General features: G+C 45.8%; 1 protein-coding gene across 1 annotated transcript; it reads right to left on the bottom strand.

The window, feature by feature from the left end:
• Positions 1-55,219: 55,219 nt before the first annotated feature.
• Positions 55,220-175,131, bottom strand: LOC138292988 (TLC domain-containing protein 4-A-like). The gene is made up of 7 exons (XM_069231916.1): positions 175,012-175,131; positions 153,835-154,002; positions 150,302-150,391; positions 119,992-120,050; positions 119,384-119,478; positions 74,940-75,013; positions 55,220-63,358 (listed from the first exon to the last, which is right to left on the bottom strand). The coding sequence occupies exons 1-7, from the start codon at positions 175,056-175,058 to the stop codon at positions 63,049-63,051; spliced, it is 843 nt and encodes a 280-aa protein (XP_069088017.1). The 5' UTR covers positions 175,059-175,131; the 3' UTR covers positions 55,220-63,048.
• Positions 175,132-288,358: the final 113,227 nt, after the last annotated feature.

The raw sequence follows: 288,358 nt of genomic DNA, 5'->3' as shown, positions 1-288,358 counted from the left end.
GAGATGATGCCAGTGCTGGCCGTGGTGCAAGTGACTGTTGTGGTGGATGGAGACACCATACCGCCTATGGGATGTGTGGTGCTTATGTTTGCCTGAGCCACTTTTGTGTGTTGATATGTGTGCATGCTGGTCTGATGGTGCGCTTGGGATAGGCTGAGGTAGAGGGGATTGGGTCTGGGTAGGGGAAGTTGGGGGAGGGGAGGCTGGACACAGGGACATTGGCTGCCATCACTGCTGAGGCCAGAGCCTGAAATTCTATCTGTTGGGCCGCCACGCCAGAATGAATGCCCACCAGGTATGCATTTGTTTGCTGCAAATGCCTCTCAACACCCTGGATGGCATTCAGAATGGTTGACTGCCCAACATTGAGGGATCTCAGGAGATCAATACCTTCTTCACTGAGGGCAGCAGGGATGACAGGGGTAGGGCCTGAGGTACCTGGGGCAAAGGAGATGCCCACCCTCCTGGGTGAGCGGGCACAGGAAACACGCTGATGGGCTGCTGGGAGGGTGGTGCTGGTAGGGGGGTGGCGGTTGTACCTTTTGTGGGATTGGGCACAGAGGTGTCCGCCACCGCCAGGGAGCTTCCATCAGAGGAGGAGTCGATGTCGCTGGTATCCCCTCTGGTCCCCGTCGTGGAGCTCCCCTCGCCCTCCGTCCCACTGGTGCCTTCACCTTCTGTAGATTCACCCTCCAGGGCCATGTGGGATGCAACTCCCTCCGTCGCCGGTGCCTCTGCTCCTCCGCCAGATTATGCTAATGCACACAAGGACAGGGTGACAAAACAAGAAATGGGGGAAAGACAGAAAACACACATGGTCAATGCCAGCAACACCACTACCGTTGGCAGACACAACACACAGGGAGCAGTCCTATGCACTAGGCCATGCACTTTCAGTTAGTAGGAAATTCACCAGGCCATGGGGTACTATGCCTAACATAACACCATTTGCTGCACACCTGGAACCCACAGGAGCCTACCCAGTTGTAGATGCCCACTAAAAATATTGGGGTAGGAGTGCCTCAGAGCCTGCCCAACAAGGGACCTACCCTACCAAGTTCGCCCTGGCCTAGGGGAACCCACAGCCCACATCCCCCACCCAGATACTTCGTAAAGTGCGCAGAGTCAGCTTAATGACATTGTTCTCACCACCTTGTGGCAGCTGTGATGGCCTCAAGCACCCATCCAACTTCAGATATGCCACCGCGAGGATCCAGAACATCAGGGGGGTCATGGTGCGATGGGCACCCCTTCCACGTTGGGAGGCCAGCCCCAGCTGGGCCTCCACCGTCTTCTTGCTCCAGCGGCACAGGTCCTCCGATCTCTTGCGGCAGTGGATGATCCGTCTATGATAGACCCCCAGGGTCCGCACTTCCTTGGCGATGGCACGCCAAATACCCTTCTTCAGGTGGGCGCTGACCTAGAGGAAAGGTACAGAAGGAAAGGAAATTACTCACGCGTCCAGACCGTCATACTCATTGCCCACCTGTTCCACACATGCCCTGACGCGCTTACACTCACCATCCTCACATGCAGGCCTCAGCCCCCCCCATCACATGTATCTTCCATCCACACCATTCCAAACAGGCATTGCCCACGCATCACGCTCACATTGTACTCACCTGTTTGTCTGGAGGACCGTAGAGTAGCGTGTACTGGGGGAGGACCCCATCCACCAGTTTGTCCAACCCCTCCGCAGTGAAGGCAGGGGCCCATTCCCCAGACATTCGAGCCATTGTCGCTTCCAGATTCAGGTCACAGCAGCATTTGCAGTGTAGGTCCTCTTCTGTTGAAGGTCAGGTATCAAGTGAGTGAACAGATAGAAAATGGCGGTCACGTCCACGTCGGTGCATACCGTCACTGCGGGCGTACGTCGTCATTGGCTCCTGGAACCATAGGGCCCAATGATAACCAATGCTGAATTGCGCGGCGGTCTTCGATGGCCTACCACCCACTGCACACGCCAGCACAGTTACCTCATTTCCCCTTGTCCCTCCTCACAGGTCAGGCAGCCGCCATTTCAGGGGGGCACATGGCATGGCACATAACTGCGCCACAGCACAATTTGGCAGCTATACGGACAAACTAAGCCACACATGGATTTACTCACATTACTGCAAACACACTTGTGCAACCTATGTGGTACATGACCCTCTGCTCACCATTCTCCTCCATAGAGCACATCCGCTGGGACAGATGATGAGATGGCGTCATCCTCCGGTGTACAGACACCTGGTGGACCTGTCGACAATGGAAGACAGACACATCATTATCACCTACAGACTTGATCGTGCCACAATCCAAGACCTGTGTGCCCAATTGGAGCCAGACCTGATGTCAGCTATCCGCCATCCCACAGGAATCACCCCTCTAGTGCAGGTCGTGTCAGTGCTCCATTTCCTGGCAAGTGGCTCCTTTCAAACTACAGTGGCCATGGCATCTGGGATGTCCCAGCTAATGTTTTCTAACGTGTTGACCAGAGTCTGCCCTGCTGAAACACATGCGCAGCTACATCGTGTTTCCATAGGTGGTGGATTTGCCCACAGTGAAAGCTGACTTTTATGCCCTGGGACATATCCCCAACATCATTGGTGATATTGATGGTACACATGTGGCATTTGTACCCCCCCACAGAAATGAACAAGTGTACAGAAATAAAAAAAGCTACCATTCGATGAATGTGCAGATGGTGTGTTTGGCGGACCACTACATCTCTCATGTGAATGCCAAGTATCCTGGCTCTGTGCATGACGCCTACATTTTGAGGAATAGCAGTATCCCTTATGTGATGGGCCAACTCCAGAGACACCAGGTGTGGCTAATAGGTGAGCCCAATGTCCCCACACAGTATGAGTAGGTGTCTGGGTATGGGGTAGTCCCTAAGGATTAGTGTGTTTCTAATAGGTATCCCTCGACATTTGCAGGTGACTCTGGTCACCCCAACTTCTCATGGCTACTGACCCCAGTGAGGAATGCCAGGACAAGGGCAGAGGAACGCTACAATGAGGCACATGGGCGAACTAGGCGTATTATTGAGAGGACGTTCGGCATTCTGAAGGCCAGATTCTGGTGCCTCCATCTAACAGGTGGCTCCCTATTCTACTCACCGAAGAAGGTGTGCCAGATAATCATGGCATGCTGCATGTTGCATGTTGCATAACCTGGCATTGCAACGCCAGGTGCCTTTTCTGCAGGAGGATGGGCCTGATGATGGTCTTGTGGCAGCGGTGGAGCCTGTGGACAGTGAGGAAGAGGAGGCTAAGGAAGAAGATATTGACAACCGAATGAACATCATCATGCAGTACTTCCAGTGACACACAGGTAAGAGACTGTCACTGCTCCTCACATTTCTGAATACTGTAGGACACTGTATAAGTCAGCCTCTTCACCTCTGTTTATGGACACTGACAGTTCACTTTGGCTTTCCATTTTTCAGATCTGGGTACCTCATTCTGCCTTCTGCTATATATACTGCTGCCCAACAACTGTCATACATTGGTATGAGCAAATTAACATTTACATTGATATTTGTTGGTGATGTTGTAATAATACATTTGTGAAAGAACAGACTGACTCCAGATTGGTTTGTGATTCAAGGGTTTTTATTTAGGGGCTAATGCGTATAGGGGTATGTGGAAGGGGCTGGGGTGATGGTGGAGGAAGGTCCATAGTAAATTCCAGTCTCTTGGTATCACAGATACATTGTCCAATGGGGCATAGGAAGGGGAGTAATGGCAGTTCAAGGTAGACTATTTCCTGGCGGGGGTCTTGGCAATGTTCTCTGTCTTCTGCCTGGATCGCAGGGACTGTTTGCGGGGTGGTTCTCCTTCTGCAGGGGTTGGGGTGCTGGTGGGTTGTTGTTCCTGTGGCGAGGCCTCCTGTCCACTAGCGCCGGCAGAGGTGGAGGGCTGTTCCTCGATTTGGCTAGTGTCAGGGACGCTTTGTTGTGCCACTGCCTCCCTCATGGTCTTGCCTGTGTCAGCCAGCACCCCTGCTATGGTGACCAGGATGGTGTAGATGTTGGTGAGGTCCTCCCTGATCCCCATGTATTGTCCCTCCTGCAGCCGCTGGGTCTCCTGAAACTTGGCCAGTACTGTGCCCATGGTCCCCTGCGAATGTTGGTATGTTCCCATGATGTTTGATAGTGCGTCGCAGAGGGTCGGTTCCCTCGGCCTGTCCTCCCCCTGTCGCACAGCAGTCCTCCCAGTTTCCCTGTTGTCCTGTGCCTCCGTCCCCTGATCCGTGTGCCCACTACCACTGACCCCAGGTCCCTGATCGTCCTAGGTTAGTGGGTTTGCCTAGGGTCCCTGTAGTGGTGGACACACTGCTGAGTGACGTGTCCTGGGGACAGTGGCATGGGCCCATTGGCTGGGTGCTGTGGTGGTGTTTCCTGAGGGGGGAGGTTCTGTGGTGGCTTGGGACTGTGGCAGGGGAACCGACTGTCCAGAGGTCCCTGATGGGCCAGGCTGGTCATCTTGATACAGGCGTGCAGAGATGCTGTGGGCCTCTTCTGTGGTGGGACTGGATATGGCTGGCACCTCCTGTCCGGTGACGTTGGGTAGGGGTCCTGTTGGGCTGTAAATGCATTGTTATTTTATCTGTGTGTGCGATCTCTTGCAGTGAGTGTGTGCCCTGGGTGAGTCTCTCTATTGGACATGCTTTGGTGATGGGTGTCCATGCATGTCTGTGATGGGTGTCCATGCATTGTTGTTGCATGCAGGGCTTGGTTGTGGGAGTGGTGGGGCGTGATGGTGGGGTGTGTGGGAGATGGTGGGGTCATGGGAGTGAGGGTGAGGTTGGGAGTATGAGATGGCATGCAGGTAGCGTGGGGGATATAATAGTAAAGGTATGACTTACCAGAGTCCATTCCTCCAGCTACTCCTGCGAGGCCCTCAGGATGCATTATTGCTAAGACTTGCTCCTCCCATGTTGTTAGTTGCGGGGGAGAAGGTGGGGGTCCACCGCCAGTCCTCTGTACGGCTACCTGGTGTCTTGCAACCACGGAACACACCTTCCCCCGTAGGTCTTTCCACCTCTTCCTGATGTCATCCCTTGTTCTTGGATGCTGTCCCACTGCGTTGACCCTGTCGACAATTCTCCGCCATAGCTCCATCTTCCTTGCAATGGATGTCTGCTGCACCTGTGATCTGAATAGCTGTGGCTCTACCCGGATGATTTCCTCCACCATGACCCTGAGCTCCTCCTCAGAAAACCTGGGGTGTCTTCGAGGTGCCATGATGTGGTGTGAGTGATGTGTGAGGTGATGGTTGATGTGATGTGTGGGGTGATGTGTTGGGGTGTGTGGTGTGTTGTGCGTGGATGGTGTATGAGTGATGGTGTTGTGTGCCTCTGGATGCTGGTGTGGTCTTTGCTTTTCTCTCTCTCTGCTTCTTCAAAAAATCTCAGTGTAAGGGGCTGTGGGTAATGTGGGCGTTTGTTTTATATTGGATTGGGTGTGTGGGTGTCAGGTGTGTGTATGTGTGTCAGGTCTGTGTAGTTTGAATTGTCCAATGTGGTGTTGTTTTGTATGTGTGTGTGTATTTTGAGCGCGGCGGTGTGTACTGCTGTGTTGATTCGTGGGTCATGATACTGTGGGTGTATTCCTGTTGGCGTAACGGTGTGGGTTTTGCTATCACCAGTTTATCAATGACCTTAGATGTGGCGGACTAGTGTGGATGTCTGTATAGTGGCGGAATTCTCAGAGTGGGTCATAATACCCGTTGTGGATTTCTGTTGCGGACACGGCATGTTGGCAGCCGTCGGCACAGCGGTGAGTGGGATTTACCGCCAGGGTTGTAATGAGGGCATAAGTCTAAAAATCTTAAGCTAACTAAACTACCTAAACTAACCTAAAGTACACTATCTTAGCCTAACTTATGCTAAATACTTAACTTATTACTACTTATTCTAAACATATAACACCACATGACAAACATCAACTTTCCACCCCCTTAATATATATCTAATGACAAGGACAACAGTTACTAAATCTAAACCCTGACTAACTGAACACATGGCATAAACAATCATATATTTATTTGCAAATTTGTTATTTATTTTCTTTTTTTTAAACATTTTTACATATACCCAAACATCAACCCACTCCCCAATCAAAAAAATAAAAAGAGATACCCTACACCCCCCAGCACAAATATAAACTATCACAAAGTACTATAAACTAACCTATACTGTGTTAATTTAACAAACCCTAACTAACTAAATACCCCAACTATATACATGCACATTACAAAATGGGAGGGGCATGCTCAGTTAGTGTCCATGTGTCCCCTCAGCACTTCATCATATGTGCTTTAAGTTCTCGTATCAGTGTCAAAATCTGCCAATTCTGGTGCTCCAACCGGGCAATACAGTATTTTTGGGCAGCCAACTCCGCACAAACTCCTGCACGCAGGGGGGCTCCACTTAGGTATTTGCTGCAGTTAGTGATGTCACTGAACCAGCTGATGGAGCCAAGGTTGAAGGTTCTGCCTCTGGAGAAGAGGCACTGCCTGTAGCCATAGCCCTTGCTGCGGCATGGGTGGTAGAGGTGGGTGGCTCCTTTGCTATTCCCCATTGAAGAAGGCCTTCCAGGCCCCAGAAGCCTGCTCCCTATCATACCCCCTTTGCATCATCCCGTCATGGTGGTTTGTTCATCAATGTACCTCATGTTTACTCAAGTGACCTCAGATCAGTTGACATTTAACTAACTCATCTGAGGAAGTACTACAAGTAAAATGTGGCCTCTCAACAGGACAATATATGGCAAGTAGCAATGTCAAGACACATTGCTAAATGCTAAACTGATTGTGACAGACATCATATGTTAAATTGTAGGGGGAGTGAACTCATTCATGTCACACAGACGATGATGACACTACTCTCGTATTGACACAGGTCAGTACCAGGTGAGCTGTGCCGTGGCTTGATGCATAGTCTCTGAGTGACTTGTTTCCTCACACTATGCTGGCCATTGGTTGTAAATGTATCTAAAACTGTGCTCAGCATGTTGCATAACCGCTCTCAGCAGCACCACCTAATATGTGGGTGTATGCATGTCCCACACCACATATGCACAGGGCTTATGGTACAGCATTGGCAAATGCTGTACATTATGTGTCATTTGTTTTTACATCAGATCTTGGACAATATCTGTATCACCACGAGTAGATAATGCTGTGGTTCATGGCATGTCACATGTCAATGTAGTATGGATATCCATCTGGCCAAACATACATGACAAGACATGTGAGGATGACATAGGTTAGAAATGTTGCAAACCACAACTCAGGTAACTGGGCATCACACCACAATGGTGGTTGAAATTTGGCCATGTCAAGAGGCATATGTACATGCCCCTTGCGCCACAGGTGCATCACTTTTTACCCATGTGAAAAGTAATGTACCAGCAGTGCTAGTGGCTTGTAAATAAGCCTTCAGGTGTGGTATGTTGACCACTGACCTGCTACTATTAGGTGACTGTTCACATGGTAATGCATCACACCATAAGCTGAGTTACTCAGTGCTATGTGTGGCACACAGATACGTGACATATATAGTCAACAACACTTAGCAACCCTTCATACATGTGTTGGACACTTAGCTTCTTTCACCTGACCATACTGTCATCACTGATATGGGATTCATATACCATGTCCAACATTTCTTTGGCCTTTTCTACACAGGTTGCCACCAGTGCAATCATTTCATGGGATGCACAGCCTAGACACATCAGCAACCATACAGTACACATCCTGGTTAAGCCTACTATGTTTGTGGTAGCATACATGCACTTAGTACATGGCAATGCATACAACATACAACTGCACACACAACACTTGCACCACACCTTACACGTACAGATTGGTATTCACTGGTTGCCTCAGGTCTTTGAAGCTTTCCACCTCTCGTATTGAATATGGTTTGGGTCCACCTGCAAGACGGAACATGAGACATGGCACTGTGTATGTTGCACTATGAAGACTGTGGACAAGTATTGCACATCAGACATCATTTGTCAATGACACTGTTATACCTATGTTGATAAATACTCAATAATGGCATCTTACCTGGCTCAGTGACATACATTGGTAGGCCAGGCTGACATGTACACACATGTGCAGGAACCTAATACAAATGTCTCAGCTACATTGTTAAGTAATTGCAGGTGACTTCATACTGCAAACTTTTTTAAACATTGGTAATTGTGATGCCACCCTGCACATACATGACTCACAGGATACACTCAGCCATGACTTCCGTTATAGTTATGTGATTTGTGACATGAATTGTACGTGACTATGCAACATACAACAGTAGCTAAGCACTTAGTGGACATGGACACATGTTCCTGGTAACCATGTACTCTACCACCATGACACAGTTGTGTTGGCTTTGGTGTACAACAGAATTAAGTGGCAAAACCCAGTGGACAAGGACAGGACCAAGCATTTTGTCTACTTACAACCCTGCCCTTTGCCTTAACTTGCTAAAGGAGGCCCTATGGCCACCATACATGTACCTGCAAATGTAAAGCAATAGTCAATCACAGAGTTTGTGTACTCACCCACAGTTCCTCGGACCTCAATCCCAATGTGGTCCAGAAGGTCCTGCTCCCTGCTGACTATGGGCCTGATTCCAACTTTGGAGGACGGTGTTAAACCGTCCCAAAAGTGACGGATATACCACCTACCGTATTACGAGTTCCATAGGATATAATGGACTCGTAATACGGTAGGTGGTATATCCGCCACTTTTGGGACGGTTTAACACCGTCCTCCAAAGTTGGAATCAGGCCCTATGGGGGTTATTCTAACTTTGGAGGAGTGTTAATCCGTCCCAAAAGTGACGGTAAAGTGACGGATATACCACCAGCCGTATTACGAGTTCCATAGGATATAATGGACTCGTAATACGGCTGGTGGTAAATCCGTCACTTTTCCGTCACTTTTGGGACGGATTAACACCTCCTCCAAAGTTAGAATAACCCCCTATGTCTGCCCAGCGATGCTTCAGTTGCCGATCAGTCCGCTCGACCCCACAGATCCAGTTCATTTGGGAGAGGGCCTTCCCCCACCGCAGCTTCCTTGCCTCATTCTGGTAGCCCTGGATCACTCACCCCCCCACGGGCACCATGTTGGGCAGGTAATGAAGCACCACCCCGTGAAAGCTGCCTCAGCGCTGAGGTGACGTACCCTTTCCCTTCCAGACATTGTGTCAGACACACTCTCCGTACCCTGAACCCCTAAAAAATTTACAGAAATGATCCCCAAGTAAACTAACAAACTATGCTACCCCAGAAACAGACACCCAACAATACAATGAAAACACAATATAAAAGACTAATGGACAGGACAATACAGAGGTCAGGAACAGGAGACAAAAGTAGGACAGCAGACAGCACAAAATAGATCTCAAGCACCAATCCCTCACACAAGGTATGATGTGTGCAAGTTGGACATACCCCGCAGGGAGGCCAAAATAGCTATTGCACTGTGAAAGTAACTAAATGTCTTTGTACCATTCTTCCCTTATTTTGCAACGAATGGCCATGGCAGGCAGAGGTCTAGTGCAGCCAGTTTTGGTGCCAGTCCAGCAAAGCGCCACAACTGGGTCCATTGTTTTTGGGTCAGCTATGCTAAAGAGTACCATGGAGTACTGTATAGGGAATACAGTGCTACCATGGTGTCGTTGAAGGGGGGGGGGTCACATGGCAATCCTATGAAAGTTGCGCATCACAGCCATACCCCTATGTATAGTCATCTTAGACCATTGATCAGTTCACACCTGTGGTTGCTTTGGACTGACCGTGGAATGTGGGCCATACACCCACATGTAGGACTGCACACATGTCAGACAATTTGTGCTTTGCCCCAATGTACAGACAGCAGGTTGTCACTGAAGGGATGGTGGTGTTTAAATTGCTTGGTGATAGCAAGTGTGGTGATTTAATTGTCAAGCCACTTGCTTGACAGGAGCTTCACAATTTCACCCCTTCCTGTCTTCCCATGTGTACAACATGTTTTCTGTACATGTGCGTATGTGGAGGTACATGCTTTTTGGGGATCTGACTACCCAGATAGGACATTAACACTCTTTGTGTAGCCATACAGCTTAGGATAGATAACCCATGTGTTAGACATGTTCACTCACATGATACCCTTACAAGGTTTTTTTTCTGGAATGCATTAGATTTTCTCTAGATTGTGACCACCTAACCCACCCCATGACAGTGCATTTGTATGTCAGTCTAATGTGTGTCCAATGGAGCAGACATCAGCCTGTCATGCAAGATGGATAACTTACAGTTCAATCAATCAATTAGTAATTGTAAAGCGCGGCTACTCACCTGTGAGGGTCTCAAGGCACTGGGGGCAGGGGAGGGGTCTCATCCAAAGAGCCACATCTTGAGGTTCTTCCTGAAAATGGTGAGCAACAGGCTTTGTCTGAGGTGTAGGGGGAGGTTGTTCCAGCTCTTTGCTGCAGTGTAGGTAGAAGATTGTCCTCCGGCAGTGGTTTTGTGGATGCAAGGGACGGTGGCCAGGGCCATCTGGGCAGAGTGGAGGGATCTGGCGGGGGTGCGGGAGAAGATGCGGGGGTTCAGGTCGGCTGGCCCTGTGTTGTGTATGGCCTTGTACGTGTGGGTGAGAAGTGTGAAGGTGATTCGCTTCTCGACTGGTAACCAGTGGAGGGTCCTCAGGTGCTGGGAGATGTGTTCTCTGCAAGGGAGGTCCAGAATGAGTCTGGTGGTGGCCAACATAATATGTGTGTTTATATTTATGGTGTTACATATGTACAATGTTATATAATAAATTAATATGATGGAATTGTTTAGACATTCCCACCTGTAAAAGCCAGATGTTGTAATGTAGGCCTCAATTGCCACATTGCTTGCAGTGTTTGGACAATTGGTATTTGGCTCTCATCTTCCTCATCCTAACTGCCCAGTCATTCATGAATGTCACTGTATCTTTTCAATATGATATTTGCCAATGAACCTTGAGTTTGCTACGGGGCAAGCAATGTTAACTGTTAATTATCCATTGTATGCAGGATGGAAGACTGGCATCCACACATCTCTGTACTTCTGACACAGCACTTGTGTAGTCTCTGAGTCACCTACACAAAGTGGCTGTGCCAATTCAGTACAGGAGTGTCTTGGTTGCCCTTCAATTTGTATATGTTTAACATGGGCACTCAGACACAGCTGCTTCTAACATCCTTTGTGAGATGCACAATGAGTGTGGGTGGATTGTATGTGTACTCCTCATAGCAGTGGTGCATACATGCATGTGTAAATATGCCTGTGTTAAAATTGGAACATAGATTTTGTCAAGGGAATGAGCAATGCAATGACATATTTGAGTGGGACAGGCCTAGACATACTGGTGCTGTGTCCTTTGTATGTCCAACACTATTTGTCATGCATATGTGTGTGTCACTGAGGGATATGCTAGGAAATGTTCACCTGTGCTTGGGACATGAAGAAATAGCCTTGTCACATTGCTGACCTACTGTCGCGGGCACTGACTGCTCTTATCCTACTAGGGTCTGACATCTGGATAACATTCCTCACAAGAAGTAACATTGTGACTGCTGTCAAATTTCAACCCAAAAGACCTGTGTGACATATATGTTTCAATATGGGATGTATGTTACACTGGGATAGCAAACATTACACCCACACATTCCATTCTCATTGCTTGGTGTGTAGTGTATAGTGTTCCTGAGTATGCTCCTACTTGTTTTCCCATTTTTTTGGCCTAGTCTTTTGGCCTGCCATGAGCTTGGTCAGCTGCAATGGAAGAGGAAAGACAGTGTTAGACTTGCCCTTGTGTTTTGAAACGACTGGCCTTGCTTAGTATGTGTTTGTGGCATAGGGATATAGACTAGCTTCTGGCATTGTGTGGTTTCCTATTTCCATGTATGATTGTAGTTGTGTGTGATAATGCACCTTCCAGTCAAGGATCCAGGTTTAGGGGTTTGCTGATAGTGTTAATTTTGGGTGGCATGACAGTTCACCCATGCAGGATGTGTGTGATGTTGCAGTTGCTTGTACGTGTGTCCAATAACATGGGACCTGCCAATGAGCCATGCTGTGTGCGTTTTCTCCTAGTCTGTGTTATGTGGCTAGGAGACAGGTGTTGTGCCCTGTGTGTTGCATGTCCTCACCCCTTGTGGACATTGTACACCCCTCTGCTCACAGAGCTGTTATCCATATTTTCTGGCAGACATGCATGTGTATGCGTAAACATCATGCAAAGTGTGGCATAGTGGCTTCTGATCTATTGCGAGATCAGCAGCTGATTTACCATGCCCTGTGGCATAGGGCAGGGCATGAAATGTGTTGCTGCGCTACCCTGCACCACCGTGAAAGGTCAGCAATACACCATATCCACCAAGTACAGTGTATTTCTGCTCTGGCACAGAGTGAGGTGCCAAGCTGCAACATGAGCACCATAGCACCATGATGCACAGATGGTTGTGTTGTGGCTTTGATTGATTATGTGCAGTGAGATGTTCCTTTGCTGCACGTGACCAATCAATGATCGATATGTAGTATTCCTATGTGTGCTGCAGAAAGCATCAAACATAGGAAGATGGAAATTACTTTAGTGAAATCAGGTATTTCTCCTGCTTGCACCATAGTAGTGCCAACCCGTAGGGTGGAGTATGCATTTTAGATGCTGCATTATGTTACCATTTTTACATAAATTTGGGGAAATGCAAAAAAGCAGGTCCATGGTCTCTTGTGGGTTGGCAGGATGTTTGTGAGGGTTCTCCTTATATACCTGTGCTTCATTTTAACGCCTGGTCTGACCAGGTGTTAAAATGTTGATGCTAATGCGGGCTAGCCTAATTTTTTCTTAGCGCATATCTATTTTCAAGAGGCTTGTAAATCTGACGCTAGTGAACTAGCGTAATTTTTACGAGGGAAAGCCTACCTTGCAAATTTTCGGTAAAAGGCGCAAGTTGAGGCAGCGCTCTCAAAAAATTACACAAGCCTTGTAAAAGTAGTGCTAGACATGTCTAGCGCCACTTTGTAAACATGGTGCTGGGTTTGCGAACATTTGCGCCAAAAAAAATGGCTCAACAACATTGCAAACTCCTTGTAAATCTGGCACTAATGACACTGACACCCTGGGAGATTTCTCCAAGGATGTGAGGATAATTTTTATTTTTTTCTGTGCAGCACCACAAGGCTTTCCCTGGTTATCTGTGAAGGGTTTCCACTGGCAGAGCCAAAGGTGTCACCGCATTCTGGAACACTGCGGTCCTCCAGATACCAAACAGAGCAGGCGAACCATCAGTTTTTCTAGGCAGGTTATTTTGCAACATTTGTGGTAGAGTCCCCTGTCCGCCAAATTCTAATTTTCCATATTGATTTACTAAATCAGCCTTTATTTCTCACTATCGCCTTACCTATTGGTTGCCTTTTTATGTTATTTACGTGTTACATAACCGTAAGTCATTCTGTTTTGTATAAAGAAAGAAGATGTGTCGTAAATTTAGGATGGTGGAACTTCCAACACATTCCATCGCTGTGTCATGCAGAATGTCAGAGGTGTTTCACAAGGCTTTGGCTGGTGTCAGTGGCGTTGAGACACAACCCTGTCGAGTGTTCTCATAATGAACTTATCTTTCAATATTGCAAGTGGAAGTCCCACCACGTTAAAGCTACAACTTCATCCACATGCCATTCAAGCAGTTGCAGTCGCAGTTTACACTTAGGCCCTCATTCTGACCTTGGCGGTCTTTTCGCAAGACCGCCGAGTTACCGCCGCGGTGAAGACCGCCGACCGCGGCGGTATGCCGCTGTGCGCATTCTGACCGCTGGGAGCGTTCCGCCGGAAAACCACCAGCAGCCACACTGGCGGTCGGCGGGAAAGTGGAGACTGGTCAACCTCCACCGCCACGCCAGCAGAACACCGCCCACAGAATTACGACCCACATTTCTGTGTGGCGGTCTTCTGTTGGCGGTCTTCTGTTGGCGGTCACCTCCCCATGGCTCCTGTCACCTCCCGGAGGACCAACGCACAAGGTAAGTTGATCGTCCGTGAGGGGAGGGGGTGGGGGGGTGTTGTGTGATGTGTGCGTGCATGGGGGTGTGCATGGGAGTGTGTAGAGGGGGTGTGTGAGTGCGTGCATGCGGGCGGGGAGTGCTGCTGTGCCTATCGGCAATGTGTGTAGTTCGGCGGGTGCGCATGTCGGCATGTATGTGTGCGGGTATGTGTCCCCGTTGTGTATGTGTGTGTGTAGGGGGTGTGTATATGAGCATGTAGGGGGTGTGTGCATGTCGGGGTGCGTGTATGTGCATGTCGGGGTGGGGGTGGGGAGGGGGTTCGTACCACCTCTGGGGGGTGGCAGGGGGGTGGAGGGTGTGGGGGGAGGACTCGGGGGGGCAGTGGGGGGTGGGGGAGACCCCTATCAGTGCCAGGGAAGGAATTCCCTGGCCCCGATAGTGCCTACCGCCATGGTTCGCATGGCGGTTCCCGGACGCCAGAAACCGCGGCGGTAAGCAGGGTCATGATACCGTTGGCGGTCTTGGGTCGACCGCCGGACCGGAGTGCGCAGACTCCAGCCCGTCGGTCATGACCGCCGTGGCTGTCGGAGTGGGGAAGTGGCGGTCGGTCGCGGCGGTGACCGCCGCGGTCAGAATGCCATTTTTAATACCGCCGGTCTGTCCGCGGTCCGACCGCCGCCTCTCCGCCGACCGCCAAGGTCAGAATGAGGGCCTTAGTGCTGAAAAACTTCAACTTGGTATCTCACCCCACAGGTTTCTCAACCCAGGTCTGCCTTGCTTGAAGGCCCATTCTGAACATCATCCACACACCCAGTTTTTTGTGTCACTTTCTCCTGCACAAATACACCACTCACTCTCTCATACAGACATAGGAGCTGGTTTATCGTTCTATCACGCAGTGCAATGCAGCATGCCACCTTGCTGCGTTGCATGAAAGGGAAAGAGCAGGAATGTGCTGTATTTACCATTATACAGCACATTCTTGTCCTTTCCTAGCCCTGGCACACTTTTGGCTGCCTATTGTCAACACAGCCACCCCTGAGTCATGGTGAAAGGATGCCTGCATTGTAGGTATGATTGTTTTTGTGGTTTTCCCTCAAGCACATCTCTTCTTCACACACACACGTTCACATAGGCCTCTCATTCACAGAACTCCATCGTGCCTCCTAGCTACCTTATATATGCATCTCTTTCACTCAAAGCTCCCACAACACCATCTCTGACTCAGAGCTCATACACACTTGTATCTCGCAGGTGTGAAAGAACTTGGCCACTATCTTCTGTATAAATTCATACTCAGCTCTTTCCTTTCCTTACACACACACATGCCATCTCATATGAAGATGCCTGGCATAAATACACCTCTCCCACTAATACGTCTCTTCCACATTCTCTCACGCAAACACATCAGTGGCACACGGATCACATGCATCAAACTGAATTTTCGCACATGTACACACGGAGACCACCCTTCACACATTTCATAAACGTCTCTCACACACAACACTCACACTTTTTCATTCACACAGCTGTCTTGTGTAGCCATCTGTCAGAGTTCACACACATCAGTTACTTTCACACAGCTGTTTTACATATGTGCCTCAAGTTCTCAGTGAGTTCAGTCTGAGAAGTTCTCTCGCTAGCGAGATACTCTTGTTTACAAAAAGGACTTGGAGCCCGCCTATTGGTTAACATTTGTTGGCTTCAGTATCCCTCTTCTTTGCAGCCTCATTAATTGGCCAGTACTGACCAAGCATCACTTTCAATCTTTTCAGGAGAGTAGGGACCAAGCACAGATAGATTCAACTTAATCTGTGCCTGTCTGCTGCACCCAAGATGTGGTTTGGGTACTATTTCTTCCCCCTCATGCTGCCTGCGGCTCCCTCCATTGTACTTTTTTTCTTGTCTTCTTTCTTCTTCCCCAGTCCTCGGTATCTCCTTGTTGTTGATGTTTGTTTTTTTTAACATCTAGAACTGTTGCAAGCCATCTCCCTGCGGTGCGTTGTTGCTGCCCCACCTGCCTCCATTTAATTTGTGAAGTTTTACATAGCGCAAACTTAGCCAAAGGGCACTGGGGCTCTTTTCATGGGCAACAGATTATGTTCACAGGGTCATATTCATGTCTTTTAAGACAAGGGAGATTATGGCAGCCTGCGAAACTATTCACAACTGCTTAAAAATATATGAGTGAGTTCTATAAACATAATTACTCACTCAGTGTATTTTTGTTTATAAATTTAAAAATGTACTCGAAAAATGATGTGTTTTAAAACATTTTTAATCAGAGAAAGAGGACGATTGGTGGGGATCAGTCACATCAGCCTCTGAGATGGAGAGCCACAAGCACAAGATTTGTATGCATAAGGGTATAATACCCTCAGGGACTTTATGATATACTTAAACATGCAGTCAACCAGTATGGGTATGTCTTTGTTAGTGATGCGGCAAAAACAATCCTTATACATATTTTTTATTTAAAGAGAAGTCCATTTTGGAAGCGAAAGCAAGGCTGATGCACAGCCTTATGAATTTTACACCTCATTTTATTTATTCCACTGCCACAAAAGCTGTTTTTATGCCTTTCAGAGCTAGTCGTTTTCTGAATGGGCACCGACTTACTAACTGTAGGTGCATTCCAGGAATAGTAATGGCTCAGTGAAATCATTTTTAAGTAACTGATCTTCTAAAAGCTTTTTCCATTTTTGACTTTCACCTTTTTTGTAACCAGATAAAAACAGCCTGGAACCCCCAGGTGAGGAATTTTACACATCCAGTGCCAGATATCGGCAGACTGAGATGGCCTGTGTGTGTATCTCATCAGCGACCTCCCCACCCCATTGGCATGCCTCACTTCTGGAGTGCTTCAGTGCATGCTGAATTCTGATGATCCTATTTCTTTCTTAGTCCTTCGAAGGCAGATTCCATAGCCTGAAAAAAAAAAACATTTGTCTTTTTTTTATTTTTGGTATTTTTGTATAGTGCAAACTCAACCCGCAGGTATTGGAGGGCTTTACAAAAGCACTGGTTACTTTACACAAGGGCACATTCATTTTGTTTTAGGCACTTGAAGATTAAGGCCTAATTTAAGAGGCCCTAACACCACATTAGCACTGCCATAGTGTCATTTTTTTAAAAACTAAGGTGGCACTAAAGTGGCTTTTTACATGCGCCATGTTTACAAAGTGGCGCAATGTGGGCATTGCGCCACTTTGTAAACCCTTGTGCCACATTATGCCTGCGCCACGCATAATGTATGCAAGGGGAGCATTCCCCCACTGGGGGGGGGGGGGGGCGAAAAAATGGTGCAAGGAAATCTAAGAGATCTGAGCAGGCGTTAGAAGGGGGCATGCCGTTGAATACAATGTTGGCGCTACTCCTGCAGAGTACATAAATAGCATCAGGAATTTTGACACTGTTGCCCACTACCCTGCGCCATGGTGCACCGTATTTTAAATACGGTGCACACATGGGGGCCGTAGGGGGTGCAGGAAAAGTGGTGTTGCACTGGGTGCAGTGCCACTTTTCTTAAATTAGCTTCTAAATAATTTGCTGACAATCACAGGGTGTTGAGACAATGCCGGGATTCGAACCTCGGTCCCCAGTCCTAAGTCGGCAGCTCTGGCCCTATCTCATCCCCATGTACTTATTTTCCCCTGAACTCTGTTTTTGCTTCCTGTTGCCGGAATGCATGCAAATTTTACATGCCCAACTAGGATATAATACTACATTCAACATCCTTTTAATCATACACACCGAAATAACGCTCAGATGCCAGATGAGAAGCAAAGCGAAGTGCTTTACCACCTCCTCTGAGTTATGAAGTGCTATTTAGATGCTGCAATACAACACAATGCTATGATCTGTTTTGTTAAAATCGATTCACAAATCCATCAATGCTGATAAACCAAACCAGATTTGTCTGTTTATCCACTCTAAACAAAGTCTCAGTCATTTCCTCATATCAATGGCAACTTTCCAAAGGATTCACTAATCTGAAAATGTCTTCTGTAAGGCAAGTGTCTTCACCTTTATTTTAACAACAAACATTAGTTAAATATCATGACTAGTTTTCGCTTTTCAAACAGATATTTTCAGTCGGTATAACTGCCAGAATAGTCGGGTGTTCCGTGCATTTGTAGCTTTTAGTACAAAGCATTTTCCATTAAGATTTGACTAGAGAGACCCTGTAAAGATTGCAGAAATTAGTAACAAAAAGAAAGAAAAACACTTTTAACATGCCAGCCATAAGGTTGCTAGACGCAAACATTCATTTTTTTCTACATAGGAAATTATGTAATCGAAAGCACTCAATAACTTGCCGAAATGGTGGACATAGTATATAAAACTGTATAAGAGGCTTAGAGGCTGCCAAACTCTTATGTTTTCTCATGTGACGCTTGTGAACTCTATTGTTCTCGGGTAAAGCTTGCAAACCAACACATTTTTCTCCTTAACTTAAAAAGCATTAACGAAGCCAACAGGCCTCCTCAATAGTAGATTTATTTGCTTCATCACTGTGTTTTTTAGCCATGTTGTACAGCAGCATAGCTGCTCTGATGCTGGCCTGAAAGTAAATAAATTTTTTTTTAAATCAAGCGCTAAGACCTCGACACGGTCAACGCTGGCACTGTCATAACGTTTTGTTTGTTACGTCGAGCGTAAGTGTACGGCCATTTGTGTACTTTTAAGTATACGTCATCTGTGGGCTTCCAGCTATTTCGTTTGTTAGTTTCAGTGTCATTTAAAAATCCTTGCTTGCTAACGGTCAGTCATGCCTCTTTGTTCCTCCTTCTTCTGTGTGGGTGCAGGGACCAGCTACTGCATAATTACACTTTGTCCAGTTTATCTGGTCTGTATGGAACTTTTTTTCACTTTGTTTCCTGCTCCTGCCCAGAGAAGATTCCCTTTTCATTTGCAGAGCATTCATCCTCTGAGCTCAACTGTAAACAAGGCTATAAATCAGGCTGTTATCTTGGTCACATTTTCTTTGTGGGATCTTTGCACCCTCTCTCAGCTGCCTGGCTCCCGCCCTTTCTTGGCCTGGATTTTCTTTACCAAGTGTGCCTGCTTATGTGCTAAAAGCAAGGGCAGAGGATTGCTTGTAATTGCTTATAGCCTAGGCACCCAGCTGTACCAGGGCTCCACAATCCTTGAGACAGGGCCCACTTCTGCTCCATACTGGTACCCCACCTGCAGCTCCATCACTGCACCTTAGTTCACACACTCCAAGCCCTCTACCGTGCCAGTACCAGGAACTCCACACATGCTGTCTGCCAGAGCACCTCAGTTCTTGTAGTCAGTACACTCTGCTGCTCCAGTACTGGGATCTCAGAAGCAGCTCCATCAGTGCACCGCAGTTCACTCACTCCAAGCCCTGTCATGCCAGTGCCAGGAACTCCACACACGCTGTCTTGCCAGAGCACCTCAGTTCTTGCAGTCAGTACACTCTTGCTGTTCCAGTACTGTGACCTAGGTAGAAGCTCCATCAGTGCACCCCATTTCACACTCTCCAAGCCCTCAGCTGTGCCAGTGCCAGGAACCCCACACACGCTCTCTGCCAGAGCACCTCAGTTCTTGCAGTCAGTACACTCTGCTGCTCCAGTACTGGGACCTCGGGCGCAGCTCCATCAGTGCACCACAGTTCACAAACTCCAAACCCTCAGCTGTGCCAGTGCCAGGAACCCCACATACGCTGTCTGCCAGAGCACCTCAGTTCCTGCAGTCAGTACACTCTGCTGCTGCAGTACTGGGACCTCAGGTGCAGCTCTATTAGTGCATGCAGTTTACACACTCCAAACCCTCATCTGTGCCAGTGCCAGGAACCCCACACACGCTGTCTGCCAGAGCACCTCGGTTCTTGCAGTCAGTACACTCTGCTGCTCCAGTACTGGGACCTCAGGCGCAGCTCCATAAGTGCACCTCAGTTCACACACTCCAAGCCCCTCAGCTGTGCCTGTGCCACAACGCCACACATGTTGTCTGCCAGAGCAGTACACACTGCTGTTCCAGTACTGGAACCTCAGGCGCAGCTTCATCTGTGCACCTCAATTCACATACTCCAAGCCCTCAGCTGTGCCAGAACCCCACAAACACTGTCTGCCAGAGCACTTCAGTTCTTACATTCAGTACATTCTGCTGTTCCAGTACTGTGACCTTGGGCCTAGCTCCAACAGCGCACCTCAGTTCTACCCCAAGATAACATCCTTTCCTATACTGGGACTCCACTCACCTACAGTTCCATTACAGCAGCTCAATTCTAATATTCAATCCCACTGCAAAACCAATACTGGACCCAAAAGACCAAAATACAGCTCAGTCGGTGCACCTAAAGTCTAGCATCCAATGCCGTTGTTGATGGGAACTGCCACAGCTCCACCAGAATCCATCAATCCTAACATTCAGTGCACATTTCTTCTCAGTACTAAGGCTGACACACATGCCTTTCAGGACTTCTCGCTTATGTGATTCAGAGGCAATGCCAATACCACACTGGTCCCCACTTGCAGCTTCACCAGGTCATCTCCAAGCTAACACTTGGCAACACTGACAAGCCAATACTAGGTTCCACACATAGCTCCATTAACATACTTCACTTCTGACCTTGTGTGCCTGTTACTATTCCAGTACTGCAGACCACATACAACTCTGTCACTGCACCCCAAACCTAACCTGCAGCACCCCATTTTTCCAATACCAGGTATTACATGCCACTCCGCTTCTCATTCCTCACCTGCTGCCTTTCTGTTATTCCAACACTGGGCTGAGACACAGCTCTGACTATACCCCCAATTCTGATCTGAAGCGCCCCAATATTGCTGTATTGAGGTTCACATACCACTCTTCTAAATCACCTGCTGTTGTTCTGCAGTGCCACCAGCTGTTCCACACTCTGATTTCTGTTTGAGGGCATGTGGAGCCAGTCGATTAAATCTGGAGGGTCTGTTTCATCTATCTCACTCAGTTCTTTCCCTTGCTCTGTTTACTCTCAATGTCTTCTCTCTCACCCACTTTTCTCTTTCCAGCTCTTAAAACCCCCAGGTTAACAGTTTTGCTCTTTCTTTCAACTGTTTATTTCAACTCCTCTTCTTTTTTTATTTCCCTATTCCTCTTGCTTCCTCCTCTTTCAAACTAGCAAAAACGTGGTTATTTCTTTCCTTTTTTTTTCATTCCCATCTTTTTTCTTCATCAGGCGTTCATTCTTTCACTATTTGTTTTCTTCCCTTCATTCTTTTTTTATCTTTTTTATTTGCTCTTTCCTTTGACTCAGTATGCGCCCTTTCACTTTTTATTTTTGAGGTCTTTCTTCCTTTCTTTCTCTGATGTTTTTCTTATCTTTATCTTTCAATTCACGTTTTACTATAAATACCTCTTTTTCCCAAATGTATGTGGAAGCCACAAGTTACTTGTCAGACCTGAAGTGTCAAAATGGTTTTCCCATTCTGTGTCTGTTGGAAATGTGTCAGTATATACATGCCCTGGTTCTTTTGCTGCTTGTTTCTCTTACCATCTTTCACTTTTCTCTAATGTTCATTTTTCTCTTTTTTACACTTCATTCATTATTTTGTCCTCTTTATTTACTGTTCGCTAGGTTCTTTCCCTTTTTCTCCCACGTTTGCTATATTTCTTCTCTTAGTTATGTTTCCATTTTTCTTTCTTTCCCTTCTTTCTTTTCTTTGTGACCCCTTCTTTCTTCATTTTGTCTGTTGTATTCCTTTCGCTTCTCTTTTTCTGCCCCATCCACTTTCTCTCCTGAGGCCTAGTCATCAATGGAGCAACCGGTGCAGTGGCACTGGGGCCCAGAGGCCTATGGACCTCACTCAACTCTAATTACTGCTGCATTTTCCTACCAAAATTGCAGCCAACTATTTTTCTTTCTTAATTCAGGGCCCATAACACCATTACTATGCCACTTTTCCTCTCCATCTTTACTCTCAACTCCCTCTTTCCTTTCACCCTCCAATCCATCCCGATTTATATTTTTGTTATGGTGTTTTGAGCATTACACTCTAATACCAAAAGTTTATTTCTGATAAAGGTTTATATGAAAATTGTATATGTTTTAAAATAAAGGAAGAAGGCAAATGGAAGTGCTTTCGTTAAATGATGGGCCACTGGAATTATATGGCAGGAAAAGATTAAATTATGAGGCAGGGTTGACCAGTGTAGTCCAGTTATGAATTTACAGTGCCAATAACTAACTCAAGAAAATGCGAGACCTATTGCATTGCAAATATTAGTTTTTTACTTTCAACCTTGTTGCACATGAGCCACGCTGCAGTACAACATTGCTTAAAAACACATTGCCAAAGGCAATAGATCACAAATAAGCGAGAACAAATGGCTTTGCCAATGCTTGTTTAAAAGACAGTCCCATACCACTTTTACAATGATCACACAGATAGAACCCTTCATAGGAGCTTGTACACATCTCTCGCGCATTAATCCGATGCGTTCCAGAGACAGCTGTGTCAAAGGCCCATCGCACTCTGAGAGTTCTCTCAAAGTTCGATGTTACAGGTTCGTCTCCCAGCTCACAAATCTCACAAGGCTCACTGACAAATAACCCCCTCACGCACGTACGTCGTTTTCACACAGGTTTCTCTAACATGTGCCTCCGAAGCGCAGCTTACTGACGTCCCGCACGACTTGTCATAAAAACGCGTATTTACGAAACACGCTCATCTCACACGCCCCTAAAGGCGGTTTACACACGAACAGCCCCTTTAACTATCATAAGGACGTTTTTGTGTCTGACACGCACCAATGCTCTCAGTCATACGTGTATCTGGCACACATTCCACTCTCGCGCCCGACCTTTTCGATGTTAAGACCCTGGGGGCTCCTTGAGACCCCTAGCGTTGGAAAGTCCCAGCAGTGCCTCGGGATGGGGAAGGTGCAACGCATTAGGGGAACGGACAGTGCCCCACTTCTGCAATTTACAACTCCTGCAGTCTCCCCGTGGCTGGAGCAGCCGATTCAGCTGCAATACCTTCTTTGGTAAAAACAGACTTGTGCTCCCACCCGCCTCCCCGCACCCTCTGCGCTCACCACAGCTTCTCCCTTTCACACAGACGTAATATATTGATATTCCTTCTTGTACTATCCTCCTCTCATTCCCCGACCTCGCCCAATCCCTTCAGGGTAGTGCTGCGTTCTTCTGGGCACGAGACTCGATGGTAGTGCAGAGGTCTCTGCCTCGGTCATAACGTAAATGTTGGGTGATGCTGTGCATGTGGTTCGTGCTGTGTGCCGTCGCCCCCTGTTCTCAATAGGAGCTGTGGACAGCTGACCCGTTTTTCGATGGTGGTGAGAGGAGACACTGGCCACCACTTTTGTCGTCATGTTAGCGGCAACTGTATTCTCAGTCCATCCAGGGGCTTATTTACAAGCCTCTAGCGCCGTCGTTGCGACATTGTTTTCAAGGCAGCGGGTGCACAAAGCAGTCCCCTAGAGGGCGCCACATTTACAAACTGGCAGAATGGGACCATTGCGCCAGTTTGTAAAGCCTTGCGCCACATTATACCTGCACCAGGTACAATGTATGTAAGGGAGGCGTTCCCCATTATAAGCCACGCAGAACTGGCGCAGTGAAATTTACAAGAGCAGTTGTTAAACTGACGCAGGGCTTTTGTCTATGGGGGCCTCCTGGCATTGCTGGAGTAGCTTATTATTATTTTTTTTTTACACTAGTCCAACAATGCGTGACTTTAGCGCCTCAGATTCTGACGCAACTGTGGAAACTTGCACATGGAGCTGTGTATTGTAGATACAGTCCACCCATTGCGACAGTAGGGTGGTGCAGGGCAGCGCAAGAAATCTGACGCATAGGAGCCGGTGCGTAAGATTCTTGTAAATGAGGCCCTCAGTGTGCACCTTTGTTTCTACTTTCTGATTTACCTCACTGCATTGCTTTAGGCAGTTTGAGAAGACAAACAATAGCTTTCTTGGGCAATCATTTTCATCCTGTTCGATTGTTTGATGGACCCGTCAAGTCTCGTTGCCCTAGAAGTAATCAGTGCTTTCTGGGCATAAATGGTTTTGCTTGCAGGTACCAAGGGGCAGTCCCCTGCACTCTTTAACATACACATTACAGCCAGTGATGTTCTAGGCTATGATTACAAGCGTGGGCTTCCTTGAAGCCCTGCATTTCCCAGCCACCTTATACCCACATACTTGTATGCCTAGTGGATGGCTAATCTACACTGCACTCATGCCCATCTTCAGACTAATGGAATGACTGAATCGTTCAACCACACATTCAAGATCATGCTGTGTGTTCGTGGAACATGTGGCCGAGAGCTCTTCCCCACCTACATTCTGCCCAGCATGAGCTACCCTATTCAACAAGCATTGGCATAGTCAATGCGTCTCGCCTTTTGGACCTTATAAATGTTCAGCCATGCAACGCATATATAAAACCTTAATAAAAACGTACTTACCTTTAAAATATGCTGTGAAATGCTGCTGCATTGAACCACTAAGATACAATATTTTAACACAGTTAGCAAAGCAGCATCATGGCACCTAGACTGGGCAACAGGGAGTCTGCAACTTTTATGTCACAAGCTACAACTAAGAAGTGTCCGAGTTGCGGCCGTCTGCAACAAAGTGCTGCAGCCTTTATGACAAAATAAAAGGGCCAAAGAGATGGCAGGGAAGGCAAATTAAAGAGCGTTTTGGAAGATTAATCTCATTACTACTCACTCTCCATGGAGTATGCCTTTTCTTAATCTCTGATAAGAAATGAAAGACTTTTTAGGTTTCCACGAAGGAATGGCATTTACACTAGAACATGGCTGCCACTGTATTAGAAGACCAAACCCAAATAAAGCAAAATAATATATTTGCATATCAGCATATCTGGCTAGTAAAGAGTGACAAGTACCCTAGCCATTTCGTTTCTTTGCATTCTGGATTGTGCGTTCTGAATTGTGTGAAGTGACACCGCAAAGCCCCTTTGTATCACTTCAAGCCAGGCGAAGTTCTGCATCCTTTTTCATCGATTTCCTATGTTATGATTTTAGAAATGTTATATTGTGTACTTCTTATTTTCTTCAGTCTCCCCGTCGTGTGCAATACAACAGTTGTATTTTATGATGCCACCAACATCCGCCAGGTACAAAACACGGATTGTTACTAGTCTAAGTGCACACAAACTACACATCTTCTCACATTTAGCTGCAATAGGCGTGCCCTGGTTGCCTCCAGCATGCGTTTGTGGTCAAAAGGAAAAACTTCTCTTTACTTCAGGTCTTTCTATATATTCAGTACACTGTGAAGTCTCAAATCTACAATAGACCCTACAATACTGTGAACGCTGTTTCCTTTCCTTTCAGCAGATTATAGCTGGCAGTATTATTGTTTTTGATGTGTTTTTTTACTAACTTCATGGGCTTGAGAGAGCAAGAAGCTGGAGGCACCCCAAAGCTTTGATCGCATTCATTATGTTTCTCAATGTAATATTTGTTGTGTATTCATCCGGCAACAAGACTGAGAAAGGTAAATAAAAAATTCAGTTTCAAAATATAAGTGTGAGACGTACATTAATGTGACACCAAACAAATGATGTTGACGTGGAATTAAAGAAGTTGAAATGTTCACAATATATTATTTAATGGCAGTATGAAAAGTAAAACATGTATTTATAGCATGTAGGATACAAAGAGAGCTTTCTCCACAAATATTAATGTTTTAAAAACTCCTGTACAATTGCTGGCCGCACCAGAAACTCATTGGTTTTTTTTTTCTGCAAATGTTTAATGTTAAAATAGAGGACTGTGTGTGTTACCAGAGAAATAAACACTTCGGCCCAAATGTAAGAAAAGTGGCACTGCATTATAGGCAGCACCACTTTCGTGCACCCCTTATCACCCCCCCCAACTCCATGTGTGCGCATATTTAACATACAGAGCACCATGGCGCAGGTTAGGGACAATAGCGTCATAACTTTTGATGCTATTGTAGTACATTGCAGGATTAGAGACACACAAAACTTTTGGTGCTAATCCTGCAAAGTAAATAGGGGCCCATTAAGAATAACGATGTGCCCCCTTTTAATGCCTGCTCTGTGCAAGTGTTAAAAGTAACCGCTAAAAATGGTGCAGTGTAATCATAGATTCCACTGCGCCATTTTTGCGGTGCCCCTAGTGGGGGAACGCCCCTTTGCATACACTGTGTCTGGCACAGGCATAATGCAGCACAAGGGGTTGCAAAGTGGCACAATGTATGCGTTGCACCACTTTGTAGATCTGGCACGGCAAATTTGACTTTGTTAAGCCACATTAACATCATAAACAATTACGCTAATGTGGCGCAAAGAGGTGCTAGGCCTTCTTACATCTGGGCCTGCATGTTTTGTGAAAGTATTAGCTAATAAAGCCAAAGGCATTGCTATAGACACAGCACCCAGGTACTCAAAGAAGATTCCCAACTTGTTTTTAACATCTGTTGATGCAGTTAGAAAGATGAGTTGGCAGACATCTTTTATTAATCCTTCTATCCCACTGAGGCTACACAGAGAGTGTTTGCTGCACATTCTGTGTAAAGGAGTGACTGGGTCTCGCTTTAAAAAGTAAAGAAGGATTTTTAGATTTCCATCATGGAGGCCATACTTTGGGGGGTGATATATTAGTTTTAGTTGTGAATTATGTGTTCGAAGAAAAAAAAAAAACCTGACCTCAACAAGCACAGACGAGATGCCGATGGCTGTTAATCCCTGACATTGTGGGAGGGGGGAGGGGGCGTGAGGGGAGACCAGATCGTAAACTCCTCATCAGTAATGAGCATTGGTAATGGAAAGTTTATGCTAGTTTAATCGATTCCCAAACTTTTATGGCCAGGAACGTACTAAGTGCAAGCTTCAAGTACAGTGAGTGAAACTGCAGGGTGTGGCAACCATCAAGCCTTGTCTCTTCCCAGTCTTAGAACAACAGACGAAAGTCCGGATGGACGTGGGTCCCTTGCTCGCAATGCTACCAGATTCAAGCTAGCCTGGTTGATGATGGGTGATACCCGGAAACCAGACCCAGGATGCTTGTTTCTGGTCCAGGAAGGACTTAGCCTGGCAGTTTGGGCTGGACTGCACCCATGGGGAGCAGGATTAAACTGATTTGCATAGGGCTGGGTCCAAACTGGAATAGCATGGCAAGCAAAAAAACGGATGGATTAAACCCAGATCTGTGACTCAGGGTAAATGTTTCATTTGTTCCGCATTGCGTCCATTATCTGTTGTTTTTGCATTTGTCGCCCTAAGTGGGAAGGGTATGCTCAGACATAAGACCCTGCTCACTATACCAACAGATTCAAGCTAGCCTGTCTGATGAGGGTTGCTACTCTGAAACTAGTCCCAGAATGCTTGTTTCAGGTCCAGAAATGACCTGGCCTGGAAGTTTGGGCTGAAGTGTTCCCGTGGAGAGCAGGGTCAAGACTGATTTGCATAGGCCTGTGTCCAAACTGGAATGGCATAGCAAGCAAGAAAACTGATGGATTAAACCCAGATCTGTGACGGGAGTAAATGTTTGATTTGTTGTGCAGTCTGTCCACCATCTGTTGTTTTTACATTTGTTTCCCTAAGTGGGAAGGATTTGCCCAGATGTGGGTCCCTTGCTCGCTATGCCACCAGATTCAAAGTAGCCTGGCTGATGAGGAGTGATAACCCAAACTGGTCCAAAGTTGCAGATTTCTGCTTCAGGAAGGACCTGGCCTGGCAGTTTGGGCTGGACTGCTCCCATGGGGAGCAGGGTCAAGACTAATTTTCATATGGCTGGGTCCAAACTGGAAGCATGGCAAGAAAAAAAACTTTACAAATTAAACCCAGATCTGTGAGTGGGGGGTGAATGTTTGATTTGTTCTGCATTCAGCCATCATCTGTTATCTTTGCATTTGTCGCCTTATGTGGGAAGGGTATGCCCAGAGATGGGACCCTTGCTAGCTATGCCACCAGATTCAAGTTAGCCTGTCTGATAAGGGGCAATACCCCGAAACCGGTCCCATGATGCTTGTTTCCGGTCTAGAAAGGACCTGGCCTGGCAGTTTGGGCTGGACTGTTCCCATGGGGAGCAGGGTCAAGACTGATTTGCAAAAGGCTGGGTCCAAACTGGAATGACATGGCGAGCAAAAAAATTGATGGATTAAACCCAGATTTGTGACTGGGGGGGTGAATGTTTGATTTGTTCTGCATTCTGTCCATCATCTGTTGTTTTTGCATCTGTTTCATCAAAAAACAGGCTTACTGGCTAGCTTTTCATACTACATCAACTGATTTTGGCATTTATGTTACCATAATTGTGTAAAGGTTTGCTCCAAAATGTATGCCTCATTTACAAAGTTTTGACGCAGGACAGCTTCGCAAGCCTTTCTGCTGCACCACCCTGGGCCAAACAAAAGAGCAGGAATGTGCTGTATCTACAAGATACAGCGTATTCCTGTCCTTGACCCCTGCGCTGGTGCAAAAATTGCTGCCATGTGCCAACGCAGGCCCCCTTGCACCATGGATGCTTGCGCTGCAGGGATGATTGTTTTTGTTCATGAATGGATGCTTCCATCACAAAAACGATCACAAGAGGCTTTTTCCTCATTGTATGTGTGCTGCAGAAGGCAGCACACATAGAAAGAGGAAACACCGGGGAGAACATTATTTCTTAATGCCACCCCTGATCAGGTGTAGGAAGCTGATGCATTCCCAGGTTTACGAAACCTTGTAAATCTGGGAATGTGTCAGATTCCATGGGTATTGCATGGAAACACCCACAGCAACACCGATGGAACGCTCCTTTCACACACAGTAATGTGTGAAAGGAGGCCATATCTATTAAGGCCAGGTAAAAAAACATAAAGTGTCTTTGTGGATATGGGCCTGCGCTGCCGGTACGTCAAAAAAACAAAAGTGACATAGGCGGCACAGGCTGAGGACCAGAGTCCTTAGAGAACCATTGTTTTCAATTAGGTTTTCTTCTCATTTGAGCAGCTTCTAAAGCCTGCTCCTCAGAGTCTCTGTAAATGTCTGCAAGGATGTGGGATCTACATCTTGCATGCCTCTTCAGCCCAACAGTAGCACCCGAGTAAGCACCCCCACCGAATGCTGTGTATTGAGGGGAGTTCAACTCATACAGTCTGTATGAGAAATGCCTGGAATGGGTTTTGGGCAGGCAGGTTTGATCCTACAATCATATCTATTGATAAATTAGACCCTAATTAGTCTGGTTTTATACTTGATTTTATTTTACCTCAACATGTACAGTCGCTAGCTTTGCCCTCTTTCAGACATTACTCCCCAGTCTGTACTCTATCTAGGGAGTTTTGAATGGATTTTCAATGTTATTCACTTCTTAATATTTAACTTGAAACTTGCTCTATTTCTTCACTAGTTCAAGAGGTATATTTTTATGTATACTGATAACCGTGATCCTCATGCATCTGTGAGCAGCCCAGATTATACTTCATATGAACGCATATTCTCAAATTTTCTGTAAACTGAATCCTATGAAATTCAAGTTTCTCTTTGTCCTCTCTCTGGGATAAACTTTTGCCCCACCCCCCCAAGTAGGTGTCATTACACTTTGTCGTCATCGGTCTTAAATGAACTCATCCGTTGGACAAACTCCTGCTTTATCAACTTAAAGCAATGAAGTAGACTCGGCGTGGCCTTTCCTCCAGGCTTCAGGTTGTAGTGGTCAGTGGCTTTCGTTCAGGTTTACTACTCCAGCAACACCAGTCTAGATCTTTAAAAAATACATCAACCACATACAGTGGGTCCAGGATGCTGTTGCCTGAACTTTTGTCAGGCTGCCCTGACATTACCACATTTCTTCAGTCTTGGGCTTTTGTCCTGGTAGCCAGAAGAGTTAAAAATAAATCATTTGTTACAAGCCGTCCTGACCTCCAAAGAATAGTCTCCTCTTTTCCCACACACAAATGCATTTGTTTTGTCCCTGATTATCTTCCCACTCCAACTCTGGCATCTAATTTGAGATTTTAGTCAATAAAGATATAGAGATTTACCTTCTTGCACAGTGCCATGTAGTCTATAAAATACACATGGAATTATACATATGGCTTTACATAACATTAATGATGTGGACACAGCAGGTGGCACATCAGTCCAGTCATTACCCTGTCAGATACACAGCCCAGGTTCCTGCTGAAATCCAGGAGGTGATGCATCTCATAGGGGTGAGCCCTTCCACAGCCCTCAGTTGGGCCCAGTTGCAATCCAACCAAAAAAATGATCATGCAGTCCCTGCTGTGATAACCAACAACTTATTCTGGACACCAAGTGCAGTTCACAGTCACAGTCCAGAAGCATTACGTTGGTGGTCATCTCGGTATTGGGTGGGAGATGGGCACCAACTTCACCTCTAATGAACCACAGAATATTGAGTTTCGTTAGCATATTGTGCTATATGTACTTACGGTAATGCTCTATGGCTTGAAAAATGCAGTAAACACCTTCTAAGCACCCACCTTTGACAGCGAAGATCACCATACAGCATATTTGGATGGTATTACAGTCTTCCAGTGGACAGGGTCAATAGTGCTGGCCAAAGACAGCAGAAGTGTGCCCGTTTGCCTTCAGTCAGGTGAGGAACCGGTGTAAACTCAACCTCTTTAATTTGAATGCAGCAGCTATTTCAGAATGCCTTCAACCCTAGTGTGGTCTATATGTGGATCCCCATATACTGCAGGATGTGTGTTCATACTGGTCATGTGATCGACCTACTCAAGAGCTAGAAGCCAAAGCTGGCTTACATATATGATGATACGACATCCTGGATTTCCCCGTAAAGGCCCGGTTTTCAGAGGACTGTCCTGACGATTGTGTTAGTTTTAAAAACATGTCCTGTTTTTCTGGGACAAAGTTCAGTTCATTCTGCAAAGAAGAATTGAATGGTATGCTCTCCTTTCACAGACGCCTCTGAAGTCTGAAATAATTTAAGTCATTTATTTGTTTCTGTCAGGCAGCACAGGAGGGGGTCGCTGCCTGTCTCTACAGAGAGACACACTGGAGAGCAGGGGACGGGGGGGGGGTGCAGGATGGAGGTCCCGCCATTGCTAATGTTATGTAAACAGCTATATATATATATATATATATATATGTGTGTGTGTGTGTATATACACATATATATGTGTATATATATAAAATACACACACACATACATACACAGATGCACACACACAATAACTAAAAGTTAAAGTAACGTAATAGGTGAATATGTCAGTATTAACATTTTGAATTAAAATAAAACATATTCACCAATTATAGTTAGCAGCGCTAACTATAACTTACACCCCACTCATGTACTGCTTAATATCTGACATATGGCATCACTCACATTGTGTTCTATGATATCATTTATGACATCACTGATGAGATCTTAAATTACCTCTTTCAGGGGTGTGAAATTCCCATAGCCCTACGCCCAGGACACATTGTTTGGGGTCGAGGACAACAGGTTTTCATGTTTATCTTGTCCTTGGGACAAGTAGGCCTAACCCACTGCAGCACAAACCCTTAGGCTGCCAGTTTACAGTAGCATATTATGGGTCAGGGGAGGGCACTGTCCATAATAAAGTTAATATTTTGATACACGCTGTACAAACTTGTATTTATGGTTTCTTAATGCAAAGCCTTTATTATTAGGGTGAGCGCAATAAGGACATGTTGTAAGCTCTGACTGCATGACTGACAGTAGTTCCAGTATAAAAATGCGTACCCACATTTGCAAAGTTTAACAATTATAACAACGCAGGCAAACATATATTTTGGTCTCGAAGCACAAATTGCCACATTCGTTTCTGGCACTGAACACAACTAATTTGTGTGCCGATAAGCTCTTTGTGAAAGAGCAGAATACTATCACTCACAGTGAAGCCAACCAATAGAGTGATAGATAGAATTTTTATGAAAACAAAAGGTCTTGGTTGATGCCTGACCTAATTAGTGGACCAATTCTTGAAGAAAGTCATAAAAGTGCAACAGTGGTATATGTCATTGCATTAGTGCAGATTTATGGCTTTCAGGAATTCACAAGAATTTACAGAAGTAGGCTAGGAAATTGTACTCCTAGAAAGTACTTGTGAACTGCAATTTAGCACGAGCAAATATGCATGTGTAGAGTTGCTCATGCGAAAATCTGTTGAGCTTTTACAAATTTGCTTTCCCTCCCACCACTTTTTTTCCCCACCCTTGGAACAAGTTTTACTTCTCCCCTTGTAAGGAGTAAGTTTCAAACCTTTCCGAGTATGGGAAAATATTAAAAAATAACTGGAAAAAAACCCCCTAAAACCTCAGCAATCAGTTTCGCACAGACTAAAAAGTGCATTCCAACCCTGGAACTATTGCTTATCACGATCTTCAGCCCCAGTATACAGATGTGCGTATGAGGCAAAATAAGAGCATTGGCAGTATTTGAACCCTACTATACTATGAACCCTGACATAATCAGAGAGGCAATTATTAGAACTCCTATCTGCTGAGAGTGCTGCCATAATTTGTCACTGTACTGCACACACCAACAGGGAAAAGTGGATTTGTTTTACAGGACAAGTAGACTTATGAAGAAACCTGTCTCATGGACAAGTAGAAATGTTTTTAAATTTCACATTCCGGATCATTGATGACATCACTGATGGCACCATTCAAGGAGTGTGTTAGTTTGTTTTATAGTTTACATAGTGGCGGGAAACCACCATATTACTTTTCTGCCTAATTTTGTACAGCATGTGTTCAGCTAATAGGTATATGTTTATAAAACACATATGTTAAAACATAATAGGTGTGTAGAGATATTGAACATGCTATAAATCTTTGTATTGAAAAGTAATTCTGTGTGCAGGTGACAGTTGACTTGTGTTCGTTATGTTCCACACAAGATTTTTGGTGCTGTAGAAAAAGTTTCCAACACAGCAGAGATTCTATGTACTACATATTAAGTATTGTAAGTAGCCTTGAGTTATTAGACAGAATCGTCTTAACATGACAATTTCTACTCAATGTAGAAGACTGTGCACCAGATATAAACCGATGTACAAGTGCCTGTTTTGCTGTATGAAGACTGCAGGTAATATGATCTTTTGCACTTTCAGACCTTGGTTGTTTAAGTGAACAGTCTCTCTTTGGATAAGTTTTGCACAGAGTGTATGCTGTGCTTAAACATTTTTATACTCTGTGGTGTATTTTCCATGTGAGTTTTACTGCGCAAACTGTGTGGCATGGAGTAAACTCTCTTTATAGAGTAAACAGTGTTACCAGTACCCACTTTTACACTCATATGCACTTCATTTCTCCATATAGGTTCAATGACTGTCAGTGGCTTGATACAGTTAAATACTGTATAAAGTAGGACATTAATTATGTAACAGGGCTTGAGTATCTGCAGGAACTTGGTTTTCCCTAAACAGTTGGATACAAAATGAACACTGTGTTCAGGACAGATTACCCTTTCATCTGTGGTTCATAGTCAACATGAACTTGACTGCTCTTGACATGTATGTTATAGGGTCAAATTTGCAAATAACACAAGATTACGTTACCTATGGGGGTTGTATGTATGATAGCAGTAAATATGCTGCATAATATTCTGGGCTATTTTTGCACTTACTTTTATAGCTCTAATGGTAAACCCATTAGAAGAGCATTGTGTAGAAAAGAAGCTAGAATGAGGTCATGAGTGATGTTATTTGAGATGTCATGAGTGATGCCATATGTCAGTGGTTCCCAATCTGTGCGCTGTGGCACCCAGGTGCGCCATCTAAACTAGCCAGGGGCGCCATGCACCAAGCACCCGGTTTGGGAACAAAACGAGGAATAGCTATAAATATCTGCTGTCACTACTTGCCCTGGCCTCCTGCTAACTGCAGTGTTAATGGATGACACTGAAACATAAAACCATCTCTCAACTCAGAGTTATTTAACAGGTCCTGACCCTGAGCTAAACAGTTCAGAAGTGTTGTTCCAGTGAATTTTAGAAATCCCTTCATGCAATTTAACAAAACCTTTTGTGCAGTATAATTAAAATATACATGCTAATTCTTATAACCTCGACCTAGGTAAGGAGACAAGGAAGACTGCTTATAAAGGTCATTAAGGGTGAATGTGAATAACATTAATTTAATACACAAGCTCCAAAAATAAAATAAACGGTAAATAAATATGCAGTCAAGCACTGTAACGGGCATTTCTTCTGCTCAGCAAATAATGCATACTCAGGCCTTCATGGAAGACCTGCTGTCACAGACAACTAATTCTGTCCCTTCAACGATAGGTCACAAACACTTCACTCGGAATAAGCCACCCTAAGACAAACACTTTTGAAAAATGTGTGCAGTACAGGTGCATTGTCTGTATGTAGGTACCTTTAGTGTCTTGTGCACTTTGTTTTTCTTGTCAGCAGGGCCCTACAGATAGGCAGTTTATTACACAGCTAACATTTGTCTATAAGACGAAGATCATAGGATACTCAGCCTAGTGACTGCAGTCAGACTTTGGCTGGATGCCTGCTAATGCACCACAGCCCACCTTCCAGTGCACTCTTCTTCCATACAAGGTATGTTACAGAGACATGTAGAGCTGTAAACTATTGTACAGATAGACATTGTACCTTAGTGAGCCAGTGAAACAGCAATAACGTGCTTATAAATGCCAGGTAGTGCATGATCGCCTTAATAAGTGTGAATATTACCTATATCAGCTCCGTACATGTGATATTTAACCAACTGAAGCAAGCTGCAATAGTGCTTAATTAAAGTCCCTTACTTCAATGTGATCTGTGCATGAAACGGAAAGCACATCCAGCTTTACTAGCACGGATTCTTTGTTAGAAGTAAATGAAAGGATTTGTTCTCTTATCTTCTTTATCTCATTCTGTCATTCTCACTTTCATCACTTTACTAGCAACAAAGCTTCTGCTTACTTCAAATGATATTCCTTCTTACTCTTGCAGCTAGTCGCTGTCTGTTACTCGGCTAAATATTCCTACTCTTAACTCTACTTCCTCCTTCTTACTCTGAATACTCCTATTCTTACTCCTACTGAGTCCCTCCCACCTGCAGCAGCGGTTCCTGCTCTAACCTGCATTTCAGCAACGAGAGAGATGGGTGCCTCAACTGCTACAGCTTTGCATGTGTGAGAAATGCAGGGATGAGCGCAGGGTTTGGATCGCCATCTTAAAGGGTGCTCAGAGGTTTGCGCTGCCCTTCTTTTCCTTTAAGGAAAACAATGACCTGCCTGCAGCTGGAGGAAGGTTGGCTTCCTCAGCATCAGGTTCATGTATGAGGGGATATCATCTTCTTGGTGTCCTGGCACTGAGATAGTTTGAATAGGAAGTTACTCCCATTGCATTTCAGTTATAGCTTAGCTATATATGGCATTTGGATGCCATCTGCAACAGACTTTTCTATTGAAGGTCCTTCTGCGAATGTAGCCAACACTGCCCTTTTCAGATTGCTGATTTTAATGCCAGAATTCCCAAGAAAATAAATGTTTAAATTGGCTGCTTAGTGGTTGTGTCATATTTGTTGCTAAGGATTGTCAGAGATATGCATTCTATTTAGTTCTGTGACATGCAAAATATGATGCAAGCTGCTGCCACTGAAGAAGATGCTTTCATGGCAGGAACGTGTGGTTTAAGGCTTCAAGGCCTGGAGTAAAAAGGAGAGGTGGTAAAGTGAGTATTTGTTGCTGATAAAGTGCTTTATTACAGCATCAGTTCAGTGACAAAGTAGATCACAACTATGATTATAATACCTTCACAGCAATTAATTTCACGGAGGAAAATGGAAGTACCCCCGATGCCGAGCTTACATCCTCCCACTTGCCAAAAAAGTAACGTAACGGCGAGCCACGGCCAACTGCCAATAGGTCAAGGGAGCCGCGGGTCGAAAAAGTTTGGGAACCACTGCCATATGTAGTTTATAAGCATTGCATGGCGGCGGCACAAGTTATAGCTAGCACTGCTCACTGTAATTGGTGAATTTCTGTGGGATTTTTTTAGTTAAAAATTTTAATATTATCACTGACATAGTAACCTAACTGTAATGGTACCTTAACTTATTTTTCTTTCAGTGAATTTCTAATTGTTCTTTTTTTAAAATAGATATTTGACTAACGTTACTTTAACCTTTGTTTTCTTTTCAGTGAATTTCTAATGTTTGTTTTAAACAAAGTAATGCTTAGTTACGATATGTAAATGCAACCCCAACTGCGCACAGTGCAGCTATATATATATTGAAAATGTCACTTACCCAGTGTACATCTGTTTGTGGCATGTAGTGCTGCAGATTCACATGCTATGCATTATTCCGCCATCTAGTGTTGGGCTTGGAGTGTTACAAGTTGTTTTTCTTCGAAGAAGTCTTTTCGGAGTCACAGGATCGGGTGACTCCTCCTCTCGGACATACTGCACATGGGCCTCGACTCCATTGTTAGATTGTTTTCCCGCAAAAGGGTGTAGGAAGGAGTGACAGAGTGTAAGAATATAAATGTTCTATAAAATTAGTAAGTAAAAATAGATGTCCATGCAAATGTAAATGTATCTACATATGTACAAATAATAAAACTGCAACGACTACAGGCTTCTGGGGAAAAGGAAGGGTACATGTGAATCTGCAGCACTACATGCCACGAACAGATGTACACTGGGTAAGTGACATTTTCCGTTCGATGGCATGTGTAGTTGCAGATACACATGCTATGCATAGACTACAAAGCAGTTACTCACCCCAAAAATTGCGGTGGCTAGCCTGTAGGAGTTGAAGTTGTTTGTAATAATGTTCTTAAGACAGCTTGGCCAACATTGGCTTGTTGCTTTGAAAATACATGTACACAATAATGTTTCGTAATTGTATGAGGAGCAGACCATGTGGCAGCTTTACATACATCTGCCATTGGTATGTTTCCTAAGAATGCCATAGACGCACCTTTCTTTCTAGTGGAATGTGCTCTAGGTGTGATCAAAAGTTGTCTTTTTGCCTTAATGTAACATGTTTTTATACATTTAACAATCCAGCTTGCTAATCCTTGTTTAGAGAAAGGATTGCCTTTATGTGGGTGTTGAAAGGCACGGAAAAGTTGTTTTGTTTTTCTAAATTCTTTAGTTCTATCTACATAGTACATTAGAGTTCTTTTGAGGTCAAGAGTATAAAGGGCTCTTTCTGCAACTGAGTCTGGCTGTGGAAAGAAGACTGGCAATTCCACTGTTTGGTTTGTGTGAAAAGGTGATACCACTTTTGGCAGACATTTGGGATTTGTTCTAAGTACAACTTTATGTTTGTGCACTTTGAAAACAGGTTTTTCAAGAGTGAATGCTTGTATTTCACTAACTCTTTGCAATGAAGTAATAGCTACTAGGAAGGCGACCTTCCATGTCAAAAATTGAATCTCACAAGAATGCATGGGTTCAAAAGGTGGGCCCATGAGTCTGGTGAGTACGATATTTAGATTCCAAGTAGGAACAGGTGTCGTAATAGGTGGAATAATACATTTTAATCCTTCCTTGAAGGCTTTTATAACCGGAACTCTGAATAGAAAGGTGTGTTGAATAGTCTGCAAGTATGCTGATATTGCAGTAAGATGGATGAGAAAGCTAGATTTGATTTCTGCAAATGAAGTAGATAGCATACAATATCTTGTATTGATGCTGTTAGTGGATCAGTATTTTTAGATTGACAGTAGTAAACAAATATTTTTGGTTTGTTAGCATAACATTGTCTAGTGGTAGGTTTATGTGCCAGCTTGAGCAATTCCATGCATTCTAATGGAAGTTTTAGGTATCCAAATTTTATGACTTTAGTAGCTAAATCGCTAAGTTGAGAGCACTGGGGTTTGGATGCCTGATTTGACCTTAGCTTTGTGTTAACAAATCCGGCCTGTTTGGAGTGAGGTACTTCCGCCAGGTCTAGAAGTGTGGTGTACCAATGTTGTTGTGCCCACATTGGGGCTATGAGTATCATGGTGAGAGATGTCTGACGTAGTTTGTTGACTAGAAAAACAACTTGTAACACTCCGAGCCCAACACTAGATGGCGGAATAATGCATAGCATGTGTATCTACAGCTACATATGCCATCAAACCTATATATATGGAAAATGTAACTTACCCAGTTACATCAGTTCGTGGCATGTTCTGCTGTAGATTCACATGCTGTGCATTATCCTGCCATCTAGTGTTGGGCTCGGAGTGTTACAAGTTGTTTTTCTTCAAAGAAGTGTTTTTGAGTCACAGGATCGAGTGACTCCTCCTCTTCGGTTCCATTGCGCATGGGCATCGACCCCATTGTTAGATTGTTTTCTCGCAGAGGGTAAAGGAAGGAGTAATAGAGTATATAGGTACAAAGTAAAAGATGTCCATGCTAATGTAAATGTATATACATATGTACAAACTTAAATGACTACAGGCTTCCGGGGAGGTGGGAGGGTGCATGTGAATCTGCAGTGGACCATGCCACGAACAGATGTACACTGGGTAAGTAACATTTTCCGTTTGATGGCATGTGTAGCTGCAGATACACATGCTGTGCATTGACTACAAAAAAGTTTGTCCTGCCATAAAAGAGCGGTGGTTAGCCTGTAGGAGTTGAAGTTGTTTGAAATAATGTTCTTAGTACAGCTTGGCCTACTGTGGCTTGTTGTTGTGATAATACGTCTACACAGAAGTGTTTAGTGAAAGTATGTGGTGTTGACCAAGTGGCAGCTTTACATATTTCAGCCATTGGTATATTCCCTAAAAAAGCCATTGTGGCACCTTTTTCCTTTGTAGAATGTGCTTTAGGAGTAACTAGAAGTTGTCTTTTTGCTTTAATATAGCATGTTTGGATGCATCTTGCAATCCATCGTGCTAAACCTTGTTTTATTATGGAATTCCCTGTATGAGGTTTTTGTAAAGCAACAATTAGTTGTTTGGTCTTCCTAAATGGTTTACTTCTATCTATATAGTACATTAAAGCTCTTTTGATGTCTAATGTATGTAGAGCTCTTTCTGCCACAGAATCTGGCTGTGGGAAGAATACTGGCAGGTCCACTGTTTGATTTATATGAAATGATGATACCACTTTTGGTAAAAATGTTGGGTTTGTTCTTAGTATAACATTATTCTTGTGTACTTGGAAGAGCGGTTCTTCAAGAGTAAAGGCTTGGATTTCACTTACTCTTCGTAAAGAAGTAATTGCCACTAGTAAGGCAACTTTCCATGTTAGAAATTGAATTTGGCATGAGTGCATAGGCTCAAATGGTGGTCCCATAAGTCGTGTAAGAACTATATTTAAATTCCAAGAAGGAACTGGTGGTGTTCTGGGTGGAATGGTGCGTTTAAAACCTTCCATGAAAGTTTTAATGACAGGAACTCTAAATAAAGAGCTATGTTGTTTATTTTGTAAATATGCTGAAATTGCAGTAAGATGAATTTTTATTAAAGAGAATGCTAAATTTGCTTTTTGTAAATGAAGTAAATAACATATGATGTCTTGTGTTGATACTGTAAGAGGGTCAATATTTTTGGATTGACAGTAATATACAAATCTTTTCCATTTGTTTGCATAGCACTGTCTAGTCGTGGGTTTTCTTGCTTACTTAATAACTTCCATACATTCTGATGGGAGTTGCAAAAATCCAAACTCAATGACCTCAGGAGCCAAATTGCTAGTTTGAGTGTTTTGGGATTTGGATGTCTGATTTGACCTCTGTTTTGTGTCAACGGATCCAGTCTGGCTGGGAGCTTGGAGTGTGATACTACTGAGAGATCTAATAATGTTATGTACCACTGTTGACATGCCCATGTTGGTGCTATGAGTATCAAGTTGAGTGAAGTTTGACGCAACTTGTTGACTTGAAATGGAAGGAGAGGGGGGAAAAGCGTATGCAAATATCCCTGACCAATGAGCATTGCTTTTGGATAGGGGGTGTGGGTGTCTGGATGCAAAGTTTTGGCATTTTGTGTTTTAGCTTGTTGCAAACAGATCTATGTTTGGTGTTCCCCACTTTTGAAAGTACTTGAGGATGAATCTCCCATTCCTGTGTTTGTTGGTGATTTCTGCTGAGGATATCTGCCAATTGATTGTCTGTCCCTGAAATGTATTGTGCTAACAGATGAATTTAGTTGTGAATTGCCCATTTCCAAATTAGTTGGGCTAGAAGGGAGAGTTGGGATGAATATTTCCCTCCCTGTTTGTTTAGATAGTACATGGTTGTCATGTTGGCTTTTGATAAGAACATTCTTCTGTATGAGAAGAGGTTGAAAGGCTTTGAGTGTTAGAAAGACAGCTAATAACTCCAAGTGGTTTATGTGTAGCTGTTTGTGATGGACATCCTATTGCCCTTGATTGGTGTGATTGTTTAGGTGAGCTCCCCAACCAATCATTGATGCATCTGTGAAATGGCCGCCCTTTGCTTAGATTTGTGGAATTCCACCACTGAAGGGACATGCATGTTTGGCGATCTATCAACACTAGATCTTGAAGTTGACTGTGTGCCTATGGCCATTGTTGTATAAGGCACTGTTGTAAGGGCCGCATGTTTAGTCTTACTTGTGGAACAATTGCAATACATGATGCCATCATTCCTAAAAAGTATATTGTTGATTTGTCTCTATTTGTGTGACTATATTTTGGAAAGCTTGTATCCTTTGTGTATTTCGATATGCTAGAGCTTGCAGAGTATTAAGTATTGCACCCAGATACTGTTGTATTTGTGCTGGTTGCAGGTGTGATTTTTGGTAATTTATTGAGAACCCTAGTGTGTGCAAGGTTTGTATTACATAATGCATATGATTTTGGCATTGTATATGACTGTTTGATTTTATTAGCCAATCGTCTAGATATGGAAATACATGCATATGTTGTCTCCTTAGGTAGGCTGCGACTACTGCTAAGCACTTTGTGAATACCCTTGGAGCTGTTGTTATTCCAAAGGGCAACACTTTGAACTGGTAGTGCTTTCCTTGAATGACAAACCTGAGAAATTGTCTGTGTGCAGGATGGATGGGTATATGGAAATACGCATCTCTGAGGTCTAATGCTGTAATTAAATCTTGTTTTTGTAGTAGTGGGATGACATCCTGTAAAGTTACCATGTGAAAATGTTCTGACAGGATGTAAAGATTGAGGGTTCTGAGGTTTAATATTGGCCCGAGGGTGCCATCTTTTTTGGGAATTAGAAAATATAGTGAGTAAACTCCTGTCCCTATTTGAGATTGTGGTACCAATTCTATTGCTTGTTTGAGTAGTAGAGATTGGACCTCTTCTTCCAACAGACTGATGTGTTCTGTGGATAGTTTGTGTGACCTTGGTGGGATATTTGAAAGAGTGTGCATCAATTCTAGGCAATAGCCATTGTGGATAATTGATAGCACCCAATTGTCTGTGGTAATATTTTGCCAATTTGTGTGGAACTGTTATAGTCTTCCCCCCACAGGAGAGGTGTAGAGCGGAAGGGAGTGAGAGAAGTCACTGTTTTGAGTGCTGTGGAAGTTGTTGAGAGGCCTGAATTTTCCTTCTATTTCTGGGGTACTGCCCTCTATATGTACCCCTAAAACCACCCCGTTGGTATTGTGGTTGGTAGGCTGTCTTTGCTTGTGATGTTGATGCCTCAGCTGTCTGTGGTCTGAACCCACCTCGAAACTGAGGTTTTCGAAAGGACCCCCTGTATGGTGCTGAGTAGAGTGCGCCCATTGCTTTTGCTGTTTCAGAATTCTTTCTTAATTTTTCTATGGTTGTGTCAACTTCTGGCCCAAAAAGATGTTTTTTTTTTTTTTTTTTAATCGAACGGCATATTTAACACCGCCTGCTGTATTTCTGATTTGAATCCAGAAGATCTGAGCCATGCATGCCTGCGTATTGTGACTGCAGTATTGACACTTCTAGCAGCGGTATCTGCTGCATCTAGGGCAGATCGTATTTTATTGTTAGTAATGGCTTGCCCTTCTTCCACTACCTGTTGTGCCCTTTTTTGGTGTTCTTTGGGGAGATTCTGGATTATGTCTTGCATCTCGTCCCAATGGGCTCTGTCATAGCAAGCTAACAGTGCTTGTGAGATGGCTATCCTCCACTGATTTGCTACCCGGGATGCAACTCTTTTCCCTGCAGCATTGAATTTCCTGTTCTCCTATTGGGTGGGGGCGCATCTCCTGATGACTGACTGTTTGCTCTTTTCCTGGCAGCACTAACTACCACAGAATCTGGAGGTACCTGATGGGTGATGTAATCAGGATCTGAGGGTGTAGGTTTATATTTTTTCTCTATCCCGGGCGTTATTATACATGCCTTAACAGGTTCACTAAGTATCTGATCCGCATGCTTTACCATGCCTGGGAGCATGGGAAGGCACTGATATTTAGAGTGTGTAGAGGATAGGGTGTTAAACAAGAAATACTGTTCTAGGGGTTCTGTATGCATGGCGACACCATGAAATGCTGCAGCCCTAGCTATAACTTGATTGTAGACAGTGCTTTCCTCAGGTGGTGATGGTTTAGAGGGATAGCTGTCTGGATCATTACTAGGAATGGGATCTGGATCATAAAGGTCCCATGGATCCACATTGTCTTCTTGTGAGTCATAAGAGTAAGTGGGTGACTGCACTGGTGTAGGACTAGTAGGAGAAGAGGTAGGTAGGTGTGGAGAGTGAGGAGGAGAATGAGGAGGTGGTGGTGGTTTTTCCTCCTGCTTTGGCACTTTTGCTGGAAGCTGAATAGTGGCCAATTCCTCCTGAAAGGCTAGCTTTCTTTTTGTTTTTGGAGAAGGTGCTGTCTGAATTATGCCCGTTTCCTTATGGATGTGGATCCTGGACTGCCTTTCATCCATAACTTCAAGTATTGGTTGTACTTAAGACTCCTCTTCAGAGGTTTTGTGGCTTTCTTTAAATCTTTTTGAAAATCCATGTTCATCTGTGTAAGCTGGCATTTATTGGCTCCGAAGCATGCTTTTTCGGGATCAAAAAAATATGATGCTGGCGAAGGTTTCGGCTACGAAAGTGATTTTTTAATTTTCGACTCCAAAAAATGGTGTTTGCTGAAGTCGGACACAGAACTTTTTGTTGCCTCCGATGTTTTGAGAGGAGTGGCCTTTTTCGGTGCCGAACTGGTAAGTTGGTCACCGGTAGTCTTTTTTCGGGACGAGCCATGGCCTTCTGGCAGTGGCGTACCCAGGGCCTTGTGTTTTTGCTTTTGTGAGGGTACAGGGGCAGGCGTACTCACATGTTGTCCTGCTGTGACCGGTCTATCTTCTTCTGATTCCTGATCGGATTCAGAATCTCAAACCGAGACCGCTATTTGCATCAGTTCTTCTTTCTCTACGTCTTCGTGCCCTCCTGTCTCGAAGAGTCTTTTTCGATCGGAAAGATCGACAGGCCTCACAATTTTCTTCTCGATGATCCGGGGAAAGGCAAAGGTTGCAAACCAGATGCTGGTCTGTGTACAGGTGTTTCACGTGGCACTGAGGACAGAATCGGAATGCAGTCTGATCCATGAGGCTGCCAGAAGGTCGGCCCCAATAGGCCTGAGTTGGGCATGCGCACCCCGAAGGGCAAACAAAGTTGTTTTCCTCAACGGTAATGCTGTGTTGATGGAAGATATAAACCCGATCGAGACAATACAGGCGAAGAGAGTTTTACAGAGTTTTCCAAATCGAAATCTCGGAGCGAGAAGAAACACGTCCGAACCCGACGGCGGAAAGAAAACAATTTAACAATAGAGTTAATGCCCATGCACAATGGAACCGAAGAAGAGAGGTCACTCAATCCTGTGACTCGAAAACACTTCTTCAAAGAAAAACAACTTGTAACACTCCGAGATGGCAGGATAATGCACAGCATGTGTATCTGCAGCTACACATGCCATCGAACATATATCTCCAATTGCCACTTACTCATTGCTGAGCACTTTTCAGGGTGGATGCTTCCTGACGTGAAAAGTGGCCACACGTTCTAAATCCAATACAAATGGCTCCCAAAGGAACCTACAGGAGCACTCTGTGGGTTTCTCAATCAAATTTACTCCCCAAGCAGACACGTTCGACATGCTTTGCCTTTCTTAATACTGCCCACATACTGATCACTTGCAAACAGGTCTTTAAATATATTCTTGCTTCCTCTCATTGGTTGGTACAACATGATAATTAAACGCGGACTGTTCGTTATACCCTTCGTTCAGGCGCTGCCAAATTAGATATCATGCTTGCAAGCATCAGTTTCAGTAATTAACAACTTCCATTTCGTAATGTTGACCTCGTGTCGGAAGGTTAATCGATCCATCTCAGCAGCAACGGTTTAGGCAGTCTCCATAAAACATCTCTCCAATTGCCACAAACTCACTGTAGAACACTTTTTAGAGAGGGTGCTTACTGATGTGAAAAGTGGCCACATGTTCTAAATCCAATACAAATGGCTCCCAAAAGAACCTACAGGAGCACTCAGTGGGTTTTTCAATCACATTAATTAGACGAGCAGACGCGTTTCAGCATGCTTTGCCTTTCTCAATGCTGATCACATACTGAATACTTAGCAAACAGATCTTTAAATATAGCCATATGATATCTAATTTGGCAGCGGCTCCCGAGTTGAGAGTGAGTATCAAGATTGATGTGGGAATTACGACGGACTCTGCAGATATGTTGAGAGCTGATTAGGGGCTGCTCAATACATCTGGAGGGAAAAGATTTCAGGAAGTCTTTGACGTCCCGGCAGCCGATTGGAGGGTATACGAGGAATTACACCATGGAACATCAGCCAAAATGGCAGCGCCCACACTGATGCAAGGGGAAATTATTATTTTAGATTCAGATGATAAAGGCAAGGCAGGGGTGGTGGAGGCTGATGAGCAACAGTGCTTGGGCAACCCTCAGGCTGATATATTTGGGGAAGGGCCCAGCACTGGTCAGCAGCTGGTCCCCACCTGGGTTAGCCCTGTGCTCAATAAAGTACAAAGGTGGGATACGGCTAATGGGGCGCTGCTGGCAGCTTATGGACAGGCAGGCGCTTTGAATATGGAGGTCTCTGGGTATGCTAGGGTTGGCAGAAGAGCTACTAAATTTAGGTAGCGATCTTCTACTCAGGATGGGGCTATTAGGTGTTAGGCACAGACAGGGAAACAGTCTTCACTGCCTACAGCAGCGTTTAGTGAGCCGAAGTGTGACAACCCCTCTGGGCTGGGCAGCTTGGCCTGTTGTGGTGCATCCGACCCAAGCGCCAGAGATGTACAGATGCCGGTGGGGGCCAGAGCACCCTCTGGGCACCGACCTGAAGTGAGAGCAGGTTCCGGAGCGACTTGCTTGACATCAAGGGAGCCCATTACTGCAGCAACAGACCTAGATGAAGACGGGGAGGATGGGGAGCAGCCGAGCACTAGCTGGTGCGCTGCTGAACACGTGGGTATTGAGGGGGTCTCAGCAAGATCTGTTGGATAATAATGAGGAAGGTGTTTTGGAGGAAGGTAAAATAGTGGAGGTAGCAACAAGCGCTTTGTTCGTGCCAAAGAAGGCAGCGGGAGGCGGGCGGACAGTTAACTTCAGGAGAAGTATTGGTGTTTTTCAGGAGTTCCAGAAGCCAGTCCAGCATGACTTGGGGGGATTCAAGAATGCCTGGCGGTGGGAAGACCAGAGTCCATTGGTCCGTAGAGATAAGGAAAAGGTGGTTTGGGGCAACCTATACATTTGTAGACAGGCGCAAGGTGGTCAGGGTGGTGGCGGTGGGAAACAGTCAAGTAAAAAAGCAACAAAATGATCAGTGTGGCAATGGTAGTAAGGATGTGGGAATACAAACTATTGTTGCAAAGAATAAAACTGACTCACTGAGAGCTACAAAGGATGATGGTAAGACTGGTGGGGAAGTTGTGTCAACTGTAAGCAGTGATAAGACCATTAAGGATGACAGTGGAGTTTCAGGGGGCATTGTCATGAATAAACGTTTGCAATATATATGGAGTGTCAATGCTGTTGGGGGGGGGGGGCATCTCAGCCAGTAGATGAAAGAAAAAATTTGTAAAGGGGAATTTGTGGCTCTTTTTAAATATATGTATGTGGTACAGATGGACTATGGGGGTTTCGGCTAGTTCAGATATTGACAAGGAATTTCATGCCAGATTAGCTATTAATCCTGAGAAAGAGCAGGGTGAGATAGATAACTAACTATGGATGCAATGGGTTTGTTTGGCCATGTATGCCCTGATTGTCCACACTGCCAGTGGTTTTCCTTTGCGAAACAAGCCCTTTCAGTGATATCCCACCCAATATGGGGTGGCGACTTCGGGAAGGGGTCAGTTCCCCCTAAACAGGGATTGCTGATCATTTAACAGGGGGACCTATACACATATCCAACACAAGTTCAGGCATGACTGCTCTAACTGCGGAGGGACGCATCCCCTGGTACAACATTTTGGGGGACTCAATGGGGATGGCAAGGAAACACAAGCAGAGGGAGGGATAGGGGCCGGGTTCACTGCAATAGGTGATGGGAAAAGAGCCCTACTCCAATTATATTCCAGATCTTAAGTTACTGGTTGCAATTTTATCCAAAACATGCGAAAGCGAAATGTTTGTGCTGGGGTTTTCTGGAAGGTTTTCATTTGTGTTATCAAGGACCCAGAGTTCAACAATGGGCAAGGAATTTGAAGTCTGCGCTGGACAATCCGGAAGTAGTGAGTGCCAAGCTCAGCAAAGAGCTTATTCAAGGTAGAATTTTTGGGCTTTTTAACTATTGCCCTTTGTCTGACTTAACCATCTCCATATTGGGGGTTGTCCCTAAAAAGCAACAGGAAAATGTGTTTTGTGGAGAAGGAGCAGAAATGGCTACATCTTGTATTCAATCAGCACTCAGGCTTTTGCCAGAACATCTGGATGATTTTTCGAGTTGGGTCTGCAATGTGACGGTTCTAATAACACAGATAGGATGTTGCAGATAGATTGTTCAGTCTAGTGTTCACTATTTGACACTTTCTGCTCTTTTTTACTGTGGTTCTTCCAATTCCAGAGTGAGGTGTGTCGGGTGACACACTACCTGGATGATTTCCTACTGGTGGGATAAGGGGGCTCTGGCGAGCGTCTGAGAACAATAGAACTGTTTAAGGCAGCTTTGGAGGAGGTGGGTGTTCCTTTAGCTCCAAAGAAGGCACAAGGTCCCAGCACATTCATTAAGGTCTTATGCATCAAGTTGGATTAGAAGGAATTAGAGGTTCGTTTGCCAAAAGACAAGGTACAAAAGTTGATTTCATTGTTGGAGGAAACAGTGGTTAAGTCCAAGTTGTAGTTGAGACAAGTCCAATCTCTTCTGGGGCACCTGAATTTCGCTTGTCGTGTGGTGAAGGTTGGACAGGCCTTTTGCAGTCAGCTTGGTTTCGCAATGAAGGGTGCTTCCCACCACAGAACAAGACTGCGTGCCAGCATTCGGGTGGATCTCAAGATTTGAAGAACAATTCTAAAAGACTTCAATGGTGTGATTCTATGTGGACTGAAGATGAAGATTGGTTATGGCAGAAGCTATTTTTTTCGAATGTGTCGGGAGCACCACATGGTTTTGGTGTTTTTTGGGATGACCACTGGGTGGCTGAGGCTTGGCCCGAAACATGGAAGTCAGACAGACATATTATTGCCTTTTTAGAGTTCTCCTCACTTGTGGTGGCTTTAGTATTATAGGGTAGATTGCTGGCTACCAGGCGAGTAGTTTTTTACGTGGATAATCTAACAGTGGTCAATTTAGTGAATTCCCAGAAGGCACAAGATGAAAAGGTTTTAAGGCTTCTAGGATGTTTGAAATGTAACATTATGTTCAAGGCACAATACCTCCTGGGATTGAATAATGATATAGCGCTCTCTCTTTCACAGTGGCAGAGATTCCGTGGGTTAGCACCGGGAGCGGATGCATAGAAGACAGTGATGTAGAGAAATCTGTGGTCGTGGGAGATTGAGGATGATGTGCTTGATTCAGCAAGCCATTTCAGCTACAACTAGAAGGAGTTATGTGCAGGTTTGGTCTCAATGTCTTCATTCAGATGCTTCGAGGGTGGTTGGTCCTTTGGTTTGTTACACAGGATACAGATATAGTACATTTTATATTGTGGCAGACTGATTCCGGTCTTTCAGCAGACACTATATCAGGTACGATGTATAGAATTTCTTTCCATGGTAAGTATTTTTGGGGATATGATCCAATGGAGGAAGAGGTTTGTAAAATAATTGTTGAGGGTTGGGCTAGGGAGGGTGAGGCAGGATAGGACAGGAAGCGACCTATCACAGGTAAGTTGTTGGGGGACATTATACTTGAGTTGAACAGAATATGCTTCTCTTCCTGGGAGGTGGCTTTGTTTTCTTGGGCATATCTTCGATGTATTATGGTGCCTTTCGAGTGTCAGAGTTGTAGGGGATGAGGGGCAGGGAAGGTTTGTTGAGTTCAAATGTGTCATTGGGCCAAGTGGGGATACAAATTTGGTTGGCTAAGTCAAAAACTGATCAATTGGGTAGGGGTCAAAAAGTGCTGTTGCCACCAGCGGTTTTGCAGACACACCCGGTGAGATGCTGTCTTTCTTTTGTTAAATCTTTGCCTGCAAGCTCACAATATGTATTCATTCATGAGGATAGGCCCCCTACTGCATTATTTTATGATTCTCTCAGTTTTCAGGATGGCGTTGGGTAAGTTGGGTATTTCCTCCAGAGGCAATGGCACTCACTCCTTTCATATAGGAGCAGCAACTGAAGCAAGGAAATTACTTCTGAGATGGGTATCATGAACATGGGTCGGTGGAGGTCACAGTGTTACAAAAGATATGTTCATGCAAGTTTACTTGATGCCTAACTAATGTCCTGTTATGATGCTAGTTGCAAGTTCTTTGGGTAATTTTCTTTATCTTTTCAGGTTGTGTGGTAGGTCATAACAGTGGCATTTCAACCGTATGGATTGTTGGGCACTCGTTTGTCCATTGGACAGCGAAGCATGATTAATCGAGAAAGTTCGGCAGGCAGCTGGGCCTGGATGGACCCCGGGTTTTGTTTAAGTGGTGTGGTAAAAGTGGCATGCGCTGGGGTGAACTACTGGGAGTACTGCCTAAAAGACTAGCGTCTAGTTTTTGCCCTGATTTGTTGGTAGTGCACAGTAAGATGAGATGTTTTTGCAAGGATTTGGGTATTTCTACTTTACAACATACTGAGATTGTATAGGATGATGTTTCTCTCGTAAGTCCCTACTTGCCAATGTGTTTTATTTTCTGGAATTGCAGCATAACCTTTTGGGGGAAAGGTTTTGGGATTAGGTTTCAGAAGTAGGTGAGTACTTTGGTGTGGCAGGAAAACACTTGCGGGTTTTCCTCGTTGGTGGGTTAAATGGCATTTCTTGGATGGGGAGAGGGGGTCCGAAAGCAGAGCTATAGGAGGTCAGGGATATTGAACTAGGATCAAAGGGATGGAAGACCAAGGGTAACAACACAATTAGGGCAGAGTGCTACTGGATATTGGGTACAAGAATTGGGATTGGAAGGGTCATTTCTGGGGGATAAACATTATTAGAGGGGAGGGATTGGGTCTTTAGGTGGTAATTATGTATTAGTGAGGCTGGGTAATTTTGTAAGGCTGTTGCCGAGGCTGTTCATAAATTAGTCAGACCTGTTCTATTAAAGCAGCCTTTTACCCCTTACATGGTGTAAGTATTGTGTTTGCACGCTGTATCGCCCGATGGGGCTTGGGGGGAGATGGGCTTACCCATTCTCCCCCCCAGGCTAGTCAGGCATGGTGGTGCGTTCCACCACGCTCCAGGCTGACCATTGGTGTAGAAGGTATAATGGGTGGGATATAGGGAGGGTTTTAAGGAGGTGGTGGGTGGGGCAGCCTCTTTGACCGTTGTCACATCCAGGGGCAGGGGGGACTTAGTTTTTGTAACCCGACTTCTTTGTTGGTTAAAGTTTTCACACAGGGAATTTCAGTTTTGATGTGGTCTGCGATGTTGATGCTTTTGTAGGGCAGGTCTTGGAAGGTTAAGTTTGTTTTTGCAGCTGGTGGGCAGGTGTGACTTAGGGCGGGTAAATAAAAGGCATTTCTTGGATGGGAGGGTGGTTCGAAAGCAGAGCGATATATAGTCAGAGATTTTGAGCAAGGATCAAAGGGATGGAGGACCAAAGGTAACTACAGAAGGTGGAGACCAGAGCAGAGTGCTACTGGATATTGAGTGCAAGAATTGGGATGGTAAGGGTCATTTCTGGGGGGTGAACTTCATTAGAGGGGAGGGTTGGGTCTTTAGGTGGTTATTATGTATTAGTGAGGTTGGATGATTTTGTAAGGCAATGCCAAGGTTGTTTATAAATTTGCCAGACCTTTTCTATTAGAGCTGCCTTTTACCCCTTATGTGGTGCAAGTGTCATGTTTACGCACTGTCTTGCCCGACTGCTTTTACAGTACCAGGACCCACATACAGTTGGCATTGGCTGTCAACCCTGTCCTACCAATCCCACAATTGAACTGATGCCCAGCAACACTCATGCACCCTAATCCTGACGTACAGCACCCCTTTATATTCCAATATCGGGACACACACAGCTCCACCATAATCCTCAACAGCAGCCCTCATTGATAAACCAGTGTGACACACAGCTCTACCAATGCACTCTAAGTCAGGACTTGCTGTGCCCTTATTTTTCTGGTACTGGCACTTCTACTTGTGCATTCTACTCTGACTCGCTGTACCCTTCACTTTAACAGTACTAGGACCCAAACAACTTTATCATAGCTTCGTATTCTTGATTTACAGGAGCGCTCTAGTTTTGGAACACAACCACTGACAAGGATTCAAAACCCTGACCTGCAGCACCTCCTTGTGGTCTTGGACCGTCGTCTACTACAGTAGCTCCTCGGAGCCGAAAGGTCATCAGCTCATGCACACCTCGAACACAAAGGCAAAAACAAAGATGGCAAAACCAACAATGATGGCAAAACCAACAAATGGCAAAATAACGGACTCAAATCCAATATAATAAACTACTTCCTCTGTTTATTTCAAAAAATATAAAGTCTCAAGACGAAACATTCCTGATAAGATGCGGAAAGGTTAGAGACTTGGGGACGATACAAACAGGTGGTTAGGGTTAGTGTTTACAAAGTGCTATTACGCACGATTTCCGTAAAGATTGATCCCTAAGTTTTGCAATCTTCTCCTCCACGCTGACATTATAAATTAGCAGTGTTACACAGAAGAACACCAAGTTTTCTCAACAAATGTTGTGAATATACATTTATATCATAACATAGAAATGTACCACTTCCCCTGCATTTCTGCTGCCTCCCTGAGCCCGTAGCAGACGGTAGGCACAACAGCAGAAGAAAATTTTGAAGTACCCTCTTGCAAATACCCCTTAATCCCGCTGCAGACCAGAGGAAGAAAATGCATGTAATTAGTATTCGGAAACCCCTTTTGATTCCGATATGAAGACTTTCATCATCTCAAGAAAGGAGGCAGAGGAGGTTCCTAGAAATCTTGGCTTGTTTAAAGAATAAAAAGTGTGCACCTTTTATTTATACATAACATGTGAATAAACAGAGTAACCACTTCCCTCCAGGTCCGAACGGCCTTGTTCCTGTATTGAGCTTCCATGTGATAAGTTAATGCTTTCTGGGTCATGTAGGCTTTTCTTGCTTCCTTTGAACTAATTACATGAACACACCTGGTAATAATAATTTATTAATGAAAAGTTCAAGACTGGAGACAGGTCAGTAATTACTAAAGTGAGGTGGTCACCCAATGTATAGAGAGGCATTTTGTAAGGGGAAATAGAAGTTGAGTGAAAGTACAGTCCAGAATTAAAACGAAAATCAGTATTTTAAATATTGTTACATTTAATGAATGGTAGTTCCTTCAAGGAGGACAGCACTGAGTGTTGAATTAAACGTGCACACCTTTAATCCAAAAGCGTCCAACTTGGCAGGAAACGCAGGGGGGGAGCAGGGCATGTAAGGTATGATAGTTTTTCAAAGACATCCATGACTAACTCATCGAGTCCATTTTTTGCATTCTGTCACTTGCAGGTCGTTTTTTAATGTGGGACTAAAAGTATCAGAATGCAAGGAAAGTGCTTGCAACTGGAAAATTAAATGTAAGAGTTCTGGGGGTAAGTTAGGAGTATGTCACATCTACTTAAAGAAACATCTCTATGAAACAGGCTGTAGTGTTTTGGCAGCTCTCTCTTTTCAATGGCATTTCGGGAATCTTGTGAAGGCAGAGGGCTGAGAGATTCCTTTGTAGGTGTTAGTGAACAAAAGGAGTGGGCACTAAAAGGGATTAGATGACCCACCACTAGGGTTCCACGCCTCCTGGTGGAGAAGGTGGTGCCCTTGATAGTGTTAGACATGTCTTCGGCAGGGTCCCTGAGTTAGGTGCACTAATGCTACTAGTGCCTCGAGGTAAAGGAAAATCACTTTCAATCCTTTTTGCCAACGCACTGCTGGTCTGGGAATCCCTAGCTATGACTGGCTGGCTATGAGCTCCCCCTACTGCACTCAGCAGGCATCTACTTGTTCATAATTCAGATTAGTGTTCAAAAAGGCAAAATTCAGAAATGGTGCTCTCCTGTGTTCCTCACGAGCACAGGGTTTCCTCGTGTGAAGCCCAGATTTGCAGAACTCACCAGAGCACAGCTAACCCCTCCCTCCTGCATGTACAAGTTATAGGTTAAATTATTTTTCCACCATGTCACCAAAGACCTAAAACTAAGCTCAAAGGCAAAATTTAAATTACGCTGGGTTCATGTTAGGAAGATCACATTACGCATGTAAAAATAATGCAGCAAAATTATACTCTGTCCAACACAAACTTTTATGGAAAGCACACTGAAGTAAAGTGACAGACAGAACGGTAGCACAGTTGCTCATGCCACTTGTGTTTTTTCACGCTATATTGTACATCAAATTAAATTACATGAATTTCGCAATACCTTACTCAAAACATAAATTACTAATTATTACTTTCTGGTTAATAGCCAATCACTCACAGTTTGGACTAGTGCAATGGTCAACCCTTGGAAACTGAGAACCATGCACATTTTCACTGAGAAGCTTACCATGTGCACTTTTCCATAATAGTTACATGTGAAAAGTGCCTTCTCAAGATCGGCTGGAGAGTGACATTTCATCAATTTCCTTCTGCACTGGTAATAATTCGGGTGTACTTTCCATATGAATACTCCCATCAAATGCGCTTTCTTAGAATTCCGCATGTACCTTTCCAGTCTGTAAACAGTGACATCTTCTCACCTCTGTACCTTTCTAATCCTGTAATGAACCATGGGGACATTACTACACCTTAGAATTGAACCTTGTACATCTTTCCACATGTGACAAGTGAATTGTGTGCACCTTTTTACTAATACACAGATGTGCCACAAGGTGGACCAAAGCAGATTGGGGAACTGAAATTCATTTACCTTTCCACATCTGTGAATGATGTGCACCTTTCTATTCAAGTTTGTAATCCATGTGAACCCTAAGATCTCTCTCCCAAGAATCACAAAGATCTTTTCACAGGTTCGAATACTGAACCATGTGCACCTTTCCACGTTTGTGAATACTAACAAAGGGTCCGATGTTCTAAAACTTTTAGTGGTGGCAAACACTCCGATTTGCAAAATCAGATAGTTTATGATCACCAAAACGCTATTTACTATGTATTAAAATCATTTTAGAAGTTAGCAAAGTTTTACTGATTCTTAAAATGTGTTTAAGGATGAATATCAAACTGCTATCTACAAGGGGCATGCTGTGGAGCTCCTTTTTAAACTGCGATTCAGTAACATATGTATCAGTGCTTTGCAACCAGAATTCTGGTCATAAACCATTGATAAATTAACGACTCCCAAGTTGGGGTGGTAACAGATTTGCCAAGAGAAAGTGGCCCCCTTTGAGAACTGGGTTTGCACCTTGAAGGGGAAAAACAGGATCACTGGCGGCGGTCAGTGAAATTTTTAAAAAATGTAAACCCTTTTTTTTTTTAAGTAGCGTCATTTCCTTAATGGAAATCAGGCTGCTTCACTAAACATTTTAAATTTTGAATGCGATCAGTGGGATGGTGGTCTGCTGACCACTGCAGGCCACCATCAATGTAATTGTTGTCACTTACAAAGAGTCGCAACCCGCATAATGAATGTTAACTAGGCAGGTCGTTCTGCAACCCACTCTGATTCAAGTATTTCACCAACCAACTTATTGCATATGTCGGTTCACAAAATAAGATACTTGTTGCAAAAAAAAAAACTATATTCACAATTTGCAATAACTAATTGCGACAAGTATCTTAGTGCAACTGGTCCTAGTGTCGTTTTCACTTTTGTGAACAGTGAACCACAAGGACATTTGTACATCTTTGAATTGTGAACCACACGCATATTTGCATGCCTAGGAATACAAACCACGTGCAATTGTCTACATCCATCGACAATGAACCACCCGACATTTACTTTTCCACACCCCTGAATACTAAACCAAAGGCACCTTTCAAGCAAGAAGGGGGTGCAGTGCAGTTTCCATGTCTGTGAACAGTGAACCGTGTCTACTTTTTCAGGCCCTTGACTACTGAAGCACTTGCGATTATCCACGCCTGTCCAAGGAATAGTTCAGTTAATAGAACAACAAAAACGGTCCCTTCAGGGGAAAAGTGTAAGCCTCAACTTCTTTGGCAAATGTAAAAAGCCATCAATTGATTGGTTTATAAAGAGTCAAATCAAATGTATTTGCTATAAAACATATTAAAGATTTGCCAAAGTACATGATTTGTTTTTTTTCATGGTTGGGAAGTTTTTATGCTGAAAGCGTCACATTCAGTTTTTTTTCCAAATTGTGTGCCCCATTTTTCCTTAAATACAATTTGTTTGTGATGCAACATTTCAAATTTGCAGATCCTTGCAAGACACCTATTGCCGGTCCTTAGACAATAGTGGCGAGCATTTTCATTTCAATTGGTCAGTCATTTTTTAGTAAAGCCTCATTATTTATTTATTTATTTTTCCAATCCTTTTTAAATCGTGTTTTCCATAATTATAGTCACTTTGGTCTTTTTTTTTTTTTTTTAAGGAGTAAACAAGTAATTTAACTCCTTAGTGAATCACAGAAGAACACTTTTTAAAGCATTAAGCGGTTGAGAAACCCACACAATTAGATTAATTGTTTAACATTACTGTGTTGCAATCCTCTTCTCCATTAGGTGATCAAACACATTGTAACAAGGAAAATGCTAATGAATTTTTGATTATTTTTTCTTTTTGGTACAGATGATGACCCTCACCAAATAACTTTATTAGCGTAGAAACGTTGACAAATGTACTTGAGGGCCGATTTTAATTATGATGTGGTACACGATACTCTGATGCAGAGTTGTGTTGAAATTTTTATTCACATCAGACCTAGTTCTGTATATATGCATTGTATAAACCATCTGCGCACTTTAGTTCACTCACTCACTTTCCCTGTGTCATTTTGGTTGGAGCACCTTTTTGTAATTGAATGTCTTTATGTATATTTTCGAGATGTTTTTATAGCAAATAACTTCAATTCAACTCCTTACAAACTAATTATTTGATAGCCTTTTAGATTTGCCAAGGAAGTTGAGGCTTCCACTTCCACTGAAGACCAGTGTTGTGTTCTATTACTGATTTGCCCCCGGCCCCCAGGGTTATATTGCTGCCCCTTTTATTTAGTGAAAGGAATAGTTGAAGCAGCTGTGGGTAGGCAAGAGACCATTTCTCCTTCTGTGTACACATGCTCTGGATGTTGAGCAACCACTAGAACAAAACATTTATTGTGTCCGAATACAAGGACATACGACATGTGAGTTACCTGGTGGCATGCTCTCCTATTCAGAAAAGCTGACATTTTCTGGTTATTATTTAGCTAAAATGTTTTTATTTTTTTCTTAAAGGCAACAGTGCCTGGCCGCAACCATCTTGCTAAAAGGTACGGCCGATGTAGCGAAGGATACAGGTACAACACCGGAAACCCTCTTTTCTGTGTGCATTAGTTAAAGAGCACAGTTTAAATACCATGCCTTTCCTTTTCTTGAATCTGTCATCTAAACATTTTATTACCTTTGTTTTGATGTGATGGTTCATTTGATGGGTGGCCAGTGAACCTGCAGCATGTTAACATCAGTACTGTGCGTGTGCCATCAGCAGTGTCTTGTCAGTAGCAATTCAGCAGCTCTAGGTTTTGAGAGTGTTACATCTGTAGTGTGTCATCATCCAGAGGGAAGGCTACGCAGAGTTTGTGGGCAGCATTCTGACACTAAGGAATAATCAAACCTTTTCTGCCATCTTGTACAAATTACAGGCAGAAAGAATCCAAACCTCACAACTACATCATTTAGAATATTTTCACACTGTCACCAGTGTGTCGAAATCATGGCCCTCAACATGGCATTGCCACATTACCAACATCATGTCAGTATCATCAACATCATCACTTTGACATCGCCGCAACTTTTGTCTGCAGCATTTCTGCTCTGCCTGCAATGTGCTGACACCATGATTGGCATCATGACGTTGGAAAACTGCTGCAACTGTCGCCAAGACTTTGCAAAATTTCTGCATTGTGACTTCAAGACATCACAGCAACAATGTCAGTTGTGTGTCAACAATGCATCCTAGCATTGAGGCATCACCGGTATTTCTGGACTGTCAGCAGCCTGTTTATATTGTGGCAGTATCCTGACATTATCACAGTGGCAGGTCCACACTGTGGAATCAAATAAGAGACAGCACTTTTCTAGGCAGCTGTCCATTTCACTTTCAAAACCAATGGCAGAATAAAGAATCTAAAGATGCCTGTCACATACTAGGGCCTTGTGGGCATGTCACACAAGGCCATAGTATGTGACACAGTGAAAATGTCACAGTGGCTCATGCAAAGTCCGCCTAACAAAAACCTTGCAAGACACCTCCAGACCCAACCACAACATGGCAGATTAATGCACAGAATGTGAATATAAAATAGGTTCATGCTGCAAACGCATCACACCACCGGTTACTGTATGTCTGCATTATACATAGCAGGTGAACATTGTGGGCAACATACTGACATTATGGCCACACCACAGGGCTCTAATCTTGTGTGAGGGCCTTGTACCTCCTGGACGATAAAAACAGAATAAGAAACCCATCTTCCAGGAAAAGAACTCTGGGAATAACTGGGACACTGGCACGTGTTCACCCAGTTTGGAAGCACAGACTGAGCTACGATTAAGATCTCATAGAAGAAACACCCCCGGCTGAAAGCCACTCATGAAAGGCTCCGACCTAGGTAAGAAAATGCCAAAACCCCGGTTAAACTTCGGGGCAAAGGCAAAACTTAACAAGACTCAGTATTTCACTAAACTCTTGAGAGGTGTTAAAGTCTGAGCAAAATCCAGTTCTGCCCCTCCTAGTCTTCAAACATTTTAAAAACAAAAGAACTGCTAAAATCCCGCTCATTACAGTTGCATTTCATTTTTGTGAAAGCCAGGGAAAAATATACTGTCCAATTTAACACCAGCGTAACAAAGGGTCTCAGCCATCTGGAGATCCTTTTAAAATGTATATTCCGGCACTTGCCACATATTTAGCAACCTTGTATCAAACGACCACTCACTGCATGTTGACCACCTCCCTCTTTGATATAAAGTGCCTGCTTTGCAGCTCATCAACTACAAATGCCCAAGTAGGCAGGGGTCTAGCTAACGTTTGGATGAATGACTTGCTATGAGTTGTGGACACATGGGGTGAAGGCACCTCAATACACAGAGTTCTCACGTTTCCCAGGCCGATGCGTGGGTAGCGTATCCAGTCCAGGTTTATTCTTTGCCTTTTCTAAATATTAGTCTTGACTTCATATTAGAATCAACAAGAGTAAAAACTCCAGAATGCACAGGAAAATACCAGGACTAGATGAACTACTCATGCATGGATCTGGGAAACCCGAGCGCTCTCTACATGTTTCCCATCCACCCCCTCTAATTACAAGATGAGGTGCATGCATGGAGTGGCGGCTATCCTAACCCTCATTACTCATTTCACAATTCAACCCTACTCAGTTTGAGCTGAAATGTGGGATTGACAATCTCAACGTTCCTGCTCTTTCCTGTATGATGCAGGGTGGGGGTGTTGCCCCTCTCAAAGTCTTCCTACCCACTGATCAAATAAAAAAAAGTGCTGGGGAATGGGTTTCTAAATCCTCACTACATAACTCGTTAGTTGTAGCACCAAATCCCACTGTTTCAGCCTACATCAGGTGGTCCCTAGAAACCAGTGGAGATTCTTACATTTCTTGCAAGTATGTATTCTTTTCTAAAGATGTAGTACTAAAAACTGTGCATTATGAGCCTAATCCATACCGTCTAGGCTCTAGGAGAGGCTAGAATCTGTATGCCAGCGCCTTTTTCAACTTTCTGACTGTTTGCCTAGCATAGGCACACCCTGTAACTAAGGGTACTCCGCAGGTCTGAAGCCTCTCACTGAGGCTCAAGTGACCCTGTACCCTCATGCTCCTAAACCCAACAGATACCTGAACTGTTGCTGGTCATCAGAGTACTACATATATATTGCTGTTCCTTTTATCTATACAATATGGCTTCTTCTGAAAATAAGAAAAGGGCCTTTTCATAAGTGAACAAGAGTGTTTGCGCTCTTACAAGGTAAAAAAGTGGATGGTGGTGGGAGCAAGTCCCTTTGGAATTAGGGGCCACCTGTAGGGGCTTTTAAGTGCCACAGAAACCTGGCTTTCTACTTTGGACTTTCAGCCATGCCAGCACAGAATGAAGCCACGCTTCACTGTGAGTGAGCAATGCTGGTGAATGGGGCTGGAGACAGAGTATTAGCAGGTGCCAAGTCAAGGAGAGCAGAGGTACAAGACGCAGACACACACACACACTTCCTTCACAGAGTTACAGCAGGACACCACCTGAACAATACCCTTTGAACACAAACAGATACATCAAACACAAACAGCAGTCTAAGCTTCAGATACAGCACAAGCAGCAAAGGGGCATTTTACTTCACACAGAAAGGGTACAGCAAAAACCCCACATGTATAAATGATATAGCATTGGACAATAGCCATTTCAACTTCCATTATTATGAAATGGTATAGGATGATCCACAACAATTCAAGCTTTCCAAACATGCACATCATATTTGCACCTGCACTGCAAGCCAAACACGCAAGGTATAACAAAGGCAGCAGTGCAGTCACCCTCATACAGATTTACAGCACTGTTGTGCAAGCGTCACTTAAACATACTGAAGAGACACTGCACAGGCAGTAGCAGCGCATGCTTGATTCTCTAGTTCAGAGAACAGATCCATGCAGGCCATAGCTGAGCATGTTTCCCTCACTCTAATGCATTGCTGCCTTAGGCATGTCTGTGTCTTTTTTGTTACTTGCCTCACTATGTTCCTTTACATCTGGGAGGCTTCTGTTACAGTCAACAGATTGTATTGCCAATCGTTTTCAAATTGTTTCATGCCAAGCTCACAAAAAAGTACAAAATAATATTTGTCTGGGCCCTCAAATGACGTAATCTGCTAAAATGTTTAACAGAGTGGGCTGAATACTGCCAATATGCTATTAGTGTAATCAAGGCCACTAAATTATTTGCACAAATTAATGATTTTTGGTGTGTTTGCCTAATTGGTTCAGTTAAAAATGAACCAAGAGTATAAGTCCCAGATTGCATTAAATTGCAATACGAAAGATTAGAACTGGAAGCCGGTATCTGTGATAACGTAATTATTCATTTAATTTTACATATATCACACACAATATCCACCGCCATCTGGGAAGTCACAAGACACCATGCATTTGTTCACACGCCCCTCATTCGGCACAACCAGAGTAGATCATGAAGACTGCCACTAAGGGACATACACCTACTTGAGAGTGCTTATTGTTGGGCTGGTGTCTTTAGTCTTGCAGGTAAGTGCTCCACTTTACAGAACAGAGCATAACCTACTGAGTGGCAAATCAGCTAAACTTAGCATGCAGACTGTTTACCTGAAGGTCTCACGCTGTCCCAACATGGCTCCGAACCCTCTTCCACTCCACAGTTCAAAGACCTCTACCGTATGCTTGCTGGTTATCAGCAATAGAGAACCTTCACTGAAGCTGCTCAGAGTTAATGAGAAGATGACCGTCCTTCTTCTAAATGTATCATCTAATATTATGTGGCCCCTTTGAAGTGTGGGATATCAAAAGCAATGACATACCAGTCTGACTGCCTAAGTTTCTAGGTAAGGAGACAGCTATAGAATGAACATTTCATTGTGGCTTAGAGAGTTGACCACGTGTTAAGGTCTAGACAAAAAACAGAAGCACAGAGGCCAAAGCTTGAAAGGTCTCCTTAAACTAGGGTGCCACTTCGTATGGGAGATGAAACCAGAAACAGGAGGCAGGACCAGTTTCTCCAGAAGAGGAATGAGCCCTCCTCCAAGCTTCTGTGTCAGGAAAACTTTTTTGAGGATGAAGGACTGGGTTGGGGAGATACTACTTCTAGGAGAGCTACTTTGGGCTTCTATAAACAGAATGAAACTTGATATGGGAAGTGGAACATGAAGCAGGAATTAGGACAAGTTCCTCAAGTGGTGAAAGTAAAAAAAAAAAATAGGCTTCAGTGCGGGTGGGAGGCTTCTGATGTAGCCAAGGAGACCATAGAGGACCACAGCTGAGGCAGGAAGAATGGAAATAAAAGTTTCCCATGGCCACTTGGCCAAGCTGTGCTCTGCCTAAACTTCAGTCCTACTCTGTTACCCAACTGGAAAAGGCCCTGATCAACCAGCCTGACTGAGCCATGCATCTTCCCATTTCCCAACTAGAATTCTCTCAATGTTGAGCTTTGACTCAGGTTAGCTGTCAATTTTTTGCTTTGAGAAATTGCCAGTAAGGCCTTCAGCTCTGTTCTAACTATGCTCTCGACATGCCAAGGCAACCAACAGAACTGGCCAGTTGGTCCCTCATCAGGGAGACTGGTCTCTGTTATAACTCTAAAGGTAATTCTGTCTGCAGTTTGGTAGCCCTGAACCATCAGCTTGTCTGATGAGATTGGGAAACCTCTGGTAGGCTGATGCATCAAGGTGTGACCGTGTTTTTTTTTAAATGTCACAAGAAGAAATTTTCAGGAACCTGTAAAATGCTGTATCAAAAAAATCAACAATTGGCGGCTGCATTCAAACTCTTGAAGAAAATGTCTTGCCAAGATAATAAGTGCAGACGGACCAGTACCTGAAAGGTCACCTCAACTTTTACTCCTTAACATCCCTCTTCGGCATGTTATGGGATCTACACACTTAACACGAGTATTCCAGTCAAACATTTCATATTTTAGGGTTTAGATTTTATAAGAGTACATATTGGTTTTTAAATGGGTTGTCTGGATATAACTATTTAATTGAGTGTACATACTACACTTAATTCCAAAATGAGAATGGTGGTGGACTTTGGAGGTCCTGTCTCCCACTTGTGCAGAGGCAACTCAGCCTGATTTAGCATGAGACTCAACAGAGAGCTGTTTAAGGAAAGTCCATTCTCCTACCTACAAAAGATGGTCTAAAAACTGATGGAGTGAACAGACGTGGCACAGGAGGGGGTCAGATGCGCACACCCACACACCTTTTACAAGGCCCTACAGGCTACATACATATATATACACACACACACAAACATACATGCAGAACTGGTACATCCCTGATACCACATACACGCCCACACATCTTTTACAAGATAGAACTTGCAGACCTCGCTCACAGACAGCAAGCTCAGTACGCATATCATATGCACACCAACAATTTGGTACAACACAGGCAATGCAACCTTCTCTTATACACACAGAGCGGATATAACATGGAAACCACACGTACATCCACACACCTTGTACAACTTTGGGCTGTGCAGGCTTCTCTCGAATGCACACAGAACATGTACACATTATCGTCTAGAGCAGTGCAAGCAGCCACCCACAAAATATATACAATAAAGGCTACCTCACATAAACAAAACTTGTACAGAAAGGGCAGCTACGGTATAACCTTCATTCACACACATCTACAGAGCAGGCAACAGCAGCACAGGTTACCCTCACACAGAGTAAAGGCACAGTACACATAGGACTAATACACGCTCTCCTCATGACGGGTACAAGACAGAAAAGCTTTCAATTGGAAAAGAACAGCAGTAGCAATGGATAGTGCCTTCAGACATAAAACACATACAAGAAAGAAACAGTACAAGCTTCCTTCACGCAAATGATACAGGGCAGGCAGCAGTAGGGCCAGTAACACTCGCACATAAAGGATGTTCTGCATTGGCAGCAGTAGAGCACAATCTAAATACAAACAGAGCATGTGTAGCAGGGGCACCAGCAGTACATGTTTGATCACACAGAACAGGCACAGTACGGGCATCCGTGGGCTAAGCCTCAATGACAAAAAACAGATACAACACAGGCAGCGGCAGTGCAAGCTACAAGAGTGGGGCGAAGGAAGCTCTATGATACACCATCCTTGACATACCATCCTTGTCTGCGTGTGGTGGTGAAGTACTGTTTGAGATTGAGTTTTATTTTACACACCTATTCAGTTCTCTGGCTCGCTGCTGACACTGCCAGCAAAAGCTGTTGCTGGGCCAGCAGCGAGGGGTGACATGTCATTTGTTTGTTGTGCTCTCTCAGAGCACCTTCCACAATGATAGTCTCGGTAGACTGGCCAAGCTCCAGTGACGCACTTTGGTACCACGTAGAGTGGACAAGGACTAAACAATATGCCAAAGTGTAAAGCTAACCAAGCCCTCTTAGAGACAAAAAAGTATTTGTATAAGCAGCAGAAATATTTCAACCTTAAAACTGTTCCGCAATCGCAACTGTCTAGGCCTCTTGCCCTCAGCACGTTTGGCTCAGATTAGTCGGCTCAAGCCTATGACATCACCTGAATGTTTCTTTTGCCCTGTTTTTCGGTTGCTTGCAAATGAAATCCTGAGGTTAGTGGTCACCATTCCGCAATGTCCATCGCAGTCCAGGAGGAGATAGCAAGGGCTCTAACGCCTCTTTGTCAATGTGATCAAGGGTCCTCAAATGTATCAGTCAGAGTGATACCGTTCTGCCTTCCGTTGTGGACGGTCCTTGCTCACCACCTTGTAGAAGCCACGCAAAATCTTGTACATCCATACCACGTTGAGCACATCCAAGATTATGCAGGACACTATCCAGGCCACCTGTGGTCCGGTGCCAAGCCGCTCAAAGGCTTCGCTGCCAAAGGTGGCAAATGTCTCACGGTAGTACCAGGGGATGACTGCAATGCGGACTAGGAAGAAGACCACTGTCATGGCGAAGCCATTCAGCAGCACTGGCCATGAAGACCGCGGCTGGCCCACTGTGTCGAAAAACCACCTAGGGAAAAATAGAGAACAAGCACATTACACATGCCTGGCGGCAACAATCACAAGTTCAATAAAAATATACGGAATATGAAAAGATTCTGGAGGATGTTTTAGGGGCATCCCTGTTGTACTAAATAGCCTAGAGTTGAAATTTTAAGGGGCATCACAGGAGTGAAGAGAAACAAGCAGTAAGTATTAGACACCACTTTTTGAACAAGTTACTTACCTTTGGCAAAGCCTTATCTGGTAGAGACTATATCTAGCTGCAGTTTCCTTAAGTTTGAATTCTCCGAAGGCATGAGACTGGACCCAGAAAATTTTCATGAGCCATACCTTTGCTTCCTGGTAGGTGGCGTCGCTCGGCTCAGTGTCTGTTGTCTGCTCCAGAAATTACGTTGTGGTACATATGTAAGCGCCACCCAGGCATGATGACATCAGTTTCTTTTCACGACCATCCACACCAGAAGCACAAAGCCATGAAGAACACCGACTACTGGTGTGTCAAAACTAGGACCCTGAAAGTGGAGTTCCTGCGCCTAGAAATCAGTTTGCAGTGCCGGGAGGATGTGTGGGTTGGTAAGGAATCTGCAGCTAGATATAGTTTCTACCAGATAGGGTGTTTCTGATAGAGACTTATAGCTGTAGATTTCTTACCTTTGAATAGATACCCAAGCAATACCATCCCCAGAGATGGGACTGCGAACCAAGTTCAAACAAGAAAGGCCTGCAGGACCGAACAGGCAAAGTACCTGTCCCTATGGACCTGACTGTCCAGGCAGTAGTGTTTGGTAAACGTGCAGAGAAGCACATGTCACAGCCTGACAGATGTCCAGGACTGGAACTCCACATGCCAACGCAGTGGTTGCAGCTTTAGTTCAGGTAGAATGAGCACACAAACTCTCGGGTTGCTTTTTGGCCAGTGTGTAGCAGATCTTGATGCAGAGCACGACTAGTTCACTTCTGCACTGCCCGACCTTTCTTTGCACCCACATACCCTACAAAGAGTTGGCCATTTACCTGGAACTCTTTTGTACGATCAAGGTAGAAAGCCAATGCTCTTTTTGGGTCCTGGTGGTGGAGTCTCCCCCCTCCTTAGAAGGATGTGGGGGTGCGTATAATGTAGGCCAGGAGATAGATTGGTCTACATGAAAGTGTGTAACCACTTTGGCAGAAAACAGGACCTTGTGTGAAGTACCACTTTGTCAGGATATATAGAGAGGTAGGGCGGCTTAGATGATGAAGCCTGCAACTCACTCACTCTGCGGGCAAATGTAATTGCCACAAGGAAGGCTGTTTTCGATGTGAGAAGCCTGAGGGGAACATTGTGAAGGGACTCGAAAGGAGCGCACATCAAGAAAGTTAGAACCAAATTAAGATCACACTGGGGCATAATGAATGGAGAAGGAGGGAACACAAGAGTAAGGCCTTGAGGAACCTATGTGTACAACAGGAAACTTAAAATATGGACAGGTTGATCAGGAAACCACAAAAAAAGCAGAAGTAGCAGATAAATATCCATTAAGAGTGCCCAAAGCAGAGCCCTGCAGGGCACGGGAAAGAATAAAATAACAGGACCTCAGAAAGAGGGGCAGAAAGGGGATCAACACACTTGTCTGTGCACCATGACACAAATTTCTTCTGACAGGTGTATACTGTTTTGGTGGAAAACACTCCGAGTGGAAGATCAAAAACAGTCATACCCACTGCTCAATCTACCAGCAAGAAAGCGGAGAGAGGGCAGGTTTGGGTGAAGAATCCTCCCCGGTTGCTGTGATAGAAGATCCTTCCGAAGGGGCAGTCTGACTGGAGAATCGGTGGACATCCTCGGCAGCTTGGGATACCAGACTCTCAGTGCCCAGTGCAGAGCTGAGGATGACTTTGGTCTTATTGTTTCTTGGCAGGAATGATATGGGCGGAAAGTCGTACAGGAGACCTGAGCTCCAATCAAGACAAAAAGCGTCTCTGAGCGATTGCAGTCTTGGAAATTCCAACGTGCAAAACTGCTGACATTGTGTGTTCTCGGTCGGAGACAAAAAAAATAAAACTAACCAGGGCTCTTCCCACTGCTGAAAGACAAAGTGTGCCACCTTCAAATGGAGTCGCCATTTGTGATCCGCTAGGCAATTTCGGCTGAGTTTATCCGCTCTGGTGTTCAGAGAGACCACCAGATGTTGAAGCACAAGGGATATGCCCCAATGTTCCAGCCAAGTCCAAAGGAGTACAGCCTCTTGATAATGAGCCCACGACTCCACCCCACCCTGCTTGTTGCAGTTACACATTGCGGTGGTGTTGTCACTGAACACCTGCACCATCTTTCCCTTTAACAGAGGGAAGAAAGGCTCTCAATGCCAGTCGGATCGCATGGAGCTCTAGGATGTTAATGTGGAGTCACGCTTCTGCTGGAGACCAAACGCCTCTGATCCCCACTTCTCGCAGACAGCTGCCCCAACCCAGGAGTGATGCTTCTGACACTACTGTCAGATCTGGTTGGGGAAAGGGAGAGGGGTCTGCCACTGGCCCAGTCGCAGTTTAACCACCACTGCAGATCTTGCACAGTTCCCTTCAAGATCTGGACAATGTCAGAGATTCCCCTCATGCTGTGCCCACTGGCACTTCATGTCCCTCTGCAGAGCATGCATATGCCTTCTGGTATGTGTCCCGAGCAGGATGCAGGATGCAACCAGCAGCCTCAGTCAGCCTCACCGAAATCCACAATAAAGGCTAAAATATTGGTGTCATAGCTTGAACATCCTAGACTCGTCATTCAGAAGGATAAGCCCGAAACTGCACTGTGTCCAGGACAGCTCTGATGAAAGGGAACATCCGAGAGGGAGTCAGGTGTGACTGTGCATGTTTGTAGTGACCCCCAGCTAATGCAGGAGGTCCTCTGTAGTCTGGAGGTAGAAGACAACAGCCTGGGGCAAGCACGGCTTTATCAGCCAGTCGTCGAGATAGGAGAAGACTGAAACTCTCTGCAAATGAGCTGTAACCACCACCACCTTGGTGAACACTGGAGGGGCGCTGGGAAGGCCAAAAGAAAGCATTGTGAACTGAAAGTACTGTTGGTTCACTGTGAACCCCAAGTAACATCTGTGGGAAGGCAGGACAGAGATGTGGAGATAAGCGTTCCAACTCTACCATCAAGTCTCCTGGATCCAGTGCAGACAAGACCTGAGCTAGCCTGAACATCTTGAACTTCTTCTTGAGGAAGAGATTGAGGGCTCGTAGGTGTGGAATAGAGCGAAGGTCCTTGTTCCTTTTGGGAACTAGAAAGTAGCAGGAATAGCAACCACAGCCTACACCTGGAACTCAAACCCTCTCTATGGCTCCACTGGCCATGAGAGCTGCAACTTCCTCACGAAGAAAAGACAAATGATCTTCCATCATCCGATCGTAAGATGATGGCATGGATGGAAGGGTATTCTTGAAAGGGAGGGAATAGCCCCTTCACACTATCTGCAGAACCCACCTGTCTGAAGTAATGGATTGCCAGTGGAGCAGGTGATGCCGAATCCTGCCGCCAACTGGACTAAGGTGGAGAGGAGACAGACCAGGACGGTTCAGAGGCTGCTGCAAAGGGGGGGGATTGAAGGACTGACCAGACCGCTAGGGACCTGACTCACAAGGTCAGTGGGTCCCACGCCCTTGACCAAGCCACGCAGAAGCTGGGCAGCATACGTGGTCAGATGGGAATTGGCATGGTTGGTAACCCCTTCCGTAAACACAAAATGAGCGGAAGGCAGACTCGGCTGGATGAGGGGCTGCCGTGAGTTTCAAGGACCATGTCCATCAGAGAAGCCTGGACATCCCTCAAAAGCCAGACGTCCTGAGCCAGGCATGGGGCTTAAGGGCCACTGATGTTGAAACCGCTCTGCCTACTGAACTGGATGTGTCAAGTCTGCAACAAATTGTGAAGTTTGCTGCATCCCTCCCACCGGCAACAGCCTGGGAAAGTACAGCCTAAGCCTCCTCCAGGACATGTGGCAGCACTTGCGCAACAATATCTCACAGCATGTGGGAATAACGGCCCAAAAGGCATGCAGTGTTTACTGACGCAAGGCTGGCAGAAGAAAACATCTCTTCCCCCAAATGAATCCAACCTCTTGGATTCCCTATCTGGGGGGATTGGTAGGGAATGCACCTTGGGAGGTTGAGGCTTGGACTGCTAAGCTCTCAGGGTTGGGGTGGTGGTCAGGAAACTTGGGTCTCAGGGCGATGGCGGCACGCAATCTTCCTGTTCACAAAAGCCCTGGGGTGCAGGGTTGAGACCAGGTACCCAGTATGATGTCAGTGAGGGCAACAATGAATGAAAGCAGGGGCTCTGATTTGGAAGTTTCTGGTTGGAGCACCTCTGTCAAGAGAATAGTCTTGATGACCACTGAGTGCAGTTAAAGGTCCCTCCTTACCACCATTGCATAAGAAGCTCCCTCCTCTGTAGCCACGGTCGGGGGAGAAAGCATGCCAGTATCTGGAGATGTGTCCAATCTGATGGCTTCACCCAAGTCTTCACCCAAGTCTTCACCCAAGTCTTCGGACTTTTCAGCCGGTCCCTAGACCTTCCTCTCAACTTGCAGGGAGTTGCATGCTGGGTCGCATTCAACTTCAGGGACTGCTACCTCAAAGCCTTCAGATGCATGGCCCGGCATTTGGAGCACAACTTCGGGTTGTGATCACGCTCTAGACACCACAAACACAAAGTGTGAATCTGTCACGGACATCACCCGGTAACAGGATCTGCAGGGCTTGAAGCCTGCCTTCCTAGAAGATATGTTTCAATACACCAGGAAAACAAATTATCAAAAAAGAATCTGACAAAAGTTGAAAAAAATACCATTTAAAAAAACACGACTGAGGGGTAGCACACTCTAGATTGGCACTGGCTGGCGTCAGCACGCCTGGGCAGCACCTATATACGGACTGCAACATAATTTCTGGCACCTACGATGGACACTGAGACGATCAATGCAACCTACTGGCATGCAGGCGTACTGCTCATGAAAATGTTCTGGAAGCCGTCTGATATCTGGGGGGAATTCAAAGGTAAGGGATCTGCAGCTAGAAGTCTCAATCAGATTAAGTTTATGACCATCAGACAAAAAAGGGCTGCTTCTTGTGTTGAGTATACAGAAGGAAAGAAATAGCATTTAAAACAGTCCAGCGCTGGTACCGTGAGTACACAAACAATCAAAAATGACCAAATCACTACTTAAAATCAATATTACCCACCTCTTGGGTCATTCTCATACGTCTGCTGTCACACCTGACCTCTGTTTGCTTAGTAATTGTTTTTTGTTTCAATCTTATATTGTGTTTTTTTTTTTTTTTTATAAACGCCCCTTTTGCATTACCCACATGTACAGGATGTTTGTGATAGGCTGTTTTTCAGACTTCATACTTCTGATGTACTAGCACTAGGGGGAAAAAGGAGTGTCCCATGTACAACTCTTCTGGTGATTAACATGCCAATTTCATCTGGTCCTCTGATATGTCCATTCTTCTTGTTTTAAATGTAACAAGTTATTGAAACTTTAGCTTAGAAGTCTTGTTTGCTGCCTTGTGTTACATTTTCACAGCCTTGAAAAAGTCCAATGTGACTAAACTGTTGTGTGTAATAACATCTGTCTGTTTGGCATGATTATCTTATCAATACATTAGTCTTTTGTATAATTACCAAATGTACATGTGACTTCAGCTTTGAAACAATGTTTTTGCTTTTTTATACCACCTGTGATTTACTAACTTCTGTATGGATCACTCAATATAGGAACTTGTATATTTTATTTCATGTCTATTGACTAAACGTCAAAAACAAACACCACTTGTACATAGTGTTTGATGTGCTCCTAATGAACCAGATATTAGATGCAATGAGTGCCATGGTGTATTATACTCAAGAAACCACACCACTGTGAAAAAACAAACAGTTTTTGTGGCACATGCAAGCCAAAATATGGGTTTATTAGTATCAAGGGTACGATGGCTAGCTGGATAGAGAAACCTCTACCCAAACATACTACATTACTGTAGGTAACATCCTACAGCCAAGGGCACATTCCACAAGGAAAAAAGGAAAAAGGGTCAGCCTAGCCTATCACATGTCTCCATCAATGACATATGTAGGAAAGCAATGGTCTCACATGGGCAGATTGGAAAACATGAGGCTTTTCACAATCAGAAAGTTAAGTCTACAAGATTTGTCATGTTGTTCACGGTTTAAAATTAGAAGCTCACTTCCTTTGTCATCCTATATAAAAATCTATACTTTAACATGAGCATTGCATGGTGGTCTTTGCCGAGGGGGCCTTACCAATAAAAAGAGTCAATCATGGATCATGTGAAAGGAGCTCACTCGTTCTAGGAGAAAATCCTTTTTCTTAAAAGGAACTCTAACTCACTGAATGTTATCCAGTGACATGCTTCATCATCAAGTTCTTACCGATCCTTTGAGGATCGGGCATGCTACAACCTTTTCCAGACACTGGAGTACTTTTTAAGGAAAAGGGTGTGAGACCTATATGAAGTGATGGGTAAAATTGCCTAGGCAGTGGCCATATCAGTGTTTATTCTGGGGCCGTCTAACAAGATTGAAAACTGGGGAAAGCCGGTTAAATGGAATTGCTTTCACTACCTAGCCCTAAATGTGACTAACTAGTTTCTGCCATGTACCCCAATACGGTGGCTTTCATCAGGATCTGCAAGTCCCTATTAGTAACCTTGGGTAAGCGGTGGCTGATAATCTAGTGATCATCAGTGCTTAATTTGTGCTTGTTGTTTCCGGTGCTGAGCACCTGCACTTATTTTTGGGGGCCGGCGCTTATTTTTCTGCCTCAAGCGTTTGCTGCAAGCAAATGACACCTGGGATAAACGGAGGAAGAGAAACACGAAAAATAGTCACAGATGGAATAAGCAGAAAGCTGCAAGAGTGAGCTGAAGGGGCAGGGAGTGTCTTTAAATGGATTGAAGAGGCCCAAGATGGCTTCAGGATTACGCCGCCTCAGTAATCCGTGTTTCCATATTTTATTGCAGCAGCCACGTGTTTAAGAGGGGAGCTTTGGGCACCGGCACGGTTTTATTTACAAATTAAGCAATGGTGATCATTCATACCATGCCACAGGCACGGACACACATGGTACAATACCGTAATACAGCGGACTATGGGTATAGTCCAGAAACAAATATGGTGCGACCAATAAAAAGCAGATAAGTACTGTGGGTACCATGAAACAATAATGTTAACTAAGGAGCAGATGCGCGTGTCAGTGTATCCTATGCTGGTCTACATGTGCTGGTAACAGTGAAAACACAAGCAAGGTTCACTAAACACAACAAACAAACTTATACGCCCCATTCAATTCAAGATGATATAAGACATGAAACACCTACCTAATTAGTGGACGTCTGATGCCCTCCAGGGAGCACTGTAGGTAAAATTTGTATTAGTATTACAATAGTTAAGCCATGGTCAGACTGGTACACACCCTCGCTGCCTCGGGTAAAACTAACTTGTGTACTCGCGTCGTCATGGGTACCAAGACCTGGTATCCGCCCCGGGAGCCTGCAGGTTTACGATTGCAATGCGTGGAAGAGTTTAAACCAGTGCTTTAAATGGGCCGTTACTGTCTGGTACGGAGTATCGGCACTTTTTCATTTTGAGAGGGGGAGTACCGGCACATCTCGAGAAAACCATAATACTTTTAATTGGAGAGTACCGGCACTTCTCAGAAACAAGCAGGCACTCTGGCACAGAGTACCGGCACTTATATTTTTCCATTTCAAGCACTGGTTTAAACACTGGCCAGAACAGACAGGCTTCCGTGTAAGTAGTCAAAGCTATGCCGAGCACCTTTCTCGATAGCCGCCTGCAGTGGGACTAATTCCTGGTTGACGGGCGGCCCAGTAATAAAGAGATTATTCACGCGCTCGGCCATTGCAGTGATGCCGTGTAAAAAAAGTGGAACGTGTAAGATGAAAAAACTGAACAAGTAGTTACTTCATAGTCTGCAAGATATCTAAAATACTTAAAACATCCAAAACATTAAAGTGTGGTGAAATGTTAAAATAGTCAAACAGCTAAAACACACAAATGCTACAAGAATTCCCTGGCGAATTAGACGGCAGCGAATACAGTTATGGCTATTCTGGGTTATAACTAAGTGAAGCTACAAACCCCGGGAATGTGGCTGACAGTGGATGGATAAAAATGGATATGTTGAATAGAAGTGAGTAAATGAGCAGAATGCTTTTTTATCCTTGGTCTAGAATGCCAATGGCGAGCATCTCCGGTGGCAGTGTGTTCAACTAGCCCTTAACGCTGAACGCCCTCCAAGAGATCTGGTCAGTAAGGCCTGTCTTGTGCACCTGCAGTCGGTACACCCAAGGTTCTCTTTCGAAGAGGATATTCTCTAAGATGCTACTGTTCTCAAGTTGTTCCAGTGCAATCATTTTCAAGTCAGTGAGTGTGTGTGGATGTCTAATGAAATGTACCGCCAATTTGGTGGTTTCTCTTTTACACCTTTAGTTACTGCGATCTTCGCAGATTCTGTTTTTCATCTTCCTACAAGTCATGCCCAGATAGCAGAGTCCACTAGGGCATGTGTCCAAGTACACTACTTTCTCTTAGTTTCAATTTGTCAGGCTACACTATTCCCATTTGGAATGCAAGACTACATCTAGGTCAGGGTTCTGAAAAGTCGGTCCTGGAGAGTCAGGTCCATGCCAGATGTTTAGCATATCCTCATTTAGAAACAAGATGTTTCAGAAACCTACATTTTTCTAAATGTGGATATGCAAAAAATCTGGCATGGACCCGGCTCTCCAGGACCGACTTTGCAGAACCCTGATCTAGGTTTTTAGTTGTTTCTGTCATGTTGCAGTGGTGCATGACCCACAGCGGTAGTGCCCTGCAAGCTTGGGAATACCCCATAGGGTACCCTGGCTGACTTCTGGTTGTATCTTTGGGCATGTGTGAAGAAGGGCGTCTCCGAGGCTTGTCGCCCTTTTATTCTGTTGATCAGGTAAGGTAAACAACAGCTCTGCTGTCAAGCCAGACCTAGAAATTACAGCAGGGCACCCAACCACAAGATGGCAGAATAATACATAGTATGTGACTCTGGGAGCCTCAAAACAAATGTTACAGGAAGTTTGCCCTGCAATCATGGCTCCTGTCTCACCACCCACAAAGAGGCACTATAGGATGTCCACAGTGTCGAATATTGGCTCCTTGCCGCTTTTAACTCTATCAAAGAACTAGCAACACTCACACTTTCAGCGCTTTATGAGCTCTGAATGCGTGAATAAAAACCACGCTGGGGACCTGTCATGGGTGTATGATTTGCCCAGGATCAATCAATGTGTTACAGTAATAGACCAGGACTGCATCACACTGTTACTTGCTGCAAAGGCTAACACAATATTCCATTTTGGTGACTATACCACGAGGCTGTGCATGTCTCCACTCCCTTTGGTAATATCCATTGCATTGTTGACCACATGCTCACTAACAGCTTTCACATTCATTCTTAATTCGCACAGTCAGTACCTAATTTGTAAAATAAGTGCCAGTGCCCAAAGTTTTCCTCAAAGCCCGCAGATGACGCCGGAGAATATTGGGATTGCCTTAATACCAAGGATGAATAGTTTTAATACCACCTCTTTCTTTCTTCCATTACCAGAGACTCCCTGCGCTTTTTGTCTTGCAGGTTCTTTTTTTCATCCTTGCGTTCGCCCTTTGTCGCTGTTTTTCAGTCTCTCTTCCTCCTCCTTTCCTCCATGGTTTTCTCTCTCTTGCTCAAGGGTGAAAGTCTGATGAGCAAAAGTGCGTGCCGGTCCCCAATAATAAGTGCTGGGGCCACCTTCTGCAACCACTGGCTCAAACTGCACACTGCTCACAGTCTTGCCAAAAAGGGGGCAGTGAAAGAAGTCCATAAAGTGATTGCCCCAGCACACACAATTTGGACAAATGAGAGAACGATTAAGGACCGCGTCTCCTGGTGCCACCTTCGAAACTAATCCACTGAATCGCAGCCAGGGTGGCAGGGATTCCAAATGCAAAGCCACTGGGTTCTCCATCCCAAGGAACGTTCACTGTGACGTGGAACCTTCCCAGCTTCAGAATAAAGTGTTTTATTTCCAGCATTTGTAGGTGAAGTGGTAACGATGAGATTAAATGTCATGTATCCCAGTTCCATGGCTGAAACGAACCAACTGGACCAGGACCTGTGGCAGTTGGTGGTTACTGCATGGTAAATACTGATGTTTACCATTCGAGTTTCAAAGCTTAAGACTGTTTTATTCCATTTGAACACCAAAGTTGTTAATTTCCTACATTTATCCCTCAAATGTTGCAATAATGAGCACTCAACGCTTACCCCAGGAGGTGCTAAACGGATAATAACCAAACCAGCATGAATAACAATCACATTCAATAAACTCTATCGGAGATTGCATTAGATCTTTTAAAACAGACAGATTTAGAGAAGGGAGATTTAGAATTAAACCCCCAAAGTGCTCATCGCATTCAGATGCCACAGTCTTCTGATGCCTCCGTGCGCACAGTGTGCCTCCGCACGTGCCAAGGCCCTCATTACAAGTTGGGCTGCACAGGATGGTGTGCGGTGAGGTATTTGCCATGTGTGATAAATACCTCCTTTCCTGAGTTTCAACAGAAAAACCTGGCATAACACGCAGGATCGTTTTTAACCCACCACATTCTGTGTGTTTTGCATTTATTTTTTCTAGGCCAATTCCTCTGATAATTTCACAGGTTCGATTTGTCATAATCCACGAGGTGGACCCGAAGACACCACTGCAAGCGAGCCCCACAGCCAGAGGAGAAATGAACCAAGTACTTACGTGCCCGAGGAGCTCAAGGGTCCACCCCCCCCAAACCCCCCACTGTGAGTTCCTCTGGACTGATCTTCCAGCCAATCCCTGCAGCATCTTGGTAACTGGACTGATCCCCATAGACTTACATGGGGCACCAGATGCTCAACTGCATCCGGCTGCCCCAGTGCCTCCTGAGGGGACCTGCTAGCGTCGTCTTACACTTTGTCCCGTACTTACCCTAAGGCCAGAAGATTGGTCCCGTAAGTCGCTGTACTATACCTGTATGCAGTGCTTGTTCTCCTCAATAGGAAAACATTACTGCATCTGAAAAATGCAGTCAACTTTGAAAAAAACTCGAAAAATCCCTACCTCGAAAGGTACTCACCTGATTCTAGTGATCTTGGTATCAAAGTTCATATAAAAGTGCCTTTTATTTTTATAAATTGGTGTCAGATTTTTTTCATTGAGGGTGTGTCACACTGTGTGAGTGTATGCCCTCACAATCTTAGCACTACCATCTGATATGCCTAACTGCTGGACCACACTACCCAAAAAGAGAACATCTGGGATGTCATTTGTGCCTCTTTGATGCCGCTGGGGATTGCTTGGACTCTTTATATAGTTGACCAAAGAGCCAGCTTCCTACATCAGGTTAGTTTTTTGTGGCTTAATGAGTAAATAAATTAGGCTGCAGTGAGTAGTAGTTTCACAATAGTGGTAGAACAAATCATGACAGATGGCCAATTAAAGCAGTAATCGTCACCTACCTCTGGTTCACAAATGGGGTGGAGAGTTCAGAGATGAGTCGGAAGTTTGCGAAGAATGGCAACACTCCTCTATTCTGGAGGGGAAAGCAAGAGCAAGATGAGTCATCCCATACGACGTAGCTTACTACATATGATAAGTACTGTGGGTACAAGTGTGCCCAGATGGGATGAAGGAGACTGAGGGCAAAGTAGGGAAAAAGGCACAAGACAGGTAGCAAATGTGAAGAGAGGGTGAGGTGGGAAAAGAAAGGACTGGATAGGACTGGTGGAAGGAGAAGACAACAGAGAAGGATGGCAAGAAAGAGCAGAGGAAAGGCTGAACAAGAGAGGTGAGGTAGAAATCAAAGGACTCAAGAACTCCTGTTATCTGATTAACAAAAACAAAAGTTCGGATAGGCCGCATAACACCCTGAGAAGCAGCTTCAGGGGGCGCGAGACAATACATATCGATAATAGCAAGGGACATCAGTCATTGCAAAGAAGTCAAGAACAATTTTCGGTAACAACACATCGCAGACATTTATAACGTACTGTACTGTTATTCACTATAAAATACTTTCACCTCGCACGCATGCTGTTATAGTGCCTATGCGATGAAGATGTATTTTAAAGTAAATAACTTCAAAATGCGTTTTATGTGTGTATTTTTTGTAATAATGGTACAGAATTCTGTGCCCTTTAGTCGTTATCTGCACAATAGCATCATTTTATAAAATGATAATGTATTAGTTCTTAATTATCTTTTTAATGCTCCAATACTTAATATACTTTTTAAAATGTATGATTAAACTCAGACAGTCTATCGTGGATTTTGGAAAGAACACGCGTTCCGGTGTGCAAGAATTATTTTAACACCACAGTGCCATCTATTGGGCATAAAGTTCAATAACTTTTAGGCCTTTATTTACTCCGCTAACCTTAACTCAAATTATTATAATTATAAAAACTCAGTAAGTAGCCCACCAAAAAAAGATTATGTCGAAATCAAATATTAATAATACATTTTAAAAATATACTCTAAAAAGTTAAGCTATCTTTACTACGGATCATTTAAATGAGTTAGAAATGTGGAATATGTTGACATGCTACATAAACAAACATTATAAAAACTAATAGGTCTCACCTATGTAAGAGCTGTTGCTTTGCCAATCTATGTTTGCTATGCTGTACACAAGCGTCGCTGCTGTTCAGCATGGCTGAAAGTTAGTGTGGTAAAGGAGAGCGGCGGGGAGTGTCGTACAGTGGAGTGTTATGAAGTGAAGTGTAGTGTCATGGAATGGTGTAGAGTATTGGAGCGCTGTGGAGGGAGTAGAGTATCGTACAGTGGAAGGGCATAAAGTGGAGCAGTGTTAAGTGGTGTAGAGTGGAGTGGCAAGGAGTGTCATGGAGTGGTGTGGAGTGGCGTAGAGGGTACTGCATAGAGTGGAGTACAGTGTTGTGGAGTCAAACGGCGTAGAGTGGAGTGGCATAGTGGTATAGAATACAGTGGGTTAGTGTGTCAGAATAGTGTGGAGCAAAGCAGCATGGAGTGACAGAAGGAGTTCCATAGAGGTCGTGGAGAGGAGTAGTGTTGGTGATTGGCATAAAGTAGAGCAGAGTGCTGTGGAGTGGAGTGGCATAGAGAGGAGTGGCATACAGTGGAGTAGAGTTAAGTGGAGCAGAGCATCATAGAATGGAGTATCCTGAAGCAGAATGTCAGAGTAAAGTGTCAGAGTGGGCTGAGTGAAGTGGTGTTACGTACAGTGGTGTAGAGTAGACTGGCATGGGTTGCAGTGGCATAGAGTGCATTGGTTTTGAGTAAAGTGCTGCAGAATGCATTGGCAAAGAATGCAATGCAATAGAGTGCAGTGACAAAGACCAGAGGGCGTAGAGTGGAGTGGCACAGAGTGTTTTAGAATAGAGTGGGTTAGTGTGTCAGAATAGAGTGGAGCAAAGCAGCATGGATGGACAGAGGGAGTTGCATAGAGGTTGCAGAGTGGAGTAGGGTTAAGTGGAGCAGAGCATCACAGAATAGAGTATCGAAAAGTAGAATGACAGAGTGGAGTGTCAGAGTGGGCTGAGTGAAGGGGTGTAAAGTACAGTGGTGTAGAGTAGATTGGCATGGATTGCAGTGGCATAGAGTGCATTGGTTTTGAGTAAAGTGCTGCAGAATGCATAAGAAAAGAATGCAGTGGCATAGAGTGCAGTGACAGAGCAGAGGGCGTAGAGTGCAGTGACAGAGTGGTGCAGACAAGATTGCAGTGGTGTGGCGTAGACAGTTTCACAGCAGAGTGTAGTGGTGGGAGGCAGAGTGCAGAGATGTAGAGTGGCGTAGAGTGCAGTAGTGTGGAGAGCAATGGTGCAGCATAGATTAGAATGACGTGGGCTGATGCAGACTGTAGTGGTACGGAGTGCATTGGTGTGGAGTGTAATTGAGTGGTGTACAGTGCAGTGGTGCAGAATAAACTTGTGCAGAGTACCGTAGTGGCGATTAGAACAGAGTGCATAGAGTGCAGTGACCGTGAGCGCAATGGTGTAGGATGGCATAGTGCGCAATAGTGTAGAGTGGCATAGAGTGCAGGGGTGCAGAAAAAAGTGGCATTGTGTTCAGTGGCACAGGCTGCAGTCTTGCAGAGTAGAGTGCAGTGACGTAGAGTATAGTGATGCGGAAAAGAGTGGTAGGGAGCAGTGACCTACAGTACAGTGGTGCAGACTAGAATAGATTGGCTCTGAGTGTAGTGACGTAGAGTACAATGGTGTAGAGGGGCGTAGCGTGCAGTGGCATAAAGTGTTGTAGAGTATAGTGGCACAGAGTGCAGTGTAGTTGGTGTAAAGTGCAGTGGCACAAGGGGCATTGGTTCGGAGTAAAGTGGTGTTGAGTACACCGATGTAGTGTGCTGTGGTTTAGATTAGAGTGGTGCAGCTTTGAGCTTAATGGCTTAGTGTGGAGAGTCAGAGTAAAGTGACGTAGAGTGCAGTGGTGTGGAGCAGACTGTTTCAGAGTAGAGCGATGTGGCGCATAGTGGAGTGATGCAGGGTAAAGTGAAGTAGTGCAAAGTGGAGTGCGGTGGCACAGCGTAGAATATTCCAGAGTACAGTGAAGTGGTGGAGTGGTGCAGGTAGAGTGCAGTGGCATAGAGTAGTTGCACAGAGCACAGTGGCAGGGTGCAGTGGCATAGATTACGTTGTTTCAAAGTGGAGTGAGTGAGTGCAGGGTAGAGTGCAATGGCATAGAGTAGTGACAGAGTGCTTTGGCGTAGAGTGCAGTGGCGAAGAGTTCAGTGGTCCATAGTAGGGTGGAACAGAGTGCACTGGCGTAAAGTAGATTGTTTCAGAGCAAAGTGCAGTAGTGTGGAGTAGATTAGAGTGGATTGGTGTAGAGTGCAGTTGTGTAGAGAGAAGTGATGCACAGTGGTGTAGCATAGAGTACATCAGCGTAGAGTGTAGTGGAGTACACTGCATTGGCGTCAAGTTGAGTGTAGTGGCATAGACTGCACTGGTGCAGAGAACAGTGGAGTAGAATTCAGTGGCGGAGAGTGCAGTGCTGCTGAGTAGAGTGGTGATGAGTGCACTGGTTCTGAGTAAAGTGGTGTAGAGTGCACTGGTGCATATTGCACTGGCATAGAATGGAGTGGTGCAGGATGGAGTGTAGTGGCATAGAGTGCATTGGTGTAGAGTGGACTAGTGCAGGGTAGAGAGTAGTGCCATACAGTAGTGGCACTTACAGCAATAACACAGAGTGCAGTGTTGCAGAGGAGAGTGCTAGAGGAGTGGCCTAGACTGGAGTGGTGTAGAGTGCAGTGGTGCATAGTACAGTATGGTATTGTGCACTGGCTTAGAGTAGAGTAATGCTGACTAGAGTGAAGTGGCATAGAGCGCAGTGTAAGAGTACAGTGGTGCACAGTAGTTTACAGTGGCATAGAATGTAGTGGCAGAGTGTAGTGGGGGAGAGTACATTAGAGTGGCAGAGTAGAATGCGGTTGCATGGAGTTCAGTGGCAGAGTGCAGTACTGCAGAGCAGACTGTTACAGAGAGCAGTGGTGTATAACAGAGTGGGGTAGAGTGCACTGGCATGAAATGCAGAGGTGCAGAGTTGAGTGGCTTGGAAAGCAGTGCCATAGAGTGCAGTGGTGCAGAGCACAACAGAGTGGCACAGAGTGCAGTGATGTAGAGTAGATTGTTAAGTGGAGAGTGGAGTGGTGCATGATAAAGTACAGTGGCGTACATTAGAGTGGCATAGAGTGCACAGTAGATTAGAGCAGGGTAAGGTGATTGGTATACAGCACACTGGCATACAACAGCGTGGTACAGAGTAGAGTGCAGTGCAATAGAGTGCAGTGATGCACAGTAAAGTGGCATGGAGTGGGGCAGAGTGGAGCGACGGAGAGTGCAGTGGTGAAGAGTGCTGTTATATATAGATTGGGGTAGAGTGCACTGGCATAGAGTAGAGTTGTGTACAACAGAGAGGCATGGAGTAGAGTAGAGTGCAGCAGTGTGGAGTGGTGCAGAGAGGCAAGTGGGGTAAAGTGAAGTATGCATTGTGTGGTTGCGTACTGCCATTACAGGCAACACATCTTCAATTGAAATGACCATTACCTTTGCACAGATGTACAGTGTTTCTGATAAAGTTATAAAGCACACAAACGATAATGTGTGGAAATGTCATCATCTAGTGTATTGGTTTCCTCTGATCGTAATACAATATTTGTTTCCACCACACTTCAGAATTAGCAATAAATGTGCTTCATTTGTGCTTTTATAATTCCAACATATTCTTAAATATATACACAGCGCATGTAAATTTGTGTGCTAGAAAAAAAAAACGCATTGTACAGCCTTCCTCAAAAACATCCTCGAGCATAACTATCCCATAAATCCTCTCACCTTGAAGTCAGAGAAAGAAAAGTAAACACAAACCTCCTTGGAAGACAGAGCCTGATATGCAACCTCTGTCTTTAATCTTCTAATGCACAGCAAATGTAGCAAGATAAGAACAAAATGTAAAGACTTGTTTACAGAAATCGAGCAATGGTGCAAGAATACAGTAAACAAGGTTTGGGCAATTGAAGGGGCAAACTCAAACTAGACAGCCCATAACAAATAGAGCCAGCAAATAAAAAGCACGCACATCTGAGAACCACAAAACCAGTGGTAAAGAAACGGACAGAATCCATTCCCAGGGAAGCTTTTCAAATGTCCCCAGCAAACCAGAGAGCTGCTCTGTCCCATAGGCTTTATTTTATGTGTTGTAAATGTTAATGTAAATGATACCTAGGAAAGATAGCACACAATAGCAGAAAAGTCATCAATTCCCTTGCTATGTAATATAGTCAAGCTCCAAACAATGTCTTCAAGGGATAAATATTTATTGAATCTGTTTGTAAATAAGACCAACCATCCAACTTCCAATTTTCATATGAGAGCTCTCCTCAGAAAAGCTCTGTCAATAACCTCCAACTTAAAACAAACGGGATCTAGGGAAAGACGAGGATAAACTGATGATCAGGAAGTATGAATGTGTACAGAAATATGAAGGCACAACACATCTCTTTCCTATAAATATGAACATTAGATGCAATCATATGATTCCCATAGAAAGAGCATACTGTGGATTTTTATAAGCCTGAATCTTATTCATCACATTCTGTCTTTCTACCAATTTAGGGAGGGATGTAGTCTAACAGCCACAGATAGTAACTTTGGAACTGGGGAACCAGGTTCGAGTCCCGGTGTTAGCTCAACATCTTATGATTCTGGGTAAATCAATTAATCACCAAGAGAATATTATTGACGCTAAATAAAATTGCAAAAAAAACAAAAACAACAAAAAACACACCTCCTCTGTTCATCTACATGGGATTCATTTTAGTGCCTTGGACCCAGCCCTTCAAAGATACAAATTGGCGAAACGCCTGTCCTGTTACTCTTTTAGGAGTGGTGCGATGAGATAAACCACAACAAAAAACATTTTCTTTCATAAACGACCCTCACTGCTGTTAAGCTGGATGCACTTGTTCAATGTTCTATTTATTCTTTGCACTTGACTGTTTGTTCTGGAGCAGTACAAGGATGTGCTACCTTGCGTAATATACTTTCTGTTTAGACACAGTTATCTGTCACTAACACTTGCGAAGTACCTTAATTGAAAAAAATCCGAGAACACAATTTGCCATCTCGGTCTGCCTTCAAAACCAAACACATTTGATGGCATTCAGTTGAAACTCAGAATCCTCTCGAGTCCAATTCCTGCACATTTGATAGGACCAATCACATCAAGAGCAGCATAGTTCCTTGGTTTAGCAGGAGTTCTACAAGGGATGCAGATGACCTTCTCACGTCACTGAAAACACTTAATGCACTTATTTTCTTTCCCACCAGAACCAACACTGAACACCAATAATGTAATTTTACTTTGTTCTTGGTGAGTCTACACCCTAAATGTCCTTCACGAGTAAGGTCTATTATCTTGTCATGCAAATTATGTGGGGGCACAAGCTACTCTCACCTGTATAAAAAGATACGTATGGTGAAGATTTAATTCCTGACTTCCCAAAACCTTCAAAGTTCTTTCATCAGCTGCATCACTAAATCACCTGGGCAACTTGCACTTTATCCTTCCCATGCAAAGGTGACCTAGAAAGACAGTCTGCTGCATAATTCTGCGTAAACTGGAAAACCTCTACTGTGAAGTTAAAACCCTTCCAACCCTAAAAACCATCTAGAACTTCAAGTAAAGAACATTCCACCTTTAGTAGTTAAACCAAAGCCAAGAGGTTTGTGATCAGTTCTTAGAACAATGGCAAAACCTACAAAAGAAATTAAAATATTTCTTTACCTAAAAACATGCTGTGGCTTTGCGCTTCACTACAGAATATTTAATTTCAACACCCTTGAAATTGCAGGACGCAAATGCTACACTCCCTTGCTTCCCAATGGATATCTGGGTAAAAGAGTGGTTTCTAATCTGTAAGAGCCGACATCAGTAGTTAAGATGGTATGTCTCTTGACCTCTAATATAACTTAACAACGGTGCTTTTGCAATTTCTGATTTGAATGCTTTGGGACACTCTTCCCTCCAAGGAAAATGCTCATCTTCTCTTAAACATCTGTTTACAGGTATAGGTTCAGTTAGACTGGAATAGTTATTTTTTTTAATACATTTCGAATATTATTCTGAAATAAAAAACAACGATCTCACTTCCTCTTTACAGCATGGAGAAAGAGCTTTTTTTTTTTATAGCCTCTCAAACTCTAGTTTGGGCTTGATATCATCCTTGGGCAATACACAAGATGTGCAACAGAAAGCATTCCATATGCCATCCTGGAACCACTTGACTGCACTAATGCCTTATAACATATGTTGTTGCAAAATGCACTGAACAAGAGCCGCGGCACAAGCTATGCTGAAAGCCATCCTATAGGACCTGTAGCCATTATAAGAGACATAATGGATTTGGTGTCTGGGTGCAATTTAACCTCATGGTAAGCTTGAAAAAAGTAAAGAAAAAAATAAATAAATAACGTGCCTCCCTCATCATGCTCAGCATATCACTAATTATGAAAAAAGGGTGGTGTAGGATGTAGGAAGTTGGCTCTGTATGTGCTATTTCAAAGTAAGGAATAGCATGCACAGAGTCCAAGGGTTCCCCTTAGAGGTAAAATAGTGGTAAAAATAGATAATACTAATGCTCTATTTTGTGGTAGTGTGGTCGAGCAGTAGGCTTATCCAAGGAGTAGTGTTAAGCATTTGTTGTACATACACATAGACAATAAATGAGGTACACACACTCAGAGACAAATCCAGCCAATAGGTTTTGTTATAGAAAAATATCTTTTCTTAGTTTATTTTAAGAACCACAGGTTCAAATTTAACATGTAATATCTTGTTTGAAAGGTATTGCAGGTAAGTACATTAGGAACTTTGAATCATTTCAATTGCATGTATACCTTTCAAGTTATTCACAAATAGCTGTTTTAAAAGTGGACACTTAGTGCAATTTTCACAGTTCCTGGGGGAGGTAAGTTTTTGTTAGTTTTACCAGGTAAGTAAGACACTTACAGGGTTCAGTTCTTGGTCCAAGGTAGCCCACCGTTGGGGGTTCAGAGCAACCCCAAAGTCACCACACCAGCAGCCCAGGGCCGGTCAGGTGCAGAGTTCAAAGTGGTGCCCAAAACGCATAGGCTAGAATGGAGAGAAGGGGGTGCCCCGGTTCCGGTCTGCTTGCAGGTAAGTACCCGCGTCTTCGGAGGGCAGACCAGGGGGGTTTTGTAGGGCACCGGGGGGGACACAAGCCCACACAGAAATTTCACCCTCAGCGGCGCGGGGGCGGCCGGGTGCAGTGTTAGAACAAGCGTCGGGTTCGCAATGTTAGTCAATGAGAGATCAAGGGATCTCTTCAGCGCTGCAGGCAGGCAAGGGGGGGCTTCCTCGGGGAAACCTCCACTTGGGCAAGGGAGAGGGACTCCTGGGGGTCACTTCTGCAGTGAAAGTCCGGTCCTTCAGGTCCTGGGGGCTGCGGGTGCAGGGTCTTTTCCAGGCGTCGGGACTTAGGTTTCAGAGAGTCGCGGTCAGGGGAAGCCTCGGGATTCCCTCTGCAGGCGGCGCTGTGGGGGCTCAGGGGGGACAGGTTTTGGTACTCACAGTCGTAGAGTAGTCCGGGGGTCCTCCCTGAGGGGTTGGTTCTCCACCAGCCGAGTCGGGGTCGCCGGGTGCAGTGTTGCAAGTCTCACGCTTCTTGCGGGGAGATTGCAGGGTCTTTAAAGCTGCTCCTTTGGATAAAGTTGCAGTCTTTTTGGAGCAGGTCCGCTGTCCTCGGGAGTTTCTGGTCGTCGTCGAAGCAGGGCAGTCCTCAGAGGATTCAGAGGTCGCTGGTCCCTTTGGAAGGCGTCGCTGGAGCAGAGTTCTTTGGAAGGCAGGAGACAGGCCGGTGAGTTTCTGGAGCCAAGGCAGTTGTTGTCTTCTGGTCTTCCTCTGCAGGGGTTTTCAGCTAGGCAGTCCTTCTTCTTGTAGTTGCAGGAATCTAATTTTCTAGGGTTCAGGGTAGCCCTTAAATACTAAATTTAAGGGCGTGTTTAGGTCTGGGGGGTTAGTAGCCAATGGCTACTAGCCCTGAGGGTGGGTACACCCTCTTTGTGCCTCCTCCCAAGGGGAGGGGGTCACAATCCTAACCCTATTGGGGGAATCCTCCATCTGCAAGATGGAGGATTTCTAAAAGTTAGAGTCACCTCAGCTCAGGACACCTTAGGGGCTGTCCTGACTGGCCAGTGACTCCTCCTTGTTACTTTCTTTGTTCCCTCCAGCCTTGCCGCCAAAAGTGGGGGCCGTGGCCGGAGGGGGCGGGCAACTCCACTAAGCTGGAGTGCCCTGCTGGGCTGTGACAAAGGGGTGAGCCTTTGAGGCTCACCGCCAGGTGTTACAGCTCCTGCCTGGGGGAGGTGTTAGCATCTCCACCCAGTGCAGGCTTTGTTACTGGCCTCAAAGTGACAAAGGCACTCTCCCCATGGGGCCAGCAACATGTCTCTAGTGTGGCAGGCTGCTGGAACTAGTCAGCCTACACAGACAGTCGGTTAAGTTTCAGGGGGCACCTCTAAGGTGCCCTCTGGGGTGTATTTTGCAATAAAATGTACACTGGCATCAGTGTGCATTTATTGTGCTGAGAAGTTTGATACCAAACTTCCCAGTTTTCAGTGTAGCCATTATGGTGCTGTGGAGTTCGTGTTTGACAAACTCCCAGACCATATACTCTTATGGCTACCCTGCACTTACAATGTCTAAGGTTTTGTTTAGACACTGTAGGGGTACCATGCTCATGCACTGGTACCCTCACCTATGGTATAGTGCATCCTGCCTTAGGGCTGTAAGGCCTGCTAGAGGGGTGACTGACCTATACTTGCATAGGCAGTGAGAGGCTGGCATGGCACCCTGAGGGGAGTGCCATGTCGACTTACTCGTTTTGTTCTCACTAGCACACACAAGCTGGCAAGCAGTGTGTCTGTGCTGAGTGAGAGGTCTCCAGGGTGGCATAAGACATGCTGCAGCCCTTAGAGACCTTCCTTGGCATCAGGGCCCTTGGTACTAGAAGTACCAGTTACAAGGGACTTATCTGGATGCCAGGGTCTGCCAATTGTGGATACAAAAGTACAGGTTAGGGAAAGAACACTGGTGCTGGGGCCTGGTTAGCAGGCCTCAGCACACTTTCAATTGTAAACATAGCATCAGCAAAGGCAAAAAGTCAGGGGGCAACCATGCCAAGGAGGCATTTCCTTACATAGGAAATCTACCTTTTCTGCGTACTCTCCTGATATTTTTCACCTGTTGCTGGATACTATATTTTTGCTGGCTTTCTCACTCTTAGTACTTTAACCAGGGCCAATGTAATTATGCAAAGGTGCGGCCGCAGCAGTTTTCACAATTACAGATTGGATGCATTTGCCACATAACCTACCATCTGCAGACTAACAAAAAATGTGTTTTCATCTCAAATGGTTCAAAAGTTATTAAAAGTGCAGCAACACGAATTGCCATGCACTGGAAGACCCCTTGCAAAGTTTCACAGATCGCCTTTCTGCTGCTTATTTCTACATTTGACTGTTAAACTGGAACAAATGATGTGCAACCAATACCCAGACAGCTTTAACCAGTGTAAAAATGAGAAAATAATGATGTAATACTACAAAACAAATGTGCCATGTTACGCCACATAATTTGCCTTTTCTTGTCGCATAATTTACTCGACCCTTCAACATAATTTGGTACTCCCCTGACGCATAGTTACGGTTGCCTTACTTTAACCGTGCTGACAAGTGACTAGCACCCAAAAGCTACTTTTCACTGTGGCAGACCTAGCTGTTATACATAGAAAACAGAGTACAGGTGAGAGGCATGATTTAGATCCTGGCAGTAACGGTCCTGCTATCGGTTTTCCGTCGGAAAACCCGTCCACCACCATGACGGTCCGCCCACCAGATTTAGATATTGGCGGTCCATAGACTTTCGCCTGCCCTCGTCCCGCCAACTCTGCCACGGAGTCCCATCGGCAGGACTACAGCCACTCTTTCCACCAAGCAGAATTGGATGTGCCATACCGCCAAGCAAAAAGTGGCAGCCCAACCTCCAATTCTGGCTCCACTTCTGACTTGGCATATGGGTGTGGTGGGGTGGGGGGCGGGGGAGACACTCGCCTTTCTCTGATTCAACTTCCATTTCCGGCTGCACACGATTGGACAGGACCCTCAGAGAAAACACGACCCCCCCCACTACGGGCCACGAAGATAGTCAATTTGCATTGGCTGTGCATGCTGGATGGTCACTGCACATGAGCATGGGACCACTGCAGACATATACATGTCACAGTAATTGTTCAAAATTACTGTGACATGCATATGTCGGGGACACGCGCGGGTCACAAGACATATCGAACACATACACACTGTCCTTATGGTGCCAGTTTTCATTGCCCCTTGATAAGCTGAAGAGAGCCGCTACATCACTGCCAACCAAGCCGGCAGGAGCGGCTGGATAGCGATTTGGCCTTGCTGCAGATAAAAGTGTACTGGGCACTGGAGGAGTGAGGCATTGCCCTGACAATGGGTGCACTGAGGCGCCACAGCGGGGGCCCCATGATCAGACTGGAGTGGTGCCTTGACTGGAGCACCCGGGGGCCCATTGTGGGGAAGGAGCGGCAGAGCAGCAGAAAATTTGTGTAGCCCAGGAAGGCATGGCTGACTGCGGAGGCTGGCTCCCCCAGTGAGCGTGGTGGAGGGGTAAGTTCCCAAACTTAGCTGGCAGGAGCAGGGGCAGCCAAGTGCATGGTGGACCACACGACGACCAGAGTGTGCTAGTCTAGGGGGATACCTGCTGGGGGCCAGGCCGGGCAGGTCCACTGGTGCACCAACCAGTCCCCCTTGGAGCCTGGGGGACTGGCCCTACTATACCCCGTTAACCGAGAGTGTGCGGGTGTAAGTGGGAGGTGCCCTGCACGCTGACAGAATGTTAATAAGACCAGGGGCCCACTGGAGACTTGGGCTGTGTTCTAACAGTGGCAGTGAAGTGAGTCCTTGGTGCTGTGGAGGAAATTTGAGTCAACAAAGGGACTGGGGTTGGTGCCATCGCGCATGGCACATGAAGAACTTGGGGGCTGCTCTGAGGTGAGAGGAAGGAGGGTATGAGCAGGTGCAGCACTCAGTCGGCCCTCAGGGGAGGAGGGGACCCCAAAGGCGTCAACTGTTGCTGCTGTAGAACTCTCCTTCTCCACAAGTACCTGGCAGACCCAGACTGGGGAGAGGGGCCGAGGGCCTCCGGCAGACACATCATGGGGAAAGGCAGGCCCCTGAGAGTAGCGGCCACCAACACCTTTACCCAGTACATGACCCCGTGACTGAGCTCTCAGCGGGGAACTTGGCAGGGGGCGGCAGGATCCTCAGCCGCTTCTCCAGAGCGTAAGAGCGAACCCTCACAGGCCGATCTCCTGGCAGCCATACATGGTAACGCACTGCCCTGGAGCATAAAATCAAGACAGTGTCCTTCAAAGTCAACTTGCTCAGAGTAGACTTACGAAAAGTGATGGAGGAAGTGACTACAGAGGACAGTAACAAAGAAACTCTTTGAAGGGAGGTGGCAGCTCTCAAACAGCAGATGGCCCAAATGTCCACAGTCAATACGGAGCTGGAGGCTAAAGTTGAGGACACAGAGGGTCGCTCTTGCCGCAGCAACATCCGCATCCTGGGGTTCCTGAAGCGAGTAGAGGGGACACTGGCAGAAAGATTCCTGGAACAATGGATCTGGCAGCATCTGAAACCTCAGGGTCTCTCATGGATCTTTGTAATTCAACAAGCACCCCGTGCGTTGGTGCCTCCGCTACCGCCTGGGGAAATCCCCACTCTCCCCCCTTTGGGCCTACATAGCAAAGATCCTTAATTACAGGGGCGGGGGACTGCATTCTTAGGGCCCCTAGGGAGAGGATGGTTCCCAAGTATGAAAATCACTCAATTGCAATATATCCCGACTACACCAAGAGGGTGCAAGAGCAGTGAAAATCCTTCCTGGGCATGAAACAGAAAATGCAGAATATGAATCTTAAATATATGCTGCTTTATCCCTCCAAACTCAAGGTCTTGGCTAACGGGAAGATGCATTTCTTTGAGCACCCTGAGGTCTGGGACTGGCTGGAGGTATGGGGCAAGTTCCTTACACAGAACACGGGGCTGAAGGCAGCTCCTGGATGCAGTCAGAGCAGAGAACTTGGAGGGGCTGCTTTAAGCGGAACAGATCCCAGGGTCATGGTTTGGACGCGCAGAGGGTAACTTCTAGGCAGATGGCACAATGTAGGTGAGGGGGTTGGGGAATTCTCAGATTACCAAGATGGACCAAAAGACTCCTGGTCTGGAGATCCTAGCCCCGGACACCCAGTCAACTCATCTCAGCGCAATACCACATACTGACATGAGGGCAGGTTCATGACAGTAATGAAAATGTCACTTACCCAGTGTACATCTGTTCGTGGCATCAGTCGCTGAGATTCACATGGTCTGCATAGCTCGCCATCTGGTGTTGGGTCGGAGTGTTACAAGTTGTTTTTCTTCGAAGAAGTGTTTTGGAGTCACTGGACCGAGTGACTCCTCCTTCTGTGCTCATTGCGCATGGGCGTCGACTCCATCTTCGATTGTTTTCCCCGCAGAGGGTGAGGTAGGAGTTGTACTATAGTAATAGTGCCCGCGCAATGAAATGTGTAAGTATGTACCTATTAAAGGTTTAAATAATATATATACAAATGTACAAAATTGAAGGTAACTTCTGAACTGCTACAGGCTTCCGGGGAGGTGGGTGGGCCCATGTGAATCTCAGCGACTGATGCCACGAACAGATGTACACTGGGTAAGTGACATTTTCAGTTCGATGGCATCTGTCGCTGTAGATACACATGGTCTGCATAGACTAGTAAGCAGTTATTTCCCCATACGCGGTGGTTTAGCCTGTAGGAGTAGAAGTTGTCTGAAATAGAGTTCTTAATACAGCTTGACCTACTGCAGCTTGTTGTGCGGATAGCACATCTATACAGTAGTGTTTGGTGAATGTGTGAGGCGTAGACCATGTGGCTGCCTTACATATTTCATGCATTGGGATGTTTCCTAAAAAGGCCATTGAAGCACCTTTTTTCCTTGTTGAATGTGCCCTGGGAGTAATGGGCAGTTGTCTTTTTGCTTTAAGGTAGCAGATTTGGATGCATTTAACAATCCATCTGGCTATACCTTGTTTTGATATTGGGTTACCTGCATGAGGTTTTTGGAATGCAATAAATAGCTGTTTAGTCTTTCTGATGTTCTTCGTTCTGTCAATGTAGTACATTAATGCTCTTTTGACATCTAATGTATGTAGTGCTCTTTCAGCCACAGAATCTGGCTGTGGGAAAAAAACTGGTAGTTCTACCGTTTGATTTAGATGGAACGGTGAAATAACTTTTGGTAAAAATTTTGGATTAGGTCGTAGGACGACCTTATTTTTATGTATTTGTATAAAAGGTTCCTGTGTTGTGAACGCTTGAATTTCACTTACTCTTCTCAGAGATGTAATGGCGATGAGAAAGGCAACTTTCCAGGTTAAGAATTGTATTCCGCAAGAGTGCATGGGTTCGAAAGGTGGGCCCATGAGTCTTGTTAGGACCACGTTTAGGTTCCATGAAGGAACAGGTGGTGTTCTTGGTGGTATAATTCTTTTAAGACCTTCTATGAATGCTTTGATGACTGGTATCCTATACAAGGAAGTTGAATAGGTAGTCTGCAGGTATGCAGATATTGCTGCAAGGTGTATTTTAATAGAAGAGAAGGCTAGCTTTGCTTTTTGTAAATGGAGCAAGTAATTTACTATATGTTTTGGAGTTGCGTCTAGTGGTTGTATCTGATTATGATGGCAGTAACAAACAAATCTTTTCCACTTACTTGCGTAGCAGTGTCTAGTGGATGGCCTTCTGGCCTGCTTTAAGACTTCCATACACTCTTGGTTAAGTTGTAAGTGTCCGAATTCTATGATTTCAGGAGCCAGATTGCTAGATTCAGCTATGCTGGATCTGGGTGTCTGATCTGTTGGTTGTGTTGCGTTAACAGATCTGGTTTGTTGGGCAGTTTGATGTGGGGTACTACAGATAGATCTAGCAGTGTTGTGTACCAGGGTTGTCTTGCCCACGTTGGTGCTATTAAAATGAGTTTGAGTTTGTTTTGACTCAATTTGTTTACTAGATAAGGGAGGAGAGGGAGAGGAGGAAAAGCGTAAGCAAATATTCCTGACCAGTTCATCCATAGGGCATTGCCTTGGGATTGCTTGTGTGGGTATCTGGACGCGAAGTTTTGGCATTTTGCGTTCTCTTTTGTTGCAAATAAGTCTATTTGAGGTGTTCCCCAGAGTGTGAAGTAGGTGTTCAGAATTTGTGGGTGGATTTCCCATTCGTGGACTTGCTGGTGATCTCGAGAGAGATTGTCTGCCAGTTGATTCTGGATCCCTGGAATAAACTGTGCTACTAGGCGAATTTGATGGTGGATTGCCCACTTCCATATGTTTTGAGCTAATAAGCTTAACTGCGTTGAATGTGTTCCTCCTTGTTTGTTTAGATAATACATCGTTGTCATGTTGTCTGTTTTGACAAGGATGTATTTGTGGGTTATGATTGGTTGGAAAGCTTTTAGTGCTTGAAAAACTGCTAATAATTCTAGATGATTTATATGCAGTTTTGTTTGATGTATGTTCCATTGTCCTCTTATGTTGTGTTGATTGAGATGTGCTCCCCACCCTGTCATGGAAGCATCTGTTGTTATTATGTACTGTGGCACTGGGTCTTGGAAAGGCCGCCCTTTGTTTAAATTTATACTGTTCCACCATAGAAGCGAGAGGTAAGTTTGGCGGTCTATTAACACCAGATCTAGAAGGTGACCCTGTGCTTGAGACCACTGTGAGGCTAGGCACTGTTGTAAGGGCCTCATGTGCAGTCTTGCGTTTGGGACAATGGCTATGCATGAGGACATCATGCCTAGGAGCTGTAGTATTGTTCTTGCTTGTATTGTTTGATTTGGAGACATGTGTTGAAAGACTCTGTTGAAATTGTGAATTCTTTGTGGAGTTGGCTTTGCTACTCCTTTTGTCGTGTCTATTATGGCTCCTAGATAATGCTGTAGTTTGCTTGGCTGAATGTTGGATTTTGCAAAGTTGACGGTGAACCCTAGTTTGTAGAGGGTTTGTATGACTTGATTTGTGTGGTTTGAGCATTGTATGAGCGAACTGGTTTTGATTAGCCAGTCGTCTAGATACGGGAATACATGTATTTGCTGCCTTCTGATGTGTGCAGCGACTACTGCTAGGCATTTTGTGAATACCCTTGGAGCGGTTGTTAAACCGAAAGGCAATACTTTGAATTGGTAATGTATTCCTTTGAATACAAACCTTAGATATTTTCTGTGTGATTGATGTATTGGTATATGGAAATATGCGTCTTTGAGGTCTAGGGTTGTCATGTAGTTGTGTTTTTTGAGCAATGGTAACACTTCTTGTAGTGTGACCATGTGAAAGTGGTCTGATTTGATGAATGTGTTTACTACTCTGAGGTCTAGAATTGGTCTCAGTGTTTTGTCCTTTTTTGGTATCAAGAAGTACAGTGAATAAACTCCTGTGTTTATTTGTGTGCTTGGTACTAATTCTATTGCATCTTTTTGCAGTAGTGCTTGAACTTCTATCTCTAGAAGCTGTGAATGGTGTTTTGATAAATTTTGTGATTTTGGTGGTATGTCTGGAGGGAATTGCAGGAATTCTATGCAATAACCATGTTGGATAATTGCTAGGACCCATGTGTCTGTAGTTATTTCCTCCCATGCTTCGTAATATTGACCTATCCTTCCCCCCACTGGTGTTGTGTGGGGGGGGTGAGTGACGTGTGAGTCACTGCTTGTTGGTAGTGGTTTTGGGGCTTTGAAATCTTCCTCTATTCCTAGGGAATTGCCCTCCTCTATACTGGCCCCGAAAGCCTCCCCTGTACTGTCCCTGGTAGGTGGACGGTGCGGACTGTGAGGTACTGGCATGTGTGGCCTGACCCCGAAACCCTCCTCTAAAAGGTGTTTTGCGGAAGGTGGTATAAGATCCTCTGCTCTGCGGGGAGTAGAGTGCGCCCATGGCCTTGGCAGTGTCAGTGTCCTTTTTGAGCTTTTCTATGGCTGTGTCGACCTCCGGACCGAACAGAAGTTTTTCGTTTACTGGCATGTTAAGTACTGCCTGCTGAATTTCTGGCTTGAATCCAGACGTTCTGAGCCATGCGTGCCTACGGATGGTAACCGACGTATTAACGGTCCTTGCGGCTGTGTCTGCTGCATCCATAGAGGAACGTATTTGATTGTTGGAGATGTTTTGACCCTCCTCAACAACCTGTTTTGCTCTTTTTTGTAGATCTTTTGGGAGATGTTCAATGAGATGCTGCATCTCATCCCAGTGGGCTCTGTCGTATCGCGCTAGCAGCGCTTGTGAGTTTGCGATGCGCCACTGGTTTGCTGCCTGGACAGCGACCCTCTTCCCGGCTGCATCGAACTTTCTGCTTTCTTTATCTGGGGGAGGTGCATCCCCAGAAGTGTGTGAATTTGCCCGTTTTCTGGCAGCCCCTACCACCACAGAATCTGGTGGCAGCTGAGAGGTGATGAATACAGGGTCCGTAGGAGGCGCCTTATACTTTTTGTCCACTCTAGGCGTTACTGCCCTATTTTTAACTGGCTCCTTGAAGATCTCCTTTGCATGGCGTAGCATGCCTGGGAGCATAGGCAGGCTTTGGTAGGAGCTGTGGGTGGAGGAGAGGGTGTTAAATAAAAAGTCATCCTCTACTTGTTCAGAGTGTAGTTCCACATTATGGAACTGAGCTGCTCTAGCCACCACTTGTGAATAGGCTGTGCTGTCCTCAGGTGGTGATGGTCTAGTTGGGTATGTGTCTGGGCTGTTATCAGACACTGGTGCATCGTACAAGTCCCACGCGTCTTGATCTTGGTCGTCGTGGCTCATGGCTGTGTGAGCTGGCGAATGTGACGGGGTGTAAGTTGGCGAAGCCGGAGTTACAGGTGGAGGCGAGAGAGGAGGTGTTACCGTCTTTGCTGTTTGTTGCTGAGGAGCCTCTCGTACTCCAAACTGAAGTGTTCTCTTTCTTTTTACAGGTGGAAGGGTACTGATCTTCCCTGTCCCCTGCTGAATAAAGATACGCTTTTGCGTGTGATCCACTTCAGTGGATTGCAGTTCTTGTTCGAATCTGTGTCTTTTCATTTGTGAAGACATAGAATGTTCTTCAGTATAGGAGCCTGAAACTGGGTCTGTTGGTGCTTTTTTCGGCTCCGAAAACCCTGTTGTTTGTTTTTTCGGCTCCGAGGTAACCTTCCTCTTCTTCTGTGCCGAAAAATCTTGGCCTCTATGGTCTTCGGCGCCACTGTCTCGGCGTCGATCCGTGTCGACACCGAACTCTCGGTGTCGATGCTTCTCTTTAGCACTCTCTCGGTCCCGAGGAGGCTGCGTGCCGGTGTCTCGACCGGAGTCGGACGATCTCGACACTGAATGGGCCTTTTTCGGTGCCGATTGTTGGTCACCGTGAATTTGGGTTGAGCCATGGCCGGTTGGCAGTGGCGTCCCCTGGGCCTTTTTGCCTTTTTTAATTTCTGATCTCGACGTCTTACTCACAGTTTTTGTATTGTCGAGTTCGTCGGAGTCTGAATCCTGGATGGAAAAGGATTCCTCCTGTTCCTCTTCTGTCTCGAACTGCCGATGCTCTTTTGGCGTGGACGCCATCTGCAGTCTTCTCGCTCGACGGTCGCGCAGAGTTTTTCGGGACCGGAACGCCCGACAGGCCTCACAGGATTCTTCGCTGTGCTCGGGTGACAGGCACAGGTTACAGACCGAGTGTTGGTCCGTATAGGGATATTTGTTGTGGCATTCAGGGCAGAATCGAAACGGGGTCCGTTCCATCGGCGTTGCTCTCCACGCGGTCGGGCCGACTAGGCCCCGACGGTGTGCCGAAATCTACCCCGAAGGGCACCGAAGCGCTTCGATGTTCAATGCGTCGTCGTATGTGTTTATCTCGAACCGGATCGCAACGATACCGTCGAAAATCTTCCGTTTTCAGCTATCTTTCCGTTCCGAAACTCGGAGCGACAGGAACACGTCCGAACCCGATGGCGGAAAGAAAACAATCGAAGATGGAGTCGACGCCCATGCGCAATGAGCACAGAAGGAGGAGTCACTCGGTCCAGTGACTCCAAAACACTTCTTCTAAGAAAAACAACTTGTAACACTCCGACCCAACACCAGATGGCGAGCTATGCAGACCATGTGTATCTACAGCGACAGATGCCATCGAACAATGTGTTATGGCTAGTCGGGTGGGGTCGAGCAGCACTGATGCCGCAGAGGGTGTGCTATAGGAACATAAGATCATTTGCTTAGAGAGTCATAGATGAAGCCGGCATGGGAGGAAGACGACTGGTTCTATCCCGGTTGTATAGATAGGGTGCATTTATATGTGGTCCTGGCACATGTGTGGTCGACATACGTAGAAAGGTGGTTGCACTATATTTGTCTGGGGAAGGGTGGAGTTGTTTCGTGTTAACTGTTACAATGTTTCTGATTTTCCTTGTAGGTACCATGGTCTAAATGTTGCATACAGCATTGCAGGGTGATATATCGCCATTGAAGATGTACATGTATGAGTGAGGGCTTTAGGATTCTGACCTGGAATGTCAAGGGCCTAAATACATACATAAAAAAAGACACAGAGCGCTGTTGTCTCTGAAGAATCACGGGGAGTCCGCTGCGTGCCTATATAAAACAAATCTTAGTGAGGAGGGTGCCGAGAAAGTGAGGGAAAAAAACTGATGGGCCAGGTGTTCCATGCTTTCTACTCCATCTACACTAGAAGAGTGTTAATATGGGTTAGCCCAGGGACTCCCTTTGGCACTACGTTTGTGGAGGCGGCTATGAAGGGGAGATATGTGGCTTTACATGGACAGCTGGATGGGAGGCTGGTTAATCCATATGCCCATAATGTAGCTACAAGCTTCAGGAGGTGATGGGGTAGCACTGGGCGGTCCGATGCTGTGGTGCGGGGAATATAATTGTGTTCTGGATGGAGAGGCGGATAGACAGCCCCTTAGACTTGACACAAAACTGCAGATGACGAAGGTGCTGGGCGAGGTGATGGACAATCTGGGTCTTTGTGTGGGGGCCTGGAGGGCTCACCTGCTGCGTGATAAGGGGTTCACTCATTACTCACCCATGCATAAAACGTACAGTAAGCTGGACAGGATTTTACTGGGTGATATGCCACCTGACGCTTTGAGGGGGGTCACGCTTTTAGCATGAATCTTGCCTGACCACTCCCCTGTCTGCTGTGAGGTAACCTTGGGGAGATCCGGAGCGGATCAGACTATGGAGACTCCCAGTAGATATTTTGACAGGTGTAATGGGCAGGGAATCCATATCTCAGTCAATCCTGACTTACTCGGACGAGGATTGGGGCATGTCTGGGTTTGCAAAATTGAATGGGAAGCCAGGAAGGAGGTTGTGAGACAGCACTGTCTGGGGTAGGCAGACAGTATCAGCTGGAGCTGCGCCAGAAAAAACAAGAGTTGGAGGTGTTGCAATAGAGATACGCAGCTTCCCAGGGCGCCCGGAAGGAGAAGGTGCAGTTGCACAGGAGCACTGCTGAGAAGTGGGATAGGTAGGATGCATAGGCAGCGTTTACACCACGAGAGAGATAAGTCTGGGAGGCCACTAGCCTGGCTGCTGCGCAGGTAGAATAATGTACCACTCATACTCCACTTGAGGGACGAGGTGCGAGCCCTGGTGACAGCGCAGGGGTCGATGGTGGCAGTGGTTCAGCGACACCTTGAGTGGGTGTACCGCTGCGGCGGCGCTTGTGCCACCCCAGAAAGCGCGCAGGCCTAACTGGAGCCACTGGGTATCGTCAAAGTGGAGGAGATTGTGACTAAGGAGTCAGAAGTCACCATCTCCCTCAAGGAGCTGCAGGCAGTGCTTCAGATGTTTCCAAGGGCTAAGGCACCCAGGGCAGATGGGTTTCCTATTGAATTTTATCATGCATTCCCAGTGGCAATTACTCAGAAATAGCTTGAAGTATTTTTGAAAGCCGAGGAGCTGGGGCAGCTCCTGCACAGCATGACGGAGGAACTCATATGTATGCTGCTTTAACTTGGAGGGGGCGGCTCAGACCCAGCTGTGTATCGCCCACTAATGATGATTAACTCGGATGCCAAGGTCTTGTGTAAGCTGTTAGCTAATCGCTTGCACCCAGCAGTGTTTGGGTTGGTTCACCCCAACCAATGTGGCTTCTTGCCAGCTCAGAGTACGACACTGAACCTTAGACGGATGAAACACATAATGCATAAAGTACAGGAAGACCAGAAGGAGATGGCCCCGGTCTCAATTGATAACGAAAAAACATTCTATATAGTGGATTGTGTGTACCTCTTGGGGGTCATGTATGCTGGAGTAGCAGAGATACTCAAACAGATCTGTGCCCCCTTCCCAGATGCCCTTCCTGAGTCTGCGGCACTGGGCGAGTTGTTGACACTGGGCTCGGGCACCACCTAGCATCGCTATTTTATAAAGCACCGCAGGCAGATGGCACACGTGGGCAGCTGCGGGGTAGGCGGACCTGGGACGAAGCTTTGGGTGCTCCCTTGTAGGATGTGGAGTGGGTCATTATTTGTGCATTAAAGTCGGTTTCTGTTAACTCTCGCTTTTGCGTGATACACTTCAGTTGCCTACATCACACCTACGTGACCCCTGCAAGGCTGCATAGGTATGACCCGGAGCGCTCCTCGGTCTGCCCTCGCTGCAAGGCTGTGGAGGCAGATTTTATGCATTTGACATGGAGCTGTGCACGGGTTAAGTCTTTTTGGACTGCCGTGGTGGACAGGCTGTGTAGGACCCCGGCTCTGAGGTGTGAAATGACGCTGCTACACTGCTTTCTGGGCAACATTCCTATACCCAAAAGTCGCAATATGTCCTATCATTTCCTGCAGCTGGCTTTGGTTCTGGCCAAGTGGTGGGTCGCTATCACATGGATGGGAGGGAGCATACCAGAGGTGCCACAGTAGGTGCGGGACGTGTCAGAGTGGTCCCTGGCTGAGGAAGAACACTTTAGGTGGGTGAGGACTGATGAGAAACTGTAGGTGGAACTGGGGGCTTGGTGTCATTGAGTGAGCGTTTCAGTGGGGGTACAGAGAGTAAGTATGTCTGATTCTAGCGATGATGAGAGTGCGAGTGAGGAGTCCGTATCCGGGGGGGTTGGGGTGGGGGGAGAAACAGGGACCTGGAAGGATAAAGTAAGCACACCAAGCTCAGGGACTCTGTTCACAGCTGGGAACGGTACCACTATTAAGTACTGCACTGCATACTTTATTGCATGATCGCAGATTTTGACCTATATTGTGCTTAATATACAAGTGACTTTTTGTGGACCATGTACACATTTGTTTGTTCATTGTTGGAAGAAAATGCTAAATAAAGGTGTAAGGAAATGCCTCCTTGGCATGGTTACCCCCTGACTTTTTGCCTTTGCTGATGCAAAGTTATGATTTGAAAGTGTGCTGAGGCCTGCTAACCAGGCCCCAGCACCAGTGTTCTTTCCCTAACCTGTACCTTTGTTTCCATAATTGGCACACCCTGGCATCCAGGTAAGTCCCTTGTAACTGGTACCCCTGGTACCAAGGGCCCTGATGCCAGGGAAGGTCTCTAAGGGCTGCAGCATGTCTTATGTCACCCTGGGGACCCCTCACTCAGCACAGACACACTGCTTGCCAGCTTGTGTGTGCTAGTGGGAAACTCCCGAGGACAGCGGCTCTGTTCCACAAAGACTGCAACTTTGCAACAAAGAAGCAACTTTGATACACCACACGTTTCCCGCCGAAAGCGTGAGACTTTGCACTCTGCACCCGACGCCCCCGGCTCGACTTGTGGAGAACAAACACCGCAGGGAGGACTCCCCGGCGACTACGAGACTGTGAGTAGCCAGAGTTGACCCCCCTGAGCCCCCACAGCGACACCTGCAGAGGGAATCCCGAGGCTCCCCCTGACCGCGTCTGCCTGCTTCAAAGACCAGACGCCTGGTAAAGACACTGCACCCGCAGCCCCCAGGACCTGAAGGATCCGACCTCCAGTGCAGGAGCGACCCCCAGGTGGCCCTCTCCCTTGCCCAGGTGGTGGCTACCCTGAGGAGCCCCCCCCACCTTTGCCTGCATCGCTGAAGAGACCCCTTGGTCTCCCATTGAAACCTATTGCGAACCTGACGCCTGTTTGCACACTGCACCCGGCCGCCCCGTGCCGCTGAGGGTGTACTTTCTGTGCTGACTTGTGTCCCCCCCGGTGCCCTACAAAACCCCCCTGGTCTGCCCTCCGAAGACGCGGGTACTTACCTGCTGGCAGACTGGAACCGGGGCACCCCCTTCTCCATTGAAGCCTACGTGTTTTGGGCACCACTTTGACCTCTGCACCTGACTGGCCCTGAGCTGCTGGTGTGGTAACTTTGGGGTTGCCCTGAACCCCCAACAGTGGGCTACCTTGGACCCAACTTTGAACCCTGTAGGTGGTTTACTTACCTGCAAAACTAACAAACACTTACCTCCCCCAGGAACTGTTGAAATTTGCACTGTCTAGTTTTAAAATAGCTCATTGCCATTTTTGCCAAAACTGTACATGCTATTTTGCTGATTCAAAGTTCCTATGATACCTGAGTGAAGTACCTTTCATTTAAAGTATTGATTGTAAATCTTGAACCTGTGGTTCTTAAAATAAACTAAGAAAATATATTTTTCTATACAAAAACCTATTGGCCTGGAATTGTCTCAGAGTGTGTGTTCCTCATTTATTTCCTGTGTGTGTACAACAAATGCTTAACACTACCCTCTGATAAGCCTACTGCTCGACCACACTACCACAAAATAGAGCATTAGAATTATCTCTTTTTGCCAATCTCTTACCTATAACGGGAACCCCTGGACTCTGTGCATGCTATTTATTACTTTGAAATAGTGCATATAGAGCCAACTTCCTACAAAAGGTTTTAAAAAAATAACATCTTGATTGGGTTGTTCCTTGTTAGGACAAAATTCGTAGTCTCTTTTTTTATTTTTATTTTTTAATTATCCAACCCCTTTTTTGATCCCTAATTAAGCAAGGAAAATGTTACTCACCCAGTAGACATCTCTTCATGGCATGTAGTGTTGTAGATTCGATGCGGCAGGCAAAAGAGTTGCTGCACAAGTAGCAAATTATTGGTGCATTGCCCATTTGCAGGCCTCACTTTCAAGGCACGACCGGGCTCATTGGAATGAGATGGAGGAGCTCCTCCAATATCTTCCAGATGAGCTTTGTAAATGTGGCCAACAGATTGTTTCTGTTTAGAAGGTATGGTGGAAGTCACTTGGACCGAGGTGGAGGAGGTCGACATCAAAGAAAAGACATACAGTCTTGGCTGGTTTTGGTGCCGATTCAAGGGGCATCTGAAGTGGATTTCCGAGGCCATCCATGGCCTTGTGGCAGTGGAGCTCCTATGACTTCTGTAAGGGTTTTTAAAAAAAAAAAACAATTTTTATATAGAGTCTTGGTATGGATAGAAGGGTCACAGTACTCACTGGCTGTGCAGGTGTCACCTCTTGGCTCTCAATCTCAGACTGAATGTCGGAGTCTGAGTCTTGCATGGAGAAGGCCTTTGCTTGTTCGGGTTTTTCCTGTGCATGCTTTTTCCCCCAAAGATGTCCAGGGTGTCGTCTGTGAATTTATGCGCCATCTCCAGCCTACGCTTCGATCTCGAAGGGTCTTCTTTGATCAGAAATATCTGCAAGCATCGCCCGTAACCTCCTGGTGATCGGAAGAGAGGCACAGATTACACAATGGATGATGGTCAATGTGGGGGAATTTGGAGTGGCACCAAGGACAGAATCAAAATGGTGTCCATTCCTTCAAATCGACATGCTCTTCGGTGCTGCATGGAGGAAAGCCCAAAACCATGTGAGGCCCGCCCGAAGGGTGCGCGGTCAGAACTGGACCAGAAAGCTTGGAAAATACAAATGCAGAAGGTGGAAACTTGCGAGCGAAAGAACAAAATCGTTGAATAAAATTCAGACGAAAGGAAAGTTTCAGACTGGAGCAAGTCAAAAACAGAGCAGGCAAATACACACCCAAACCAGACAGGGGTGAGAAAAAAATCTAATAAGGGACTCGATGCCCAACGCAGTATCACTGAGAAGGAGTCACTCGATCCTGTGACTCAGAAATGCTTCTTCAAAGAAAATCAACTTGTTGCACTCGGAACCCAACACTAGATGGCAGGAGTATGCAGAGCATGTGTTTCTACAGCCATACATGCCATCGAACATAGGATTTTCTGTGGGTACTTTTCATTTCTTTGACACAGTCAGCAGTGTGCTCTGTAGAGTTAGCTATATCAATGGAGTCTTTCAAATTGGGATTCTTGGCGAACAACATTTTCTGAATTCCAGGTTTATTCGTACAATGTATCAACTGGTCCCGGGCAAAAGAATTACACATTTATGTGAAGTCACATATATCAGAAACACCACAAAGTAAGACTACATGACTTAAACAATTCTCCTTTTTTCTGTGCAATCTTCCAAATAAGTTATGCCTCTGGAGGACAACAGTAATTTTGTTCGCCAAACTCATGAGAAAGATTATGTTACTTACACTGTAAGCATCTGTCTATGGTTTGTAGTGCTGTAGATTCACATTGTCTACATACTTCTCCCATCTATTTTTGGGTCAGGATGTGTACATGTTGTTTTTCGTCGAAGAAGTTGTGAGAGTCACGAGGTAAAGTGACCCTTCTTCTCGGTGATACTGCACATGGGCATCCACTCCATTGTTACATTGTTTTCTCACAGTCGGGTGAGAATGGAGTGTAAATTTAGTGTTAGAAATAGATATCCGTGCATATAAAATGTAATAAAATATTGCAAGGGCCACAGATTTCCGAAAAGGTGGGAGGACGCATGTGAATTTACAGCACTAAATGCCACGAACAGATGCTTACAGGGTAACATAATCCATTGGATGTCATGTGCGGTTGTAGATACACATGCTCTGCATAGACCAATAGTGCCCTACCAAAGGCGTTGGCTAACCTGTGGGTATTGCAGTGGTCTGAAAAAGAGTAGGGAGCACAGCTTGTTCAACATTTTCTTGTTGCTGTGTGGAAATATGCACACAATCAAGTTTAGTAAATGTGTGTGGATTTGACCACGTGGCTGCTTTGCAGATATCAACTATTGGTATGTTACCCAAAAAAGCCATAGATACACCTATTTTACGAGTTGAGTGTGCTCTATGAGGTAAGGGTAGAACTCTTATAGCTTTTGCATAACATGTTTGGATACATTCCATGTATGAGGAGGTGGAAAAGCAACTAAGAGTTGTTTAGTTTTATGAAAGTCTTTGGCCCCATCAGTATAGTACATTAATGCTCTTTTAATATCCAAGGTATGTAGAGCTCTTCCTGCAACTGAATCAGGTTGAGGAAAGAATACCAGTAACTCAACCAATTGGTTAAGATGAAAAGTAGTAACAACCTTTGGCAGAAATGTGAGGGTTGGAATGAAGGACTACCCTATCCTTATGAATTTGGAAGAAGGGTTCTTTGAAGGTTAATGCCCGAAGCTCACTCACACGTCTTAGTGAAGTGATTGCTAACAAAAAAGCTACCTTCCAAGAGAGAAACTGAAGTGGACAGTTATGTAAGGGTTCAAATGGTGGTCCCATAAGTCTGTTAAGTACAATGTTAAGATTCTATATTGGTGCTGGAGGTACCCTAGGTGGAATTACTCTTTTAAGACCTTCCATTAATGCTTTAATAACAGCAATTTTGAACAATGTTAATTGTTGTCTGTTTTGTAGATACGCTGCTACTGCTGCAAGGTGCAGTCGTATTGAATTGTACGCTAACCCACAAGTTTGTAAATGTAGCAAATAGCTAAAATATTTTGAACAGCTGCATTAAACTGATCAATTTGTTTGTTTTGACAACAAACCTTTTCCATTTAGCGGCACAGCATGCTCTAGTTGTGGGTTTGCATGCTTCTTAAGAATGGTCATGCATTCTGGAGGCAATTGTAAGCATCCAAACTCTATGATCTCTGGAGGCAAATCGCAAGGTTGAGTTCTTTGGGATTTGGGTTTCTGATTTCTCCATAGGTCCGGGCGTAGGGGAAGCTTATTGTGTGGAACTACTGAAAGTTCTAGTAGTATTGTGAACCATGGTTGTCGTGCCACAGTGGGAGCCACCAAAATAAGTGTGACAGAGGTCTGCCTGAGCTTCCTTACCACAAAGGGAAGGAGAGGGAGAGGTGAAAAAGTGTAGGCAAATATCCCTGACCAACTCATCCATAGAGCACTGCCCTTGGATCGAGGGTGTGGGAGCCTGAAGGCAAAGTTTGGGCATTTTGAGTTGTTTGCTGTTGCAAACGGATCTATTTGTGGAAAACAACACCGATGGAAGTAGGTTTGTACGACTTGAGGGTGGAGTTCCCTTTCGTGGACTTGTTGCCGCATCCTGCTGAGTAGATCGGCAAGGTCGTCATCTGTCCCCGGAGGTGTTCCGCTAGCAATTGAATGTGGTGGCTAATTGCCCAATGCCAGATTGTCTGAGCTAGTCGAGACAACTGTAGAGAATGTGCCCCCTCCCCCCCCATCTACAAATGATTGCCTTGATTACCAGGAGTTTGAAGGGCTCCCATAAACTTTACAACATCAGCACCCTTTTTCATTTTCTCGAACGCTTGGTCCACCTCCGGACCAAAAGGGTGTTCCTGATCAAAAGGGGAATTAAGAAGTGTTTGCTGAACCTCAGGTTTAAAACTTGATATACCCAACCAGGTGTGTCGTCGTAATGAGACACTAGTGTTTATACACCTTGCAGCTGTATCAGCCGCTTCAAGAGCACATCTAATAGAGTTATTAGATATTAACTTGCCCTCTTGTACAAGCGGATGTCCTTTCTTTTTAAACTCTTCTGGGAGATGTTGAATAAGATCTTCCACCTCATCCCAGTATGCTCTATTGTATCTTGCCAACAGTCCTTGGGAGTTGGCAATTCTCCAGTGGTTGGCTGCTTGAACCCCCCCCCCCCCCACCCTATTGCCTGATGCATCAATTAGTTTTGACTCTTTGTCTGGAGGAGGTGCGTCCCCGGAAGTTTGGGAATTAGCTCGTTTACAAACATTTGAAACTACTAGGGAGTCTGAAGGAATTTGTTCTCTAATATAAGCAGCATCCAAAGGGGCTGCCTTGTATTTTATATCTACTCTAGGCGTAATTATTAGTGAACGGACAGGGCCTTTAAAAATTTCACCCGCATGCTGTGTCATGCCTTTTAACATGGGAAGATATTGAGATGCTCTAGTGGTGGAGAAAAGGGTTTTGAATAAGAAATCATCTTCTGTAGGGTCCTTGTGTAATAGGACCTGATGATATGCAGTTGCCCTAGCTACCAATTCATTGAAGGATGTGGTGTCTTCTGGTGGAGATGGTTTAGCTGGGTATAAATCTGAATCTGTATTCCCTGGTGGATCAATGTCATATATGTCCCATAGGTCTAATGGTGGCTGCTGTGCATCCTGATACACTCTGTGATCTTCTACACAGTATTGCGGAGATCCTAGAGGAGTCCCCCCATTAGATACTCGGCTGGGAATTATGTGGTGAAGGAGGTGGAGGAGAGGGTGGTAAAGGTGGAGATATTGGACTGGTGGCCTTGTCCTTTCTCTTTATCTTGTGAGGAGTTGTCTGTACATCAATAGCCTCCTTAAATGAAGTCTGATGTTTCGAATGAGATGGTTTTGCAAGGATCCGACCAGTATTTGGGTGAACATGGATCGTCTTTTGTTTTGGCTCGAGCTTCTCCGCAAAAGCTTGTAAGATAGGCTCTGTTGCTGAAACAGTGATTCTTGATCGGAGTCTCGAAACTTTTGTTGCAAAAGAGGTCTTGAGTTTCGGTGTCGAAATGGTCGGTGCTGATTTTGTTGGAACCAAAGACAGCTTTGGTTGGGTCGATGCCGAAACCTTCAGAGCCAGTTAATGGGTGGAATCTTTAGGCTTGGCCTTTGGTGCCAAACTGGAAGGTGGGGCATCCTTGGCAATTGTTTGGTCTCGCCATGGCCAGGTAGACTTATGTTCTGTCGCAGCCGAAAGTTTTTTAGGAGGTGTAATATGGGCCTTTATTGGAGTCTGGAATTGCTAAGGCCTCATAGAACTCTTCCTGCAGCTCGATGTCTAGGAGACCGAAGATGTCCGGTGTCTCTTCTAGTTTTTTCGTTGCATTTCATTCCAACGTGCCAAACAATCCTGCCGCATTTTCTTCAATCGAAACGATCGACAGGCCTCAAAATTTTCTTCGCTGAGACCAGGCAATAAAAAGAGGTTGCAAACGGTTGGAAGTCTGCATGGAGATATCTGGCGTGACACCTAGAATAAATTCGAAAAGTTGTCCGTTCCATCAGCAGCGCATTTCTTAAGCGTAGCAAGCTATGAAATAATGAAGGCCTAAGGCCGGGAACAAAAGTAATCGACCTGGCGAAGGAAGGTTTGCTTCCTGTGTTCACTGTATGTGAATGGGCCATGAACGGAAATAATACCGACGAGTAAGGGATTTAAAGTTGTTCCGAAAGAAGCCTGAAACGGTCTTGAACCGGAGCACCAAAGAACACATCTGAACCTGATGGCGGAAAGAAAACAATCTAAAAATGGAGTTGACTCCCATGTGCAGTATCACAGAGAAGAGGGAGTCACTTTACCTTATGACTCACGACTTCTTCGAAGAAAAACAACTTGTACACATCCGGACCCCACACTAGATGGCAGAAGTATGCAAAGCATGTGTATCTGCAGCCACACATGCCATTGAACACTAGTATATTGTTTGAGTAATAAAGAAAATATCCATTCCTATAGCTATTAAGGACAAACTTAAAAAGCTTGACCCATTGTTTGCATGGTAAGGTTGGTTCACTGGAACCAAAGAGAAGTGAAGGTGGCTGTGACACAATTGCTGCTGCCATGTCCGCAAAATACATTTACAATCGTCTCTAGTACTTGCTCATTTTAAGACAATAGCAACTTTGCAAACACCTTTCAAAGAGTAACATGCACAGACAAGATATGTAAAAGAAATGCACATTGTAACTTGAAATGTAAGCTGAGGACACCGTTATAAATGACATATTTCATTAAAAGCAAACAGTAAACAATATCCTGTAATTAACATTACTGTAAAGAAGCACTTGTGTTGGTACAGAAGTTTTTGGACACATCAAAGTGGAGAAGGTAAAATCTTACACCTGAAGCTAATATTAAAGCAGGAGTTGCTTTAAGTTGCTTGTATTCCTAGCATGTGTATTATAAATTTAAAAATTAGTCCGCAGAGCAAGCCAATTGAATTTCCAGACAAGCACAACTAGAAATTAGACATACTCTGCATCTCCTGTCAGATGGAGATACTTTCCATGCTAAATGAACACAGTTTTCTCTGTTTGAAATAGCCCAAAGCAGTTTCAACCCTGAATGACATTTAAGACTCTCCAGAATCCTTGTTGAATAAATGGCGTTTCTCTCACAGAAACTTCCCAAATCAATCCCAATCCCTGAATAAAGTTAAAGGTGCTTTAGAGTCAGCTAAACTACATGCCTCATTACAAACAACAGCTCGATACAGAGCACATCAAATTTCTGCCAGAGCAGTCTTGAGCTAAAGAGTTGCAGGAAGTAGACAGGAAGCATCCTTAAGAAGAAAAGCAGACCCCAAAAAAGGGTCCAAAGGCTGCGGTTCTCTCCGGTTTTGCTTAAGGCCATAGAACCTCTCAAAGATGTGTATGTCCTCAGGACACCACTCAAGAAACCATATGAAGATATACAAGTTTCACTTACATCGATGAGGCAGTGATGAATTTCTGAGGTAAGAGATTGTGTTGTTTCACTGTCATCGCTAGTAGTTTAATAAAGTTTCAAGTGATTAGTTCAAGAAACAAATGTTAATTGAAGCAGATTGCAAATGACAACACTAAGGGCCAGATGTAGCAAAGGTTTTTACCCATTCTTTGTCTATGGGAAAAAGTGTTCGTACATATGGCCCTAAGTTTCCACCCTCCAGTATTGAAACATGCAAACTCTCCTCAGAAAAGTCTTCTCTTTCTTATAAACTGCTAGGATTCCAATGGGAGAGGGGGATGGAAGAATCAAAGGAAAGCCCAGGGGCGAGACCGAGGGACAGAATGTACCAATAGGTACAGAAATCTAACAATACAACACTGATACTAGCCTCTGCCCCCACCCCTCAAACAGCCCCATGCAGACACACCAAGCTCCCTCTCTCCTGCTCTTCAGGAAGGAATTGAAGACCTACCTTCTAGCATAACACCTCATCCACGTGTAACTCTCCGGATCACCTGACCCTCAAGCTTGTAATCTCCCAGTCATGTCTGGATAACCCTGTACTGTACTCTAACCCTTTACCCCCATCTTTGTACAGTACTGTGTTACTGTGCAGCTAAGCTCGTGCTATAGAAATCCCAATACATATATACAGACATAGAGGACAGGAGGAAAGAAGAGAAACAGTAGGACGGGCAAAGAGAATGTAAAGGAGAAGACCAACAAATGGCGGAGGACAGATTGAAAGGGACAGGTTTGGGCCAAAAGAGAAAAGCATAACAGGAGGAAATAGAGAAGAGAGGAAAAGGACATATGGAAACAAGAAGCAAAAGAGGAACACAGAGTGGGCAAATGGAAAGAAAAACATATAGGCTGAAGTTAGGTGAAAAGAGAACTGAGGGGAATGTTGGAAGGTAGATCATCGGTAGAAAGGGAGAGTAAGGAGGGAAAAATATATTTCTAAAGTATAGGGAGATCTCTGCAAGAAAAATTAGATCACTTCTCTCTTTATATGCCCAGCTTTTAAGGATAGTACTACGTTCGTTTTGCCTTTTTTCCACAAACTGTGCATAGTAAGTCATACTCTCCAGGGCAGAGAGATTCAAGTGTAAGTGACTTATTTTCTTAATACTGCTTGTTCAAGCTGTGCACAAAGTCCTTCTCTAGGCCCAGATATTACAGTTTTCTGAATTATGTAAGAAGCACCATTTGGCAGCTGAGGCTGTCTTGTGGCGGCATTGGTGTTATGAAGTCCAAAGTGGCAGCCATTGATCGAGTGGAGTGTGCTTTATGTACTCTACTGTTTTACTCACAAATTACTAGCATTTGCTTGTACGTGTGCATGCCTGTCTTAACATCACACATAAAACAGTGCCTGTGTCCAACTGTACTTGCCCTGCTTATATATTACCTTCGTATTTTGAGTAAGGTAGAGTACTTTTATCTAGGCCTTTTCTTAGAGTCCTGGGACAGCGAGTGGTTTCTGGATTCTGGATTGTTACTATTTAACACTGGTGTCCAAGGGTAGCAATAATGGTACACCTCAAATGGACAACAAAGTTACTAACCTTAGTAGTACCTCAACTATATTACACATGTGTGACTGAGCAGTCAAGGTTACTCCAGGTGGTGGAGAGGATTAAAAACTAGGATCCAGTGTAACTCAGTAAATAACACTTAGCTCCTTCTAAGTCCAGGAAACAACTCCAAATACCTTCCTAGCACCCTGAAGCTAGGCGCTACACTTCTGGTAAAAGTGGCTCTGTGGCTAATCTTATCTTATCTTATGGAGCTTGGTTTGGAACGAACCTGAGACATTTGCGAGTGCAAAGGTCTTGGGCTTTTAGCAAGGGTTAAACTCCTGGTAAAGAGCTTAAGAGGTGGGCCTTGTATATTGATGTGGGGACTTTTGTCCCAAACTCTGGTACTTGAGTGCCTCTCTGGTATCAAAGAAATAGAATAGCAGGTGCTGCCTCTAAAGAGTACAATTCCAGAATAAAAGGTGACCCCCCCAACCTCAAACAAAACGTACCAAAAAAATAGGTCTCACCCAATAAAAATGGAAATTAAGTTAACACAGAGGTCTTGGGGGATGATACCACAGCTTAGTGAGGGGTCATGGGAATCCTGTTTAAGGACACTGTTCAGTAGCTTTAGGACTTTAGAAGACCATCAGGAGTCTGTATCTCAGGATCTACCATTTGCAATCAAACGTTTCTAGTAGCGGGGCACCCCAAAAGACTAGAGGCACTAAAGGAGTCAGTTTAGGGTTAAGCTTGACTGAGGCATTAAACAGAAATATATCTGGATCCTCAAATCCTAGGTCTACTTGTCGAGGGGTTAAAGAAACAAGTGACCACACCCAGCGAGCAGAATTGGATCCTACACCAGCATCTGGAAAGTGATAGGGTAAGGGACAGGATTCTACACAACCGCCAATGATAATGTAATGGCACCTGGGTATCCCACATTAATACATTGTACTCATTCTCTACAAAACCTTCGATTTTAAGTCCCAGCTACATAACCACATTGCCCCAGACCACCAAAGAAGAAAATATAATTTTAGTTAAAAGTACAAGACTCTCAAAAGCAGCAAGTTTGAATAGCCCTCTGGTGGAAGTTATAAGTGGAATCTTGCTTGTGGAGCACTTTATTTCATAATTCTTTTTCAAATGTACTCTCAAAAAGATTAACACCAGAGTCCTGGAAAGGCTCAATTATGCAGCATATTTACAAAAAAAGGCCAAAAATCTGATCCCCAAAATGATCAGCTTATAGTGTTATTAGACAACGAGCTGAAGCTATCTGCTAAACGTTTATTTGGTTTCTTAATATCCTGGGTGAAGGACAACCAGCTAATAGCGTTTACTCACACTGGCTTTCATGCAGGCTGTTCAACTTGTGGCACTAGCCATACTTGCTAAAATGTCTATTAATAGAACATATTTCTACCCTTTATTCCTCCTTCATGGATTACTGCTCTTCTTTTAAAATCAAATGAGAACAGCTTTGGAATAAATTGAAACCCTGCGGTACTGATCCATCTATAGGTAATTTTATACTACAACTACACAAAGATATCTGGGTTAGAATCACAATAACACCTAACACACTATCCATAAAAATGTTAACCTTAAAAGGCCAAAAACAAGGATGTATTCTGGCACCTCCATTGCTCTCTTTGTACATTTACGATCTACCAATTTGGAGGATTTGGTTGGCTTGCCATTGAAGCTCAACAATCAGCAAACTACCTACCTGGCCTATGCAGATGACATTGTGATCTTTTCACCAACGCTAACATGCCTAAAACATCAGTTGCCTCAACTAGATGCCTACAATTTAGAAAACAAACTCCAAGTTAACTATTCAAAAACGAAAGTGGTTACATTAGAAAAAGAAAGCAAAATCTATACACTGTAGTTTTGGAGAGGCAATAATACAGCAAACTGACACATACGCTATACTTGGGAGCCACTGTCAACACTAAACTTTCCTGGCTTGAACGTACAAACTCCAGGAAGTACATAATAACAATCGGGACGGCCATTGGCAGGTTCACCAAGCTCTAAGGAGGAAGAACAATTACCAAGTCGGTCACAGCATTAACGACCAAACGTATTCCATTGCTACTTTATGCCTCGCTAGTTTTCAAATGCAAGACATTAAACTAATTGGAAAAACCCTGTATATCCAGCATCAAACAACTCCATAGCCTGGCAGTAGCTAATCCACATGAGAAACTTAGGTTAGAATTAGATCTGAACCCATTTGCTAGCTTCCTTAATGCCTTATTAATTAATTGTGTATGTGTGTGTGAGTTCAGTAACGCAAGCACTCTAAACACTAAAAGGGATAATTGTTTAAGGAAATGCAAAGCAACAACTAAAAAATTTTTGATCTGAACTCGGACAGCGTTGGTGCGGTGATCAGGCAACATGGTTTTCCAGTTCTGACCGCTTTTCAAGCCTACCACTCCTTGAACGGAAAAATCTAGCAAAAGGTACTATTAAGCAGAATTATTGAGAAAAAGGTCTACTCTCTCTCTTTTGAATTACCACCACAGCGAGTTAACATATAGTTTGTACTGTGCCCAAAGACAACCTTACCTTGATTTTAACATTGAGGCAACAAAGAAAAGGAAATACTTAAGATTCAGTGTTTTCTATATTCCTTTTAATCAGTTTGAAGAACTTGCAACCAACATATAAAGCACAACGGTTCATGTTGTTTATGTGGTTTCAAATATGAGCCTTTAGAACATATTAATTGCATCTGCCCTACCCTGTTAGGTCTATGCAAACAATATCTTCGAAGACTTTTTAATAAGGCTAATATACGATTCACTAGAGAAGCCATCAACTATTGTTTAAACAAACAATAGCCTTATTTTATTAATTACATTTTTACACCTAGCTTAAAAGGTAGCCTGGGTTTTTAACCCTGACCTATTTGTTTTATAAAATGCTTCATGATTAATGATTCACTGCTATAATGTGTACCAAAATAACAGAAATATATTTAACCAAAATTATTTTTCTGAAATTTAAATTAAAAAATAAATTCCTAGCTAAAGAACAGAAATAATAGTTTTATTGTGCATTAACAGTTATCAAAGGGGCTATACAGAATTGAAATTAATTTAGTTATAATTTAATAAAAAATACTGTTACATTCATTTTTAAATTGAAATGAAAATGTCACTTACCCAGTGTACATCTGTTCGTGGCATCAGTCGCTGAAGATTCACATGTTGTGCATAGCCCGCCATCTGGTGTTGGGTCGGAGTGTTACAAGTTGTTTTTCTTCGAAGAAGTCTTTCGAGTCACGGGACCGAGGGACTCCTCCTCTTTGTCTCCATTGCGCATGGGCGTCGACTCCATCTTCGATTGTTTTCCCCGCAGAGGGTGAGGTAGGAGTTGTTTGTTAGTAATAGTGCCCATGCAATGGAGTGAATAAGTATGTACCTATCTAAGATTTAATATATTTACAAATGTACAAAGTTGAAGCTAACTTCCAAACGGCTACAGGCTCCCGGGGAGGTGGGTGGGCACATGTGAATCTTCAGCGACTGATGCCACGAACAGATGTACACTGGGTAAGTGACATTTTCAGTTCGATGGCATCTGTCGCTGTAGATACACATGTTGTGCATAGACTAGTAAGCAGTTATCTCCCCAAAAGCGGTGGCTCAGCCTGTAGGAGTGGAAGTAGTGTGAAATAAGGTTCTTAGTACGGCTTGGCCTACTGTGGCTTGTTGTGCTGATAGCACGTCTACACAGTAGTGCTTGGTAAATGTGTGAGGCGTAGACCATGTGGCTGCCTTACATATTTCGTGCATTGGAATATTCCCTAGGAAGGCCATGGTAGCGCCTTTCTTTCTGGTTGAGTGTGCCCTTGGTGTAATGGGCAGTTGTCTTTTTGCTTTAAGGTAGCAGATTTGGATGCACTTAACTATCCATCTGGCTATACCCTGTTTCGATATTGGGTTTCCTGCGTGAGGTTTTTGAAATGCAATAAACAGTTGTTTAGTTTTTCTGATGTTTTTAGTTCTGTCGATGTAGTACATTAGTGCTCTTTTGACGTCTAATGTATGTAGTGCTCTTTCAGCTATGGAATCTGGCTGTGGGAAGAACACTGGTAGCTCTACCGTTTGATTTAGGTGGAACGGTGAAATAACCTTTGGCAAAAATTTAGGATTGGTCCTTAGGACTACTTTATTTTTGTATAGTTGGATAAAAGGTTCTTGTATTGTAAACGCCTGAATTTCACTTACTCTTCTTAGAGATGTGATGGCGATGAGAAATGCAACTTTCCATGTTAGGAATTGTATTTCGCAAGAGTGCATAGGTTCAAAGGGTGGACCCATGAGCCTTGTTAAGACGATGTTGAGGTTTCATGAAGGAACGGGTGGTGTCCTTGGTGGTATAATTCTTTTGAGGCCTTCCATAAATGCTTTAATGACAGGTATCCTAAATAGTGAAGTTGAATGGGTAATCTGCAGGTATGCAGATATTGCTGCTAGGTGTATCTTAATGGAAGAGAAGGCCAGGTTCGATTTTTGTAAGTGTAGTAAGTAACCCACTACATCTTTTGGAGATGCGTGTAATGGTTGAATTTGATTATGATGGCAATAGCAAACAAATCTTTTCCATTTGCTTGCATAGCAGTGTCTAGTGGATGGTCTTCTGGCTTGCTTTATGACTTCCATACATTCTTGTGTGAGGTTTAAGTGTCCGAATTCTAGGATTTCAGGAGCCAGATTGCTAGATTCAGCGATGCTGGGTTTGGATGCCTGATCTGTTGTTTGTGTTGCGTTAACAGATCTGGCCTGTTGGGCAACTTGACGTGGGGTACTACTGATAGGTCTAGCAGTGTTGTGTACCATGGTTGCCTTGCCCACGTTGGTGCTATCAGTATGAGTTTGAGTTTGTTTTGACTCAATTTGTTTACTAGATATGGAAGGAGAGGGAGAGGGAGAGGGGGAAAAGCGTACGCAAATATCCCTGACCAGTTCATCCATAGGGCATTGCCTTGAGACTGCCTGTGTGGGTATATGGATGCGAAGTTTTGGCATTTTGCGTTCTCCTTCATTGCAAATAAGTCTATTTGAGGTGTTCCCCAACGTTTGAAGTAAGTGTTTAGAATTTGGGGGTGAATTTCCCACTCGTGGACCTGTTGGTGATCTCGAGAGAGATTGTCTGCAAGTTGATTCTGGATCCCTGGAATAAACTGTGCTATTAGGCGAATGTGGTTTTGAATTGCCCATTGCCATATTTTGTGTGCCAGCAGGCACAGCTGTGTCGAGTGTGTCCCCCCCTGTTTGTTTAGATAATACATTGTTGTCATGTTGTCTGTTTTGACAAGAATGTATTTGTGAGTTATGATTGGTTGAAATGCTTTTAATGCTTGGAAAACTGCTAGTAGTTCGAGGTGATTTATATGCAGCTTTCTTTGATGTACGTCCCATTGTCCTTGTATGCTGTGGTGATTGAGGTGTGCTCCCCACCCTGTCATGGAAGCATCTGTTGTTATCACGTATTGTGGCACTGGGTCTTGGAAAGGCCGCCCTTTGTTTAAATTTATGTTGTTCCACCATAGAAGCGAGAGGTATGTTAGGCGGTCTATCAACACCAGATCTAGAAGCTGACCCTGTGCTTGAGACCATTGTGATGATAGGCACTGTTGTAAGGGCCGCATGTGCAACCTTGCGTGTGGGACAATGGCTATGCATGAGGACATCATGCCTAGTAGTTGTAATATCATCTTCGCCTGTATTTTTTGTGTTGGATACATGCGTTGTATAATCTTTTGGAAATTTTTAACCCTTTGTGGACTTGGAGTGGCTATTCCCTTTGTTGTATCTATTGTGGCTCCTAGGTATAGCTGTACCTTGCACGGCATAATGTGTGATTTTGCATAGTTGATGGTGAAACCGAGTTTGTAGAGGGTTTGCATGACCTGATCTGTGTGGTGCGAGCACCTTGTCAGTGAGTCGGTCTTGATTAGCCAGTCGTCTAGATACGGGAATACGTGTATTTGCTGCCTTCTGATGTGTGCAGCCACTACTGCTAGGCACTTTGTGAAGACTCTTGGTGCAGTTGTTAAACCGAAGGGCAATACTTTGAATTGGTAATGTATTCCTTTGAATACGAACCTTAGGTATTTCCTGTGCGACGGATGTATTGGTATGTGGAAATACGCGTCTTTGAGATCTAAGGTTGTCATGTAGTCCTGTTGCTTTAGCAATGGTAACACTTCTTGTAGCGTGACCATGTGAAAGTGTTCTGATTTGATGTAGGTGTTTAGTGTTCTGAGGTCTAGGATTGGTCTCAGTGTTTTGTCCTTTTTTGGTATTAGGAAGTACAGTGAATAAACTCCTGTGTTTATTTGTGTCTTTGGTACTAGTTCTATTGCGTTCTTTTGCAATAATGCTTGAACTTCTATTTCCAGAAGGTCTGAATGTTGTTTTGATAAACTCTGTGCTTTTGGTGGTATGTTTGGAGGGATTTGTAGAAATTCTATGCAATAACCATGTTGGATAATTGCTAAGACCCAAGTGTCTGTAGTTATTTCCTCCCATGCTTGGTAATACTGACCTATTCTTCCCCCCACTGGTGTTGTGTGGAGGGGATGAGTGACATGTGAGTCACTGTTTGGTTGTAGGGGTTTTGGGGCTTTGAAATTTTCCCCTATTCCTAGGGAATTGTCCTCTGTATTGGCCCCGAAAGCCTCCCCTTTGGTACTGTCCCTGGTAGCTGGACGGTGTTGCCTGTGAGGTGCTGGCTTGTGTGGCTTGACCCCGAAACCCCCCTCTAAAGGTTGTTATGCGGAAGGTGCTGTAAGTGCCTCTGCTCTGCGGGGAGTAGAGTGCGCCCATGGCTTTAGCAGTGTCAGTGTCTTTTTTGAGTTTCTCAATCGCCGTGTCCACTTCTGGTCCGAAAAGTTGTTTCTCAATGAATGGCATATTGAGCACTGCCTGCTGTATCTCTGGTTTAAAACCAGACGTTCGTAGCCATGCGTGCCTTCCTATAGTTACAGATGTGTTAATTGTTCTTGCAGCTGTGTCCGCTGCATCCATAGAGGAGCGTATCTGATTATTAGATATGTTCTGTCCTTCCTCAACCACCTGTTTCGCCCTTTTTTGTAGCTCTTTGGGTAGATGCTCAATGAGGTGTTGCATCTCGTCCCAATGGGCTCTGTCATAGCGCGCAAGTAGTGCTTGAGAGTTAGCGATGCGCCACTGGTTTGCAGCTTGTACTGTGACTCTCTTTCCGGCTGCATCGAACTTGCGGCTCTCTTTATCTGGGGGTGGTGCATCCCCAGATGTGTGGGAGTTGGCTCTCTTGCGAGCTGCTCCTACTACGACGGAATCTGGTGGCAGCTGTGAGGTGATGAAAACAGGGTCTGTGGGAGGTGCTTTATATTTCTTTTCCACTCTTGTTGTTATTGCTCTACTCTTGACCGGCTCCTTGAAGATTTCCTTTGCGTGCCGAAGCATTCCTGGGAGCATAGGCAGGTTTTGGTAGGAGCTATGGGTGGAGGAGAGGGTGTTGAATAAGAAGTCATCCTCGACTGGTTCCGAGTGTAGGGACACGTTGTGGAACTCTGCTGCTCTAGCCACCACTTGTGAGTATGCTGTGCTATTTTCCGGTGGTGAGGGCTTTGTAGGATACGCCTCTGGACTGTTGTCCGACACTGGGGCGTCGTATAAGTCCCAAGCGCCTTGGTCCTGATCACCTTGGCTCATGGTGGTGTGAGCCGGGGAATGTGATGGAGTTTGTGCCGGTGAAACGTTAGTTACAGGTGGAGGAGAGGGTGGCGGAGTCACCTTTTGAGAGGGTGGCGGAGTTACCTTTTTCACCATTTTAGATTGTGGTGCTTGGTCTGAGTGAAACTCCAGTCTCCTTTTTCTCCTAATAGGGGGAAGGGTGCTTATTTTCCCTGTTCCTTCCTGTATAAAAATAAGTTTCTGAGTGTGCTCCACTTCAGTGGATTGCAACTCTTCCTCAAATCTATGCTTTCGCATCTGAGAGGACAGTGATTGCTCCTCTGAATAGGAACCGGTAGGTTGGTCGGTTGCGGGTTGTTTTGGCACCGAAACCCTGTCTGTACTCTTTTTCGGCTCCGAAGTGACCTTCTTCTTTTTCGGAGTCGAACCCTCTCGGCGTCGATCTTCCTCGGTGCCGCTGTCTCTGCGTCGAGCAGTTTCGGCTCCACTATCTCGGCGTCGATGTTTTTCAGCAGCACTTTCTCGGTCCCGAGAAGGCTGCGTGCCGGTGTCTCGACCGGAGTCGGACGATCTCGGCACCATTTCGGCCTTTTTCGGTGCCGATGGTCGGTCACCGAATTTATGGGTCGAGCCATGGCCTGGTGGCAGTGGCGTCCCCTGGGCCTTGTCACTTTTCTTGTGTGCTGGCTTCGACGTCTTACTCACAGTTTTTTGGTCGTCGAATTCCTCGGAGTCCGAATCATTGATCGAGAAGGTTTCTTCTTCCTCTTGTTCCTCGAACTCTCGGTGAGCTGTCGGCGTGGACGCCATCTGCAGTCTTCTGGCTCGACGGTCACGGAGTGTTTTTCGGGACCGGAACGCACGACAGGCCTCGCAAGTCTCTTCACTGTGCTCAGGCGACAGGCACAGGTTACAGACCAAATGTTGGTCTGTATACGGGTATTTGTTGTGGCATTTAGGACAGAAACGGAACGGGGTCTGTTCCATCAGCGTTGTGTTACACGCGGTCGGGCCGACCAGGCCCCGAAGGGGGATCGAAAACTACCCCGAAGGGTACAGGAGCTCTTCACTCTTCGATTCGGTGTCGATTCTAACTAAGCCGATCCCGAACGCAACAATACCGACGTAATTTTTCCGATATTTAGCTAACTTTCCGTTCCGAAACCCGGAGCGAAAGGAACACGTCCGAACCCGATGGCGGAAAGAAAACAATCGAAGATGGAGTCTACACCCATGCGCAATGGAGACAAAGAGGAGGAGTCCCTCGGTCCCGTGACTCGAAAGACTTCTTCGAAGAAAAACAACTTGTAACACTCCGACCCAACACCAGATGGCGGGCTATGCACAACATGTGTATCTACAGCGACAGATGCCATCGAACATAGGGTTTTGGGAAATTGTATAATTAGAGAATAAGCATGTACTATTATTATATATTTTTAAAATTAAATTATATTTATTTATATATTTCAGCTATTCTAAATATTTTAATTTAGTTCACCACTGTAGGAAACTGGCTCTGTATATACTATGTCAAAAAAGAGATATAGTGTGCACAGAGTCCAGGGGTTCCCCAGAAGCTTGAAAGAGCTCTATTTGAGGTAGTGTGGTCGATCAGAGGGTAGTGTTAAGCATTTGTTGGGCACACACAAGCAATAGAAGAAACACACGCTCAATGATATAACTCCAGACCAATAAGTTTTTATATAGAAAAATATGTTTTTGTTACTTTACTACTAGAACCACAAGACTCAGTTCAGAAGTAAATACTGTTGCAGGTAAGTACTTAGCATAGACATCAATGTAACTGTTTCACTTTAGTCAAGTAAACAGTTTTTAAGAAAACAGAGAATATCTATTTTAAAAGCGGACACAGTTTATTTTCTGAACAGTTCCTGGGGGAAGAAAACAAAATACAGTTTTAGAGGTAAGTACACGATTTACAGTTCCAGTCTCCTAGGTATAGGTAGACCACCATAGGGGGTTCCAGTTCCATCTCTAAGATGCCCTCTGTGTGGATTTTTAAATAAACCCCACACTGACATCAGTGGAGGTTTATTGTGCTGAGAAGTTTGATACCAAACTTCCCAGAATTCAGTGTAGCCATTATGGAACTTTGGAGTTCGTTTCGACAAACTCTCAGACCATATACTTAATATGGCCACACTGCACCTACAATGTCTGTGAATGGACAGACACTGTAGGGGCATATTGCTCATGTAGCTATGCTCTCACCTGTGGTATGGTGCACCCTGCCTTAGGGCTATAAGGCCTGCTAGAGGGGTGACTTACCTATGCCACAGGAAGTGTTTTGTGGGCATGGCACCCTGAGGGGGATGCCATGTCGACTTTGCCTTTTTCTCCCCACCAACACACAATCTGCAATGGCAGTGTGCATTTGTTAGGTGAGGGGTCCCTTAGGGTGGCACAACACATGCTGCAGCCCGTAGGGACCCTCTCTGGTCACAGGGCCCTTGGTTCCACTGGTACCTTTTACAAGGCACTTATCCGTGTGGCACAGGTGTGCAAATTGTGGAAACAATGGCACATTTTTAGGGAAGTAACACTGGTGCTGGGGCCTGGTTAGCAGGATCCCAGCACACACTCTGTCAAGTCAGCATCAATATCAGGCAAAATGTGCATGTGAGTGTGGAGGGGGTGGGGTTGGGGGGGGGGGGGGATAACTGCAACAAGTGCAAGTTTCCTACAACCATTATTTCCTATGGAGTTTCATTTTAATTCCCTACCTCCATTATTCTGTGTGGGAGGGTTTTGCACTTCCAGTGGTTGGCCATGTGTGGTGCTGGACTTACTACTATTTTATTAGTACTAAATCACACTCAGGTTCTGTGACTAAGCCAAAAGCTATAAACTTACTCAAAAGTGTACATTACTCAAAAGTGTATGTTACTTTTGTGAATCAGACCATTGGTATTTTTCATTGCCTTTGGCTTCATCAATTCCTAAAAATCTTGACTGTTTCCCTTGATTAATTGATTTCCGACTTGATGCAAATGAAGTAACGGAACTGAGGTCCTCTGTAGTAAGAGTTGAGATGGCTCCAATAAGTAGGGGAACAAGAAGCACACACCGGCACATAAGGACGTTTCATAACAGGCACAACCAAGGTCAACACCCACAATTTTAAACTTTCATAAAAACGCTAAGGTACTTCCCCATCCCAGCACTGTTCATCAGGAGTATGCACTGATACAAATCTGTAACAGCTACAAGGCTACAACAATATTCTCCTAAGTCACTTTTTTACACACAAGTTACGTCCTTGGGCAGGACAACACCTGCTGCAGATAAGCCACGTATTTTCACCTGGGGTCTAAGTGGGATTTCTCTTTTCCTCATTCTGTTCTGAATACAGTTAGCTTTGGGGAACTTGGAGGAGGAATCCATCTTTGGCTGATTCGATTACCAATTGAGTTGTCGACTTTGATTATGAGCATTTAGAAAGGACTATGAGGAAGTTAATGGGTATTAAAACTACTTACAGGGGCAAAGTATGTGCAGCGGCTCCGTTTGAATTTTGGCACAAGTTTATGGGTGTCATTCAGTAAGACTTTTAATATTTGTATGGGTCTTCCTATTCCTCCCAACATGTTTCTGAACCATGTGTCCACACCTCAGTCACTGATTTCCAACATGTTGCCTGTACTACCTCATGTATGTCCATTTCTGGGACATAGGAATGTTGCAGTGTGTCATCAAAGGTGAACATAGAAATATGCCACTGATGGTGAGCAAAGGAATTTGCCACAGAATGAGACTGTAGGTGGTTCTTTGTCACTTAAGTACAAATTTATAGCTTGCACCTTTTTTTGCAACCCTGATTCAGCATTGACAGCAGCAGAATACAGGGTCAAGGTGTAGAAAGAAGTAATGTTGTTGGAGTAATGTTGGGACCAGTGTTCTTGGAAGGGATCTGAGGTCGGGCAGCAGAAGTAATGGTGTCTTCCTTATAGTAGCCAAAGTGATGACATATCCCTGTAAACGCTTTAAGCCTGCACTGTGAACTTTTTTTAATTGTGGTTGACACCTCAACAGTGACCTAAGTTACAAGTGAGTAAGGCCTATTCAGTGAATGGTATAAAGTGGTTATATACAACCCTGTGCTGAGCACAGCTTTAATGATGGTTTACGCCTGAGTTGTGAACTGCTGTAAGTCTTCTCGTTAGGCAACTTTTTAGGTAATCGGTGCCTGTGCTGCATGCACTGCTCTATACACAGGCAGAGTTACACAGCGGTACTGCACATGCAACTCACCAGCACATATCCGTAGGCATAAAGCACAGCTAGATGGTGGCACACGAAGAACGAGTCTCCCATGGTCTTCCAGTACCGGGCAAGGAGGAGCATATCTATGAGCACAAGATACAGGCAGGATTGTTATAACCAACATGGGCAGGTCACTTTTACAGCTTGATATGCATGACAGTCATAGAGAATTCATGCATGAAGGAATTACACAAAGGAATGAACAATACAGTAATGAATTTGGGCAGGAACAGAGCAGGTAGGCAGACAGCAGTTGCACTCACAGGCAGGCAAAAATCTCATATGCATGTAGGAAGGAACAAAGCTGTCACAAACAAGCAGAGCAGGAAATCTCAACTGGGCAGCAAACATACAGTGGGTGCACAGCAATGTACATGGGGAACAAAGCGATACACGTACAAGGAAGCAGAGAACACTGAAAAAAACCTGAGTAGTTATAAAGAGTGGCATTGACAGAGCAAGCACACAAGCAGGTACAGAGCGATTGCCTACATTAAGATCTTCCAGTTCTTATTTCAGAACAAATTCTCATAACATGTAGCAGGCAGGGTTTTGTTCAGAGAGCGATAGTACAGGCAGCGCAAGCCAGGCCTTACCGTAGAGCAGGTACCCGCATGTGATGGCCACGTTCATCTTGACAAGGCGAGGGTCTCCCCTGAAATAAGCAAGAAATGAGTCGGCTTAAGGCAAGCATATCAGTAGCAGTGCCATCTCCGACTGCCTGAAGAAGTGTAGACAGCAAAGTCAGCAGCAGTGCAAGCTCTACTCACACACGGAACAGGTACAACAGACTCAATCAATGCACATATTCTCCACACTGAGACCTGCTGCAGCAGAGGCAGCAGTCTTTCATGCTTCTCACACACAGACACTACAGCACAACACAGGCAACAGAAGTGCAAGCTTTCATCACAAACAGAATAATTACAGAGCAGTGTATTTCGGTCAAATGCACCAGTGCCAGTTTCCTCACACAAAGAGCACATACAACACTGACACCAATACTACAAGCTTCTTCAGCATTTGGATCTATCACAGATGAACATGTTTAAATTACTCCTTGTCACTAGCCTGGGAATTGTTGGCATAAATTATAAATTCAAATGATAATAATCAGAAATGTACTCAATTTACATATTACTTCGTACAGCCAACCACCTCATTACATGCAATGCCAGCCAATGAGTTGAGGACGCTGTAAGCTCAACTCCCTCCAGAGTCTTTCATGGCTCAGACTTTCTACCACAGGTCATACAGGGAGTGCAGAATTATTAGGCAAATGAGTATTTTGACCACATCATCCTCTTTATGCATGTTGTCTTACTCCAAGCTGTATAGGCTCGAAAGCCTACTACCAATTAAGCATATTAGGTGATGTGCATCTCTGTAATGAGAAGGGGTGTGGTCTAATGACATCAACACCCTATATCAGGTGTGCATAATTATTAGGCAACTTCCTTTCCTTTGGCAAAATGGGTCAAAAGAAGGACTTGACAGGCTCAGAAAAGTCCAAAATAGTGAGATATCTTGCAGAGGGATGCAGCACTCTTAAAATTGCAAAGCTTCTGAAGCGTGATCATCGAATAATCAAGCGTTTCATTCAAAATAGTCAACAGGGTCGCAAGAAGCGTGTGGAAAAACCAAGGCGCAAAATAACTGCCCATGAACTGAGAAAAGTCAAGCGTGCAGCTGCCACGATGCCACTTGCCACCAGTTTGGCCATATTTCAGAGCTGCAACATCACTGGAGTGCCCAAAAGCACAAGGTGTGCAATACTCAGAGACATGGCCAAGGTAAGAAAGGCTGAAAGACGACCACCACTGAACAAGACACACAAGCTGAAACGTCAAGACTGGGCCAAGAAATATCTCAAGACTGATTTTTCTAAGGTTTATGGACTGATGAAATGAGAGTGAGTCTTGATGGGCCAGATGGATGGGCCCGTGGCTGGATTGGTAAAGGGCAGAGAGCTCCAGTCCGACTCAGACGCCAGCAAGGTGGAGGTGGAGTACTGGTTTGGGCTGGTATCATCAAAGATGAGCTTGTGGGGCCTTTTCGGGTTGAGGATGGAGTCAAGCTCAACTCCCAGTCCTACTGCCAGTTCCTGGAAGACACCTTCTTCAAGCAGTGGTACAGGAAGAAGTCTGCATCCTTCAAGAAAAACATGATTTTCATGCAGGACAATGCTCCATCACACGCGTCCAAGTACTCCACAGCGTGGCTGGCAAGAAAGGGTATAAAAGAAGGAAATCTAATGACATGGCCTCCTTGTTCACCTGATCTGAACCCCATTGAGAACCTGTGGTCCATCATCAAATGTGAGATGTACAAGGAGGGAAAACAGTACACCTCTCTGAACAGTGTCTGGGAGGCTGTGGTTGCTGCTGCACGCAATGTTGATGGTGAACAGATCAAAACACTGACAGAATCCATGGATGGCAGGCTTTTGAGTGTCCTTGCAAAGAAAGGTGGCTATATTGGTCACTGATTTGTTTTTGTTTTGTTTTTTAATGTCAGAAATGTATATTTGTGAATGTTGAGATGTTATATTGGTTTCACTGGTAATAATAAATAATTGAAATGGGTATATATTTGTTTTTTGTTAAGTTGCCTAATAATTATGCACACCTGATATAGGGTGTTGATGTCATTAGACCACACCCCTTCTCATTACAGAGATGCACATCACCTTATATGCTTAATTGGTAGTAGGCTTTCGAGCCTATACAGCTTGGAGTAAGACAACATGCATAAAGAGGATGATGTGGTCAAAATACTCATTTGCCTAATAATTCTGCACTCCCTGTATAAAGATGGCCTCCTCACAGAATAATGCAATCTTTTAAACTGTGTTTGTAGCTATAGATACACATGCTCTGCATTACTCTTGCCACCTAGTGTTGGGCTCAGACATTACAACTTGTTTTTCTTCAAAGAAGTTTTGAGTCACCAGATGCGCACTGACTTCACCCTAGATTTTTTTTTGCCCTCTGGCTCTGACATGTCCAACACAAAATCCGAGACCGACATGTATCCTCAAGGATTTTTAGGACCTATCTGGTCTACTCTTCGAGACCAAAGACTTAGTTCACTATGACAGTGTGGGTGGTGACTACCTGGTGGCTTTCCAGGCCAGCAAACCACTCAACCCTCTTTACCAACTGCAGTCAACCCACATTGATGTCTCATTATCCCCATCGACCTGGTTGAGTGACCCTCAGGTCCTATCAAGCTCACCTAGAAAGAAAACAGAAAGAGTGTGACGGAAAGCATCACACTTCTGATTCTGTCCAATGTGCAAGGCAACATGGTGTTTGGAACCTTTGTCTTCCAATCCCTCCCCCCCCCCACCAACAGAACAACGAGACCTCCTGCAAGCTCTGCCTCGCTTTCTGCATCAAAAGACCCTACGGTGTTGAAGGGAAAGGTGCTGGGCTTACATCAAGATGTAGAAGCAATCTTCCTTAGAGACCCCCACATTTTCAGAGAATATGATCTGCTCAACACCAAGGAGGAAGAGGTAGGCCACTCTGGGGTTTCCTTGGCCCAAACAACACCCAGCACTGAGAAACTGATTTCCAGTGCATCCGAGTGAGAAGACCAAGGAGGGGTCTCCTAAGCATCAAAACCAGCATGGCCCCCAAAGAAAGACTCAGAGGGACGCGAGTATAAGCCACTCGGTAAAACCCCACTCTGCAAAACAAGAGGCAACGCACGATTTCAACAGTAGTCAGGCAACGAGCTCTGAACAGGGGGGAAAAAAATGCTAGCCACTCGTCCACTGTCGCCATCAGACTACTGCCTGCACCAGAAATAGGCTTCTGAGTCAAGCAGACTTCCAACGAATGAGTCAAAAAGTAAGTCACAATGTCCCCCTCGACTGAATAGCGCCAAACACCCTCGTTCTGAGCTGAAGTCAATGCTGAGAACACCCCTGTAACATAGCGCCAAGTTGACGCTGAGATCGGAGAATCTAAAGCACCATCCTGAAAAGGCTAGCAGTGAAGCTACACGCTGGGCAGAAGCAGCTCTTCATGCAAAAGGAGACTGACAAGATCACTGCCAACAAGCAATCAGGACACCCACCAACCACACCCCGCCCTGAATCAGAAGATGCACAGGCTTTCCTTTGAAGAAGAGCTCCCTTTTGATGTACTGAGACATCTACACCCATACTCACCTCACTCTCCACTACCATTACCTGGTAGTCAGTGCAACCCTAATCAGACCCAGGGAGCCCGTTTGGAGACTGCTACAGGGCCGGCATCTCAGACAATTATGTCAACCAATCCTATGAACAATCCAGATCTGGAGCCATACCCAACAAAGCTATACCCGCCATATGATACCACTGTAGATCATGCTCCGATTCAGAGGACAGCACACCACCATGAAGGTAGACATGCATGACCTGCAGGAGGAGGATAACTTCCTAGAGACTCTCCTCCTAGTGACACTCTCTAAATCTGAGTGCACAGTTCAGTTGCTCCCCATGTTCACGGGTATGTTAAAATGAGCCCAAGAAAACTTCAAGGACCTCATTAAAGTAAAGGCGGTTACGACGTGGCTTGATAAGAAGTTTAAAGCTTCTCTCCATGACCAACTCTGAATAAGGGGAAGGTCCCCTCCGACTCCTTGGTGGTGCAAACAGCACAGAAGCATACCTCTGCACCAGCCACAGGGAAGCCCCTGCCATACAAGGAATACAAGGGCCTTGACACTCCTGGCAACCGCGTGGTAGTGGGAGCAGCCAACCACACCTGTTGGCTTGATGTCAAGGTATGACAGGTTACACCGGGAAATTAAGGCGCTAGTAGTACAGCACTTACTAAAACCTGCAGTAAGAAGGGAAAGAACTTGGAGCAGAAGAGAAGATTATTTGCATTGTAAACATCAGCAGTAAACTGGATGCTGCAGATACTGCATCCCATCGCGTTAATCCAAGCATCTTGCTGCTTCGCCTTGCAAAGGCTATGCATTTTGGGGTTCAAGCTGGAGGTACAACAGCACCTCCTCAACACACCATTCAATGAGGAACAGCTCTTTGGGCAACAAGTGAATGAGATGTTGGAAAAAAATAAAGGACAGTGATCACACAATAAATGGCCACTACATGGGGGCATGGTCTTTCACAGGCATCAACACAAGGTGGGGCAAAGCCAGACAACACTCTCCAGCCAGGCACAAACATACCAACGCCAACAGGTTGCCTTTAATGAGTCCCACGCAGGCAGAGTATACACAAGGGTGGCTGCTGAGGGAAGAACAACAAAGTAGGGGTTGGGATGGCTCTGGCAAATGAACCTCCACCCTCAAACTGATTTGCTGACATTACCCCCACTGTTCAGATAACACCTGTTAACATGTTAGGGAGAGACGAGAGGATTTCTATCCCCAGTGGGAGGAAATCACCACAGATCCACCAGTTTTGGTATTGATTCATCAAGGCTATTGCCTAGAATTACACACCAATTAGCATACTACTCTAGCACCACATCCTAAGCCAAGACTAACTCATGGTCCTTAAAGAGGAGGATCAAGTGCTCCTCCAGGGCACGATTTAGCTGCCACTACACCCAAAAGCCAAAGGAGTGTACTCATTGTACTTCATCAATCCAAAGAAAGAAGATTCAACTCAGTCCATTTTAGACCTGAGGCCACTAAACTGGTATATCCTGTCAGAGTACTTTCATGTAGGATGTTATCCCTCAACCCCACCAAGGGGACTTCCCAATGGTGCTCGAGCTTAAGGATGCCTAGTTTCATATCCCCACCCAGACAGCCCATCACTGGTACCTTCAGTTTGTGGTATGAGGACAACACTACCAAATCAAAGTCCAGGGTGTTCAAGAAGTGCCTGGCAGTGATGACCACTTATCGCTGCAGAGGCGGCTATCATGTCTTTCCACACTAAAAAGATTGGCTGATCAAGAGCAGCAGTAGACAACAATGTCTAGCACACTCTTGAACAAGTGTGCCCCTACCCCACAGCCTAGGTGTTGGGACAGGAAGTCTTCTGCATGGGTCTGGAGAGCATGCGTCACCGCTCTCTTTTGATCGCTTGGCACGCCACTGGAAAGTTGATATAAATGTTCTTTATCTCTGCCACGGTGAAGAGGACAATGACTCCTGTCCACCGAGGGCCTCTCTTTCTACATGGATTGAGACCCTAGGGCTAAAGTTGGATGGGCATGCACAGTGCACCTCTCTTTTACAGAGAGAGACTGTTGCCCTCTCTACCCAGGCTGTGGTAGACTGACAGTGGTTCAGGTAGTAATCTATATTCAAGGGTACAATTAATCTAAATCCAGGGATACCTTCACCATGTACCTCTTAAGATGGGGTGCCTACTACTCCCTCCTGGTAAAGTCTGTGCAGTCTCCATTACCTGGGTTGTTTTTCCCTCTGTGATATCTACTGTATGTGTTTTGAGTTCCAAGAGGTTAACCGAGTGAGGATGGTGAGACATTGTGTTTAATGTGAGCTGAGCTATCATCTGTTCTGGTGAACATTCCGGCTCCTCCGTGCCTCCGCCTAGTAGAAGCTCGATGGATTTCCCAGCCTCCTGGTTAGGAAAGGGGGCAGCAGGGCCTCCTCAAGCACTGATCATGCAGTGAACATCCAGGAAATATGACCCAAGATTGGAGAGGGCATCTAGCATTCAAAAGGAGCAGACCTCTTGATTGGATCAACCTGTCCAATAGGGAATAATAAAAGTCTGGCCTCATCGGCCAGCTGCTTGTTCAAGGCCGCTCTCCTTTTCTAACCAGGGACACCCCCCCACCCCCACCCAACCAAGGTTGTGGAGCAAGCAAACTGAGATTCATAAGTGGAATCAAGGTCAGTTGTCATTCTCCTTACCAGACCTGGGGACAGGTTTGGACTCTGTGGTGGATTACAGTGAATGCAGTTTGCCAGTCTGATGTAAGGAGTTGGGGTACAGCTCATCAGGCAGCATCCTAACATAGAATGTCTTATCTGTGAGACTTGTGGAGGTGGTTGGCACTTTGAAGCACAAGGATACTGCAGACAGATGATCAAGATAAGGAAACCTGCTGCACATCAACATCACAGGAGACCCGGGAGGCTCCATACCGGTACTGTAGGTGAGCATTTTTTTACCCCTGACACCTCCGCTGGTCTGTTGGGTCTTCCAGTTACCATCTGTGGTGGTGCCCTGTTGAAGAACTTACCATTTATTGGCTTGGGCCCCGCCCCCGGACTTGCATAGTCTCCAGCTTTGTTCTTGCTTGTCCTACGCTAGCAGCACACAGCACCCTCCCTATGGGTGCCATGCTGTTAAAAACTCTAAACTGTGACCAGTGGACTCTACAGTACAGTACAGGCCCCATTCCTTTTAAGTGTAATCTAAGGGTATCAAGGTAGACTAGCACTCTGACCAGCCACTACCCCCATATAGCTAGCCTAGTGACTACTGAACCACTGGGACTCCAGTAATTGTTTCAAAGCAACAGTCAACCCAAACCAGACCCCTGACACCACCAGAGCAGTGTCCTCGACAAGGAAGGGTGGGCACTTCTGTTGCTTTGAGTGGTGGGACAGTGGGCGGACAAGACACATTTGACTTCATGGTCACATCACTGCAATACAAGTATCAGTACCACTCCGATAGCTTAGAAGAGTTACCCTTTGCAATGTGGGCTGTATAAAACACTGTTAACTGTTTTTGTGGTGCTTGGTGTCTAGGCGCTAGAATACTGTGTGGGGGTCAAAACTCTGACCAAGAGGGTTGGAGAGACTTCTGTTTTTTACTGTCTGTCTTAGTTTTATGTGTAGTATATTTTTCTTGTGCATGTTAATGTCCTTTTATCCATTAAAGCACTGACTGGACATTGATCCTAATGTATGGTATGACAGTATTAACTTTTTCCTTTATGTGTAACCCACCTCACCTCCTTGAGTAAGCCTTGGACTGCTCTGTCTTGCATCCTTGACAGAGTCAAATGCTGGAGAGGAGTATCCAGTTTGGGGTCTAGTAGTACTGTGGCACCTGGACACCAGTGGTGAACAACTCCAAGTGTTGCAACTAGAGTGTCTCTGAAAACCAGTCATCATACTGAAGTCCACTATAAATGGGACGAAATCCCACCTTTAACACCATCACATCCATCCGTTCTTTCTTTCTTTCTTGGGGGTCAGTGTTAAAAGCTGTAACAGGAAAAGCAAGTCCCAACCAGCATAGGGTGAGGCCAATTCAGAAGGTGCTATCGCTTTCATTTTGCTCACCCACTCAGTGTAAGAACTATAATGAAGCTCTCTGGTATGATCGCCTCCTGCATAACAATTGTACTGCATGCCAGACTACAAGTGCTCCCACCCCAGCAGTGCCTTGCAAAGCAATAGTCACGAGCAGAGGGTCATTCGGAAGTCACGGTGTTGATAAAGGGTAGCATTCAGCGTCCTGTGCAGTGGTGGAACATTAACAACCAGTTGCTCTGCACGCCCATCTTGAATGCACTTTCACAGGTAAGCATCACCAATGAATCAATGAGTGGGTCACACATCTTGAGGACAGGAGAGTGCACAGTACCTGGATCCCTCAGCTTTGGGGTCAGCACATCAAATACTTAAGAGATACTGGCCATTTGCTTCGCCCTGAAAGCTTCTTTCAAGCTTGCTTAGGGCAAACTGATCATCATAAGGACAAGCAACATGGCGGCCACACAGACTAGATGGAGAAACAAGAGGGTACTCACTCCCCCAAAGGTCTCTGCACTAGCAGAGCAGATTAGTTAGTGTGCAACCTTCAACAAGATTCACCTGTTAGCAGAGCACCTTCCTGGATGGACAACGACATTGCCACGAGTGTGAACAGCACACAAAACTTTTAACAAGATTCTTCTACCAGTGGAAAGACCCATCTGTCGACCTCTTTGCCACCTGAGAAAATGTAAAATGCCCAAGCTTTGCCTCCAGGTGTCCCTATGCAGTAGACTACATATGAAATGGTCAAGAGGGATTCGCCTATGGTTTTCCTCCTCTCCAACACATCCTGTACATAGTGAGAAAGGTAAGCCAAGTGTCCATGACCTTCATCATAGTGGCCCAATTTGGGCCTGGTACTCAACGCTCCTGGATATGCACATCTAGCCCCTTGAGAAGATAGTGATCAGACCAGACCTTCTTAGTTAGCAACACAGCCAAATCAAGGCATCCAGACCCTAAGACGCTCAATCTCGTAATCTGGAACTTGAGTTCATTGCATTCGGATATCTTAACCACCCGGAGAAGTGTTTGGGCATAATACATGAAGCTCATAGGCCTACTACATGTATATGCTATGCAGCCCAATTGTAGAAATATGTCCACTACTGCATTTCAAACCAACTAGACTCCCTTGAAGGTCTGGGTTCAAGGCATATGGATGTACATACAGGTCTCACATATATTTTCAAATGTCTTTATATAGCCTCTGTTGCAGCACACATGCAAATTCGCCCTTCAAACTCCTTGTGGTCAAGCTATTCATGGAGGGACTCAAAAAGCAGTGCAAGTTAATCTGGTGGGCTGTTGGCGATTAGTTTGCAACAAGACAAAGAAAGTATCATTATTTGGGAGCCTGGTTTGATGACAAAGGCTCGCCTAGACAACATTTTGACTATTTGAACTCTAAAGAAGCTTCGCTTATGTTTGCCATCAAACAGCTTTATAAGAACCTTAAAGCCCCTTCTGTAAAACCTTCACTTACTGTTATGCATGTAAAATACCTTCCATCTCTGGTATGTGGTATCACAGCTTTTCCAGGCATGTCCAGAATATGGCTTAAAAGGCTACTTTCAGAGCTCTGTAAGTACATCTTTCAGCTTCCCAATTCTAAAAAGCCACTACCACATAAGGCTAGAATTCAATCAGACTCAGCCAGCACTGCTACTTATGGTACAGTTTCTTGTCATTTCCACCTATTGCGATCGCCCAGTGCTCCACTGTTAAAGGATGGAATCTGGTCTATTATCTCTTCAGCATCAACCAGCCACGCTCCCGGGAAAAACTATTTAAAACTTGGATTACATACTCTACCGGCTGACAACCTGTAGGCCCTCCCAATAACCGTGCTACACTTTAAAAAAGCCATTAAGAAACAAGTGAAAGAAATTTCAAACGCAGCACACTTGAGCACCTTTAAAGGCAAATAAAACTTCCCTATACACGGCTGACTCCTTCAAAGATAATGCCATCCAAGCAAATCTGACATCCAAAATGTCTAAAAAGATGACACTATTTTTAAGCCTGCAGGTTTTTCTAGTCCCAATTCTAGAATTTCGTCAAGCACGGTCTATGTATTTCCATCCAAACACGAGTTGCCGCTTGTGCGGCTACAAGAAAGAGTCTCAGGCACACATTGTATGCATTTCATTAACTGATTCCTGAAAGAATGAAATGGCTAAGGCCCAGTTTTTTTTTTTTAATAAGGTGGCTGACACAGTGCCAGTGAGGCAGTACAGTACACACTAAATGGGGAACACATGCAAAAGTCATATGCCCTAGTCAAATTTATGCAATATGCAATGAAATTGGTAACTGTAGAGGAAGAGTGAAATCTATCACCATTCATTTTATCTGAATCAGATTACTATTATTCAGCAGAGAACTCCAATTGCAAATGGTCTATATCTAAACTTAGCCATTTTGGAGGATGTCACAGAATCTTAATCTTTTTATACAAGGGTCTCACACAGTTATATTAGGGTGTACTGAATTATGGAATAGTAATGTACTGTGGGATTTTAACTGTTATTGCCCAGTTATTTAATGTTATAGAACAGTGGTGCCCAACCTGTGGTTCGGGGACCCCTGGGGGTCCACAAAGCCTTGCCAGGGGTCCAGGACTGCTGTGAAAATTAAATTCTATTAACATATTAGGTCCCCAGCTTTCAGTAATGACTCCCTGGGGGGTGGGGGGGTCCCCGGATTCCAATAATGAGTCAGTGGGGGTACACAGAAGTCAAAAGGTTGGGAATCACGGTTTTAGAATGTTTTGATACTACTGTTGAGTGGTTTACATTGGTCCTTTAAGGAAGCACAAATAATAATTTGGATCCCAGGAAGTGCTTGCAATGTTGTGGCTGGCAGAAATCCTTAATTGTATTGTTTTAATTAACTAAATGAATATTTATTCATGTATTTAAATGGCTTATCCTGTCAAGAACAACCCTAGCATCTGTGCTGAACCTTAACATAGTTCTCAAACGGCTTATAAGTCCACATTTCAAACCTGGACGATTATGAAACCTGCAGCGCATATCCTGGAATGTGGCTTTCTTAGAAGCCACAGGCTTGCTCAGATGCAGCAGCAAGTTACAAGCAATCACTACTCAAGACCCTTTCTTTCAGGTGCACAAGGACATGGTGATTCTTAGAACTAATCCAAAGTTCCTACGCAAAGTAGTTTTGTCTTTCCATATCAACTAAACTATTGAGCTGCCTGTATTCTTTCTATAAGCAGATGTAGAAGTGGAAAGGACAGTGTACATCTTACACATCAAGGGGATGCTCATGTACTACGTCAATAGGACAAAGTCCTTCTGCAAAACTTGCTAGCTATTTGTAGCTTTTACTAAAGTACACAAATGCCCTATTTCCGACACTGGCTTTGCAGGATGGATTGTAAAGTGTGTGCAAACTTGCTATGCCAAGCCAAAAAGTGTATTCACTGCACTTACCAGGGCACACTTTCTATGCAAAAAGAGGCCCACCGTGGATGACCAGGGTCACCAATATACCAACCCAGATGCTGGTCTAGAGCTGTACAAAGGACGGAGATGATTACATTAATTATATTTGACCAGCAGAAGAATCGTCAACTCCCTCCATGCAGACATACCGACTGTGATCTGGGCAAGTTCCACTGCCTTATGGACAAATATTCTTTCAAGTTTGACGCTCTTGTGACTGCCACAGAAATGTGTTTTTTATTTTTAAGGGTAAGAGTAAAAGATTGGTTACGCTGCTTCCCATCTCAGACTGTCCCTGAGAAGGATGCAATCATAAAGATAGTTTGAGCACATAGAAATTATGTATTTTGTAGATCTTGTCTAGAGACATCTTTATTTTTCTTACCAGCTTCATGTAATCGATAAAATATATTTAGTTATTGCCAGCCTTATATGATCACAAACATCATAAATAAAAATATAATAATACACGCATGTATAGATGGAGGGGGTTTGGGTTAACTTCATCTGTAGTTCTCTTCAACTGTCATTTACTTTTTCTTTGCCAACCACAGGATAAAGCATGGATAATGGGATATCCCTTTTCAGCCGTAAGCCATCTTGAAAAGCGGGAGACTGTACTTTTCCTGATTCTGCGTGCATTAAAATGTTATATATATATATATATTTTGTTAGAGTCTGGCTGCCATGTTCAGGCAGCGGCGTGCATTCTTCTTTTTTTCATTTTTTGTGGCCTACTCCTGAAAAAAAAAAAGTAACCATCGCAGTAGCTTACTAAGTCACATCTGTTGGCTTTGCCATCGTTAGACAGTTAAGTTGCTTGTCGGTTCAGCTGTATGGTGTGGTCAGGGTCAGAATAAATATATAGTTTTTCTCACTGCTGGTCCAATTCCAGAGTCCCGTGGCCTTCTTCAGGGCAGCCTCCCTCCTTTGGCGGTCACCCAGGTCCACTGAACGCAGGGCACCTCAGTAGAGCACGTCGTCACCTCAGTAACACGGCACGATAGGTTCTCTGTGTGTTTTCCAAACGCTCAACCTTGTTCTGCGCCACAGTACTGGAGTGACCATTCAGCCGCTCAATTATGCAGGCTCCAAGCCTCGAACCGCAGCTTCCACCCGTCTGGTCCAGCGAGCCGACCGGCAACTTTGCCATCCCGGGGCAGAGTTCACGCTCCTGCCACATAGGATAGTGGTTCCACTAACTGTCAGAGAGTCCTATATGATGGCGGCCTCTTGGGGGGAGGGGGTGTACCAAGCTATCTGCCTATCAAGAGAGTGACCTCCGCCCTCCTCCCCAACCCCCCTTGCCACTATCTCCCCCTTCCTGGTGTCACGCTGTCACCGGTGTTACTCGTCCCGATCAGGTGTCTTGTTCTTCTCGGTCTCCCCCACTGTCTTCTCAACCACCGCCCGCCCCATTCTAAAATCTCCAGTCTCTCTCATTTTACCACAGCTCCTGCCACATTGCTCCCCTCTAGTGCCCCCTATTCTGCAACTTCTGTTCGGAAAACCATTTTCATTTACCTCAAATCTTCCAGCGTCCCCCTATCACAGCTCCTTCAGACCCTCCATTCAGGCCCCTTCAGTCCTACTGACTCCACCTCACCGATGTGTCCCCGTGCCTACCCCTCGAGGGTTCCTCTGCCTGCTCTCCAGTGTTCGCCCACCCCTGACCTCCTAGTGTCCCTCCATCCCCATCCCTTCAGTGTCCCTCCATTTCTATCTTCTAGTGTCTTTCCTTTCTACTTGTGTCCATCCCTGTTGTGTGTATCCTTTCCTGCCCATGAATGTTCCTCCATCTTTGTCCCCGTGCCCCCCTCAGGCGTGTCACAGCTCTATCGTATGTCCTTCCCAATGTCACTCTGCTCCGTCCCCGGGTCCAGCTCAGCTCCTCCCCCACCCCCTACCCCGGGGTGTGAATGAAGGCGCCATTCTTCCAGCACAAATAGGCCTTTATTGTCCGATCTCCATCGCCAGCCCCATGTGACCGGTCGGGCCCTCTTCCCCGGCTCTAAACAACCGGTGCCCCCTGGCACGAATACCCCCACCGCAGTCTCGTAAAGCGCTAGACATGCCTTGGCTGTGCATTCAGTGTCTGCCCGCACTGAAACCCCGGGATAAACCGTGCCACAAGACCTGGGATTTCCGCCCACGTCATTACCTGACAGTGCCCCAACCCCGCCCCCAATCACATCCTGGCAGTGCCCTCTGGCAGGCGCAGTCTGGTTCAGATCTCCATCAAGTACCAGCGGCCCCAATTACTTACAGCTAGGATCTAGTAATCCGATCACAAGGAGGATTACTTTCTCCCAAGTAATCCGGATCAGCCTCTTAACTCTCCTCCCTCTCAACTTCCCCCCCCTCCATCCACACACAGCGCCTCCAAAGCGTCTTCCTTGACATCGGCTGCATTACAGCGGCACACGGGTATAGCGCCGCAACGCCCGAGATTGGAGTAGTTGTAGAGTAAACACACATGGGCTTCCCATGCATCCTCTGCTCTCCAGCGAGGGCTCTGGGTCGAACAACGCAGCGGATTCCAGCTTTCACTGCAAAGACGCAAGTGTAGCGGGTGAAGCCCTCTAGACCCGTCCAGTGCGCCTCACCCACTAGGCTCAGGAGAGTAGCGCACAAGTCACGACACGTCGAAAGGCGCTTCCGCACTTCCCCAGGGAAAGTAACCGCTTTCCAAACGGCAATACAAAACAACAATTGGTCCCTAGCTTTCCTCTGACATACGTCATACTTCACTGTTGACTGCATCTAGTCCTTCTGTAGTTAGTCTCCGAATTTGCCTCATAACTTTAGCTCGAAGTTTTCCAGGCACGTAACACCCTTTTGCGGTCTGACATGGCAGCGCAACTGTCACCAGACTTTAAGTGATCGACAAAAAATAAACAAGCATCGGCATAGCCAACAGGTCTCGCCTTTTGGACCTTGGAAGTGTTTAGCCATGTAACGCATATATGAAATCTTATGAAACACGTACTAACGTTTAAAATGCTGCTGAACTGGTCCACTAAAATATAATATTTTAAAACAGTTAGCAAAGCAGCATCATGGCACCTAGGCTGGACAACAGGGAGTCTGCAACTTTTATGTCACAAGCTACAACTAAGAAGAGTTCGAGATGCGGCCGTCTGCAACAAAGTGCTGTAGCCTTAATGACAACATAAAAGGGCCAAAGAGAGGGCAGGGAAGGCAGATTAAAGAGCGTTTTGTAAAATTAATCTCATTACTACTCACTCTCCATGGTGTATGCCTTTTCTTAATCCCTGATAAGAAATGAAAGACATTTTAGGTTTCCACGAAGGAATGGCGTTTACACTAGAACATGGCTGCCACTGTATTAGAAGACCAAACCCAAACAAAGCAAACAATATGTTTGCATATCAGCGTATCTGGCTAGTAAAGAGTGATAAGTACCCTAGCTATTTCGTTTCTTTGCATTCTGGATTGTGCGTTCTGAATTGTGTGAAGTGACACCGCAAACCCCCTTTAAATCACTTCACCAACCCAGAAGAGGTTCTGCATCCTTTTTTAATCTGTTTCCTTCGTTTATATTTTTAGACATTTTATATTGTGTGCTTTTATTTTTTTCCAGTCTCTCCTTCGTTTGTGATACAACAGTTACCTTTCATGATGATACCAACAACTGCCAGGTACAAAACAGAGATTGTTGCTAGTCTATATGCACACAAACTACACATCAGCTCACAATTAGCTGCAATAGGCGCGGCCTGGTTGCCTCTTGCATGCGTGGGCGGTCAACAGGAAAAGTCTCTCCAAGTTATATATATATATATATATATATATATATATATATATATATATATATACGCTGCTTTACTTTCCTTTGAGCAAATTATAGCTGGCAATAATATTGTTTTTGCCGTTTTTTTTTTTTTTGAAACTTCATAAGCCTGAGAGCAAGAAGCTGGAGACAGCCAAACCTTTGCTCGTATTTATTATGTTTCTCAATGTTATATTTGTTGTGTACGCATCCTGCAACAAGATTATGGATATTTAAATCCATTCTTAATGCCGGGATGCCTGACATTTTAAACAATGTGCTTAGCAATTATTTACACAGACTGTGAAGGGTAAATTAAAAATTCAGTTTCAAAATATAAGTACGAACATGAATGTGACACCAAATAAATAATATTGACGTGGAACTGAAGACTTCGGAATGTTCTCAATATAATGTTTAATGGCAGTATGAAAAGTAAAAAAATAAAATATTTATAGCATGTGGGATACAAAGTCAGCTTTCTCCACAAATATTATTGTTTTAAAAACTCTTGTACAATTGTTATCCAAAGCAGAAACGTATTCGTTTTTTCTGTAAATGTTTAATGTTAAAACAGAGGGATGGGTGCGTTACCAGATAAATAAACACTGGATGTCTTGTGACAGTCATAGCCAATAAAGCCAAAGGCATTGTCACATATACTGCCAAAGCAAAATCAAAGGCGTTTTAAAACTTGTTTTTAATCATCTGTCGATGAAGCTGGAAAGGAGTTGGCAGACATCTTTTTTTAATCCTTCCATCCCACTGAGGATACATGGAGAATGTTTGCTGTACGTTCTGTGTAAGGAAGAGGCCTGAAAGGATGCCTGGGCTTTGCTTTAAGAAGTAAGGGACCTGCGGTTTCAAATCAAGGTGGCCTTACTTTGGGGAGCGATACATTAGTTTTAATTGTGGATTCTGTGCTCAAAGAAAAAAAAAATGATATCAACAAGCACAGACAGGACGCAGAAGGCTGTTAATCCCAACATCTGCGGGGCCGTGAGGGGAGACCAGACCGTAAACTGCTTATCAGTAACAAACATTGATAATGGAAAGTTTATGCTAGCTTACGCGATTTTCAACTTTTTATGGTCAGGCACACACAAAATATGAGCTTCACGTCCAGTGAGTGAAACTCCAGGGCACTACAACCATCAAGCCTTGTCTCTGCCTGGTCTTGCAATAAAGGGTGAAGGTCCAGACGGGGGAGGGATCCCAGTTGGGGCCGCGAGGGTCCTAGAACAGAAAAGGTCACGTCTGACATGGTGCTCAGCTAACTGAAAGACGAACACAGTTCTTTGAACCCAAACTCAGACCACAATGACTTTGGGCGCGTGCAGTGTTATTAGCACTGTGGCTAAGCGCACCAGCTATTGGCACAGGACAATTCCAACCGTAGCGACGGTCTGTGACAAAAGAGAAGTCCCATCACTCATACTCACTTTGTCACGATTTACACAATTCTTAGCGCTGTAATCTGCAAGTCTCAGGGCATGACCAGGTTTCTTGCTTGTTCTGTATGGCCAAGGTAAGGGCAACCCTTTCCAGTAGCCACGGTGCTGCTGACAGTATAACACCAAGCAGGCCGTAACCTCCAGAAGGAGTCCCAGAGGAAAAAAACCAATATTGGGGAAAAAAAAACCTCAGATCACAAGAACTCCTGAAAAGAGGCAAAAAGAAACACAAGAAAAATCAGGAACAAAACTGCAGGCAAAAATAGGAGAGGTCCAAATCACAGGACACGGGAGCAAGGAGCACCACCAGGACGGAGGTGTTTGCAACACAAGGAATAAAAGACCTTCTGTGCTTATATACTGACAAACAGGAAGTGACATGCAGGAAGAGCTAGGACACCATCTTGGATTGGGAAAAGCCACATACAGGTGAACGGAAAAATATTCATAGTAGAAAAGATGGTGAGCAATGCATGCAGGGAAGGAAACACAGACTCCTGGGAAGAAGAAGATATGGCCAAGGAAAAAGAAAGAAGAAAAGAAGAAGAAGAAAAGAAGAAATCCAAAAAGCAGGAGAGCAACTATAGGGGTCGTGAAAGAGCACAGCGTGATCCAGACCACGCCGCTGCCCAAAAAGCAGGTTGCAGCCCAAAAAGCAGCCTGCTGCAGAATCAGCCACCCGAGACGCAGACCGCGATCCAACCACGGCCCGCGAGAAGGACACCGCTGTTCTCCGCGGCGTCACACACTTGGGTAAACCCCAGCGACGGTCTGCGACAATAGATAAGTCCCACTGGAATGCAGAGTCACATCACTCGTACTCACTTGTCTCCCCCAAGCTGTTCAGCAGCAGCCACTCCCTCCCACGCTGTCTCAAACTCACAGTACCCCAGGTGGGCATGCAGTGACATGGAAGGAGGTGGGATGGACGAATGCTGCAGTCAGACAAGCAAACAGTAACACCAGCAGCAAAGTGCAAAAAATAGTCCCACAAAAGAACTGATAAACAGCCGAAGTGCAAGGATACAGTACTTAGGCAGGACGAAACAAAAGACAGAAAAGGAGGGACAAAGAGGAAGGATTGACCATGAGCAAGCAAGGATTTTTAAAGGACAATGAAACAAACAAATGAGAAACAGCGGGCAGGCTTTAAGCCTACAAAGATGTATATACTAAAGTATATACAAAAGGTCTTGAAAGCTCTACTTAAACAAGCATTTGCAATGCAACAGGTCTCGTACTGGCTGTAGTTAGAGCTATCAGCATTGTAAATTCCTAACTGGTCTTTTCTTACCATGTTGGGTGGGGGGAGAAGGGGCAGGAAAGAAAAGATGACAGGGTGATAGGCTGGGAAGGAAAGGAGAACATGTTTTGTACAGGAGGCAGTCCCTGTACCAGTCACTTTTCATTGTTTGTTTTGGTTTTCAGTTGCACTCAAGGCACTTAAGTTTTATACAGCAGTAGCTCGATCAGCAGTCCCACTGTATAAAATTTTAAAGCGCCACAAGCACTACTGAAAAACAAAACAAAAACAATGACAAGTAGGTCTTGGTGCTTTCAAGTTTTATACAGAGGTAACTCGACCTGCAGTCCCGCTGTATAAAACTTGAAAGCGCTATAGAGACAGGAAATAAAAAAATAGTCCAACAGAAAAACAATCCGGCCGTAATTAAACTGTACTTGGTCGGTGCTGCTCAGCCAAGAACAGGAAGTGATGTATTGGATGCCAAACCACTTAGGAGGCAGCAACACTGCCTTCAGCCTATGGTAAGCGTCAGGCAGCGGCAGGAAAGACCTTTACTCATTCCAACAGTTCTTGCAGACAGAGCACGTGCATTGTCTAGGCTCAACCTAAAAATTCCGTTCAGGGTACTACTACCATGAGAGGGGCTCACGCTCCATGCACGTTTGGTTACACTTAGTACAAGTTTTGATTGGTCCAAAATTGTGGGCTTTCACTGAAGAGTGCTTGTACTGCAATCTATGGCTTGCGGAAAAATGTATATTACATCAGAAAGACTGAGTTGGTTATGGGGGCAGGTCAATGTTCATGGTTATAGGCCTGATCTGTATAGAATGATGTGTTATGATAACGGCAGAAGGCTTGATGTATTTTTAGTGAAAAGCATAAGTTACCATCAAGCCATTTAAGAGAAGATTGTTATTACTCTGTAAGAAAGCCTGTAGAGAAGGATTTTGTGACATGGGATATCACTGTTCTATAGTAGGCAAGGGTTTTGGTGTTGGTTACTCCCCCAACCAATCCATGGGTGTAGAAGATTTGTATTGTGAAAACCTTGTTAAGTCAACTTAGGACAGATTTCTTGCTTTGCCACAGTAATTTTGGACACATTTATAATTTTCTGACTTGTTGGCTTGCTGGTTGACTTGTGGGAAAGGTTAATTTCAGTACTGTGGGCCTGAGCTAGTTATGGTGACAGGTCAACAATAACAGCTATGTACACCTGATTGGTAACATGGAAAAGTTATATCCAATGCCGTAGGTCTGGTTTATTTTGAAAAGTTATGACAAAGGTACTAGGTCTGACTTATTTATTGCAAACAGCATTTTTAAAGTCAATAGACCTCTAACAGTGATTTGTTATCACAATGTTACAGGCTGTAGTCAGGTGTTTTTTTCTTCCACAAATTACTATAGTAGGCAATGGTTGTACAGTTGGCACCCATTCTGACAAACCCTTGGAGTTGAAGATTTGGACTGTGCAAATTCTTGTTAAGCCCTCGGAGGACAAATGGTATTTTGGCTACTGTATTTCTGTATAATTTTATGACTGTATGCCTGATAGTTGCCTTGTGGGGACGCTTAAGCTCAATACAATAGGCCTAAGTTGGTTATGGTGACAAGCTGGTGAAAAGTCGAATTGGCTGCACTTGTGAACAGGAAGCCAGTGAAGCCTTCTGAGGTGCAGTGTGATGTGGGTGTGGCGTGATGAGTGAGGCGTGGAAGGCCAAGTAGGAGTCTTGCAGCAGTGTTCTGGATGGTCGTGCGTCTATGTAGCAGTTGTTTGGAGATTCCGGCGTAGAGTGTTGCCAAAGTCCCGCTTGCTGATGAATGCTAGCATGACGGTCCGTCTGATTTTCTGAGGGAACCATTTGAAGATTTTTTGCAGCATGCATATGGTGTGAAAGCAGAAGGCACACACTGTGTTGACTTGAGCTGTCATGCTGGACTTGTCGTCTAGGATTATCCAAAGATTTCTTGCATAGTCGGTGGATGTTGGTCCTGGCTTAGGCGGCCACCAAGTGGAGTCCCACAGGGAGATCTTGTTGTTGAAGACCCGTACTTCTGTCTTGTTAGAGCCGAGCTTCTTGCAGCTGGTTCACATCCAGTCTGCTGCCATGATGATGCAGTTGATTCTAGTGGTGGCTCTCTTGTCCATCAGGGAAAGGATGAGCTGGGTGTCATCGGCGTAGAAGATGGCAGTGATGTCTTGTGACCGAATGATGTTGGTGAGGAGTGTCATGTATATATTGAAAAGGGTGAGGCTGAGGGACAATCCCTGTGGGACTCGTACATCGATTTCTGACGTAAAGGTCGGCAGCCTGACCCTTTGGGTTCTTCCTGTGAGGAAGAAACAGATACATTTGAGTGCAGAAACTAGTATGCCAGTCTTGTGGAGTCTACTGATGAAAGTGTTGTGGGAGAACGTGCCAAAGGCTGAAGAGAGGTCAAGCAGGATGTGGGCCGCTCTGTGTCCTCAGTCTAGGATGATATGAGTGCTATTTCGCTGCTGTGGTTCTTTCTGAATCCTGATTGAGATGGTGAAGTTCGAGGTAGGCTGCGAGTTGCTTGTTGATGGCCTTCTTAATAACTTTGGCTGGACAGAGGAGCAGGGAGATGGGTCGGAAGCTGTTCAGTTGCTTCCGGTCGGCTGTGAGTTTCTGGAGGAGGGTGTTTTCTATAAGTTTCCATGAATCCAGGAAAATTGCAGATGTGATGAAGGAGTTGATGATGTGGGTCAAAGTGGTGCTGATCCCAGGTTGCAGATGTGGGGGGCACGGGTCCATTGGGGTCCTTGAGTAGATGATCCGCATGATTGCCTCTGTCATTTTCTAGTGAGGGTTGTCCATTCGATAAAGTGGCAGTCTTGGTTGATGGCGAGTAGGTTAGCGATGTATTCTCTGGGATTGGGTTGGGTTGGTATGCACAGTTGCTGTAGACGTTTATGGGTGGATTGTGGTTTGCTCCATGTTAAAGCCTACAGTCAGTTATTTTGTTACATGAAATCTCACAGATTACCTTCATAGGGAAGGTTTTTGGCTCTGGATACCCCTCTTTGACACATCCTAGGAGTAGAAGATTCACACCATAATAATTCTTGATAAAAACTCTGTGGAAGCCTGACAGGAGTAGCTGTCTGCTAGAATCTTGTAATAAAAATATTAAATAATACATACATCCACATATATAACTATATTATTATTATATATATATATCCATATAGATGCATAGAGAGTCTTTGCATTCTTCCTCTTCGTCTATAGGAGTGTCAGTTGCACCCTGCTTCCATCCATGACACTGTAGTGCATGGGTAATGGTTCAGTCCACACCAGTCACTGGTGCTTTTGCCTTGTGAATGTTGGCATTTTCTGATCATATGTGCTCATTCACTTGAAAATGAGCGCACGTGTCAGGGCTGAGTGACCAGTTCTTTGGTTTTCAATTTTCTCCTTTTACAGGCAGCCTTTCATTTCTTTGCTTCACCTCTTTTTATTTTAATTTTTCTTAAGAGGATACTACAGCTCCCTAGGCCGTGCTGATGAGATGTTTGCCTACCACTCATTTCATCTCCCTTTTACAGCATCCCACATGGTCACATCTGCTAAACAAGGAGAGCATTATGGAATGCTGCTGACCATAGTGTATCATTGTTTTACCATTCCAAGACGGCCAACACTGTTGTTCCAAACATGGCAAATGAAAGAACTATATACTAGTTTTTTTAACGATTGACTCTACATGATCCTGCTGCAAGACGAGCACCTGCAGCTATGCTTAGTTTCAATCTTGCAAGCATACACCTGTTGTGTTTAGATGGCAGCATGCTTTTTTTTTCTTCTAATTGTATTCTTTTCATTTATCTTAAATATGTTGTTGAGTGTGTTGTTTTGTTATGGTTGTGTTCAGAGTGTGACTGCAAGAATGAATCAGTTAACGAATAAGTAGATGCAGGAGTAGAAAGGTGAGCGACAGATTACATGTATGATGGCCAGGGGCGGTTCCTCTATATGTGCTATGGGGCTATGCCCCCTTTTTAGTTTTCTGCCCTAAACTGTTTTGCCGTCAACGTTCAATAAATGTTATGAGCCATTAAAAAACAGAAACACACATAACCTACTCTGTTCCCAGTCACTCTTAAGCAATCAAGACAAATGGTTAATCTTGAAAGCACTTTGGTACATTGCATGTGATAAAATACTGATGGCCATTCACAGCCTATTCCATGGAGCTGCTGTTGATTGCTGAGCTGACAATCTCACAACCATAAAGTCTGTGATGTCATCAGCTGAGGAAAGCCTCCTGTGCTAAGCTCCACCCTTTGATGGCGTTTTCTTAAAGTTGGCCACCGGGCTCTTAAGGCTGAAGCCCTGCAGCACCAAGGGCTTTGCGTCAATCAAGGAATGGAGTCAGGCACTCACCCTTCCCCACTTTATTGCAGTGTGTGGTGGGATTACTGACCCCACCCCACCCCACCCCACCCCACCCTGTGATGAGGTGGAGAAGGGTGGTGTCAGAGGCTGCAGCCAGAAAGCGGAGCACTGGATTCTGTGCATTATATTAGCATGAGTTTTGATGATTCACTGCACAAAATCCAGGTCACAACTTCTGGTGCTTCACCGACTGCACCAGTACAAAAAGTGAGCCTGGAGCGGACAGACACTGGAGAAGAGTGTGTGCTATTATGGAGTTTAGGTAAACTGTGTACTTGTAAGCCCATTGCACACCTCTTCAGTGCCTGTTCCAATCAAATGAGCGGCTTATTTCAGACCCCGATAGAAGGGAAGTTATAAATCCGTCTATTGACCTTCGGTCGGTATCTCAGACAGCAAAGTCCCGTCAGCACTTAAGGTAATATTATAATACAGTACTGGAGACTTAGCTTTTCGTAGAATAGGCAGTATAAATCAGGCAAAAGGGATGTTTTAATTTCAATAAGTTTGAGAGAATTTGATTAGTTTAGATCTTTCGGTCACCAAAGAAAGCAGCTGGATATTATTTGTGATGCATAAGCAAGCAGGCATTTGTGAAATGTGCAACTTAAAGTTCTCATTCATGTGATAGTAAATGCTTGGGTGTTTGGCTTTATAAAGGATTAATCTCAGCACTTGTGGTATTAGCTAACTATATTTCTCTACTCAAGTTATTGGCACAATATTTTACCACATAATAATTTAAGATTTTCTTTGGGTCGTTTACTGCTCAGAGGGTAAGCATTCTCGTACAGATGGCATGCAACTTTTATCGTTATTAGCTGGGTAAAAACATCTTGTGGCTGAAGCCCAGATCTACATTGTGAATTAGTTTATTTGCTGCATACGCAAAAACTTGCTGACTTCTCAAGCTTACTATTTCAAATAGTATTTTCAAATTAATCCTATATAACGTCAGATATTAGAATTAAAATGCAACTGTTTGCTTAATAAGTGCATGTGGATGCCTTTAATTAATGGTGCTGGGCCATTCTGATCTCCAACTATTGAAGGAGAGTCCTCTTTTTTTTTTTTTTTTTTAAACATTGCCAGCTGAGTCTTCGTTCAAATGCTATTGCATCTTCATCCCTCTTGCTTGCCCACTGCACCCGTTTTGTTAAATATCGCACTCTTAAGGCAACGTGTCTCTGTTAGTCGAAAGCTGTCCTTAATTGCTTGCAACACCACCACTGCCTGGCAGATGCCCTTCTCCTTGCTTCAATTATGCACCTCTGTTTCCCAAGGTTTATGCTTTCCCACATTTTCTCGGAGATATGGGCCTCTTTAGCTCCTGGGAAGTTTGTTACCTCATTTAATCTTAGAGCAATGCCTTGATGTTTCCAGGGAGATGTGACCTCTATTATTTCGAGAGGTGTGCCATCTTATTTCCTCATAGGTGCTCCTTTATCGCTGGACTGAGACTCTTGTTATTCCGTGGGCAAGGGAGGCACTGTTCTTGGGCAGTCTGTGGCAGTCATTCCATGAGAACTCAACTGGCACCTTTTTATTCCTCTGGCTCAACTGATATGTTTCCTTGCTCTGAGACATATCCCCTCTTTTCCATGTAGTCTGCATATCGAGCAAGACTGTATCCTAGACATTTCCCGGGGTTTGTTAAGGGTTGAAGGTCTTATGAAAGCAGTTGCACTTGTCAGTCTTTGGCAGAGCCACCCCGGATACTGTCCAAATCTGTCCTTATAGTTGGAACTGGATCAGTTATCTTTTGTCCCATAGCAGCTATGGTGAAGTAGGTGGGCCAGTGACTTAGCCAGGGTACCATAGGCTCTAGTGCAAGCAAGTCAAATGGCTGGACTGACCCGATCTGGGTAGCCATACACAATCAAAATGCAGTGGGTCAACCGGGCACTTAGATATGCAACTAGGTGGACAAGACTTTGCTGATGGACTCGGCTGAGCTTTCCACCGAGAGCCCACATGTCCCCATGCCACACTGGCCTGGGGGAGCAGCTCCAGCAGCAACATCTATTGTGAGAGATTTTAGAGGGGGATTTAAGCGTTATACAAAAGTATTAACTTAAAGGAGTCCGTAACTTTTCCCCTTTTAATCTGACTATTCTGGTTTCTACATTTTAAAGTTATGTCAAACTGTATGCTTAAATGTGCAATGTGCTCTTGAACTCGCCCACCTGTAGTCAGGATTTCCACCATTACCCTTTTGAACATGCAAATCATTAATATTTGTGGAGCCTACTTGTATGTCTGATCATTCTGAAATTGTAGTTATTATGACTGCACCTGCTGCACTGCTAACACCCTGATACCTAAAACTGAGTGTAAACGCAGAGGGATTTTCTTTACTGTGTTAGGGAATTCTATAAAAAGGACGTTTTATTGACAGTTTTAATTTATGCATTGCTGGGTCGGTTTCAAAATCCTGGCCTAGCTAAAGAAGAAGACTGGATCATGGCTTCTCCTTGAGTGATTGTAAGCCTATGCAATGGGACGTGTCAGTCCAACAGGCATGAACACGGAGATAAGAGAACTAATTAAAAAAAGATCATGGGGATATTCCAACCCCTAGTCCTCTTGCCCAGTTACCCACAGCTATGAAATGGTCAGGCTTCCTTGGTCTCAGCACTGGCACTGCCATACACCAAATGCAGGCTCTTCCAAGACATACCAGAGTTGTGGAGGGGCTCTCTTTTGCAGCCTATTTTAAAGAAAGACACCAAATGCTGGCTCAAGGAATTATTGCCTAATAGCATTGTTGGATGTAGAGGGCAGAGCATATGCCAGAACAGTCAGGAGCTAGCAAAATGGGCTTCCACTGAAGGCCTATTACCCTTCTATCAAACAGGGTTTCGAGCAGGAAGGTCAACAGTGGACAACATTGTCGCTCTCTCATACCTAGCCCATCAAGCAGTAATCCATACATCCCACCCACCCCCTGTTTTATCGACTACTCTAAAGCTTTCAAAAGAGTTGTTCTGGCAGAAACTAGAGAACTGGAACATCTGCCCTAAATTATTGTGCACCACCATGTCCCTTTACACCAGGACCTGGGTAAGGGTTAAACTTACCAGGGAGACAGCTACTGCCAAAATCACTACTGATTGAGGGCTGTGCTGGCCCCGCTTTTAGTCAACCAATACACAGCTGATTTGGGCCCGGCCCTATCCTGTGCGACCTTACTCACCCCAAGAATTGGAGGAAAGAAAATCTCACTCATGCAATACACAGATGATTGAATTCCTATGGATCACACGAAAGTCGGCCTACACAAAGGCCCTCAAAGCACTGAACACGTATAACCTAAAGAATAAGCATGTAGCCAACATAAGCAAAACAAAAATAGTGCTTACGGATGACATCCAAGAAAAATGTCTACGAGATGGTGGTTGAGGACACAGAGGTTAGAATGCGTACAAAATCATAACTATCTGCGAGCACGGCTGTCCGAAACTGAAAGAACATTGCATCTACAAAAAATGAAGATCAAAGCAATGATGGTTACGTACACACTCTCCAAACTAGACACTACTCTCGACAGCTCAACGACCATGACTATATTGAGGGCGACTCGGGTAAAATTGCTCCACTCACTCAATTACGTACAGCAGGCATTTCCCAGGATGTTGGCGACCGAACTCGAAAACAGCCAATGTACATCCCATAAGAAATTGCTTCACCTTCCATCCCGCACAAGGAACACACTGATCAGGCTGGAATTCGGCCTTGTTCAGCAAAAAGTTGAAAACATGGCTTTCCTGGCAAAATACTTTTGCCAGACACCATGAAGGCTTTCATAAAAACAATTTTCACAAATGCCAACAACCCTGGTCCATAACTATTACAGCCGCAAGAGAAAGCCTGCAACTTGCTGTGGAGAACTGGGACACAAACATTATATATCACACAAGCATCAAATCGGCAAAAAAAAGCAATTATATCTGCATTCACGCAAATTGGACATGAAAGCCCTTCAGGCAAAGGTCCTACATGACTCCTTAATGATGCCTCAAACAAATCATATAGGTAAACTTTATCTCCATCGGGCAGTGGAAAAACGTTCCTTAAATCGATTTTTTTTTTTAATCGGCAAGACTAGTGCCACTCCCAATCAGATAAGCGAATCCGACTTGGAGATCCCTTGAAACCATCACAAAATTTAGACTCTGCAATTACAGAAGAGAATCTTTGGTACACATATTACTCTGCCGAACGTTATTGTGGCCAATCTTCCGACAACAGGGCACCCGCTCGGCCAAAGAGGCTGTTCACCATGTATGCACTTTGGAACCAGTGGCAGATATGGCCAAGTTTGGGAAAATAATATTTTATGCACTCTCTTTGTTAAAGGAAAAAATCAGCAACAATTCCAGCAGCCCACCGCTGAACAATTTGCATGAATCAATAGATTTTAACAAAGTGTCTTTTAACTCTTGCTATTTTGCACCAAATATTCCAATTGCTGCTTGCACTTTATTAGATGTGTCCCTCGTGATTTTACATTTTTGCATTTGTCTTACCCAACTATGAGCTGGAGAACACAAACCTGAACCCACTCGCAAATCTCAACCAGGATATCATTAAGCCCTGCATTGTTTATTGCCTCGCATTTTAATATCCATTATTATGCATCACTGACTTGCTAGCACTTAATTATACATGTTTACTACAAGTTGTATCTCTCGTATGATTTTAATCAATAACACACTTTATAGCATGACATTTCTTATCTGAACTGCATACATTTGTAATGATTAAGTAATCACAAAATAAACTCATCGTCATCCCTCAACCCCTGCACTCCAGGTTGTCCCATCCAACTCGCTGCTTCCTTTACACCTCCGAATTCTGCTGTGTTGTGTTGCTCGGCACCCTCCCATTGCTTTATCGGTCTCCTGACTCTCACTCTTCCCAATCCTTTTTTGGAGGGCCTGGCAGCGACAATTTACTACTGTGCTACTCCTTTCTCCATAATGTGCTTTCATGCACTTTTTATTTTTTCATTTATAGCCCCAATGTGGGCACGTGCCATCTTGGAATGGTAAATTAAAAGTTTAACACATGAAAGGCCACTGCAGCACCATGGAACACATGCCTATGCGTTGTGATGTAGGCATGTGCACACATCTTCATGCTGAGGCCAGACATTTTCACATTTTTTTGGCTGATGCTGTTTAGTACTGGCCAAGTCCAAAACATCAGCTAATGCCTTTCAAAGGAAAGACCTACTGGCTTTGTCAATGCGCATTCTTTTATTTTTAGCATTCCAAGGAAGAGTATCTTTCATTGGCCTCGCATCCCAATCTTGGTCCAGCCTCCCATCATGCCCTTCCCTCACACCTCCAAATGTCCGTTGTTTCACTAGCCCCTCCCCCACCACCAGTTTCTGCTTTACAGTTAATTTTCCTTTAAAAAAAAGAAAAAAAAGAAAAAGGACAGTTAACCATGAAGGCCTGGCAGCTGCACACTGCTACCAGGCTGCTTGCTTTTTTTCCTTTTTGAGCTCTTCCGCAGGTTTTTTCTTATTTATTTTACTGCTCCAAAATGACAAATTGCCATCTTCAAGCATTAAATGAAATGTAAAAAGAAAAACAAAAAATATCTGCTGGGGTGTTAACAGGTGTGCGCATTACAATGCATGCAAATGCACTGGCGTCTATCTTCAAACACTTCTTATTTGAGAAAAACAGTCTGGCCTGACTATGCACATACATGCATCATAAGGCATCAGCGGCCATCTTGGCACAGGTATTCTCAAACAAAAAGCATTTCTATGATTTGGGGTGGGGTTGGGGGTACGTGTATAAGTGTTAAGTAAACAGGCGCCTTTTTTATTTTACCTTTTTTTATATACAATGCTTTACAAACAAATTTGGGACTCGCATTGTAAAATTGTCACTTATTGGGTTTGTCAAAGGCTGTTAGTGAATAGCTTCTTCTTGCCATTCCTGTGCCTCAGCCACAAGTCGTAGCCCATAATCCCATGTTTTGGTAGCATGCCAACTGCTGGAACATGTTCATCTAGACTTCTGTATTTATACCATATACAAAATGAAATAACTTTAACATGCCTGACCTTATAAACTACTTATGCCACCACAGACGTAAAAATACCAGGCTTATATCGCCTGTCACCTGACTTGTATTTATATACCCTTGAATGTGAATGAATTGCGCTCTGTCATAACTCTCCATCTTTTTCACTGTTTCTCTCCCTCACTCGTATCTCCATAGCTCTCCAATCTCTTTCTCTATTTCCCTGCTGTGTATATACCCAGGATATATATGAAGTGACTCCCCTCTCTTCAATCTACCGCCTCACCGCACTGACATGAGTTCATACTGTATTAAGAAGGGTGACCAGGGTTGTATTTCACCCCAATCCTGGCTCTCCATGGCAAGACGGGCGAGGGTGGCAGTGCCACAGTTCTTTACGACACTCTGACCAGGAAGACAAGCCTCACTTTCTCATAAGAACACGGGAGACTTTAGGGTCACAGTCAGGTTAATCAGAGACAACTATGAACCAAAAAACAGCAGTGGGATTGTGAACCTTACTGCCAAGCTGTGTAGACAAATCTGGTAGTAGGTTAAGAGCAAACATGAGAATGGGTCGCTGGACCGATCTGCGGTGGTGTGGGGCAGGATAAAATCTGCATCAGGTGTATGAGCCCTAAAATGTTTAACGCCACAATGTTTCTTCTCAGTCTGAGGGATAGACACTTACTGAAAACTAGCAAAAATGAAATGCAGCAAAAACAGGAGGTCAGAGGCAAAAAGTTTGGAAATAACCCTGCAAAAAGGGCCATTTTCAACACATTGCCTGCTTGTAAGTCTCCACGAAGAGCAGGGCTTTAATTAAGATATGAACTGCTTGCTAGAAGAGACTTTAACGAAGTGGGCACTTGTACTAAGCTGCCAATACTGGTCTGCTAGAACACATCCCCAGGGAATGGGGTCTTTGTGTATGATGTCAGTCCTTGCCCGCAAAGCCCATTAAAAGTGGGGACTTCCATTCCTTGTTGGTACCATTCAAAGTTTGAAGGTATCCAGCACTATCTTGCTAGCAGAATCCCCCTGGAGTGGGGACTTCCATCCCTTGTCTTCCAGCAGAGTCCCTCAAGGAGTGCCAGGTTTCATTAAGCTTCCAGCCCCCTTGCCTGCCAGCAGAGCCCTTGAAAGAGTGGTGGCTCTCCATTAAGCCACCAGCCCTTATCTGCTAGCAGAGTCCCTGATGAAGTTGGGACTTCCATCCCTTGTCTGCCTGCAGAGTCTCTCAAAGAATGGCGGCTTTCCTTTACGCTGCCAGCCCTCGTCTGCTAGCAGAATACACCAGGAATTGAGGACTTTCATGCCACCGCTGCCAGCAAAGGTAGTCAGGGAGTGGGACTTCATTAAGCTGTCTTCTCTTTGTCTGCTACCAGAGTCCCTCAAGGAAAGACGGCTTCCATCCTTTGCCTGCTACCTGAGCCCCTCAAGAACTGAAGGCATCCAGCACGACTACCAATTTCCTTTACAATCAACTAATTAACTATGATTATTACAGATAAGCTAGCTTTTTATGGAACCAAGTTATGTTATTTCAACTTTTTTGACTTAAAATACCTTATTGCCCGCCACTTAAATGCTGGGCCCTTCCTCCAAAAGAACATGTAACTTATCCTCCCACTGCTTGAAGGCTCAACTATTGTACAACTAAACACAAGAATTCACTCAAAATCCTTCAAAGAATAGTGAACTCAATGGCAAGAGATTTGGTAGAGATGGTAGGAATGTCAGAACTGTAGTGCCTTGACAGAAAAGTGTGTTGGCACCACTACTGAAATCAAAAATGATGTAGGAGGGAGCTGCATCAGCAGAACTAAGTTCTTCGGTCGTCGCCCAGGAACAAGATGTGCTGCTGGGAGTCAAGACTACTAGGCAAAGGCGGAGCAGTCTATTGGTACCATTGCTGGAACAGAGGGGTGTACTTTACTTAACACCTGAATAGTTCCGGACTCTGTGTGTGGGCTCCGGTACCAGATTAACCGTAGTTTACCACATGACAATTTTAGCCCATACTTGGAGGGTTGTGGTGGTCCTGGTAAAGCTGGTTGAGGGAGGCTGTCATGCTTTGCTCATGTAGTCTCTAATCTGCCCACACATGGCATATTCTATGTTATAACCTGCTCCTTTATCCCAGTCCATCCAGAATGAAAGTAATGAGTTGCAATAGACCCCACAAACACATAGATAAGAATCAGGTGTCAGACTCCTGCCTTCAGAGGTAGGAAAAGGTGCTTACCATATCGGGTCCTTGTTGATAGCATCATCGAATGCAAGAATATATAGGCAGAAGGATCCAACGACAAGAGCGTGGGCTGTTGAGACACACCTAGAGAAAGAACAACTCATCAGTATACGACTTAGTAAACTAGAAAACAGAATCAGTCACAAGTTATAGCGTCTTCCACACAATGTACGAACTGGGGGCAAACACTGTACTTGTTTCCAAAAGCTGGAGCATGTGTGTAGTGCTGTGTGCTGCAGGTACCAGAGCTCGGTGGTCCTGTTGTGTACTGCCAGCCCTGCTACTCTGGCCCTTTAGTTTCATGAACGAAATAAATGTATGCTGCCAAATGTGGTCTGAACAGAGATTACCCGTTGCAGGCCGTAGAGCTAGCAAGCAGTGCTGTGTGGAAATAATCATGTTCACAAAGCTAGTGTCATGTGTATCTGTCACAAGACTAAAAACTAGCGAGGGGAGCAGCAGACTGCACGGCATGAAGTTAGGGATCTTTGTACTTGGCTTTAGGGTTCAAAACTAATGTTGTGTGCTGCCGTTCCAAAGGCTTAATGCCAGTTACCTCTCCTGAGGCCCAATGGTAGCCCAAGTCACACTTGGGCACAGCTTTGTGTGATGCCCTACTGCAATTATATATACTTCCCAAGAGAGCCAGTGGATTATGTTTCAGTTCAGGCAAACAAACCCTCATAGGCATTCCTGAGATTCGAAAAGCTCTGTAACCCAAAAGACTTTTGGTCCTAAGATTTGGAGGGCCAGGTTGAAAAATCATCCACTGCAGCCCAAGACAAGAGAAGGGCCTTCTTGAATAACTCTATACTGGTGTCTGCCAGAGACAGTCTACTGATCCTTGTGTACCTTTGCCCTTTGGATTTCAGAGCCTCGGTGAATGCAGACACTCAGCCTCATCAGTGATGATGATTCATAAACCATATGGCATCGTAGCAGGAGTCTCCGTTTTGTGCTCAGAATAGCTCGAGTTTTTTTACCATGCGCAACGGCTGGTCACAAGGTCCACCTTCTGTATCCTGCAAATAGGAGCTAGCACCCTATTAGATTTCCAATCCAGCAACTGAACAATCTTGTTCTCCCATTTGTTCCATCACACAGGTAACCTGTTTTCGGTCTCAACAGCAACAAGTAATTTCAAACAATAAAAACTGTTTTGAAAGAGAATGAGGTTGAGAAACTTAGCATTACATGCAACTGCAAAGTAGTTATTGTCATTCAACTACCCTAGCCGATAACTTTACATATACAATTTTTCACCAATATCCTGCACAGCACGCCTAGCAGGTTCCTGCCACATCAACATTCTGCAGTTATTACGGATTTCCTTGCGCACAAGCAGTCTCTCAGGTTTTCATCAACTCTTTTTAGTAGGCCCAGGTGAAATTTTCATTACAGCAGCGCCATACGCGTCGTAATTTCAGCATTTTGTGTTAAGCATGTTATGCGTAACCACTGAAATTTACTCAACGTCACACAATTACGGCCAGGTCACAGCAAAAGTTTTGCACAAGCCACAGGAACAATGGGAATGAGCAGCTGGTGTTTGTAGTGCTCGAGATTTTCATGATTTTTTTAGTGGCTTGCATACACATTTCACTACAAAATGTGACAGCAGATGCCAGATTTGCATTTCATGTAAATATCGTAATTGTTTAAGCAAATTAGATAAAATATTGCACACTACTACTTTTCAGTCTCGACTTACTTTTCTTTCCTCAAAACATAGTTCCAAAGCAGGCAGGGTGTATCTCACTCGAGAGGCAGGACTGCTATGTGTTACCTGAAGGTTTTGGGTTTGAATGCCGACTAGATCTATTGAATATTTATCAGATGTTTATAAAATGTGTACGCCTGAATTTCTTGTTCTGCCAGAATCAAGGGACAAGTAGTATAAATGTTTCTGTAGAGTAAGTTCAGCATGCTATACACAAAGGATAGGCTTCTGCACTGTAAAGTAGTCACTAAGGTGATACTAATGAAGAGAGCAAGTTCAAACTATCCAGGTCTGTATCACGTCAACTGTAAAAATAAACACAGGATCCTGTCTGACACCATACACACCCACAGCTCATACAGGGTCACACCCATCTCATACGGTTCCGCATCTCATCCAGGCTGTAACACGACACGACACAGAGCTCCAGGTTATACAGATGCTGTTCAATATACCAAATTACTTGTGAGTCTTTAAGTGAGTTTCTGGTAAAAGAGTTGTGGCAGAAGTACCCTATTTCGTTCCATATAATGGCACTGATTTTAAAATAATAGAAAGAAGTCCTTACTTGACCCGGATCATTAACCTGAAAACTGTACACACAGCTTCTTCAGAGCATTGTTTTAGGATTAGTGCCTGGCTTAGACCAGTGTTAGTCTTTGTCTTTGGCTACATCAGACTGCAATGATAAGAAATGCATTCTGAAAATCAACTACATGCTCAAATTCTTATCCGATATTCAGTAATGTCACAGCTGCTTCCTAGAGCAGCTTTGTCCTACTAACTGTGCTGTAGACAATTACATGTTGAAAGGGACACGAGGTAAAGTCCAGTTTGTTGTACCTACAACTCCCCCTTCTCTCCCACATGGACATAAGTGTTTTTCAGCGAAACAAACACAAAAGCAGGGCAAAAAGTTCCCAAGCAGAGAACAAACTAGTCTGGTGCCAGAGATGCAATCTTGGGTCAGTACATAAAAGCCTTGAAGTAGCACTATTCCCATGTCTGGTCTTTGAGCACATTGCTGATGGTGATCATCTTTTGTGAGGAACAGAGGAATATTTTCTTGGCATTGCATCATCTGAAGTGACAATCTGAACATAAAGGCTGTGTTAAGTGTCAGACATTGAGAAGTACTTTAGCCAGCCAGTAAGCACAGACCTGAGGCAGATAAACTGGCTCCTAATAACATGAATACTGGAAGCCCAACCTTCATTATTACAAAGAAGTAAAAATGGCACATAACTGTATAACAGCGGCAGAAAAAGAGGTTGCCCTGTTGATCTCCTAGCTTGAAGGATGGCCCGGCAACCTTCAATATTCTTTATCCACGCTGGAAGGGCATATATTCAATTTTCCACCAACAATGTGTGGAGACTGGTTTTCTGTTAACTAACAAACCATGCAATCCAAATGACCTTGCTACTTATTTTTGTATATTTGACTCTGGTGTGGATTTGCAGGGTTATGGGTGCAAAATATCTTGAAAGAGACTTTGAATGGTAAAACAAGGTATGTTAGTGCACAGACTTCCTCCTTCAGCTGCACTGTATCCCTTACCACATTGTCTAAATGTTGGAAACTCAAAGAAGCAAAGGCCGCCTTGAAAGAGTGTAGACTATGGACAGTGAGGATACCACATAGTGCTGACATCCACACTGCTGTACTGTACAACAAACCTGGGGCTCAATAGCAGTAATGTCTTGTGCATGAACCCTGCGTGCCTTATTCTCTCACTAGCCCCATCACCCACACAGCCCAGTTACCGATTTCCACACACCTCCCTTGCTGGCCGCAGCCATCTTACCTGGAGTCCCATTCGCACTTCTTGCCAGCCGGTAGCTCCATGTACCGCTGGCTCAGCAGGGAGGAGAGGTGAGGGCTCACGGCTGAAAAAAGGAACTGGAAGGCTACAAAACTGGCTGCCATAACACAGTAGCTCAACCGGGTGGTGTCCTCAAAGTCTGCACCAAGCCTAAACGGAACAAGCGGTAAATTCACGGGTTAGTGGGGTGCAGGAGAAAGCTATCTATAGTTCACAATCTCATGCTGAGGAAATGACCCCTCCATTCATTTCATGCGAGTGCTGTGTGTAATACAAAGCAGTGTAAATTCCATATATATATATATATATATATATATATATATATATATATATATATGAGACGTGGCAGGTGTAATGAAACCTTCTGCCACACAGAGAACACAGTACATTAAAGACAGAATATGCTCAGCAAAGGTAGCAACAATGCAACCCTCCAGCACGCTCACAATACTTATATGCAGCAACAAAAACATTCCTCACAGATCGAGTGGGCGATATATGAATTCCAAGAATACTGATTGTGTACATTCTAGACCTCCTCCTTCTGGCTATAAGTTTAAGATTAGATGATTGCACAGAGTGTATCAGCGAAATATCATAAAGAAGCAACACAGAGGTCAGATCCAAAGGCTGTGGACACAGAGATAAGCCTGAAAGCAGAGATCAAGGTACAACTGTGGTCAGATTACTGAAAAAGTACACGAGACAAGCGCTTGATGTGCACTGAAAGGAAACTGAAGGATATACAGGTGAAGGCTTTGGTTCAAGAAATGCATTTCTGGTCAGATGTCCCCTTGTCTGACCATGTGAATACAGTAATTCTGACATCACTTCCGGCAGTGCTGTTTCAATGTGGCATCAGCTTATTGTACTGCCGTCACCGTGTTACATCAGGTCTGACTACTTATTCCCGAAGAAACATTACAGTCTGTACACAGGTTCCAGCACTGACATCATGAAGTAATATTTCAGTCTTACATACGATTCCTGTTGTGCTGCCACAACCTAAACTGACGTTGCAACCTAACTTCATGGTGCTGTGAGAAAAACACACAACAATGAATTAGGGTTACATTTATTTTAAAAGAAAGGTGTCTGCAGTGTAATAGGAGGTCTATGGTCAGTATCAAAAGGTACAGTAGTAAGAGAGCATCCTACAAAAAAAGCAGATATCCCATCTGCTTTCTTCATCTTTCTGCAAACCCCATTCAGAAAACAGTGAAATGCAATGTTACCAATTTCAGGAACGGTAATTGTTCTGCTACTGGGTACAGCATTTTGAAAGCTTTAATGCTGAAAAAAAAAAACACGCAAAGGAAGAAAACTCTCCGTGCACCACTGACATTTATTTCGGGGGTCTGTTCTCGGGATCCATATTAATGATGGCAGTTCCATCATGCCACTATGATACAAAGGACCTGCTTATTTATCTTCCTACTTATTTAGGACACCTCTACCCTTTCAATCAACAGGTGCAGCAATGTCAGCCATATCACAACGGAGGCCTCCAGGACAAGGTTTTTCCCAATTTGCAGCACAGACATGAAACTGAAGGGCTAATATGAGTGTAAGGACACACTCTTTATCCCAGTCTCAACAATGGTGTATTTTTTACGTCGGAAACGGCGGTAGATCCCTGAAGGATGCTGCCATCACTGACAAGATCCATACTCTTATTTAAATAAAGTTCAACATGAGATGGAATACCGGGATATGTACTCAAGAACAATATTTAGCTCTACGTTTCTTGTTGAGGTACATCTAGAGAACACTTCCCACCCCATGGGAAGTGGTACCAGTGTTAAAAGGGACCGGAGAGTTCAAACCTTGAGAAAGATTCTTGGAAAGTCCCTGTGAAAGAGCCAAAGGAGAACACTTGTTTCTTGTCAGTGTGAACACCATGCTGTGCAATCTGTGCAACCCTGCTAGGAAATATAGGTTTTGTTGGGATGAGAGTGCCAGTGCAACTGTGGGGTCACATGGACACCATCAGCTGGAGCAAAGAAGCTGTGTTGTTTGGAGGACTTCTGTCTTCAATAGTGCAAAAAGAAAAGGCCTGTGCAAAAGCCCGTAACTGGAGGTCTGGACAGAGAACCTGATTGTTGGCAGTATAAAGGAAGCTTGAGACAGTACAGGTCATTGAGACAGGCCAGATCATTGTGCCAGGAATCCACTGTAATTTCCTCTTATCAAGCAATGCGTTGTAGCCCCGCTTATTCAATCAATGAAATTCACCTCAATTTCTTTGCAATGGAAATATTAAGGAGAAGAGATTTGCGTCAATCAACAGCACAAATTAACTGCGGTGTTCGTTACCCATCACCTTGTGTCTTTGAAGAAGATGAGGAGTGGAATGCATTGCGCGATATTGCATTTGCTATTCTATTACAGGTTTGTAGCGTGTTCTACCAAAATACTGAATTTTAAATAACAGTATCAGCCTGCACTTATAACAGTAACAACTTATCATGATATGGCAAATGTACACTTCCCTCTGTATGCTTACCTTAGTGATATGCTGCTAGTTGATATTGTGTGTCATCAGCAGCAGACTCGACTACGGCAACACCCTCTACTCCAGTATCTCATCCAAACTCCTACAACGACTCCAACGTATCCAAAACACCTCCACCCGACTCATCCTCAACATCCCTCGCCACTGCCACATCACCCCCCACCTAACAGACTACACTGGCTCCCCGTCAACAAGAGGATCACCTTCAAGCTCCTCACCCACGCACACAAGGCACTCCACCACACTGGACCAACATACCTGAACAACAGACTCTGCTTCTACACCCCCACCCGGTAGCTCCGCTCCGCCAACCTCGCCCTCCGGCGCAAATCTTCCGGCGGCCGATCATTCTCGTACCTTGCCGCCAAGACCTGGAACACCCTCCCGTTGGATCTATGGCAGACCCAGGACCTTCTTTCCTTCAGAAAACTCCTCAAGACTTGGCTCTTCGAGCAGTAGCAGCACCCTCCTCCCCCCCCCCCCCAGCACCTTGAAACCCTCACCGGTATGTAGTGCTCTTTACAAATTGATTGATTGATTGATTGATATATACCTATACGTGCAGGTTGATGTGCTCAATCTCAATACTGTGATATACAACAGTTTGTAGGTAAATGTACATAGTCTGCAGAAATGTTTAGAATGTACATACTAGGATTTGGGTCATCTGAATTACTTAAAGAGTACTTTCGTAAAGAGAAGGGATATTGGGTGCAAGGGTCTCTGGGACAAAGTGAGACCTTGATGCCAAATGTGCGGATAGCCAAAGTTGCTTTTACTACTGCCCAAACAGTTCTGGTCTACAGATTGGGTTCTTATTGATAAAAATCAATAGTACTACTATAAAAGATGTATGCCTTTACTAATAAAGCATGACGCCAGTGGAAACTTACGTTAGCATTTTGGAGAAAATTCAAGTTCTGCTGAAGCTTTGTTGTTTCTTATGGAAAAACAAAACAAGGGGTCTCTCTAGCAGTGTAGTGTTTATGGATCACTGAAGAACTTAACTGCAGTAAATATTCCCCTGCCTCAATTTGTGAATGACTAGATCACCAACATCAAACAACTAGGAGTTGGATATTTACAGTGCATGTAGATATATCAGGGAGAAAGAATGTAACCTCTATAAATTCTTGTTTTAATATTTAGGAATGCAGAATAATGATGCTGTTCGCGTTTTGTAATATTACAGTGACAATCCAGTTTGTTGTTAACTATATTTATCAGGATACAAATAATTTTGCAATCTGTTATCTTGATTTTTAAATTTTTTCTGACTACGCTGAAGAATATCGCCAGGCTCTCGGGTAATAGAAAACACCATTCAGCAAAAGCACGACCTGTGTTACAAACTGGAAAAAACAGAAGCAGCACTCTTTATCCTAATTTAAACAGTGAGTGACCAGAAGAAAAAATAACATTAAGGTCCTGATCTAGAGTGTAGAGTATGGTATTAACCAAGTTAGGGTGAGTAAGTGAGTGACCAGAAGAAAAAAATAAAATTAAGGTCCTAATCTAGAGTGTGATGCGTGGTATTAACTCAGTTAGGGTGATGAAGTGAATACTCCCTTGCCCTGATGAAGTACCTGTACCGGCCTCACAGACATTTCTAGTCACGGCAGGAGACAACATCACAGCGGTCCCTACAAATCTGTTAAGCTTGACGGACTGCTCCATTAAACATGACTGCCACCCGTCAGACTTTAAACTTTTTTTTTTTTTTTTTTTTTAAACACAACTACAAAGCAGGATTTGTTTTTTGAAAAAGCAAAACCTAATCTCCTTGTCCTCTAAGCGGGGGGGGGGGCAAGAGAAAATGTACTAGGCCTCACTGCCTCGAACAGCAAAAAAAAAAACATCACACCGTTCCCTCTTAATGGGATGGAAAGTGCTATATGTAAACCTACTATCAGGCCCTAAGTTGGTAAACAAAATAAGTTTGGGAGCTGATCCATGGCACGTATTCTTCAAGCTGATGAGCATACCACTTATTTGAGTATACAAGCAAGGACCTCTTGAATGTCTGGCCATACTATGCCACCAGAAGAAATGATTCAAGCAATAAAAAAAGAAAGGATATTGAATACAAACGTATGCAAAAATTGTTCATTCCATGCACTGGAAGACTACGGCATACTTAAGCATGGGGCTGTGTGTATAAATGGTATTCCTTCTTATAGAGACAAAAGGCTCAATTCACTAAAGTTGTAATCCTGAGGGTTACACAGCCGTGATTCACCAGGGTTCCCAAACAAAGGCCAACAAAGGGTTTCCAAAGTATATCTCAAAACCTATGACAGTCGCACGTTTCCAAGTGCACTCCTGGAAAATTTCTGTGAATTCCATTTGCTTGTGTGAAAACACAAACATATTTTTTCATGAGAAAAGCACTCTGGCAAATGCGCTTGTTGACTATTTTTTGCACAATGGAAGTATTTTTCCTCATGTGGCAACACTCTCCCATACACCTCCATCAATTTTGGTGGGATGTATCCTTCCCATTCCTATTCTAGAAAGGGTTTACTACTACTGATCTTAACAAGAGAAAATGTTCAACCTTTTCCAGGGAGGGAAGGGTTTAGAGATCACTGTGAAAACACCCAAACATGCAAGTTTGAGAACGTTAACAATGTTGTTGGGCATTTTTGCCCTGTAATGCCCGCTTGTGTGAGTGAATCCCTTTACATGTTAATTCTTGAGAACAGCAAACTTGATTTTGTATTCATAAAAAAGCCAGTTTGCATACGCAATCAAACTTACACACACCAAAATATGAGAATTGGGCCCAAGGTCTTTTCTATAAATTACTACTTAGTCGAGTCACGGAAAAAAATAATTTGTCTTTCTTGTTACCCATTTTTTTGTTGCTTTGTAATGCTGTATGCTACCAGTTTTTGTTGGGAGAGTGGCCAACAGCAGATGTAGCGAGACGTGGTTGCTTGAGCTCCCGGTGGGGCTCCAGCACCTGACCATATCCTGATGACTATCTGCACCCCTGGCCATCACTAACCCTTGATCATGGGTCGCAACTGCTGGGGACCCCTCTGTGTGGCCCACGCCCCTATGAGAAAGAGCTACTGCTGCCAAAATCAATCTCTGACGATGGCCGCACTGTGAGACTTCAAGATGGCAGATACCCGTGGCTGAACAGAGACTGCCAATCACTCCTTGGGCTTCGACGGGTGCTGTAACATGGCAGTCCCTGAAGTGGTTGTGCCGAGGGGGTACCCCAGAGACATAGAGGCCCACGCACCTCCATGGCAGGGACGGTAACGGCTGAGGCCTAGGCACCCCGGGCTGCCTTTATCCACCTGGCACGCCTTACTCCTAATGCCTGTTGCCACCAGTGAGAGGCCATTTGAGCGATGCTACACTGATGGTCGACCCTGAGGCAGACTGCGAACCCTCATGAGTTCCCTTGAGTTCTGCGCCAACATGCAAGCCCCGACGGATACCACTGGCTGCAACTGACGGCCAGGCTGTGCCCTGGCCCTTGGGTTTGAGCGCGCCGCTGGGGAGCCCCTCACCTCAGGGAAGGGGCGGCAGTGCTTTGCACCCATAGCCATAGATGGGCAAGACTAAGATCTGACTCACCCTGCAGGAGCTGCTCTTCTGGGCCTGAGCATGCAGATGGAGGACACCTTTTCACAGAGCATCGGCGATGGGCCCATGTGGCCGCAGCTATGATTGGCACACCTGACTGCGAGTATCTGTGAGGAGACACCCTTTTGCCTGTTCATGGGGGCCCCCCAGACCATTGGCAGTATTTTCCCTGAGGGCCCACATAACCCACCAACCAAGGGCAACCTGCTCTGAGGCAGCATTGCCCTTGCTCTGTTAGCTCCACACCGATCAGTATACTCATTGGGCGTAACAAACTCCTGATGCCAATGGACATTCCAGTGCTTTCAGCAATATTTTAAAGGGCCTCCTACATGTGCTGGCACATAGCGGCCTCCACTGCAATCTCCTTTATAATACCTGCACCCCCAAGCTATACATGTGACGACACCTGCTGAGACTGAAAGTGGCCCTTGGGGCTCTGAGGTGTGCCCACCCTACAACAGTTGTTGCAATGGCATCATGTATTGGGGCTGTTTGGCTCCCCAAACTCCTTTCGCACTTCCCTCATCATGCCTCGATCTACCCGAGGGAAGGAGCCCCAGAACCGGGGCCCTGGGGCATCCACTGCACCCCCAGATGGCGCTTGCTGGTCCCTGAAGACAAACTGGATTCTATACTCTTGGCCATTAAAGATTCCAAAGACACCCTTGCAACAAGTTTGACAAGGTGGTGGTAGATCTTGGCTTGTTCTGGGTGGATCACCACAAACTGAGAGAACGCATTACTGCCACTGAACTCACCTTGCAAGAACTGACCCCTGTGACTAAGGCCCTAGATACTCAGATCAAGGCATCCTGGGTGAAGCCTGATTTTGAGGCTCAGATCGAGGATGCTGAGGGTCATTCCTGCAGGAACAATATACGGGTGGTGGGCATGCCTGAGAAAATGGAAGGCGCTGACGTGACAACATTCCTGGAAACAAGGTTGCAAGAGAAGGTGGCACCTGAAGGCCTGTCCCTCTTCTTTGCACTCAAAAGAGCTCATAGTGTGCCAGCCCGCACGCCACCTAGCAAACCACCACAGCGAATGGTGGCTTGTCTCCTCATTTTTGAGATAGGGGCCATGTCCTTCACTGCGCCTTGGGGAGCGCATGATGAATAATAGCCAAGTTCTTCTATTTCTATTGCTATCTAAAAGCAGATAGTCAGGCTGCAGATCATCACTGACCAGAGCACAATTTTTTTTTCTGGAGCCGGAGGGGGTATGAGTTTGGCTTGATTTGGTCCCCGAGGTGGAGTGAGTGAGTGTGAGTGTGTGTGTGGTCAATCTCAGTGCCCGACCTCAAGGCCCAGGAACAGGTGGGGAAAGTCTGGAGCTCCATCCTCCAGTCAAATACGTAAAGACCACCAAAGTGCAGTGGAAATTGCTGCTAAACTCACAATACATAGCCCTTATCATCTAGCACACAAGGAGCAGAACTCATCTAGAGGTCCTGATATGGCCACAGAATCTGATGCTACTCTGAACTCGCAGCATAGCTGGGACATGCTTGAGATCATCCTACAAAGAGCGGAACTTCTATACTGATGTTCTGGAAGTCTGGTCTTATGTCTTTCCCTCCTTGGTTGTGTATTTCCATAATTTGTCTCTCCTCAACGCCTTCTCTTCCTACATTTTCTGTCTCTATGCTTTAATTGGTTGGCCGGTTGATATATACACATCACCTCACGGGGTACTTTCTGTTCGTTCATCAAGGGCCGTGCATAGGGTGCCCAGCTGGAGCTCTCTTCCCCAGTCTCTCTATTTAGATCATAGGTGTAACCTTGACCGGCGGAAACGCTTAGTTGCTTGTTGTTTTTCTTACTTTGGCTGGGGGTGGGGTGGTCGTTGCCGTACTGTGCAGGGGAGGGGATGTTGGGAAGTTTTAATTGTTTCTGGGGTTGTTTTGATACCTCTAGCCGCTCCTTCCCATTCCACCCCCGCCTGGTTAAGACCCACGGACCACCTGCCGGGGCATGCTCTCCCACCACTCTTGAGATGGTTGGACTTTTGCTCCTTCTTAACGGGGGTTGATCATAACATTTGTACATTTCTCACCTGGAATGTCAGGGACCTACGTAGTATGCATAAGCGATATAAGGTGTTAGCGTACTTGAAACGCAGAGTGATCCACATCAACTTGGTGCAAGAGACTTACTTAAGTGCTGCGGAGGGTGCAGCGAACTGTAAGAGATGGTGGCGTTTAGGCGTGCACACTGTATACTCAGCCTTTGCACCGGGACATGGATTTGGGTTAAACATTGGGTCCCGTTTCATAGTGTGGTGGAAGTATACAGGAGGTATTTGGTCCTGATGGGCTGCTTGGATGGCTGTCATATCTCCTTGGTCAATACACATGGCCCCAACTCAGGGACACACTGTCCCGAGTGCTGACACCACAGTTAGCACACACATTCACAGTTGGGGGGGGGGGGCTTTAACTGTGTTGCTAACACTGATTTAGATCACTCTCACCTCCCATTCCGGGACTCCCTCACAATCCAACTGACCCAGTGATTTTCTTCCTGGCAGGGCCACTTGGGCCTACTTAATGGCTGGCGACACCGCCACCTACAGGGGCAGGACTACTTCTTTCAATCAACTATGCACTCTCCTCATGTGAATCTCAACTCGGTTGTTTGCTCCCCTGATGTTCTTGCCGCTTTGTCATCTATTGAATACCTTGCCGGCACTATATACGATCACAGTCCTCTACTAGTGGCACAGAAATTCAGTGCACGGGGAAGGGGTAACACACTTAGTTGGAGGTTGAAAGCAGTGAGCTTGAAAGACCACATGTTTCGGGAAATGATTCGGAAGGGTATCCAGAGCTATTTCGAGGAGAAAAATGGTACTGCCACCTCCCCTTTAGTGGAATGGGGGGCCTTTAAGGTGGTTCTTCAGAGGCGTTGCCTGTCCAAATCAGCAAGTATACGAAGTCACTACTTCAGGATATCATCATTCATGAACAGACACTTAAGGACCTTGAGTGTTGGCGCCCAGAACACCCGGAGCTACGAGACCTTTTGGAAACCAAGGAGAAGGTGGAAGAGCAGGTGAAGCGTCTCCACTGCTTTGACCACAAGGCCTAAATGGTAAGGGCACTCATTGAAGGAGACAAGTCTGGCCCATTGTTGGCCTGGTTGGCAATTCCCTCCTGTTGCGGTGTCCCAATGCTGGAATTACTTACTCCTGATAACACTCGCCTCTACACACAAGGAGACATAAATGACTTCTGTGGACTTTTACTCCAGCTGTATGCAGCCTGACTTCCTCTGCAAGACCACACATTGGAGGAGTCGCTCGCCACTCTACCGGGGGTGGTTTAAGCCAGGAAGATATAGAGACACAGGAGGGGATATCACTGTGGGGGAGATCCGGGCTGACATCTGCCACATGGCCTGCGGGAAGGTCCCAGAAACGGATGGCCTGCTGGTGGAGTTTTACGCCACTTACCATGACATTCCTGCCCCCCGCTTGGCAGACTTAAATAAAACGGCAATAACTGCTAAGGCACTACCACCTACATTACATGAGGCCCTTACTTATTCTTTTCCTGCTTAAACCAGGAAAGCCTGTCATGGATTTATCCACATACTTGCCCTTAGCCATGCTTAATATGGATAATAAAATTTTAAACTGTATACTAGTGCACTGCCTAATCACTTATATATCCAGATTGATCTACCCTGATCAATCTGGTTTCATACCTGCCCGCCGCACAGCTCTTAATCTTAGGTGATTCTTGGCACTTCTCAAGGGAGGCACGAGACTTCCAAGCCGGGGGTGGTGCATGTTTGTTAACATAGAGAAGACCTTTGTTAGTTGTAAATGGAGCTGTCTCCGTGCAGTCATGCTTCATCTGGGTTTGGTCCTCGATTTGTGGTCTGGACCTTTCTGTTTTACGCCGATCCTGTAGCTAGGATACGCAGCTGAGGCACAATCGCTGACCAGTGTATAGTGGGCAAGTGAACCAGGCAGGGCTGCCGTTTGTTACCTTTGCTTTTCTCCCTTGCTGTCGAGCCATTTCCATGCAGTGTGCGCAGTGTCTTACCCTTTGAGGGTGTGCACGACCACGGTGTGACCCACTATTTCCCTCTATACAGATAAAATGGTGCTTTTCCTTCATAATCTGCGCATGGAACCGACAAGAGCGGCTCATCTCCTCTCGTCTTTTGGGGAGGTTTTCGGCCTTAAGGTGAACTGCCTTAAAATAAATCTATTCCCGATGCGAGACAATATGGAAGGGCCCCCAGAGCTAGAGGACATGCACTGGGGACCAGCTCTTATTTGGAACAAGGATCATTACTGTATAGCTTTATCTAAATTACAATGCACAACAACAGCTAGAGGAATGAATGCTCCTAATGTTTACCTGTATTATTTGGCATCCCGGGACGAGATGCCCCGGGGTTATTGCACCTGCATGAACCCCCTGACTCACGGCCGATTTGGACCTTCCTGCTTAACCCAAGACCGGTCTCCCAAGCATATCGCCATCGCCGCAGAGATGTGGAATTTCTATCGCCCGACACATATTGTTTGAGGTCAAGGACAACAAGTTTCCATGTTTATTTTGTCCTTAGGACAAGTAGAACCAATCCCCTGCAGCACAAATCCTTTGGCTGCCAGTTTACAGAGAAGTGAACTGTCTGCAGTTTAAGTAATGTGTCCATAGGTTAATGCTGTTCGAAATTGTATTTATGGTTTATTAATGAATAGACTGCTTTATTAGGGTGTGCGCTGTAAATAAATGTTTTATGTCACACTGAACTTAGTGACAGTGGTTCCAGTTAAAAAAAAAAAAAAAAAAGTGTACATACATGTTTGAAATGTTTAACAATATAAGGCTAAGTATAATGCTCCCAGAATGCTCTCTGATTAGATGCAAATATTTGCAGAAGCTTGTAAGCTTGAGTTCAGAAAAAATGCAAGTAGGAAAAAAACGTTTCGCTACTATGAAATTTTAGGTGCTATTTCTTTGAAGCGTCATTTAGTAAAATGTGTTGATGCAGGCTAGTATTTCTAAAAAATATTCCTAATGGTAAATGAGTGTAACCATTTTCAATGGGTATGGGAAGCATGAAAATAAACCAGCACTGGCAAAGCCAACCGATCACAACAGTTTTGGGAGTCTTTTGGTTTCGTCAATGCAGGTCTTGTTTTGACGTGGCTTTTGTAACCCTTTATTGTTGTGGGAGCTGCCAGGCCCTCACCATTGTAACAAACATTGGCAAAAAGTAAAAAAAACAACAAAAAGTTTTTTTGGGCTCAAAAAGCACACATTGCCACCAGTGGCCTAACAAAGGCCCCCACAGCCCTTCTCCAGAGGGCCCACTCAGCATGGTACCTGCACTGAGGGAGTCTGGGGTGGGCGGTGAGGGGGTCCGCCTCCATGTTCTTTGCAGAGGGGCCACCTCCAGTTTCGTTACGATACCGATTGCCACAGTAGTTCCTGGCACTGAACAAAAACTTGTGTCAATATGCTCCTTGTGGAAGACAATGCGATCCCTCACAGTAAAGCTAGCCAAAAGATAGAGACAGAAAAAGAAGTTTAATAAAAACAAAATGTCTTTGTTAACGCCAGACCTAATTATGGACCTGTTAGAAATAGGGTCTCTAGTTGGCAGTCGGTTTGCACCCTGTCCAAGTAGGGACCCTCACTCTAGTCAGGATAAGGGAGATACCCGCTCAGATAATCCCTGCTCACCCCCTTGGTAGCTTGGCACGAGCAGTCAGACTTAACTCAGAAGCAATATGTAAAGCATTTGCACATAACACACAGTAATAAGTGAAAAGACTGCAAAAGGACACCACACCAGTTTTAGAAAAATAGCCAATATTTATCTGCATAAAATAAGACCAAATATGATAAAAATCCAACATACAGTAATAGAAATATGAATTCTGCAAGATTTACTCAAAAATGCAGTTCCTTGAAGTCAATAGCTCCACCTGGGGCAATCACGGCGCCGTGATCAGCAAAACCAACAGTTCAGGCCGGCCGTGGCATTGCGGACCAGCTACGGTGTCGAGAAGACCCACAAACAGTACCTTGGATTTGCAGGGCGGCGTGATCCTCGGAGAGCGGCGTTGCAGTGTCTGTTCCGGAGTCGGTGCAGGAGTCGTCAGCCCTTGAGGTCACACGCGCTGCAGATCGAACTCCAAGCTGATGAAGTAAGGTGCGCCGGCCTGGTTGGCATCGGGGGTGCGGTACGAAGCAGGACGATGTGACGTGCAGTGCCCACTGGTCACGGTGCAGGCAGCGGCTTGGTGATGGCGTCCAGCGATGTCAGTGAGACCAGGGCTGCAGTGTCAAGTGGGGCGGTGCGACGTGCGGTGTCCACAGGTCACGGTGCAGGCAGCGGTGTTGTCGTTGCTGAAGTGCTGTCATCGGTAGGGCCAAGCCAGCGGGACGGGACGGTGCGTCGTGACCCTCACGAGCGGTGTCCACAGGCCACGATGCAGGCAGGATTCCTGGTGACGACACAGGAGTCGATAGTGCTGGTGTGGTGTCAGCAGAAGCACGGTCGCCGGGGATGCCCAGACTGCAGTGTGAGAAGGCGAGGCCTGAAATGCGGGGCCCACAGGTCGCGGTGCGAGCAGCGGCTCGGTGAAGTTGTCCGATGACAGTGTCTGGGAGACCAGGGTCGTGGTGCAAAGCGGGGCAATGCGACTCAGTGTGGCGTCGGCAGGTCACGGTGCAGGCCAGCGGCGTCATGGCAGCGTCGCGGTGGTTGCTCCTCTTCAACAGCACAAAACACACAGTTCCCAGTGCTGCAGGTCAAGGAAACTGAAGTCTTTGGCGTCCCTGAGACTTCCAACAGGAGGCAAGCTCTACTCCAAGCCCTTGGAGAATTATCTCAAGCAGGACACACAGCAAAGTTCACCCTTTGCACTCTCTTCAGGCAGAAGCAGCAACTGCAGGCCAGTCCAGCAAAGCAACACAGCAAAGGGACAGTACTCCTCCTTCAGTTCTTTAGCTCTTCTCCTGGGCAGAGGTTCCTCTTGGTTCCAGAAAGATTCTAAAAGTCTGGGGTTTTGGGTTGTCTTCTTATACCCAGTTCTGCCTTTGAAGTTGGCAAACTTCAAAGCAAAGTCTCAAGTGTTTGCAAGATCCTTCCTTGTCCAGGCCAGGCCCCAGACACTCACTGGGTGGTTGGGGTCTGCATTGTCTGAGGGCAGACACAGTCCTTTCAGGTGTGAATGACCACTCTTCCCTGCTCTCTAGCTCAGATGGCTCATCAGGATATGCAGGCTACACCCCCGCCCCCTTTTGTGTCACTGTCTAGAGAGGTGCAAAACAGCCCAACTTTCAAACTGACCCAGACAGACAATCCACAAACAGGCAGAGTCACAGAATGGTATAAGCAAGAAAATGCCTACTTTCTAAAAGTGGCATTTTCAAACAGACAATTTAAAAACCAACTTCACTAAAAGATGTATTTTTAAATTGTGAGTTCAGAGACCCTAAACTCCACATTTTTATCTGCTCTCAAAGGGAATCTGCACTTTAAGGATATTTAAAGGCAGCCCCCATGTTAACCTATAAAAGAGATAGGCATTACACAGTGAAAACCGAATTTGGCAGTATTTCACTGTTAGGACATATAAAACACACTAGTATTTGTCGTACCTTAAACATACACTGCACCCTGCCTATAGGGCTACCTAGGGCCTACCTTAGGGGTGCCTTACCTGTAGTAAAAGGGAAGGTTTAGGCCTGGCAAGTGGGTACAATTGCCAAGTCGAATTGTCAGTTTAAAACTGCGCATACAGACACTGCAGTGGCAGGTCTGAGCCATGTTTACAGGGCTACTACTGTGAGTGGCATAACCAGTGCTGCACGCCCACTTGCAGCATTTGATTTACAGGCCCTTGGCACCTCTGGTGCACTTTACCAGAGACTTACCAGTAAATCAAATATGCCAGTTATGGATAAACCATAAAGGACAAGTAGATTTAAGAAGCAGCCTGTCCCATGACCAAGTAGATATTTTATTAAATTCCACACCCCTGATGACCTAACTGTTCTACTTTCATGCTGAATACCTGCTATTACCAGGGCGCACAAGCAGTCGCCATGTTCCCAACCCCACTGTTGCGGGAATTGCTTACACAGGTGTAGGACATTGCCTACTGGAATGGGAGGCAGCAGGAGTGGACACAATGGGCGCGTTGTATAGTGTTGGTGCACTACAACCTTTTGAGGACCTGTGCACAGATTTTGTTATTTCTGCAGGGAAGTTTCTGCTATATGGTACCCCGACGGTTGCCATACAGACAATCTGGGACAGATGCGGAATAGAGCTCAAGTCACTTCCCAGTTGTTGCTTCCTCTGCGACCCATCCAATACTTGTCGCCTGGCCTCTGGCCGTTATGTAGCACTGAGAGATGATGCCTGTTCCCCTCTTGTAGGGTTGCGGGATAGATGGGAGGAGTACATAGGAACACCTATTTTGGATGGTGACAGGACATCAATGTGGGAGGTGGCACCCAAAACCTCCGGCAATGCCCATTTCAAATTAATCCATTATTATGTTCTCCACCAGGCATAACTCACCCTGATTGCCTGCGTTATCACGTTTCCTCAGGGGACCTCCTACATATGCTGTGAGGTTGCCCCCACCTTACCCATTACTGGTCCACAGTGGAACAGTTGTTGGGGGACATCACTGACAGTGCCTTGACGCCTTCCCCTTGATTTTGCCTCTTGTGTATTTAACCTCGCCGCACCAAATACAGGGTCTCCAGGCTCTCCTTGACCTGGTTTTGGTATAGCCTAAGTGTAAAATCATTATGATGTGGAAGAATACTGAAAGCCCTCAGATTGAAATCTGGTGAGCGGATGTGTGGCAAAGGGTAACATGGGAGGGCTCTGCTCTGGAAAGCACACCAGAGACGGTGCCCCCAGAGCACATGAGGGCCTGGGACACGAATCTCACAAACTTTTCTGGGGATACCAATGAGAATACTGATAGCTCCCGAGTGCTCCTCCACATACGTCTCTTATACTGGACTCCCTGAGGTATGATTCCAGTATACCCACTACTGCCCATACTGTCCCTATGTTCTTGCTGCATCACACTTTTCTTTGTAAAGTCAGCCCCCTTCTGGAACACAAACTGAAGAAGTTCTTGGTACAGACTTAGGGCTTAATCTACTACCATGAGTAGATAACAGAATGGCTATTTACCGGAATATCGTAGGTGCATTACTATCAAATTTGCAGCAGTTATAACAGGCAAATAGATGCTTGGTAGTCTTGTCTTGCAGTATGGTGGGTTCTTCTTCTGCTTTGATGTTTGCTACAATTGCTGGTTATCATTGATTCTAGGACAGTGCCCCATAAGCCTTCTTTGCAATTTTTGTAATGATTTTCGTTGACCATCTCTCTGATCGACAACACTCTGTGACACACCCAAGTGCTTAGGCCCTTGTGACACCAGCAGTTGTCAGTCAATTTCAGTTGTGTTTGTTTAAGAATACTTTTAGATTTATGGTGGTTCCCTGTTTTCTACCAGGTGCACATGTGCGAGTTGTGCCTAGGTGTTTAGTCAGAAATTTCTAATAACACTATGGCACTTTCTTGTCTTCTGCCAGGTACTCTGTTGGGGGGGGAATGCTTATGTGTGTGTGTGTGTGTGTGAACAGTGACTATGATTAGTCAAGAACTTCTTTACTTATGTTGTAGTACTAATAGACTAATGAGAATTGTATAATGCAAGAACCAGGGGAAATTCTGTTAAGTCTGTATTTTCTTCTGCTTCATGAAAGCAACCAGAGAAACAGGGCCTTTATCCTGATGAAGTAAACTTTTTCACAAAGTATTGAAGCATATTGTGGGAAGTCGGTGACCAGATATTGCTCCCTCATCTCATGTGTCTGATAACAAGCTTCTAGAGATTTGTGAAAATGTTAATGGTGTTAAGCACGGTATGTTGGGAGACTAACCCAACATGGCCTTTCTGGCAGTTAGTGCCTGTATGTCTATGGGATACTGTTTTAACCAAGTGGATCGTTGGATATGTTGCCTCGAAACTAGCCAGAGTAAAGACATGTCAAAGTACTTGGCTCTGTGACCTGTAGTTTAAAGCTCCTTTCGATAGGACTACTTGCTATCCAAGGAAGTCCATTTAGATGAACAATATTGAACTAAGATCCTAGAGGCTATATCCATGCCAGATGTTCACGTTATCCATGCACGATAATTGTACCTACAATGACTTTCAATGGATTTTGTTCATATAGTCAGCGGTTGGCCTGAAAATCGGGCTTGATTCCTGTCAGGTCTAGGCCCAGGTAAAATGTAAATTACACTGGCGTAATTTGGAGAATTTAACATTACACTTGTAACACAATATTCCACAAGTTATGGCACGTTGCATGGTAAAATTACAATGCAAACAACCAGAACACAAGCAACTATTTGCAGGCATTTGTGTTTTTTTGAAAGATTTGTTAATACACAAAACGAGTCGTCACATCCACAACTGATGCAAGAAAATATTTTGCACCAAATGACAGAGTTGCTTTGCATGATTTTCCAAAATTTCACAAAATTACCCAAAAGCTAATTATACAAATTTTACATACTTCCAATATGGACACCCCAGGTACCATGACAACATCAGGCTTAGGGGAATAAGGATCATGCTAACTGTGGAAAGCATCCACCTCCCACGTGATGAATCAGGAGTGAGCAGATGGGTAATAATAGATCAATTCCACTTTGCATGAAGGTGAATGGTCTTGCAGGTATGAATGTAACAGTAGAGCTGCATTGATCCCTGGATAACTCCTGCCTTCAAGGAGAACCCACAATTCTTGCACAGTACTTAGCCCCACAAAATGGTGGGGCACTGGGATGTAGCATTTGTTTAAATAATTAGAGAACAGATTCAAAACTACCACCCGAGCTCCACGCTACAGGCACAACTTTAGAGAAAGGGAATAAGGGGGAACAATTTAAAAAGGGGCTCATGGTCTAAGATCAACACTGGAAAGGAACCTCTTGCCACAGCCTCTGGGCACTTACTGTAGTGCCTGCAGGAAGGAAATGGCAACCCAGCTTTGCTGATGTTAGGCACACTTGCAGCTTTGCTAATGTTAGGCACACCTGTTCATTTGTATCCTTGAATTCAAAGCCCCCTCTTATCCAGAAATCAGTTCTTTGTCTTTGAGACTATTTAGTTCCTAGTCATGCACTCTAGCATGAGACCATTCTAGTGACCCTTCCTAGCATGGTGAACCAATTCCTGTTGGTGAGGGGGTGGGGAAGGGCATAGATTTACTTGGTTTTGCTGGCTGTCGCTGCCATTTTAAATCTCAACAGAACATCACACTTCAAGACTGAAATCAAGCAGTTGCTGGAGGCACTTTGTGGATCTCAATCACTGATCATGCTTAACCGTGATCTGATGCAAGGACAGAAAGGGTAGAGAGCTAGCTGAAAACTAATGGATGAAAACATCCTAGAGTGCTTCTGAGCCAATTAGGTACCTTGAGAGGGAGGGTCACAGCTAGACCATTGAACAAGAGTGTTTGGCCATGGTATGGTCACTCTAAAAGCTTCTCTTACGTCCTGCTGATGCAAGGTCCGGTGTGCAAATACACCACAATCAACTGAAGTTTTTGAAAACAAAAGTTTCAACTAATTCCTGCCTTTCTGTACTCTGTATATGGATTTGGAGAATCTGAGAGCCAGCCTCATTAAGGCAAAAGATTTTGCATAAGGGTGGGTGTGTGCGAGGGAGTAGCTGGGATACATGCCCTAGCTAACTTTTTTGTCTGATACAGGGATGTGGAATTCCTATCGCCCGGGACATATTGTTTGGGGTCAAGGGCAACAGGTTCTCATGTTTATTTTGTCCTTGGGACAAGTACGCCCAACCACCAGCAGCACAAACCCTTTGGCTGCGGGTTTACACAGAAGGGAAGTGTCTGCAACTGAGGTAATATGTGTGTCCAAAAGTTAAGGCTGTTCGAATTTGTATTTAAGGTTCATTCATTAAAATCCTTCATTATTAGGGTGAGCGCACTAAATAAACATTTTAAGGTCAGACTGCACTACTGACAGTGGTTCCCGCACCCATTGGAATCAAGGGCCTCCCTGCACTTTGCAAAGTGCCACAATAGAGTAAAAAAATGTTGACACTAGTTCACCTAATACCGCCATGGTGAGCCATATCTTAAGTACGGGCACACATGGTGGCGTCAGGGGGTGCAAGAGAAGTGGCACTTCAAGATGTGAAGCACCACTTTTCTTGAATCTGGGCCAAAATGTATTTGTTAACGCCAGACCTAATTAGGGACCCATTTCTTAAAGAAAGTCACTAAAGTGCACCTATGGCATATGTCTTTAAATTAGAGGCTTTCATGAATTCACAAGAACTTACAGAAGTAGACCATGAAATCGTACTCCTAGAAAATATCTGTGAACTGCATTTTAGCATGAGCAATATGCATGTATAGATTTGCTCATGTGAAAATCTATTGAGCGTTTACAAGTTCACTTTCTGTCCAACCTCCTTTTTCCCAGCCCTGGAAGAACTTCTACTTCTGCACTTGTCAGGAGTAAATTTCCAACCTTTTCTCATTATGGGGAAAGATTAGAGAAGAATTGGTGAAAATCCTTAAAACATACAAGTTAGTAGGTTTGCAGACTCAAAGGCATTCCAGCCCTGGAACTTTTGCTTACTGCTTCCTCCAGCCCCAGTATTTATATCAGGGGAAAGGTGGCAAAATAAGTACATTGCTATAGTAGGGATTGAAATTCAAGCCCTGCTATGGTAGTAGCCATGACATAATCTGAGAGGCTATTATCAAAGTTCTTACATACTGAGATTGCTTCCATAATGTGTTGCTGCACTACATGGCGCCAAGGGGACAAGTAGATTTTTTTACCGGACAAGTAGATTTAAGAAGTAACCTGTCCCATGGACAAGTAGATATTTTATTTAATTCCACACCCCTGCTGATAATAGCCCTCCTTTGGGGAAACTTGTACACAACACCTGATAATCCCCAACTCACCAGTTGGGTCCTGGTTGTGGTGTACCTACTTTTGTGGTGTCAAAGCATAAAGGACCCAAAAATCAGTGGTTGAAGATGTGTCAGTAGGTAAAGCGTAGAAATATGAAGGGTGTGAAAAGCTGCAGGGTGTGTGGGATTGTCACTCTGCCAGTCTGTGTACTATTTTAAGTTGCAAAATAACAAGATAAGATACGTATTTCAGCTCAAAAAGCTCAACTAACTAGACACCCAGAAAAGATGTTAAGCATGCGATACTAAATCTCATTAAAAAATACTGCAGTATTCCACATGCCCTTTACCTCTACTATACAACAGTTTGCTACCTGGCTCAGTGGACACATGTCCCAATTAATAGTTGGTTCCCTCGCTCAGTGGCAACCTGCCTTAGCTATGGCCAGCTACGTTGAATAGATAATATCTCTGTAAATGTTTATATTCTGCAGAAATGTACAGGGCTACAATAGCTCCAAAATCTACCCTTATTCTCCACTGAATTTTGCAGATTTTGTTAAAGTTCTAAATGGGTGAGGGGAAAGCACAGGATTCTATATAGACTTTCTCCTCTGAATTCTGCATTTTTCTCCAACATTCTCTTTTTCCCTTATCTGTACTCTTTCTCTTGTCCATTCATCCAATATTTGCATTGCTTGTAAAATCAATCTACTGTCCTCTTAATGACTTATATATATATATATATATATATATTTAAATAATGCTTCTCCAGTTCACAATATAGAAAGAGGACGGAATACACGGGGCAACCCTAAAGGAAATGGACTGTCCGGCCACTCAAAACGTGTTTTACTCATACTTTACTTCCATGTTAGAGATTTTAATAAAAATAAATAAATCATAGGAAATGAATGACCATTGTTTATGAATATAAAACACTATTTATGCTGCCTGTTTCATGAAAAAAATGGACGCTGGTCTAAAACTCAGACCAATGAATCACATTTAAAATATGTTTTATCTAAATATAGCTAAGTAGGGAGAAATAATTTTCAGAGCTTTAGTTTTCAGCAAATGCTGTTCGTGACAATCCTTCTTACTAAAGTAGCAAAAGGTGCAAATGGAAATCCCCCTTTGCACCTGTGTAAAATTTCTATAATATTGCTCCAACTACTCTCTTCATTCTTCCCCTCTGACTTCTATTTCCTATACCCCTTTAATCGCTTTCTTTAATCCTGCTTTCTTACCCGGGCTTGTCTCGATAGTTTTCTTTTTCCCATCCGCGATCTACACTTGCTCTTGGCCTAATCTCTTCTTGTTCTCCCTTTTCTCTACTCCTACCATCATCAGCCTTCCAGTTTCTTCTTATCACCTGTTACTACCCCAATTACCCTTTGCCCCCCTGATCTCGCCTGTTGCTCGACCTAGTATTGCCTCGTATTTGACCTGATATTACCTCTTACTCTTGCTGCCTCCTCTTACCCCCTCCTCTTTCCTTCTCGCCATCATTATTGTTTTGCTCCCTGCTCTCATTATTACCCATTTCTCCCATTTTCTGCCCATGGTATCACACATTCTCTCCCTGGTTGCCTCTCCCGTGTCCCTGATTTTCCTTCCCTCTTTTCCCTGGTTTCCTCATTCTTTGCACCTAGTCCGCCCTTCTTCTCTGTCCCTGATCACCCCTCTTACCCGGCCTCGCAGTTACCCTCCTTTTTGGCCGAGCTTCCCCCCTTCTCCGCCCCTGATCTCCCCACTTTGTGCCTCCTTCCTTCGCTTTGTTCCTGATCTATCCTTCTTTGCCCCGCTCTACCCTCCTTTGGCCCTTACTTCTATCTTGGCCCCTGATCTCCCCCCACCTCCCACTTTACTCTCCCACTTTGCACGTCGTAAGCGTATTGCTCGTCAGTCTCCGCTGTTTCTCCCCTCACGATTTCCCCAAGAACCCTCGCCTAGATCTCCCCCTTTGATCCCTCACAATCTGTATACTACCAGTCGCTTAATTACAATAAAATACCCGGTCTCTCCCGCCCATGCTGCGGAGGCCCGTACTCACCAGGTTGCAGTCAGGGGGGCCCCGGGGCCACCCCGGGCTGGCTGCATTGCCCCCCTTCCAGCTGCTTCTACTCTGGCCGCGCGCAGCTCCTTCTGCAGTTCCAGGGGCCGGAGACACGTCACCACCAATGCGCACGCCCACCGGAGGGCGGGAACGTCAGTCAGAGGACCAGGCCACGCCCCATCACGTTAAAGCCCCGCCTAAAGTCGAAGATCTAAAAGCGAGAGCTCGCTGTGTCACCCAACACAGAAATCACAGATACTGCTGGTTGTGACAGGAAGCACAACATTCAACCTCACACATAAGCTAACCCGGTCAATCGAGTTCCCCAGATCCATGTATGATTAGCGCACCCCTCCCAGATTTTTTTCTTTGTATTCAGGGACTTGGTAGTCTAGAATCTAGAATTTATTCCTGTTCATGCCATTATAGCATTTAGACATGAAAAAAAAAACTCTTCACTGGACAAATTACACACTTATCAAGTTACTTGTCAGCTTGTTTTGAAGTTATGGGAATTCACTGTGAAAAATAGAGAGACAGATTTTAGAGAAATATGGAGAAAAAAATCATACAATGTAAGTATGTGGCATTTCTATAGCACAAACCTAGCCAAAAAGTAGCGCAGCTCTGTAAATGATCAAGTAAAAGCATGAAGTCTGTGAGTGATAGGAGAGATAGCAGGTTTGTGGACTGTTAAAGCAGTGTGGTGTAGTGTTCCTTAATTATGTGCTTCTTCAAATGTTTCCTAAAAGGAGAGGCGTTGGGACAGTTTTGTAGGATACGAGAATGTTGTTTCAGATGCTGGGTGCATAGATGGAAAAGGCCTGCTGCCTTGTCTTTTATTTATTACAATTCATACTCTACAGTCTGAAGGCATCCTGTCAGTAGATATGCCAAGAACCACCAAAGTTGGTGAGCTTGTGTACAAGAAAATCTGGGGTGCATGTTTTAATGGCTTTTTAAAATGATGCAGCTAGTTTAGAAAATTGTGCTTACCGGAAAGTGGGGAACCAGTGGAGTTCCATCAGGATGGTGGGTGATGTGATCATATTTGTTAGTGCCCTGGGTGAGAGATGCTGTGGTGTGCTGGATGCCCTTAAGGGGTGTCAGTGTAGATTCTGGGAGGCCATGGAGCAGGGCCTTACTACCATCCAGATGCGTGAGTAAAGGGCTGGAAAAGCACTGCTGAAGTTGTCACTTGGAAGAAACAGCTTCACTTTCCTAGGAAGAGAGAACCCGTACCACATTTTGGTCTTTGTTCATTTGGCAGTGCATTTCTTGAGGGTGCGAGTGGTGTCCATGGTGAATCCATGATCCAAAGTGAGTCCATGGTGACTTGGCATTGAGTAAAAATTGGAATTGATATAATTGAGCCAAGTTTGTAGTGTCTTTGTTGTTCAAGGTGCACAACTAAAATTCTGTCTTGGTTGGATTGAGCTTCAGGGAGATCGAGGTATGAATGATGTGAGCATAAATAAAGCGACGGCAGTAATGGAAACCTAAAATCACTTCCCATGTGTGTCCAATGGTCAACCAAAACCATGTATAGTGGTGCTAAGTGTGTCACAAACCATACACATGTATACATTTGCTTAAAGACCACAGCACTCCAAAAAATGTATATAAACAGTAATCGTTTGTTGTTGGAGAATCTAATGTTCAATCTATTTTATCTCTAAATAAATGTATTTTCCCAACGAAGATTCACTTAAATACCAATTTTGTAATTTAGTTGTATAAAAAGAAAGTCCTCCTTGATGTAATTTTATTCCCATTCAATCAAGTCCATGAAGTGATAGTTTGTAGACAATCTTTGTAAAAACAGCCACAAGTAGTTACTCTTTACAATGGCAGCCAATACGTGTTTCGTCACACAGTGACTTTTTCAAGGCTGCAAAGAAATAAATATGTGTACTTGTTGAAAAACACTGTCAGTGACATAGGGACATGACAAAGTCAGAGGAAACTGCAACAACAGAACGCAAAAAGTATCTCTCTTAATAGTGAATAGGTGAAAAAAAGTGCCATACTGTAATTGTCCCCAAAGAAACCACTTGTATTTCCAAAAGGAATCATGTTAGTACCGGAACATACTTCAAGGGTGAGCAGCATCAGTATGCGTGTATGTGTTAAAATAACACCCGAAGAATGTGGACAAAGAATCCCCTGTCCAAAACAGATAAGAAGATAAAAAAAGGTAACAAGACGCTATTCGAATTAGTAGACCTACCAGAGAAATCAGAATCAAGTCGACTATGTAAACATTTTGGCAAGTTGGATACAATACTTATTACTGGTCAGTCAAGAGAAACAGCTGAAGGAGAAATGTATACCTGAAAATTAATGTATAAGGAGAGACATAAGGTAAACAATATATATTGCTCACCAATTATATGAATTATGTGAGCCACGGTATCTAAAGAGATGTGGAAAAATTACCTGCAATTGAGAAATGTAGAAGGTCAATTGTTGCAACGTGGTCCAATAACCAATTAATTGTGATGTCCCCAAACTGGACAACTTCCAAGTCTTCCAAATTAATATATAGTAGTTAGAAATTTAGAGGGCCATGATAAGTCCTATATCTGTACAGAAACAAGTAAAATGTAGCAAGTGAAAAAAAGGGGGAAGAGGAAGAGGTTATAGGGATGTAAATCATTATATGAAATAAACGTGGATCAGCCATAAGATTGTAAATATAGTAGATATGTAGGCAATATCCAAGCTTTAATAATCAAAAACAAAAGGAATGTAATAACTATTATGTGAAAGCACCACCCTAGAAATGAGAATATAGGGCGACATGTACCATCACCATTGAAGAAAAAAGTAAATATGTGAAAGAGAAAGGTCCCCATGTTAAATAAGTTTAAATAAGTGAGTTGGTGTCAGAAAAGTAGAGAGGAGGAGAGAAAGAATGAGAGTAAATCAACACTAAGAGTCATATGTAAGTTAGTAATTGTTAAGTAATTAGTCAAATAGAGCATCATACATATTACAGCATTTTAGAATAACAAATCGTATAATGTGTACTGATGAAAAGAATTAGATAAATGTATATAGATTGCGTCCAATTTTGATAACATAGACAATGTACAGAGTTCACACAGAAACATCAGAGCACATATTAATATGATACCTTGTGTTATAAACAGTTCGGCACATTAAATAGTAATAAAATCATCATGATTGTGAAGTCTGTTAATTGTATATATGTTGTTCAAAATGAACTGTTATAACCATATAATTTATTCTAGGAATACATGTAGTTCCCTGGCAATATTTAGGCCATGCTCAACCGCTCGTAATTTAATAATCCACCTGGCTTCACATTTTCTAAGTTCCCTTTTTGTGTCCCCCACCTACCAGGGTGATTGGGGATTTGAGTAATGCCATGGAATCTAATATTTAGAACTTCAGATTCCTTGTGTGAGGAGTTGTAGTGTGTAGCTAGTGGATAGTTCAAATTGTTGTTTCTAATGGTTCTAATGTGTTCTTGAATCCGTTCCTTAAGTGGAGAATGGTACTGCTCACATAGATAAGTCCACAAACACATACAATGCAGTATACTGTGTATTTAGTATTACAATTAATAAACTGTTTAATTTGGTGGACTTCATGTGTGTTGTAAGAGAAATTAGTAATTTTGTTGAAAGCAAACTGGCACGTAATGCAACCACTACATTTAAAGAAACTCAGCGGTTTGCAGGGCAACCATGTCTTGGGTTTCTGCTGTTCCAATGGGTCACTGTACCTAGGACACAATTCATTTCTCAATGTTCGACCCCTACTATGTACAATAGATGGTATGCTGTTTGATACCTTATCTAGGCAAGGGTCCAATAACAGTAAATGCCAATGGCAATTCAATATACAATACACTGTGGAACTAACAATTAGAGAAAAGCGTTGTTTTTTATTCTGTTTATTTTTGTTATGAATAAGTAAAGTGCTGGGGGCGTGGCCAAGATGGCGGCCGAGACAGATGCTTGAGAACTAGCTCCGTTCCGGGCCTCTGTTATTATCCTGTCGGACACTGCCATCGAACCAGCCACACAGAATTGACGGTGGCGGAGGCAGCGCGGAGGTGACTGGACCTATCTGGGGCCGAGAATCAGCACTCAGAGCCGCTGGCAAGAGCGCAGTGTGGCACGATCAACGAGGCAGGAAGGGCCTCCTTTTGACTTGTGGCCGTGCAGTGAATAACCACAAGGGAGGATTGCTGGAGTGGTGTGCCGTCCCACGGCTTAGTGACGCCCCATGAATGGTTTGGGTGCATCACAGTTTTGGGCAGGTGGCGGATCCGTAGCGCAGTGGTGACACAGTGACCTGGGAGCGCGCTCCTGGGCACTTTCCTGCCTGACGGGCGATGCCCAGCGGATGCAGCCGGGGGACAGAGCTGAGGAGAGTGAGGAACACGATCTGCGGGCCTCAGGGCTGTTGCTCGCTTTCAAGGGGCCTCACCGATACGAGGCCTATTCCCTTTTCCCCTATGCCATAGCACATCACACCGTGATGAATACGGACAAGACCTATCCCCTGAAGCACTGATTCCTCGCAGGTGAAAAGACTGAGCCTGCGGCAGTGGACGCAAATGACTGAAGCTGTTGGCGAGTCCAGAGATCGCAAATTGATGGATCTGTGCAGAGGTGGCAGAATGAACGTATAGGGAGGTACTGCACCTGGGGACTTGGGAGATATTGTTCCATGTGCTTGTCCCGACCCGGGGCTGAATGTTGTGGGACCCTGCTGCCTACCTTCAAAGGGAGTTTTGGTTCCAATGTGTGGGGCTGCTGCGAACTGAAAAAGTGATGATGCATTGGAGAGTTCTGCACCTGACTCTCGACTGATCTGGGGAGCGCCTCTCCCCGAGGCCCGCGGGTGGACCTAGTCTCCTGGCATTTCTACATGGGGCTAACACCAATAGCACTACTTAGAAGAAGACATTGGTCTATGCAGTGGTTGTGGAGATTGAAGCTTCTATGATATAGCGGCAGGTGGGAGTGCACGCAGGACGTTGACAGTCCATACCATCAGGGCAGCACATTGGCGGTTAGAATGATGGGGAAGACTAAAACTTGCAAGTCCCAGCAGCGGTCTGGGCATGCAGTCCTTCCTGATGCACCACTAGAAACAATGAGTCTGCGCTCATTGGAACGCACCCTACAGGCACATTCGGGACAGTTTGAGAGGATATTGCAGGCCATCATGGACACCAAATTATCTCTTGAAAACAGAATAGACACAGTCTCTCAGGACCTCAATATACTCAGAGTGGATCACCACAACTTGGCGGAGAGGGTGAAGGCGACAGAAACTACCCTGGGTACCATGGATCCTGTTGTTTCGGAAACCCAGAAGCAAGTACAGAAATTGGACTTGGAAGTGAAAGCCTTATGGAAGCGAGCGGAAGACACTGAGGGGAGATCTCACTGCAATAATGTTCGATTCCTGGGGTTTCTGGAGAGAGTGGAAGGGCCCAGCACAGAATTATTCTTAGAACAGTGGCTCATCAAAGAGGTGCTGAAGGGTACAACATCGAAAAAAAATTCTGTTGAATGGGCGCACAGAATACCGGGCAGACAGCTGGCTCCATGGTTGCCTCCTTGTCTGCTAATAGCATGTTTTCTTAACTACAGGGATTGGGACATGATATTGCAGTACTTTTGGAACAATGGCCCAGTAAGACATGAGGGGGCTTCCATAACGGCTTACCCAGACTTCACAACAGAGGTGCAACGTCAACGATACTCATATATGAAAATAAAACAACGCCTACGTGAGCACAAGTTCAAATATGCCCTGATGTTTCCTGCTAAACTCCTGGTGATTGCAGAGGACCGCACTCATATATTTTCCACAATGGCCGATGCCTGGACGTGGATGCATGCAAAGGGTATTGCCCAGCCCTTGGAGGAAGACAGGGAATGTGGAGAATGGCTCACCTCGCCGGCTCGCAGGAGGTCCAGGAGGAGATCGAAAGCGCAACCTACGAAAACACAAGCAGCCGCGGAGCGGGCCAGGGCACTAAGGGATGCGACACTTCACACTCAAAATTCTTTCACGCCACTCCAAAGTACATTACAGGCGCAAACAGACTCAGACTCGGGTAGTTCTGAATCAACCATCACGGGTGTGATGAAGGGGCCGGTAGTTACACCCGGACTGCGGATGAGCCCTAGTAATCGAATAGTCATTTCCTAATCTTGTGATCGCCTGATGTGGTGCTCTTGCTGCTTCTGCAGCATCAAGATGCGTGTTCTTGGACTCCTGATCATGAAGTGAGTGTGAAATAATAACACTCAGTGGACCTACTGACTGGGATCTATAGAGTTGAAATGTTCCTTAATTTCTCCACAACAGTGAGCTTCTCGTCCCACACAGTTAATGGATACATGGGATATTGTGGATGTGGCTGGTGAAGGCGCTGTCATGACTATCCTTCATCCTTCAGTGGGGGCCCTGATGTTGGCTCCCTACAATAGTTACCATGTCCCCCGAATAGTATCCACATGGACAAAGTTTTTTTGTGATTGTTGCATGTTTTCTCCTTTGTTATTGCTAGGGGCGACTATAGGTGTACCTAAGTGCCACCACACTTTGGGTTTGAGGTTACTGTTGGGGGTTATATTCAATATGTTCAACTGGGTTACACCACATTATCAAGCAGACACATCTTCCAAGGGTGCAGGTGTGCGCTCCCTCTTTCTGTTAGGCACACGATATGGCATGCACAAACGTATTGTTTCTTGCGCTGTAGGTTCACACAAATCATACATCATGCAGGAATATAATATCATAACTTGGAACGTGCGCGGGATGGCTATGCCGGGTAGGAGGCATTGTATCCATACTTATCTCAAACGGCAAAAGGTGCATTTTGCCATACTATGGGAAACACACCTGCTGAATAGTGACTTGCAGGCCCTGAGGAAGCAGTGGCAAAGTCAGATATAGGGCACGTCTTCCTCGGCATATGCGAGAGGGGTACTGGGGGGCGGAGCCAAGATGGCGGCCGGAGCGGACGCGTAGCCCAGAGGTCCGCACCGGCCCCAGAACATTTCTCCTGACACGACAGTGTCGCAGCCCTGGGGCCCGAGGGAACACTGTCTGGAGGTAGCCTGGAGGCTCTGGGGACAACTGGCTGGTGTTTTTTGGGGTGGCGAGGTGCCCCACCGTCCCGCATGCACCGCCGCGGCCGGGACCTGGACGGCGTGGTCTGACGCTGCGCTGGGGCGGCACCAGCGGAGGGGGGACCCATTAGCGCGCCAGCGCTGGCCAGGTGAGCGCTGAGTGGGGCAACGTGAAGGAACCCTAAAGTGTTGCCCCATCCGGACCCGATACTGCCTGGGTGGACCTGGGCGAGCACCTGGGCTCATTGTGGGAGTGCCCCGCCTCCAGATCAGTGGAGCCTCCGAACCTGGCGGAGGACCGCAGGCGCTACACATCTCCTCATCGTTCTCGTGGGTGCTTGTGCCGTACCCCCACCGCTTGAGAGGCCTCCCCCGCGGGTGACGGCGGCCCGCACAATCTACCCAGCCGAGCCTAATGTGGCCTCACAGACTCACGCCATACGCCGGAGCTGCTGGTTGGCCCCTAGCCAGGGGTCCCGGGGCGTTTGGGACACATCACTGGTAACCGCTGACTACCCGCAACGAGCTGGTCAAGACGGCAGCCGACCTTTCCTCCTACCGGGATCCCAACATATAGTACTTACAGCACACGCTCTGCAGACACCGAGAGGGACTTCCATCAACGGCTACATCCAGCAAAGCGACGAACTACTATGCAAAGGTGAGCAGACTTGTTAAAGGCACCCTAAAACTGGCGATTACTAGATCATCTGATACTGGTAGGGAGTGCTCCACCTCAAACTGGTTGCGTCATAACTGAGAAAATACTACCTCATCTATTACCTGCCTAGAAACGTTTTGCAACTCCTCTGGACCTTGGAGGTACCTGGCGACTTCCCTTCGCTTCGGTGCTAGCTGCCCTTGATGTTGCATATTGATTTCACGGAACTCCACGCCGCTACCTCTGCTCATTGCTTTGCTTCCTCCGGTGCTCTTCTTCATTGCCCCATTATACCCCTCCCCGGGCAGCAATGATGGGCAAACCTAGGGCGCCCAGGGCTCCGGGACCTGAGCTGGATCTTGCCTCAAAGGAGGGGGGAGTCTTGGAGACCCTGGCACAACTAGACACTACACTCAAATCCCACTCTGCCCAATTCGATAAGGTTCTACAGGCTATTCTCGACACCAAAACGTCCTTGGAAACCAGAATCGACACAATCGCCACAGACGTTACCCTACTTCGGGCCGACCATCGTAAATTGGCTGATCGTGTGGAAGAAACGGAATCCTCATTGGCAGCTCTCTGTCCCACGGTGCAAGACCTGCATTCCCAACTGAAACAAATGCAATTGGATCTAACCACCCTGCACTATCGCGCAGAGGACGCCGAGAGCAGGTCCCGTCGGAACAACATTAGACTTGTGGGGTTTCCTGAACAGGTTGAAGCACCCAATACTGAACTCTTTGTGGAACAATGGCTGATAGACCACGTGCTAGACGGTAAGCCTCCAAAATTTTTCTCTGTAGAGAGAGCACACAGAATCCCCGGCAGGGCCCCCCGCCCGGGGGTGCCGCCACGACCCATTATTGCCCAGCTATTGAATTTCCGCGACAGAGACTTAATTCTGCAGCGCTCTTGCTCCCACGGCCCATGGCAGTACAAAAATGCAGCGATATCAGCATATCCTGACTTTACGGCCGAAGTACAGGCGAAGCGTAACTCCTTCACCAAAGTAAAACAACGCCTCCGGAAACTAAATTATAAATATGCGCTCTTATTCCCAGCTAAATTGCGGGTGATTGACGGTGAGGCCACTAGACTTTTTCAATCCCCGGAAGATACGTGGACCTGGTTACATGCAAAGGGATTGGTGCACTCAGCTACAGACACTCTGGAAGACACCACTTGGTTGACCCCACACTCTAAACGACGCAAGCGGAAATCAAGTAAAGCTGGCCCCTCTCGCGCACAAGCGGTCACTGAACAAGAGAAAGCGATACAGGAAACAGCGCACTTCCATCACAACTCCTTTTTGGCCTTATACTACAAGTTCCAGTTCCCCTCGATACAGATACTGGAGCCACGTCGCCTTCCAGGACTTCTGGCGATGAACGTGCCCCCCTGATAACTCCAAGACTGGCTGATGATCTTTGACACGCCACAATTTATGGCTCCTAAATATTGGTGATGTTGAACCGGTGTCTCCATATTAGTAGTGCTTCTTATCTCTCTCGTGGCCCCAGAGCGCAATGGTATGAAGCTATTCCGGGGTCCTGGGAAGCTCCTTATTGTATTTCATGATACATACAACCCCCCCCCGACCACAGGGGATACTGTGGATATACTATCTCTTAGTCAGAACTGTTTCATATAAAGTATTACGCGCTTTTGTTCCCTTCTTATGGGGTTATGGCATGCTATCTGTTACGATACAGGCCTGGGATCCTGGAGTTGTTCCAATGTTTTTTGTGGTTAGAGCCTGCTTGGTGTTAGACATGAGGGGGATCGCTTCCTTTTGGGGGTTCCGGAGGGGGGGGGAGGGACTATGGTTATGCTTTTACACTCCTACTCCCTATGACTACAGACTATAACATTTTAACCTGGAATATCCGAGGATTAGGTAATCCCATAAAAAGATATAGAATATACACTTACCTCCGACGGCGCCACATCCATATCGCCTGCCTGCAAGAAACACACCTGACTCACGGCGAATTACTTAAATTGCAGCGGCGCTGTAAGGGTCAAGTTTTTTGGCACTAGCTATTCCGCGTATGCCAGAGGCGCCCTGATATGGCTCACGCCGGAAGTACCATTCACTAAAACTAGATCTCATATGGACCAGGGGGCCGGTATGTCATATTGGACGGCCCCCTAAATGGGCGCCCCATACTCTTGACTTATTTATACGGCCCTAACACTCTGCAAGGCGCGTTTTTCGATTATTTAACTCCTACCCTATTGTTAGATCCCAATACTCCTAGTCTATGGGGTGGCGATTTTAACTGTATTCAGCATACTGTAATGGATCGCTCGACTCCTCCCATGCCAAATACCCCTGGTCTCTTAGCCACTAAACATTTTCAACGCTGGTCACACACTATGCACTTATCCGACATATGGCGTTTACACCACCCAGACGATAGGGAATATTCGTATTACGCCCCTAGCTACCTTATACACACTAGACTAGATTATATTTTTTGTAATTCCCTATTGTGGCCACACATCCGTAGCTCTGAATAGCTGGGTAGAACTTGGTCGGACCATAATCCCCTCAGAGTGTTGTTCCAATGGGGGCCAACCAGACCGCGAATCCCATTGTGGAGGCTGCAAGTGGCAGCTCTTCAAGACACGCCGTTTAAAACTCAACTTGGTACCACCGTTACGGAGTATTTTAAACACAATGAAGGATCTGTTAGGGACCCTAGAACAGAATGGGATGCTATGAAGGTTGTGATTCGAGGCCATTGCATGGCCTCCTCCTGGGGAGCAAGATCGGCCCTTACCCACAGTATAGGGAAGCTTGAACATGAAATACGGCAATTGGAAGTTGCAGCTGTTACTGACCCTTCCATCCGTCAATGTCTATCCACGCGGCGCCGCCAACACCGGGAGGACTCCCACAGACTCAGCAAATTAGATTATAAGACATACTCTCTGCAACAACACAGAGCGGGTGACACACCAGGACGTATATTGGCATGGTTACTGCGTTCTGAGGTTCCACAAACAGTACTGGGTGCAACCTGTAACAAACATGGTACAGTGGTCAATACACAGGAAGCAATTAACGAAACCTTCGCTCATTATTATAAAAATCTATATACAGCACGGCCGACCCCTCCCACATTTGATCTTCACCCGGTATTAAAGGATCTTCGGGTGCCCTCCCTTACACGACAACAGAGACAGGACCTAGACCTCCCACTACACACAGATGAGGTGAACCTCGCAATACAACAGATGGCTAGGGGGAAGACTCCAGGCCCCGACGGTCTCCCCATAGAGTTCTATGCCTCTTATGGGACCACTCTTGCACCCAAATTATTGACTTTGTACGAGACACCGTACCAGCAGGGCACACTCCCCTCAACATTGAACGAAGCACTCATTGTGGTCCTTCCAAAGCCCGGTAAGGATCCCCTTGAAGTGGGCTCCTATCATCCCCTCTCCATGCTCAATATTGATTATAAGATCCTTAGTAAACTATTGGCCAAAAGGTTACTTCCCCTTCTTCCCTCCTTGATTCATCCCGACCAAAATGGTTTTGTCCCCCACAGAACTACTTATGGCAACGTTAGACGTCTCTGCCACCTCATTGATACACTGTCCGGGGGAGACGGCTGCCCAGTGGCAGTGTCTTTGTGCCTTGAGAAGGTGTTCAATACTTTGGGATGGCCATACTTATTGTGGGCACTGGGGCGCTTTAGTGTTGGTCCCCAAATGTTGCGATGGATAAAACTTCTCTCCACAGCTCCCTGTGCTAGGGTTCGTACTGGGCACTGCGTATCTGAGTCCTTTCCCATTCAAAGGGGGACCCGTCAGGGATGCTCCCTATCACCGATACTCTTCGCCCTGGCGATGGATCCTCTTGCAACACGATTATGGCAGGAGGAAACCGCATGGGACTTATGGGCCGATGGCAACTGGCACATTACTTCTTTATATGCTGATGATGTACTAATTTATCTACGCGATAGGACTGCTGCCCTAGCCAATTTATTCCTACTATTAGACCAATTCAGCGAGTTGTCCGGCCTCCAAGTGAACTGGAGTAAGTCCTGTATGTTCCCCCTATGCAAAGGAAGCAACGCTGCATCCTGGACATCTCCTCAGGATAGACTTCTGTGGGTGGCAAACAGCTTCCGCTATCTCGGTGTAGATATATATCACACCAATACAGATTTTGTAGAAGGCAATTATAATAGAGTGCTCTCTTCCATTCGTGGGTCCATGCCCTTCTGGCTGCGTTTGCCTCTCTCCCCAATGGGTAGAGCAGCTATTGCCAAAATGCTAATACTTCCCCGGCTCTTATATCTCTTCATGGCCCTTCTATTCTTCCCGGGGCGACCTTTTTTCGCAGCAGCACGCAGTTTATTGATCTCTCTCATCTGGGGCTCGGGCCGCAAACGGGTCTCTCTCGATATATTACACCATCCAACTTAGGATGGAGGTATGGCGATTCCGGACTTGTGCCGTTATTACGCTGCGGCTCAACTCCACTAGCTTATGACGTGGCTATCAGATACCCCTTCCATAGAAGGGACCATGATTCGCCATATGACAGGTGGCGCGGGGGTACTGCATTGGCTCTTTGACTGTCCTCAGCCCGGCATACGCGCAGGCCTGCTCCTTCACATGGCGAAAGCCACCTGGGTTAAGTTTATTCACAGACGTCGACAGCGATTTCCCTACTCCCCGGAGCTCCCAATCTGGGAACTGCCCCGGATTTATGACCTCCAACGACGATATGATTTTCACATGTGGCGCGAGGGAGGGTTGTCCCGTGTCGGTGAGTTGTTTCAAGATGGGAAACTACATACTTTTCAGACACTCAGTACCCTCTACCATCTAGATCCCATACAATTCCTGGCCCATGAAGCTCTACAAGCTGTAGTTTGACAAATGTGGTCCCTTGGTCCCTCGGAACCCCCAACACACGCCATACTTCACCATTTATTGAGTAGGACGGGGGAAAGGAAAGCAATCACTAATTTATATGCCCTATTGAGGGACACAACTGTAGTTCCCCACGCTCATAGTAGAACTAGATGGGACCAGAGCCTGGGAGTGACCCTCACGGACCCCCAGTGGAAGATGGCCTTACAACAAGTCAAATACGTTTCACGGAATGCCAGACTGAAATTTACACACTTCAATTACATCCATCAAACTTACCTATCCCCCCATAGACTGCATCGAATATTTCCAGGAGCTCTCTCGGTATGCCCATGATGCGCCCAAAACAATGCCACCTTCCTACATATGACATTGGAATGCGCTGATATCTCCCTCACCTGGGCACACGTTGTGCGGCACATTTCCGATACTGTAGACACCCCCATCCCATTAGACCCACTACTATGCCTCTTAGGAATAACCCGCAGATCCAAATTGTCCAAGTATTATTTAAAGTTTGTAGATCTCGCCCTTATCCTCTTTAAACACCTGATTGCTATGAACTGGAAGGCCCCGAAACCTCCCGACATATCGAAATGGCTTCGAGGGGTGCTACACTGGGCTACGATTGAAGCACAAGCATTTGAATATGACAACCGCAAATGTGGGGGCGAGGGTGGGATTACACTATGGGACACATACTTAGTGAAAGTAGAAGATAAATTGGCCGCTCCCGCCCCCATTGCCTCACCTGGTGCGAATACCTCAACCAACCCTAGCTAAATTAATCAAATGTGTCAGCTCCATGGTCCCGACCCAATAGCAGCTCTCGCGCTCTGAACTCGCTGCCCCCTCACATCACTCCATCCCAACCCCACAATCACTGTATCGCATCATTCATTGTATCCCTCTCCCCCCCACCCTCCTCGATTGTTTCACGTTAAGCTACTGCGCCCCCCTACATGATGTGCCTACCCAAATCGTGTGCCAATACACCTTCTCTTCACCAAGCAGCTCTCTATTCTTGTTTTTCAATGTTTTTTCTTTCCGTTAGACCTTATTGGTCCCTGTTGCTTATTATATAATTTTCCTGCATTGGACTACAGTACACCCCATAATGTCTCTATTTATAGAATAGTGTATACTCAATTATTAGCTCATATATTTCTGACCTTCTTTATCATGTATGAATGTAATACATTATCTCTCACCATCTGAATCACGCACGATGCACCGCCCCATTTATAGACCTACTATCGTTAACGGATAATGCCTGACTGGTGTAAATATGTTTTCCTTTTTCATAACTATAATCCTTATCCGCTGTGCGTGATTGTATAACAACCAGATAACGATATGTAACAGATCACTTATACAAAGATGCTTCATTGTGTATGTTTTATTCAATTTAAAATACCAATAAACAGATTTAACAAAAAATATGCGAGAGGGGTACTGGTGTGGATAGCACCTGGGGTACCATATGTGCAGCACATGCAAAAGGTAGATGCAGGGGGGCGATATATAGTGCTAGAAGGACAGTTGGATGGCAAACCATTAACCATAGTCGGGGTTTATGCCCCCAATAGTGCACTAGGTGAATTCTTCAAAATACTAATCCCTGCTCTGCTGACTAACCCCTCTATACCTGCCATTTGGGGAGGGGACTTTAATTGTGTTCCTGATGTGCTATTAGACCGCTTATCTTTACCTCTGAAAGGAGCAATAAGCAGGCGAAATTCCACTTTGTTAACGACTTGGGCTAGGGACAACGGAGTGCACGACATGTGGCGCATGGGTCACCCGACACATAGGGAGTATTCTTTTTATTCCTCGATACATGATATACACACCAGAATAAATTTGTTGTGCGGAACCCCTACTGTGTGTTCTATGATAAAGGTATTGGGTTACCTTGCCAAACCACTCCACGCTGCTGTTGACTGTAAAGTGGGAAAGAATGCGCTCTGCAATACCCACCTGGCGCCTGAGGAGTGAGGCACTGCTAGACAATCCATTTAGAGAGAAATTAAACACTTGCATAAAGCACTATTGGGAATTAAACACTGGGTCCACGAATTGAGGGCTACAGAATGGGATGCGCTAAAGTTGTGGTGAGGGGACATTCCTCTCGGCTTCATGGGGGGCGCGCAATTCATTGCATGACGAAGTCGTCACTCTGGAGAAAGATATGCATGCATTAGAAATAGCAGTCGCACAGCATAAAGTGACATTCGAACCCCTTCGTGCTAAACGTGAGATATACAAGGAGGCGGATCAGCGCCTCCGCCGACATGATTATAATTACCATCTAATACGATTGCACGTAGAGGGCGATCGTTTGGGGAGGCTCTTGGCGTGGCTGTTACGTGAAGAACGTAAACATACCCCAATTGGGGCCATACGTCTAACTAATGAGACAATGGTTTCTTCACAAGACACCATTAACAATGCTTTTAAAGATTACTAAGCGTACCTATACCAAAAGCAATTAGCATGCAACACTCAGCGATTGGAGTCATTCCTATGTGAGACGCCGCTCACAAAGTTATCTGCACTGAATACGGCGGTGCTTGACGAACCCCTCAAATTAGAGGAAATTAGTGTGGCCATAGCACAAATAGCCCGTAAAAAACTCCTTGCGTGCATGGCCTGCTGATAGAATATTATGCCACCTACGTGCAGCAACTATCATGTCCTTTACTGTCCGTGTTCCAAGAGGCATGGACTTGCGGGTTGCTCCCGGCATCTCAAAGAAAGGCGCTGATTGTAGTACTCCCCAAACCTGCCTGCGATCCCACGGATGTAAAATCATATATACCGCTGTCTCTTCTTAATCTAGACTGTAAAATTTTGGGCAAGGTGTTCACGAATAGACTCTCCCTTGTAATACATACTCTAATTCATGAAGATCAAAATGGCTTCAAGCCACAGCGGAACACGTTCTTAAATATCTGTAGATTACTCAGCATAATTGGTGACACCCCAGCCGAGGCATATGAAAACGTGGCCGTGTCCCTAGACATAGAGAAGGCATTTGATACCCTGGGCTAAGACTTCTTGTTTGCCACATTGCAGCATATGGGATTTGGACGGGGCTTCGCGCGATGGGTGCAGACTCTATATGCTAAACCCATTGCTAGGATAAAAACTGGAGGAATAATATCTGAAAGTTTCCCCATTGGTAGAGGGACTAGACAAGGGTGCCCACTCTCACCTCTATTGTTTTCCATTGCAATGGAGCCACTGGCTGTTCGGTTGCGCGCAAAAGGCCGCGCAGTGGGGGATATGCAGGATGGGGACATATCACATTATATTGCTATATGCGGATGATGCATTGATTTATCTGGATAATGGAAGGGCCACGTTGCCCAAAGTGATGCCCATCTTGGATGTATATGGAGCAATATCAGGACTACAGGTCAGCTGGTCTAAATCCTGCTTGTTCCCCCTGGTTGAAATGTCTGCGGTGATGGGGGAAGCACTTCCTCCGAGTCGGCTGAAGTGGTGCTTGGATACTTTAAAATATTTGGGCATACAAATATATCATAAAATTGATGACCTGAGGGACGGTAACCTGGGATGCACGCTTTGCTCTATGAAAGGCTTGCTCCAATTTTGGTGCTCGCTTCCTCTCTCCCCCTTGGGCAGGGTGGCTATAGAAAACATGTTGGTCTTCCCAAGGCTCCTATATTACTTTGCAGCACTGCCTATAGTTGTTCCCAAGATATTCTTTTACAAGCTTAACAGACTATTGTTGGGACTCATTTGGGGGCGTGTCAGGCCCCAAGTTGCACTCACTACTCTGCAGCGACCATTGCAGGAGTGGGGGTTGGGTGCATTGCATTTTTTATATTACCATGCGGCAGCACAACTGCAATGGCCGCTATACTGGATGAATAGGCCTGAATCATCAGAGGCAGTACGGGTGCTTACACAGCTGGGATGTATCCCCCTCTACACATGGCTAACTGAACATACAATGAAACGCATCAATGACAACTATCTGCTAATGCCAGCATATGCCTGTTGGCGGCGATATATACAGGGTGGAGAATCCAGCCCCCCATACTCGCCCCTCATCCTGTTGGGCCAAATACCAGGAGGAGCTCAGTTACTCAAAACTCACTTCACAACTCCATGGGTGGAAGCAGGGATAGAGACAGTGGGGGATTGTTTTGATGATAGTACTTTGATGTCTTTCGACACTATTAGGGACCTTGCATCGGTGGGAGCGGGACATTTCATGACATACTATACTATATGTCACCTGATTAAAAAGGCATGGGCGCGGGGGGACCAGGAGCCCGGGACTTCTTCCCCCTCTCTACACTTATTGTTATCAGACAGTGGTTCAAAAAAAGTAATTACTAACCTATATAGACCACTGACTAATGTGAATGACGATCATCTTGAGGTAGCAAAACAGAGATGGAATTCAGTCCTCCCCAAGCCCTTGACCTCCGAGGTGTGGTCCGTGACCCTTCAACAGGTGCAAAGAGTATCGGAACCCAAGGTTCCGCTACACTCAATTTAGCTTTGTACACCAGACGTATGTACCCTGCATCTAATCTGTCATGCCCCCAATGTGGGCTCCAAAGAGCACACTTTTATCATATGGTGTGGGACTGCAGGCCACTACAGAAAGTCTGGCAGGACATAGTGGCAGACGTTACCGACATCACAAAGCACGTGTTCCCACTGGAGCCAGAGTCTTGTCTTCTGGGAATACGCCCCAGAGCTAAGACACATATACACATTCATAAGTTTTCTGACTTGGCGTTCATTATGTACAAACTTTTAATTGCTACGGTTGGAAGGCGTCTAAACCACTGGAGTTATCCAGCTGGTGGGCCACAACATTACGGTGGGCATGTGTGGAAACACGGGTGTTGCGGTCTTTGCGAGACAAGGGGCGGGCACTCACAGGCCATCACACTTGGAGGGGCTGGTGGCTAAGTTGGAGACTAAGAACGATGAGCGCCCGAGGTGACCTACTATACTATGGGCGTGACACCCAAAAGGTTTCAGCCTGTTGTGTTTCCCTGGGTTGTACAGGGGTCATAAAGAAGTTAGGGTGCCCTGTGTTGTTATTGTGCGCACTCTATTAATACTAAAGATAATTTGCCTGGCCGTTTGGGCTTTTGCTTGTGAGTCAGGGACGCATAGGGCCAGATCCACTGGACTCAATGCTTACAATATGTCACGGAGACCAGGAGAATGGGGGAGGCGTGGAATTGGTATAGCATAAACAGTGCAATTGGGGGTGATGTAAGATACTGCAATGAACCATGTTGATATTTCTTGTCTGTATTGCTTGATGTCCAATGATAGAATTGGAATGTGCATCAATGAACAACTGCTTTGTTAACCTTTGGAATGTGGTACAGAATAACCCAGTTCTTTTATCTGCAATCAATAATATGTGTTGAAATGAATAAAATAGATTTAAAAAAAATGAATTAGTAAAGTGCTACGGTTTTTGGAAATTATGCATTTTTTAGCTAGTGAGATATCATGGCTAGAGTACCCTCTATTTTGAAAATGTTGTTCCAACAGCTTAAGTTCTTGTAAGAATTTCGTATTATCACTGCAATTGCGTCTGGTTCTAATCATTTCCCCATACGGGATAGCGTTAATCTGTGCGCTAGGGTGTGCACCATGTGCATACAGAATCGAATTACAAGCTGTTGGTTTTCTGTAGATTCTAGATAATATTTTGTTGTCCTTAGTATATAGAATGACATCTAAGAATTCAATGTGGCCCAACCGCACATTATGTGTGAAAGCTTTCGTAATTGTTGTCATTTAGATGACCTATATGAATGTTTAAATCTGGGATGGTACCTGTCCAGTTGACAAGTATATCATCTATGTATCTTCCCCAAAATAAAATGTGTTGTAAAATGTAGGGTGGGCAGTTTGTACATAGATGTTGTTTTTCAAAGTGGCCCATATAGAGGTTAGCGTAAGACTGTGAAAGATATATACAATTTGTGTTTTTTACTCTGAGTAGATTAACAGACTTCACAACCATGATGATTTTATTACTATTTAATGTGTCAAACTGTTTATAACACAGGCTATAATAATAATATGTGTTCTGATGTTTCTGTGTGAACTCTGTACATTGTATATGTTATCAAAATTGGACACAATCTATGTACATTTATCTAATTCTCTTCATCGTTACACATTATACGATTTGTTATTCTAAAATGCTGTAATACGTATGATGCTCTATTTGACTAATTACTTAACAATTACTAACTTACATATAACTCTTAGTGTTGATTTACTCTCATTCTTTCTCTCTTTCTCTCTTCTTTTCTGGCACCAATTCACTTATTTAGACTTATTTAACATGGGGACCTTTCTCCTTCACATATTTACTTTTTTGTTCAATGGTGAGATTGTTTTTAGCTAACGTATATCTGGGTTGGGTCATCTGCATATTTATTCTTATTTAACTCTTATGTCTTGCATGGAATGCACATATTTTGACATATGTCAATTTGAACACCACAAGATGGCTGCCATTTTTTCTGTCATTTTTTGGACTTCGTATGAACAGCAGTCCCATTTCTATTACTATTTTGGCCCCATCTATTTTTGTTTTATATAGTTCATCGGTTCATTGCTTAATATTCCTGTCAGAGAGGCCTGACATCCAGGGTCTTTGACAGACAAACGTGATATACAATCAGTGTTTGATCTACAAGATGGCCGCCACTATTCCTTCCATTTTAATGCTTTCTTCTAACACTAGTTCTTTTTGTTTGTTTTCAATGGGCCATACTTACGTTCGTCGCACACAGCCCCTCGGCTCCTTGTCAGGATATCTTCTCACGGCGGACGCCACGTCAACCTTACTAGTTATATTACGACAACCATCCTTGATCTTTTGTTGTGTGGGCTTGACCCTGGCTGTTTACGTATGGTAACTGGTCCGTACATTTCAGAGCATATTAGCGTTTCATCTACAAGATGGCCGCCACTATTCTTGCCATTTGAATGCTTCAAAATTAAAACCAGTCCTCTTTCTGTTTCTGTTGAGCTCTACTTACGTTCGTTGCACACAGCCCCTAGGCTCCTTGCCGGTTAACTTCTGACGGCGGACGCCTCGCCAACCTAACCAGGTATGTTACGATTACCATCTTACCTTTTAGTTGTGGGGTCTGGATCCGTATTTATAGATTGTTTACGTACGGTAACTGAATCAGATACTCACGCTATAGCAAATATGTCCTTTTGTTTTTAACAAACTAAAGTTTAGATACTGGTTACGCTTCTACCCATTGTTCCTTAAAGAGTTTGTGCCACCATTTTTTCATAATTTATCACATGATTATGAAGGAAGTTTTTCAACTGATATCTATGTGTCTTTGATACTTAAGTATCTCACCACATGGCTACCCTCGCATATTAGACACTATGGCGGTCATTACAACATTGGCGGTAAAAGCCGATTACCGCCGTGCAGAAGACCGCCAACACACCGCCGTGGCCGCGGAATTCCGCCACAGCTATTATGACCCACATTTCGGAATCCGCCAAAATTCAGACACCCACACAAGTCCGCCACACCAAAGGTCAGTGATAAACTGGCGAAAACAAAACCTCCACCGTCACGCTAACAGAAATATGCCCACACTATCAAGACACACGAATCCACGTGGCAGTCTTTCAACCGCTGTATTCCATTGGCGGTACACACCGCTGCGCTCAAAATACACACACTCTTACAAAACACAGCCACATTGGACAATTCAAAATACACACACCTGATACACATACATACACCACTCCCACACACCCATTACAATATAAAACACACACCCACATCACCCACAAACTCCCACAACCAAAAATTCCGAAAGAAGGCCAGAGAGAGATAGCACCAGCAAGAACAACAGCATCCACAGGCACACAACACCATCACCCACAGAACTTCCACGCACCTCACACAATACACCACTACATATCAGCACACTTAACACCACACACTCCACCCCACACATCACCTACACCACCCCATGGCACGGCAAAGACACCCCAGGTTCTCGGAGGAGGAGCTCAGGGTCATGGTGGAGGAAATCATCCGGGTAGAGCCACAGCTATTCGGAGCACAGGTGCAGCACACCCCAATTGCAAGGAAGATGGAGCTATGGCGAAGAATAGTGGACAGGGTCAACGCAGTGGGACAGCACCCAAGAAATCGGGAGGACATCAGGAAGAGGTAGAACGACCTACGGGGAAGGTGCGTTCCGTGGTCTCAAGACACCACCTTGCGGTTCAGAGGACTGGCGGCGGACCCCCACCTCCTCCCCCAGAACTAACAACATGGGAGGAGCAGGTCTTGGCGATTCTGCATCCTGAGGGCCTCGCAGGAATAGGTGGAGGAATGGACTCTGGTAAGACAAATCTTAATTATTGCATCCCCCTCCCTACCTGCATGCCATCACATACCCCCACCCTCACCCACAGCACCCCAACTCCTCACATATGTCCCAACATCACAAACCACCCATCCCAACACCAAGCCCTGCATGCAACAACAAAGCATGGACACCCATCACTAAAGTATGGCCACTGTACATACCCATACAACCCCCTAAACCAGTGGTTCCCAAACATTTTCGACCCACGGCTCCCTTGATCTATTGGCCACTGGCTGCGGCTCCCCATTATGTTACTTTTTGTTGGCGGGTGGGGGATGTAAGCCTGGCCTAGGGAGTACATCCATTTTTCTCCCTGAAAAGAATTGGGATGACGCCAATGAAGGTATTGTAATTCTATATATAACTGTAAAAAATAAAAATGTAACAGTTGTTTAATTACAGCATGCATAGGGTTTTTTAGTAAGGGGAAAATATTGGTTGACGTAACCCTAGTAAAATGGGCAGGTCTCATTTTTATGTAGTTATAACATAACTGTTTAAATATTGTGAAATGTAGAATCCCTTTAGTTGTGTTTAACCACCGCGCTCAAGGACAAAATTAAAAAAGAGCTGCTACAACTGAGTAGTTTTATTTTGTATGAACTGGCCCAAGGGCTATAAATAGCTCAGTGGTTCCCAAACTGTGTGCGGTGCCCCTGGCTAGTTTTGATGGCGCACCAGCGAGCCGCGGCGCACAGATTGGGAACCACTGCCCTAAACCATCCTCACACAGGGTCCCACACAGGAATGCAAGCACTGGGGTACACTGTCACCCACCCATTGCACACCATGACACACACAAATGTAATAACCATCCTTTTATACCCCTGCAGGACTCCTACCCAACGTCACCGGACAGGAGGGTCCACACATGTCCACACCACCAACAGAAGAGGCCCACAGTGATGACAGCAGCTCTGTCCAACTGGATCTAGATGACCAGCCCGGCCCATCGGGGACCTCGGGACAGTCGGTTCCTCTCACCCAGTCACAGGCCACCACAGACCTTCCCCCCTCTGGAAACACCAGCACAGCACCTACCCAGCGGGCCCATACCTCCGTCCCCAGGACACGTCAATCAGCAGTGTGTCCACCACTACAGGGAACGCAGGATAACCCACCACCCCAACAACAACAGGGACCTGGGGGCAGTGGTAGTGGGCATACGGTTCAGGGGACGGAGGCCCCGGAACACAGGGGAACTGGGAGGGCTGCTGTGCGACAGGGGGCGGACAGGCCAAGGGAACCCACTCTCCACGAGGCCCTCTCCTCCATCATGGGAGCATACCACCACTCCCAGGAGGCGATGGCAACGGTACTGGCCAAGTTTCAGGAGACCCAGCGGCTGCAGGAGGAACAGTATATGGGTTTCAGGGAGGAACTCAGAACCATCAACTCCACCCTGGGCACCATCGTAGGGGTGCTGAAGGAAGTACTCAACACCAGGAGGGACACTATGGCACTACAAGGGGCCCCTGACACTAGCATGGATGATGAACTGCCCACCACCTCCGCCGGCGCTAGTGGACAGGATGCACTGCCACAGGACAACCACACCAGCACCCCACCCCTGCAGAGGGAGAACCACCCCGCAAACGGTCCCTGAGATCCAGGACAAAGACAGAGCACGATGCCAAGACCCCCGCCAAGAAATGAGACCACCCTGATTGTCATTCTACTGTCCCACTTTGTCACCCTGTCCATACTTTAACTGCCCCAGCTCCACTTCCTATGCCCATTTGGGCAATGCACCTGTGAGACTAATAGACTGGACTCTGCCATGGACATTCTTCCGCCATCACCCCTCACCATTTCACTACCCCCTCCAATATTGAGCACTTAAATAAACACACTTAAACCACAAAACAATCTGGAGTCTGTCTGTGATTTCGAAATAGTGTATTAGCAATTACAGTGACAAAATGCTCTTTCAATTGTAATGTCAACATACCTATGTCACACAGCTCTAGTCCATGAGGAATCTAAGCAGATGTCACACAGTGGGACCCACATCTGTGAAATTGTAAGGGAAAGTGACAACTCAGTGACCATATACTGGGTGAAAATGACATACAGTAGAGAGGTAGTAGTGTTAAAGTACATGTAGTAGGCAGGTCTGTACTCTTACCTGTGTCTCACTGGAAATATTGCTGGATCACTGAGTCCCTGTTGTTCATATCTTCTTTTCTGCTTCCTCGTCTTCACTGTCCACAGGCTCCACAGCTGCAACAACACCGCCATCTGGACCATCCTCCTGCAGAAAAGGCACCTGTCATCGCAAAGCCAAGTTATGAAGCATACAGCAGGCCACGATGATCTGGCACACCTTCTTTGGTGAGTAGAATAGGGATCCACCTGTCATATGGAGGGACCTGAACCTGGCCTTCAGGAGGCAGAATGCCCGCTCGATCACCCTCCTAGTTCGCCCATGGGCCTCATTGTAGCGTTCCTCTGCCCTTGTCCTGGGATTCCTCACTGGGGTCAGTAGCCATGACAGGTTGGGGTAACCAGAGTCACCTGCAAATGGTGAGGGACAACTGTTAGACACGCACTAACCTAGAAGGATATCCCCAGACAACCATTCCCACTGACTTGCCTCCAGGTGCTCACCTAATAGCCACACACGGTGCCTCTGGAGTTGACCCATCACATAAGGGATGCTGCTATTCCGCAGGATGTAGGCGTCATGCACTGAGCCAGGGAACTTAGCATTCACATGGGAGATGTACTGGTCTGCCAAACATACCATCTGTACATTCATAGAATGATAACTCTTCCGGTTTCTGTACACCTGTTCACTCCTGTGGGGGGGGGGACCAAAGCCACATGGGACCCATCAATGGCACCTATGATGTTCGGGATGTGTCCCAGGGCATAGAAATCCACTTTCACTGTAGGCAAATCCTCCACCTGAGGGAAAACGATGTAGCTCTGCATGTGTTTCAGAAGGGCAGACAACACTCTGGACAATACGTTGGAAAACATAGGCTGGGACATCCCTGATGCTATGGCCAGTGTTGTTTGAAAAGACCCACTTGCAAGGAAATGGAGCACTGACAGCACCTGCACTTGAGGGGGGATTCCTGTGGGATGGCGGATTGCTGACATCAGGTCTGGCTCCAACTGGGTACACAGTTCCTGGATTGTGGCACGGTCAAGCCTGTATGTGATAATCAAATGTCGCTCCTCCATTGTCGACAGGTCCACCAATGGTCGGTACACCGGAGGATGCCGCCATCTCCTCACATGTCCCAGCGGACGGTGCCTATGAAGGACAACAGCGAGCACAGAGTCAAACAACTCAGAGGTACGTACCCACAGTTTACCCAGAACACCAATCATACACAAAAGGTGGCCTGTATGTGTGTTGAGTCTAGGCCTAGGTATGTGTGACGCAGTTGGAAATGAAGCCATGTGGGGCCCTGAAATGACGGCTGCCTGACCTCTAAAGTGGGACAATGGGATGTGAGGTAACTGCGCTGGCGTTCTACACCGTCACGGTAGGCGATCGAAGACTGCGGCGCAATGCTGCATTGGTTAACATTGGACCCTATGAGTCCCAGGAGCCAATGACGATGTACTCCGGCGGTGACGGTACGCACTGCCGCGGACGTGACTGCCATTTTCTATCTGTTCAATCACTCGATACCTGATCTTCGACAGGAGAGGACCTACAGTGCAAGTGCTGCTGTGACCTCGGTCTGGAAGAGACAATGGCTCGAGTGTCTGGGGAAAGGGCCCCTGCCTTCACATCGGAGGAGTTGGAGAAGCTCGTGGATGGGGTCCTCCCCCAGTACACGCTACTCTACGGTCCTCCAGACAAACAGGTAAGTACACAGGGAGCATGTCGTATGGGCTATGCCTGTGTGGAGAGGGCTGGATGTAAGATGGAAGGGGGGAGAGTGCTGCGTGCATGAAAGACGGTGAATGCATGTGCCACATGGCAAGGGTAGGGATGGGGGCCAATCAGTTTGACGGTGCAGTTGGTAATAACTTCTCTTTTTCCCCTGTACATTTCATGTAGGTCAGCGCCCACCAGAAAAAAGATATTTGGCGTGCCATCGCCAAGGATGTCCGGACCCTGGGGGTCTACCACAGACGGAGCACCCACTGCCGGAAAAGATGGGAGGACATTCGCCGCTGGAGCAAGAAGACGGCGGAGGCTCAGCTGGGGATGGCCTCCCAACGTGGGAGGGGTGCCCATCGCACCATGACCCCCCTGATGTTTAGGATCCTGGCGGTGGCCTACCTGGAGTTGGATGGGCGTTTGAGGGCATCACAGCAGCCACAAGGGGGTGAGTACACTCTCATTCTGCTGACTTTGCGCGCAGTGGAGGGGTCTGGGTGGGGGAGGTGGGCTGTGGGTTTCCCTAAGCCAGGGCGAGTTCCGTAGGCAAGGCCCCTCCGTAAGGCAGGCCATGTGGCATCCCAGCCCACCTCTGTAGAGTGCCAAGTACACCTAGACATGCCCCTGTAATATCTATGTGTGCAGATGTCGTCCATAGCCTTGTAGGCCATTTCCCAAGAATTGAACAGTGGAGCCCAAGAGCGCGGCGTAGTGCAGGGGGCTTCTGTGTCTGTCATGTCCGCCAACGGTAGCGGTAATGCATGCACTCAACATGTCTTTCTTCTGTCTCCCCCCCCTTGTTGTGGTCTCCCTATTCTTGTGTGCATTAGCATCATCAGGTGGAGGAGCAGTGGCACTGGAGCACGAGGGAGCTGCATCCCACATGGCCCTGGAGGGCGACACTACGGAGTCTGAATTCACCAGTGGGACGGAGGGCGAGGGGAGCTCCACGGCGGGGACAGGAGCTGACACCAGCAACACAGACTTGTCCTCTGATGGGAGCTCCCTTGTGGTGGCGGCAACATCTGTGTCCCCCACATCTACAGGTACAGCCGCCACCACCCCTACCAGCATCGCCCTCCCAGCAGCCCCTCAGCCTTTGCCCTGTGCCCACTCACTCAGGAGGGTGGGCATCACCTTCGCCCCAGGCACCTCAGGCCCTGCCCCAGTCACCCCTGCTGCCCTCAGTGAGGAGGCCATTGACCTCCTCAGGTCCCTCACTGTTGGGCAGTCTACCATTTTGAATGCCATTCAGGGTGTAGAGAGGCAGTTGCAACAAACCAATGCATTCCTGGAGGGCATGCATTCTGGTCAGGCGGCCCTTCAGCGAGCTTCTCAGACTCTGGCCTCAGCACTGATGGCAGCCATTGTCCCCGTCTCTAGCCTCCCCCCTCCAACTTCCTCCACCCCGACCCAATCCCCTGTACCTCAGCCTAACCCAAGCACACCTACAGACCAACATGCACACACCTCAACACCCAAGGGAAGCTCAGGCAAACATAAGCACCACACATCCCACAGGCACTCATGCAAGCATCACACACATGCAGACAAACCAACATCCACTGCCTCCACTGTGTCCCCCTCCTCCTCTGTCCCTCCTCCCTCCCAGTCTCGTCTACACTCACACCTGCATGCACTACTTCTACAGCCACTACGTCCCGCTCCAGCACACCCACCACCACACCCCGCTCATGTGCAGTCACCACCCCCACTACCATTCACACATCCCCTGTGTCCTCTCCCAGTGTGTCTGTGATGCCCCCTCCCAAGATACACAAATGCAGGCACACACCCACCCAACAGTCATTCACCTCACGACAGCCTCCAGCGCATGCACCTTCACCCAAAGTCACCAAACGTACCCCTCCTACAACCACCACCTCTTCCTCCACTCCCAAACCCCCTCCAGCTACCCGTCCCAGTGTGTCCCAAAAACTTTTCCTGTCCTACCTTGACCTCTTTCCCACACTTCCCCCACCCCGTCCGTCTCATAGGTCCCGAACTAGCACCTCAGCCACAACATCTCCGGGACCAGTGGTGCCTGTAGTCACCGGAATCTGGAGTGCAACGGCCATCAGGGCAGCCAGTGTGGCACGGAGCCACAGCACAGACAGTCCCCTACCTGTGAAGCATCAGAAGTTGGCCAGTGCCCGGCGGGAGAGGGGGAAGACTCCAGCCACCAAAGCTGCTCCCAGGGGTACAGGTGGGAGTGTGGAGTCAGCTGTGACACCTTCCAAGGTGGGGAAGGGCCACAAGAAACCCAGCAAGTCTGGGAAGAGCAGCACGGCGGAGAAGACCGCCATCATCCCCGATGCCCAGGAGGCCACCATCAGCACCAGCCCACCTGCCCAGGAGGCCACGGCCAGCATCAGCCCAGCTGCCCAGGAGGCTACCGCCAGCATCAGCCCAGCTGCCCAGGAGGCCACCGCCAGCACCAGCCCAGCTGCCCAGGAGGCCACCCCCAGCACCAGCCCACCTGGCCAGGAGGCCAGCACCAGCCCCGCTGGGCCATGAAGGACCGCCATCAAAAGCCCCGCTGGGCCATGAAGGGCCACCAGCAAAAGCCCCTCTGGGCCATGAAGGACCGCCAGAAAAAGCCCCGCTGGGCCATGAAGGACCGCCAGCAAAAGTCCCGCTGGGCCATGAAAGGACCACCAGCAGCTGAGACCTGCAATGGAGACCGCCATCTCAAGCACCGCTGAACACAGCACCGCCGCCTCAAGCACCGCTGAACAGGGCACCGCCGTCTCAAGCACCGCTGAACAGGGCACCGCCGTCTCAAGCACCGCTGAACAGGGCACCGCCGTCTCAAGCACCGCTGCATAGGGCACCACCGTCTCAAGCACCGCTGAACAGGGCACTGCCGTCTCAAGCACCGCTGAACAGGGCACCGCCATATCAAGCATCGCTGCACAGGGCACCACCATCTCAAGCACCGCTGAACAGGGCACCACCGTCTCAAGCACCGCTAAACAGGGCACCGCCATCTCAAGCACCGCTGAACAGGGCACCGCCGTCTCAAGCACCGCTAGCCCATGAGCGGCAGGGACACTGACGCAACTGAGTCCGTCACGGGGTGAATGATGCACTCTGGGCACCATGCCCCCTCCAGAACCAGTGGAGACTGTCATTCACTACCTCTGTCCTTAGCAGGATGAAGTACTCTGGGCACCATGCCCCCTCCAGAACCAGTGGAGAGATCCATCCACTACCTCTGTCCATAGCAGGATGAAGCACTCTGGGCACCATGCCCCCACCAGAACCAGTGGAGAGATCCATCCACTACCTCTGCCCTTAGCAGGATGAAGCACTCTGGGCACCATGCCCCCTCCAGAACCAGTGGAGACTGTCATTCACTTGTGAGACTGTGGCTTTGCACTCCCCAGGATTGAACAGTGGTCAAGCCACCCACTGTAGAGACTTGTGAGACTGTGGCTTTGCACTCCCCAGGATTGAACAGCGGGCAAGCCACCCACTGTAGAGACTTGTGAGACTGTGGCTTTGCACTCCCCAGTATTGAACAGTGGGCAACCCACCCACTGTAGAGACTTGTGAGACTGTGGCTTTGCACTCCCCTGGATTGAACAGTGGGCAACCCACCCACTGTAGAGACTTGTGAGACTGTGGCTTTGCACTCCCCAGGATTGAACAGTGGGCAACCCACCCACTGTAGAGGCTTGAGAGACTGTGGCTTTGCACTGCTCAGAATTGAACAGTGGGCAACCCACCCACTGTAGAGACGTGTGAGACTGTGGCTTTGCACTCCCCAGGACTGAACAGTGGGCATGTGGCCCCCTCGTGGATTTGGCATCGTGCACTGAAGCGGCTGAGATGCCCCCCCTTTCCCTCCCCCTGAGGTGCCTGTTTAGTTGCTCTCTAATGCCCCTGCAGTGTTCTCTCTGTCATGGTCAGGGATCTTGTGTGGGCCTCGCCCATACCGTGTGGTCCCAGTGTTCCATGGACTTTCTTAGAGCACTACCTGGACTACTATTTTTGGTATATATTTTGTACATGGTGTATATATATATATATATTTCTGCCTTCTTGCTTTTAATATATTACAATGGTTACACTCATTTTCTATTGTCTTTGTATTCTTCCGGGGGGTTTGGGGGGGTGTAACTGTGATGTATTGATATGCATTAATGTGTGTGTTGTAGTGGATGAGGGTGGGGGTGGGGGTGTTGCGTGTGTGTGTCCCTGTTTTTTGCCTCCCTTGTGTCGTAGGTGCAGTATTCACCGTGGTCTTCGCCACCGGCGTTCGTGCTCCTGGTAGAGGAGCAGGAAGACTATTGCAGGGAGAATTTGGAGTTACGGGTCCATGGCGTCCTCGTTCCTCGTGGGGTGTGTAGAGGTGAGCGTTTTCCCTTCGGGATTCCTGTTTCTGACGTGTTTTTATCCACAGTGAATCCGCCCCGGAAAAAGTGGCGGATTGGCCTGTCATAATAGTGTGGGCGGTACATTGTCTTCCGCCTGTCTGTTGGCGGTGACTGCTAAGCTGTTTGTTTGTACCGCCGTGGTGGTCGGAGTGTTAAAGTGGCTGTCTTTGTTGGCGGTTTCCGCCACGGTCGTAAATTGCAAATTTTTTACTGCTGGCCTGTTGGCGGTATTACCGCCGCTTTAACCCCGACCGCCAGGGTTGTAATGACCACCTATATTCTCATTTCTAGGGCGGTGCATTCATGCAATAGTAATTACATTCTTTTTGTTTTTGATTATTAAAGCTTGGATATTGCCTACATATCTACTATATTCACAATCTTATGGCTGATCCACATTTATTTCATATAGTGAATTACATCCCTATAACCTCTTCCTCTTCCCCCTTTTTTTCACTTGCTTCATTTTACTTGTTTCTGTACAGATATAGGACTTATCATGGCCCTCTAAATTGCTAACCACTATATATTAATTTGGAAGACTTGGAAGTTGTCCAGTTTGGGGACATCACAAGTAATTGGTTATTGGACCACGTTGCAACAATTGACCTTCTACATTTCTCAATTGCAGGTAATTTTTCCACATCTCGTTATATACCGTGGCTCAGGTAATTCATATAATTGGTGAACATCATATATTGTTTACCTTCCGTCTCTCCTTATACATTAATGTTCTGGTTTACATTTCTTCTTCAGCTGTTTCTCTTGACTGACCGGTAATAAGTACAGTATCCAACTTGCCAAAATTTTTACATAGTCGACTTAATTCTGATTTTTCTGATAGGTCTACTAATTCGAATAGCGTCTTGTGAACATCTTTTTATCTTCTCATCTGTTTTGGACAGGGGATTCTTTTTCCACATTCTTTGGGTGTTATTTTAACACGTACACGCATACTGATGCTGCTCACCCTTGAAGTATGTTCCAGCACTAACATGATTCCTTTTAGAACTACGAGTGGTTTCTTTGGGGACAATTACAGTTTGTCACTTTTTTTTTTTTTTTTCACCCATTCACTATTAAGAGAGATACTTTTTGCGTTCCATTGTTGCAGTTCCTCTGACTTTGTCGTGTCCCTATGTCGCTGACAGTGTTTTCCAACAAGTACACATATTTATTTCTTTGCAGCCTTGAAAAAGTCACTGTGTGATGAAACACGTGTTGGCTGCCATTGTAAAGAGTAATTACGTGTGGCTATTATTACAAGATTGACTACGAACTATCACTTCATGGACTTGACTGAATGGGAATAAAATTACATCAAGGAGGACTTTCTTTTTATACAACTAAGTTACAAAATTGTTATTTAAGTGAATCTTCGTTGGAAAAATAAATTTATTTAGAGATAAAATACATTGAATATTAGATTCTCAAACAACAAATGATTATTGTTCATATACATTTTGTGGACTGCTGTGGTCTTTAAGCAAACATTTACATGAGGTCTGAATGATGTCTAGGCAGTGTTTGAGCCAGTGGATGTCTGAAGTAGAGGAGACTTTTAAGTAGACTTGTGTATCATCAGCACATTTGTTACTCTTGATGCTGTCTGTGAGCAAAGCACCAAACTGCTTAAGATAGAGGTTGGAGATGTCAAGGCACAGCATGGGACCATCCAGGACTTCACAGGTAATAGTGTTCTTTTGTGACATGGAGGTGCCCATGTGAGCTACTGGTGTTGTTTGAATAGGTAGGAGGAGAGCCAGTGCACAACCTAGTCAGTAAATCCCATTCAAGAGTCCAGACTGAGTATGAGGGTATGATGATTAACAGTGTCAAATGCAGCTGAGAAGTCCAGCAATATCAAGAGGCAGAGGTCAGGAGGGGATTGTATCTGATGTGTGAGGTACCAGTCTCCGTGTTGCAGAGTGATCTGGAGCCAAACTGGTAGTTGTGCATGAGATGATTTGCATTAATGCGATCTTGAAGTGAACATAGACTATTTTTTTAATGATCTTGCTGATAAATGGTAGGGCAGTGATGGGCTACTATTTGGCAAGGTCATTAGAGTCTAGCATACATTTTTTTTAGGATTGGAAGGATCTGGCATATCTGAGAGCTTCTGGAAAGATAAATTGCATGAGGCATTACATGAGGGAGGCATTAACAATAATGAGTAGGAGTGTGTGAGCATTTCCAGAGAGAGCTTTAATGAAGGGGAGGGTCAGACATAATGTTTATAAGAAGTGTCTTCGAGGGAGTTGAGTATGTCAATGAGATCTACAAAAGATAGGTTTCCAAAGGATGATCATTGAGCAATTCTACAAGAAGGGGTGAGTGTAGGACATCAAGTAGGCTTTACGCTGTCAATGTGCATTCAGATCTTCTATATTTTTCACTAACAACCAGGTTGATGGTATTGCAGTTTCCTGTGGAGTGAGGAATAGGTGGGTATAGCATGAGGTTGATGAAGCACTCAATTGTCTTTAAAAAATGTTCTTCTGTTGGTGGCTTTTTTGATGGTATTGATGTAGTACGCTACTCTGGCTGATGGGTTAAGCTACCTGCGTGTTGTACAGAGAGCATCTGTATAAGGAGTTCTTTGGGTGTTATGTTTTTCTCCCATTTTCATTTCTGTCTCAGATGGATTGTCTAATGCCAGCAATAAAGGCTCTGGCTTCTATTTGTGTGTTTTACCTGGGGGTGGATGTTCACATAATTTTCTAAAAAAGTATTGTTTAGAAGAATGTTGGTGTCAGATGTACTGTTAATAAGGCAAGTGAAGAGTTTGAGCATTAGGTTGCTGTATTATTAGGTTGCTGTACGAAGCTGGCTCTGTATATGCTATATCAAAATCAGAGACAGGGGGTCATGGTGGCGGTCGGACCGCCGCGGTCATGGCGGTCTGACTGCCACAACATGAGCAGGGCAGAGCCGCCACGGTCCAACCGCTGACACTGCCAGGCTGCCACCAGCCTGCAGCCTGGCGGTCCCGGCGGTTGTAATCCGTGCCATGGAAAGGCTGGCAGAATTGGGGACTCACTGCACTGCACTGCTACATTGCCACCGGCTCCATTAAGTATGGTCATTGCAGTCAAACCAGATGTAAATTATTTCTACCAGCGTGTGTAGCACACCTCACTGTCAGACCCTGTTCGTCATGGAGCAAGCAAGGGGTGCTGGGCCTAAACCGTAGTGGCTGGGATCATTTGACTCTTATGTCCTGGGGCCTGTCCTACCATGGCTGTGCAGTCTGGGCAAAATAAACCCCTTTAGTGCTTGACTCTCAGTCATAGTGATAGGTAAGTAGTGTGGGGGTGAGCAAGCTCCGACTCAAAAATCTCCCATGAGCTCAATAACTGATTGTCCAACTCAATGCTTTACTTTAGGAAAGAAGAGTACTTTATTCTACTCAGTTCAAAGTCAGTCAGTCAAAAGTTCTTTATTAAGCGATTGCCACAAAATCACATTTAAAAACTATATATTTCATAAATAAGCTTAAAATCAGTAATTTAAAACACCCCCTCCTCTAAAAAGCCCAAAGCAACAACTTGCGCCAATGCAATTTACGACTATATAGATATATTCAGTTGCTCATAGCATTTCTTTATGGCAAGGGCAGATCTAATAAAGTTTAATATCTGGTGACAGGTTTCAATCGTCAATAGCTTTTGGGCATAGATCATTGCTTCCTTATAATTTCTGATTTTTGCCAAACGGAGCAGGGGGAGAATAAAGGAGGAATTAGGGTCAGAGTACAATGTGCAAATTAAGAAGAAATGACAGGTACTCTGCTTTGAGTTGGCATCGCGCGGGCAGGTTTGGAGATCTCTATGTCAAATACCTGCGTGGGAAAAAAGCCACTCTGTGATAAATCAAATTTAATCTGAACAGTGTTAGAAGGGAACTGGATGTTGAACTCTCAAACCAATATATGTAGGGTTCCGTGGCATCTGTAGTTGAGATTAAAATATAGGGCTCTAGTGTTTTCAGTTGCAAAGCACCCTGTAGTCTACGAGATATGGCATCGTCTTTGAAGCGCTGTATGACGATCTCCTTTGAGTTGCTTGGCAGGAATTTAGGGTTTGTAAACATAGGTTTGAACCCCAGAATTCTGAATGACCTATTGATGATAAGAGCCACGGGATCTTGTTTGTGTTAGCCAGTTGTAGGCACTCAGATATACAGTCTCGTATCAGAGTCGCCTCTGTATTGCTCCAGGATCTAATCCATAACAAGAAAGGGGAGACTGCTACCGTTTCCTCTAAGTATTGCAGACCCAGTTCCTCGTGGCATATTATATTTGCAGTGCCCCAACAATCTGTGAACAAATTTAATTTCCATACACTGCAGGGAACCGGCATTAACGTAGCCCCATAGGCCCCCCCATGCATTGTGTCAGATACACATTTGGATTTATATAAGGTCATCATTTGGGGGCGGACTTATGACCTAATTTGCAGGCGAGATGGATAATCGCCTTGCCGTTCCTTGCCTTTTGCTGGTCCTTGACCTTCAGGCGACAGGCTCATGATAAGGAAGAGCTTAAATGCATGCCCAGATAACAAAATTCCTTAACCTTCTTGAGGATGGAACTACCCATACAAAGGTTTTTTTTGGATTTTGTATTCCGGGGTCCGCTCGTCATTATAAAAGATTTGTCAAAATTTACTTTAAAGTTCAGGTCCAGCATAAAGGAAAAAGTGAGATCTAGCAGGCCGTTTGCAGTGTGAGAAATTAGTACTGCATCATCTGCGTATAATAAGGCGGGGAGGTTTCTCTGGCAGATCCTTCCCTGACCTAAGAAAGCAATCAGAAAGCCCATTGATATAGAGTAAAAATAATAGAGGGGCTAGGATGCATCCCTGCCTCATGCCATGCATAGACTGTATTAGGCATGTTCTCTCTCCATTAGCGCCATATCATACTGCTATGCTAAGGTCCGAGTGTAAGCGGATAATCAAGTTTAGCAGATTTGGATTAATGCCCATGGCTTCCATTTTTAGCCATAGCTTCTCTCTGTTCACCATATCAAAGGCGCTAGAGAGGTAAATTAAAGCCATGTGGATGGCCCCCTCTTTTGCTATTGCGTATTTGCTGAGTATGAGCTGCAAGTTTAACACCTGGTTGATAGTACTTAGGCCCTGCCTAAAATCAAACTCGATTGGAGACAGAATATTTCCCTCCACTGCCCACTCCTCCAATCGCGAGAGGATTACTCTCCCTAGAATTTTGGTAGTAGAGTCTATAAGGGAGATGGATCTGTAGCAAGTTGGGTCTTGCCTATTACCTTTCCTAAAAATAGGGATGATTATAGCCTGTTTCCAGGAGGAGGTGAGTGACTTTCAACTACACCTCAAGACATTTTTAACAAGGGAGCCCCATATACGTGGCAGTGATTTAAAAAAGTCTGCACGGACCCCATCCGGCCCAGGTGCTTTACTCGCCCTATTGCGATTTACTGCTGTGAGGAACCCCTGCAGAACAATGGGGGCTGGGGGTCTAGTGGGATTGGGTGGGGGCGTAATAAGTTTTAGGTTCCCACCTCTGCATAAGGTTGTTTGTTATCCACCCGCAAGACTCTTTCTTTATGGCTTACATATGCGTCTTCTGTGATCAGGCAGTTGTCTAATTTGGAGCTATACTCTACACTTTAGTGTCAAGATCTCCCCCTCCAATTATAGGAATGTCAGCAATACACTTTCATCTCACCTTCATTTTGGGCACAAGAACAAACATGGGGTTCCAAAATGGAACCCACAGGCCCCCATTACTTAGGCTCACTAGTATACACAATGCATTTACCATACAGGCCACATACACAAACATAGATAACATGCACATGGGATGTTAGCTCTAGTATGTGGCTTAGTGCATAGAAGCCAATGTTTACACAAGTGGGCCTCCACTCCAGTATGACAGACAAAAAAGTTTTGGTAACAACTATGGATAAACAAAACACAGTACACTTCCACTACCATTCTTCATGCTAAACCAATGACACAGACAGTAGTCCACTGTCAGTAAAATTAGTGCACAGTTGATGCACCCCTCCAGAACCCATGAAAGATGTAGGACCTCGATCATGTCATTGGATATGCCAAGGCCTCTTAGCACACTAGATCAGAAAATTAAAAAAAACAGGACTCCAGATAGTGGCAGTCGGGCATTCAAAGGCAGAGGGATAGGGATGTATAGTACAGGAACACATCATGCAGGTGACATTCCTGTCTCAACAATCACTATCTGACTTGTTGCTTGTTGTTTACATAATAGGTGTTGCTATTCGTACACCCCATGATCCCCATTTAACAATAAAAAGATCAGAAGGCTTATTTGCCCCATCAGGGTGTCCCACAGTGACCTTCTGAATACACACAGAATGATATCTTGTGGTGTGATGTGGTGCGTGACGTGGTGGCTATTTGTAAAGCATCATTATCACCGTGGCAACAACCTTTGAGCTCTAGAATAATGCTACTATTGGGGCCTTGTTCCATCACTCCAGATAAGAACTATATTGTGTGACATAAGAATGTGTACTAACTAAGCAAAGTTCACCTCTGGTTCTAGGTTTGGTAGACCTTTGTTGATGGACCTGCTGTTAGGAAATAGTCGAGGGGAAAGACTCCTCCACTATGTGGAAATCTGCACAAGTATATTGTGCATAAGATGGTGCATAAATCTGTATTGGCACATGTAATTTGTTTTTTTTCTCCAAAAGGGAAATATTTTTCTCCGTGAAGAAACCCCTTACCGGACACCACATAAATATGTTGGCGTTCCCTTCCTTTTGAAAGGCATGTCTCACATCCCCAGCAAGAGGGTTTTATGTGTATTTCAATGTGTGGAAACTACCTCCAAAATGTTTTTGAACACACACAAACTTATAGATTTGTAGATGTTTACTGTATTTCCCAAATTTACCTACAACATCCGCTTAACCTCACCTGACCCTAAGTTTATGACAGTAGACAATCCTCAACATTGAGCAATTTTTCACCATTGTTCATGCTGGCTACAGTGCCATACTTGGATGCAGTCACAGTGAGAGAACTCCCAGGATTCCCCATTAGTTAAAGGGGTTTGGGAACCAATGTGTCTGAGGTACAAAGGAGATGGAAGACGTCGCCCTGTCATGGGATCTAAGGTAATGCTTGGGATAGTAACACGTTGGCGTTCACTGCCAGCATTGCTGCTTCCTGGCACTTACTTGGATTACTCCCTCACTCCCCTAAACCACTGCTTTCACCAGTGTATGCTCCTCTGATGCCCCCCAGCTTGATGTATCCCATAAACAGTGGTATACAGACACATCTAGAGCAGGCAGAGTAAATCACTGAATCATATATGACCCTCAATTACTAAAGTATGCGCTCACCCACTGAAACACACTTTTGCATATAAAATACATACTAAATTAACACTATCTTTTGCAGTATGCAAGCACAAATCTTTATTAAATCAGGGTCTAAGCCTCACAACTTGCACTCCATATGCCACGCAGTCTTAACTCAACATTACACAGAACCAAGCAGCGACTGTTCCAACTGTTTGAAACATATTGTTTGACAGCATGATCATCTGCTGCAACCATGACACTGACAGGTAACCTGCCTTTAACCCCTTCCCCGCCATGGACGTAATGGTTACGTCCATGGCAGTGCCCGTGTGGTGCCATGGACGTAACCATTACGTCCTGCATACTGCCCTCGGGAGAAGCGCTAGTGCTACCCCCGAGGGCCACCCCCCCACCCCCCCAAGGTCAGGGCTGAAAGGGGAATCCCTTCCCCTTCAACCCCCGACCCCCCCCACCCCCCTGTGACGTCAGGGCGCGAGGGCGCGCTGACAATCACAGAGCCAGCGCGATCAAACGAGAAATGCTCAGCATTTCTCTTTTGATCATGTGGGGTAGGCAAGGAGAGGCTTCAAAGGGAAGGAAATTTATTTCCTTCCCTTTGACGTCTCTCCCAGGGTTTCAAAAGCCGGATTGCTTGCAATCCGGCTTTTGAAACCCCACTAGACACCAGGCATGTTTTTTTTTTGTTTGAAAGTGACATAAGGGAGCGACCCCTTGGGCAAGGGTCGCTCCCAGGGGGGCATTTTTATTAAGGCCTTTTCTGCCCCCCTCAGGGGCAGATCGGCCTATTATTAGGACGATCTGCCCCTAGGGGGGCAGAAACCTCTAGACACCAGGGATACTTTTTTTGTTGTTGTTGTTTTCTTTTGTGTTTTAGGTGTGGGGAGCGACCCCTTAGGCAAGGGTCGCTCCCATAGGGGGGAAATTATATTTAGGCCATTTCTGCCCCCCTTGGGGGCAGATTGGCCTATTTTTATGAGGCCAATCTGCCCCCAAGGGGGGTAGGAACCACTAGACACCAGGGAGTTTTTTGTTTTTCACGTAAGGGAAGCGACCTCTTAGGAAAGGGTCGTTCCCCTGGGGGGCAAATTTATTTTAGGCCATTTCTGCCCCCTCTGGGGGCAGATCGGCCTATTGTTATTAGGCCGATCTGCCCCCAGTGGGGGCAGAAACCTCTAGGCGCCAGGGCAAATTTGTCTTTCTTTTTTTTTTTTTTTTTTGTTTTTTTAGAGATAGGGGAGCGACCCCTTAGGCAAGGGTCGCTCCCTGGAGGGGCAAAATGTATTTAGGCCATTTCTGCCCACTTTGGGGGCAGATCGACCGATTTTAGGTCAATCTGCCCCCAAGGAGGGCAGAAACCACTAGGCACCAGGGATCTTTTTTTGCGCTGTCACGCAAGGGGAGCGACCTTGTAGGCAAGGGTCGCTCCCCGGGGGAGGGCTGGGGGGGTCAACTTTATTTTAGGCCATTTCTGCCCCCCCTGGGGGCAGATCGGCCTATTGTTATTAGGCCGATCTGCCGCCGGGGGGGCAGAAACCTCTAGGCGCCAGGGCAATTCTTTTTTTGTTTGTTTGTTTTTTTAGAGGTGGGGAGCGATCCACTAGGCAAGGGTCACTCCCCTGGGGGGCAAATTGTGTTTAGACCATTTCTGCCCCCCCTTGGGGGCAGATTGGCCGATTTTAGGTCAATCTGCCTCCAAGGGGGCAGAAACCACTTGGCACCATAGGCAAGGGTGGCTCCCGGGCGGGGGTTGGGGTGGTAAATTTATTTTAGGCCATTTCTGCCCCCCGGGGGCAGATCGGCCTATTGTTATTAGGCCGATCTGCCCCCAGGGGGGGCAGAAACCTCTAGGCGCCAGGGCAAATTTTATTTTGTGTTTTTGTTTTGTTTGTTTGTTTTTTTAGAGATGGGGAGCGACCTATTAGGCAAGGGTCGCTCCCCTGGGGGGCAAATTGTATTTAGACCATTTCTGCCCCCCTTGGGGGCAGATACCACTTAGCACCGGGGATTTTTTTTTTGGCGCCAATGTCACACAGGGGGAGCGACCCCGTAGGCAAGGGTCGCTCCCGGTCAGGGGTGGGGGCAAAGGTGCCAGGGCAAATTTTTTTTTTTTTTTTTTTTTTTTTTTTTAGAGTTGGGGAGCGACCCATTAGGCAAGGGTCGCTCCCCTGGGGGCAAATTGAATTTAGACCATTTCTGCCCCCCTTGGTGGCAGATTGGCCGATTTTAGGTCAATCTGCCCCCAAGGGGGCAGAAACCACTTGGCACCGGGGATTTTTTTTTGGCGCCAATGTCACGCAGGGGGAGCGACCCCGTAGGCAAGGGTCGCTCCCATGGGGTCGCTCCCAGAGAGGGGTTGGGGGGCAAATTTATTTTAGGCCATTTTTGCCCCCCCTGGGGGCAGATCGGCCTATTGTTATTAGGCCGATCTGCCCCCAAGAGGGGCAGAAACCGCTAGGCGCCAGGACAAATTTTGTTTGTGTGTTTTTTTTGTTTTTTTTCTTTTTTTAGAGATTGGGAGCAACCCATTAGGCAAGGGTCGCTCCCCTGGGGGGCAAATTGTATTTAGACCATTTCTCCCCCCCCTGGGGGCAGATTGGCCAATTTTAGGTCAATCTGCCCCCAAAGGGGCAGAAACCACTAGGCACCGGGGATTTTTTTTTTGGCGCCAATGTCATGCAGGGGGAGCGACACCGTAGGCAAGGGTCGCTCCCGGGGATGGGTTGGGGGGGTGAGGGACAAATTTATTTTAGGCCATTTCTGCCCCCCCTGGGGCTGGCTGAGCTAGAGGCCAAAATCCACAGGTAGGCACTGTTTTCTATGAAAAAATGTGATGTGTCCACGTTGTGTTTTGGGCCATTTCCTGTCGGGGGCGCTAGGCCTACTCACACAAGTGAGGTATCATTTTTATCGGGAGACTTGGGGGAACGCTGGGTGGAAGAAAATTTGTGGCTCCTCTCAGATTCCAGAACTTTCTGTCACCAAAATGTGAGGAAAATGTGTTTTTTTGGCCAAATCTTGAGGTTTGTAAAGGATTCTGGGTAACAGAACCTGGTCAGAGCCCCACAAGTCACCCCATCCTGGATTCCCCTAGGTCTCTAGTTTTTAAAAATGCACAGGTTTGGTAGGTTTCCCTAGGTGCTGGCTGAGCTAGAGGCCAAAATCTACAGGTGGGCACTTTGCAAAAAACACCTCTGTTTTCTTTAAAAAAAATTTGATGTGTCCACGTTGTGTTTTGGGGCACTTCCTGTCACGGGCGCTAGGCCTATCCACACAAGTGAGGTATCATTTTTATCGGGAGACTTGGGGGAACGCTGGGTGGAAGGAAATTTCTGGCTCCTCTCTGATTCCAGAACTTTCTGTCACCAAAATGTGAGGAAAACGTGTTTTTTTAGCCAAATTTTGAGGTTTGCAAAGGATTCTGGGTAACAGAACCTGGTCTGAGCCCCACAAGTCACCCCATCCTGGATTCCCCTAGGTCTCTAGTTTTAAAAAATGCACAGGTTTGGTAGGTTTCCCTAGGTGCCGGCTGAGCTAGAGGCCAAAATCTACAGGTAGGCACTTTGCAAAAAACACCTCTGTTTTCTTTAAAAAAATGTGATGGGTCCACGTTGCGTTTTGTGGCATTTCCTGTTGCGGGCGCTAGGCCTACCCACACAAGTAAGGTATCATTTTTATCTTGGGGGAACGCTGGGTGGAAGGAAATGTGTGGCTCCTCTCTGATTCCAGAACTTTCTGTCACCAAAATTTGAGGAAAATTTGTTTTTTTAGCCAAAGTTTGAGGTTTGCAAAGGATTCTGGGTAACAGAACCTGGTCAGAGCCCCACAAGTCACCCCATCTTGGATTCCCCTAGGTCTCTAGTTAAAAAAAATGCACAGGTTTGGTAGGTTTCCCTAGGTTGCGGCTGAGCTAGAGGCCACAATCTACAGGTAGGCACTTTGCAAAAACACCTCTGATTTCTTTAAAAAAAAGTGATGTGTCCTCGTTGCGTTTTGGGGCGTTTCCTGTCGCGGGCTCTAGGCCTACCCACACAAGTGAGGTATCATTTTTATCGGGAGACTTGGGGGAACATAGATTAGCAAAACAAGTGTTATTGCCCCTTGTCTTTCTCTACATTTTTTCCTTCTAAATATAAGAGAGTGTGTAAAAAAGACATCTATTTGAGAAATTCCCTGTAATTCACATGCTAGTATGGTCACCCCGGAATTCAGAGATGTGCAAATAACCACTGCTCCTCAACACCTTATCTTCTGCCCTTTTTGGAAATACAAAGGTCTTCTTGATAACTATTTTTCACTGTTTATATTTCAGCAAATGAATTGCTGTATACCTGGTATAGAATGAAAATGCACTGCAGGGTGCAGCTCATTTATTGGCTCTGGGTACCTAGGGTTCTTGATGAACCTACAAGCCCTATATATCCCCACAACCAGAAGAGTCCAGCAGACGTAACAGTATATTGCTTTCAAAAATCTGACATTGCAGGAAAAAGTTACAGAGTAAAACGTAGAGAAAAATTGCAGATTTTTTCACCTCAATTTCAATATTTTGTTTTTTCGGTTGTTATTTTCTGTATGAAACCCTTGTAGGATCTACACAAATTACCCCTTGCTGAATTCAGAATTTTGACTACTTTTCAGAAATGTTGCGGTTTCTGGAATCCAGCATTGGTTTCATGCCCATTTCAGTCACTGACTGGAAGGAGGCTGAAAGCACAAAAAATCGTGAAAATGGGGTATGTCCCAGTAAAATGCCACAATTGTGTTGAAAAATTGGGTTTTCTGATTCAAGTCTGCCTGTTCCTGAAAGCTAGGAAGCTGGTGATTTTAGCAGAGCAAACCCTTTGTTGATGCCATTTTCAGGGAAAAAACCACAAGCCTTCTTCTGCAGCCTCCTTTTCCCATTTAAAAAAAAAAAAAAAAAATTTTCACTGTATTTTGGCTAATTCCTTGGCCTCCTTCTGGGGAACCCACAAAGTCTGGGTACCTCTAGAATCCCTAGGATGTTGGAAAAAAAGGACGCAAATTTGGCGTGGGTAGCTTATGTGAACAAAAAGTTATGAGGGCCTAAGCGTGAACTACCCCAAATAGCCAAAAAATGGCTTGGCACCTGAGGGGGAAAAGGCCTGGCAGCGAAGGGGTTAAAGCCTCTGTTCCCTCTTCAACAGACACCAGCCATACCCCCCAAAATTGAAAAATAAGCAACCACTGCAGATATAGCCATAGGGAGGGTTAGTTCTGTACACAAACCAGTCATTCACTTCAATGTATGTCCCAACAACATGGTCCTGATGCCTGACCCCGTTCATGAACTTCCAAACTGACCAACCTAGCTGCACAATTAGATGTCACTTTCGGTTTTGATATTCTAAGCAGTGGTTTGTCTTTAACACAATTTTAGTACCCCAAATAGAGGTTTGAAAATGACTGGTAGCCCAGCTGTAGTTAAAACTTCCTGCCGAATTAGAGAGTAGTTTCTGCACCAGCCAGAGAATGAGAAGAAAATGCCACAGTCGTCTCAAATTTCATGTGTAATTGGGAGAGCACGCCCATTGCGCTTATATCAACTGTGATAATAGACTTTAGGCCAATCTAGAAAGGAACTAAAACTTTTGCATTGACTACACAATCGCTTTTTAGTTCCAGAAACACTTTCTGTTGTTTTTCCTGCTCAAATACCTTTCCTTTTCCCAACACTCTCACGGTTTCTGTCTTCCACACAATTAGATGGCCAAATGTAGATTACACCTAACCTACGAACAATCTATGTTTTTTCTGTCATGTTGCAATGCAACATTTATTATGATACTCCCTTGATCTGACTTTGTTCTAACTCCTTCCACTGAAATCAGATACCTAAACATTGCACTTCTTGCTCCAAAACTCTGCACTTCTTCTTTCAAACTGTAAGACCTGAGTTAGAAATTCTACTTAAAATTTATTTCAGAACTTGTTGTGACTTTCAGTGGACTCCCCAAAAACCAGAATACTGTCCTGAAAGAATGCAGCATTTTAAAGTCAAGCTAAGACATTCAACATCAATCTGTCAAAAACAAAGGCCGCCAATGGTATCCTGATACACCCATTCAGTGGTAATAAATGCCATCAATGCCTTAGACTCCAGAAGAAACTTGATCTAGTGATATGCACTGCTAAAATCTGATTGGGAAATCTACCTACCACCAGACAAAATCATTTCATTTATTCATTTCATTCATATTTGGGAGTGAGAAACAGTCAACAACAATGTTGATGCTCTGGAGGTCCACACAAAATGTCAATGAGCTATCAGATTTTTTGTGATGATCACCAGGGAGATCTATTCTATAAATCCCAATGGTTCTATCATGCCATCCTTTACCATCTAAATGAATACAGCCTTCACCTCGTCCCTGAGTGCCATTGGAACTCGTTGAGCATTATGTCTGACAGATTGCTGGAGGTGGCACGTTCTGGTTGGCTGAGGCAAGGCCCTAGCCAGGCAGAACCTATCACTCCCTTCAGGGGTGGGTGATTAAACTTGCTGTATAACCTCCAATCACCATTGGGCTCCATGGCACTGAGCAGTCAGGCTTATCACAGGGGCAATGTGTAAAGCATTGACACAGCACTCTTACACAATAAAACACTGAGCGTCACAAAAGAGACTTCACTCATAGTGTATGTAAATAAGATTTTTGTTCAACACAAACATTAACTAACACAACATGTCATGTACTTCTGTGCATAAATCACATTCAGAAATAGCACTAGCAGTACTAGGCCCAACTGTGTTAAAACAACATCAGCAATATGTACACTTGGGAAAAATCCTAATTCCCCCCTACACCATCATGCAGCGCAAAACACTGTCAGCACAAGACCCACCCTAGCAGTTATTCCAATCCAATCCCCTACAATTATAGGGTGCACCTCTGTTCATAACGATGGCAGCAATGTGTACACACCAATATTCACAGCACTTTCAAATAGTCTCTTGGGCCTAGGCCGCACGGGTAAACACCAATGTCAACTGTGATAATCTTTTGACAAGGAAACAACATGTATGGCAACAATGCCATGCAGTGCTGTTGATCACAGGCAGTCACTCCTACACACTCAGAACAGTGGGAAAGTATCCAGAGTCCTAAAGCCATGAAGAAAGAGTCAGCAAAAAAACTGGAGTAAAAAGCAGAAAGTTTCAGAGAAATCCCCTAAAAAGGGCCATGTGAGTCCACTCTTGCTATATGGGCCTGCAGTGTGTTTACTCAGGATTTCATCCAACCTCTTGTCATCAGCTACCATTACTAGGTCCACAATTATCAGGTTGACTATGATATTCAGGCCATACTGGTGTGTCCACCTTAAATTAGGTGGACCAGATTTTGTAACATACACCTTCCCATATATTTTTCGATCCTAGAATTTAATTTTCGCTGATATGCAACCCATAACATCAATGTTAGCTCCGTGATAGAATTTCAAAGGTACATCCTTGGGTTTCAGCTTTACTCCTTGCCAGTTGTCAACAAACATGCTTTTTAGAATTTTAGTATATAAAGACGCTGAATCCTCCATAACTTCTTTCCTATTGATTTTAAAAACTGCTTTAGGACTGTCCTTCCCGATCAGGGGATTTTATGGCTCCTTCTCACCAGTCACCATCAACTCCGTTGCCCTCCACACTGAGCACTCTCTGGCCAATTTCTTCCACTACAGAGATTCCTCTTCTGCTCACATCCTAGCAAAATGTCCTTGCTTCCTGCTACTACGACATTCTCTTCCTACAGCAAAGCAGTTCTTAAAATCACTTCCATGTAGACTCCTCCCACATCTATGACAAGTTATTGTTCCCAGGTGCTGAACACTCATACCCGCTCCAGTTGATCTAGAGCTGTAAAATCTAGAAACATAGGTGGTCATTACAACCCTGGCGGTCGTTGTTAAAGCGGTGGTAAAACCGCCAACAGGCCGGCGGTAAAAAAACATTTATCACGACCGTGGCGGAAACCGCCAACATAGACAGCCACTTTAATACTCCGACCGCCAAGGCGGTACAAACAAACACCGCAGCAGTAACCGCCAACAGACAGGCGGAACACAATGTACCGCCCACATTATTACAACAGTCCAATCCGCCACCTTTTCAGGGGCGGATTCACCGTGAACAAAAACATGGCGGAAACAGGACTTGGAAGGGAAAACGCTCACCTCTACACACCCCACGAGGATTCAGGACGCCCTGGAACCCGAGCTCCAGATTCTTCCAGCCTTTATCTTCCTGCTCCTCTACCAGGAACAACAAAGACGGAGGCGAAGACCACGGTGAGTGCTGCACCTACGACACAGGGGGGGGAGGGAAAAAACAGTGACAAACGCAACACTCCCACCCCCACCCTCACACACTACAACACACACACAAGTACATGTTGATACATTACATTAACAACCCCCAACCCCCCGGAAGAATGCAAGGACAAAAGGAAATGAGTCGAACGATTGTAATATATTCAAATACATTAATCAAAAATATATACATATATAAAGATATTTACACTATAAACAAATATATTCACCAAGAATACAAGTCCAAGGTATTCGACCATTATAGTCCGTGGACCACTGGACCCAAAATGCATAGGCGAGGCCCACAATCAATACCCGAACAAGACGGAGAGAACACTGCTGGGGCATCAGATAGAAATAAAACAGGCACCTCAGGGGGAAGAGAAGGGGGGGCACCTCAGCCGGATGAGTTCACAACGCCAGACCCACGAGGGGGCCCCATGCCCACTGCTTTATCCTGGGGAGTGCAAAGCCACAGTTTCTCAAGTCTCTCCAGTGGGTGGTTTGTCCACTGCTTTATCCTGGGGAGTGCAAAGCCACAGTCTCTCAAGTCTCTCCAGTGGGTGGTTTGCCCACTGCTTTATCCTGGGGAGTGCAAAGCCACAGTCTCTCAAGTGGATAACAGTCTCCACTGGTTCTGGAGGGGGCTTTGTGCCCAGAGTGCTTCATCCTGCCAAGGACTGAGGTAGTGGATGCCTTTCTCCACTGGTTCTGGAGGGGGCTTTGTGCCCAGAGTGCTTCATCCTGCCAAGGACAGAGTTAGTGGATGCCTTTCTCCACTGGTTCTGGAGGGGGCTTTGTGCCCAGAGTGCTTCATCCTGCCAAGGACTGAGGTAGTGGATGTATCTCTCCACTGGTTCTGGAGGGGGCTTGGTGCCCAGAGTGCTTCATCCTGCCAAGGACAGAGGTAGTGGATGTATCTCTCCACTGGTTCTGGAGAGGGCTTGGTGCCCAGAGTGCTTCATCCTGCCAAGGACAGAGGTAGTGGATGTATCTCTCCACTGGTTCTGGAGGGGCTTGGTGCCCACAGTGCTTCATCCTGCCAAGTACTGAGGTAGTGGATGCCTTTCTCCACTGGTTCTGGAGGGGGCTTGGTGCCCACAGTGCTTCATCCTGCCAAGGACTGAGGTAGTAGATGTATCTCTCCACTGGTTCTGGAGGGGGCTTGGTGCCCACAGTGCTTCATACTGCCAAGGACTGAGGTAGTGGATGTATCTCTCCACTGGTTCTGGAGGGGGCTTGGTGCCCACAGTGCTTCATCCTGCACGTAGCGGCCTCAGTAGCGTCAGAATCTTTGGCGCACACTGGCCTGCGGTGCTTGTTGCAGCGGTGTTCTGTTCATGGGTGCTGGTGGCGGCGGTGTCCTGTTCAGCGGTGCTGATGGCGGCGGTGTCCTGTTCAGCGGTGCTTGTGGCGGCGGTGTCCTTGGCAGCGGTGCTTGTGGCGGCGGTGTCCTTGGCAGCGGTGATTGTTGCGGTCTTGTCCACTGTGCAGGTTTTCCCAGACTTGCCTGTTTTACTGTGCCCCTTCCCCACCTTGGATGGTGGCGCAGCTGGCTCCACACTCTCAACTGTACTGAGCGGCTTTGGTGGAAGATTTATTTCCTCTCTCCCGCCGGGCACTGGCCCACTTTTTGAGCTTTTGAGGTGGGGGACTGTCCGTGCACTGGCTCCTTGGCACACTGGCTGCCCTGCTGCCTGGCGCACTCCAGAAGCCAGTTACTACTGGCACCACTGTTCCCGCAGATGTTGTGGCTGAGGTGCTGGGGTGGGACCTGGAGAGGCGGGCCCTAGGAGACGGAAGGGGTGGGGGAGGTGAGGAGAAGAGGTCAAGGGTGGACAGGAAAAGTTTTTGGGAAACACTGGGACGGGTAGATGGAGGGGGTTTGGGAGTGGAGGAAGAGGTAGTTGTTGTAGGAGGTGTAAGTTTGGTGACTTTGGGTAAAGGTGCATGGGCTGGAGGCTGTCGTGAGGTGGATGGCTGTTGGGTGGGTGTGTGGCTGCGTTTGTGTACCTTGGGAGGTGGGCTCACAGACACACTGGCAGAGGACACAGGGGATGTGTGAATGGTAGTGAGGGTGGTGACTGCACGTGAGCGGGGTGTGGTTGTGGGTGTGCTGGTGATGGAGGTAGTGGCTGATGAGGAAGTGCATGCAGGTGTGAGTGGAGACGAGACAGGGAGAGAGGAGGGAGACGAGGAGGAGGGGGACACAGTGGAGGCAGTGGCTGTTGGTATGTCTGCATGGGTGTGATGCTTGCGAGTGCCTGTGGGATGTGTGGTGCTTATGTTTGCCTGAGCTTCCGTTGTGTGTTGAGGTGTGTGCATGCTGGTCTGATGGTGTGCTTGGGATAGGCTGAGGTACAGGGGTTTGGGTCTGGGTTGAGGAAGTTGGAGGGGGGAGGCTGGAGACAGGGACAATGGCTGCCATCAGTGCTGAGGCCAGAGTCTGAAAAGCTTGCTGATGGGCTGCCTGACCAGAATGAATGCCCTCCAGGTTTGAATTGGTCTGTTGCAACTGCCTCTCTACACCCTGGATGGAATTCAAAATGGTAGACTGCCCAACAGTGAGGGACCTGAGGAGGTCAATGGCCTCCTCACTGAGGGCAGCAGGAGTGACAGGGGCAGGGGCTGAGGTGCCTGGTGCAAAGGAGATGCCCACCCTCCTGGGTGAGCGGCCACAGGGCAAACGCTGAGGGGCTGCTGGGAGGGCGGTGCTGGTAGGGGGTTGGCGGCTGTACCTGTAGAAGCGGGGGCACAGAGGGGCCCGCCACCGCAAGGGAGCTCCCATCAGAGGAGGAGTCCGTGTCACTGGTCTCAGCTCCTGTCCCCGCCGTGGAGCTCCCCTCGCCCTCCGTCCCACTGGTGGCTTCTGACTCTGTTGTGTCGCCCTCCAGGGCCATGTGGGATGCAGCTCCCTCCTGCTCCGGTGCCACTGCTCCTCCACCTGATGATGCTAATGCACACAAGCACAGGGAGACCACAAAAAGGGGGGGGAGACAGAAGAAAGACATGTTGAGTGCATGCAATACCGCTACCGTTGGCGGACACTACAGACACAGAAGCCCCCTGCACTACGCCGTGCACTTGGAGTAACCTAATCAATCACAGGGACATGGTTACAAGGCTATGCCCAATTGCTGCACACATGGATGTCACAGGAGCCTGACTAGGTGTAGTTCGCTCTGTACACAGGTGGGGTTGGGTGCCACAGGGCCTGCCTTAAGAAGGGACCTTGCCTACTAAACTCGCCCTGGCCTAGGGGAACCCACAGCCCACCTCCCCCACCCAGACACCTACAATGAGCGCTGAATCAGCTGAACGAGAGTGTACTCACCCCCTTGTGGCTGCTGTGTTTCCCTCAAGCGCCCATCCAACTCCGGGTACGCCACCAACAGGATCCGGAACATCAGGGGGGTCATGGTGCGATGGGCACCCCTCCCACATTAGGAGGCCATCCCCAGCTGGGCCTCCGCCGTCTTCTTGCTCCAGCGGCGAATGTCCTCCCATCTTTTCCGGCAGTGGGTGCTCCGTCTGGAATAGTACAGGGGAAAAGGAGAAGATGTAACCGTCTGCACGTCACAGTCATTGGCCCGCATCCCTACCCTTGCCATGACACACATGCACTCACCGTCGTTTCATGCACGCCTCATTCTCCCCCCCCCCTATCTTTCATCCACACCACTCCAAACAGCCATTGCCCATATAGCATGCTCACAGTGTACTCACCTGTTTGGAGGACAGTAGAGTAGCGTGTACTGGGGGAGGACCCCATCCACTAGTTTCTCCAACTCCTCCGTGCTGAAGGCAGGGGCCCTTTCCCCAGACACATGAGCCATTGTCTCTTCCAGACTGAGGTCAAAGCAGCACTTGCAGTGTAGGTCCTCTCCTGTTGAAGATCAGGTATCAAGTGATTGAACAGAGAGAAAATGGCGGTGACGTCCGCAGCGGTGTGTACCGTCACCGCCAGCGTACATCGTCATTGGCTCCTCGGACCCATAGGGTCCAATGTTAACCAATGTAGGATTGCGCCGCGGTCTTCGACCGCCTACCTCGACGGTGTACAACGTCAGCGCAGTTACCTCATATCCCCTTGTCCCACGTTACAGGTCAGGCAGACGCCATTTCAGGGGGGCACATGGCATTATTTTTGACTGTGTCACACATATCTAGGCCTTGCGTAAACACTAATACAGCCATATGTCGATTTGAAAACATTTTCCGATTAAGTTGTGTTTACGTACCTCAGTGTTGGATGACTCTCTGCTCGCTGTTCTCCTCCATAAAGCACGTCCGCTGGGGCAGGTGAGGAGATGGCGGCATCCTCTGGTGTACAGACCACTGGTGGACCTGTCGACAATGGAGGAGCGACATGTAATTATCACCTACAGACTTGATCGTACCACAATCCTGGAACTGTGTGCCTAGTTAGAGCCAGACCTGATGTCAGCTATCCGCCATCCCACAGGAATCCCCCCTCAAGTGCAGGTGCTGTCAGTACTCCATTTCCTAGCAAGTGGGTCTTTTCAAACAACAGTGGCCAGAGCATCAGGGATGTCCCAGCCTATGTTTTCCAACATGTTGTACAGAGTGTTGTCTGCCCTGTTGAAACACATGCGGAGCTACATCGTTTTCCCTCAGGTGGAGGATTTGCCTACAGTGAAAGGTGACTTCTATGCCCTGGGACATATCCCCAACATCATAGATGCCATTGATGGGACACATGTGGCCTTGGTCCCCCCGCAGGAGTGAAAACAGGTGTACAGAAACCGGAAGAGTTACCATTCTATGAATGTGCAGATGGTGTGTTTGGCAGACCAGTACATCTCCCATGTGAATGCCAAATTTCCTGGCTCAGTGCCACTCAGTGACGCTTATATTCTGCGGAATAGCAGCATCCCTTATGGGATGGGCCAACTCCAGAGGCACCGTGTGTGGCTATTAGGTGAGGACATGGACCCAATACAGTATGACTAGGTGTCTGGGTCTGGGTCTGGGGTAGTCCCTAAGAGTTAGTGTGTGTCTAACAGTTGTCCCTCAACATTTGCAGGTGACTCTGGTTACCCCAACCTGTCATGTCTACTGACCCCAGTGAGGAATACCAGGGCAAGGGCAGAGGAACGCTACAATGAGGCACATGGGCGAACTAGGAGGATTATAGAGAGGACCTTTGGCCTCCTGAAGGCCAGGTTCAGGTGCCTCCATATGACAGGTGGTTCCCTATTCTACTCACCAAAGAAGGTGTGCCAGATCATTGTGGCCTGCTGTATGCTTCACAACTTGGCTTTGCGATGACAGGTGCCTTTTCTGCAGGAGGATGGTCCAGATGGAGGTGTTGTGGCAGCTGTGGAGCCTGTGGACAGTGAAGATGAGGAAGTAGAAGAAGAGGACATAGACAACAGGAACACGGTGATCCAGCAATACTTCCAGTGAGACACAGGTAAGAAGACAACGCTGCCTGCTACATCTGATTTAATTCTTCTACCTCTCATCTGTCCGTCATTTTCATCCAGTGTATGGACACTGAGTTGTCGATTTCCCTTTCGATTTCACAGATGTGGGTCCCACTGTGTGACCTCTGCTTTGTTTCTGCATGGACTAGAGCTGTGTGACATAGGTATGTTGACATTACATTGGATATAGCATTTTGTCACTGTTATTTGCTAATACACATTTCCGAAAGCACAGACTGACTCCAGATTGTTTTGTGATTTAAGGGTGTTTATTTAAGTGCTAAATAGTGGAGGGGGTTGTAAAATTGTCAGGGGTGATGGTGGAGGAATGTCCATGGCTGAGTCTCTTAGTCTCACAGGTGCATTGTCCAAAGGGGCATAGGAAGTGGAGCTGGGGCAGTTGATGGATGGACAGGGTGACAAAGTGGGACAGAAGGATGACAATCAGGGTGGTCTCATTTCTTGGCGGGGGTCTTGGCATTGTTCTCTGTCTTGTCCTGGATCTCAGGGATCATTTGCGGGGTGGTTCTCCATCTGCAGGGGGTGGGGTGCTGGTGTCGTGGCCCTGTGGCGGTGCCTCCTGTCCACTAGCGCCAGCGGAGGTGGTGGGCAGTTCATCGTCCAGGCTAGTGTCAGGGGCCCCTTGTTGTGCCACAGTGTCTCTCCTGGTGTTGAGGAATTCCTTCAGCACCCCTACAATGGTGCCCAGGGTGGAATTGATGGATTTGAATTCCTCCCTGAACCCCAAATACTGTTCCTCCTGCAGCCGCTGGGTCTCCTGAAACTTGGCCAGTACCGTTGCCATCGTCTCCTGGGAATGGTGGTATGCTCCCATGATGTTGGAGAGGGCCTCGTGGAGAGAGGATTCCTTGGGCCTGTCCTGCCCCTGTCGCACAGCAGCCCTCCCAGTTCCCCTGTTTCCCTGGGCCTCTGTCCCCTGAACCGTGTGCCCACTACCACTGCCCCCAGGTCCCTGGTGTTGTTGGGGTGGTGGGTTAGCCTGGGTTCCCTGTAGTGGTGGACACACTGCTGCTTGACGTGTCCTGGGGACAGAGGTATGGGCCTGCTGGGTGGGTGCTGTGCTGGTGTTCCCAGAGGGGGGAAACTCTGTAGTGGCCTGTGCCAGTGTGAGGGCAACTGACTGTCCCGAGGTCCCAGATGGGTTGGGCTGGTCATCTAGATCCAGTTGGACAGAGCTGTTGTCATAACTGTGGGCCTCTCCTGTGGGGGGAGTGGACATGTCTGGACCCTCCTGTCCGGTGACGTTGGGTAGAGGTCCTGCAGGGGTGTAAAAGCATGATTATTGCATCTGTGTGTACCATGGTGTGCAATTGGTGGGTGACCCTGTACCCCAGTGCTTGCATTCTTGTGTGGGATCTTGTGTGATAATGGTTTAGGGGGGTGTATGGGTATGTGCAGTGGACATGCTTTGGTGATGGGTGTCCATGCTTTGGTGTTACATGCAGGGCTTGGGTTTGGGATGTGTGGTTTGTGATATTGGGACATATATGAGGAGTTGGAGTGATGGGGGTGAGGGCGAGGGTGGGGGTATGTGATAGCATGCAGGTGGGTGGGGGATGAAGTAGTGAAAGATTTGCCTTACCAGAGTCCATTCCTCCAGCTACTCATGGATGCAGTATAGCCAAGACCTGCTCCTCCCATGTTGTGAGTTCTGGGGGAGGAGGTGGGGGTCCGCCGCCAGTCCTCTGAACCACAATTTGGTGTCTTGAGACCACGGAATGCACCTTCCCCCGTAGGTCGTTCCACCTCTTCCTGATGTCATCCCTAGTTCTTGGGTGCTGTCCCACTGCATTGACCCTGTCCACGATTCTTTGCCATAGCTTCATCTTCCTAGCTATGGTTGTGTGCTGCACCTGTGATTCGAATAGCTGTGGCTCTACTTGGATGATTTCCTCCACCATGACCCTGACCATGGCCCTGGGCTCCTCCTCAGAAAACCTGGGGTGTCTTTGCAGTGCCATGGGGTGGTGTGGGTGATGTGTGGGGTGGTGTGTGTTGTGATGTGTGGGGTGATATTTAGAGGTATGTTGTGTGAGGTGTTTGGATGTAGTGTGAGTGATGGTATTGAGTGCTTGTGGATGCTATTGTTCTTTCTGGTGGTGTCTCTCTCTGGCCTTCTGTCGCAATTGTTGTCATAAGGGTTTGTGGGTGATGTGGGTGTGTGTTTTATATTGTATTGGATGTGTGGGAGTGGTGTGTGTATGTGTATCAGGTGTGTGTATTTGGAATTGTCCAATGTGGTAGTGTTTTGTAAGAGTGTGTGTATTTTGAGCGCGGCCGTGTGTACCGCCAATGGAATACCGCAATTGAAAGACCGCCGCGTGGATTTGTGGGTCGTGATAGTGTGGGCGTATTCCTGTTGGCGTGTCGGTTTTGTTATCGCCAGTTTATCACTGACCTTTGGTGTGGCGGACTTGTGTGGGTGTCTGGATTTTGGCGGATTCCAAGCTGTGGGTCACAATGGCAGTGGTGCTATTCCGCGGCCGCGGCGGTGTGTTGGCGGTCTTCTGCATGGAGGTAAGCGGCTTTTACCGCCAATGTTGTAATGACCCCCAATAGTTTTTTTCCAATCACATTTGCATCCACTGTCTTTTCATCGGCTTCTGCCACCTCTGTGGTGTTCGTTATTTCCAGTCTTTGCGTTTCTCTCCTGCAATTTTTTGATTCCACCAGAATACTGGCAATCGGGATCATTTCTTTCAAGGCTTGATTACAGGCAGCCCAAAGCTGTTCCTGCATTTTCTTGCTAGAACCGTTGGTCCTTTATTAACTCCTCTTTCATAGATCCAAATCAACTTTTTACCTCAAACTCATGTAATCTGGTCACAGATTCATCCATAGATTCTGCAGGTTTTTGGGGCTGTGTATAAAATGTGTGGCAACACATTGCTAAGCTTACCGACTTGGAAAATCTTGTTTCCAATTGTAACTTTGCTTCTTTGTATACATCTAAGATGTCATTGCTTTGTTCATCATGAACATGTGGCAAGTAATTAAATATGTGCTGCCCTATTTTACCAAGATCTCTTGAGAGGAAGGATTTTACCTTACATAAGGGAAAGCGAACCACCCATAGCCTGTAGATAATTGTCAGAACTTTCTATCCAGTCCTTCTAGTCTATGGAAGGATTTCCTGGAAGCATGAGAAAGCTTGGAGGATTGATACTTGTTTGTGAAATATGCATGTTGTCTTAATTTATGTGGAATAATTGTATTGTTTTATTGTAGAAGATGTAACTGATGAAGAGGGAGTGCTCTAGTGTTTGGCCAGCAAGTGGCATGGTCAACTTGAATAGAGGGCTGGAGGAGCAGAAAAAGACAATGGACTGGTACCAGTCTTGGAGGAGGCTTTGGTCAGTGAGGCACAGCGGCGGTAAGTGAATTTATTGGTATTTATGGTTTAGTTGTTTGCTGAATGTTTGCTTGTGAGGAAACTGAAGAGTAAAGTGTTGCACAATTCCTTTTTGTTTTGCTCAGTATTGCACAGTATTTTCATGAAAATCTTTACATACCAAACACATGCGTGTTCAGGGCTGTATCAGGTTTGTCCAAGCAGTGGTCTTCTTGGCCAAAATCATTGCCAAAAATGTTGTATTGAATCAGCAGTTGCTTTCAAGATAATCCAGGCATGACAGCTTTAATGGGCCCTTTGGGGGTGGGGGGAGTAAACAAGACAGAACTGGATGTTATCTTACCCTGGAATCATTTAGTGAAAGAAATTCTACTTCATTGAAGAAACAAGAAGTATCCCATCTCGCCAAACAATAAATCAGGCCATTGACGATGACGGCACACTCCCACAATGCTACCAGAAAACGAGAAACAACCAATTACCTTTGCATTGTAGGGGTACACCACCAGATGCCCAGCATCGTACACAAGGGTACAACAGACGCACATTTAAATGTATCAATGCCATTCATTGCTACATAAATACAGCAAAACCAGATCATAGTTTTTCCAATTTTCAGTGCCAATATATCTGACTCTCAAGGGCCACCTCTCCCCACCAGCTGCTGACAGGTGTGCTGTACATGGCACTAAGTGCAGCCCGGACCTGAGTAGCTGACTCCGAAAGGCGTGTGCGCCCAGACCAAGGGTGCATAATGCTAGAAAGAGAGTTACATACATACCAACCTGGGTAGCTATACAGTCATTAATACCAGCTTCCATGACCATGAGGGAAGCCCGGTGAGAGTTTTGGCATTAAATTGGTACGGACGCCAGTGTAGGATCTTCTTGCAGTACTAAAAAGCCTCTTCTATTCTAATGGATGAAATGTGATGGAGGGATGTATTTGGAGATTTGACGTGTTGCGGACGCCAGTTATAATTGGTATCTATAATGTTCTCTGGTTCGTATTGATGAAGATTAGGTTTGATGACTCAAATGGTACAACTATTGATCCATGCTCGAAATTTGTGCTCTAGAAGCCCTGAAGAAGCAGCGTAATATGCTGTAAAACACATGTTGGCTGAAAATTATGAAACTATTGTTTTAGAAAACAGTGAAGTTTTGTTGATTATGTGCCTTATATTGACATGATTTCATGGAAATACTCAAGACAATTGTCTGACTGTATCTGTGAAAATATATGCAATATGATATGTTAGAAGTAAAAGGAAAAACTGAAAGTAAATATTTTTGACTTTATTGCTTATGCACCAACAAATTTAGTGGAAGACAGTTACGGTTGCCACCTTTAAAAAAAAACAGTAGCGTCCATTTGTATACCTTTCGTTATTCTGGTACAGAAAAAGCTGGTAGGGGAAAATTGTAGAAAATTGTCAGTTTGCAATATGGTAATCATTACTCTGTTTGCGCTTCTAATCATTCTGAAATGATTTAGACAGCTCTCAAATACTTTTTAAAAATATTTCCTTATGTGTTTGCTGTTTTATATTTTTTGTTTCAACTGAAAAAAATGTGGATTTCTCTGGTTTTCCCAATGCTTTTACTGGCCATACCGGCCAGAATGGTAAAAATTGGACAGGTAACATCCCTAGTCACAATCAGCATGTGTGGGAGCCATGTTCAATTAAGACAGGAGAGCCTGAGTGTGACAATGCATATCAAACACTGATCTGAACCCACAGCCCACTCCACTTGACCCTGATTGAGCTATCCCCCCACCGCAATACTGTAAGCACATTGAGTGGTGTAATGGCCCCACTGTAAAGTACCTGGAGGCCCCCACTCCCAACCGGACCCATTTAGGGTCCTGCCGCACGTGCACAGTGTACTATTCTGAGAGGGCCCCCTGGAGGTTGACCCATCCCCTGTGGTGGTCTTCGTTACACCACTGAGCACATTGCAGCATCATCGTGTAGCAAGCCAAGAACTCATTGTCTTATCTGACTTTCCATCTGCAATGCTAGGAATACAACAAATTCCAGTTCAGGTAAACTTTTGGTTTTGCTTGGTTTTAACAATATTTTCTCTGTAAAAAAACGAAAGCCAGAACCCCTATGTGTGTAATATACAAGTTAAAATTCTAAATCCTGATAAGGTCAATAAGGATGAATAATATACAATCAAAATTGATCTTGCTGTTCACTAAACATTGTGGGTGCATAAAAAATGTTGAATCAAGCTCCATGTAAGATGGGGAATCATATTCAACCTGAATGTTGGGTGGAACATTTCTCTCTTCTCTATGAGGAAACTACCTCCTCCGTGGCCTCTGATTGTGATAAAGTGGGTTTAGACCCCCTCACTTTTCCAAATGACCCTGAGAGTTACACTTGTTTCTCCTTAGAAGAAACTGCTGATGCTATTAACTCTTTGAAATCTGGCAAAGCCCCAGGACCAGATAAAATCCCAGGCGATCTATATAAATCTGAACCACTTATATGGACCTGGTATATCATCTTATTGTCAAATAAAATCATAAAAGGAGGGCAGGTTCCCGAGACATGGAAGGGTGCCAAAATTATTCCCATTTACAAAAAGGGTAACCCAAATCTCCCATCCAACTATAGACTGGTTAGTTTAATTGATAATCTGCAAAAAATCTTTGCCAAACAGCTTCTAGGTAGACTATCGAGCTGGGTTACGGAACAGCAGATTCTTTCTCCGTTACAGGCGGAGTTCCGGCCTAAAGTGAGTACGGTAGACTAGGCCTTTAGGCTGGCTGTGTTACATTGGAAATATGTAGCCCTGGCAAAGCAAACCCTTATATGTTGCCTTCGTTGACTTGCGTTCCACCTTTGATTTGGTCCCAAGGGTAAAGCTTTGGGAAGTGCTATATAAAATAGGGATACCAGTCCATACAATTTTCCTATTGAAAGGCATGCATGAAGACACATATGCACAAGTGAGGTGGGGCAAACAAGGGGAGTTGACTAATAAATTCCCTACTAAAAGAGGCGTCCGACAGGGATGTGTGTTGGCACCACTCTTGTTCTCCCTATTTATCAATGAGGTGGTGCAAGAATTAAGGGCATGTCAGAATGATGCTCCCATTTTAGTTAATCAGACAATTCCTATTCTTCTTTTTGCGGATGATTCCTTACTTATTTCAAAAACCCCTATGGGTTTACAAATTCTTGTGGACAAATTCAATTAATTCTGTTGGAATTCTGGCCTAGAGCTGAACCTGAAAATAACTAAATTGATGGTGCTCCGTTCTGGACCTCGGAAGAAATGCACTATAAGGCTAGATGGTGTTATTTTGGACCAGATTAGCTCCATCAATTACCTGGGTGTGAGGCTCACCGATTTACTTCATTGGGAGGAACAGGTTAGCAAGAGTGCCGGGCTTTTGCAACATCGGGCAGAATCCATATTGCGCCTTTATAGGAGCACAATTACCAAAGCTGTATCCCCAGCATTAAATATTTATGTGGCTAAGGCGCAGGGTGCTGCTGTCTGTGGTGCAGATATTTGGGGCATGTCCGATAGCAGTAGATTGACTAAAATTTAGAATAGCTTTGCTCGGGCTCTATGTGCATGCCCCATCAATACCCCATTAATCCCTTTATTTTTAGACTTAGGGTTAAAACGAATGGCTGATCTAATTATTCTACAACCTTTGTTGTATTGGGTGAGGCTATGGATAGTCCCTGAATTGGTCGTATATAAGTCCTCACTTCTAGAACTGCTAAAATGTACTAATTCTACCTCTATCCCATGGATCAAACATGTATCCAGCTGGCTCTGTACATTGGGACTGAGAGATTTATGGGAGAACCCTTATCAACTTGAGAAATCCCATGTTAAAGTACTGAAGGGAGCCTACTGGTCTTTTGTACGGAATAATTATATTGCCCGCAAATCTAGTGGTCGTTTAACTAATCTTTTTATTGACTTTAAATGGTATCCGGAATTTGAATTATATCTAGATATAATACCTGACCTATTAGGCAAAGGACTGTATGCCAGATTCGGTTTCGGAACATTACCATTAATGGCCCTGATGAGCAGATGGGGTCCCAATTTAACGTCTGATATTTGTCCTGTGTGTGGTAATTCCCCGGAAACAGTAAAGCAATTTATGTTTTTCTGTCCTGCTTATTTTACTCCAAGGTCTAAATGGATCCGTGACATCTGTCGGGAATTGAAGTTAAGAAAATGTGCTTTAGCTTTGAGGATTCTAAAAAGCCATAATTCAAGTGCGTTAATTTATGCTGTAAGCAAGTTTTTAGTAGAGGCATGGCGTATACGTAACTTTTATTTTTAATGATTTTAACTGGTTTTAGCTCGGGCAGAATGGATTTTACTCTTTTTCGTAAATTTGGTTTATGGTAGAGTTGTATTGTTTTGTTTATGATGATTTTCTACTTTGTATTGTATTGCTTTGATGGTCTGCTGGCCGAATAAAGCTTGTGTGTGATTGATTGATTGATGGGGAACTTAATGTGTCTGCATTTCAAGAACAGTGGTCTATATTAAACTTCAAGGCAAATAAGTAATGTACAAAAATAAAGACTCTAAAAGTTGTGATAAAACTGTTGTCATTTGCCAATATTTTAATTAGAAATAATAAAATGTAGATATAAACAGTTGAACCTTACCTCTAACTTCATGCCCTCAATTTAACCCTTAGCTTCACCCCTCACACTACCTTAAAATGTACCCCTAATCTCATAATCCATTTTTTGCCCTTAATCTAACCCTTGTGACCTCTTAAACGTGACCAAGCCAACACACTAATAATAAACCCCTGTCTAAGCCATCCCTTAACCTAAACTAATCCCATAGATCATCCCAACTCTTAACCTCACTTCAACCCTAAAACCATACATTAAGACCATTTTTTACCCTAGTTCGAATACTTATGATGATTCCAATTTAGTACACATAAGTAATACACCGATTTATTTTGTATTTTATTTAAAATACTCAAAAACATGTAGAAAATAAGCACATCATTCTTTTATTTTAAAAGAACATTTTGAAAGTAAATTAGTAGTGAACTTCGTTTATGGCTAAAGTTCTACATACCACAACATTTTAACCACATTTTTTCTCTGGAACTGTGATGGGCAGATTAGGAGGTCAAGCTTGTCTTTTCTGTTACAGTGGTCCCAGGTATTTTGAGTGACGGACTTGAAACATTTCTGGGTACTGTGTATTTGAGACTCATGTATAGCTATTACCATGTCACCTTCAGGCCATTACAGAGCAATTTCGGTCCATTCAGAAATGTAAATCCCCTGTGGTAACTACGTGTAGGGTAATGGTTTGCTTGGGAGCTGTCGGATCTGGGGTTCGTCTTTGGGATCTGCTGAGAGATGTTGTGTTGGGAATGCTAGAATTATGAGTGTAGCTGCTGGGTTGCTAGCCTGTCAAGATTGTGGAGGTACGTTTGCTTGACTGATATTTTAAGACATTTGCCGAGGTCAGGTCGCTCAGTTCAGAGGGAGGGGCCATTTAACCACTGCTCATGGTTGAAGATAATCTTAAAAGCATGTTTTTAAGCTGCTCTGGTTGGTTCTTGAGCCATTTAGCCAAGTTGTTCTTCGGCAATACTTCTTTTGCACTGAACATTCAGGGAAAGGCTGGCTAGGTTAATGAGTATGTTTTCTTAATGCTCACTGTGCACTGACCAGCCTCTAGGTATTTGTATACTCTCATTCATTATGTGCAGGCACAACTCTAAAAGATTCTCATTGCGCAAAGGGGTTAAGGAGGTTCTGGGGTAGGAAGGTGAATTGGTACAGGACACTGGGAAGTGTCATGGCAACCTGGGCTAGGGTAAATGTAGACTAAGAGAGGGAGCTGGTGGCTGAGCCTCAGAGGAAATACGGTCTGCAGCAGGGACGCTGGGCATGTGGGGATGTGAATAGGTGAGTCATTATATGTATGTTGTTTTTGTATAATGCAAATATTGCCAAACGGCATTGCCTGAGGCTAGGTGTCTGGGCCTGAGTTCATGGATGGGGTCTGAAGCATTGAGGTTAGACCGTATAATGGGGGTATGAGGGGATTATAGTCAGAGACAGAAACCCAAGCCTTTGAAATAGAGACTCGACCTCAGGGCAGAAGAGGCCAAATGCAGGGGACAAGGCCTGAGGGGATCTTTAGCCGAAGCCAGAGCAAATTTGGCTTGCTACTGGGAAGGATGGTGGTTTGAGTTTGGGTCAGAAGTAGGGAGATGGGACAGAGGCAGAAAGATAGGGCCTAAAATGGAGAGCAGGGTCTAACGTATGGAGACCTTGCCTGGAGGTGAATAGGGTATGAGGAGAGAATGCTGCACATGAGAGTGGAGATTGAGAGGGATACAAGGTCAGATTCAGGAAGACGAGGCCTGAGGAATGAGGATTGTGCTTGTGCCTGCATGATGGGCCTAAGAATAGAGGGTGAAAAGGATATGTGGCCTGATAGAGGGAGGCTGGGTCAACGGCTGAGGGACATGGTCTGAAGAGAGACTGTGCCTAGCACATCGCTTGATTTGGAGGAGATGCAGAGAAGGGCTTGAGCAGAGAGATAAAAACTGTGGGAGAGTAGACACATGGTGGGGACACCTGACCTTGAGTGGCAGTGGGTAGACCTGGCTTGACATACTGGACCTGAAGTGGTGAGACAAGGTTGGAGTGGAGACTGAACCTGTGAGAGAGTCTTCGGGGTTGACATAGAGTGTGAAAGGGAGATGGGTCTGGAAGATACTGAACCTGTGATGTGTGTCAGATCCCGTTTGGGTGTTACTGGTCAAGCAGGGGCTTCTGGGCCTAAACCGATGTTGAGGTTGTTGTTTCTGATGCCCTAAGGTCCATCCTACTATGGAGCTACAAAGTGGGACAAGTACAAACCTACAAACTTTTTCAATTTGACTACCCATTTTTTACTTTTACTAAGAGTGCACCTCACTACATGAGTCTTACTTGCGATGCGTTCACGGTAAATAGACTGCACATGTTTATCACTACTGTCTGCCTTTTAAGATGCGGCTGCTGCTGCACAGCTAGAGTAAGTGGCACAGGGGTGGTTACACATGAACTCATGACCACACATTTGTGAAGGCTGAGTGTGTGAGGCTAGTGTTGTGTACAACCTTGTATCTGTGCATAGGTAGCCTGTCGCAGAAGGAACTCTGCAATGATTGGTACTGGCCTGGAGTAGTCCTTATACTATGAGTGGATATTCATAGAGTATGTATGTCTGTAGTGTTTACTTAAAAAAATGTTCACATGCATTATACATATGGACAAAACCTGCCCTAAAGTACAGTTTCGCTCCACTTAGGCCTACATGGTACAGCAAGGTACCAAATTGTGGCAAAACATACATGCCAAGTTTGAATTTGCGGTTCCCAATGACACAAAATCCACATGTTATGGGACTTCTGTTTTTGTCAAATTTCTCTGGCTCAGCTCCTAATCAGAGTTTAGGCCTTTGCCTTCCCCACCCATCAACTGGGCTGAGCCTCACCTACAGAGAGACGAAGGTCTCTCCACAGAAAACGAGCAATTATCAACCATTGACTCTGCTCTGGGGAAAGAAGGGGTGTGGGGAAATCTACATCTATTAGCTTGTCACGCTGCACCTAGGGTGGGACAGCACAGGTCTACTAGAACAAAGGAGTGGGGCCACATCTCTGAGGCCAGGACCATAGGGTGCTCACCTTTGACATTTTAGTGGGGGAGGGATCAGGCAAGCATGTCAGATAGTGGTGGAGCTGAGGCCCTCAGAGGAGATCTTTCCAATGAAATCTTGAAGTCTCCATTTTGGATTGTTCAAAATGCTGTGCAGAAGTGTTGGTACAGTGGTGGGAGGATGATGCGGCATCATAGAATTGCACCGGGGTTCCTGGCCACTAAAGCTTTTCACTCCCTTTTAAAAACTCATGGACAAGGAGAGACAGTTGAGAAGTCCCCAGATCTGCGAGGCAAAAATGGCAAAATGGATGCCTCGCTGGAAGGGGAAGCCACCTGATGCCCTGCAAAGATGTACTAAGAACTTTGGGCCCTATTTATATATTGGTGGATGGCCCATCGTTTCACCAGGGCAACAGAGTAAATTACTCTGTCCCCTGGTGGAGGGACTGCCTGACAGATTTATGGTTGACCTTCAAGGTGAAGGTAATTTATAAAGCATTGCAAAGAACGACTGGAGTGCAGGAGTTGTGCAAGATGCCCCCGCCAAGATGCCCCCTCCAGGAGCTAGGCAAAAGAGAAGGCTGGCTCAGGCAGGAAGAAAATCCAGCTCCTTATAAAATTCATTACTTTAGAGGGCAGGAGGCCTAATGAAAATGCTCCTGGTAACCAGGCCTGGCCATCCAGGAGCAAAAAGGGGCTTGAAATATGCACCTTCAAAGATTTACACTTTAAAATAAAGAAGAACAAGCAAATGGGTTTAGAGCTTTTCACTTGGGTTCCCCCAAATTACCACTGAGGTAGGTCAGGGTCCTGGGATTGGTGCATTGTTAAACGCATACTCCTTAAGGGAGAGAGTCATGCATGGGGCCCCAATTCCAAAGCATAATTGCTCTCTTGGGGACCACCCATCTCCCTGAGGGCTGGCACAGTATGATTGGGGCCTTTGGATCACATCCCGGGGCCCCTAATGCAGAGGAGGGCCAGCAGAGCTGTGTTTCCCCCACCCGCTGCAGCAGGAGTGTGGGCAGGGGAGAAACTAGAGGCATTGCTCCTGCATGGCAGTAACAGATCACAAGATGGTGGACTTTGTTCACCAGAGTGCAGGACATGTAGGGAGCTGGCAGAGTTTAGGGGGGCCTTGGAGCTCCATATGCGGTCCCCAACAACCAGTGAAATGTGTGGGTGTCCCTAGTAGGACAGGGGCACCTAGGATAAAAAAAAGAAAGAAGAAGAAATCTGCATGCAACACAAGGAACTGAAAATCAACAATATATATTCTTCTTGATGCCCCAAGGAGGGACAGGCAGTGGCGGCTGGGTTGTATTTATGGCAGGGGGGCAGTGGCAGGGGGACACAATAATAATTATTTTTTTAAAATAAGAAAACCCACTTACATGACAGTGATGCGTCTTCCTCTCCTCCATTTGTGCTCCTTTTGTCGTGGCTCCAACGTGGCCGCGTGGACCAGGAAATAGCACTAACAAATCCAGACGCTGCGTTCATGCTGCTAACCAGCATGAAAGCAGCATCAGGATTGGTGGGAGCGGGCTCTCTCAGAGCTCACAAAAGCGCTGGAGGCCTGTGCTTTCTCTAACCCAGGTGTCTTAAAATAGCTGGGTTAGAAAAGATTAAAGTGAGCATGTCAAGCTGGCCGCCCAAGGGACATGCGTACTTAAACTAAAGTGCATAGCTCCCTGCTGCTGTCACTAGCGTTGGCCCTGCTCCATCCTGACATTTGGTTCAGGAAGGGGTGCTGAAAAATAAAATGGTAATAAATAAACTCAATTACTATTCAGTTTTCAGTTCTGGGGGCACTTTTGGGGGCATTTGTTTTTGCTGGGCGATGCGCCTCCGCTCTTGTGGAGGGGCCGCCACTGGGGACAGATGCATCACCAGCACATTGGGCACATGTTGTGAGGGCTGCAAGGAGTTCAACAGCCCCACCAGCTGTGTTTAAGAGCTGGCAGTTCCTCTCAGCTTCTTCAGCGGTCATCTTTGGGTGATGTAGTAGGTATCAAGGACAGGTGCTCAGGGGAGTGTTGGAACTATAGCAACACAAAAGAATGATGGACTGAGTGTTGAAACTTTCAAATACCCTCCCCCGTCACAGATCTGGGTTTAATCCATCGTTCTTTTACTCACCATGCCACCCCAGTCTGGACCCAGCCATATGCAAATCAGTCTTGACCCTGTTCCCCATGGGAACAGTTCAGCCCGAACTGCCAGGCCAGGTCCTCCCTGGACTGGAAACAAGCAACCTGGGACCGGTTTCAGGGTATCACCCTTCATCAGCCAAGCTAGCTAGAATCCATTGGTGCAGTGAGCACAGGTCTCACGTCTGGGCATACCCTTCCCACTTAGAGCTACTTTAGCAACACAAAAGGATGATGGACAGACTGCTGACGCTTTTCAAACACTCACTCCCAGTCACAGATCTGTGTTTAATCCATTGTTCTTATGCTCACCATGCCACTCCAGTTTGGATCCGGTCATATGCAAATCAGTCTTGACCCTGTTCCCCATGGGAACAGTCCAGCCCAAACTACCAAGCCAGGTCCTCCCTGGAACAGAAAAACAAGCACCCTGGGACCAGTTTCTGGGTATCACCCTTCATCAGCCAGGCTGGCTTGAATCCAGTGACACAGTGAGCACAGAACCCATTTCTGGGCATACCCTTCCCACTTAGGGCAACTTTAGCAACACAAAAGGATGATGGACAGAGTGCTGAAACTTTTCAAACACTCACCCCCAGTCACAGATCTGGGTTTAATACATCATTCCTTTGCTCACCATGCCACTCCAGTATGGACTCAGCCATATGCAAATCAGTGTTCACCCTGTTTTCCATGGGAATAGTACAGCTAGAACTGCCAGACCACGCCCCCCCTGGACCAGGAACAGGCATCCTGGGACCGGGTTCAGAGTATCACCTTTCATCAGCAAGGCTCGCTTGAATCCAGTGTTGGAACTCCTCACTGTTGGTCTGGCAGGTGCACCTTAACTTGGGCTCTTGGAATGTGGCTTGAGCAGATAGTGAGTCCTTGCACAGGCCTTGATTGCTGAATAGTGGACCACAGCTTCAAGCACGCTTAGGTCTCAGGTCACACATTAGCTCTGTGTTATACCGTATCCAAGTGAGGGTGCAGTCATTTAGGGCCAGGCTATGATTTCACAGTTCATGTGCAGTAGCTCTGCTCAAACCACAAATTCACAGATTGAGTTCAGTGACTCAGGTCATGCCACACCTTCACAATTACGAATCAACTTGTCAAATCTAAGTATTGCAGACACAGGGCACACCTATCACTTTCCATAGTTCTTTGCTTCTGTAGACTCACTGCACTGGGGTTGGGTCACAATGCACTTTGCTCTTCTGGACATTCACTCCTCTTGCAGGATAGGCAGATTCCTTCCCTCTCTCAGCAGGCGAGCTAGCTTGTAGAGGCTTCAGGAAAGGTAATCAGCTCTTGCAGCAAGATGTGGGTGCAGGTGATGCCTCCTCACCCCTGACAAACTGGCAGATACCAGATCTGGCTGCACATCAGTCTTCTGACTGCTCTGCAGAGCACTCCCTTCATTGGTCATATCGAAAATTGGAAACTGGAACCACAAGTGGGTCAGTGGGTCCCACGTTCATTTAGTCAAAGCAGGCAAGAGATGTGAATCCACTGCCTGTGCTTTCAGACATGATTTGGAATGGTTCTCCTTTCAAGTGTCCTCTCCAGACTGCTCTCCAGACACTGCCTTTGTGTAGACTGATACAACTGGCAGCGGGGTGGCCTCCAGGCTGGAGGACCTGCAACGGTGGCAGAAAGAGTTGTCAGCTTTCTGCATCTGGCTATCATCAGCACAGAGAGTGATTACTGGAAAGACAAAGGGCTAGCCTCCCCTAAGCCATCCCTTTCACCTTGGGCCAGATGTTTGACCCTGAGTTTTGTGACTCGCAATTTGTAACTCATTTGTGAGTCACAAATTGCGAGTCGCAAAACCTAATGTACAACAGTGTACCTCATACTGTTTGTGATTCCCAATGGCATCGCAAATTACCTAGCTCATTAATATTTATGAGGTAGATCGTAATTTGCGACCCCATTGAGAATGGCTGCACTCACAGGGATGGTGGCCTGCTGGGGACAGCAGACCACCATGTCTGTGACTGCTTTTAAATAAAGCAGTTTTTTTTAAAAAGCAGCCTGTTTTCCTTAAAGGAAAAAGGGATGCAGTTCAGTGGACCATAGGACCACTGCCTGCTCTGAAAAAATATTTTTGCATCCATTCAGAAAGGAGAAGGGGTCTGGTGGGAAACCCCTCCCACTTGCGAATGGGTTACCACCAATTTGAAACTGGTGGTAACTGCGATTGTTTTGCAACCGCAGTTGTGGTCACAAAACAATCATACACCCCCCTGCGAGTCGCAGTCGGGACACCCCCTCCTAATTGTGAGTCGCAAATCCCTATTTTGCGAGTCGGTTATTGCAACCGACTCGCAAAATAGCGATAGTACATCATACCAGCTCATTTTGCAGTCGCAAATGGCGATTTTCTTTGTTTGCAACCGCACATAGGGCCCCTTGAGGAACAAAGACACCAGTCACAGGCACAAAGAGTAATCAGTGGAAAGACAAAAGTCTGGCCTCACCTAAGCCAGCCCTTTCACCTTGAGTAACAGAAACAACAGTCCCATCTTTCACCCCACCATCTACCAGATGACTAATCATCAGCTTGTCTCAGCAAAAAGCTTAAATGAATTTCTAAAGATACCCTGTATCCCCTTTCCCCCACTTTGGTATCTAGGGTCCCCTTCCTTTCTCTTTGGAAATGTCAACAATACACTTCAATTGTCTGGGAAAATGACAGCACCCCCATTGAGGCCAGACATGTTCTATCCAGAAAGAACTCCTGAGTGCCTGAATCACTCATACACACTCTGCATGTACCCACCAGGCCAACTACACAAACATGCACAGCATACACTTGTGATGTTAGCGCCAAAATCTGGGTTAGTGCATAGAAGTGGAAGTTTTCACAGGTGGGTCAGTAGGAATCCACAACAGTGACACAGATAAAAAGGTCTGGTCACAACTAAAGATTAAAAAAACATGGCACACTGCCACTACCACTCTATGTACTAAACTAATGACAGAGACATACGTCCGTCTGTACAAAATGGACATGCTTGGTGCACAACTCTAGGTCAAAAGACAGATTCAGGACCTTATTCATGTCAAAGGAAAGGCCTAGGCTTGGGTGGACACACTAGATTAGTGTGGGGCGAGGACCTAAATTAAAAATCATGACACCAGATACAAACAGTCAGACACTCAGAGCAGGGGAACATGACTGTAGAACATGCAGAGGACAGTCCCATCCCAACAATGCATCTGTAAAACACAGAGCCTGATGCACAGATAACAAGTGTTGAAGCCTGGGAATATAGACAGGTCCTAAGGGAGGGCTGCAAAAGGGAGACAGGGACTGAGACTGGGAAATGGAACTAGAGGAGGCAGCTACTGAGACCATTGGGTTATTAATGGCACATAGGCCTTCATTACAATCCTGGCGGTCGTTGTTAAAGCGGCGGTAATACCGCCAACAGGCAGGCGGCAAAAAAAATGGAATCACGACCATGGCGGAAGCCGCCAACATAGACATCCACTTTAACACTCTGACCGCCACGGCGGTAGAAACAAACACTGCGGCGGTAACCGCCATCAGACAGGCGGAAGACAATGTACCGCCCACTCTATCACAACAGGCCTATCCGCCACCTTTTCCAGGGCGGAACCAACGCTTTCAAAAGCACGGCGGAAACAGTACACAGAAGGGAAACCACTCACCTCTCGACACCCAACGAGGAACCAGGACGCCATGGAGCCCGAACTACAGGTCCTGCCTATGCTGCTCTTCCTCCTGCTCTATCAGGAGCATGACGGATGCAGTCGACGACGTGAGTACTGCACCTACAACACAGGGGAGGGGGCAGGGAAAAGAGATTGACACACACATGCAACACGCAATACCCCCACCCTCAACCACAACGACATACACACAAATACATGCAGCAACATTACATACACACACCCCCACTCCTGGAAGAATGCAAGAACAAAATTAAATGATTGTAACGATTGTAATCATGAAAAATCTGATAGTTAAAGTTCAAAATTCAGTATATACAAATATGTACACCAACTACACAAGTCTGGATAGTGTACCAATCATTGTCCGTGGACCACTGGTCCCAAAGTGCCCACACAAGATACCTGACTGGAAATGGAGAGAACACTGCTGTGGCATCAGATCGAAAATAAACCGGCACCTCAGGGGGAGGGGGGGCACCTCAGCCAGATGAACGCATGACCCCACTGCTGCACGAGGGGGCTCCATGCCCATTGTTGTATCCTGGGGAGTGCAAAGCCACAGTCTCTCAAGTCTCTCCAGTGGGTGGTTTGCCCTCTGCTTTATCCTGGGGAGTGCAAAGCCACAGTCTCTCAAGTCTCTCTAGTGGGTGGTGTGCACAGCCACAGTCTCTCAAGTCTCTCCAGTGGGTGGGTTGCCCACTGCTTTATCCTGGGGAGTGCAAAGCCACAGTCTCTCAAGTCTCTCCAGTGGGTGGTTTGCCCACTGCTTTATCGTGGGGAGTGCAAAGCCACAGTCTCTCAAGTCTCTCCAGTGGGTGGTTTGCCCACTGCTTTATCCTGGGGAGTGCAAAGCCACAGTCTCTCAAGTGGATGTCATTCTCCACTGGTTCTGGAGGGGCCCTGGTGCCCAGAGTGCTTCATCCTGCCAAGGACTGACGTAGTGGATGTCATTCTCCACTGGTTCTGGAGGGGGCATGGTGCCCAGAGTGCTCCATCCTGCCAAGGACTGAGGAAGTGGATGTCATTCTCCACTGGTTCTGGAGGGGGCCTGGTGCCCAGAGTGCTTCATCCTGCCAAGGACTGAGATAGTGGATGTCATTCTCCACTGGTTCTGGAGGGGGCCTGGTGCACAGAGTGCTTCATCCTGATAAGGACTGAGGTAGTGGATGTCATTCTCCACTGGTTCTGGAGGGGGCATGGTGTCCAGAGTGCTTCATCCTGCTAAGGACTGAGGTAGTGGATGTCATTCTCCACTGGTTCTGGAGGGGGCATGGTGCCCAGAGTGCTCCACGTGCAGTGTGGCCGGTACCATTCCCTCACCTAGGTGTGTGAGGCATGAGATTGCCGAGGAACAGGTAGCATGATACGCCATGGAGGCAGCGACATACCCCACACTGCTGCGGCTTCGCCTTCCTTCTGCAGGTGCAAACAGTGATGGAAGTCATGCCTCATGGAAGCTGGCCAGGGTCCAGGAAGTCTCCTCCAGCCTCGGACGACTGACCACTGGGAATGGTAGCCATGTCAGCGGTGGTGCCACTGTCCGAGCACGTTGCGGGGCTGGTGGCGGTGCTTGGGGCGGTGTCTGTGGTGGCAGTGCTGGTGGTGGTGCATGGGTCAGCACCTGCTGAGGGACACAGCAGGACGTCTCCTGCAGCCTCGGACAGCTGCCCACTGGGAAAGATGCTGGGGACTGTCGGTGAGGCTGCAGATGTGCCGTGGCTGTGCCGGTGGTGGTGCAGGTGGCGGTGCAGGTGGCGGTGCTGGTGGCGGTGCAGCTTGCGGTGTTTGCCGACGTACAAGTAGGTGTTGTCGTGGACAGAAGTGGTGACACTGGTCCCTCAGTCGGTGCCACCGTGCCCTGTCCTCACCTACTCTTCTCCTTTTGTCCCTTCCCCACCTTTGATGGTGCCACAGGTGTCTTGCCACTATCCCCTTTTGTTTTTGCGGAGCCCTTGGTGGCTGGTAGGTGCGGCTTCTCCCTCCGGAATGTGGGCACCTACTTCACCTTGGCAGGTGGTGGAATGTCCTTGCACTAGCTACGTGGCACGCTGGCAGCCCCGAAGGGTGGCGCACTCGATGACCCCGCAGTTGCTGGCACCACTGTGCCTGGGGATTTGGTGGCTGAGGTGCTGGGCTAGGACCTGGAAAGCCTGGCCCTAGGGGAAGGACGGGGGGGGAGGTGAAGGGAAGAGGTCAATGTTAGCCAGGAAAAGCTTCTTAGACACACTGGGACGGGAAGATGGAGGGGGTTTGGGGGTGGAGGAAGAGGTAGTGGTTGTAGGAGGTGTACGTTTGCTGAATTTGGGTGAAGGTGCATGGGCCGGAGGCTGTTGTGAGGTGGATGGCTGTTGGGTGGGTGTGTGCCTGCGTTTGTGTACTTTGGGAGGAGGGCTCACAGACACACTAGGAGAGGACACAGGGGATGTGTGCATGGTAGTGGGGGTGGTGATTGCACGTGAGCGGTGTGTGGTGATGGGCGTGCTGGTGATGGAGGCAGTGACTGAAGATGTAGTGCATGCAGGTGTGAGTGGAGACAAGACAGGGAGGGAGGAGGAGGACGTGGAGGAGGGGGACACAGTGGAGGCAGTAGATGTTGCTGTGTCTGCATGGGGATGGTGCTTGTGTGAGTGCTTATGGGATGTGTGGTGCTTATGTTTGCCATGTCCACTCTTGTGTGTTGATGAGTGTGCATGCCGGTCTGATGGTGTGCTTGGGATAGGCTGAGGTACAGGGGATTGGGTCTTGGTAGTGGAAGTTGGAGGGGGTAGGCTGGACACAGGGACAATGGCTGCAATCAGTGCTGAGGCCAGAGCCTGACATGCTCTCTGTTGGGCCGCCTGCCCAGAATGAATGCCCTCCAGGTATGCATTTGTTTGTTGCAAATGCCTCTCAGCACCCTGGATGGCATTTAAAATGGTAGATTGCCCAACAGTGAGGGATCTCAGGAGGTCAATAGCCTCCTCACTGAGGGCAGCAGGGCTGACTGGGGCAGGGCCTGAAGTGTCTGGGGCGAAGGAGATGCCACCCTCCTGGGTGAGCGGGCACAGAAACACACACTGAGGGGCTGCTGGGAGGGTGGTGCTGGTACAGGGGGTGGCGGCTGTGCCTGTTGATGCGGTGGGCACAGAGGTGCCCGCCACCACAAGGGAGCTCCCATCAGAGGAGAAGTCGCTGTCACTGGTGTATGCTCCTGTCCCCGTCGTGTAGCTCCCCTCGCCCTCCGTCCCACTGGTGGCTTCAGACTCCGTTGCTTCACCCTCCAGGGCCAAGTGGTATCAGCTCCCTCCTGCTCCGGTGCCATTGCTCCTCCGCCTGATGATGCTAATGCACACAAGAACAGGGAGACAACAAAAAGGGGGGGGAAAGACAGAAGAAAACCATGTTCAGTGCATGCAAAACCACTACCGTTGGTGGACACAGCACACTGGGAGCAGCCCTCAGCACTATGCCATGCACTAACAGTTCCTAGAAAATTCCCATTCCCATGGAGTACGAGGCCTAAGCCCAATTGCTGCACACCTGGAAGTCACAGGAGCCTGACTAGGTGTATATGGCTCTTACCACTAGTGGGGTTGGGGTGCCACAGAGGCTGCCTAACAAGGGAGCTTGCCTACCAAGTTGGCCCTGGCCTAGAGGAACCCACAGCCCACTTCCCCCACCCAGACACCTCGTAATGCGCGCAGTCAGCTGAATGAGAGTGTACTCACCCCCTTGTGGCTGTTGTGATGCCCTCAAGCGCCCACCCAACTCCGGATAGGCCACCGCCAGGATCCGGTACATCAGGGGGGTCATGGTGCGACGGGCACCCCTTCCACGTTGCGAGGCCATCTCCTGCTGGGCCTCTGCCGTCTTCCTGCTCCAGTGGCGCAGGTCCTCCCATCTTTTACGGCAGTGGGTGCTCTGTCTGTGGTAGACCCCCAGGGTCTGGACGTCCTTGGCGATGGCACGCCAAATACCCTTCTTCTGGTGGGCGCTGACCTAGAGGAATGGTACAGGGGGAAAGAAAATTACTCACCCGTCCGGACCGTCATAGTCATTGCCCACCAATTCCCACCCATGCCCTGATGTACATACACTCACCATCTGCACATGCAGGTCTCAGCCCCCCCATGTATCTTCCGTCCACACCACTCAAAACAGGCATTGCCACACAGCATGCTCACAGTGTTCTCACCTGTTTGTCTGGAGGACCGTACAGTTGCGTGTACTGAGGGAGGACCCCATCCACTAGTTTCTCCAACTCCTCCGATGTGAACGCAGGGGCCCTTTCCCCAGACACTGTAGCCATCGTCGCTTCAGACACAGGTCACAGCAGCACTTGCAGTGTAGGTGCTCTCCTGTTGAAGGTCAGGTATCAAGTGAGGGAACAGACAGAAAATGGTGGTCACATCCGCGTCGGTGTGTACCGTCACCGCCGGCGTACATTGTTATTGGCTCCTAAGAGCCATAGGGCCCAATATTAACCAATGCAGAGTTGCGCCGCGGTCTTCGACCGCCCACCACAACGGTGTACAACGCCAGCGCAGTTACCTCATTTCTCCTTGTCCCACCTTACAGGTCAGGCAGCTGCCATTTCAGGGTGCCACGTGAGATGGATAAAAGCTGCGTCACACCTATCTAGGCCTGGAATACAGACAGATACCGGCACATTGCGAATTACAAAAGTTTCTGCAAATAACACATTGTGATACCTCAGTGTTGGATGACTCTGTGCTTGCTGTTCTCCACCATAGGGCACGTCTGCTGGGGCAGGCGATGAGATTGCGGCATCCTCCGGTGTACAGACCCCTGGTGGATCTGTCGACAATGGAAGAGAGACACATCATAATCACATACAGACTTGATTATGCAACAATCCTGGAACTGTGTGCCCAGTTGGAGCCAGACCTGAAGTCAGCTATACGCCATCCCACAGGAATCCCCCTCTAGTGCAGTTCCTGTCTGTACTCCATTTCCTGGCCAGTGGGTCTTTTCAAACAACAGTGGCCATTGCATCAGGGATGTCCCAGCCAATGTTCTGTAACGTGTTGTCCAGAGTTTTATCCGCCCTGCTGAAACACATCCGCAACTACATCGTTTTCCCTCAGGTGGAGGATTTGCCCACAGTGAAAGGTGACTTCTATGCCCTGGGACATATCTACAACAGCATTGGTGCCACTGATGGAACACATGTGGCATTTGTACCCCCCCGCAGGAATGAACAGGTGTACAGAAACCGCAAAAGCTACCATTCGATGAATGTGCAGATGGTGTGTTTGGCAGACCAGTACATCTACCATGTGAATGCCAAGTATCCTGGCTCTGTGCATGATGCTTACATTTTGAGGAATAGCAGCATCTCTTATGTGATGGGGCAACTCCAGTTGTCCCTCGACATTTGCAGGTGACTGTGGTTACCCCAACCTGTCATGGCTACTGACCCCAGTGAGGAATCCCAGGACAAGGGCATAGGAACGCTACAATGAGGCACATGGGCGAACTAGGAGGATTATAGATCGCACCTTCGGCCTCCTGAAGACCAGATTCCAGTGCCTCCATCTGACAGGTGGATCCTCACCGAAGAAGGTGTGCCAGATAATCGTGGCCTGCTTTATGCTGCACAACCTGGCTTTGCGACGGCAGGTGCCTTTTCTGCAGGAGGATGGGCCAGATGGATGTCTTGTGGCAGCTGTGGAGCCTGTGGACAGTGAAGAAGAGGAGGCAGAGGCAGAAGATGTGGACAACCAAAACAACATCATCATGCTTTACTTCCAGTGAGACACAGGTAAGAAGATGTAACTGCTTCCCACATCTCATACTATTGTTGGAGCTAGCATAAGTCTGTCATTTTCACTCAGTGTGTGGACACTGACTGGTCACTTTGACTTTCCATTTCACAGATCTGGGTCCAACTTTGTGCACTCTGCTATGCTTACTGCTGGCCGACAGCTGTGTTACACTGGTATGTGAACAAGTACATTGACATTGCTATATTCCATAGATATTGCAATTACACATTTGTGGAAGCACAGACTAACTCCAGATTGTTTTGTGATTGAAGTGTGTTTATTTCTGTGCAAATAAGTGGAGGGGGTTGTAAAATGGGCTGGGGTGATGGTGCAGGAATGTCCATGGCAGAGTCCAGTCTATTTGTTTCACAGGTGCATTGTCCAAAGGGGCATAGGGAGTGGAGCAATGGCAGTTTAAGGTGGACAGGGTGACAAAGTGGGACAGAAGGGTGACATTCAGGGGGGTCTTATTTCCTGGCGGGGGTCTTGGCAATGTTCTCTGTCTTGTTCCTGGATCTCAGGGACCGTTTGCGTGGTGGTTCTCCTTCTGCAGGGGGTGGGGTGCTAGTGGCCTGTTGGTCCAGTGGCGGTGCCTCCTGTCCACTAGCACCGGCATAGGTGGAGGGTTGTTCATCGTCCAGGCTAGTGTCAGGGGCCCGTTGGTGTGCCACTGTGTCCCTCCTAGTGTTGACAAGGTCTGCCAGCACCCCTGCAATGGTGACCAGGGTGGTGTTGATGGACTTCAAGTCCTCCCTGATCCCCAGGTAGTGTTCCTCCTGCAGCCGCTGGGTCTCCTGAAACCTGGCCAGTACCGTGCCCATGGTCTCCTGGGAATGGTGGTAAGCTCCCATGATGTTGGTGAGTGCCTCGTGGTGTGTCGGTTCCCTGGGCCTGTCCTCCCCCTGTTGCACAGCAGTCCCCCCAGCTTCCCTGTTATCCTGTGCCTATGTCCCCTGAACTGTGTGCCTACTGCCCCCAAATCCCTGATCGTCCTGTGTTAGTGGGGTTGCCTGGGATCCCTGTAGTAGTGGACACAATTCTGATTGACGTGTCCTGGGGACAGAGGGATGGGCCCGCTGGGTGGGTGCTGTGGTGGTGTTTCCTGAGGGGGAAGGTTCAGTGGTGGTTTGTGACTGTGTCAGTGGAACCGACTGTCCCGAGGTCCCTGAGGGGCCGGGCTGGTCATCTTGATCCAGGCATGCAGAGCTGCTCTCGTTACTGTGGGCCTCTTCTGTGGGGGGGACTGGATATGTCTGGCACCTCCTGTCCGGTGACGTTGGGTAGGGGTCCTGTTGGGGTGTAAATGCATAGTTAATGTATCTGTGTGTGCCATCTTGTGCAATGGGTGAGTGACCCTCTACTCCTGTGCTTGCATTATTGCAGTGGCCCTTGTGTGATTGGTGATTTTGGGGCACGAGTGAGTCTCTCTACTGGACATGCTTTGGTGTTGGGTGTCCATGCATTGTTGTTACATGCAGGGCTTGGTTTTGGGATGTGTGGGTTGTGTTAGTGGGGTATCTGTGGGTTGTTGGGGTGATGGGTGTGAGGGTAAAGGTGGCGGTATGTGATGGAATGCAGGTGGGGTGGGGTGGGGGGGATAAAGTAGTTAAGATATGACTTACCAGAGTCCAGTCCTCCTGCTACTCCTGTGAGGCCCTCAGGATGCATGATCGCCAAGACTTGCTCCTCCCATGTTGTTAGTTGCAGGGGGAGGAGGTGGGGGTCCACTGACAGGCCTCTGTACAGCGATCTGGTGTCTGGATACCACGGAACGTACCTTCCCCGTAGGTCGTTCCACCTCTTCCTGATGTCATCCCGTGTTCTTGGATGCTGTCCCACTGCGTTAACCCTATCGACAATTCTGCGCCATAGCTCCATCTTCCTTGCAATGGATGTCTGCTGCACCTGTGATCCGAATAGCTGTGGCTCTACCCGGACGATTTCCTCCACCATGACCCTGAGCTCCTCCTCAGAGTACCTGGGGTGTTTTTGAGGTGCCATGATGGGGTGTGGGTGATGTGTGAGGTGGAGTCAGTTGTGATGTGTGAGGGGATGTGTTGGTGTGTGTTGTTTGAGGTGCGTGGATGTTGTGTAGGTGATGGTGTTGTGTGTCTGTGGATGCTGGTGTTGTTTTAGGTAGTGTCAATCTTTGGCCTTCTTTCAAAATTTTGGTTGTAAGGGTTTGTGGGTGATGTGGGTGTGCGTTTTATATTGGATTGGGTGTGTGGGTGTGGTGTGTGTATCAGGTGTGTGTATTTCGAATTGTCCAATGTGGTTGTGTTTTGTAAGTGTGTGGGTATTATGAGTGCGGCGGTGTGTACCGCCAATGGATTACAGCGGTTGAAAGACCGCTGCGTTGATTCGTGGGTCTTGATAGTGTGGGCGTATTCCTGTTGGCGTGACGGTGTAGGTTTTGGTATCGCCAGTTTATCACTGACCTTTGGTGGCGGACTTGTGTGGGTGTCTGTATTGTGGCGGATTCCGAGCTGTGGGTCGTAATACCTGTAGCGGAATTCCGCGGCCGCAGCGGTATGTTGGCGGTCTTCTGAACGGCGGAAAGCGGGATTTACCGCCAGGGTTGTAATGAGGGCCATAGTGTTTCTTCATTGTGATGGAGAGTCCATAATTAAAAATAGTGCAAAAGGATAAAACAGGTGTGGTATGTCAAGAATGAGGAAGATGAGCACTAGAGAGGAAGGAATACCATGACCCAGAATTAAGGTGTAAGGTTTACGTTTCGTGGGCCTTAGTATAGAAACAGCAGGAGCTGCAGGTCAGAACTGAGGTGTCTTAGCCAAGCTGTATTTGAGTGTTAGCTGTGGAACAGCAGAGTGTGCCACATGTCAGGAGTGGGGTAGCATAGCAGTTGTGTATATGTGCGTGACTCCCCACTCTGGAAGGACGCAGGCGTTTCCGTGCCAGGACTGAACCGTCAGATTAGTGTCTGTTTGGGGTCCCAGTTCTGAACAGGAAGTGCACGAGCAAAAGCTGTTCGTGACTACCGGCGCCGCCGAGCAGGAGTGCAGGACTAAGCCGCCATCATCCCACAGCTGTTGCCTTTCCCTCCGCCTAACCCTGGTTCCCGCTGAATGTCTGTGGTATTCATCTGATCCTGCAAGAAAAACAGGCTAGGCCTCAGAGTCGTGCCAACTGACAGCCCTGGGCGCTCCATGGTGAAGGCGGAGTGCAGATGCAGCACTGCGGCTTAATCTGTCGGTATATGGCCAGCGAACAGGAAGGCACTGTGGATAGTTGTCCTCAGCTGTTGGGGTCAACGCCAGAAATGCCAATTATTTTGGTTTTCTATTAAAAAAAAACATGCAAATTGTTTCTTACCAAGTCTTTTGATTTAATCTTAGTTTGCTCTCTGTTTTCACTTTATAACCTCTTGGGATTGAAAAAAAACACCAGTCTTGGCGGTGACGGTCTCCCTTGATGTCATCATCCATGTGATGATTCTGGGCAATAAATTACACGGAATGTCCAAAAAGTCATGTCTTCTACCACTGGAGGTCACATTGCTTGTCTCCTGCCTCATGTTTTTCCAAAGTGCCTTGAAAATCACGAGACACAAGATGTTGGTGGCTGTCGTGTCTCCGTGCCCCACACGAGTCTCCTCCTCGGTCTACGCCTGTACTCCTCTCCCCGCCAACAGCCAGGCTCTTGATGTTGTCCATGAACGTTTCTCTTGGTTTCACCACAAATGCTCAGATTTTTTTTCTGGAAGAGAGCTCCGTCTATTCCTCTCCACACATGGAAAATGTTTTATTTGCACTTCATCATTAAACTTAGTGTTGTGTACATTGCAATATTAATTTTGTTAGTTGTGAAGGGATAGCTCACGTGTTCAGTCATATGGCGTTTTTGAACTAGTTCATGCACGCTGCGGTTGGCTTTCTCTTATTTTAGATGTACTACACTGCAATTCAGTATACCAACAGTTTACCATAGTCCAAAAAAGATGTCAGAATCCGGACAAGCAGAACTTTTCCAACATTACAGGCACTTACCTGTAATTGCTGTTTGCCTCGAAGGCAGTGGCTTAACGAAACTTTAGCCCCCCCCCCCCCACCCCACAAAGTAAATGGAGGAGCCCCACTCCCTGCCCACCACCTAACCTGCACCACGGGGGCTGGCGGGGCTTATGTTATGTCAGTGATCAAACGTCCCTTGTAGCACATTATTAGGTTGAAGTCTACCAGACAGCAGAGCTGTCTGGTTGATAAAGACTTATTGGGGGACATTCTGAAAGCTTCCTAAGAATGCATTCAGCCCATTGCTTACCAATGGCTTTGAGGATTGTAACTCACATTTGCATGCTTTCTATTTGCTGGCTTTATTTGTTTTATGTTGTCATTGCGGCATTTTTGCAGGCCTCCTAATGTCGGGACACCCCCCTTAGATACATTATGCCTGGCGCAAGCATAATGTGGCGAAAGGGGTCGCAAAGTGGTGCAATGCATGCATTGCATCACTTTGTAAATCTGGTGTGGCAATTTTTGCCTCATTGAGCCACATTAGTGTAAAAAAAATACGCTAATGTGGTGCAAGGGGGCACAAGGGCATTATAAATCTGGCCCTCTGTGTCTATGCCACTCCACTCTGCAACAAGCCATGGCACTTTAATCTGCTCTACGCCACTGCACGCTAAGCCACCCCACTCTATGACACTTTACTCCAATTTAACCTAAGCCATTCCAGTCTACTCCACTCCACTCTATGCCACTGCACTCTAGTCCATTCTACAACACTTTACTCCACTCTATTATTATTTACTCCAGTCTATGCTACGCCACCTTACGACAGCCCACTCTATGCCTTTTAACTCTAAGTCACCCCACTCTATGACACTGTACTCCACTCTTATTGTACTCCTTTCTATGCCACTCCACTCTACAACTCTTCTTCACTCTATGCCAGTGGTTCCCAAACTTTTGACTTCTGTGGACCCCCACTTTATCTGCACTAAAACCTGGGGACCCCCACTGAATCACTATTGGAATCAGGGGACCCCCCCCAATGAGTTGTTACTGAAAGCTGGAGACCTAATGTGTGAAGATTATTAAATGGTCTAAGCACTCACAGACCCCCTGAGGAGGCTTCGCCGACCCCCAGGGATCACCAGACCACAGGTTGGGAACCACTGCTCTATGCCACTTAACACTGGGACACTCTACTTCATTCTATGCCACTCCATTCTGCAACTCTACTCCACTCTGACACTTCATTGTACGACATTCCACTCTAGGCCACACCACTCTACTTTACTCCACTCTACTCCAGTCTGACACTTTGCTCCTCTCTACAACACTTTAATCCACTCTGTCCCCCTTCCACTCTGTGCCCTAGTAAGGGGTCCGTGCTACCCAATAATGGAAGACGACGACACACGATGTCAGTCTATAGAGGTTTTATTATGTTTTAGTTGTTCAGATGGTCAAAATGTGCTTAGTCCCTTGTACGTTTTTCCTTTCTTCTTCTCTCTTCTCTCTTCCTTCTTCTAGCTTTTCTTTTCCTGGTCTGGAGTAACATTCTTCTTCTCTTCTCTATTCCCTTTCTTCATCTTTAGGTTGGTCTTTGGATGACGGACCTCCTCGTCGTGGGACCCAAGGAACGGCAGGAAAAGAAACCGAAGAGAACAGTAAGTAGCTTTTTCTGTCTTCTTTATATATCCTGTGGGAGAGGGAGGGGATGCACCACTAAATGACCAGAAGAATTGTGCCCAATAGTAGTATGAGACAAATGGAATCATTAGGCACGTTCCCATAGTTCTAATTCTGGTGTTCATAAAGTGACTTCTGTGCTTTTAAGTTTGGGTGGAGCCCAGGTGCCTTTACAGTTTAAACAAACAACCAAAAACAATACCTGTTCTATCTCTCCCAGAAATAAATAAAAAAATACCATTTAGTGCACAACCCCTCTACCACCAACATCCTGAGAGGTTGAGCAATCAGCCACGTACCTGAGTAAGCCACGTCCCTCCAGGGACGTGGACGGCTTTCACGTTTGTCTGGTCCCTCCGCGATGGTGTCTCCGCTGGTGGCGTCTTGGACAGAGGTGTTCCTGGCTTTTCACCCTTCAGCGCCCGTTCTCCTGCTTCTCTCCTTCGTCAGCGTCCTCCCGCTCTTCTTCGTTCCCTAGCAACAACGCGCGCATCTGGACGCGGTCCTCCTTCTTAACCCGGGTGTCCGAGTTGATGTCCTGCGACGTCACTTCGGGGAGTGTGAAAGTGTCCCCGGGGCACTGTTCTACGTGTCCCGGGGTATCCTTTTGTAGCCAGGTTGTGTCGACCCAGTTACACATCCTTCCCCTTGTGAAAGGCTGTTCGAGACTTTTGTCAATAGGATGTCTTGACAGATAGTCTGCAGTGACTAACTGTTGACCTGGAAGATGTTGCACCTGGAAATCAAAGGGTTGAAGTTCCATGAACCACCGTAGGATTCTCGGGTTGGTGTCTTTGTGCCATGATAGCCAACTAAGGGTTGCGTGATCAGTTTATAAAATAAAGAAGTGGCCTAACAGATAATATTGGAGGGCTTCTATAGCCCACTTGATGGCCAGACATTCCCTTTCTATGACCGCATATCGTGGTTCCCTCGGCAATAACTTCCTACTGATGAACACAATGGGGTGGTTGTTATCGTGTTCATCTTTTATATATAAAACGGCTCCTATTGCAAGGTCAGAGGCATCAGTTTGTAAATAGAATTGTTTCTCAAAATCCGGACAGCATAGTACCGGTTCAGTGGTGAGGCATCTTTTGAGGGTTTCATAACTGTGGTGTTGAATGTAATTCAGTTTAGGTATCCTAGAGGGTCTGTCTTTCTTTAGAAGGTCTGTTAGAGGGGCAGCTAAGGTAGAATAGTTTGGAATGAATTGTCTGTAATATCTCACCAGCCCTAAAAAGGATCATACCTCTTTTTTCGTGGTCAGGATTGGTACGTTTAATATAGCCTCTACTTTGTTCAATTGAGGGCGGATCTGGCCATTTCCAATACGATACCAAAGGTAAGCGATATTGTCCTCGGCTATTTTACACTTTTCAGTGTTAGCCATTAATCCTACTTCCCTGAGGGTATGGAAAACCTTATTTAGATGGTCTATATGGTCAGCCCAGGATTCACTAAAGATCACAATGTCATCAAAATATGCGGATGCATAAGTGGTATGTGCTCGTAGTAGTCTATCCATCAGTCTCTGGAATGTTGCCGGGACCCTGTGTAGCCCGAAAGGGAGAACTGTGAAATGATACAACCTGGATGGAGTAGAAAACGCTGTTTTCTCTTTGTCCGAGGGACGTAGAGGTATCTGTCAATAGCCCTTGGTGAGATCTAAAGTGGTCATATATCAAGTTTTTCCAATATTTTATCGACTCGAGGAATGGGATAGGTGTCGAAATGGGATATTTTATTCACTTGTCGGAAGTCAATACAAAAACGTATCGATCCATTGGGTTTTGGTACTAGAACGACTGGGGAGCACCAGGGGCTGACCGAGGGTTCTATGATCCTCATTTGTAACATATGTTGGACTTCCTACTCTAACAATCTCTTCTGTGCTTCTGGGATTCTTTATGGACGTAATCTAACTATTTTACCTTCTGGAGTATTGATGTGGTGTTGAGCCATATGGGTTTTCCTGGGAACTACAGAAAAAAGATCTTTGTGTATGTCTAATACCTCTTGTGACTGGTTGTGTGTGGGGAAAGTAATTTAGAATTAATAGAGAGAGAGTAGTGGTCGTAGACTCACTGGGTTGTGGGTATAGGCTGATATCTAAGAGTTTCTGATTGATAAGGAACCCTACTCCTGATGGACCAGGAAGGTCTTTGGCTTCCTTCCATTTTTTTAGTTGATTAATATGATAAATCTGTGTTTTTGTTGGATTGTTTGATAATTCAATTTTGTAAGTAACAGGATTCACAGATTTAAGTACCTTATAGAGGCCTTGCCATTTGGCTAATAGTTTATTTTCAGAGCTTGGCAATAGGATCAATACTTTGTCTCCCAGTTGGAGTCGTCTAAGAGTATTATTTTTATCATAATACTTCTTTTGTTTGTCTTGGGCCTTTTTGAGATGATTCCTGACGTCTTCCCACACTGTATGGTTTTGATTTTTTAACTGTTGACTATACTCCAGGAGATCCTTATCATCACTTTCCTCTTCCTCCCACCTTTCCACAGCCATGTCTAACAGGGTTTTAGACTGACGTCCGAAGACCAATTCAAAGGGGCTGTGACCTGTAGAGGACTGTACGTCTGTTCTTCTGGCATAGAGGACTAAAAGTAGTTTTTTAATCCCAGTCTTTTCCAGTCTCATTGATGATTTTTTTCAACAGTGTTTTAAGGGTTCGGTTATACCTTTCTACGAGTCCGTCTGTCTGGGGATGATATACAGACGTACGGAGTTGGGTTACACCTAATATTTGACAGACTTGGGACATCAGACGGGACATGAAAGGAGTGCCCTCATCCGTGAGGAGCTCCTTGGGGGACCCAACTCAGGAAAAGAACCCTATCATAGCCTGTGCTACGCTCTTAGTGGTCATGTTTACGAGGGGTATGGCTTCGGGATAACGGGTTGCGTAATCTACTAAGACAAGGATATACATATATCATCTGGAGGAGGGAATGAGAGGTCCTACTAAATCCATTCCTACCCTCGAGAAGGGGATATCAACGATGGGTAATGGAAATAAGGGGGCTTTCTTTTGTGGTCCTGAATTGACGAGCTGGCAATGGGGACAATGCTGACAGAATCGACGTATGTCCAAAAAGAACACTGGCCAATAAAAGCAGTGCAGTAAATATTCCTTTGTTTTTTCTCTCCCAAAATGTCCTCCCCCCATCTCGCTATGTGCTAGATGCAAAGTTTGAATACGAAAGGGTGTTGGCACAAGTAGCTGGGTTCTTTCTTGCCCATGATGTTTGGTCACCCTGTACAGTAAGCCTTTATGGACCTCAAAGTATGGACCTACCTGGCTGTTTTATTCTGTCTCTGTGGTCTCCCACGCATGGTGTAGAGTTGGATCTTCTCGCTGGCTGGTACGGAAAGGGGTTAGGGATGCTAACACAATTTTCTCAGTGCCACTCGTAGACACTGCGTTATCATGTGTCTGATACCCCTTTCTGCCTTCTAGTTTCGTGTATTTACTTAACTAAATTTTCTCCCTACCTGGGAAAACGTCTATGTGGGAAAACAGAGCTTCCCCCCACCAAGACTCTACCTCTTCTTTACTTTGTATGCTGTCCAAGAGGTCTGGGAATTTACTGTAGTCAGTTCCTATGATGACCTCTTCAACTAAATGAGTAATAACTCCCATCATAATAGTCTCTGTCTGTCCATTCCACTCAATAGAGACAGGGACTAAGGGATATTGTTTCATGTCCCCATGAATGCAGCAGATAGATTCATAGTCACCGAATACGGAGATGTTTCTAAAGCAGCCCTAATAACCGATTGGCTACACCCCGAATCTCCCAATACGTGGGTGGGCTGTCAATTAACACGTGTCTCTTTCATATATCGTGGAGTGTTTTTGCCAGTATAGAATACTCTTCCACGTGTAAGTCCAATTTCCATGGGTTCTGCTTTGTCGACCTTGTGGGGACAATTGCGCGCGATATGCCCCCGTCCGGCACAATTGTAACATTGGGGTAGTTGATTAGGGTTTTTCTCTATGGTTCTAGGTTGTGGTATTTCCTCTGGAGTTTTAACTGGCTTTGGTCGATAGGATAGACTAGAGGGGTGATATCCCATGGTCTGTCCCTTTTGCATCCCTCCTTTAAACTCAGGGGCACAGAGATAAGCACAGGCGAGACCTATAGCGGTGGTAGTATCTATATTGGGGTGTTGCTTGATCCAATGCCGTGTTGAAGAAGGGAGAGCCTCCAAGAACTGTTCTAGCAGGATAATTCTAATTACTTCATCCCTATCAGTGCCTATAGGGGCTAGCCATTTCAAACCAAGATCTTGTGTATGATAGTAAAGGGCCCGGGGGTTCTCCATGGGGCTCTACTTAGTTTTCAGGAACTAAATCCGATAATATTCTGTGTTGAATCCTACCCTCTCTAATATGCCTTTCTTGATTTCTGGATATGGGGTGGCTCCTCCGGGATTTATGGCCTAATAGGTGGCTTGTAACGTCCCTGTCAGGATGGGAGTGACATATTGCCCCCATCTATCCTCTGGCCAGCTAGCAGAAGTGGCGACCTGCTCAAAGTTGGTGAAGAACGCATCGGGGTCTTCCCCTTCCTGAAATTTTTTGTAGAACTGAACTGGGCACATTAGGATGTACCCGAGTTGCAACAATTGTATCCGTTAATTTCTGTAAGGTGGTCTTGTGCACCAACTGGTTGTTGGCTATTATGGTAGCCTGACTTTTAAGGGCGTTCTGCAGAGTCTCTCAATTGTTTTTTGCCTCTCTTTGTTGTTCTTCCCACATGACCTGGAGGTGGCGTTGTCCTTCAGCCAACCTCTGTATCATATCTTCGAGAGATGTTTTTTTTTCCATTCTTATCTTCTATCATATAGTCTTCCTCAGGCCTGTCATGCGGATCCAACTTCTGACAAAATTATAAGGGGTCGTACTACCCGATAATGGAAGACGACGACACACAATGTAAGTCTATAAAGGTTTTATTATGTTTTAGTTGTTAAGATGGTCAAAATGTGCTCAGTCCCTTGTACGTTTTTCCTTTCTTCTTCTCTCTTCTCTCTTCTCTTCCTTCTTCTAGCTTTTCTTTTCCTGGTCTGGAGTAACGTTCTTCTTCTCTTCTCTATTCCCTTTCTTCCTCTTTAGGTTGGTCTTTGGATGGGGGACCTCCTCGTCGTGGGACCCAAGGAACAGCAGGAAAAGAAACCAAAGAGAACAGTAAGTGGCTTTTCGGTCTTCTTTATATATCGTACAAGGGGGTGGTGAGGGGATGCACCACTAAATGACCAGAATAATTGTGCTGAATAGTAGTATGAGACAAATGGAATCGTTAGGACATGTTCCGATAGTTCTAATTCTGGTGTTCATAAAGTGACTTCCATGCTTTTAAGTTTGGGTGGAGCCCAGGTGCCGTTACAGTTTAAGAAAACAACCAAAAACAAAAACTGTTCTGCCTCTCCCAGAAATAGAAAAAAAAATACCATTTTGTGCTCAACCTCTCTACCACCAATATCCCGAGGGGTTGAGCAAACAGCCACGTACCTGAGTACTTTCACGTTTGTCTGGTCCCTCCGCAATGGTGTCTCCACGGGTGGCAACTTGGACGGAGGTGTTCCTGGCTTTTCACCCTTCGGCGCCCCGTTCTCCTGCTTCCTTCTTTCATCGGCGTCCTCCCGCTCTTCTTCGTTCCCCAGCAACAACGCGCGTGTCTGGATGCAGTCCTCCTTCTTAACCCGGATGTCCGGGTTGACGTCCTGAGACATAATTTCTGGGAGTGCGAAAGCGCCGCCGGGGCACTGCTCTACATGTCCCGGGGTATCCTTTTGTAGCCGGGTTGTGTCAACCCGGTTACAGCCCCTCTACTCTACGATCCTCCACTGTACGACCCTCTGCTCTACAACACTACAATCTACGTCACTTCACAACACTGTTCCCCTCCTCTCTACGGCACTTTACTACACTCCACACGCCTCCACTCTATGGCCCTCCATGCCACTCTACTCTTTGCCACTCTACTCTTCAGGACTCTACTCTACTCAATGCCACTCACGACAATCTATGCCACTCCACTATTTGCCATTCTACTCTATTATACATAACTTTATGCTACTCTACTCTACTCCACTCTATGATACAACCACGCTACGACACTCCACTCTATGACCTTCCACTCTACAACACTCCATGGCACTCTATTCTAGCCCGCTCCACTCCACTCTACACCTTTCTGCTCTATGACACTTAACTCTACACCATTCCATGCCACTCTTATTCTACGTCTCTCTGTTCCACTTTATGCCACTCCACTCTACAAACCTCTATTCCACTTTACGCCACTCCACCCTACACCACTCTACGTCACTTAATTGTGGGCCACTGAACTCCATTCTTTGCCACTCCTCTACTCAACTCTATGATACATCAGGCTATGATATTCCACTCTACACTACTCCATTCCACTCTGTGCCACTCCACTCAACTCCAGACTATGACACTTTACTCCTCTCTTCAACACTTTACTCCACTCTACGCTGCTCTCCTCTATGCCCCTCCATTGTACACCCCTCTACGATCCTCCATTTTACAACCCTCTGCTGCAAAACACTTCAATCTATGCCACTCCACTCTGTATGACTCTGCACCACTCTAGGCCCCTCCATTCTATGACACTCCACTCTGTAACACTCTATTCCACTCTATGACACTCTAAACCCCCTTCTTTCTATGACTCTTTACTAAACTCCACATGCCCCTCCACTCTAAGGGGGTCATTCTGACTTTGGCGGGCGGCGGAGGCCGCCCACCAAAGTCCCGCCGTCAGAATACTGCTGCGCGGTCAAAAGACCGCCGCGGTAATTCTGAGTTTCCCGCCGGGCTGGCGGGCGACCGCCAGAAGGCCGCCCGCCAGCCCAGCGGGAAACCCCCTTCCATGAGGATGCCGGCCCCGAATGGAGCCGGCGGAGTGGAAGGGGTGCGACGGATGCAGTTGCACCCGTCGCGATTTTCAGTGTCTGCTTGGCAGACACTGAAAATCTTGGTGGGGCCCTGTTAGGGGGCCCCTGCAGTGCCCATGCCATTGGCATTGGCATGGGCACTGCAGGGGCCCCCAGGGGCCCCACGACACCCGTTACCGCCAGCCAGGTTCTGGCGGTCAAAACCGCCACAGCCAGGCTGGCGGTAAGGGGGTCGGAATCCCCATGGCTGCGCTGCCTGCAGCGCCGCCATGGAGGATTCCCTAGGACGGCGGGAAACCGGCGGGACACCGCCGGTTTCCCGTTTCTGACCGCGGCTGTACCGCCGCGGTCAGAATGCCCAAGGATGCACTGCCAGCCTGTTGGCGGTGCATCCGCGGTCCCCGGCCCTGGCGGTTTTTACCGCCAGGGTCGGAATGACCCCCTAAGTCTCTCCACTCTAATCCCCACCACTCTACATCCTTCCACTATTTGACTCTCCACTCTACGCCACTCCACTCTTCGCCACTGTACTCCACTTTACACCACTCTACTCTATTCTATGTCACTCCACACCACTCTATACCACTCTACTCCACTCTACTTCATTCTACGTCACTTTACTCCACTCTATGCCACTTTACTCCACTCTATGCCACTCTACTCTACAACATTCTATGACACTCCATGCCACAACACTCCACTCTATGACCCTCCATTGTATGACCCTCCACTCTAGAACACTCCATGACACTTCACTCTATCCCACTCCACTCTATGCCCCTCCACTCTATGACCCTCTGCTCTACGACATTCCACTCAATGCCATTCTATGCCACTCTGCAGCATTGCATCCTATGACTCTGTATTCCACTCCATGACATTCTACTCCCCTCTACTTTCAACACCTCACTCCACTTTACTCTCCTCCAGTCTCTGACCTCCATTCTATGCCATTCTTTGACAATTCAAGCCACTCTTTGAAACTCCACTCTACTCAACACCAATTTATGACACTCTACAACACTCCACTCCACACCACTCTACAACACTCCACTCTACGCCACTCATTCTGAGCCACTCTAATCTACTCTGAACCACTCTACTTTCCTCCACTCCACAACACTTTCCTCCACTCTATGTGATGCCACTCTGCTCTACTCCACTCTGTCACTCCACTCCATGTCACTCCACCCCACGACACTCCATGACAATCCACTCTATCCCACTCCACTGCATGCCTCTTCACTTTATCCCACTCTACTCTACGCCACTCCACTATAAGACACTCCACGCTACAACACACCACAACACTCCACTCTATCCCACTCCACTCTACAATACTCCACTCCATGCCACTCCACTCTACGACACTAAACTGTACGAGACTTCAGTCTTTACTAAAATAATTTTTACTTCTTTTCATTTATAATAAACACTAAGAGTGCATGAACACCATACTGACACAGTGTCAGATTATTATTCAAACAGTACATTACGAATTCCTTTCACCCTCCTTCCCACTGTCCAGCCACTGAGTATGAATAAAGGTCCCTTCTGCACCACACTTCCAGCTGCACAGAGCATTCTCGGTCATCCCAACTCTGTGAATCAGTGTTCTGGTGTAATATGTTCTACGTATGAGTTTTAGTTGGATTAGCCGATAACTGGCCTCAATACCCTTCTGTAAGGAACCCCATCACCTCCTGCCAATCCTTGTCATCAAGTTCCCCAACATCCTGCTCCCATCTGTATTTAAGGTGTGTCAGTGTCCCCTGGGTGTTCCGGATTAATGTGCCATATGTCAGGGATATCAGTTTATGTCGTACCTGCCCATCCAATAACCTCCTCTCCAACGGGGAGTCCTCCGGAGTCTCCTCTTCTTTATCTATGCTATGGGTAAGTGCCTGTCACAAGACTCCATTCTTTGACACTGCATGACACTCAACTCCACTCCTTCTATGATACTCCACTCAAGGCCTCTCTTTGCTACGCCCCTCTACTCTACGATCCTTCACTCTATGATACTCTATGCCACTCTACGCTACTCCACTCTACTCCACTCCTCTCTACGACACTCTACAACACTCCATGTCACTCTACAGCATTCAACTCTACACCTCTCTACTCTAGTCTACTTTATTCTATGAAAATTTACACCACTCTATGACACTTTGTTCAACTCTACGCTATGCGACTCCACTCCACTCCACTCTATGACACTCCTTGACACTCCACTCTAAGTCACTCCACCCTACACCACTCCATTCTATGACACTCCTTTCAATGTCACTCCATTCCACAACACTCTATAACACTTTACTCCACTCCACTCTATGCCACTTTACAACACTCTGCTCCACTCTAAGCCATGACACTGACTGCACTCTACGCCCCACCACTCTGTGACATGAAACTTTATGACACTGCACTCCAGTCTACACCACTCTATTCCAGTCTCCACCACCCTACCCTACTCCACTCTATACCACCCTACTCCACTCTACTCCACTCAACCCCACATACTCTTCTCCACCACTCCACTCTAGGCCACTCTACTTCACTCGACCCCACTATAATCTACTCCACTCTATGCCACTCTGCTCTACGCAACTCCATGACACTCTCTGACCCTCCTGTCTATGACCCTCCCATCTACTACACTCCATTCCATGACACTCCACTCTATGACACTCTACACCACTCTATGTCAGTCCACTGTACAATACTCCACACAACTTTACTTTACTCTATGACACTCCATGCTTTGACACTCCACTGTATGACACTTTCCTCCATTCTATGCTTCGTCACTCCTCTCGACCAAACTCTACTTCACTCTACAACACTTTACTCCAGTCTACGCTACTCCACTCGATGACACTCAACTCTATGCCCTTCCCATCTACAACACTCCACTCTATGGCCTTCCGCTGTATATCACTCCTCTCTATGACACTCAACTATACTCCACTCCAGGCCACTCCACCCTATGACACTTTACTCCACTCTGTGCCACTCCACTGTACAACACTCTACACCACTCTATGCTACTTAACTCTGTGACAGTCTACTCCACTCTACACCCCTCCACTCTATGACCCTCTGCACCCCGGCACTCTACGCCACTTTAATCCACTCCACTGTATGCCCCTCCACTCTATGATCCTCCACGTTAATGCCCGCCACTCTCCGCCATTCTATGACACTCCACAACACTCTATGCCACTCCACTCATTGCCACTCTACTCTACACCACTCTACTCCACTCTACGCCACTCTATTCTACTCCACTTTACTCCACTCTACACTACCACACTTCTACTCCACTCTGTCATGCCACACCACTTTATGACACTGCCCTCTACAATGCCCCACTGAAGACCACTCCATGACCCTCCATTCAGTCTGACTCCATGCCAGTCCACGCTACGCCACTCCACTCTTTGACACTGCACTCTGACACTCTACTACATTCTACTCTACGACACTTTGCTCTACTGTATACTACACCACTCTAACAGTCTTCTCCACTATTTGCCCTTCCACTATCCCACACTTTATTCCACTCAACTCAACTCCACCCTCATCTACTTCAATCTACAACACTTTACTCCCCTCTACAACACTTTACTCCAATCTACGACACTCCACTCTATGCTACTACACTCTATGCCACTTCACTGGTTGGCCACTCCTATCTACAACCCTCCACTCTATCCCACTCTACTCTACGCCACTCCATTCTGCAAGAATCTATTCCACTCTGCGCCTTTCCACTCTATGACCATTCAATCTACGACACTGTACTCCACTCTACAACATTCTATGCCACCCTTCTCTACTCCACTCTGTGTCACTATTCTCTACTCCATTCTATGCCACATTACTTCACTGTATGCCACTCTACTGTAATTATCACCACCCTACTCTACTCCACCATATGCCACTCTGCTCCACTCCAACCCACTCTTCTCACCCTACTTCAGTCTATAACACTCTAAGACCCTCCACTCTACGACACTCCACTATATGACACTCTTCTTCATGATGCTTCACTCTATGACTCTCCACTCAAATACACTCCACTCGATGCCACTCTATTCCACTCCACTTCATACCACTCTAATCCACTCTGTGCCACTCCTCTCTAGAACACTTTACTCCACTCTACTCCACTATACACCGCTCAACTCAATGACGATCTCCTCCACTCCAGTCTGCTCCACTCTAAGACACTCTAAGCAAATTCCTCTATGCCACTTTGCTCCACTTTACTCTACTCCGCTCCACTCTATGACACACTACTACACTCTATGCCACTACTCCATTCAACGCAACTCTACATCACTCTATGCCACTCCACTCTATGACACTTCACTCTTTGCCACCCTACTTTACACTACTCCACTCCACACTAGTGCACTCATCTCCACTCTATACCAGTTTCCTCCAATTTACTCTACTCCAAAACACTCCACTCCACTCTGCTCTACTCCACAACACTCCACTCTATGCCACTCCACAATCCTCTACTCCACTCTTCGCCACTCCACAACACTCTACACCACTCCACTCTACTTCTCTCCACACCACTCTCCTCTACGCTACTAACATTTAGCCATGCTGAACAGCAGCCATGCTGGTGTACAACATGGCTAAAATACATTGTCAAAGCCAATAGCCCTTGTATTGGTGAGACCTAGTGGCTTTGCCATTCCATATTTAATTAAGCCAACTAATAGGGTGGAGAGGCCCCTCGCCCTGCCCAAGGCTTGCATTCCTTTTTGGTGATATGCATGTAGGCTATGTATATTCATATGGTTTACTATTGAGAGGATCAGATCTCAGGGGTGTTCGAGCACCGTCCAATTTTGATATATCATACTTTTCGGAGTTTGCATGCGTGATGGCCATAGTATACTTTAAGGGAGCGAAACTAACCGGACGGAGGCTTTGTAAGGCATGGGCAAAATGAGCAATTCCTCAGGACCCCCACCTCCCAACTGCCCCTTTGTAAAGTGACCTTTTTTCTCCTTGACTTCTATCTATGTGATTTCTCTACCTCTGCCTCTATGTCTCTACCCTGTGTCCTCTTAAGGATCTTTGGAATCTGTGGAAAGGCCCATTTCAACTGCTTTTATGTGAACCTGTTTAAGTTTAACACCCATTTAGTACTGATTAGCATCATGCGGGGTTGAGTTAGCAGGAAATGAGTAATCAAATTGTAAATGTGTTCCTTATAGGGGACCCCAAAATATGTCTTTCCAGGGGCCTCCAAAATCTTTAAGGTAATGCTGTAATGACCAGTCTGTGGTAACACAGCCCACATTATTAAGCTCATCTCACCATAGGCTGCATCTCATCTGATGTGTGGGTCTGTCCTGGGAAGTTTCAGGGCATTTCTGAACCTTCAGGGAGATTTCCAGCAGCCCCAAGTCCCTCTGCACTTTATTGTCATGCCTCTGTGAAGTCATGCTGCACATAGCCTGTCTCTTTGAAGAGCTGTAACTGAGGGGCAAACTCTGTGGAGGGTCTATGATCTTTTGCATTAAATATTTTATTGTGGTCACAACGGTGTTGAGTTTCTCCTAAAATGTGTTTCATCAAGCTAGGTGAACCACACAAGTGTTCTCTTATTTTGGTCCTGATGAAACTGCAGTGAGTCATGTTGGCAGTGAAAACATGTTTCCTCTGACCTAAAATCAGTACACATGTGAAATGTTGGCTTATTTTAATATGTGTCAGTACACACCAAAATAAAGGAAGCAGTGCACCTTTGACAGATATTGAACTTCCCCCCCAATCAGGGTATTTTTAGAGAGGGCACTGTGTCATTATATCTTAGTGATCAGGTGGCACTTGGGGTGGCACTCCCAGTTAGTCCCATAAAGTACCGGTTTAGCAGAATTGGTGTCTCTTGTCAAAAGGCTTTACATTGCAGGAGGATGCACTATGCAGCAGTGACTGAATGTGAACTACACCTCCAGTGATTTCTGAGCACTTAGGATGTATGGAAATGGTGGCGGCCATCTTAGTCAATAGAGAATACGTTTTCCTTGTGCTTCACGATGTCCTAGCTAAAGAATGATACTTATTGCTGCAGTGAGAGTCTTGTAGTTAGAATTTGCAAACACATTGGAGACAGTGGTTTCATGCAGAAACAAGAATGGAATCTGAGACATTTATTCAGGGAAGTATTTTGAAGATGTAAGTTGTGAATGAAAAACAACTATAAGTGGTTACTGACTTTAACATTCCTAAGGTTTTTTGACCTATAGGTTCTTGTATTGTCTTTGATATTGTTAGAAATGGGGTTTCTCGTTGGCTATGGTATGCACCTCAGCCAGGCAGAACCCACCACTCTAATCAGGGCGAGAGAGCTACACACCCAAGATAACCCCTGCTCACCCCTTGGTAGCTTGGCACGAACAGTCAGGCTCATCTCAGAGGCAATGTGTAAAACGTTTGCATGACACACCCAACAGACGTGACCCAATAAATACACCACAAAGGAAACCCTACACCAAGTTATATAAAAATAAACTGTATTATTGCATAAAACATCTTCCCAGTATATTTGTCATATAAAACAATATCCACCCTCCCAGTGCATATCCGACAAACTCTGCCCTTATGCACATATCCCCCATCATGGCAAGTATGACCAGTCCTGGAGTCAGCTCATAAAGAGAAAAGTGGAATGCAGCATATACCATGAAAGCAAACACATATCCTAGTACTGGAAGAAATTCTAGAGGTGATCACCCCACAGTACATTCCACATAAAAATCATAGAGCATCTGTGCTTGTGTTATAAACCATCCAGTGGGTCACAGTCCACTGTGCTGCGACCAGGAGCTCCTGCGCTCCTACTATCAGAAATGCGGTACCTCTCAGCTAGCGTGAAACAGGGCCTCCATAGAGGTTCCCGTCCTACGTCCAACTGGCCAACAAAAACTGCCCCTGAAGGTATGTTGCCAGGTAGGGGCGGCGCTCAGACTTCCCAGTTAACAGGGGAGGCCTTGCTGGGTCCCCCGCGCAATCTCCAATTTTTATGCAGCTTCCCCTGACCTGAGGGAACTGCACAGGGCGTGCAGAAGGCCGGGACCCTCTGGGGCTTCTAGGACAGACTCCAGCACACCACAGCCTTTTGCTGCGGAAACCTACCGCGGACTCCTCCTCCAGGAGGCCAAAGGTGTGCATAGGCAGCTGCTTCGAACTTGCAGTGTGGTAGTCTTCAAGGGGGGAGCGACAAGATGGCCTCCACTCCAGGCTCCCACGGTAATGGCTTAGCAACTTCCTTTAAGTGGGGCCTCACAAGGGGGGCGCTCAACGGCCGGCCAGCAGTTTGTCCTCAGCGGGATGGTGCCTAAACGTGGCACTCAGCTTCAGAATGGTTGTTCATCGTGGCTCCCCTGTCTGGGAGGGCCGTGATGAAGATCTCACATTCTGCTGCTCAGTGGCTTCCAAGGACCCAGCGCTGGGTCATGCTGGCTGGAGATACGGTTCTCCCTGCAGGGGCCTCCAGGGATGGCGACACAGCACTCCATTCGTGCTGGTAGAGACAGATATGTGTGATCCCCCCAACACAAAATATAGCACTCTCCATGCACTGTAGGGAATAGAGGGGGCGCTCACGCTCTGTCAAACATAAGAAATCAAATGCTCTTCACGCGCTGAGGTCCCCTGGACCGCTGTCCACACACTCCAAACTAGCCACGGGGCACACTACTTGTGCCCAGCCGCAGGACACAGTACAACAACAACACAAGTACAGGGGTGACAGGTGGCTACACCACCCAGCCCCTGGAGACAGCTGTATGGGCACAGGACTGTAGGACTCAGACAAACAGGCCAGCACAAGGGTCCAAGGAGAAAACAGTGGCAGTCCTTGTAGTGACCTAGCAGGTCACAGGTTAGGCCCACAGCAGAGCAGTGGAAAGGCGATTCCTGGCGAGTCCTTCCAGCATCTAGTGCCCAGTCCTTTAGACCAGTAGAGTCTAAAAATATGAGGGACAGACCCCTGTACTTATACTAATTTTTGTGCAGCTTCCACAAACGGGGGTGGGGGGTTCTAACGTCAGTGCTTAATTTGTACTTGTTGTTTCCAGTGAGGAGCACTGGCACTTATTTTTGAGGGCCGGTGCTTATTTTTCTGCCTCAATCATTTACTGCTAGCAAAAGACAAATATGGTAAAGACGGAGGAAGAGATAAACGAAAAAGTGTCACAATGGGAGAAAGCTGAAAGAATGAGCTGAAGGGGCGGGGAGTGGCTTTAAAGGGAGTGAATAGGCCCAAGATTGCTTCAGGATTACGCTGCCTCAGTATTCCATGTTTGCACATTTAATTGCAGCAGTCGTGTGTTTAAGAGTAGGGCTTTGGGCACCTGCACATTTTGATTTACAAATTAAGAACTGACTAACCGGGTCCAGGAATGCAAGCAATGGCTCCAGACATCAGTAGGGGGTAAACAAGCCCTTTTAGAGGCCAGGGCACAGTCTTTACTGATGCATGTATACCCACCCACAGTCCAGGAAGACTATTGATTATGCAGATGTACTCTTGTTACACCTCCATCCTCCCTGTATACCGGCTGTCTGAGAACTATGCACAAAGCCCAGCTGTCACTCTGCCGCAGATGTGGAGTCATGCTGCAAAACACCAGTTATAAGCACAGAGAAATGCTCACTTTCTAAAAGGGTCATTTCTACAATGGTAATAAAATTCCACCTACACCAGTAAGCAGCATTTCTCATTACCATTCCAACCATGCCAAATATGGCTACCCTACCCCTCATAGATCGGACAATACCACTTAGACATATGTTAGGGCATTTCCAATGCAATCCAATGAGAGAAGATGCGCTCACAGTAGTGAGAAACTAAAAAGGCTATTTGTGACTAATAGAACATGTAGTACATAAAGACATATGTCCTAACGTTTACATACACAGCACCCTGCCCATAGAATGAGCTAGGTTCTACTTTAAGGGTGACTTATGTAGTAAAAGGGGAGTTCCAGGCCTCCAAGTAAATTTAGATGCCAGGTCCCTGTGGCAGTAAACTGCGCAGGCCTTAGACAGGTTTGAAAGGCTACTTCTGTGGGTGGTGTAAGCTGCTCTGCAGGCCCACTAGTAGCATTTAATTTACAGGCCCTGGGTATTAGGGATGCCACCATACAAGGGACTTACAGGTAAATTAAATGTGCCAATGAGGTGTAAGCCAATCATACCAAGTTTAGAATGGAGAACACATGAACTTTAGCAGTGATCAGCAGTGATAAAGTTCCCAGACTCCAACAGCCAACAAAAGAGGTCAGAAAATAGAAGGAATGCAAAACGTTTGGGGATGACCAGGCAAAAAGGGCCCTGTTGGTCCTTGGTGGACTCTAGACAGGAATTACATAATGCGATGGGAGGTGTTAAGGTGTGGTTATGAAAGTTATGATGAATGCATGCAGAGCGTGAAATATGTTGAGGAATCAACTGTAGACGAGTAGGGGATACATGCCCCAAAGAAACAAAGCTGCTCTACCCGAGAGTTTGCAAAGGTGCGACAAAATGCTCTTGCGTGCCATATGCGCCCCAAACTGATACAAAGCGGTTTGCGATTGACATATGTGGAGTCAAAGCCCTACTCTATGCCATACACAGCCACAGAAGAAGTTGAAGGCCCTGCAGAGGAGTACATTCGAAAACCCTGCTAAGGCTGAAAGAGGAGATACTGCATTGCGCCATAACAAAGAGCCATCATTAATACGAAACAAATGCTAAAGACAGTGACAAACAAGAATGAAAAACAGAAACGTACTTACCGACACAGCCGATTAAAGCACCACACAATGTGGACTGCTCTCCCTCGCAGCAAGCAGTGTTTGCTGTGGCTTGGCAGCAGCTGTCAAAGCTGCTGCCAAGCCACAGCAAACAGCTATGTCTCTGGGTTGGGCACCTCGGGACATAGCAAGAGCCGGCCTTGGGGAGTGGCTGTCCCCAGGGACATCAGTGGTTCCACCAGGGGGGCCGTGCAGCCACCCCCTCCAAACAAAAAGAACCCCAGGGAGGTGGTGGTCCCTGGGGCTGCGGCAGGCCGTGCCCCCGCTCATCAATACAGGAATGGCCTGGGGAGTTGGTGGTCCACAGGGCTGTGGGGGGGCTGCACCTTCTGCACACCTTCTGATCAATGCCCCTCAGAAGTGGTGGTCCTCGAGACTGCAGAGGGGTCGCGCAGCCACCCGCATACAATTTAAGAAATGCCCCAGGAGGTGGTGGTCCCCGGGACTGCAGGGGTGCCTCGCAGCCCTCCAGCACACCTTCTTATCAATGCCCGGGGAGGTGGTGGTCCCTGTGTCTGCGGAGGGGCACTCAGCCCCTCGCATACATTAAGACAAATGCCCTGGGGTAGTTGCGGTCCCTGGGGCTGAGGGGGGGGGGCAGAAGCCCCCCTCATTCAATTTCATTATAGCCTGGGGAGGTGGAGTCCCAGGGCTGCATGGGGGCCGGTGACCCCCCAAACTTAAATCCGATCTGTGCTCCCGGTGGATGACAGGGGCTGCGGGGGAGGGTCAGACAGGCCCCCCACATTTAATGTAATTAGAGCCCTGGGGCTGTGGGGAGACCGGAGGGCCACCCCACATTGAAATAATAAATGCCCCTGGACCTGGCCCAGCTGGGGGCTTGATAGAAAACAAGCGCAGGGGTCATTTTACATTTTTGCCCAGATTTGCAACCCCGTCACAAATTTGCAGCACAAATTTTGTTTTTTAAAAAGTGCTTTTAAGCCCTGGGGTTCCCTCTAGTACCCCATCACCAGAGCTAAGAGATCAGGGTGTTAGTACTCTGGCCCTTTTTCTTTATTTTGAACCTTTTTTCTGGGACTCAGCTGAAGCTGAGTCCGAACATGGCTTCCAACACTTTGTTGTTGAAGTGTTGGCAGCCAATCAGATCGTCAGCACGAGATCGATAGGGGTCACAAGTCCTTCACGTCCTTATATATACAAATTTGGATTTTGTTTAATTTCTCTAAAACTACTTACTGGATTTACATCAAAACACAAAAAGGGCACTTCCTGGACCAAGAGCTACCTTTTTGCTAAAGTTGGGGTAATTCCGTTTAGTGGTTTAAGTGCTATCACTGTTCAAGATCCCTTTGGAAAGATATGAATGGGGAACAAGCATTTTGGGACCTCCCCCTTTTTCTCGGCCTCTTGACAAATAACCCCAAAATGTTTGAGACAGACTCTGAAGTAAGCATCATATTTTCATGGAAAATTTGTGAAGATTCATCAAGTGACGCCTGAGTGATAAACATAACAAAGACGGTTTTTATCGCCTGTAGGTAGTTTTAGTTAGGACCATGTTTCCATTAAAAACATGTTTTTTGACTTGCCTCTATCTTTAGAGCCATCTGATGAAACTTCATGAAATTTCCCAAAAAGTATTCCAGTGAATCTTATTGTACATGGAAGTTTTGGGGTGAGCCGTCAAGCAAGGGCCGAGAAAAGGCCCATTATAATTCCTATATAAATTTTAGACATGACTACACGCTGAACCACTGGAAGGAATTACACCAACTTTGGCACAAAGTTAGCTCTTGGTCCACAAAGAGTGCTTTTCATTATTTGGTGTGAATCCATTCAGTACTGATTGAAATAGTAAAAGAAAACTAAAAACAGATAACTAGAGACACGACGGGCTCACGAATAATAACAAGCTTGTGCAGGGAAATGCAGAGCTCTGATAGGCTGCCAATACTTCAATCAGGAAGTGTTGGCAGCCAGCCGAGTCCCACAAAAAAAGATAAAAAAGAAAAGGGCAGGGTAGAGTGACCCTGACCCCTTAGCTGTGGTGCTGCGGTCCCAGAGGCATGGCAAAAATTAGCATGGGCTCACGCACTTGTTTTTAAGAAGCCCCAAGTGGGCCAGGTCCCATGGGTATTTTGTAAAGGGCCCCCTAGGGCCACTTGATGCCCCAGGGACCGCCACCTCCCTTGGGCTTATTTATAATAAATGCCCTGAAGAGGTGGCAGCCCCCAGGGCTGGGAGGGGGGGGAGGGTGGCCACGTGACTCTCCTGCATAAAATTGTATAGTTGCCCCAGGGAAGTTAAAGTCCCCGGAGCTGCGACGGGGGCCCGCAGCCCCCTCACTTACAATTAAAACATTGCCACAGAGAGGTGGTGGTTCCCTCAGCCCCGGTGCCTGCCACTTCCCCGGGCTGTAATCAAATAAAATGGGGAGGGTGGTGCAGCTTCCCAGCAGCCCCAGGGACTACCACCTCCCTGGGGCAATGTTTTAATTGTAAGGGAGGGGGCTGCAGGACCCCCTCGCAGCCCTGGGGACTGAAACCTCCCTTAGTTATCTATGCAGTTTTATGCGGGAGAGTCACATGGCTGCCCCCCACAGCCCTGGGGACCGCCATCTCTTCAGGGCAAATATACCATTTTATGTGGGGAGCACATGGAGCAATCCACCGCCCCTGAGACCACCACCTCCCTGGGAATTTTTTATGTTGGAGGGGGGCCACGCAGCCCTTCTTGTGGAGCCAATGGTGCCCACCCGTAGGACACAGCTGTTTGATCCGACCTGGCAGGAGCTTTGACAGCTCCGACCAAGTCAGAGCAAATACTTCATTTCCTGCAAAAGAGAGGTGTCAAACATCTCCCATTTACGGTGAATATTTAATCTGTTTTTATCTGTTCCCCTGCAATCAAATATGCGAGCAGGAAAACAGATGAAAACATTGCTCCCATAAGTAGGGAGCTGCTATAAAAGGCAGCTATCCGCTTGTGGGAGCAATGGCGGCTCCCACAGGACCTGGGGAGCCGACTAGGACCACAGGAACCTGCACGTGCCTCTGGGGTCCTGTCACTCTCTCTCTCTCTCTACTATCCCATTAAGGAATAGAAGAGAAAGGGAGATTGTTATTGTGATAGTCCTTCCATTAAATGACTTCAAAGAGTCAGACTAACAAGATGTTTGGTACAAATGTTATAGTTACGTTTTGATGCAAAGCGGAACAGTCACTTCTGGCCTAATGGTCAAGGTCTTGTGCTGTCACTCAGTAGACTGAAGGTTCAAATCCTAGTACCGCTTGGCAGTATGTTTGTTTAGTCACTAGTGTTTTGACTTCCTAGTAGCCTTCCTAGTGATGGGACATCCACATTTCTTTTCTATCACATGCGTGGGTTGACTGTCATAGGTATGTCTGGAAGAATCACAGTAGAGTCACCTATAGCCTAAAGGTTAAAGTCACAGACCCTCACATTGAAAGTTGAGGGCTCTACTCCAGGTGTGTCCGAGGTTATTTTTCTTCCTTAGTTTCTTTTAAACTTCAAAAGTTTAAGGTTCATACTGAAAGGTGATCATACTCTTTTTAATTAACAAAAACATTTTTTTTTTCAATTTATCTGGGAAATCTCATCCTAAGTATACCATTCATCAAAGCCTAAATCTTTCTCTGTCTCTCTTTCTCTCTCAATCTCTCACTTTCTCTCTCTCTCTCCCTCTCTATCTCAGGGTTGGGTGGTTAGTGGGGTGGCTGCAGGGACTGGCCGCAGACCAGGCCCTGTGACCAACCCCACATGCACGGGTTGGGTGGTTATATGGGGGCCCTGCAGCCAACCGCCGCCGCACATTACCAAAGGGGCGTGAGTTATAAACACTCTTCTCCCATCTGAAAGAAGGCTCAGCACTTTCAGGAAGGTTTTGAAGGGCTGCTTATTATTACCAAGGCGAAGGATCCTCCAGTGCATTTTGGAGCTTTTTCACACCTTTCTCACGATGCACACCATTACTAAAGTGGTGATATATATGCAAAACAACTTGTGCTGGCGCTGCCAGTAAAACAAACATAGGGCATAGGATGTGAAAACATCATCATCTTGAAAGGTAATGCAGAGTAAAAGTAACTACCAACAAAAATATCTGTTTTTGTAGAGTGCACACAAATTCAAACAGACCATACAAAAAGTGTTGCATTGCCTATTGCAAATCTCGCACTATAAAATTTCACCTCCATTTTTTAATATCCATTTACCCTTGTATTATTCCCTGTTCAATAAGCCAAAGAGTACAAATGTACTTATGTATTCAGTCCTCACGCTATTATCAAAATTAAAAATAATCAAGCAAATTGCACAATTAATAGCTAAAAATTAGATACATCAGAAAAACTTTGAGAAACATCAGTAGACAACCCCATACATTACCTCATGACAATTCTCTGATGTATTGGATAATTTTAGATTTCTGCGATTCTTACTGTCGTGCCATCATTATTCATTCCGTCAAGCCCGATTGGGCTGAAAATAGAAACCCTCTAACCCATGTCTTGGAAAAATTTGTAAAATTCCTAACTTAACAGTCATTTGTGCTCATTACAAAGCTAATGCCTGGCACATTATTCTTTGCTGATGTTTTCTCACCTTTCTTATTTTTCCCAATGCTGGTGACTTCATACTCTGTCCCTGGAACATGTATACAAAAAATACAGTTTAAACCCAGTAAAACCAGCTAACAGTCAGTAGATTGCAAATAGCTGCTAAGGGAGCTAGAGAAAAACATGTAGCTCCTCATCAATATTCAACCCAAATGGCTTCTTAATGGAGTTAAGGAGATTGGAGTCAAAATGTATTTTGAACATGGATAGCAAGTACACCTCTCTGGCCCCAAGCCAATGGTATTGTTGAACAATTTATGGGCACCCTCAAGAGGCTAATTCAGCAAGCATTGATGGAGGTCATAAATCTAAATCAAGCCCTCTGCCCAGCCCTTCATGCACATTGATCAACTCCTCACTCCGCAACTGGTGAAAGCCCTACCACCTTGCTATTTAGGAGAGCCACTGGAATACAGCTATGACAATGGACATTGGAACGACCAATAAATGCCAATAAGGTTAGTGTCACAGATACTTCTCAAAAGTGCAAAATTAAAACATATGGCGATCAGCTGTTACACGCCCAGGAAACAGTCTTTGAGAAAAAAGACTGGGTACTGGTCAAATGCAAACGTAAGCAGAAAACAGGTACTCGTTTGCTGTCGACCCATTGAGGGTCATGACGTGTAAAGGAAACATGGTGACAGCGCATCATTCCAGAAAATTCATCACACAGGACTTGTCACACTTTAAAGACTTACCTCAATGTTCGTCAGCTCCTGAGATCACAAGCAAGGGAACCTCACCTGAACGTCCAGATCACACATCTGAGCCTATATCATTGATGCATAAAGACAGTGTCTCTCAACTACCTCATACCACCCGATCTGGTAGACCAGTGAGAGCGCCTCGGTGACTCATTGAGGAAATATGATGCTAATGTTGTTTGCACTTTTTATTTAACAAAGGGAGTGATGTAGTGTCTTTGATATCATGCAAGCTAGGACGCTCGCGGTCCTGAATGGATTCTAGACAGGAATTACGTAATCTGGTGGAAGGTGCTAAGGTGTGGTTATGAAGGTTAAGACATAGTGGGTGCAGAGTGTGAAAGTATGTTGAGGAATAAAGATGACTGTTACAGAGGTACGTGAGTGGCATATTCATTGGCATGCTCCCAGGTTGGGGAAGATACTACAGTTCTGTAGCTCAAAGTAGCATCTGTATTATGGGCAGCTACTGATTTAGCTCCTGTCAGCTAAAGACAATGGTTATGTTTACAATGCAAGTTATATGTTTGTGAACCACATAATATGTTTGATAAAACTAGGGAGTGATTTTTCTCAGCAAAGGTAAATGCTAATTCTGATGAATGTTGCTGCTGTTGTTGTTACCTACATACACCAGAGGCTGACAGCTGACAGACTGACAGACTGACATAGTTTTTAAAAAAGTGAAGAAAAGTCAGAATTGCGATAAATACTAGTCTTAATTTGTTGCCAGTGGGTAGGTATAGTTAGGACCTAATGTCTTGCATAGGAAAAGCGTTTTTTGTTTTGCTAATAACTTTGGCACCGTTTGACAAATCTTCATGAAATATTCAAAGCTAGTACGCACCTGAGGTCAGCTTCTGTGTAGAAAGTGATGGGGTGATTTGTCAAACAGGGACCGAGAAAAAGTAGGGGGCCCCAGACACATTTTCCCCATGCAATTTCCCATAGTGATTTTAGACACGACTATAGTCCGTACGGCTGGATGGAATTACACTAAATTTGGCAGAAAGCTAACTCTTGGTCCAGAAAGAGCCCTTTTTGTGATTTGGTCTACATTCCTTAAGTAGTTTGGGAGTTATGAAAAAAAGATATGTGTATATATTATATATATTTGTATATGAGCAAGGCTCTGATTGGCTTGCTGCAACCTGATAGAAAAGTTGCAGCTGCCATTTTCTTTCTCACTTGAGCCAGGGGAGGGCAAAAAAAAGGGGAAGAAACACATAAGAGGTCAGGATACTAATATCCTGACCCCATGCAACACATGGAGGGGTTCCTCAGGGGCCTCCCATGGACAAACCCTCTTTGGGTGCATGCGGATGGGTTGGCAAAACCACGCCGCACACAACCAAAGATCATGCGCTGCAGTGGTTGTATTAAGTACTGTAATTATACACTACTTTATGTTAAAAAAAAATATATTCTCTAAGAAAACCAAAGGTTACAAGGACGTTATAGTTAGGTTCATGTTTTACATACAAAACAATGGAAATTCAGCAGTTATAGTTATCTGAAAAAATTATAACTCATGCCATTAAGTAACTTTAGGCCACAAGTTATAGTTTCTTCACATAAGCATGAATTTAAGTATAACTATAACTGCTGAATTTCTATGGTGGACATAAGTTATAATTAGGGCTGGTACATATAATTGCTGAATTTCTATGGCTTTCTCTGAGTAAATTCAATACCTTACTATTCCATCCCTGTACCCTTTGTTTTTTTCAGTGAATTTCTAAGGTTTTTTTAATTCTATGTCCAACTATAACGTCCCTGCAACCTTTGTTTTATCCTGCAAATTTCTAGTTTTTTTTTCAATGTACAATGTGTTTAACAATGTTATATAAACTCAGCCAGCGCAGCACTGTGAGAAGGATGTAAAGTGAAGGAACATGCATGCAAAAAACTCAATTTTGTGTATTATTTAGTTTTGCTAAATGTATAAGGATAATAATAAATATATTTTATTTATTTAGTGGTGTGCTTAGTCTATTTTTTTACTTTTTTTTAAATATTCACAAATTTGTTGCAATGTGGCACGTTTTTGTAAAAGTGTAAATATATATGTGTGTGTATATTTTTATATATATATATATATATATATATATATATATATATATATATATATATATATATATATCTTCACACTAGTTTGACACTTGAGTCAAAAATGCGGCACTCACAGGATTCCAGCAGTTTTCTTTTATTTTAATTCCATCACAGGACCCCAAACAAACTAACACCAACGCGTTTCGACCTTCCCGGTCTTGATCATGGTAATTAACCAATCCATTACACACACTATTTATACTAATCTTTTAAGCCATGTCCTTAAGTGGCATTCTGGGATAGGTAGTCTCTACAGTGTATGCTATTTCTAAAGCCAAACACAACCCTATTAAACCCTAAAATGTGTTTGAAATACAAATAAGACTAAAAAGTTATAATTAATAAATAGAATAGAGACCACAGTGCACAACAACAATAATATTGAAACAATGTACAATGAACATAACAACAGCTACTCTAGTCGTCATTCTAGATTGTTAATGAATCCCATTTTTCTCTTACTTGCATTCCCACGTCAACAATGTCCATGACTATTAACAGATTTTTTCATTCCAAACAATTTTTCTTTTCCCATCACTCTATAGAGATCCAGTTCCCAATTACTATTTCACTTATTTCAATTAATATACTTCACTGCAATTTATATTGACAGTGGGAGTTAATCCATATTATGCAACCAACCTTAGAGATGACAATACAATTCCTCATCATAATTAATCCCAAATGGCATCTTAGTCTTCAACCTAATAATATATCTGGATTCCAAACGTCTTAATCTCTGAACCCTATCACCACCCCGTTCATGCTTTTGTATGGTTGCAGCACCATAGTACTTCATGGATAGCTAATACAGAAACCAGTGGATCAGAGACAGACTTAAGTGAAGGTGAAGGAACTAGTAAAAATATAAGAAAGATGACTTTTTTAGACAAAATGAAATTGGTATATTTGGATCAAACGACACCGAAAAACAGAGGAAGGGGAACAAGAGGTTGAGGCCGGGGATGGCGAGGTCCAACAGGAAGAGGAAGACGAGGAGGGGAAAAAGGAAAAGACTATATGGTACGCAGTCGGAAGGAACAGTGACCTCCAAGATACCAGCGAACCAATCAGAAAACTTGATTGTAAATCTTTCAAATTATGAACTGAGTAAGGTAGAAACATCAGTATTACAGAAGGGACTGAGCTTTTGTCCGGAGCAACATCATGACTTTGTTCAAACAAGAATTGATTTATATAAGTTTGTAAGAAAATTGAAATTGGCAAAATATTTTTCGAAAATGGGGCCCACTGCAACATCGGGAGCTAGCTCCAGTACAGAAAATTTAGAGCTAACCATTGAACAAAGCACTGATTTGAAAACAATGTATGATTTGACTCATAATTTGAAAGATGAGGAGCTAACTGAAGCGCAAGTATTGGCCACATTGAGAATTGAGATAGATCAAAAGGCGAGAACAAAATTTAAACCGATATCTAAGTTTTGTCCATCCCTGTCCCCAGGAAACAAAATTGATATATTTCATGATCTTATTGTGAGTGATCTAGAAAAAGTACAGTTCTCTCAGAGAAGATACAAAGAGAATCTGACGAAAGACCAATGAATAGCATTGAAGGGCCTGATGGACAACCAATCAGTAGTGATCAAACCTGCGGACAAAGGAGGCAATATTGCAATTTGGAATAAAGAGGATTATTTAGAAGAAGCATACAGACAAATAAATATGAACGTGAGTTATTGTAAATTGACAGAGAATCCCATCAATGATTTGATTTGGGATTTGAATGAAAGATTAGAGAAGTGGTATTCAGAAGGGTTGATCAGCTATGATCAACGACAATCCAATTATGCCAACAATATAATTTCCGCCCAAAATTCATAAAACTTTGGATAAACCTCCAGGCAGAACGATAATATCAAGTTGTGGCTCATTATACGAAGGTGTCTCAAATTATGTAGACTATTATTTGGCCCCTATGGTAAGAGATTTGAATTCATACATACAAGATGCGGGAGATTTCTTGAGATCATTGAATGGCATAGCATGGCAGCCTGATTATCTACTAGTAACCATAGATGTGGTTTCATTATATATCTCAATTTCACATCAAGTGGGGATCAATGCAGTGAAATTTCTTCTGTGGCAAAAAAGTATCCATTTCTTGAAACATTATGAGATGCTATTGGAGATGATAGAATTATGTCTAAATAACAATATCTTTCTGTTAAACCATGAGATCTATAAACAAGTCTGTGGGACAGCGATGGGAGTGTCCTTTTCGCCTACCTATGCTAATCTCACGATGGGGTGGTGGGAGAAATGCATACCTTGGAGTCAGAAGAATGATAAATATATGGATAAAGTGGTCATGTGGTTACGATATATAGATGATTTGTTCCTGATTTGGCAGGGAACTGTGGAAGAATTTGAGGAATTCTTTGATATTTTGAGCAAAAATGATGTTGGATTACAATTTACATTCAAGACAAGTGCAAGCTCGATTGAATTCCTAGATGTATCAGTGTATATAGTAGATGGAGAATTACAGAACACGTTACATAGGAAACCCACAGCAACCAACAGCATCCTCCATGGAACAAGTTTTCACCCCAGCTCATTGATTAAAAGTATTCCCTATGGGGAGTTCATTCGTATTAACAGAAACTGTTCAAATTAACTAGATATGAATGAGAAATTTGATGAGACCAGACAGAGATTCCTAAATAGGGGATACACAATGAAATGGATTACACAGGGAGAGATGAAGGCAAGGAACAAGACCCGGGAAAAGGTGTTGATGAAGAATAGAAATCTATCTGATGAGTCTATGTTGGAAAAGAATGAGATCAGACTTATTCTTGATTATAGTAAAGAAAATATATAAACTGTGAAAAATTAAACAAATACTGGCATTTGATTAAAAAAGATAGTGATATTGGACATAGATTGGGCTACTGCCCCTCAATTATATACCGGAAGGCACCATCCCTAAAAGACATGCTAGTTAGGAGTCATTTAGAGATACCAAAATCTCCCAAATGGTTATCAGAGGGCAGTAAGGGTTTTTTCTGCTGCAACAAATGCAAAGCATGTAAAATTGGATGCAATAAAAAAGTTGTAACAGATTATAGAGGCAAAGAAATTGAAATTAGAGAAAGAATTACATGTGAAACATCTTTTGTGGTATATGTGTTGGAATGTCGATGTGGTCTGAGGTATGTAGGGAGCATTATATGCCCTCTAAAAAAGCATATTTTAGAACATATAAGGGCGGTGCGTAATGAGGACACCACATATGCAATGACTAAACATTTAAAAACTCACTCGGAACTTGATTGGCTATCCATGAAGTACTATGGTGTTGCAACAATACAAAAGCATGAACGGGGTGGTGATAGGGTTCAGAGATTAAGACGTTTGGAAAATATTATTAGGTTGAAGACTAAGATGCCATTTGGGATTAATTACGATGAGGAATTGTATTAGCATCTCTAAGGTTGGTTGCATAATATGGATTAACTCCCACTGTCAATATAAATTGCAATGAAGTATATTAATTGAAATAAGTGAAATAGTAATTGGGAACTGGATCTCTATAGAGTGATAGGAAAAGAAAAATAGTTTGGAATGAAAAAATCTGTTAATAGTCATGGACATTGTTGACGTTGGAATGCAAGTAAGAGAAAAATGGGATTCATTAACAATCTAGAATGACGTATAGAGTAGCTGTTGTTATGTTCATTGTACATTGTTTCAATATTATTGTTGTTGCGCACTGTGGTCTCTATTCTATTTATTAATTATTACTTTTTAGTCTTATTTGTATTTCAAACACATTTTAGGGTGTAATAGGGTTGTGTTTGGCTTTAGAAATAGCATACACTGTAGAGACTACATATCCCAGAATGCCACTTAAGGGCATGGCTTATAGGATTAGTATAAATAGTGTGTGTAATGGATTGGTTAATTACCATGATCAAGACCGGGAAGGTCGAAACACGTTGGTGTTAGTTTGTTTGGGGTGCTGTGATGGAATTAAAATAAAAGAAAACTGCTGGAATCCCGTGAGTGCCGCATTTTTGACTCAAGTGTCAAACTAGTGTGAAGATTATTGATGGGAATAGGTCCTTCCCATATGCAGGCACTGACATGAGAAGAGCGCGCCTCTCTGGATCTGTTGGAGTTTATTTATATATATATATATATATATATATATATATATATATATATATATATATATATATATATATATATATACATGTTGTAGTTACTATTTGAGATCAGTATTTTACTAACATGATGTATAAACTTGTTTTTGTGTAAGTAATTTTATTGTAAAACACTTTTTTATTTCTTTTCTTGTATTTGGGACAACGTTGTTTGTGACAATGTCAGCATTCGTGAATATGACATGACTTTGAAAGAAAGGGTTTTGATTGGACAAGACAGTATTCAGTTAGCTGTTGAGAATGACCACACCCAGTTTTCTGTTTTGATTACTACCACTGCTGAGCTAGGAAGCATCTTCAGGCCTCCTGCTTTTAGTACTAGTGCTCCTTTCTTTTGTTATTTTTAGTCTATTAGTCAATAAAGTGGCATCTGCAGGTAGTGAGGATCCCAGAACCACACCTTGTTGAAGAAAGCTCCTCTGTGGATGAACCTGCACCAAAAAAGCAATCCATTGCTTGAGATATTTTTACAAACTCTTCTGAAGAAAAGAAGATGGTTGTGACATACGTGAAATGTGCTCTGTTTGAAAAAACCCTTTCCAGGGACATCGATGAAGTATTGCTGCACAACAACAAGTATGTTGTCGCATCTAAAGACCTTTCACCACAGGCAGTATATGCGAACAGAGAGGGAAGGACAACTGGGGAACCTTCTATGTCTTCTGCAGGAACACTGGGTGCAGGAGAAGCTGTTCAACCTGAAGTGGAGAGACACCTACCAGAAACCTCTCCTTAACTAAGAAGAGTAGGATCTTCTGCTTGAATTGGATTTTTAATTCTTGATGCCTTCTTGCTTGTGCTTGTTTTCATTCTTCTCTTGAAAATCTGTTGACTCTTTTTTACGTTTCTCTTTTGAACAGATCATCTGTTTCTCATAAATAGGGTATTGAACTAAATGAGGAACATATAGCGGGTCATTCCGACCCTGGCGGTCGGTGGCCGCCAGGGCCACCGACCACGGGAGCACCGCCAACAGGCTGGCGGTGCTCCTACGAGCATTCTGACCGCAGCGGTTTAGCCGCGGTCAGACGCGGAAAGCCAGCGGTCTCCCGCTGACTTTCCGCCGCTCGTAGGAATCCTCCATGGCTGCGGAGCGCGCTCCGCAGCCATGGAGGATTCCGACTCCCCCTCCCGCCATCCAGTTCCTGGCGGTTCTCCCGCCGGGAACCGGATGGCGGGAGGGGGAGTCACGGGGCCCCTGGGGGCCCCTGCCGTGCCCATGCCTATGGCATGGGCACGGCAGGGGCCCCCGTAAGAGGGCCCCTAAAAGTATTTCAGTGTCTGCAAAGCAGACACTGAAATACGCGACGGGTGCAACTGCACCCGTCGCACCTTCCCACTCCGCCGGCTCTATTACGAGCCGGCGTCATCGTGGGAAGGGAGTTTTCCCCTGGGCTGGCGGGCGGTCTTGCGAAGACCGCCCGCCAGCCCAGGGGAAAACTCGGAATACCCTCCGCGGTCTTTCGACCGCGGAGCGGTATTTCGGAGGGGGGAAGTCTGGCGGGCGGCCTCCGCCGCCCGTCAGACTCAGAATTAGGCCCATAGACTTTTTAACCGTCAGTACTTTCTTACACAACTTACATCAGAACTAACTTTCTTATCATAAAAATCAACCAAAAACAAATCGGACAATGTTCTAACGCAAGATATTGCCACATATGACATACCTTCTTTAAATACTGTACTTCCAATATTAATAAAAGCTGGGTCTCCTCTTAACCTTTGAGATTTATGTATAGTTACAGCATAGGCTAGAGAGAGTGGGAACTGTTGCCTCCGTATATATGTCTTTTATAAGCAAGAAAACATACAATACGTTGGCCAATATGCTTCACATCATCAATTTGATCAAATTTTATAGCCAAATATTCTATCTCATATCTATTTGGAAAAGTAATTAAATCAATAACTTTACCCATTGCACCATTTGCCAACCCTTCCTCAATATTTAAATTATGTCGCAAAATCACTCAGCAGTTTTTACAGGTGCATAAATGATTTTCTAGTCCTGCAGTCTTGGATACAGACTTCTTTAAAGAATCAAATTTTGCTTGCAGTTTTTCTATGAGCAGTATTCTCACTCCTTGAAGTTCCATTTTATCAATAGCTGTAATTTTCAAAATGTCTTGTTTCTCCAGTTTTAGTACCTGTTTGTTGAAGCTGGGCACTGTTGAAGTGTTGGGAATAAAGAGACTATGGGCCTGGTTTAAGAAAAGTGGCGCAACATTATATGTAGCACCACTTTTCTTGTGGCCCCTTGCATCCCCTTACCACCACCATGTGTGTGTCGTATTTAAAATACGGTGCACCATGATGCAGGGTAGGGGGCAATAGAGTCAGAATTTCTGACGCTATTGATGTACTGTTTAGGGTTAGCGCCAAAATGTTGGCTCTAACCCTGAACAGTACATAGGGGACCATTTAAAACAATGGTATGCCCCCTTTTAATACCTGCTCTGAGCAGGCATTAAGAATGCCAAAATAATTATTCAAAGAAATCTTGTAGATTTCTTTGCTTCATTATTTTGGCCCCCTTAATGTGCATACATTATGCCTGGTGCGGGCACAATGTGTCGCAAGGGGTTACAAAGTGGTGCTATGGATACATTGCACCACTTTGTAAATCTGGCACAGCGATTTTGGCCTCATTGGGCCACATTAGCGTAACAAATGACGTTAATGTGACACAAGGAGGCACTAGGGGCTCTTAATATGCCCGATGGATTTCTCTTCTTTAATTATATTATACATTACATCTGGGGATGTGATGTTAGCTGGAAATAGTTTCTTGATTAGTTGATTTTCTAAAGCAGATTTTCCTTCTTTAATGAGAACTCCTACTCTAATGTCTTTAAGAATATTTCCATAATATCCATCAAATGCTTGACACTTAGTTTTCACTAGTTCTTTATATTCAAAGTTTAACCAAAATATTTACATTACCAATACTCCCAAAATAATTTCTTGTTTTATTGTGCAGAAGTGTTTTGAAAACAGGTTGTCCTTTCACATGGATTAGTTGCAATAGGTCACCAAACACAATTAAGTATTTCCCCCCAAAAACTACATCATAATTTAGTCTTAAAATGTGTTGCATTCTTAATTGAATGAAGACAAGCTTTAAGTTTGATGCTATGTTCACCTCATCAATAATTAAAAGCTTCACCAGATAATTTCTGGTATTCCAGTTTATTGTCATGTTCAACAGTAGAGCATAAGTAGTCAATTTAAAGTTACACATGATAAATTTGTTTCTGTAGATAACCAGTTACATATTTAATTAGAAAGCTTTTCCCAGTGCCAGCTTGTCCACTGATGTATAGTAGTAATGGCTTAAACGAAGAGTATTTGCATTGTTTCTTCTCATGCAAAAATCCATGCTCTATTTTATCTTTTACTTCAATATAAATGTCTTTCTGTTCATCGTTCAGTTGTGCTACTAGGTGTTCGAGATCAACTCTTTCCTCTCTTTCTTGCTCCATTGTGGTCTTCACCTCATTCATAGAAAAGGCTGCTTCATTTAGAATAATTGGTTTTCCAAGTGGATCTTGACTCATTAGTCTTGAGCTTTGACTGCTTTGTGAGCTCTCCATAGCTATCTCTGCAGCAATTGTCTCTTACTGTTCAATTTAATCTTTCAACATTTGCAAATAATTTGGAAAGACTGAGCACTCAATGCTGTCTTTCACAGAGTTGTTAAGAGTCTTCATAGGAGTCATAGGCCCTCATTACAACCCTGGCGGTAAATGCCGCCTACCGCCATGCTGACGGCCTCCGCTGCGGGTATTATGACCCACACAGAGAAATCCGCCACTATACAGACACCACACAAGCCAGACAGACCAAAGGTCAGTGATAAATTGGCGGTACCAAAACCCACACCATTACACCAACAGGAATATGCCCACAGTATCAGGACCCACGAATCACCACAGCAGTCTTTCAACCGCGGTAAACCATTGGCGGTACACACCGCTGCGCTCAAAATACACACACACTTACAAAACTACACCACATTGGGCAATTCAGACTACACACACCTGACACACATACACACACCACACCAACACACCCAATCCAATATAAAACAAACACCCACATTACCCACAACCCTTTCAATAAAAAAAAAGATTGCCAACAGAGAGAGACACAAGCCAGGAGCACCCACTCAATCTGAGCCACAGAACACCATCTCCCATACACCATCCACGCACTTCACAGCACACACCACAGCACATCACCCCACACATCACCCCGCACATCCTCACACATATCACTCACACCACATCTATGGCACCCCAAAGACACCCCAGGTTTTCAGAGGAGCTAAGGGTCATGGTGGAGGAAATCATCCGGGTAGAGCCACAGCTATACGGATCACAGGTGCAGCAGACGTCCATTGCTAGGAAGATGGAGCTATGACGGAGAATCGTGGACAGGGTCAACGCCGTGGGACAGCACCCCAGAACAAGGGATGACATCAGGAAGAGGTGGAACCACCTACGGGGGAAGGTGTGTTCTGTGGTTGCTAGACCCCAGGTAGTTGTACAGAGGACTGGCGGTGGACTCCCACCTCCTCCCCCATAACTAACAACATGGGAGGAGCAAGTCTTGGCGATCATGCATCCTGAGGGCCTCGCAGGAGTAGTAGGAGGACTGAACTCTGGTAAGTCAAATCATTACTACTATATCCCCCACCCTACCTGCATGCCATCACAAACTCCTACCCCTACCCTCACCCCATCACTCCACCACCACACATATACCCCACTATCACAACCCACCCATCCCAATACCAAGCCCTGCATGCCACAACAATCCATGGACACCCATCACAGACCTGCATGGACACCCATCACCACAGCATGCCCATTAGAGAGAATCACCTAGCCTACAAAATCACCACGCACACAAGGCAAAGCTGACAGGGCAATCAGAACCATACAGGGAAACACACCGATACACAAGATGGCACACGCAGATACAATAACACTGCATTTTCATCCCCACAGGACCCCTACTCAACATCACCGGAGAGGAGTTTCCAGCAACATCCAGTACCCCCCCAAAGAGGCCCACAGTGATGACAGCAGCTCTACACGCCTGGATCACGATGACCAACCTGGCCCATCAGGAACCTCTGGACAGTCGGTTACCCTGCCACATTCCTAATCCACCACAGAGCCTCCCCCCTCAGGAAATACCAGCACAGCACCCACCCAGCGGGCCCATGCCACTGTCCTCAGGACACCTCAATCAGCAGTGTTTCCACCACTACAGGGACCCCAGGCAACCCCACAAACACAGGACAATCAGGGACCTGGGGTCAGTGGCAGTGGGCACACGGTTCAGGAGACGGAGGCACAGGACAACAGGGAAGCTGGGAGGACCGCTGTGCGACAGGTGGAGGACAGGCCCAGGGAACCGACTCTCCAGGAGGCACTCATCAACATCCTGGGAGCATACCACCATTCCCAGGAGACGATGGGACAGATACTGGCCAAGTTGCAGGAGACCCAGCGGCTGCAGGAGGGACAGTACCTGGGAATCAGGGAGGACCTCAAACACATCTACAGCATCCTGGTTACCATTGCAGGGGTGCTGGCTGACATCGGCAATGCCATGAGGGAGGCAGTGACACACCAACGGGCCCCTGACACTAGCCACACCAATGAACAGTCCTCCACCTCCGCCGGCGCTAGTGGACAGGAGGCCCCGCCACAGGAACAACAGGTCACCAGCACCCCACCGCCTGCTGAAGGAGAACCACCCCGCTAACGGTCCCTGCGATCCAGGCAGAAGCCAGAGAACATTGCCAAGACCCCTGCCAGGAAATAGGACTCTCCTGATTGTCACCCTTCTGTCCCACTCTGTCACCCTGTCCACCTTAAACTGCCATTACTCCCCTTCCCATGCCCCACTGGACAATGCACCTGTGATACCAAGAGACTGGGCTCTAACTGGACATTCCTCCACCATCACCCCAGCCCATTGCACATCCCCCTCTATGTATGAGCACTTAAATAAACACCCTTGGAACAAATACAAATCTGGAGTCTGTCAAATGATTGAAATATGTATTAGTACAACATTCTGAAAA

This window comes from Pleurodeles waltl, chromosome 4_2 (assembly GCF_031143425.1).
Source record: "Pleurodeles waltl isolate 20211129_DDA chromosome 4_2, aPleWal1.hap1.20221129, whole genome shotgun sequence".
NCBI lineage: Eukaryota > Metazoa > Chordata > Amphibia > Caudata > Salamandridae > Pleurodeles > Pleurodeles waltl.
The sequence above is the reverse complement of the archived record's forward strand: the minus strand, read 5'-3'. Positions and strand labels throughout refer to the sequence as shown.

Excerpts from the sequence above, each read along its gene's own strand:
- LOC138292988 (XM_069231916.1), bottom strand. The coding sequence starts at position 175,058 with ATGCAGCCAGCCCGGGGTGGCCCCGGGGCCCCCCTGACTGCAACCTG. Across the intron at positions 120,051-150,301 it reads ATCAACAAGGACCCGATATG|GGGAGACCCTCGCCTTGTCA; the intron begins GTAAGCACCTTT and ends TGCTTATTTCAG. Across the intron at positions 63,359-74,939 it reads ACCCCATTTGTGAACCAGAG|GTGGTTTTTCGACACAGTGG; the intron begins GTAGGTGACGAT and ends ATTTTTCCCTAG.